The sequence below is a fragment of the Culex quinquefasciatus genome, chromosome 1 (assembly GCF_015732765.1).
Source record: "Culex quinquefasciatus strain JHB chromosome 1, VPISU_Cqui_1.0_pri_paternal, whole genome shotgun sequence".
Taxonomy (NCBI): Eukaryota; Metazoa; Arthropoda; class Insecta; order Diptera; family Culicidae; genus Culex; species Culex quinquefasciatus.
Genome location: NC_051861.1, coordinates 5,135,726 through 5,359,380, shown reverse-complemented (window position 1 = coordinate 5,359,380; position 223,655 = coordinate 5,135,726). Strand labels below are relative to the sequence as shown.

The following is a 223,655-nucleotide window of genomic DNA, read 5'->3' as shown; positions in this document are numbered from 1 at the left end:
GTGATATGTGAGCCGGTTTAATGGAATGAAACAATTGCAGCTGTCAGGTAGTTTTATTATTTTCAGATATGTTGTAATTTGTCACCTCTTAGAACTCAAAATTGTTTTTAAAAATTGGCTCGACTACTAAATATTTCGAAAAAACTATCTTATCTTCAACCTGGTCTATGAACAACCTGTAGACCCGTAAAACTTTCGAGTCACCAACTTGGTAGGGCGGGCAAACCGGGATCGACGTAGACCTGACTTCTTGGTCAGAAGTGGAGAACTTCCGGGCTCTAAATACGCTGCGTACAAACGACAGCCAGAGCCAGAAAATCGTATTATGATTTACAGGGTTTTAATTTTTATAGCCCATTACAGAGTGCGCTCGCGCGAGCTCAATGCAGATCCGCCCGACGACCCCTCGGTAAAATTGTGCGAAACATAACCTCCAATTTTTATGGCGCGCACGCAGCTTCCTCCCCGCGACGACTTAAAGTGGGAAAAATGGTCCATGAAATTCGATATTGTGGAGCGCGCGCGCGCCAACGCCTCCCGAACTAATTCCTAACTCTGCGTAGAGTCAGGGGGGGAGGCCGTTAAAAAGTGGCCGTAGCGCCCACCTTCTTCAAACGATCGTGTAAATGATTCATAAAGTGGCGGTTTTTTTTAATTTGATGTTTTTTTTTTTTTTCAGATGTACCGACACAGATGCCACCGCTGACGCCCGGCACCAACAAGAAGCTCACCGAGGTCCTGTACGCGTCCTTTGCCTCCTGGGAGAAGGTCGTGCAGTCGTGCAAAATCACCAAAGGTTAGTATGAGTCGCTACTTGAATCTTTAAAATATGGTATAATTTGTTAGTTATTTTCACAATTTTAGAAAAAAAAAAAACAAAAACAAAATATTACGAAGCCAAATATGTTTAGATCAATCAGCCCGATATTTTTCTATGCGGGAAGAAAATGCTGTCAGTTACTAATTTCACAATTTGGAGTTATTGTTCATTGTTTATAAATAAATGGAACGAGTTAAATTGATATTTGGTGTCAACCCGATATTGTTGTATCCGATATTGACAGCATTTTCTACAAATCGTTTAAAATTAGTTAAATTTGATATATTAATTGTGTAATGATGCGTTACATAGAGAATGCTGTCAATTCCTCATTTAGTTTTAAATTACCTTTGTGGAACTGACAGCCCTGTCAACAAATCAGCTGATAATTAATCAAGTTAGCGTTGTTTGCATAATTGTGTAACCAAGATCAATCTAGAGGACATTTATCGATGCGTAGACTATGCTGTCAGTTCCGCCACGAACTGACCCTTGCTTTAAATCTACCGTCTATCAACAAATCTTGCAACCTTGCTAAAATTCATAATTTCCTCAGCCGGATATGCAAAGTTGCAGCGCGTGGAAAATATTCGTACCGAATTAAACCCTGATGTAATGTATTTTTTGTCCGGGAAACGCATCTACCTGCGAGACCCTGCCCTTAAAACAATAAAAAAAAGGCAGCGACACACATCGCCAGCCTTTGCGCCAAAAGGTCGACCCGATTCCTGATAGGGCGGGCGCGTTCTCTCGGCGACTTGAGTCTCGCTTTTTATCACCGGGTTGCGATCAATTCCGGCTATGCAAAGTGAGCAGTAATGTTAATTATTTTGCGTTTTATTTCAACTTGGCAAGTTGCCTCCTCCTCCTCCGAGTGGCAGAGTTTTGCTAAATGCTACCTGTTACCAGTGACCCTCGCTTGCGAACAAGGTAGCTTTTGGGCGGTAAGAATTTAAGCATCTTACCCCTGAATAAAGAAATAAAAAGACGAATCACACGATTTCGAACCGAGGAGGGTTTGCGCCTTGCATTTGGTCTGCAGACAGTGGCCAAAAGTCAGCGATGCACGGCGAGAAAAAAACAACTCACAACAGTGCCATCCAGAAAGGCAGTCAGTGTTTTCAATGTCAAGATAATTGATTTCTATTGTTCTCCGCGACGCGGCGCTGCACTCACCGACTGGAGCCCGACACTGTGCGGGTGGGTGCGCAGATGAGGGGATGTCACTTTGTAATTATTAACTTTTACGAGCCTTTGTCGAAATCGTGCGAATTCGTTGCTTGGGATTTGACGAGCTACTTGAACTTGACAATCTGTTTTCTTACCTCTACTCTTTTCTTTATTTTGTCAAACAGATCCCCGACAATGGACCGCCGAGCATGTGATCATCTGGCTGAACTGGTCGATCAAGGAGTTCTCGCTGGAAAGTGTCAACAAAGAGCCGTTTCTGAAGATGAGCGGCCGCGATATTGTCGGGCTCGGCCGGGAGGGTTTCCTGGCGATTGCGCCACCCTTCACCGGAGACATCCTGTGGGAGCATCTGGAGCAGCTGCAAAAAGGTAAGAGAGTTTTGAAAATTAAAAAAAAAATGAGATTGAAGGTGGTATTACTCTGCGGTAATCTTTGTTTACAAACTAGACAAGACACAACTTAGATTCCTGTTGTGAAATAACACTTTAAGAACTACATTTAAGCACATTTAAAACCATAAAGAAATTCTTGAAAAACATTGATTAGCATTAAGAAACATTCTTTGAAAAAATGATAATCATTTAAATGTCAAACACATAAAGCTGGCATTCTACTGCTGCAAAGCTTTTAAAGCGACTCCGATTCTAGTTTTTAAAAGACTCGAACACAAGCTTCCATACAAAACTTTTTAAAATTTATAGAAACAGAAACTGTCAAAACTACACATTAAATTTTTTCACCGATTTTTGTGATTTTTTACCAAAAATTGCTTAACTTTTGTTCGTTTCACAACCTTTTTTTAACATATGGTTTTTTGATTTAAATTTCTCGATTTTTCAACTAAGAAAATCAATAATGGACAGAATTACAGAACTACAAAAATTCGGCATACAATATTTGTGTTTTTAAAATGTTTGAAAAAATAAATGTTCCGCTTCAGATTTATAAAAAAAATATAACAAGCACTAATGCTTAGCAGTAATGGACATCAATTGATACAATTTCCCTAAATAAAGAGAACCGAACGACACGAATCAAATTTCTCTTGTGTTTCTTTTTTGGGAACAAATTGAATTTTCGCAGTGACGAACCCGGTGATTGAATTCATAACTGGGCCGTAGGTCCAACAAGTGCAAGTGGTTTTTGAAGAGATGGTGGCGCAAACCTCGTTGACCTCGTTTGGCCTCTTATTGGTTCCGTGCTGCGCCCGAAAAAAGGGGGAAATTGAGCCGAACGAGGGAGTTACGATTCAATTTGGTGGAACAGATTGAAGGGATAAAAGTTTGTTTTTGTAGGGAGTTTTGGGAAAATACATTTCTTTCATATGTTTATTGGTTTTTTTTAAAGAAAAAAAAAACTCAAGATTTGAATCGTTAGAATGTTAATATTCTTCTTTTTTGCACATTTCAAATTCGTCAGTTTTCGTCAAAACCAAACTTACTCAAAAATGAGTAAGCTGGGTGAAAATCAGAATTGAGTGAAATTGACTCAACATTTGTCACTGATATTTGACTTGTTTTCACGTTCTTGAGTATATTCATATTTTTACGAAAACTGAGTGATTTAGAATGAAAGTGTTGCTCAATATGCGTGTAGCTCACAGCTGTCAAGATACACGGTTCAAATGCTTTACGCAAAAATAGATATTTCCGTTGGATGTTTCAAAACAAAAACATCTTTTTTAAAAAGTTGACAGCGTTTCAAAATTGTCAAATTGACAGCTCCCACACCACGGTTCCCGCTCCCTGAGCTCAATGACCCTCAGATTCCATCAATTGACAGCGTTCGCCGCGCGCGTTTGACAATTGCCGAAAAAATGCGGGTCCGCAAAAGCCACAAATCCAGCGGTGATTTCTTCTCCTTTTGTCAACGAGGCGCAGCCCGTAATTGAGTGGACACTTGAACGACTCCCTAAATTGACGACGACGATTTCGAGCTCTGGTCAGAACACGATGCGGGGTCATTCGACTGGATGCCGGGCCACGATTTCTCCCTAATACTCGACGACGACCACGTTTGTTGCCTACCACTAGTTTGTGTTTGCCTTTTGAAATGCTAATTTTGCCAAGTAATTAAGAATCATTTTCAATTGTTAGAACGCCGTCGTTGTGCGTGTGTGTGTTTCTATATTTTCATCCGAGTTGTACACATGTACTGGTTTCGGGGCGCGCAACTCGTTGTCGTTTGTTCTGTTATTGCCGTTTTTATGGCGTAATACAACTGGTGTAATTACTGGTTTTGCCCCGCTGCCCACAATCGGATCCAACCCGGGCGGCGAACAACGCAGATGGCAGGCTTCGATCAATCACGGTAGGCTTTGCGTTCGCGAACTGTCAGTGAGCCCATGCAGCCAAAAGCTGCCCAAACTCGTAACTTTCGCAAAACATTCGTCAGCGTGTAACGCTTGAAGATTCACGAAAACAAACAAATTGCAAACGTCAAATCGCGTTGTTTTGATGATGATGGTTACTGGGTGATAACAGCCCGTTCGTTTCTAATTTATACATCACGCAAGCTAAACGATACCGGGGAGAACTATGAAGGGGGAAAATTCCCAACTTTTATTGCTGCCGTTTAGAAGAGTTGCCAGATGTCACCCCCTCTCTCCTTGGTCTAATAAAAATGCCTTTATTATTCAATTACATGAAATAAAGATCAAAACCCGCCCTTTGAGTCTATTAAAAGCATCGCGGCAACCCATGAGGTTGTCGTTGTTGTTGTTGTTGTTTTCCTCACAAGACCAGTCCACTAAGATGAGTTCGCGCGGGAACAATGAAAATAAATAATCAAATCAGTGAAGGGTCATGTCACCCTATTTACAGTTTGCTTGGGGACGTACGAGCAACGGTCAATTGAGTTTGTGTGACATTTCGAGAAGAGGTTAGGTTCGATCGCGCACAACAACAACAATGACAACAGATTGAAATTGGATAATTGGTCGGTGTGGGAGACAACTGATTGAATTAACTGGGTACAATTGGGGTCAGATTGACGGATACATTGTATGAGTAACTTTGAATCAGTCATCTGACCGGACTTTGATTCAATCAGCAGGACAAATCACTCGTATTTCATGAAACCAAATTTTACTTAAAAAATTAGCATTGGAGACGAATGTCAAATTTGGGTAAATTTTAATCAAAATTCAGTGGAACCCCAAATTTGTCATTTGTCGAAATCTAAGATTTTTAAGTAGGTTAGGGACGATAGGAGTTTAATTTTCTCTAAGAATTTAATGCAAATTCGGTAAAATTCACCGTTATTTGGCATGTCTCAAAATTTTAAATTACCAGATTCCTGATTAGGTTTGGCTTTGCGAAAGCTTAGTGATATTGAATTCTTGAATTTAACAAATCTTACTCAAAAAATAGTGAGGGGATCATGGATGATTTTCACACAGAATTCAATGAAAATTTAGTAAATTTCACCCCAATTCGACATGTAACGAAATAAACAGTAAATTTGATTTGCTCAGTCCTGAGTAGAAAATTGGAGTGATATTGACGTGTAAATTCTTCCGAACTTACCCAGAAATGAGTCAAATATAAAATTTGGGTTATTTTTCAACTCAGAAAGTATCGCAGGTTCGATGAAATTCACCCAAATCCGACATTGGATGAAACTTAACATTGCTTTATATATTCATAACAATGTTATGTGGGGTGAATCGGGACAGCTGTTTTAGTCATCATTTTGCACCTTATTTCGATATTTTGATGGGTTTCTCTTTTTTGCGTTACGTAATCATAGAACGCTCTCTTATGTCTGGGTAATTTTGGCTAAGACTAAATCTGACGTTTTACTCGCTTACTTATTTTTGAGTAGGTTTGATGTGGACGGAATTTGATTGATATTAATGTTTTGACTTAATCAGACTTACTCATAATTGAGAACGGGAAAGAAATGTCAAAATTCTGTTTTTTTTTTTAAACTCAGAATGAATAAAAGTAGAGAAATTTGAATGAATTAGACATTGAACTCGTACACTAATTTTTGAGAAGGTTTCAAATTGACGGAATTCGATTGATGGTTTTGGAACCAAATGTCAAATTTGAGTGATTTTAACTTTAAATGAAATGAAACTAGTGAAATTCACCCAAACTTGAAAATTGGACAAAGTTTGACATTTCACTCGCCTACTCATTTTTGAGTAGGATTGATTTTGACTCAATTTGAGCAATATTGATGTTTAAATTCTCTTCCCGTCCAGATTGCGAGAAAGCCCTGCAGGACAACAACAGCAGTTCCTCGGCGGCCAGCGCCCTGTACGACTGCGGCTCGACGGGGGCGGCCAGCAGCGGCGTCAGCGAGCTCAGCGAGTACAACAGCGCCCTGCAGCGGCTAAGCAGCCAACAGCAGCAGCAGGATCAGCACTTTAACGGCAATAACAGCGGCACGTCGTCCACGTCAACGACGACTAGTAGCGGCAGCGGCAGTGCTGCCAGCAATTCCAACAACAGCAGCGGTAAGTGTTGGCAAAGAAATTGTTTTTTTTTGTTTGTTTTGTTTTGTGGCGGCGAGCTTACAAAATCACAAAACTATCGGCTAAAAGCCACCCAAAGAACTCGCTGGAGAAGGGCTGAAATCACGGGCGCGGAAGGGAAGAGTGGGGAGATGAAAAGTAGAAAAAAATCACCATATAATTAGTTACATAAAGTGTGTGTACACACACAGATCGGAATGGGTGTGCGCTCCAAGAGAGGGAAGTTAGAGCAGGACAGAAGGCATATAATTTCGATATATATTAACTAAAACAAAATACGAGAAAATGGGCAGGGAAAGAGAGAAATGTTTCGTAACATGGTTCCACCGAAAGGTTATGGGACTGTAACGTGGGATTGACTGAATTCGGTTGAATATAGCACGTTTGAATCGTCCAAAACATGACCGTTTACCCTTTTTAGGAGGTGCCATTTCCCCGGTCAGAGTGGCGTATATCACTGCTTTGTGCGCGTACACTTTGATCGAGCGCCCTCTAATAAAGGACCACGTGCGGTCTTACTAAAAGTTAGACCGACCGTATTGGCCACCGCACGATCCCCGGTTGAGCTTTTGACTTTAAGTGGTAACAAATACTCTTTAAAAGTCTGTTTTGAGCAAAATCTTGTGCCTGATTAAAACATTTTTTGAGTGTAGATCGCCACTGTCGAAAAAGGAGTAAAGTTTGACTTTGTTGACAAACATTGATGTTGGGGCAGAAGCTGTCAAAATATACACTTTTAACCAGAAGAAATATTTTTTCCAAAAGTTTGAAAATTCAGTTAGTAAAATGTTATAACTTGCCTAAAATTATTTGTACTTGCAGATATACACTGTTAAAATATGACGTTTGACTCCTTATTTTTGTATATGTAGTTCATGAACTTCTTTATTTTTGTTGACAGCCATATGCATATTTCCGTAAGGTCGAATTCAGAGTGCAGAAGCTGTCAAAATTTACACTCTCCATCGAAAGCACCCATTTTTTTGTTCAACAAAAGCGAAAAATTTAAGATCGTTGTATTTCCTCTTGTGAAATGTGTTGAGACGATTTCTCCAAGAGTTTTGTTTTTGTCAATTTTACGAACTCATTGCAAAACTCGCATGGAAGTGCCCCCGTTATCATTGAGAACTTTTTAACGATGACGACGCCATAAACTCTCCATTCATGCAATTCTTCTCGCGAAAAAGCATGCAGGGGAAATACACAGACACACACACACACTTGTTCAGCTCGTTTCATTCATAGAGTTATACCCGACTCATTCATTTAAAAACAGCTCGCGCGCTGTTATCATCGCTGGAAATCGCCACCATCATCCATCCCGAGTAGGCCGCGCCGCGTCGTTGTGTGTGAATACACAAACGCATACACGCTCATCGGAACTTCACTATCGGAGTCATCGAGCGCGCGGCAGGGCTGCCAGCTTTGGTGGTCGCCATGGACACTTAAATATTAGAACGTCGGCTTGACCACAACACATCAAAGTAGCCACAGATATTGCTGAAATTTAAAGATGGCCGCCCACTTCCACCTTCAACTGACGTTTGCCGCAAATGCCTGCTGCGATGTGAATGTGTGGTTCAGTCACCTGAGTTGCGCGTTTTTTTCGTTTTCGAAGCTTCTATCGTCCAATAAAGTAGTATTTTACGAAAGAATCTGCTGGCTCATCGCGCGTTCGCTCGCTCGAAGTTGCCAACGCTTATTTTTTAATGATAATACTCTGTGGCGAGCGCTCAATACCGAACTCGAAAATTGATTTCCACTCTCGACCGATGGGCGGGGTGGGAGGGTGGAAAAGGGAGGCAGGGCACGTCCATAAAACGGGGCGGGGGGAGCCCGAAAGCCAACAATCAAGTGATTTTCATTCAATACTTTGTGCTCCCTCTTCTTTATGAATGAATACACGCTCAAACAACAGGGGGAGGCACAACACGGCACAGAAAGTTATAGGCTATGTTTCTGTAGTTGTTGATTTGTTTGTCGAAATATGGTTTTAATCTATTTTAAAAGAAGAACTCAGAATAAAAGAAAATTTGGCACCACTGTTTTCAAATTGACATCCGTCAAAATGTTGACCAAAAATGTCTTTAAAATTAGTCTATGTCTTAAAGTGCTGTTTGCAACTCTTGCAGTTACAGTGAAAAAAAAAACACGTGGCTGGACACTGGACCGGTGACCGGTGCAGGTTGGGAGAACCTTTGTTTTGGCTCAACTCGACCGTGACTTCCAGCTCTCCCCCTCTACGTTTGCAATTGTGCTCCTTTACCGTTTCAAATTTGAAGTTTACTGTGTTTTTTTTTTCGAGAAGTTTGAGTTGTGGTTTCGATTTGAATTTACACATTTAAAATTTGATTTAGTTCAAAATAACTCAGTTTTCTTAAAACCGAGCTTTCTCGGAATCGAGTTATTCATTTATGAGTAGGTTTGATTTTAACGAATATTGAGTAAGTCATGATAAGGGTGTAGGATTACCCAAAATTGGGAAAGATTGACTACTTGACAGATTAACAGTTCGATAGTTCGGCTGTTTGATAAATTGACAGATTTACATTTGACAGATTAACAGTTTGACAGTTCTCTTTTTTTTAAGGCAAAAATGTACCTGAAAAGCAAACAAAGATCTAATTAGCAACAGTATTTTTAATTACACCCCTCGCAACAAAACTCTCAATGCCAACAAATTCACAAAACGGAAAATCTTCACCGGAATAATGCACTCCTAAAACCAAAACAACAATAACCTTATGACGCTGCTCCGCACCAACTTTGTGTCAAACCAGCCAGGTGAATCGCGCACGTTTATTGCACTTTTCAATGTCTTGAGCAAAATACCTTCCTCGCACCTTGCAACAAACGAGTCCAGCTACGCGCGCGGTCAATATTTGTTTTAATTTTCGTGGCCTGCTATTACAATTTTAAATCAGCCTCTCTAGCCTACTGCGAAAACGGACGGAGTAGAAAAAGAAGAAGTCCAAGGTGTTGCCAAATTTTGACGGCGGCGGTAGCCGCGCGTGTACTGATCTGTCATAATTTATGATAATTAATTTTGTAGGTTATGATTGTTGCGGCTAGGGTGTACCGAGTGCTTTTATAGTTCAATGTTACACTTTTGAAGACGCAGCGGCGAAAGATTTCGTTTTCGGGCGCCATCTAGCGTGACCAATAGCAAACGTCTTGGCGGGGCTTTTTGTTTTTGTTTTCGTACTAGTCATGTATTTGTTATTGTTGCAGGGGTGCGCGGTGATTCTTTTTTCCAACTTTAAAGGTCAACCGTTTGGTTATTTTTTCGGACTTTCTGCTCGGTGCACACATCATTAAAAAAAATATCTGTGCACTCTGATGGACACATGTCGCGTTTCGGTCAGTTTGTCGGGTGGGTGATGCAATATCATAGTTGATCCATCCACTTTGAGCGTGTACGCGAAAGAAAGAAAAACGAGGTTAAGGTTAGTCGTAAATTTTACGCTCGTCGACCTGTCATCGAAAAATGAAAATGATTTTAAAATGTATCGCAAGGTGTGCAAAAGTTTGAAGGTCACCGTGCGGCCATTTTGATTGGGTTGAGCGCGATTTCTTGAAGATCTAGTCGGCACTGCGATTGGTTGGCACGGCATGCAAATGTTGTCACGCGGCCATCTTGTTTTTTTTCTTCTGGCAAGCCAGGCCTGCTTCGGTTGTTTGTTTGCTTTTAGTTTTTTTTTTTCAATAGCAAGTCGCGCTTCGGGACGGGCCGCGAGTGAAACCTCGCATGTGAACGTAAATTAATGTTTATTTTTGCCATCATTAGGTCACGCCTTTGGCAAATATTGTGAGAGCGGGCCGTGGCCAGAATCGACAACTTTGTAGTGCTGTCACACTTGGTTACACGTGGAGAACGGCTTTCGATGTACACGCAAAAATCAGCGTTAAATTTAAGCGTGTACCTTGACATTCCGCAACTGTCATGCGCTGCCCTTCGTGACAAGAATCAGTTTTTTCTCTCTAAAACTCGAAAACCTTCCATTAGCGTGTCTCTTCAAAGCCTCGATCGCGGTACCATTCATAAACCCGGAGGGTCACCTCGGCCGTCCAACGGGTAGAGAATTTACACACGAAAGCACCTCAACCGAAACGACATCAACTTCTACGGAGAACAATAGGGACCCTGAACAGACCGCGTCGTCAGACGTAAATCAGACAGTGTGAGTCATCCAAGATGGCGCGACGCGCAAACTGACAGCTAACGGCCATCTTTTTTTTCGAAGTTGCCACGCAGCCAACCTAGCTCAAGGACGACATTCCTTCACTCCTCTGGCGTAACCCTAATTTGCAAGATAATAAAAACACGTGCGACCGGTTTTCTTCCCCTTCCTTGAGGAGATCCTTAAGGACCCTCCGACAATAGAGAAAACATCAAAGGCGCACAGGGGTAACGCAATTATCCCTCTGATTTTATCCAAACATTTTCGCTGTCATCGGATCGTTTGATTTGATTTGCCCGGGTTCACCCCTCTTGAAGGATTCGAACAAAAAAAACTCAGCTAACCCTATTAGATACTTGTTGAGTCGCGTAGTCTTCGGTCTTCTCCGCCCCCTGAGTTCGTGTCTCGACAGTAGTAGTAGGCCTTGGCGTCGGACAACAAAACGAAAGGGAAAATTCCATTAGCGCGAAAAAAAAATAACCGTTTGAGAGACCCGGCGAGGACAACAATCGGTCCCAATCAAAGTACGCTGCGCCACGACACCCAACGACAACGCTCGCCGTATTGTCCGAACGCTACGAACGGTGACGCATTCTTCGCCAAAGTTTGGGCTGTATTGGTGAGGGGGCCCTCTTCGGGCACGGTTCGCCGGGCAAGTAGGTCTATTGCTGCGCCGTGTTATTGTGCAGTAGCCGAAGGAGTTGGCGGGTGCTGGGTGCAGAGACGAGACCAAAACAAAAACAAAGCGGTTCAAACAACGGACCAACACTGGACGGTACTCACACACCGAAGCACCTAGCAAGTGTGAGTGTTTTGAAATTTTGTTGGAAGAAAGAAGTCATGCAATGTTTGCTTGCGACGGCCGCTGCAACACAACATAGTAGGCGTTGGTCAACGAAACGTTTGCGAGCCGCTGGTGGAAACCCATGTACGACGGTGTATCGCTGGCGCAATCGCGACTTCTTCCACAACATAGCAAGCGCGGGAATTTTGCTGCCCAGTGCGGCGTGAAAAGCGTACTTTCCGTTTTCACTTTGGTTCCTGCGCGTGGGTGGTGGTTAGCGGGCTGTCAAACCTGACAATCTGTCACACTGTCAATTAGAATAAGTCAAATTCAGTTTCAGAATTCGTTGGGTAAGCGAGTTCCGTTGCTATCTCGACTTCCGAGAATCTTCGAGAAAGGTCATAAATTTGTTCCTGTCGCTACCTAACCTCCCAACAGGATGACAAATGTCGCTCCTGCTGCGCTTTGTTTACATTTCCCACAGATTAAGATATGTCGATCCTCGGTTTCTTTCGCCCTCTTCCCATGAAGAACACGAAAAACAAAACCCAAAATTGATCGGTTTCTCAAGTGCGTGGTGGTCGTGGGAGGGAGAGCGGGACAGTTTTTATCGCAACACACGCTGAAGAGGAAAGGGTGTGAAAGTTTGTTTACGACCACCACCGGGAGTGATACAAACCGCTGATTTGTTTTGTTTTATGACCTCCCAGGGCGCGCGCACCCAGATAATCGCGTATCAAATTTGATTACCTCCCTGTTTGAAAAATGTCGCACGTCGTACGAGTTGTCGCACGGTTTTGATTTTACCGTTTCGATATCGATTGGTCGAAAGGACGACAAACGGACGACAAACACTTGACATGCTCGACATGGTTTTTTCGATCGATTTTCCTTCAATTCGACGTCGATTATCGTCGACGCAAACAGTTTGACAGTTCTCTTCAGTTGATCTTGTTCGGACTTGATTGCAACCGAATCTAACCAGCTGTCGTTACTTTTGGTATTTGGTTTAGGAGCTGAGAAGATTTTGGACGATTTTCGACGGATAATAGGTAAGTTTAGTTCTAGATTGTGATATTTTGCTGCCGAAATGATTCGGCCAGGGTGCGCAGTGACCGAATCAAAGTGTCTTCCTTGGTGTCTTCTATTCCAGATTTCGGTCTTCGAGGCGGTGAAGGAGGACGGGAAATTTGGCGGGTCATTCCGGAAGACGGGACGGGAAGGAATCGGTTTGCGATCGAGGTAGCGGTTGGTGTTTGGTGTTTTACTTTCCGCGGAGGTTGCGGCACATACCTGATGAAACTGGTGAGTCATGTTTTAGAAACGAAGTGTGTGTTTGTATTGTATTAAATTCAAAACCTCAAAACATAAAAATTGTTATCTAATCCACGTTTTTACCCAACAATTCTAAACTAAAGAAAAATCTAAATTACCAGAATTTAAACAATCTTAAACACTAAAACTGTAAAATTCTAAAGTTTTTCATTCTTAATTTTCAAACTCTAGTATTTCAAATTATAGAATGCAAGCATTTGAATACTAAAAATTTCTTTAAATTCATAGAATATTGTAAATTGTTAATATTCTTAAATTATAGAATTTAATAAATCATAAAATTTTCAAGGTCTTAAAGTTCTCAAAACATTTCACTAAAAAATCTGAAATTCTAAAATATTTAAATTTGGAAATTAAAAAAACCTCAAATACTGAAATTCTTTAATTCAAAAATACTAAAATTGTTAAATTCTAACATTATTAAAATTCTTATAATCCCAAAATTCATGAAATAAAAAAAATCTAAATGTCGTTCGTCATATTTGAAATTAGAGTTTAGAATTCAAAACTTCTAAAAGTTATGAGTTTAAAATTCTAAAAATTCTAACATAAAATTACAATCAAATTATTTTTATAGTTATATATTTTGAAAATTCGAAAAATTCTATTAATTATAAAATTAGAAATTTTCAAAAGTCTAAAAATTATAGAATTCTAAAATATAAAAATAAGAATTTTAGAATTTTAGAATTTTAGAATTTTAGAATTTTAAATTTTAGAATTTTAGAATTTTAAATTTTAAATTTTAGAATTTTAAATTTTAGAATTTTAAATTTTAGAATTTTAAATTTTAGAATTTTAGATTTTTTTAGAATGATATTTTTAAAATCCTAATATTTAAAAGCCCAAATTCCTTAAACTTAATTGTATAATCCTTAAAATCTTCTAAGTTCTAGAGTTCTTAAATAATTTTAAAGAATTTTGAAATTCATAAATTTTAAAATCCTAAATTTCAAACATTTAAAAATTTCAAAAAATCAGCAAACATACATGCTTAATTTAAAAAAAAATTCTTGTAATTTCGATTTTCAAATTAGTTGCAAAAAATGAGTTTTATAAGTATTTTTTTTTAAATGTCTTAATTTTTAATTGATTTTAATGCTTAAAATACCTTTTTTGAAATTTTTATATTATTAATATTTAAGTATGAATTTAATTTATAAATTGATGCCAATTAAAGTAATTTGGCAAATGTCGCAGTGTATATTAAGAAGTTATCCTGCTCATTCCTAATGTAAACGTCAACGTTATCTTTTTTCAGGCAACTAAAATATTCCAATCCGATCATGCCGGAAACCATGAGTTCGCCTCCGTAGAACCCACGGAAGTATTCACGTTATCTCGTACCCCGGTGGCCATCAATCCGCCTGAGATCCAAGATTGGCGGGTTAAACCTTGATCAGCTCGTCGAGAAGCAAAAGTCCAACACCAACATCCAAGCCGGAAGCTGCGGTCAATGCAAATCCGAGAGCATCCGAAGAATGCCAAGTTGGAGAAGAATCGGCGATCCGGAAGTTAAATTTCGTGAAAAAGTTAATATTATTGTGAAATTAGATGTGTTTGAATAAAAAATAAAATAAAAAACAACACAACAGTTTTTTTCAACAGCAACATAACCTAAAAATCCGAAATGACAGCACACGACAATAGCACGACATTCTAAATAACAAAACCGTGCGACGTCGGTCGAATGTCGTACGACAATGTCGTACAATTTCGATTATCGATCGCACGACAAATACGACATTTTGGTGCAAAAACGTCTGACATTCGTGCGATAGTCGCGCGACATTGTCGTGCGACGTCGTACGATTGCACGGACGACAAACGACGGACGTCCGACGGACTTTTCAGTCAGGGCTCTTCCACCGAAATTCGCTTGACACTTGTACGCGTAGTTCTACGCATCGTCGGTGCGCGGCGCTAGCGTCACCTCACCTCACTACTTCCGCCCGCGATTACTCGTCGCGGGATCGATTAAACTGTCAAAACCGGCCCGTTCCGGGCTCGACTCGAGCGAGCACGCTCGGAACTGGGCCAGGAAGTGAAGATTAAGTGCGGGCCTAATGCTTCTGATAATTTTTATTCCTCCGGCCCGCGGTCGGGCCCTTCTCCGCACACGGTAAAATAGTACTGGACGCTTTTTTACTCTTTCTTTCTGTTGTCGTTTTGTCGGAGGCTGCGCGAAGACATTAGCATAATTGCAGGTGACTCCGCAGCTTAATGGCTTCAATTAGTTTCATGAGGTCTCCAGCATATGTCTTTTTCGGGCCCGTCCGCTGCTAAATGACAGAGGAAACGCGGCGATGCACTTTTTTGCACCTCTCGGATCCGTCGACTACGTCGACGTAAACAAATCCGAGCAGGCCGACTTCCAAAGGATATTGATTCTTTCCTTTCCCTTTCTCCGGCATCGGCGCAGCGCTTGCTGTGACCGCCGTTGATTGTTCTAAAACTGGACGTCCCGTCCGTTCAGCCTCCTTTGATGACTTGATCTCGCGGAGGCCTGAGAATCTCCCGGGAAAAGAGAGGAAGCACATATTAAAATTAATGAACGACCACACTCTTAAACGAGATTATGTTCCGTATTTAATGTCATTTTCAAGCGCGCTCCGCACGCAGCATAAGCCGGACCGGAAATAAGCGAAAACAAGTTTTCGATACGAGACTAGAGAGGGAGAGAGGGAAGTTGGGCCACATCCGAGTAACTGGACCGGACTGATTTGTAACATTTTTATGTACGCAAATCGGAAACTGCGAACGTTGGAGAGTCGTCGATTAAGCGACAAAAGGTGATTTGCATGGAAAGTTAGCGTTGAACGGTAGATGGCGCGCCGATGGGACCGTGGGAAATGTCGGATAGGCGACGTCCGTTGTTGTGGGGAAACGAGTTCACAAACACCTTTTACAAATTTTAAACAAGATGTTTATCTTAATTTGAATTTTATTTTTGAAAGTCGACATAGCTTTCGATTATGTCGACTATTTCTGCATTCTGAGCTTCAGGCATGTTTGCACTGGGTTCAACTCTGTTTACAGTGTACGCAAATGTCATTCTACACACAAACATTAAAACGGTCATAATCAATTAAATGTTGATCTTTGTCTCAGCAAATTTAAATGTTAATAACATAAATCGGAAACAATTCAAGGCGTCCACTCACTCCGAATCCGGCACTGAGTTCTGACAGGAACCTTTCACCTGGTTTTTTTTGCACCGTATCGATTCCGAACCAGTTTCGAGAGGGATTTGATTGCAATTTGCCTCCGGTGCAGCAGCAACACCAACAAACTAGTTCGCACTGGCGCAATGATTCATGCTTCCTCGAGCTTATCGCGTTGAAGAAAAAAATGCATATAAAGTTGGATAAATTAACCGACAAACTGTGAGGTTATGGGAAAACGCCTCCGGGGGCTGGCGCGGATGGAATTTTGACACGAGGGGTTGGACACTTGAAAAACAGCTCAACGAACTGTCATTTTGCTATCCTCAAAAATGATTGTCGATTTTTTCCCCAAACTTGGTTGAACGACAAAAGCCTTTCTAAAATTATTCAGTTTCATTGAGTAGGCACTATTTGGACCTTCTTAAAAATTAGTTTTGAGGCTAAACGTCAAATTTTGGGTGAAATGTGACTTGACCAAGCTGGGAGCGCAAGGGGCGGGCCACTCCGTCGGAATTATGATTACCAAACAATCTGAAAAACAATTTGGGAAAATTGCTCTCCAAAATTCTTAAACGCCAGTAGCGCAGCAAAATATGAAGAAAGTTTGCAGTGTTTCACTTAAAAGAGCTGGCCGAGGAAGAAGCGGAGAAGGTGGGGGAGTCAGAACCCGACCGGATGTTGTCATTATTAACGATTTAATTCATTTGAATAAGAGAATAGAGAGGCGAGAAGGCAAAAAAAAAAACAAGCGAGAGAAAGAAGGAAAAAGTACCTATATTTTGTACACAACACATACAAAGTGAGTGTGTGTGTGTGTGTGTGCGGGTAGCTTCTGCGTACACGCTGCGCGAAGAAGAGTTGAACGAGCCCGGCTAAATTGACGTTTGTGTCTGTTTCTCTCCCTCACTTGATCATCCGAACCGCGGTTAGATCCGATGTGTGTGGTTCCGAACGATCGCAAAGAGGTGGAAGAAGAAAAAGCGCCCGTGCGCACGCTTCAATTGAGCGCGCTTTGCTGAAAATTGTTCAATTTTTTCATCAATTTTGAAGAAGCAGCTAGTTTTGGTAGGAGCGACTAGTGTGCGAGCTAAACAGAACTGGGTCGTTGAGCAAAAAACCATGATTGCTCTATAAATGTTGAAAACAATTGATTTGGAGGCGAACACGTGCGCGTTTGAGCAAACAATTGTTGATGAACGCTTGGCAAGCATTATCCTGGGCCGCCATCTTGGCGAGAGCACAAAAGAGCATCGCCTTTTGACAGTTGATCAGGCGGATCGCGTGCACTTCCGGTGCGGGCAGAATTATCCACGTGCGCGCGCTCTAGGCTTGCTGCGATCCCTAGCCTTAAATCGCAATTTAGGATCGCTGTAATCTCGTTAAAAACTTACGCAAAAGACCAACTTTCAGGTCGTTAAGTATCTTTCCATGCTCGATCTCTTTCATCAATATTCCTTTTACAACTCCTGAGTGAGTTCTCGAAAAAGAAAAAATGTGTGTAAAATACACACAAGTATCTGGTTTCATTTCCGTTCTAACCTCAAAAAAAAAAACGACCAAGAGGTAAGTGCTCTTCCCCTCCGGTTTGGTCGCGCAAGTGTCTTTTCTGTTTGGTCCCTCTTCCATTCCATCCTTCATCCTCTGTGTGTCATAGTGATCCCGAAATCCATGAGCCGTATTATTATTATTTTCATGTATAATTACACACACGGCTGCGTGGCGGTCTAGAGGGATCACTCCTTCGTTCGGATCTTCCCGTCACCGTTTCTTGTGGTGGTTGTGGAAAAAAGGATCGAGTAACGCGATTCGTTGTCATCATCATCATCATTATTAATTCTGTACGAGCCCTCCTAGTCGTCGTCGTCGTCGTCGTTTCCGATCCTTACTCCTTCACAGCCCATACAAATGGGCACTCGAATATCCGAGACTACGTTTTTATTGGGAGTCCAGATTTGCTTGAAATTTGCTCCGGAAGTGACGCACCCTAATTGGGTCCGGCGAAATGTGATCCGAATCGGATTCAGCTGGGTGACAGTTTCGGAATTCTGCGAAATCAATTTAAGATCAAATTAAGTTTTGGGATGAAACCTAAAAAGCTAATTCTACGAAATTTAATTGATCCCAGTTAATCGTGTATCGTTTGACAGCTCAGCAAAAAATTGTTTTTGTGAGGAGTTTTCAAATCTAAATGTTTTTAATTACACGTGTAGATTTGACAGATTTTCCTAAATGTATACGCTTATCGATGTTTTTTTTCGGATTCGGAAATTCACTCATTTTGAGATTTTTATTGAATTCTACCAAAAATTAGTTAAAAATAAACATTTTAAATAATGAATGGAAAATAATCAAGCAAAACTTACTTAAATTCAGATTTGTGTGCACTCCATTTGACAACTGCCACGCGGCTTAAGAATCGGCAAGGTGTGCATAAATTTTGCCAAATTCGCATTATAATTTCAACTTTACTAAAATTTATGGCCGAAACAACATGTGTGACAACTTTATTCCTTATGCAAATTCGACTGGTGTTCAGTTTATAAATTAGAATTTAGACGAAAGCTGTTTGTTATCTTTAAATTAGCTGTTTTAAAAATGTTTTTGAGAAACGTTAAGTCAGACATCATTTTAAGTTTTGAAATCTAGAAAATTAAAAGTCATTTGTAAACGTTCTGGGTATCCTGCTCACAACGACCATCATATAACGTCATGATTCGAAATCCGGACACTTAGCAGCATAACATTTTTGTTATAGCTGGCAAAACATCATGTTATAAGTTGGAAATGTAGAAATATCATCAGGATGTAGTATGAACAGTCAGTTTCAAGAAAATGCATGCAAAATATGTCTTTTCTAACAATTTTTCATCAGAATTTTAAAATAAAATGACTTGTTGTGCTTCGAATCCCGGACACTGATAAAAGCTGATTCGAAATCCGGACACTTTTGCTTCGAATTCCGGACACTCGATTTTACTTATGAATCGCACAAATTTGGACTGAAATGTTAGTGAATAGCTTTCTTTAGGTCTCAAATAAGCTGTTAGCATCAAAACAATCGATAGTTTATATAAAAATTTGCTAGAATTTAAAAATCGAAACCATAAATTTCTGCTTTGCCTTCCCGGTGCTTCGAACGCCTGTGAAATATTTCAAGTGAAATGTTTCGCATTTTTGTAAACTTATAATTTTATTGTATTTAATTGTTTTGGCATTAACTACAGCGTTCAAACAAATTTGAAATGATAGTTGATGTTGGAATTCATCAAATAACACAGTTTTGACATTCATAATGCGAACTTATATCCAAATAATTGATAAAACAAGATGAAGTGTCCGGGTTTCGAAGCGTCCGGGAATTCGAATCATGACGTTAGTCGACGAGATACACTGAAATTATTTGTTGGTTCTTTGGTAATAACCAATAAAGAAGTCGACAAATGAGTCAAATCGTGCCACTTTTCGGGTCTGCATTGTACCGTTTGACAGTTCGTGCCTCGCGACGCCTGCTGCAATGTAAACATGGCATATTTTCTTCCTTTCAAACATTTGACTTGCAAATTTGGTCTAACATTGCCGCCGCGGCTGCCTCCTTTGATTAGAAACCGACTCCAAACACGCCGCACGCTGGTCAAATGTCGAATTTTACACCACCGACCGCTTCGCCGGTAGCTGTCAAACTCGGTGACGTTGCGTTGCAAACATTATGAAATTATGGCAGCGTAGCGCACTCTTTTGTCTCAATTTCTTGGATTGGGTTGAACTTCCAGCGCGCGTTCATGGTCACGTCGCGAAAAGCTCCTAGTCTGACTGCACGCGACGCGGACTATTTTGAATATAAATTGCGTCTGCCGCTGCATTTTTAAGTAGCTGGGGTGATCCTTTGTATCGCCGGAACAGGAGGCTCTTGCTCGGCGATGAGTTATTGACAGTTGGAATTGTCATTGGCGAACCTCGTTCAAAATTGCTTGGTTTTAGTAAAGGCTGAACCTACTCACAAAAGAGTTCTGAAGCTTTATGTTAAATTTAGGTTAGTTTCACTGAATCTGAAAAATGCATATTTTTTGAGTTAAAGGTCAGATTTTGAGTTCCATTTTGACGAAATCTGAGTAACTTTGCATGACGTTACAAGTGACAGTTCAGAGCCCATGAGGCACCCCTGTCGGAAGAAGTGGTTTAACGTTACCCCGATTAAAGGGCCGGATGTTGGTTGAGTGCCGAAAAATGTCTGGAGCCCGGTCATATGTTGCGGTTTTCTCACCTGACGGCTTCTGTTTTGTGTGCCGTTCTCTGTCAACTCTCGGCCCGTACGAACAACCCACAAACGAAGCCACCGAGCGATTACCGAGAACGACGCGCCCGACTCGGACTCGAAGATCTTAATTTAAGCTGGCGCGTGTGTGTACGAGCCTCTCTGGATAGCGTACGGCGCGAGTAACGGTCCCCACTTCCGGACGGACGTCGACAGGGCCTCAACCACGGTCTTGCTCGCGTGCCCTTCTCCTCCGATGATGATGGGGTGATCCAGTTTGGATGAAATTATGCAAATCTGATCGGATCGGCACGCCGTTGGTGGCGCCTCTCCGCTAATGTGGCCCATTCCATGGCCCGAAATCCAGCCCAAAATTGATACCTTCGCGGGGCAAATTGTCGAAGCTGATGCTTCCGGGCGGGTCGAACCAGTGATCGGGCCCGAGAGCAAACTTCCGATGCGATTGGTCAGGGAGGGGAAAAGGTTTAAAGTTTTTAAGTTGGTTAAAGTTTCGTGAGCGCGTAATGCGATTGTGGTGTTTCCGATTCAGCGTGTTCTAGTTTGACAGCTGATCAAGGTGGTGCAACGCACAGAGGTGTGTTGCTAGATCAAAACACTATTGACTCTTCTGCAGTACAATTCAGCGTGTACTTTGACAGCTTGGTAGCAAGGTGGTGTCACACAGTAAGGTGAGCAAGATGATCAGAATTTCACATCACTGAGTCGCTTCTTCGAAGCGTGCGCGCCAGCCTTTATCAACATAATGAATATTCAATTAAATTGTTTACTCTTTTTCCAACCATCATCGGCTTGTTGTTTGTTTCAATTGCCGTGCGTTTCTTTCTCCTTCAGCCCGTTCTTTCCAGCAGTCTTTGCATTCTCCAGCACGTCCGGACTCCGAACGGATGTTGGAAATTAAACGCCGCTAGCGTTTTCGCTACGTGCGTAGACAACGTTGTCCACCAGACTCGGATAGTCGTCGACTGAACGACTCGGTTCTGATCGGTTCGCGATTGACAATTTCATTTTCTCACGCGCTCGCGCTCTACGATCACTGGATGCTGCAAGATGCGAATCAACCGACTTTACTTCCTCCGCGCGGGAATCGACGGTGAAGGGGACTTTCGTTTCCGGTTTGGGACCCCGGGAGCCGAGCCCGGGCGCGCGCGATGGTTCAATTAATTAGCTAGCAATTTAATTATTTTTGATCGCCGACGACGACGCAGTCGATGGGCCGGGGTTCCGATCTGGTTCGTTACGGCGATATCGGGAGGGGAACTGCTGCTCAATGATCTCGTCAATGAGGCGAGAAATTGTGATTTTATGGTCGTTTCATAGACCGAAGTACCGCCGATGCCGTTGGGCAGCGCAGCGGTCTCAAAGATGGTTGACGAATCTGATGATTTTCCACCTTGCTCGTTGTACCACCTTGCGCCGCCGCTGTCAGTTGTGCACGCTGAAGTGGAATTGGGCCACCATAGTTTGAGTCCAACAAAGAGAATCATCTTCCAGAGCAATCAAAAGCTAGAACAGCACCTCGGCGGTGACCCTCACCTTCACGTCGTCGCTTTTATTAGCATAAAATAAATTATCAAAAAACAATAAAAGCAATCGTGAGAAAATCTCGAAAAAAAAGAAACGATAAAAACCCGCATCGACGCACTCTTTCCCACTTTATACACACAAACATCCAAATGTTGTTGTTTTTTGTTGTGTATGTTGATGTTGATCGCGATCGAAACGTTGTGTTTATGCTGCCGCTGCCTTTGTTGCGCGCACACACCTTGATTGTTGTAACGCCTTGCGCCAATCCAAGATGGCGTCGCTTGCTGCGATTGCTGTCATCTCCCTTTTAATTAATGACATGCAAATGTATGCTCAATTTAATTAATCGCTGGAAATTTACCAAACACACGCTGATGAGGTTTTAAACTGTGTGTGTGCGCGTCTTTTTTTAAAGGGAACAAAACATCGAAATTTCATTTCTCGAAATTGCGTCGCGATATGTTTTCAAATTCAAATTAGTAGCGTGGGAACTTTGGTGACTTCTGCGTTTTTTAAAACAAAAAAAAAAATGATGTTATTACGCCAGGGGTGCATTTTTTCACCTTGACTGCACATTTCCCACACTCTCCGCAGTGTCTCCACGTCACGAGGGGGCGCTGTTTTTTTAATGACTTTTGGCTCTCGTAATTTACAGAAAAGGACTCGCGAGCAATTCATTTTGGGGTTGTTTGTTCATTTAACGGTTCGGCGAGCGCGCCGATCTCCCCCTTCTTTGAGTCGTACTTTTTTAAGGACTTTAGGACTGCGCTCTTATGAGGGTAGTAGTAGGCCTGGAGTGCATCGCGGTACGAACAGACACAGGTGCCTACTGCGACTAAGTGGTGGTGGTGGTGGTGGTGGTAGCAGTTGGCGGGTCATAAATTATACTTTTCCATTATAATTTTTACTTTGTTTTGAACGTAACATTTTCTGCGTACAAGCCCGACTGTCAAAGGCGAGCACGCATGGTGGTAATAAGTTAGATTGGAGGGTGTCAGTTTGTGACTGGCGATGACCTCGAGAGATTGCCGACCGTGGGAGAATAGCTGGGGACAGCTGGGTGACATTTGCGCACATGCATTTTACCTCAACTCTATCAAAAATCGCTAATTTCGGTTATGCGTGCACAAATCTGACAGTTGACTCTGATCTAAAATCACTCAGATCTCGGCAAAACCAAACATACTCAGAAATAAGTAAATGGATAAGTGTCAAAATGTACATTGTCACTCAATATTACCAATTTTTGGGTTGAACATCTCCCAAAACGCAAATCCTGCTCACATCTAAGCAGTTAATTGAAGGGAGTTGGGATCCCGGGAACACGTGCGCCACTTCAATCTCGAATCAACCGTTGCGGGCCCATCGTCGAAACGATGATTGTTGTTTTTCTCTTTGACAACGCAACGCATAATAAAAATCCATTTGTGTAATGTTGTTGTTTTGAAAAAAAGGCTTTCTCCTGAACAAGGGTACACGATCTCTTCAACCTCCTGTTTTCTTCTTCTGAGTTTGTGTGGTACGTGACAGGAAGCGAGGGCGGTTAACTACCCCAAACAGCACAAGCCTAACCCCTGAGAAGTGGTGGCATCACATTAGAAAATTATTCAAAACCGATCCTCAAGGATTTATGTTTCCCTTTTTTTAACCCAAAGAAAAACAAGACAAAGCCAGATTAGCCTTTTTCAACCCTGTCAGATTTCGAGTCGTTACGACGATCGAGGCAGCCATTGATGAGTATGCACGCTAAAGTGCATTATTGATACGCCTGCTTGGATTGAATTACTCACGGGCGAAGAATTCCGGGTGTTTCTTTTTTTGGGTTGTGGAATAGTTTCCGGAATTCCTTATCGTCACGTGTGTACCTTTTTTCGTTTCGAGCAAAAAGTGGCCCCTTTTCTGTCACTTTTTTCTTCACTCCACACACACACACACACTCGATGCCGGGAGGAAATGCACGGTAAAGACTAATAACAAGGTTGTGCAGTGAGAAAGAAGATGGCACATTAGACCTTTACATGAGGGAGATATTATTGAGGAAGGGCATCAGGTTTTATTGATCATCGACTAGGAGGAGGTGGTTCTCCAGCTTTATTGTGTCTGATTTCCGGTGCCACCAGCGCGCGCTCTATCTCTCTCTCTGTGCGGAGCTTGAAAGTTCAGCTGGGTTACTTTCCTTCGTCGTCGTCGTCTTCGTTTTGCTTTCCGATATTGTCGAAGAAAAAAAAAAAAAGAACGGCAAAAGAGCAAAGTAGGCGACGACGACGACGACGGCTACCAGTTGAATAGCCAGCAGTTAGTTCAGGGGTGGGGAACAACCCTGGTGATCGAATATCGACGATATGGGCTGATTGGGATCTCCTCTACGGGGAGGGGTTCCTCGTTTCTTGGTTGAAAGCTTTATGAATGGAAATGTTGACGAGACGTTTACGATGTTAAAGTTGCGTTTTATTTTGGATTTGTACAAATCAAGCCCACTGAAAAAATATGGTGGAGATAGATTAAACCTTGAAATCACTCTCCACTCGTCAGAGTGTAGCTATGTAAACAAAGAACTGTCATGTTTGGAAACTTTCTCTAGCTTTCGAAAGAACATTAATATTTGTGAGTTTGATTTGACAGAAGTTGAAAAAAGTGTCTGAAAAGACAACGGAGTGAGTTATGAATGTTTTCATTTTTATTCAGTTTTATTAAAAATTGAGTTTTAAAACAACACATTTACCCATTCAGCACAAGAAATATTAACAGAATCTGATTGAAAAATTCTTCGAAATGTGTTATTTCGGTTAAGCGTGTAGTTTGTCAAAAAGAATTCATAAGGCTTTCTAGGCCCAGTGAAAAAAAAATGTAATTTAACTCAAAAATGACGAACTCCTCGTCACAGTGTCCTGATGCAAACAACACGCAAAATCCAGATAACACAGATCTGTGTAAAATTTGACACAGATCGCCTAAAACCTGGAATACACAGAATCTGTGTACAAGCCTTGTACACAGATCTGTGTTCAGCCGTTGTCTGTCAAATCTGTGTAATTTTTCAACCATCAATCTGTGTAAAATTTTACACAGATCTGGGTAATTTTTACCGCACCTGGGTTTTTGCCGTTTTTATAATTAAAACACGATTTTCGATTGATTTTAAAAATAAAACATCATTTATTCTCGTTTATTGACCTAATAAATATACTAACAATATATTTTTGGTCACATTTGATGCACTTTTGCCCGTTTTGTGACTGTCGATTATCGTTATTTTTGGGTTAGAGTTGGCTTCTCCCGATAGCGACGAAAACAACATAACAATGACGACGAGGATGGCGTCGTAAAGTGCCACCCAAGCTGGCTTCCGGAACCTGTGGCCACTTTTACTTTTACCAACAAGAATATTCCGGAAACTAAAAAAGGAAAATCAAGGTAAGGTTAGGTATTCAAAGTTTCAAGAAACATTCTTACCAGGTTCCACAAACAATCATTTCATTGGGTACTGGTTAAAGTTTGGAAGATGGCCAAAGTCTGAAATAGTAAACTAATTTTAAATAACGAAATAACTCAATTAGATAAATAAAACTTACCAACTTCACGAATAACTTTAATGGTGCCTGTTAAAAAATGACAACTGTTTTTTACACAGATTTGAAAGAACGGCTTTTCAAAAATCTGTGTATTTTTTACACAGATCTGTGTAAAAAAATTACTCAGATTATGAAAGCTAGAACTGAACAACAATCTGTGTAATTTTTTTACACAGATCTGTGTTATCTGGATTTTGCGTGAATGATCGAGCTGTAGCTGTCACAGCCCTGCGAAGTATGTTGGCTGACATATCGGGCAGTCAGTCAAAAAAAACCAGCTAGAAGTCGCCTGACAAAAAAAAATTTTGCTAGAAAGAGATAGGAAACCTGATGCAAACAAACGTCCAGCTGTCATGTAAACATACTTTGAATGTGTTGGTAAATTTCTGACTAGAAAGCCTTATTGTTCTGTTGTTTGCAAAGGTTACGCTTAGTTTTGTGCGAATTGCGCAAATTTAAGTCATCGTGTCACAGTAATCTAGAAGTTTAGTCCACAATAATCGTGCACTAGTGACAGGAATTGAAGGAGTGTTTGGTTCGTAGTGGGACAAGCAGTTGGAATTTGTTTTTCACACAAAATTCGTTGATATTTTTGAGTTGTAGAGATATTATTTTCTGAAAGGGGAGGGTGCGGTATCCTAGATTAAGCGTGTAATGCGAAAGTTTAAGGTAAAGTGCTGACGGATCAAAGATCGCTGAAGTCCAGATCAGTATTCTTCAATACGGAATCGGGCATGAGGTCAACAGTCTACTAAAGATTCTTCGTTTGACAGATACCTAGTAGGTCCTGTTTGGATCTATTTCCGTAGCAACACCACCCAAACAACGCTGGGAATCGTAAATAAAACCAATAAATCTCCAGCAAAAAACCAATCAAGGCACTAAAAATGCACCTAAAAACTGCACCCTCGGGTCTCAAATATCACAAAATGCACACTTCCCATGGGACCCCTCCGAAGGAGAGGAACCAACACCGGCAGCAGCAGCAGCTCACCGGTGCGCTGTGTAACCTAATCAAATAAAGACATCGAATTTCATTCAACATTTTTTTTTGAAATTAAATATGTCTTTATTGAACTTTCTTATAATAATAACATTTCATTTACATGCTAAGTGGTATGGCCTAATGCTCTTCATCTTTGTTATATTTTTCGTTTTCTTATTAACTGTTCACATTCATTTATTTATTTCAAATTGTTTTACATTTTTGCATTAAATCGAATACATTTGGGTAAAAAAGAAAAAAAAATCACTTTAACAACTAATCCTAACTTAAAACTAAAAAAGTAAATTCATTGAAATATTCAAAATTATTAGAACGAGTAAACTACGAACTGTATTTTAAGATAAATCCTCCAAGCGTTCTTACTTGTTCCGCACGAGTTTTGCAACCACGCAGTGTTGTTGTCATCTCGATGAAAATGTTGAGAAGTTCTTGTGGTGAAAACAGGTCACTGCTGCCTTCATCCGTTGATGCTGGTTGGTTTTCCCTCGGTTGCTGACTGAAGCCAGGAGGTGTTGTATTCTCTGCAACTTTTTGCCGCTGATTCAACGGCAATGGCTGCAGATTTGGAACCACTCGAACAGATCCCGCTCCAGGTGACGCCAAAGCAGGAAAATCCACGTCCGTGAAAGTTGGTGGTGTTTTGCGACGATTTGGTTGGTGCCTCGTCGTCGCTTGCTGCCGAATTTTCACAAACTCAGCACGTTTTGGGCAGCTTCGATTCTTGGTCGAATGATCGCCACCGCAATTGAAGCATTTGGCTTCAATGTTCTCGTTGATTGTTTCGCAAGCTTGAGTTTTGTGCTCACCTCCGCAGGTTGCACAACGACTCTTGATGAAACAGTTCCTTCCACCATGCCCAAACTGCAAACAGTTCGAACACTGTGTCACGTCACGGTGCACTGGACGATAACGTTCCCAAGTCACGATGATGTTGAAAATTGCCCGAACTGCTTTCAGCTCAGACGGCGTTGTCGATCCTTTCTCGAGATGAACCAGGTACAGTTGATCACGATACTTGATGTCCTTGTTGTGTCTCGTCATCTTGAAGACTTCGATCACGTCCAATTTCAGAGTTTTGAGCTCTTCTTTCAGCACACTCACATCCATGTCGTACAGGCCTCGGAGGACCTGTTTCATGGGGCGTTTACCTGGATCGTCATGGCTGTAGTATTCAATCTTGGTGTTGTTCAGGAAATCCCGAACGTAGTTGTAATCCTTTCTGGTAGGTAGCAGAATTTTGAGTCCATCAGCACACAAGCGAATGGAAGCTCGTAAAGCACCAGATTTGATAAATCCGGTCAGCCACTTTCGCACCGAGTCCGATGACGATGTTTTCACAAAAATGGGTGGCAACTTTTCCCGTCGTTCAAATTCTTCCTTCTCGCTCACGTCCACAGGGAGGGTAGCGAACTGGTTTCCAGACGAATATTGAGCGTCCTTGCTCAAACTGCCTGGCTTTGCAGGTAGCGCTTCGGCATTCTTTAGCTTCTTCAAATCTGCCGATCCTGCTGGTGAGGACCGCCTCTTTTTCTTGCCGTGAGGCATTTTTTGCACTTTTTAGCACTTTTTGGTTTGTGAGGGACGCACGTCTGACTCGCTTCTCTGCTGATCGCAGACTCTTTCATTCAACAAAAATTCTCCCACACATGGAAATTCCCTCACTTGCGCTAAAATGCGTCATGTTCGTGCAACATAAGGATCCTAGCAAGCGGCCCAAGAAGCGGCCGCATGTGTGCAACTCAAAAACATAACACAAAAAAAACTCGAGGGTTGCTTGGTTCACATGAGAACAGTGCGAGGTCCTGAGCGAACGAACCGAAAGAACAGAGAAGGATCGACGAAACGGAACAAGACAGGTGGCTGCCGCCGCCGCAGCCCGGATTGCAATACTTTTCGGCAAGGGAACAGCACCAGTTCGTAACATCCTGTCTGTGAGCATAGAAGAGACGAAGAAACGCGAGAGAAACATCGCATCGAGAGAGACAACAACCCGAAGTTGTGTTCGGCTTTGCCGAACGAGACGGCACGATTGCTGTCGGAGCTCTCGCTCCCACGGCGATGTTATTCCGGAGCGACGACGAAGACGCATACGCACCCGGTGTCTCGCGGGATCGTAGTAGTCTCTAAACGACGTCGTCGTTGTCAAGTTGGTTCGCGTGTGTCTGTCGCGCTCAAGATTAGATCGCGCGCGCTCGTTCGTTCGTCCACCGGAAGTGGTTGCGTACTTGGAGTGAAGAATTGTGCAAGAAAAAAGGGAGTCCCGCGTCCAGATGATCGGTGAAGAGGTGACGGGAAGTGACCGGAAGCGGTTTTTGGATTAAGCGAGGAAATTCTGAGAGGATCGAAATGTACAACTCTTGGCGACTTGCAAGTGCCAGCTTGTGAACCTGTGAAGTTGAGACGTCTGGAAGAGAAGCAAAGAGTCAGTGGGAATTCGGGAAGTGACTGTGAAGTGAAATCCGGCAAAGTGTGCAGTTTAGTGACGCCGCAGCTCGCGGGCCCTCCTGGCTGCAGCAGCACCCTGGAACCGGATCACGTCAAGATCCTGTCCTCGGTGTCGTCTTCGTCGGCCACCGGAAGTTACCAGCACCAGTACCTCCAGCCGCCACCGTCCAGTATTAGCAGCAACAACAATTACCTGAACATCAACCATAACCACCAGCAGTCAGCATCCGCGGCCATGGTCCTGCAAAGCTACGACGTGTCCCTCCAGGACGGGGCCAACGTGTCCCCGTACGCCGGCGACTACGCTCCGTCCTCCCTGCTGGCTTCGGCCAACTACTACCCCGACCTGGACAGCAGCAACCTGTACCACTACCACAGCCATCACCAGCAACTGCACAGCCATCACCAAGGTTAGAACGCGCGACGTCCAAAACCACCCAAAACTATTACGCAAACGTCAAGTTCAGACGGCACCGCCAACTACGATGACGGTGACGACTCCTTTCAACGTTCAATGTCAGCGGATGTTTTTGTGCAATCAAACAATAGCTCGCGAGCGAGCGAGCCCGCGCTCGCTTCACGCGCCACCAAACTCACAGCCTGCTGCTGTCAGTTCGCGTCGACTGGGTGTGCATCGCACCGCGAAAATCTCAGCTGTTGCTTGTCGTGGTCTCGTCTTCTGCCGCAATCAAAAGAGCCCACCGCCAAATGTTTTCAAGGCTTGCTGCGTTGCTTTTTTCGAAATTCTCACGACCCACGGACGCCCCCATATCAGCACAGTTTAAGTGAATTAATTTTCCAGTTGTCTAATTTCGCGCAGCGAGCGTTTTTTTCTTTCTTTGGTTTCGGGTGCAATTTTTCAATATCCAAAAACAATTACCCCACACTCTCAATTTTCCACTTTTCCACCTCGAACAAGAAAAAAAATGCATCTCCCCGCGCGCCTAACCTCACACTCCAAAGCCCGGAGAGATGGAGAGCATCGGGGAGGAAAAGATGGTTAGGCGCGTAAGTGAGTAATTGGAATTTCCTACGTTTTTCTTCTAATGTGATAATTGTTCTGGCCAGGGCGCGCTCGCGCAAAACGCGTGTGGTCCCCCCCCCCCCCTCCACCCACTCTTTTGCATGGAAAATTATTGGTGGCAATTGGGGATTTAAGTGTTTAAAAATTCAATTTTCAAACTGTGGTAATGATTGGAATTGGCTTTTGGCGTGGGGAAATTTAAGGGCGATCGGAAATGTGATTTTCGCGGTGGGAAGGTCGCGATTGGCGACGATGGGTAATTTTGAGGTGATTTTAAAATTTGAATCGAATTAGAAAATTTAAAGCGAATGTTTAGAAAAGACTAAATTGTTAACTTTCCTTACAAAATCCATTTTTTCTGTATCTTGCTTTATATTAAAAAAAAATAAAAAATAAAAAAAATAATTTCATTAATTTTTACTGACAGTGTAAAGAAAAAACACCTACACGCTCAACACAAATAACCCAGTTCGAAGAAATGGTAAATTCACACAAAAATCTTAGTTTGTTTTCGTTTAAGATTAACTGCAAATGATTCTTATGAAATTTAATGACGATTTTCTCACTGAACTTTCGTTCAAATTTATATGGAGCTGTCAAACTTAGCTGAAATTTCATCATGATTGAATTTATCGAAAAATTATGTTGGTCAGATTTGAATTCAGTAGTAAAAGTGTGTAAAATTATCCAAATCAAACCACCCAGAAATACGTCCGAAAAAATCGCTGTTTTTGGGTCGAACGTTCAATATTGTTTTATTTTGTGCTGGTCTTATTTTTCGAAATATGAAAACCATATTTTGGAACGGCTTTATTTTAATATCTTTAAAAAAGTGTTTGCTAGTAAAATTAGTACACGGAGATAAAATGCATGGTGGAACGAGAGGAATCTGAAATCCTCATAACTAATTTCAAGATTTTTTAGGTGAACACCAAAAACGCGACCAAAAATTAAAGTGCGCGAATAAGGCTCTTACCTGTTTAAAAAAAAAACAAATAATTTCAGCCTAAAACAAGTTATTGAAATGAAATAAAATAGTTTTGTTTCAAATTTTCTTTACCTGGTTTGTGACCACCTATGCCCAGAACCAAGATTGTTTATTTTTTCCTATTTGGTCTGACAGCTTTGTCATGGATTTTGGTCTGGACAAGACGAGGGATAGGACACAGCAACCTCTTGTTTGAAACACATCTTGACCAAATTTATAACATTTTTAAAATGTTGTGTTTTGACAGCACAAAAAACATAAATATTGATGCCAATGCCGTTCTACGCAATGTTACGTTTCAAAAATCTAAAATCTTCAAAACAAAAACTAAGCAAAATCACCCTTGAAAATTCCCTCCAAAATTCTTCAAGACTTTAACAAGTTCATCACCTCTCACCGTTTTATCGATTGACAAACGACGCAATAGTCAATTTAAAGATACAAATATCTCCTCTCAATCAAACAGCAAAAAAAAATCCAACCCTCTTCGCACTTCGCAAAAACCGATTTCCTCCTCCGGAGGCAAATTTTACTAAATTTCCTTAACCTCAACACCACCTTGACACGGCCACCCCCTTTGAGAACGGAAATGAACCCGTCTTCTTCATCGAGGGAGGTTCACCCGCGCGACCGGAAATGGAAAACACCTCTCGCCTTTTGCTTTCTTTCTCGCAAATCGCGACGCAGTGATTTCGTGGCCACCTTTTTTTATCTGTTTATCGTCTTGTTCGGCGATGATAACTTGATTATGAGTTGTTCCTTTTTTTCGCGCCCGCGATTCATCTGTCAAGATTCGAAACTGTAAATAAATTGTTTTCCGTACGGCAAGACCAAGAGAGTGGCGATAAACCGCTGGAACGGAAATAGGTATTTGTCCCCCGCAGGCCGGAGGGGGGTGTCATCCCGGGGGTCTAGATTCCGGTAGAACTGGTTCCGCGAGCAAGTGGATCGTGAGACCGGACATTTCTCGCGCGCGCAAAACTATCGGATATTGGCGATATGTTTTAGTAACGCGAGAGGATGTCGTCGTCACCTCTTCTGCACTATCTTCTTGGGAATCGGAAGAACGAGCGCGCGCCACCGTTCGTCTTGGGAAGTTCATTGAGCCTTTTGGCGACCTGAGGACGCTTCTTCTCGCTGTTGTCTTGTCCCCTTTTTCAACCGTTCCTGCTGTGAACTGGTCGATCGACACCTGTTGCAGGCTTTTTTCGGAATGCATTATGTTTTTGCTCCTCTCGTGGAAACATGGTGTCTGCACAACTGGAATCTAACATTTAAGCACTTCGACGTTTGTTTGTAATAGAAAAAAAACAGCATAACAATGAAAATTACAGAAAGTTTTTTAAAATTTATGACGATTTCCGTTAATGTACAAGACGATTCATGCAGCGAAAAAATAAAATCATCTTTGTTAACTTTGTTTAAACGTGTAGCTGTCAAACCAGAAATAATACACTGTTGAATAAAACTAGGCAAAAGATAAATGAACAAATAGAGAACAAATAATTAATAAGTTAAATTTGTTGTACAAAACTAATTGGACCGAATTTAAACTAACACTGAACCTGAACTAGTTGAGGGTTTACCAAAAGAAAATAAAAATAATCAATACACGATTTTTAGATTTTTTTCAGAATTGTAATTTTAAGTTTAAAAATATTGTTAATTTTCACAAAATTGCTTTTTTAAGTAATTCAACTTTTTTCTCAATATTATTGATATTTTATCATGTTGAATTTATTGAAACGCAATCATGTTAAATAACAATGTAGAAGTGTACACCTTAATTTCAAATAACTGTTTTTTTGTCAAAAGCGAACCTACTTAGAAATGAGTAAAATAGGGTAAATGTAGGATTTGGATAAACTTCTATAAACTTTTGTTGAATTCTGAGTGAAATTCTCTCAAATATTTCATTTTCTCCATCCCAGAAATCCAGAGTAAGTTAAGTTTCGATGAAAACTGAGTGATTTTGATGTGGTGTGTATATTATGGCAAGGAAAGCATTACAGTACTTGTTCGGTAACTGGGCTGAGAACGTAGCCCAGTCACCGAATGCTGCTCGCTAACTGGACTGAACGAATAATTACGAGGGGACCACCGATGCATAATATTTTCCAGATGAAATATAAAAATAAAAGTTACTCAAATTTATTTACAATGGATTCTTTTCATATTTCTTCAATTGTGACTTGAAATTAAATAAACGATTGAAAAAAAGTTTTTCAACATGATTTTTCCACTAACCCCTCGGTCATTTCGGTTTGTTTTGGTTTTTTTGACGTTTGTCTGCTTTTTAACTAGGCTACGGCCCAGTTATCGAGCGCCCAGTTATGGTTGAATATTACCTCTTTTTAAAGTATTATTACCTAAAATATGTTCAAAAGGTAAACCTGTAAATATTCACCAGAAAGTGATGAAAATTTATCATTTTCTGATGTAAGATTACACTTTTTTTTTTTTGACACAAAACCTGTCACCATTTTCTGATGACCCTGGGCTTTGTCATAATGAGTGTCATAGGTTTGATGCTTGTTTGGCAAAGAGTATGATTTGATTCGATGTGAAATTAAAATCTAAGTGTTCAGTATATTGCTGAAGCTTCCATTTTTACACATGGACACCACTTCATGCTGCGAGAACCCACTTTGGCGTAGTCTCAGGGCTTAATCGATGGCCGGTAAGCTGTCATCGAGACAAGGAGGTTCTCTGATAGTGGAAATATCACATTTGTACATTGAACCGCTACATATGTGATTTTTCCCTATCTTAATGTGGGTTTCAGGTTAGGATGCGGGTTTAAAAAAATAGTGTTTGTAGAATTTAGGATTTTAACTATAAATATCAACTTTTTATACTTTGCCTTTAGTTATTTAGGGACAAAATTAGTAACAGTGAATTTAGTAATTCTATCAGAATCGGTGATGTTCATTCAAGTAGCATAAAAACCATTCTGATTTGTCAAAATTTCCATAGAGTCTCGATCAATCAATAGTGAAATGATATCGGACTAAATTCGTTGATCTGTTGAACTAACGGTTGTCGGATTATGATTGTATCGACCATTGTTGCGAATCGAGGATCTACTGGAATTCTGACGAACAAATGGTCGTCTCTTTTTCAATTCACGACTTGTAAAATATCAACTGTTATTTTTTTTTTAAAAAAGAAGCCAGACAAGTTTTAAAAGAAACGTTTTTGGTTAATAATTAAAATGTCGGGGATTTGAGATAAGAGTAGCTTTCGGATAGGTTGCTTTAAATCTTGTATTCAATTCAAGTTAGGTAGTTATCCGCAAATGAATATTTGGACTTATATGAATAATTGAACATTTTGGACTTATGAATAACACCCGACTGTGCATTTATTCTAGAGTCAGATCCATACAGCGTCAGTGTTTATTTGGTCGAAGTGTACTAATTCATTGGCAGATCTGGTTCTAGTTGTAATGTACGACAAGACTACTGACGGACGTGACAGGACGAGGGCCCAGTTTAGAGGTTTCGACATCAACGATGTGCGGCTGGATCACCCTCCCAAAAAAAAAAAAAAAAAAACCTGTCACCATTTTCTGATGAATTTTACAATATTTTTTTTGTGTGGGACATTATGAAATTTAATCTAGATTTATAGGAAAACCTGTTCTAAATTTTTGAAAAGTACGCTGTATAAACTTAGGTGAAAATATTGTAATTTTGCTAGATAACATAAAGAATCCGACAAAGATCAGTGTATCTTTTTTTACTAGAAAAATGAAGTTTACAAAATCGTTGGTTTATGTATTCTTTTAAACTAAATTTAAAAGAACTGACTCAGAACTCATGCCTGAGTCAAGGAGTATAGAATAACTAAGGTAAGACTAAGATTTTGGGGAAGGTGAAGTTTCATTTCTCAGGTTGGAAAGTTGTTGTTTATTTTATTAACGTGACTTTAACCTAGAGAGGTCATTCGTCACTTCAGGTTGGAAGAGAATGAAGAAATTTTTAATAGATTTTTCGCCCCTTGCTAATTCCGAGTCTGAAATTTAGTTGCTGGATATTTTTTTGATATTTGACGTGCGTGTGAATACAAAACAATACACTGTTAGAGAAACTTATCGCAAATTTGTTAAGATTTAAGCTCTTCTCAAATTTTCCTTTTATCCGTCGAAACCTAAGTTTGAGCAGTCACCCTGCTGCTCCTTTCGGAAGCAAGAATTCCATTCACTCCAGTTATGCTGGCACAGTGGCACACACAATTTCCTATACTTTTTCTTCCTTCTGTCTCTTCTCCTTTTCATTTCTAAGTTGAAGCACCGGGGAAGTTTTCCGAAAAAACCGGACGAATCGTTAATCATCCTGAACGGCGGCGGTGGCCACTTCTAGGCCCGCTCACCCCACTCCCATAGGGCCGTTAAAATGTCACTTTAAAGCTAGCTATAAATAAAAGAGTGCCTCATTTAATTACTGCTCGCACACTAGTGCGACTTCAAACTGCCAGTGCAAAAAGACGATAAAATCGATAATTACAGATTACTCAACCCTTCTTGCGCTGGTCATCTCTCGGCGCGGTCCACTGGACAGTGCGCTCGGGTGCATAAACAGTTATTATTATATTAAAATTAAAATTAATACGAAATTGGTTGCGAGCAGAGCCCCATACGAGGGATTCAACGCGCTCAGTCGCTCGGCTCAACTCCGCGTTGTCACCACCAGAAGGAGAAGATAAGAGATCGGGTCGAGCCCAAGTGATGATAGACGTCTGACGGAGAGTGGCCGGCGGCCACCTGGGGCCGCGCTCAACTCTACCTCGGAGTGAATTACGTGTAATTATGTGTTTAGTTCAGTAGAGCGGTTCGAGTTCCTGATTTGCGTCGATTAATCACACACGGCACACTCTTATCGGAATTGGCTCAGTGGTGTCGCCTAGTCGAGTTAGGGGTAAGGATTCCAGCTGAGGATGGTGGGATGGTAATCGATTCGCGAAGACCGGGCTGGGAAAGTAGTTGACAATTTAAGTGGCGTCTTGTATGCTGATTATGAGGTATGATGATCGAACGAACGTGTCGCGCGAAGATTGGATCCGAATTAATCGAGTTGAGTTGGAGCGAGATTAGGGCAAGTTGACTTTTATGGAAAGTTTTCCTGGTTGGAAATTATAGACCTGATAAGAGTTATCTAATTGAATGACAGAATTGAGACGTTCAGAGAGATCTGTATTCAAATCACAACACGATCCAACTTGAAACCCACTTAAAAGAATTGAGAAGACTAAACTCTGCATACAATTTGAGTAATCTCAAATCACAGTGTATTGTTTTGGTTCCTTTAGCGGGCGTTTGTTTATTTTACCCCCTCCCCTCGTAACAAAATTTCCATACAAATTAAAAAAAAATTGTATGGAGCGTAACAAAGTCTTCGACCCCGTTCCCCAATTGCGTTACGTAATAAAAGAACGCTCCCTTATAAACAGTTATTTTAGACAAACAATGACATCTCTGTTTGTTGCAAAATCGTTCAAAATTATTATATACGGAATAAACTCAAAATAGGGTGCTTTCTACTTAAATATCACTACTTAAAAAGCTCAGTTAAAAAATAAGTAAAAATCCATTTGGAATAAACAATGTAATAAAAAAGTTAATTTTGGCTAACCTTCCTGAAACGTGTAGTTGTCAAATCGAATTAAATCGAGCAAACAAAACAAAATATCTCAAATTTGAGGTTCAAAATTGATTTTGGATTATCTCAAAATCAACCAGCTTTATCAAATTTAATGTAATTCTAAATCAGCTGGTTTTTAAATTTGGGTTAATTTCACTCAACAGACATTCAAAATTGGGAGAAAATCACCGGAACCTGACATTTTCTATAAGCTTCACATCTGAGTTATTTCTTATCTGAAGAAATTAGAGTCGTTTTAGATAAAAATGCAAGGTTATCGTCTGATGCTGATTATAATTTCAGAATTACTTTTATCTAAAAAATGATTTTAAAAACAACTAAGTTTTGTCTATTAAAATTTTAGCCATTTTTAAAATCCAATCATTTTTCTAATAAAACATTATTAAAACATAAGAAGGGGTTCAATTTTTGATCTTTTTTGGATTAATTTTGAGTTAATTTCATCCAAATTAGAATTTTTTAACAAACTTAAGTTTGAGAAACTGTAGCTTCAATGTATTCTGATTCATTTTAAAGTAAAAGTGTAGTATGCATTTGTTTCAACGAAATTTTAGTGAATTTGGATGAGATTGCGATGGAAACGAATTTTAATATTTAATCAAAACTTAAGCAATCTTTTTTTAATAGTACTAGTATATTTTTAGTTTTTTTTGGTTAGTTTTATTAAACAGCATGACAACCGTGTCAGGCATTTAAAGAAGTTAACATTATTCTATGAAAATCAGAAAATTCTGAATTTGAAATCAATGTTTATTTTAATTTTATTCATCAATAAATTTTAAATAATATTCCAGAAAAATTAAATTTTAAATAATATATCCAGACTTTAAATCGAGTAGTTTGAAGTAATGATTAAACTTCTATCAATTTTTAGTAATCCTTCATCAACGTGTCAAAAATTAACTGTCAAATCGCCACACACACTGATTTCAAATAACCCATTTTAAAGTAATTAAAAACTCAAATTTGAACTACAGCAAACATACCTTCGAATGAGTTTTGGTGACCTTTGTGAATGAATTATACGCGAGTGAATTTCACCCAGAAATTCTTGATAAGAAAACTTGCAAAACTAATTTCTGCGTAGGTTCGATTTTGACAAAGTGAGTTACTTGAATTGAGTGTGCAGTGACAATCCATAATTCTGTCAACCAGTGGTACACGGCTAGAAAAAGTCACGCAATTTCGCTCATAATAATTCAACAATTAAAACTAATGTAAACAGGGTATTGAAAAAAACTCGCTCCGCTCGACCGCGGACGAAGGGGAAAATGCTTCCCATTTAGCATAAATATGTTGCTTCAAGAAGTGCGTGTGAGTTTACACTTTCCAGCTCGCTGACTCTCTTCTTTTGCGCGCAATTCTCGTTTTGAGAAACGCAATACTGAAGGAGGAAAAGGAGAGCAGCAAAAACGTGTGTAATTTAAACGTGCACGCTCGCGACGGCTACTAGACGAGTTCTGATTGCTGTCAAAGCGCGTAGATTAACGCGATAATTGACGGATGGGTGAGCTTTTGTTGCACACTCAGGTTGGCAACAATGTTGCGCTCAGCTACCTGCTGAATCTTTTTTTTTTACTTCTCATAATTTTGAAAAGAATCAACCTTAAAAAAAGGTTCTTGCGATCTTCGATCGCTATCTGTGACTTTTTTCTCAGGCGCCGAGATCGAAGCAGGCTCCGCCGAACTCGCGCCGAAATCTAGTATGGGCCGAACGCGAAAACATCGAATCTCCGCGATGCTCAATCAAGCCGATCTTGATTTCGTGAACGTGAGAGAGAGAGAGAGTGGGACAGCCTACGAGATCGTGCGCATGCCCGAAACTTAATAATCTCTCGCGCGCCCGGTTGGTCGGAAATCTAAAATCGAATCAATCGCGCCTTGAATGGAATGCATCAATGAGAGCTAGAGTGAGAGGAAGAAAGCAGATTCGCGCCGCGTCACACATGGTCGTCCCTTTTATTTCGGAGCGCGAGATGGTCTCGCTCTCGCGCGCGTGGTTGTGGGTAAATCGAGGTTCCTGTGATCTTCGATCGATAGTGGCAAGATAAAATTTTACAGATTTTACATAAAATTTTACCTTTACAAGATAAAATTTTACATATTTTACATAAAATTTTACCTAATCGGGATAAAATTTTACAAAAGTACATGGAATTTTACCGAAACGAAGTAAACATTATAACACATGGCCGTCCCTTTTACTTCGGAGCGCGAGATGTTCTCGCTCTCGCACGCGTAGTTGTGGGAAACTCGAGAGATTAGAAGCAACTGGCAACACGCCCCTTGCTTTGTGGGAAGATTTGGAGAGGTTAGGCTCCCTCTCCACCAGCAGCAGCATCCAAGTGAGCGTCGTGGTGGGGTTAGGTCTCCTCCCGAAGAGTTTGACAGATGCGGCCTGCTTTGATCCTCCGTGTGCCATAATGGCGACGCCATAAAAGTCGAAGGCTTTGTTCTTGGAGTTTCCAGGAACGTGGGAAGATTATGTGAAGAAATTCAGTTCTCTAGAGAAAGTAAATGTTTAACAATATTTCCAATTGAGCCTCAACAATTTTTTTTGCTTCTAGAAATAACGAATATGCTACATTATTATTTAACCAATTTTAAAATTGCTAGTTTGGACACATTTACGAGCTTGTATCCGATTGTTTACAAAAGTCAAACTGACTTTTCGAGAGCAACGTCGCCGCCGCCGACGCGTTATTTGTGGGGCGCAAACAAAACCGCTTAAGAAAATGTCAAATTCATCTTTTGACTGGCCGGCCGGAAGGGGCTGGGTTGGACGAAAGGTAAACAAACGATTTTATGAATGAATGAAAGTCGCCGAGCCGCGTCCACTTGGGCAGGTTGTTCTGAATTTGTTGACAATGGGACAAAGCAAGGAGAAAAGGTGGACAAACAACTCAAGATTTGTTTGGTTGACAGCAGCTGTGGACAGTTGATCAAATTCTTTGACAGATGACAAAGTTGCAATTTTGAACTTTGAATCAAAGTACTCTTATTTTGACAGCCATTGGTTCGCACACAATAAACGTGCACTCTGAAGCCAAATAACTCATTTTTGAGCAGAAGATATATTTAAAAATATTCTTTCAATAAAACAAAAAAAGGAAACATGTACATATCAAAATGAGCTAGACAAATCTATGAAAAACACAAACAAAATTCTTTTCTTAACAAGCCTTGGAAAAATAAACAAACTTTGACAGCTGCTCGTCTGCTTGAATCACTCACCCATAAAACACTTGTCACGCGTTGCAACATTTAGTCATTAGCGACGATCGCCGCTACGCCCAGAACGGAAGACCTGACGTCATTCAAAATATGATAATCCAACATGTTATTGTTCTTCATCGACTGACTCTTCTAGCTTTTTCCCGTGTGGTTCCCCCACCTCCCCTCGACATAAACATAAACACCCCAATCATCATCGCCTGCTCGGAGCGCACGCGTTGCACACGCGACTTGACTGGTTGTAAACAATCTCGAAAGACAAAACACGTACACGCGCTCGCGCCTACTTGGATACGCGTGACGCCTAGAAGAACAGTGTCGATCGGAAACGGAAGCAGAATGCATTCCGTCTGCACGCTTTATTCTAATGGTTTTAATTGTAATCATAATAATTTTCGTTGCGTGGTCATAATTTTCACGCAACTTCCTTCGCAGCGCCGAAATAAACATTGTCGTTGAAGAGATCATAACCTCAAAGAGCGCGCGCGTGTTGTTTACAACCGGAAGTGCAGTACTGATCGATCGTCTCTTTTCTTTCCTCTCCTCAGGTTACACGTCCCTCCACGATCGCAGCAATAGCTCTCCCCCGCCACTGGGCCAGCAACCGTCCAGCAACCAGCAGCAACAGCACTCCGGAAGTTCCGGTGGTGGAGGTGGGGGAGGAGGCGGCGGCGGCGGTGGCAATAGTAATAACATCAGTACCAGCACAAACAACTCATCATCCTCCGCAAACAACAGCAGCAGCACCACCACCAGCAACAGCATGTCCTCGTATCTGAGCTCGATGGCGGCGGCGGCGGCCCGGAGTGCGGCCAACAATAGCAGCAGCAGCAGTAGCGGCAACTACTCGAGCAGCAACAGTGCAAACACCCCGTCGACGACCTCCTCCAGCGGCGGCAACCACCCGCAGATGAAGGAAGAGCACGAGCCGAACAGCTTCATCAACATCGATGATCTTCCGGTGAGTTGGTTGGGACGTTTTAGGCGGTAAGTTGTCGGGTTCTAACCTAAGGTTTTTTCTCTCTCTCTCTCTTTTGCAGAACTTTGGCGTCGTGCCAGGTCACTACGAGGACCAGGACCAGTACCACTCGCTGCCCCAGCCGGAGACGCAAACGCCCAGCCACGGCTACCTGGAGAACAGTCCGGAGTTTTACTCGGCGATCCAGATGGAGCAGAAGTACATGGCGCCGCACTACAAGAGCGGTCCGTACACGAGCCGGGGCGGCCGGTACCACCAGCCGCATCATCACAGTGGGGGATCGACGGCGACGGCCGGTGCGGGCACCGGTTCGCAAAACAGTCACAGCCACCACGGTGGACACGGGGGTCACGCCAGCAGTCAGCACCATCACCATCCGCACCACGACGGGTACCACGAGTACAGCTCGCCGTACGACACGCCGCCGTTCCAGACCGTGCCGAGTAATACGACGTCACCGCAGGGCAGCACGGGGAACAACAACAATGACAGTACGGGCCTGGGGGGACACTTGGATCCGTGGAGCCAGTTGCACGGCCATCCGGGTCAACATCCGGGCCATCCGGGTGCGCATCCGTCCCTGCTGGACTTCCAGCATCCGGCGTACATGGGCACTACGATGGGCTTCGACAAGACCATGCTCGGAACGTACGGTGCGCAGGGTGGAGCGCCCTGCTTCACCGGTTCCGGCCCCATCCAGCTGTGGCAGTTTCTGCTGGAGCTGCTCACCGACAAGACCTGCCAGAACTTTATCTCCTGGACCGGCGACGAGTGGGAGTTTAAGCTGACCGATCCGGATGAGGTAGGTTGATCGATTAGTTCACAGATTACAATTTACTTACAACTTCGGTGTTTTTTCACACACAAAAAAAGTTTGTTTCGCACAGTTTTCAATTTACTTACAACTTCGGTGTCTTTCCACGGAAAAATGGCTTTGTTTTGTACAGCTAGCTTTGATTGATTTCAAGCTGTCACAATACACGATTACGCGACGTTACTTAAATTTGATAGAGTTTAAACTACTCAAAATTGAATGTCCTACATTGAACTCAACTTTGAGTAACAAATGTTTATTTTGTTTACGTTCGCAAATTAAACAAATTATTTTTTTTCCCTCTCTTTTCCAGGTTGCTCGCCGATGGGGCGTCAGGAAAAACAAGCCAAAAATGAACTACGAGAAGCTGAGCCGAGGCCTGCGGTACTACTACGATAAAAACATTATCCACAAGACCGCCGGCAAGCGCTACGTGTACCGCTTCGTATGTGATCTACAGACTCTGCTAGGGTAAGTTTGACATTTTTTCTGTTCTAAATGTTTAGTACAAATATACTAAAATCGAAAATTACTTTGAAAAAAGCCGTTTACACACGATTAGAACAATATTGTTCTAAAACCATTGAAAATTCCGTTCAATGCTAATAATCACTTCTGTTTCTCCACAATCAATCAACAGATACTCAGCCAAACAAGTGCATGAAATGGTGGACCTTAAACCTGACAAAAAGGACGACGAGTAGAGGGTTAAAACAAGGCAAAGTTAAAATGCATTGTGTAACCACCTCCCACTTCCTGTCCTAGAAGGGATAGTGTGCCGCTCAAGGACCGATTTTCGCTCGGAGAAACGTCAAGTATTCGCTGGCAACACTGCAGGCTGGACCGTCACACACCAACTCAGACTAAAAAACACACACATTAATCGTGCTTCCATTTGTGAGAAAGAAAAAAAAAACACACTTTAAGATCGTTACCCCCCTTCCCCCTCTACTGTTTCTATTGATTTTATCTCGGAAACTCTTCCAAAACAAACGTACTTCAATCGCCGAGGGAAAACAACTAACGAAAAGAAAAAAAAACCAAAACAAAATCGAGAAGGAAAAGATTTCCCTACTTTTTAGTACACCTTGTTCTAAAATAAATGAAGCGTACTCCCTCTTTCAGTGTACAGTGTGAGAAATGGTAGGAAACAAGCGTAACTTAATTTTACTTAAAACTGCATGCAAAGAAGAGTCAATACTGCTGCGCAGCGAAAAACATTACGTTGCACGACAAAGTTAGAATCGAAGGATGTGAGAGCTAAAAGGGGGAAAGAAACAAATTTTATTTTTATTATTTTTTAGTTAAAACAATTATTTGTGAAGCTTTGTGATAAGTTTTTTTTCTATTTTAGATATACTTTCAACATATATATAAATGTATGATTATTATTAATTATTAAAAGAAAAGCAAATGAGATAGTTTAAACAATCAAGCAGATTTAGAGAAATCTGAAAAAGCAGTATAAAATAAAGCATGTGAATGTTATTTGTAATAAAAAAAAACTATTTAGTAGAAAGAGACAAAAAGTGCGCAAATGTGAGCGAATGAGAATTTATGAAAAAACAACAACAAACAGTTAGTGTAGCTCCCTCTTCTCGTTTTTTTTCACCAAATCATCGTTCGAAATTTTGAAAGTTAAGAAGAAGAGTGGAAGCAGCTGATCTCCCCGCAAGAAAAAAAATCAAGAAACAATGCCTCCCCCTTTTATCCCACAACCTGTCCCTTTCCCGGGAGCAGAGGAAAGAAAAATCATAGTACTATCTAGAGCTTAAATCGTGCTGTTCGTGTTTATATAAAATATTATTTTTAAAACAAAAAGTAAAACCCTAAAAAAATAAAAACCAATCGCTGTGTCCGCGAGAGAGAGAGAGAGAGCGAAAGAGCACGAGAGCTTTGTGAGTGGGTGAGCGAGCGAGCGAGAGTATTAGCGAAGCTGTGTAGTAAAATGTAAGTGATTTAAGTAAAGTAAAATATCATTGTAAACCAAGCAAACAAACAGGCAAACAAAAAAAACAGGTCAACAATAAAGTGCGTTGTAACGCGAGGGTGGTCCTGGCGCTTCTCTCCGGGTGAGTCCTTTGGGCCAAGCGACAAAGCGTTTCTAAAGGTTCCAAAAGAAAAAGGATGGCAAGCAACGTTTTTTTTTCAAATTGGTGCGATATTAGAAGCGAGTAAAACGACGGATTTCAACAAAGTATTTATAAAACGGTGTAATATACGTGTTTGCCAATTTTGTAGAAAACTATTTTTTAGTTTGTTGTGTGAGCCTCACATAAACTTTTTCTTTTGGAATTTTTAAACATGTGTCGTCTTGAAAAAGGGCTCATAAAATACAGAAGAGCAGGGAGTCATCTTGTATTACGATGTTAGAAAAAAAAAATTACAAATCAGCCTTTTTTTCATTATTCGAAAAAGATCCTTATCATTTTTTTTTTATGAAACTGCCCTCTAATTAAAAATTACTCAGTTTTTGTCAAAACGAACCTACGGAAAAATGAGTAAATGGGAAACTGTCAAATATGGGTTAATGTCACTCAGATCTGGGAAAATTTTCCAATTATTTGGTTTAATCCCGAAGGGAAATTCACTCATATCTGACAATTGCTCTATGAACTTAAGGAGGTTCTCTTTTGACAAAATCTGATTTAATTTCAAGTCACAATCAAATCAAGATGAACAAAAGCTTTATAAATAAATTGGAGTAACTTTTATTTTTATTTATCAACAGGAAAATATTATGCATCGGTGGTCTCCTCGTAATTTTTCGTTCAACCCAGTTATCGAGCAGCATTCGGTGACTGGGCTACGTTTTCAGCCCAGTTACCGAACAAGTACTGTATATGAACATTTTTGCAGGATTACTGCCAGTTCCAAACGGGAAATCACAGCAACCTATGCAGCTTATTGTTGATATTGCGCATATTACCCTAAAAGACACGCGGCATACCAGCATCGAAACGACGCGCCGCACTTTCGGGAAAAGCGCGCTGTCAAATCCCATACTGTGCGTTTTGTTTTTGTTGATATTCTTCTTAGAATCGCTTGCCATTGTTGCCAGGAATGATTTTTATTGCACTAGAAGTGCAGAGAATCGCTGGCAACAATGTCTACGGCACATTCTGAAATGCCGCTCGGCGTGTACCTTTGAAAGAAACGGATAATATTCACAGAAAATCTGCGAAAGTTTTCCATTTCTGTGATCGCGGCGCAGCGCATTTTCCCGTTGTAGATCAGAGTGGCACTGCTATTTTGATTTTTGTTAGCCGCGGTAAATTTTCTTGAAATATTTTGAACTGTCAAAAATTCAACAAAAATCCACCATAGCATTTACCACATAGATCACACAAAAAACTGTGTTAGAAAAGTATCCACCGCGATTTACCGCAGTCAATTTTTGACAGTTCGACGAGAACGAATTATTTCAAGAAAATTTATCGAGGTTAACCAACATCAAATTAACAATGCAACTTCATGCTGTGTCCTGCGCTGGGCTTTCAGGCCCAGTGCAAACACTTTGATTTAACTGAAAAATAAATAAATCCCCGTCACAGTGTACTGGTCCAAACAAAAATCGGCCTCGAGCTGTCACAGTTCCTGCGAAGTATGTTGGCAATACATGTTTCACATTGTCTAAGTTTGATTTTACCCAAAATTTCTCAAATATGGCAGTCTGTAATCAATCACTTATTTTGGGCAAAAACAAATTAGGAGAATGAGGAAGAAGCTTTCAGTCAGTTTTCGATTATCTTTTTCACAGATGTTTTAAAATTTTCGTATAATTTTGAAAGAAATGAAATAAAGATTGTAACAAACTTAAGATCTACAATAGAATAAGAGTTTGCACACTTTAGTTCGAATTAACTAATGACTGTTGGATGCAAAGCCTCCTTAACAAACAATAAGTGAGTAATTGCTCCGGCAATTAGTCACGCTTACACGTAAGATTGAAGGAAACTAGTTTTTTCCTGCGTTTTGCCTTCCTCACGTTACTGAGGAAAGGCTATAAAATCACTCGAAAAATGAACTTCTCAATTAGACCTCCTAGACCCACCTTCATGTATACCTATCGACTCAGAATCAAATTCTGAGCAAATGTCTGTGTGTGTGGTGGGATGTTGATCAAAAAATTGTCACTCGATTATCTCGACATTGGCTGAACCGATTCGATCCGTCTTGAGGTCCCATAAGTCGCTATTAAAAATTATGCAGTTTAGTTAAGTACTTCAAAAGTTATGCTAAAAAAACGATTTTAGCAAAAGTCCGGAAGATTGTAAAAAGGGTGGTTTTTGTGAGAAAACCCGTCATGCTACACTTTTTCAGAAAGGTATTCAAAAGACCTTTCCAACGCGTCCAAGACATTGAAGATCTGACAAATCTATCAAAAGTTATAAGCACTTAAGTGTTATTTATACGCTTTTTGGAGGCCGGATCTCAGATATGTTGATGAAAACGTTGTCCGGATCTCTCATGCGACCTATCGTTGGATAGGTATTCAAAAGAGCTTTCCAATGCGCCCAAAACATTGAAGATCGGACAACCCTATCAAAAGTTATAAGCACCTAAGTGTTATTTACGCACTTGTTGCATTTTGGATAGCACTCTTTAAATGTGAGGAAGGCGCTAACCACCTAAAGGTGGATTAAGTAACGTTTTTTTATAAACATAACCCTACGGTGTAAAAGGGCGCCGAAAAATCAACCACCTAATAATCGCCACCCCCGCGCGCTAATTAATTAAATTACTCATGTCAGCGCGTTGTCAGTCGAGAGCCCACTTAAGCCACAGCCAATTTGTTACACTATTATATCGTTTACTTACCTACCGGTGTAACAGCCGGTAGCACAACCCGTAAACTGTGCATTGGCAGTTTTGGGCCGGGTGTCTTGGGGAAAAACTGGTTCGGTTCTAGTCGTGTGCACAAACGACAGTACCGTTGTTTTTCGTTTAATTTTTGGGGCTTGTTGTTTTTTTGGTGAAAAGTTGTTTTAACAACCGGAAAAAGTTAATTAAAAAAAGTCAAAAGTATTACTTGAATCCTAATAGGTTGGTGGTGCAACAGTCTTCAAGATGAGCTGGGTTTAGTTTATCTATTTCTATATTACCTGAAGTTAAAACTACACATTGTTTAAAAATGACTGGCCAACTTCCCATGCAAATGTTAGATTTGTTTTAATTATTAATAGTTTTTGATTAATTTGGATGTTTTATTGTTCTCTGCCATATTAGTCCATGACACTTTCAAACATTTAGTAATATCGAAAATATTTTTTTAGTAAAGTGCACCAATTGCAAGTTATAGGTGTACAGCAATTCCCCACGAAAACAGTATGATTCAAAAAAAGAGGTTATCCGATCGTGCTCAATATTGGACAGGGGGTTCCTTGGCCGAAACAATTAGACCCGTACTTTTTTGTTTGGCCATTAGGGTGATCTACGGTTTTCGCAAAAACCACCTTTTTCAAAAAGTCATAACTTTGCGCTATTTCAACCGATTTTAGCTCTCTTCGACGCAAATGAAAGGGAAAGAAAAATATAGTCTGGAGTTTCAAAAATTTAGCCTAATTTTTAAAAAGGTCAAATAAAAAAAGATGCCGATTTGGAGGTCTCGGGACCAAAGAGCTTAGGTCTGAAAATATGTTTATCGAAATCGGACAATTTTACATAACATTTCAAAAAAAGATAATTAAAGTTTTCCGAGATAAGAATGTTTTTGAAAATATAAGCTGAGTTTTTTGACGCGCCACGCGCTAGAACAGGAAAAGATTGTAAAAACTAGGGCGTCCAAATTTCGCGAGTTTTGAATTTCCTGGGAAACGGGAAAAATATTTTATAAATCCCGGAAATTCCCGGAATTTTTTGAAATAATCATAAAAAATACGTTTTCATAATATAAGTTGTGTTTTTAAGCTCAAAATCATAGAATTAGCTCGATCCTATGAATTGGTTGGTTTAAAAAATTGGTTTTAAAAAATTAAAAATATTTTTTCGAAAAGATCGAAAAATTTCACGAATGTTTCATAGTTTAACATTAATAACTTCATCATCCCGGTACGAGAATCGAATTCACGACCTCTGGATTGGAAACCCAGCACGCCGCTAGTCGAAACCCATCCCCTACCGGTCAGTATTCCCAGTGAGTAGAATTACTCTTTGAAGGGATCTGACTTTGCCGAGCCAGACAGGAATCGAACCCATCACCTTCCGCTTACAAGGCGAAACCCGTAACCTCACGGCCACGGAAGCACATTGAAAATCGGACCATTAGTTGCTGAGATATCGACATTAGTAAATGGTGTGTTGTTGGGGTGGGACTTAGAAAACATCAATTTCCCTGTTTTAAACCTTTGCATGGCAATATCTCAGAAACTAAGGGTTGTATCAACAAAGTTCAAAAGTGCAAAATATAGAGAATTTTCTCAGCTTCTCAAAAATATTTTTTTCAAAGGTGGGCAAACAAGTGCACAAATTTAAAAAATTAAAAACTTCGGCTATTTTCAAAAAAGTTACCTAAAAATGGATTTAACTTGAAAACGGTGCACTTTATCAAAATTTCAATATAGTAGTTTTTGATTGCAAATTTGATTTTACATCGAAAAATGAAGTTGAAATATTTTTGCGACCAGTTTTTCGATGTTTTGAAAAAATCAGTATTGATTCAAAAATTTATAACTCGCTCAAAGACTTTTTGCACAATCTGGAAATTTTTGAAATGTTGGCATTTGATGTCCTCTAAAAGCATAAGCATAAGCATAAGCATAAGCATAGGTGCCCACCCGCAGTTGCTACTCCGTTATTGACCAGGACCTCCAGAAGTTACATCCACGAGCCGTGGAAGATAAGTGGGTGCTATCTTTCCTCGCTTCGCAACTTCTCAAAGGCCCCTATCATGCTGATCAATACCGGCGCCGGCCACGACCAGTGGTAGGGTCACGGGGAAGTGGATGGGAATGTTAGTCCGATACTTGAGTGATAGAGACCGCCCAATCGACTGCTTCTCCGACAAAGTATCACATGAGTTTTGAGGGGGTTAGTAGATGGGTATGAGGTCAGGATTCACGAGTGGCAGTGATGTGACCATGAGCATTTTGTTTATCGGTTGAAATTTTAAATCAGCCGGCTGCGGAAAGATAAATAATTGATTATTTAAAAAGTTTGTTTTAATCGAACGCGTGCCAACCGAGCGGTAGTGCTATGGGCTGGACTTATCAGTATATTTTTACTGTTGGTACAATTAAGATAACGCGAGCAGATGTCAAAAATAGTAGATGAGTTAATACTAAAGCTGCCAGTTGGAATAAATTATTACGATCAACGAATATAAACGAAAAGAAAACAGGACACCACGTAACCGATTGTAATGAAATTAAAACAATAACTTAAACGAACTTAACCGGCGGCGTGCCTTCCTATCAACGATGATAAAAGAAGGACTTATAAATTTAAAATATAAAAAGACTCCAAAAATACGTTGCATAGTAACCGCGAAGTCCCGCTACTCACAATCGAATCCGAAAGATAGCTATCTAGAATTTTAAATATAGTATTAATTCGACCGCGATCCTCCAGAAATTCTTCGTCGGCGTGCCTTCCGATCAACGGTGATGTAAGAAGGGCTTTATTCATTTAAATGATTTTATATCATAAGCCTTAAAACATATTCGTCGGCGTGCCTTCCGATCATCGATGATATAGAAAGGACTTAATCCAGCAATACGACTTGCTTGTCTCGAAAAAAAAGAATTCGGATCGTTTCTATCGAAAACTATGTAAAGAGGACAAAAATAAACTCATTGGCCAACGAACGCGCGAACTAAAAATAAAGAAAAAAGAAGAAGAAGAAGACCAATCACCCCAAGCACACAAACAACGACACAAAAGAGATGAAAACAACACGAATCAGAAGAAATCCAATCACCCCATGTACACAAATAGCGACACAAAAGAGATGGAAAATAACACGAAAAAACAGGACTGCGCGTCCAAACAGGCACCGCACTACTGATGCCATTATTTAATTATAATGACCAATCACCCCATGCACTCGAACAGCGACACAAAAGAGACGGAAAATAGCACGAAAAAACAGGACTGAGCGTCCACACAGGCACCGCACTACTGATGCCATTATTTAATTATAATGACCAATCACCCCATGCACTCGAACAGCGACACAAAAGAGACGGAAAATAACACGAAAAAACAGGACTGAGCGTCCACACAGGCACCGCACTACTGATGCCATTATTTAATTATAATGACCAATCACCCCATGCACTCGAACAGCGACATAAAAGAGACGGAAAATAACACGAAAAAACAGGATTGAGCGTCCACACAGGCACCGCACTACTGATGCCATTATTTAATTATAATGACCAATCACCCCATGCACTCGAACAGCGACATAAAAGAGACGGAAAATAACACGAAAAAACAGGACTGAGCGTCCACACAGGCACCGCACTACTCTTGGCATTTGATGTCCTCTAAAACATGACAAAAAGTTGAATAAAAAATCACCAAAATGTTTTTTAACTTGTATCTTTTTTTTCAGTGTAGTCCATATCCACATCAAATGCCAACTTTTCAGAAATTTCCAGGTTGTGCAAAAAATCTTTGAGCGAGTTATGAATTTTTCAATCAATACTGATTTTTTTCAAAAAATCGAAATATTGGTCGCAAAACAATTTCAACTTCATTTTTCGTTGTAAAATCCAATTTGCAATCAAAAAGTACTATATAGCGGAATTAAAAGGAACAACTCGTCTCTTTGTATTCACAGTATTGCATTCTGCTAAAACGCTCAACCAAACCACAATCAAAAAGTACTTTAGTGAAATTTTGATAGAGGATTTGCAGCAAAGCTAAAAGACACATGTCGCCACCTATAAACAAAGAGTGAACTATGATTTTTTGAAAAAATCGATGCCAACATTTCAAAAAGCATCATGTACAAACCATGCGTTTTGAGGAAAACGCATTTGAATGTTGAGCATTCATTTTCAATTACCATTTTTATATAAAAGCAAAATAAGATGTTCTAATGATAACAAACGATGAAAAACGTTGCTTTTGTTGATACTTGATCATCCATATTCAATAAAACATTATTTCCGTAATTTTGTTTGAGAAAAACAAACATAACTTCTTTTGAAATCACTAGGCTTAGTGATTTTTCACGCTCGAAAATTGCAAATTTCACGGGGACCTCAACTTCAAAACATCAAATTTCACGCAAATTTCGCGGAACGTGAAACATTTGAAAATAACTCTGAAAATCTTATGTTTAAATCACAGAAACTACTTTTTATGCTTCATTATATAGTATTCTTCAATAAACTAAAAAAATCTTTAATAAATTTGAACGTGACACAAAAACAATTCCTGCTATTTTTTACAAGAGATTTCACCTAGTTTATGGATGGGCTCTATATTTATTTTGAAATAAAATGTAGGGCATTTTATTTAATTTCAAATCAGAGCAAGATTTAATAATCTTGTCCAGCAACAATGAGTGAAAAATTTGAATTTTTTGCCTCATTTAGCAAATTAACATTTTTTTAAGGTTTTCATCTCCCTTTTCAAAATTTACATTGAATTTACTTTGATTTTAAATTAAAGCAAAAATAATTTTATTAGCAACGAAATCGAAATTTTCATTAAAAATGAAAACAAAAACAAAAAAAGGAGTATTTTCTAACTTTCACAGGAATTGTCCACCCAAATAATCAAATATCGTTAAAATTAAACTGGACTCAGATAAAATCTGTAATGTTTTTAAAAGATGATTTCATAGCTTCCATTTTATTTTGAATAAAACAAAGCTTGATTCTTTTAATTTCTTTTGAAACTATATCTTCCAAATAAAAAAGCAGTATAATTTATATAACTAAAATTAGTTAGTTTCTAAAAAACTGAAAAATCTGAAAAATCTTCAAATGAGCCATCAAGCTTTTCAAATGAAAACTAATCATTTTTACTTAAATAATCTGCATGGATGAAATATTTATTATAATGTTATTTTGAAAAATATGATTTGAAATCGGCTAAAATCACGAATCCTATTAGGTATAGGAGTTAAACAACCCGAGCAGATTTTTTTGTTATTGGATTGTTATTGTAATAACAGACTAATAACATTTTGAGTTATTTTTCGAACAAATCTTTGTTATTATTTTTTGTTATTTTATCAACTAATCCGGTCACCCCATTAACAGTTGGAGGTATTCTTCCATAACAAAAAATGTTATTCCCAAGTTGTTTTGGCTCTCCACCAATATCAGACCAATAACAAATTTTGTTATGATAACATAAACTTTTATTAAACTCTTATGCAAAAATGGATTTTGCGAGAAGATTCCATAACACTTTTTGTTATTTTAACAGTATTTGTTATTGAAATGGCATGAATTTTGTTATTATCGTCTGCCCGGGAAGGGTATTCACTCGCTTAATTCTACAGTAGTTCATAAGATTATGTTTAGTCCTATTTGAGTTTGATAAATCATTTTGAGAAAAATCGTTACAGTTTCACCCAAACATTTAATTTCACGGGATTTCGTGGAAAAATCCAAATTTCACGGATTTCACGCTGTCCGCGAAATCGTGAAATTTCACTAACCCTAGAAATCACCAACGTCGATATCACCCTGCTGTCACTGAGGGGGGCGCTTTGTTATAATTCGTTTTTCTTCGCCGAATGTACATGGCGCTTTTTTCATGTTGCTTTTTTTTTCGTCACGAGATTTATGTAGCCTTTTGTTTGACAGGTTGACAGGGCTATATAAACAGGGACTGCTGATGGCAGAGATTTTGTTTATGTTACTTTATTTAAAATCATGATTAAACAGACTTTACTGAAGTAACTTTTGCTCATTTTTGGTGAAGAGGTAGCTTTTTAGAGGTACTTTCAGAATATACAATAACCCAGAAAGTGTCAAAATGTACATGATGCCTTTTGAAATGTTACCGTCGAAATATGTTTTTTCCTTCATAATCAACATTTTTATAAAATTTATGCTGGATTCGGATGAGAAAAATTATTTCCAACAATTTGGTGTACAACTTTCTAATATTTGTTTGATATTTCTATGAGAAAACTGTAGATTTAGAAAAAGATAGTAATTTGGACTATTTGGCAACAAAGTCTGTCAAAAATCAATAAAAATTGTTGAATAAACGTTAACACATCTGTTATCAACTATATAAATGTTTATTTCATTGAAATATACAAGAAATCTCATTTTTTCGTGTTTCAAAACATGTTTTTTGACGAAAAAGTTCACAAATTTTTGCGCGCCCAAAAATTGATGTTCATTATTTTAAAGCAAAAAAAAATTCTCGTCTTTTGCAACCAGTTTCATTAAAATTGATGCAGGGAATCATTAGAAATAAGCGATTTTGTTCTTCAATTCAGCAGAAAGGAATACGATTTTTGGCAAGTAACCTCATTTTGGCGCCACCTACATTTGAAACACAGTCGCACTGCAAAACCTCAATAAAGTGCACCGTTTTGAAGTTATCGAAAAATTAAAAGTGAGAGATTGTGCAACATGGAGTTAAACTTTCTGTGAAGATTACCATGGCACTTTGAAAAGTTTAACTCCATGTTGCACGCACACACTCTCACTTTTAATTTCTCGATAGCCATTTTTAGGTAACTTTTTTGAAAATAGTCGCACTTTTTCATTTCTTTAAATTATTGCACATGTTTGCCAACCTTTGATAAAAATATTTTTGAAAAGCTGAGAAAATTCTCTATATTTTGCTTTTTTGAACTTCAGTATTGATTAAAAAATCATAACTCGTTCAAAGATTTTTAGCACAACCTGGAAATTTCTGAAAAGTTAGCATTTGATGTCCTCTAAAACATATCAAAAAATGAAAAAAAAAAAAACAAAAATAGTGTTTTTTTGCAAATCAAGTTTTAGTGACAAAAAGTTAAATAAAAAATCACAAAAAAAAATTTTACCGTGTATTATTTTTTTTCAGTGTAGTACATTTCCATACCTACAACTTTGCCCAAGACACCAAATCGATCAAAAAATTCCTTCAAAAGATACAGATTTTTAAATTTTCACGCATCGTTTTTGTATGAAAAAAAAAACGAAACTATTGGCACTACGCCCCCCGGGGCATGGCCTTCCTCTAACGTGGGATTTCTGCTCCAGCGCCTCTGACGAGACAGGAGAAACCGGGACCGACGTTTTACTTCACCATCCGATAGAAGCTCAGTGGATAAGGCGGGAATCGAACCCGCGTCTCATAGCATCATCGGGATCGGCAGCCGAAGCCGCTACCCCTGCGCCACGAGACCCATTGTATGGACAGCTGCCAAATTTGTATGGCAAATTATATGGACAAACTAATGGGCATACCAAAGGCACCAAAAAAGTTTCAGTCGGAATAAAAAACACAAAAAATGATCGAAATCTGAGAGAACTGCTCAAAGGTTCTATCTGCATAGGAAATCCATGACTCATAGATTGTTTTGAAAATTTACTCTAGAATTCACGATTTAGAAAAATGCCAGGAATTCCCGGGATCGCCACACCTTTTGAAATGCATTTTCCTACATTTAAAAGCATATTTAGCATGTCTGAGCGATCAATAATATCAATAGTACATACCCGTTGCAAAAAAAAGAAAAATCGGCGAAAAAAATCTCAATTTTAAAATAGCAAACATGTTGTAAAACTATTTCATTAAATTTGGATATTTTAAGTTCTTGACCCGGAAAATAGCAAACATGTTGCAAAACTATTTCATTAAATTTGGATATTTTAAGTTCTTGACCCGGAAACCCCATGAAAAAAAAACGAGGCGCTTTCAGTTGCCAGTCATAAAACCATTTCCCCAGAACCAATTCACTTAAAATTTCTTTCCCATCAAGAACCAGTTGCGTTTCGCAGCAAAAAAAAAAGTAGATTGATAACTTCACTCCGATATGTCACGGTGTCAAGTTTAAGCAAATTTAGGCAACCTGGCTTGTGATTTCGCAAAGCCATAAATTTTATTGCTATTAAATACGACCCGTTTTACAACCCACCCCCAAACTGTTGAAGTTCTTATCGGTCAAAGTGCGACACTTCTAGAACGAGAATCCTTCCGAAAAATCGTCGTCGTCGTCGCCATGTGCGTGCGTGCGTGCGTGTTCTTGAGCGTCGCGACGCCGCCGCCAACTTGAAGAAATTGGCGCGCTGCTCTTGCTCCAGTTGTATAAATAGGTAGTCGGGTTCTTGGACAGGTTATCAGTTCCCTGCTGGGTGGCAAACCGAGAACCAGCCTTGCCTTAGAAAATTACTCGTCAGTCAGTCGGTGTGGAGTTGGTCGTCGCGTCGTGCAAAAGTGAGCAAGCGAAAAAAAAAGAAAATGAATCGATTTGTGCAACTCGTGGTCGTGGCCACGTGGCTCGTTACGATTGTCCACTCCGGGTTGATCCTGCGGGACGTGAACGATCTGGAGGAGGAGGAGGCGGAGTTGGGCGAGGACGAGATCGACCTGTCCTCGGTGGGAACGGCCATCTACGGCAATCCGGACGAGGCCGTGGGGGCCCGGGTGGCCACCTACGATCCGGAGACGGCCCTGGTGAACGTGGAGGAGCTGGGGTCGTACGCCGAGGGCGACATGCTGATTACGCGCCCCGCCGGACGGAACGGAATGGCTGATGTGAGCACGCGCTGGCCCGGCGGCCAGGTGCCGTTCGTGATCAACGGGAACTTTCGTGAGTGATTTTTGTTTGATGATGGTAGTGAATATTCGTTGAAATGTCAGTGTTAAATGCCCGTGTGAGAAACAGTAAAAAAATCATGTTACATCTGGTAATGTAAACAGATTTTTTGTTAGAAAATGATGTTTTATATTAAGTACCTGGAAAATTTGTGATTTCAAATTTTTTTATGGTAGAATTACATCAAATCAATAATCTTGTACTTGAAGATTTCTTAAATATTTTTGAAAAACTTAACTTATGATTATTTTAAGCCCAAGTTTCAATGTTTTAACATAAAAAAGACCTGAACTGTGTAAATTCGAAAAATGTAATATTTTAAGGTAATATAACACCTTTAATAATGCAATATTACTTCAATTTAGACACAAAAAGTGGATAAAAACACTGGAATAATTTTTAATCTAAAGGAGTAAGGGTGTTGGAGGCTGTTGCAAAAAGATATTGAGGTTTTAAACATATGATTAGAGAATATGAGAAAAAGTCAAACTAATACGGTATCTTTATGCTAATTTTAAAGTGCTTCAAAAGACCTTCCAAATGCAGCCAACAGAATTGGATTTCATTAAGTTGTACGAAGATTTTGACAATTTTAATATTACAGTTCTGACTCGATTATCCGAAGTTCGATTTTCCGAAGGTTTGTATGGTACTTTGGACAAACATTTTTTTCGATTTTTTTATTTTCTTACTTTTAACATAGTTTGGAGTTCTGCGACTTCATTTTAGTCAAATTTGAATGGTTGATTGCCTGTGACACACAGTAGAAAAACTCGCACTTAAAAATATAATTTAAAATATTGTTTTTTTTTTACAATTTTCCAATTTACAAATTGGTAAGCTCAAAAATTCTTAAATTTTAAAATTCAAGCACCTAAAACTCTAAAAATAAAAAATGATTTGAAATTCTAAAAAACAATCCGTTTTTAAATTTTATTATACAGCAATTCCCCACGAACAGCATGGAGAAAACAAAAGTCGGATCGGGCTCAAAATATGTCTAGGGGTTCCCTGGCCGAAATAGCTGGACTAGTATTTTTCGTTTGAAACACAAACGAAAAACATTTTTCGAACCACCCTAACACAGCATAGGTCACCCTAATGCAGGGTGACCACTCAAATTCCATTTTCAAATTTCCGACTTTTTCCCGACTTTTTTCCAGACTTTTCCAGAATGCTCAAATAATAGGCATTTCTTATCTAAAGAATGATTTCAAACAAAAAACTTTCTATAAGAACAGTCAATATTAACCACCGATCAAACCGATCACCGAAAATCAAAAATGGAATTTCATTATTATGATTCATAGTAGAGACACAAACAATTAGTCTTTGAAAAGTAATCGAAAGTTCAACTATACTTATGACTTCCATGTTATTTTTTAAATTGGCAAACGTATAGTTTTTGTTACTTCGTTTCAACTGGAAATGACAAAAAGTTAAAGATAACTGAACTTAAAATAGTGTTCCTATTTTTTCAAAACTTCATCATCATTTTAAATCAAAGAATTATTGAAACATAATTGCTGTTATTATTAATTCAAAGGATTTAGAAAAATGTCAAGGAATTCATTAAAAAAACTGTTTTTGCCAGGTTGGATTATTTTTTTTTGCAATTTGAAGATTTTCTTTAAGTTTACAAAACGTAAAAAAGTTTTTAATTTTGGATTTTATTCGATATTTAAGTTTTCCGAAAACTGAAAATCAAGCTTTATTTATGGTAGGTAATTTACCTATACTCACAAAAAAAAGTTCAAGGGCAACATTTGAAAAAAAAACATATTTTAAATTACTAAACCAATTTAGGGGAACAGCATCTAATTCCAGCGTGCCTCTAATGTTGGCAGGTAAGAACTTTGACATTCAATTAAAGCTAATTAAAAGCGTTTTCAACTGAAATCGAGTGATAAATAGCTCAATAAGAAGTGAGTAAGCAAGTTTATATCAAAAGTTTTGCAAATTTAGTTGTTTAAATAGTGAAAATCAGCAAATTGGATGGAATTAGGCGCGAGTGATTAACCTGCCAAAGATACGAGAATTTCCCCTAGTTAAACAATTAAAAATATTCGCCAAAAAAAAAACCGTTGCCAAACTCAAGTTGGAATCTGTTTTCAAATATCCAATGATGTGACAAAATGAATTAGAATCATAATTCTAAGCTGGTCATTAGCCTCTATTTTTATATTAGTTTTTCATTAATTTTACCTCTTGTTTGATGAACAAAAATTAATAGCGATCATTTGATTCATAAAAAATATTATGAAAATCTGTGTCAAAGACTCTAATAATCATTAAGATTTTGAATGCCTTTTACTGTTTTTCTATACTCAAATATACTCAAATATACTGAAATAGTGAATGGAACCTTAAATTTAAAGCATGTTACTAAAGCAGAAATTAGTGAATTCAATTTGAAATTGGTGCAAAATATTACAAAATTATTCAAGAGCTAAAAAAAAAATTTTCAAACAAGTATGCTCAGAATTCCAGACTTTCTGACAAAAAATCATAAATTCCCGACTTTTTTTCTCGATTTTTGGCGGATTTCCCGATTTCCCGACTTGAGTGGCAATATTGTGAGCCCGATCCGAGCCCCTTTGTTTTTTTCCATGCTGTTTTCGAGGGTAATTGCTGTATAGAGATTTACAATTTCGTGCATTTGTCTCTACAAGGTGGATAGTAGAAGAGGAAAGTTTTAAAAGTTTTGAATCTTTTTGATAACTGGTAATATTTTTTTTTATTTTTTTATATTTCAACAATTTGGCATCGAGTTTATCTTTTGTTTTGTAGAGTTCGTCAAGCTTGTCTACATCTTTTTCTTCCCGGATTTCATACATTATCTTGATAAGTTTATCAACATAATAATCTTTTTTTTCGATTATCCAATTTCTCCCAAATTCATATAAAAAGAGTTTCGAGAGTTTAAATCTGGAGTTTTTTTAAAAAAGGTCCAATAAATTTTTTTTTTAGTTTTTGCATTGGGGCATTAAAAAACATCCAAAAAGCAAAAACTGAAAATTTGGTTTATTGGGCCCTTTAAAATAGAAAAAAAAACTCAGGAAATTTACCATTCAACTTTTAGCGCTAAATCTTCAATTTTGCCGACAGTACCAAATCGATCAGAAAAATTGTAAGAACAGCCTGCAATATTGTATGGTATTTGTATTAAATAGAATAATGATGCAAAATGACTCCTTTTGTCATAGTAAAAGCATGGACAAAGTGTCATCCAAACAACGAAGTAGGGTATTGTCCCTATTTTTGGCCTATACCTATTTTAGGTTTACCAAACTTAATTCAACGAAATGGTGCCTTTCACCAAATCTGGCAGGAATCTGCCACTTGAGAATGATTCGTGCTGTCATTATCTTCATTTTGGTAAGCAAGAATTATTCACGTTTTCCTCGTAAATTAGAAAAATGCAATAAATATATCACTCTTGAGCATGAGCATGAGCATGAGCATGAGAGACCACCCATGGTTGTCCTTCTCCGTTGCTGAACAGGACCATAATATCCCATCAGCACAACCGGTTACACGCTTCAACGATCAAATGATGTTTCCCTTATCAACAGCATGCAGGAATGCGCTGAAAAGATAAAACATCACGATTATCAAAACTAGAGCCGGTGCGAATAGGAAATAGTCGTTGGCCACCAACGGCGCCCGCCATGTCAGTTTGTAGATCTCGAGGGAATGGGACGGGAATGTTAGTTAGCACAGGCTGCTACCAAGGGTGGGTTCTATCGATATCCACACCCCCGCGTGTGCCGGAAAACTACTTCTACTTGGGATTTTGTTAGTGGGTAAGGGTAATGGTCAGGATTCAACATAGAGGATGATGATGCGACCCAATAATCAATAAATTTTGTTTAATGGTGTGATGTATTATGCATTCTCAAGGCAATCAGTCGGAGTATGCGGATGAGACAATTCCCGGTTATTTGGTGTTGAGTTTAGCATAAATGATTTAATCTTAGACAGCCGGCTGTGGAAAGATAAAACGAAATAAAATGCGAAAACGCGAAACCGCCCGGATTGAAATACACGCACAATCGGGGGGACAACAGAGACGGAAACGGCAACGAAAATCCTGCGTGAGGACCGCGACGCACACCGTTCAAATTCTCCAACGCAACTCTGCAATAAATATATCACTCTTCACTTTTTTCTTGGCAAATTGCTACTTGCCTATTAGGTCCAAAATTTTCACCACTTTTGCTTACCGCTTCAACAAGTCAACACGCTCAGCACATGGATGAGGGCCGTCCCCCGAATCTCAAACCACCGGCAATGTATTTTATCACTAAACTGCCACCAAATCAATAAAATAACTGATTAAAGTTGCTTCGTCCATATCGGAGAGAAATGGACATATTTTCGGTACCTTTGGCAATTCTACAAACTGTACCAGTGTGTGTGCGCTTCAGGAATGTTACAGTCTTTATTGCATATTACACAGCGAGAAATGATATTTTTATCAAATATATGATTAAGTACGAGCATTAGCATTAACAAACCAACTTATTCATATAGAATATGCTAGGTTGCCTATAGCAGCCTTTGAGCATACAACAAATTAAAAGTACGCTCTGCTTTGTAGGCCCAAAATAGGGACAAATACCCTAATAACAACAAAATTCAAAATTTCAATTCTACATCAAACGTGAAAGCGGCCTAGCCTACTGCATAAAGTTTACCGCAGAGATGATTCGTTGAAGTGGGTTGAGTTTGAGTACGGAGTGTTCAAACAGTAACACAATTCTGAATCTACAAGAGAGGATTTCGGTTTTAGTGAGCAAGTGAATGTAGCAATGTATTACATTTTAAGTTAATATTTCTATACATACCTTTAACAGAGGCCAAAGACATGCAGCTGATCGAGGACGCGTTCAACGAGTACCACAGCAAGACGTGCGTCCGATTCAAGCCGCGAATGGGCGAAAAGGACTACATCTCGATCGAGAGCTCCCAGAGCGGCTGCTGGTCCAGCGTGGGCCGCATCGGTGGCAAACAGGAAGTGAACCTGCAGATGCCGGGCTGCACCACCAAGGTCGGCACGATCGTGCACGAGTTGATGCATGCGCTTGGATTCCTGCACGAGCAGAACCGATCCGAACGGGACAACTGGGTGACGATCATGACGCAGAACATCCAGCGGGGCACGGAGAACAACTTTGCCAAGGCGTCGGCCACAACGACGACGGCGTTCGGCGTGCAGTACGATTACGGCAGCGTGATGCACTACTCGACCAATGCCTTCTCGGCGAACGGAAAGCCCACGATCGTGGCCAAGGTGAGTTGGATCCCCCTCCTCTTCTTTTTTATGCGGTTCTGGTTTGTGATTTTGTGTGTTTTTGGTTTGTTTTTTTTTTTTTTTTTTTTTTTTTTATTGTGACACTCACAGAACTCCTTCTCCGGAACCATCGGTCAAAGGGACGGGTTCAGTTCGCTTGATATCCGGAAGATCAACCTCATGTACAACTGCAAATAGGACACCACACAGTCTGATACAAACACATCAAAACGGAACAATGCGGAACAACATCATACACATGTGCACACAAACATACTGGAACTAACTACCTCAACGTGTTTTTAACAATTATTTTATTTAGTATTATGTTTGTTTAAGGAATAAAAAATATTATTAGTCGGTGTGAAGGATTAGCAATTTGGTTTGTCGTTTTCGGTTTCTTTGTTTAACTATTTCACCACCAGGTGTCGGTAGGTCGCCACAGGGATCTTGCATGCAAGATTCACTTCAAAACTTTATATTGCACACAACTATTTCAAACTCTCACCAAATTTTCACGTGATTTGTGTACATAACCTCACCTCCCCCCTACCTAGAAATCCGGCGGCAATAAAATGGGCCAACGGAACGGTTTCTCCAGCCTGGACGTGGCCAAGCTCAACGCCATGTACGGGTGCAACAGTGCCAACATTGGAACCGCTCCGGTTGCTTCCGCCGGAAAGCCTCAACGTCCTGCGCGACCCTCGCGCCCCTTCAAGAAACCCAACGGAGGTGGTCCCACCGGGGCCCAGGTCGTCGGCTTCATCGGCAATCTGATCGGGGCCGCCTTCGGGGACAACGAAACAACGACGGAGGAGTAGCCAGTTTTTGCTTCGAATTTACACGATTCTCTCTACCTCATTTTTTTTGGAAAGTTGTAAAGTGACGAACAAATTTTCTACAAATAAAATAAGCCTAAACCTAACCTGAACAAAACCCTCGTTTACTTCAACCCACTTTGCTGATCCGTCTGTCTGTCTCCTTCCGCAGCGTTCCACCAACGGGGCCAAGATGGGCCAGCGGGAAGGGTTCAGCGCGAGTGACGTCGAAAAGATCAACCGGATGTACCAGTGCTCGGGCGATTCCATCGGAACGGGGCCGCCCATCAGTTTGCCCTTCCCGGTGCCGCCACCGTTCAACGGAATCGGTTCCGGCGGTGGTGGTGGTGCATTCCCCACCGGACCCTACCCAAACGGTGGACCGTTTTATCCCGGCTATGGATACTATCCGAGTGGACCGGGGGGACCACAGCCGTACTATCCGGGTGGTTATTATCCGCAGGGACCGGGACCGTATCCGGCGGTTGGACCTTATGGATACGGACCGTACTACCCGTACGACGAAAAGGACTCCGAGATGTACGATTTGGTGCAGGAAAATCAAGTTGAATAAAGAATTTTGATTATATTTCAAAGTTAAAAAATTTAGAAAAAATTAAAAATCAAATTAAAAAAAAGATCTACAAAACTCTTCATGATAGCTTTTGATTAAATGATTAAATTTTTAAATGATCACAGCAACCTACGATTTTCCCCAACTGTCACTAAACCCTGAGAAATCTTCACCCGCAAAAGCATGTGGTCCCTCGGCAAATTCCGCTTCGGCGCGGCCGCCCTGCTCCGCCCGGCCTTGTCGGTCCCACCAACCTGCCGCCTCCAGCACACCATCCCCCCGGAGCTGGAGAAGGTCGCCCAGGAGAAGGACCCCAAGTTCTCGGAGATGGTGCAGTACTTTTTCCACAAGGCGTGCGTCAAGCTGGAACCGAGGCTGGTCGAGTACCTGAAGAAGAACCCCCGCTGGACGGAAGAGGACCGCAAGAAGCGCGTCCAAGCGATCATCGACATTGTGGCGAGCGTGGCCAGCACGGTGGAGATTCGGTTTCCGGTGATGCGCGAGAGTGGCCACTACGAGGTGCTGACCGGGTACCGGTCGCACCACTGCGTGCACCGACTTCCGGTGAAGGGCGGGATACGGTTCTCGATGGACGTTTCGCGGGACGAGGTGATGGCGCTGGGTGCGTTGATGACGTACAAGTGTGCGTGCGTGCACGTGCCGTTTGGAGGGGCGAAGGGCGGGATTAAGCTGGATCCGGGCGCGTACACCACGAAGGAGCTGCAAGCGATTACGAGGCGGTACACGATCGAGCTGGCCAAGAAGAACTTTATCGGGCCGGGGATTGACGTTCCGGCGCCGGACATGGGAACGAGCGATCGGGAGATGTCGTGGATTGCGGACCAGTACGGGAAGACGATTGGACATAGAGATATCAACGCGTTGGCCACGGTTACCGGGAAGCCGCTGCATCAGGGAGGAATTCGTGGCAGGACGGAGGCCACCGGAAGGGGCGTGTTTATTGCGACGAATGTGTTTGTTCGGGATCCGGAGTGGATGAAGGTGATTGGGTTGGAACCGGGGATGGAGGGGAAGACGGTGATCGTGCAGGGCTTTGGGAACGTGGGAATGCACGCGGCGCACTTCTTCAACAAGGCCGGCTGTAAGGTGATTGGCGTTCAGGAAGTGGACGTTTCGTTGATGAACGAGGAGGGAATCGACGTTGACGAGTTGGCGCAGTACAAGTTCGAGCACAAGTCAATCAAGGGATTCCCGAAGGCGAGCGAAGCGACGACAAATCTGATGGAACATCCGTGCGACATCCTGATTCCAGCGGCAACCGAGAAATCAATTACTTCAGATAACGCCGCTAACATCAAGGCCAAGATCATCGCGGAAGGCGCCAACGGACCAACGACTCCCGCAGCCGACAAGATCCTGCAGGGCAACAAAGTCCTCGTTATCCCTGACCTGTACTGCAACGCCGGAGGCGTAACCGCGTCCTACTTTGAATACCTCAAGAACCTGAACCACATCTCGTTCGGCAAGCTTTCGTTCCGTCAAGAAGCGGAAAATCTACGTCAAATTCTCAAATCTGTCCAGGACTCGCTGCGGGATGCCGGCGTTTGCGTCGAGGTCAAGCCAACGGAGGAGTTGCGTCACTATCTGGACAATGCGAGCGAAGCGGATGTGGTAGCCTCGGGACTCAAGTACGTGCTGGAGACGGCCGGTTTGGGAATTATGACGATTGCGAACCAGCATCAACTCTGTCTGGACCTGCGAACCGCCGCGTACATTTGGTCTGTGGAGAAGATCTTCAAGACGTACGAAGGAGCTGGATTGTCCATGTAATCGCTGTCCGTATATAATAAATTGTTGGAATTTCTTTCCGGAGTTGAACACCCTACAAAATTACCAATTAAACAGTGTATTTTTTCAAACTTCAATGAAACATATTTTGCAATTAATAGAGAAAAAAAAAGTCGCCTAAACTAGCAATCTCACAGATCCATACTCATGTCGTCCGCGCTGGTGTCACTTACCGGCGAAGCGTTCGAGTCGTACTCGTCAAACTTGAGCTTTAACCGTGGCGGCGCCCCATCCGGGCCAGTTCCCGGCGTTCCCGCCACTCCCGAATCTCCTACGCCAGCTGCCTTTCCGCCCATCTCATCATCCCGGGTTTCCTCACTGTCGTCCTCTTTCCCACCAAGCTCGATGTCATCCTCACCGTCAGCGTAAAACGGCAGCGGAGCCTCCTCGGCCAAGTCTTCAATGACGTACTTCAAGATCGTGGTCGTAAACACGTCGTCCCGCTTCAGCGAAAGCGACTTGTGGAACGACTCCACCGCATCGTCCAACCGTCCCATCAACGCCTGCACAAACCCGATCGCCGTGTACGTGGCCCCACTCAGCGGCTTCAAGAACAACGCCCTCCGGTGAAACTCCAGCGCTTCCTCGAACTTTTTGTTCTTCCGACAGCAATGTCCCAAATTGTTCAGCAACGGTTCCCACCGCGCCGAAATGGGCTCCCCGTTCGCCTTGGCCATACTCTGCACCATGTCCAGCGTCGTCCGGAACACCTCCTCCGCACTCTCGTACAGCTCGTACTCAAACTTGATCACCCCCAACTCGTGCAGCACGTAAACGTCCAACGGCGCAATCGACATCGCCTGGTAGAAGAACTTCTCCGCCATCTCCAGGTTCTTCGTCAGTCCGCACTCCACCCCAATGTACAGCAGGGGCAAATGACACCCACGCATCAGCTGCGTTGCTTTAAAGTACGCCGCCATGGCCTGGTCGTGTTCGTTCTCCTTGGCAAAGGAATGCCCGTACGCGAGCCATGCCGGCCCGTACAACCGGTCCAGCGTGGTCGCCTTCGACAGGTACCGCCGGGCGGGGTCACTTTTGCCGATCAGGTCGTAGTAGCAACCCACGGCGTACCACGAGATGGCGTCGTCCGGGTAAAAGTCCACCAGCTTGTGGGCCACGTAAAACAGCTTGTTAAAGTCCTTCATCTCCATCAGGCAGCCGATCTGGACCGTCAGGCTGCGCTTGTGGTACGGGTCGCGCTTCAGGATTCTGCGGGTCATGAGAAAGAATAAATTGTGTGGAGTTAGTTTTGAACTCATGGAATTTATTATTAAACATATGCTGTAAATGAACTTCCCAGCTTTGAAAATAACAAATAAGGTTGTGAAGTGTACAGGATAGCTGACGATTTCTTTTATATACATATTATAAACTTTGATGAAACCCCCTACAGATGCCACGTAGTTTATAGTTGGTCGGAATTCTCATAAAAAAAATCTCGAATTTTAACATTTCATTGAAATGTTCAAAAAAAAAATCAGGTTCTAACAGAAAAAAATACATTGAAATAATGTTTCTAAATAAAAAAACCAGAAAATTCAACAATTTTAAAATTTTACACTATTTTTTTATATTCCGATATTTCCGTAGTAACAGTTCAATTGGGCGAATCTGAGTTGGTAAACAAGCAGTCTATCCCTTTTGCTCAAGTGGCAGTTCGCGTCAAGTAAGAGGTGGATAGACTGCATGTTTACAAATGCAGATTCGCCTTATTGAATTTATAAACTCTCAAACACTCAACCCACTTTTTCGCGGTCTTAGCCTGTCAGCCCAAAGGAAAAAAAACACTTTTTTGTTTGACACTTTTTACACAAAGGACACAAAGTCAAACTAAAAAGTGGTGCACTTGTCTGTACACGGGACTCACACTTACTATTAAAGGCTGGTATGCCGATCGGAAGGAAGGCAAAACTCCATATAAAAAAACGTCCAAGAAACGGTCAAGGAAAAGGTCACGAAAAGATTTTTCTTAAGCGGTACGCAGCTGAAAAGTAACAGAAACGGAACGATTGCGTTTGACGTTTCTTCGCGCGGTGCTTGTTTGTAATAGGTTTTGATGAAAAAATCAAAGAATTGTAATTTTCCATTTTGCATGCAACTGATAATTACAAACGTTTTAATAATTTTGTATTGGGTATAAAAATATTCAAAATTCCCGCCGAATCTTAAAAAGCAGAATATTAAAATTAAAAGGGAAGATTTAGTTTTTTTGGTCGAAATGGAGTAAAAAAAAAGAAGTTGTCTTTATAGATGTCGGCCATCGTGCCACCAACTATTAATTGCTAGTACCAAACAGCTACCTCTGGATTATGAGTCCCCTGCGCTGTCCGATTGATCCACACTCGCGGGTCCAAAATGAAGTAAATCGGAGTGAAATTAAACTTGACAATAATCATACAAATATCTATGTTTTTACTAAAAATACAATAATAATCTGAAATTTTGAAATCAAACCAAGAATTTAAGCATTTAAGAATTTAAGAACTTAAGAATTTAAGAATTTAGGAATTTAAAAATTCAAGAAAAAAACATTTGTACCAGCCTTGTTTTATAGTTTCCAAATTTACTTATTTCCTGATTTCCTAGTTTCCGAATATCCTAATTTCCTAATTTCCTAATTTACATATTTCCAAATTTCTTAACTTCCTAACTTCCTAAACTCCTAATTTCGTAATTTCTTAATTTCCTAACTTCCTAATTTCCTGATTTCCTAATTTCCTAACTTCTTCATTTCCAAATTTCCTAGTTTCCTGATATCCTAATTTCCCAATTTCCTAACTTCCACACTTCCTAATATCCTAATTTCCTAATTTAATTTCCTAACTTCCTAATTTCCTAGTTTCCTAATTTAAAAATTTCCTGATTTCCAAATTTCCTAACTTCCTAACTTCCTAATTTCCTCATTTCCAAATTTCTCAACTTCCTAACATCCTAATTTCCTTTCATATTAATTTCCTAATTTCCTAATTTCTTAATTTCCTAATTTCTTAATTTCCTTGTTACCTTATATCATAATTTCCTAATTTTCTTATTTTCTATATTTTACTAATTTGCTAATATCATAATTTCCAAATTTCCTAATTCCCTGGTTTCCTAATTTCCTGATTTTTTGATTTCCTTATTTCATAATTAATTTTTTTTTAATTTAATTTTTTTTCTAGTTTCAGAATTTAAGAATTTTTTTTTTTGTTTTTTTAATAAGAAATTTTCAATTATTGATTTCTTAATTTTGTTCATAATTGTTGTTAAAAGTTTTTAAATGAACATTTTGAATCTATTTAATTCCGATTTAATTTTAACTTTTGAATATTTTTAATCTTTTTATTTTTTCCTCGAAAGAACCTCAAGCACGCACACCGTCAATCGCGCTCATACTGAACTGTCAACTTTTTTGGGGGGGGGGGGTCACGAAAAGAATACGCAACATTTCTTGACCGCGTTCCTTCCGATCAGCATACCGTACTTAAACAAAAAGGTTTGGTAAAATGCTTTCTAGTCAGAAATTTTAATGTGTTTCAAAGTATAATGATTTCCTATTTCTTTCTAGCAAAAGTTTTTTGTCAGGCGACTTCTAGCTGGTTTTTTTGACTGACCGCCCGATATGTCAGCCAACATATTTCACAGGGCTGTAAAAGCTCGACATTCTACGCGCGTATGTATTGCTAGGGTGTAATATCAAAATCGATTTTCCAGCACAGCACTTTTCAGTTCCTTTTGGGGTCCTAAAAAACTCCTCAAAGTTTGGGACCGATTCCATATAAATTTGTATGGGGAAAACCATTTTTTAGGATTTTTATATTTAACAATTCGACGTTTCATGCCATATCAAAACCGGACTCATATTCGGATGCTCTGGAAGGTGCTCTTCAACTTTGCCGAAGAAAGTATGGTGCTAACTTGCTCCTGAAAGAAGATACAGCGTGTTCAAAACTCGTCTAAAACGTGTTTTTTGCTCGAAAATCACGTTTTATACGAGTTTTGGGGGCTCTATATCTTCTTTCAGGAGCAAGTTAGCACCATACTTTCTTCGGCAAAGTTGTAGAGCACCTTCCAGAGCATCCGAATATGAGTCCGGTTTTGATATAGCATGAAACGTGGATTTAATAAATATCAAAATCCAAAAAAATGGTTTTCCCCATACAAATTTATATGGAAAATTGAATCGCTTTGCGCAAAGTGAGGACTAAACCAATTGGTCCCAAACTTTGGGGAGTTGTTGAGGACCCCAATAGGAACTGAAAAAGTGCTGTGCTCACTAAATTTGGACAACTTTAATTTTTTCCATACAACCATATTACACCCTAATGTATTGCGTGTACGTACACGAAAATAAAGTGAGGTTGAATTTTGTCAGCCAGCAAAACCAAATGGTGCGCTAGTGCGCGAAACGTCATAAAGCTCTATCCCAGTCAAATCAATCCGAATTCTGAAACGGAATCTAATTAGAATCGCAACAACCGCTTCCGTGTTCGAACCGGTTGTTGCGTTTGAAACGGAATTTGTATACGATTCTAATTAGATTCCGTTTCAGAATTCGGATTGATTTGACTGGGATTGTTTGCATCAGGACACTGTGACGAGAAGTTCGTAATTATTGGGTTAAATTATTATTTTTTCACTGGGCCTGGAAAGCCTTAGTAAGAGGTAGTAAGTAGTATGTGTGAGCTCTGTGTAAAGAGGGTGTCAAACAATCACGGTTTCAGTAAATTCCAAAATTCAGAAAAAAAAATCAAAAAATAAAATAGAATTAAAATTTTGAAAATTCCAAATTTTAGAATTTAAAAATACAAAAATATAAAAATTTCAAAATTCAAAAATGGCAAAATTTTAAAATTTAGAAATTTATAAATCCAAAATACTAGAATAAGAAACGCCTCCTTTCATCTAACTATCCCTACCTGTAAGCTATTTCGAAGGTTATTTTGTAGCTTTTTTCCTTCAGTAGATTTACTCGATTGATTAAGCACCCGCAAGCTCTGTTCCCAACTTTGAATTAATCAGCTGTTGAAAGGTAGTCCACATCTCAGCTTAGGATAGTAACAACGAAATAAATGAAATGAAATGAAATAAATCCAAAATTTTAAAAAATTCAAACATTTTGAACAGTCAAATGAAATAATCAATAAATCTAAAATCCAAGAATTTTAAAATTGGTTCGCAGCTATTGAAGTTTAGGGACCATCCATAAACCACGTGAACACTTTTTTCGGAATCTGTTAACCCCCTAAAGTGTCCACGTGGTTTATAGATGGTCCCTGAACTCTCAAAAACTCACCTCACTTTTTCGTGGTCTTATCCTGAAAAAAAAAACCACTTTTTCGTTTGACACTTTTTACGCAAAGTCAAACTGGAAAGTGGTGCACTTTGTACACGGGACTCACACCTATTAAACCAAAAGGATTGGTGAAAGGCTTTCTAGTCAGAAATTTACTAACACATTCAAAGTATGTTTACACGGCAGCTGGACGTTTGTTTGCATCAGATTTCCTATCTCTTTCTAGCAGCGTACTGCAGAATTCTGCAATTCTGCACGAAATCGGCAGCCGAGCGTTACCGTACTTTTCTGCAACAAAAGTAACTTTTCTCTCAGGCAGAACTTCTGTGGTTTTTGCAAGAAAACCTATCATGTTATACATTTTCAGAAAGGTATTAAAAAGACCTTTCCAATGAGCCCAAAACATTGATGATCTGACAACCCTACCAAAAGTCATTAGCACTTAAGTGTTATTTATACACTTTTTGAAGGCTGGATATCAGATATTGTAATAGAAATATTGTCTGGATCTTCCATGCGAACTATCGTAGAATAGGTTTTTTATCAGACCTTGCCGATGAGCCAGAAATATTGAAGGTCTGCGAACCCTATCAAAAGAAATGATAAATAAAGTTGATTTGTTAAACATGTTAAGGAGGAATGTTGCTGTTTTTACTGAATGTATTGACTTTATGAATGTGAGGAAGGCACCAACCACCTTAAGGTGGATTAAGTAACGTTTTATGTTGATGAGTTCAGGCTTAGTGCTTTAATGAAATATATGTAATATAACGAATTCATTATTTTTAAGTGTTAAAATTTTAACCTGATAAAAAGTTGGTAACTAAAGCCAGTATTACAGCACCGCTTATACCCCAATAAACAAAATGTATCATAAAAACAAATTGGTTTTGAAAACTTTTAAAAGACACATTTCTTTTGAGTTGAATAAATTTAAAATAGATATTTGTTTAAGGATAAATTTTTAAACTTAAATTATTTTTGAACAGACTTAATATGTATGTTAACATAATAGGTAAATTTAATTGACAAATAATAAATTTTCCCTGCAAATGAGCTACCAATGTTTATTTTTATAAGAACCAAAATATTTGATGTATTTTTGTCGAACTTCCAATGAAGGAATCATAAAGGAGGCATTAGACTATACCAAACAAATAATAAATATATTTTTTGCTGAAACAAAACTTACGTTGTTTACATATCATATTTTATATTCTTTAAAATTAAAATACATTGTATTAAAAATCCAGACTTTCGGTATACTCTTCACCACATTTCTCTGTTAAGAAAATGTTCTTTCTTGAATCTTGAATCATTGAAAAAATACCCGTTGGAGTCATATTTTAGGTTGGAAACTCAAATTAAGAATTTCGAAATTTTGACGTCTTCGGATAATAGAGTACGAACCGTTAGATTTTTTTACATTTGAGTTTAAAAATTTATGATTTACAAAATTTTACTTTTTATGTTGAGTTGAATAGGACAATAAGTTCTAGAGGTAAACTTCTTTCAATTACTTTCTTTATCATCCTTTTTTTAAATATTTTGAAATAATTTTAAAACTTTAATACCATATTTGAGTAAATCCACTCAACTGTGTACAATATTGCAGAAAAAGTAAATACTGGAACGCACTACCCAGGCAAAAGTTTTGCCGCTTCTCTCCTTGCAGAACTTCTGCAAAAGAGAGAGATGAAGAGAGCGAGCTGAAAAGTACGGGAACGTGCTGCAAAAAAAGTGACTTATGCTGGCTGCAGAATTCTGCAATTCTGCAAGTACGGGAATAGACTTATTGTTTGCATCAGGACACTGTGACGAGAAGTTCGTAATTTTTGGGTTAAATTATTTTTTTTTTTTCACTGGGTTTAGAAAGCCTTAGTATGAGGCAGTAAGTAGTAAGTGTGAGCTCTGTGTAAAGAGGGTGTCAAACAATCAAGGTTTCAGTAAATTCCAAAATTCAATAAAAAATATTTTAAAATTTTAAAATTAAAATAAAATTTAATTTTAAAAATGAAAAACTACAAACTTTAAAAAAATGTGTATCGGCTTAAAATGACTAAAATTTCATAATTTTTATTTTTTTAAATTTCTGAAGATTTTAATTCAGATAAAAAAAAGTTTAGATTTCCAATTTAAATTTAAAATTTTCAATAAATAAAAAACAATTAAATTCATGAATTTTTTATGCTTTATAATTTCATTTAAGTTTTTGAATCTCAAGTTTTGTAGGTCATTGCGAATAATTAAAAATTAGTGGGCAAAAAATATTGTCTCAAAAGCATAAAAATTGTAATGTAAATAGTTGTCTTATTAACTAAAAACCATTTTAAATGCATTGTTCTGCGGTTATTTTTTTTACTTTTGAAATATTTATAATTTTTCGAAATTTCAAAAATAAAGACTTGGATTTCTTTTAATTTTTTTTTTGTATTTTTTGATTTTTCAATATTTATGAATTGGGTCCTAAAATGAAGCTTGGATTGCTGATATTATTGTTTACAGCGATAAAGCTTGTTTTTCTGAGTACATTGACCCTTTGTACGACCACAAAGAGTTTAAAATGGATTTTTAAATCAATTTTGAAAAATTAACTTCGCGGTCCTTCTTGACAGAAAAGCTCCTACTTGACAGCTCGTTCCAAGGGGACCATAGTTGATCCATCGAAAAAATGTTGTCTTGTAAAAAAATAATTTTGCATTAAAATGAAAAAAAGTGATCAGAAATGGTTTTTAATCGTGTTTTTTACCGTTGTACATAAAAATTTACATAGGGCTTCAGTACCCAATTAAATGCGTACTGAAAAGTTGAACTTATCAGAACTTTTGTTGTTGGCTAGTTCGTTACTTCAGAAGTACATCAATTGCATGGTTTTGATTGAGCCAGTCTCGTCTTATAATTACAGTCTGATTACAAATCTCCAGAAGATTCGACTCCAAACCGTCTGGACGAAATTTCTGGGAGGGGAGGAATGAATGACTTTGCATGAATCGCACATACGGCGCTCACGAGTGAAATCGAAAGTTTTAATGATGGGTCACGTGAATGCACAAATCTACGCGTGGAAGAAAGTGTTGGCACAGATTTAGCTGTCTTTTGAGATTTTTTTAAGAGTAGACAACTGCATTTGAAAAGTTTTTTTTCAATAAATTAAAGTAGTAATTTAAACCAAGAGCTAAAAACTCCAAATCGGTGCCAACAATCAGCATATTTTTGACAATTTGTTGACCTGTGACCTCTTCGTGGCCACCCTTTGGGGAGCATATATTACGACCGTCGGCGAAACCTTGAACTTCAGTTCCGTTCCAGACCTTGGCCAATCGACACGATGTTGGGGCGCGCCACTTCAACCGTTAGTGCGTTTGTTGTGCTTCTGGTGTTATGTATGGTAAGGCGGTCCGGTTAAAGTTTTAAATGTTTTTTAATAACCTTTGATCTTTCTCTTTGAGACGCTGAAAGAATCGAATGGAATCAAGCATTTGAACGATTTGATTGCGAATCTGAACAGAACGTGCGCTTCGCTGGAAAAATGGTGAGTTTGAGGGAAGCGTGTACGCACAACTGACAGTTCCAAACGTCACTTTACACTCAAAGTCGAAAGTAATCGAATCCCAATAAACCCTCACCCACAGGCAAAACTTCATGTCCACCGCGAAGATGTCGATGCCGACGATGGTGACCTCGAGCCAGACCGCTCCGATCGGGTCCTGCAAGCGCATTCCGATGGACGCCAGCGGGTTGTACCTGCTGCAGCCGGCCGAGTCCGTGTACCCCTTTCCGGTGTTTTGTGACCAGGAAACCTTCATCGGAAGCCACGGATGGACCGTGATCCAGAGCCGTCAGGTGGATGGCCAGCTGAGCTTCAACCGCACCTGGACCGAGTACCGGGACGGGTTCGGAACGCCGCGGGGCGAGTTCTGGCTCGGGTTGGAGCGCATTCACCAGATGATGCGTTACGCCCGGTACGAACTGTTGATCGTGTCGAAAACGCGGGACGGCCGGATGGAGGCGGCGCGATACACGTCGGTGACGGTGGCCGGAGAGGACCAGGGCTACCAGCTGATGGTGGGAAGCTTCGTGTACGGAAGCGCGGGCCGGACCATGGAGTTTAGCCACGGGGCACGGTTCAGTACGCCGGATCGGCCGGACGGGGACTTTGATGGGCACCGGTGTGCCCAGCAGATGGCCAGCGGATGGTGGTTCCGAGAGTGCGAGCCGTTGCCGTGAGTTGAGGGTTGGGAGTTTGATAGCAGATTCATTTTACATTTTTGTTGCTTTTAGGGAAAATGCAACGGAAGGGGAGGAACCTAAACCGACGAAACCGGCCATCAAGTGCGACAAGGAAACCCATCCGTACGGTGGACATTTCTACATGGCAGATCCCTGTCTGGCGGAGACGCGAATCATGATACGAGAGTTGTAATGATAGGATATTAAATAAGTCCGGTGAAAAAAATATGGCAGAGGTGGTTTTAACCTCAAAATGAGTATTTTTTCGTCGGAGTGTTTTAACGAAAACAAAGAGCTGTCAATTTGGAATGAAGTAGAAAAAAATCTTATTTGTTTACTTTTTTTCAAGTGACATCTTATCACTTGTCATACTGATATAAAACTTCTTATTATTTATTAAATAAATTAAATTAAAAAAAAATATGTTTGAGTTTTATAACATTTCGCTTAAGATTTAATTGATCTTTTTATTGATATAAATTTGATTTTTTTTTTCATTCAAGGCAATTCGAAATGATACAAAATAGGAAAATTGTGTTAGGTTTTTTGCTATTCTAAAAAAAAACTAAAATTTAAAATTCTACTCACTCGTCGATGACCTTCATGCACTTTTTGTAGTCGCAGTTGTAGAAGAACTTTTCCGCCTTGGACACCACCAGATCCACGCAACCGTCCAGCCGGTCGAAACAGTTCCCGATCGCAATCGCCGACGGACTCTGCACGCTGACCGGGGGCCGACTGATCCGGTAGGGCGTTTCCTGCTTGGACGCGGTTCCGCCACCGGATCCCAGCACGGAAACGCGCGACAGGGACGACTGAATCAGGTAGGACGGCGTGTTCCGGATTTCGTCGAGGATTTTGTTCGCCGGAGACATGATCTTGTTCGGGACCGGGGTGGTAAAGCATTTCGGCAGGGACGATGCCGCAGCGGCAGCCTTGTTGCTTTCGATGTTTTTGCTGTTTTTCATCTTTTCCGTGAGCTCGTGGAGCAGATTTGTGCTCATCGATCCGACCGGGGTCTGCTCGATGTTGGTTTGGGGGGCGATCGATTCGTAATACTTTTTCAGCTTGCTCTCGTAGAGAACTTTTAAAATTTTCCGCTCCGGTTCCGTGCACTGCTGGTCCATTGGAATGTGCTGCATCAGTTCCTTTTCCTCCCAGGCCATCAACATTTCGTGCTGGACCAGGGCGTCCAACGCTTCGGAACAATACACGGATTTGTGCAGGGCCTGCACGTAACAGTCCATCGCCAGGATGCGATTGTCCATGGCCTCGAGAATCTTTCCCTTAAGAAAGTAAATCGACGCCAGCACGTCACACTTGTTGGGCTCATCGAAAACGGCCACGCCCTCAACGGATTCGTTCCGCCCCAAGCCCGGACCAGCCATATTATTCGCCAACGTTTCACAGCTGACCCCGTTCAGCACGTCCAACGCTTCCTGGTACTCTTTCGCCTCGGCCAGGCACTCCGCGGCCAAGTAGTGACACAGCAGATTCCGCTTGTCCAGACCCCGACTCCGGATAACGTACGCCGCCCGGTGGTACTCCCGCAGCAGGAACATACACTGGGCCTGCCAGTACACGTCCCGCGGGTCATTGTTACTCATCACGGTCACCTTTTCCGCCCAAAACAGGGCCGTCTGGTAGCGACGCATATCCATGAAGCTCTTCATAATCCGCCGATACGTGTCCACGTCCACCAGGGAGCTCGAATCCGCCGATTGACCGGCGCCGGCCGCCGCCGTACTGCTGTTGGCTGTATCGGTCCGCATGACTTTTTCAACTCTGGGCATTGACGAACCGCACCAACCAACCGGCCGAAATAACCGCTAGTCACAAAAAGAACACACGAAAACACTTGTACCGGACCAAATCCGGGTTTAAAATTCGCGAGCGCAGAACCAACTTTGGCCGCAGAAAGAGCGTTTTGTTTTGGTTTTTCCGTTGCGCGCCGGTTTGACAGCTGCTGCATGCGGGTTGTTTTTAGATCGCATTCGGGGTGGGCTGAAATTAGATCGCATTGGCGATGGTTTGAACGTGAAACGTAAAGGGATTATTTATTTAACGTAATAAAATCAAAAATATTTTATTTAAATATATTTATCAATTTTTTTTAATCGATCCCGATCCGAGTCCAGATCCGATTATCCGAAGTTTTTTTTTAATAGTGTGGATTATTTCCTAATTGGGTTATGCTCAAATTGCTGATATTATTGTTCACAACAATAAAGCTTATTTTTTAGAGCACGTATCTGGTGTTTTTTTTTTTAAAAAAGGTCCAAATTTAAACCAAATTTCCAGTTTTTTGAATCGAGGATCGCTTGCACTGCAAATCCGGTGGGGGAAACTGACGCACCGGGGAGAACATTCGAGATTTAGGCCTTTGATATGGCGACGAGGGTTCGCCGGAAGTGGCGGCACTTAAGGTGGGGTGGGTTTCGAGGGCGTTGAAAAGGTTGATGTCTTGTAGCATAAAAACATAATCTTTAGCTATTTACATTTTTTTCGAAAATTTTAAATAATATATTTTTTAAATATTTCTGGGTGATGCATTTTCAAACACACCTTCTCAGAACCATCATGGCTGCTTTAGAGAGTGGCAATAGGCTAACAGATGGCGCTAATAGATTAGCAGGATGCGGCAGCCATGTTTTTACACACGATTTTAAAATTATTTTGTTCTAGCCGCTACGTCTGTAGTCTGTGGTTATATGACCGGTCCCTTTGTACTACCTCAGAGGATTCAAAATTGATTTTTAATTCATTTTTTCTTTAAATTAACTTCGCGGCCCTTCTTGACTATTGTCCCAGCAGGGTAATATACTTCATCAAAGAAGTCGACCCTAACTGGGGCAAAATGCAGTGAACAGGAGCGGCCTCTCACCGTTCCATGGTGATGCGTAAACCTGATTAGCTATAAAAAAAAAGTCATACCACAATATTCATTTTTAAATTTCATTTTTAAACCATTCAAGGCGAAATTCTTGTTTTTTGGCATCTTAAATTTTTTTCATAAAGAAAAAAACCCTGAAAAATAATGTATGCCAATCCGTGCAAATCCGTCGTGAAACTACTTACTTTTCATGTCATTCTTGAACGACGCCTACTTTTCTGTACCAAAATAACAGAATCGAATAGCAACACTTTTGAGCATTGCTTCGGAAAGTAACACATTTCAACATTTTTTTGATCCAAAAGATTTATTGACAAAATACATGAAAATTTTACTTAAAATTCTGGAGTTTTTTTGAAAAGGTCCAATAAACCAAATTTTCAATTTTTGCTTTTTGGGTGTTTTTAGAACCGCATTGAGTCAGGGGTATTCAAAAACACCCAAAAAGCAAAAATTGAAAATTTGGTTTATTGGACCTTTTCAAAAAAAACTCCAGAATTTCACTCAATGGGTGTTTTTCGGAATTGCAAAAAAAATTGTATGGAACTCGTTGCAAAGCTTGATTTTTCAGCACTCGTCGTATTTATCCAACTCGGTGAACCTCGTTGGATAAATGTACGACTCGTGCTGAAAAAAATCTCTTTTTGCAACTTGTTACATAAACTACTATTTTGAAATCCCGCTGTAAAACAACTCTTAACTTTTCCTGTCCTTCTGGGGAAACGAAACGGCTTACTTTTAACTACCAAAAATAACAGATTTGAAAATCAATACCACTGCTAAAAAGAACTTTTCAACACTTGTATCGAAAAGTAACAATTTTCAGTATTGTTTTGTTTTGAACGGTGAATTTACTTTAACGTGAAGACTTCGATCATTGTCATGATTTTTTGTTCAAAGATATAAATTTTGCGTCGCTTTCAATATTTTGACAAAATTCCTTCAACAAGTGGTTTAGAATAATGCCCTACACATGCTGATTCCTTTTGGTAACGATTATCCCATTCCTTGTAAAGTTATGGGAATCGTCATTAATCAATGATTGCCAACTAGGACGTCAATGACTGTGCCACAAAATTATATAAATTTTGAAGCACATTTGATTTAGATCAAAAATTCTTTCATTGGCTTCAAAAAGGCAACAACCGGCACATGCTGATTCCTTTTGGTGCTGAAATTCGTTAAATTGAATTTTGTACAGAATATTTTAGAGTGATGATCAATTTTCTCCCAAAATGATCAACGGTTTCGCCTTAAGGGCTGGTATGCTCTTCAAAAGAAAGGGGTCAAGAAACAGCTTTACGAACGACAGAACAAAAGAGAGGGAATGTTTTCTAGGGCTTTTCTTCACCCTCTCTGACTTGCTTTCGCTACCGCTGCTGCCCATTTAAAATTTTTCTTGACCGATTACTTCCGAAGTGCGTACCTTACATAAGGCTGGTATGCAGATCGGAAGGAAAGGGGTCAAGAAACAGCTTTACGAATAGCAGAACAAAGGAGTGGGAACGATTTCTTGGGGCTTTTCTTTACCCCCTCTGGCTTGCTTTCGCTGCCACTGCTGCCCATTTGAATTTTTTCTTGACCGGTTCCTTCCGAAGGTGACATACAATTCCGTTCAAAAAGCGTTTTTCGGAATTGCAAAAAAGTTGTAAGCAACTCGTTGCAAAACTTGATTTTTTGATTCACCAACTGTTGTCAAACGATCGGGGTCACTTTTTAGTTCACACTCACTACCAAAGGTTTGTTTTGATAGTGTTCGTGAGCGCCGTGTAAAAAGTGACAGTTCGCCACTTTTTAGCTTGACTTTGACCAACCACCCCGTTGGTCAAACTAAAAAAGTGTCAAACGAAAAAGTGACCAACCACCGGGGGTTGAGTGTAGTCGTAGTTATCCAACGAGGTTGAAAACTCGTGCTGGAAAAATCATCTTTTGCAACTTGTTGCATAAACTAACTACTATTATTTTTTTTATTAACTTCGCGGCTCTCCTTGACAGAAAGTATCCTACTTGACAGCTAGCATATGTTAAATCAAGATTTTCATATTAGAGTCAATAACAAAAAAACAAATATCGACGCCAACATTTCAAAAAGCATTATGTACAAACCATGCGTTTTGAGAAAAACGCATTTGATTGTTGAGCATCCATTTTCAATTCCCATTTTAATATAAAAGCAAAATAAGATGTTCTAATGATAACAAACGATGAAAAACGTTGCTTTTATTCATACTTGATCATCCAAATTCAATAAAACATTATTTTCGTTATTTTATTTGAGAAAAACAAACATAACTTCTTTTGAAATCACCAACGTTTTTATTACCCTGCTGGCATTGAGGGGAACACTTTGTTATGATCCGGGTTTCTTCGCCGAATGTACATGGCGCTTTGTTCATGTTGCTTTTTTCCGTCACGAGGTTTATGTAGTCTTTTATTTGACAGGTTGACAGGGCTATATAAACAGAGACTGCTGATGGCAGAGATTTTATTTATGTTACTTTATTTAAAATCATGATTAAACAGACTTTACTGAAGTAACTTTTGCTCATTTTTGGTGGAGAGGTAGCTTATTAGGAGTACTTTCAGAATATGCAATAACCCAGAAAGTGTCAAAATGTACATGATGTCTTTTGAAATGTTACCGTCGAATTAAGAGAATACACAGCTAAAAAAGTAGTAATCCAGCTGCGTGTAAAAGGCCTGGGTGTAAAATAAATATTGTATTATTTTCTGCAATTTTATGTAATTTTACACCCTAAAATATGTAGCCCATCAGTATGGGAAACCTACTTGACCGAAATGTCAAGCTCATATATGCGTTTATCCTTACAACGTTTCATCGGTCTGATGGCCGAGTGGGCTAAGGCGCCAGTCTTTACTGTTGGTGCTGGGTTTGAATCCCGTCGGTTGCAACTTTTTTTTAGTTTTTGCAAAAAATGTACATGCAGTGTGTAATATTAAGAGTTTATTTTGACGAAGGTGATGTGCATGCTTTTGCATGCGATTTTACCATCGGATTTTTTGCTGTGTAGCTAAAAACTATAATACATATATTATTCAGTCTTGTTGGGATATTTATTGAATGAACCCCAGAAAAAAATATTTTCGGGCACAAGCACAGTGAAAACATATTTTCCCAATTTCGCTTATCGAGTGTGTGCAACATGGAGTTAAACTTTCTGTGCAGTTGCTGTGAAGGTTCCCATGGCACTTTGAAAAGTTTAACTCCATGTTGCACGCACACATTCTCACTTTTAATTTCTCGATTCAGTCTTCATTTTTCGTCAACTACCTTATATTTAAAAAGGTCGAAAAATCCATATTGTATGTTTCTTTTTAAACACTGAAAAGCCGACGAAAGGTTGCGCACTATCTTCTTACGATAAATAAAAATCTAATTAAAAACTGAAAAACCTGATTTTTTCAATATTTATTCTTTGCAAGGCTGTATTTCAGCAACTAGTTGTCTGATTTCGAAACGAAACGAACATTTATAGAGAATTTTCTCAGCAATTCGAAGAACATATTTTCAGAAATTAATTTAAAATGATGCATTTTATTCGATGCGCACCACTTAAACGAAAGCACACTTGTTGCGTCGAACAAAATGGAATGGGTAGGTAATCAAGTGAAAATCAAGTAAAATCCATATCATACTTCCCTTACATGGAACAGTCAAATCAAAGGGTCGTGTAAATCCAATACAAGTTTTATTTTATGTTTTTGATACATAAATTTCACCAAAAAAAACACCAATTTCTAATTAAAAATAGAATCTTTATGAAGACTCAATAACCCACATAAAAAACGGCATGCAAAACTCACGTTTCACGTCAAATAAAAAGCAAAACCAAAAATTAGTCCATTAAGTGTGTCATGTGCCATCCCTAGAGCAAGGTCGTCAAAACAAACAATTAAATAACGATTAGTCTATAGAACATGCAACGATATATGTATAGTGTCATTTGCATATAGACAGAAAAGAACTATATCGCATGATACTGCACTTTTGGCCTTTATGTCTACCGTGGGTGCAATAAAAAATACAGCTCGTGTCATCATGAGTCGTACTTAATGATTTGAATTTTCGCTTATCACGGTTACAATCAGATTTAGAGCATGGAAAGTTTCATTTCAAAACATAACCGTTCGGTGCCAATGAACTGCAACATCTTTAGGGTCTTCCAAATCAAGACCCCTTCCTTTTTTTTCGCGCAGGTAATTCAACTTTGGCAAACGAACTTTTTCTTTGTTCTTCTCTCGCCCTGTTAGAATCTGATGCGCAGTTTTGAACACAAACGCAGTTTGATTAAAACGAAAAAAAAAAACGACGACGACCCCAACCGAAACCCCTGGACGACCAACGTTTAAACATATGATTATGCGTTCAAGAATTGAGGAAGAAAATGAAGAAGTTTCCCTCAGATCGTGTTGTAGGTGCTCACTTCTGCTTTCTTCCAACATGAGCAGCGTTCTTTCATGGAGAAGAAGGATTGATTTCTTGTTTTTATCTTTTGTGACAAGAGAAAAATTAAGTTGCAATAATTTATAAAAAAATATATATGATTTAGACAAAAACTTTGGTAATCGAAAAAAAAGGAATAAAAAAATACATGTAAACAAATAGAACAAGAAAAAAAAAATAACAGAATAATGAACGGTGGATTAATCACAACCGAGCTGATTCTTCGTTTTTCGCCAAGTCCGGTTATTGGAACGACCAGGTGTGTCCATAGCGTTTTCCAGCCAAGGCTTGAAGAGCTGAATCGCCCAGACTAGCAAAACAAAGCTTATGGTTGAGATCGAAACATATGTTTTCCCGCACCGATGGTGCACAATGTTCAATGGGATCGTGTTTTGCCAATAAACTGTTATAAACAATGAGTGGGTTGACCTGTTTAAAGACAATTTTTTTGTTGATGTCTGTAAATTATTTTTTTAGCATTCAAATGAAAAAAAGTTTTCAGAAATGTGTTTTTGGCTAGGTTTTAGACGTGTTTTTTACCGTTGTGCACAAAAATTCACAAAGGGCTTTAGGACCCTATTAATAGATTTTCTCAAACAGAATTCAATTACTTTTTAAACCGATTTTGAAATAATTCACGGTGTGTTTCGTAGAACAAACTTTAGATAAATAATTACGGTTCAAAACTAATTTGAAATCAAAATTAAATTTGGTGCCAACTGGCTTAACTTTCCCAACCCGACACGAATCACGCAAAACAGGTTTGCTACGTACTTTTCCCCATCTCCTCGGCGCAGATCGCATCAGTTTCGCTCGGAACTTGCACCGGACAGGTTGAGTCAGTCTGGAGAACCTTACTCAGCGCCATGAAGAAACTGGTGCTTTTGTTTCAAGCGGTTTTCGTGGTTGGCATCGGTGCCGTGGCCAAATGTGGCGTCCCGGAAGCTTTCATGGGCCAGGAACTGGTGCCGGACATCATTCCGGAAGCCCCCGCCATGCTGGCCAAGGTCACCTACCCGTCGGGTGCCGAAGCGTCCCTCGGTAACGAACTGACCCCGACCCAGGTCAAAGATCAACCGACCGTCAGCTGGGAGGCGGACTCCAACTCGCTGTACACGCTGATTTTGACTGACCCGGATGCGCCCAGTCGGGCTAACCCGAAAATGCGCGAGTGGCGCCACTGGATCGTGATCAACATTCCCGGCGAGGACGTGGCCTCGGGTGAGCCGGTGGCGGAGTACATCAGCTCGGCACCGCCTCAGGGGTCCGGACTGCACCGGTATGCGTTCCTGGTGTACAAACAGCCGTCCGGCAAGATCGACTTTGACGAGCCCAGGTTGAACAATCGGTGAGTGGTTTAAGTTTTGTTTGAATCTATGTGATTAGTTCAGGTTCCGGAAATTATGATTAATTATTCGTATAATTGAAAGACGCAACTTTTGTTGCCCAAAAAAGTATAGATAATCGCCTAAACTTTTAAGTTATTGCAGTTTTAGTAAAACAAGTAGTGACGCGTCGAAAACCCCAACTTTATAAAAACTCAAATCTTGGAAACCTGTAAATTAACTCCTTCTATTTGTGAGTATGTTACGTAAAATTTCCTTAGAAATCAGATAAACATATTTTCAGATAAGCTCTTTGGTCCAGACACCGTCAAAAAAGGTACTTTAAAGTTTCACACTACTTTTTGCAACCTTTTTGCTACCTACTTAAAAACTTCACTTCTTGAAATTTAAGAATTTGTACTTGCTTTTTCTTAACTGTTTTTTTTCTGTTTTTTTTACCTATTCTTAAACCACCATCCAATATTGTTTGCATTTGTTATGTATTTCATATTTTCTAGCAGAGTTCCCAAATGAACCGGTTAGGCTAGGTTCACCTATAAACTTGGTTCGGCTTAAACCTCTCTTTGTGGTTCAATCCTGGTTCAGTGAACCATGAACCATGGCTTAAGCCAGACCAACCAGGCTAACCAGGCTAATGAAAACCATAGCAATAATGCTACTGTGTAACAAATATTATTGTGTAACAATGTTACAATGTAACATTCATTACACCGTAACATTGTTACATCGCAACATTCGTTACACCGTAACATTGTTACACCACAACATTCGTTACACCGCAACATTCATTACACCGTAACATTGTTACACCGCAACATTCGTTACAACGTAGCATTCGTTACACCGTAGTATGATTACACCGTAACATTCATTACACCGTAACATTGTTACACCGCAACATTCGTGACACCGTAGTGTGATTACACCGTAACATTGTTACACCACAACATTCGTGACACCGTAGTTTGGTTACACCGTTACATTGTTGCACCGCAACATTCGTTGCATCGTAGCATTCATTACACCGTGACATGCGTTACACCGTAATACTGTTACGGTGTAAGACTATTACGGTGTAACAATGTTATGGTGTAACACTGTTGAGGTGTAACACTATTACGGTGTAACACTGTTACGGTGTAATGAATGTTGTGGTGTAACACTGTTACGGTGTAATGAATGTTGTGGTGTAACAATGTTACGTTGTAATCATACTACGATGTAACGAATGTTACGGTGTAACAATGTTACGGTGTAACAATGTTACGGTGTAACAATGTTACGGTGTAACAATGTTAAGGTGTATATTTAGTGTTAAACAGTGTCACGGTGTAACAAAGCTTGCCGTTTAGCCTAACATTCTTTGATCAGGTTCAAGCCAGGTTCAAGTCTGGTTCAAGCCAAAGGTTCATTTTGGCTACCCTCGCCTGGTTTGAACCAAAGAACCATGGCTCACGGCACTCGGTGAGCCTGAGCCGACGATGCTTGCCGAGGTGTGGTGTGAACCTGAACCAGAAAAATGAACCTAGCCTAGCCGACGGCTTTGGCTCGTGGGAACACTGTTTTCTAGTCACTTTTTAATTTTTTCGTGTTTTTTTGTTGTGATAGAATTTGTTTAAATTTTAGTCTCAATAAAGTATAAAGAAATAAATAATATTCTAATCGTTCATCATTGTTAGGACTAGTGATTTTTCGCGATTTCGCGGAAGCCACGTAATGCGTGAAATTTGGCCCTAGCCGTAAAATTTTGTAAGCACCGTGAAATGCCGCGAAATTTTAAATATTTCATTGATAAATCGCTTCTCGGTACATTTATGCATTATTTATTTTATTTCAAATACTTTACAAGATTTTTAACAAGCATTTAGGATGTAGTTTCCAAACTAAACAAATATTGCTTGTCAGATTTAGAACTATTTTTTTAAAGATATTGTTCGTTAAAATATTGTATGAAACGCAGAAATTAATTCTACATTTCCAGCAAAATTTATTTATTCCTTAAAATTCCAAAAAGATTGTAAAAGAACATTATAAAACACTACAATGAAAGAAAAACCCAAAAAAAGTTATTTGTTGTAATGTATTAGAGCAATTCCAGCCCAAAACAGTAAATTTTTAGGTACTTTTTTCTCGACCCTCTCCGATTGCAATGAAACTTTGTAGACATGTTATCCTAGGCATATATAAGCCAATTTTGTGTATATGGAGCCAGTTACACTCGATAATGACATTTGAGAAGGGCATAAGTGTTTTCAATATTTTTGTATTTCGTAATTTAAATATTGCTATATCTCGAAGCCGTTGCATCGTATCAAAAAGTGGTCAAAGACAAACTTGTAGGAAATTTGACGGGCTTTCCGAAAAAAATACACTGAAAGAACCATTGTCCTAAGTCCAATCCTTGTGAAGTTACCGCGGTTTTAAAAATAAAATTTTTGAAAAAATAGGTTTTTTGATGGTTTTTCGCAATTTCTATATGACAGACTTGATTTTTCAGTCTCGAAAATATTTTTACCGGAAAGCTCGTCCAATTTCCTATAAGTTTTTCTTTAACCACATTTCAATTGGATGTACGGGCTTACAGATATAAGCTAATTAACTATCCAGGTTACTATACTACACTGAAAAAATATTATGTTTTCAGTTATGAGCAATGTAATTAGCTTATATCTGTAAGCTCGTACATCCAATTGAAATGTGATCAAAGACAAACTTATGGGAAATTGGACGAGCTGTCCGGTAAAAATATTCACGAGACTGAAAAATCAAGTCTGTCATATAAAAATTGCGAAAAACCATCAAAAAACCTATTTTTTCAATATTTTTATTTTTAAAACCGCGGTAACTTCACAAGGATTGGACTTAGGACAATGGTCAATATGGAAACTTTTATGTAAAATTGTCTGGAAAATCGATTCCCGCACTCGGATTTTGAAAATTTTGACGTTTAGAGCACTTTTCAAAAAAACAGTGTCAGTAAATGATTTTTGTCTTTTTTTAGGTGAGTTGCTCCATCCTGCATTTTTCGTGAGTGTTTTTGTAACATTTTAGGCTATTTTCTCAAAAATTTTGAACGAAAAAAAAATCGTGGGCTCCCCCTCAAATTTGACTTTTAAACTTTAAAATTAAAAAATCTCATAACAGTTGAGTGTTTTTTTTCTTTCAGTGTATTTTTATCGAAAAGCCCGTCAAATTTCCTACAAGTTTGTCTTTGACCACTTTTTGATACGATGCAACGTCTTCGAAATACAGAAGTATTTAAATTCCGAATTACAAAAATATTTTAAACACTTACGCCCTTCCCAAATGTCATTATCGAGTGTAACTGGCTCCATATACACAAAAATGGCTTATATAAGCGTAGGATAACATGTCTACAAAGTTTCATTGAAATCGGAGAGGGTCGAGGAAAAAGTACCTGAAAAATTCCTGTTTTGGACTGGAATTGCTCACATATGAATTTTAGGTAAAATTGTTAAAAGTCTGAATTTTTGCCTGAAATTTGTTAATTTGTTAGTTTTGTTTGTTAAATTATCGATTCATATTGTATTTTAAACTGAATTCGAAGCACGAATCAAAAGTTTTCACATTTTGAATGAAATTTGTTCTACTGAAAATGCCTCAAATTTGGAAATTTTATTAAAATTATGTTGCAAAAACACACGATTGTTATTATTTACTAGCTTTGTTTACTTCCTCTTAGTGGAAAATTGTCCGAAGAATCCGAAAAAGCATTCCGTTTTCTGATTTGAAATCATTTGCATTTAGAAAATCATGACAATTTGAGATTATGAAATTAATGCTATTCCTCAACGTTTTCTTAATTATAGTTAGGCAAAATTTCAATGAAAATTCATGTGCAACCAGCTGAAATCAAATTAAAATACATTCTTCTGCGTTTAAAATAATTTTTAGCATGTTTGGGTTTATTAAAAAATCTTAAGATTTTTTTCGAAACAACTGAACTAGTATAAAATGCATTTTAAAACACTTTTTTCATTTATATGTGAACACTATGGCTTGTTATTTGAATTTTTATATTTTTTTTATTTTTTTGCCCCCCCCCCCCCCTTGACCTCGGTCAGGGACAAAAACTTTTTTAAATATTTGCATCGGCCTTAACTAACTTTTCAAACTTTTCAAAATTTAATTAAAACTTCTTCTAGAAGTACCTAGAACCTTTCTCTACTCCGGTCAGTATGATTCCATACAATTCCGTACGTATTTTATTTGTACTCTTCATTTTGCGAAAAAATCTCAAGCCTTTCAAAGTCTCGGGTCGAAATTAATAAATTAAAAAAAGCGAATAGAATATTAAAAATCCGAAAAATCAAAATTTGTTTTTCTCTATGAAATTTTATATGGCACAGAAATTGTCTGGTGGAAATGGGTTTGCATACCCGTCGCAAGGTGAATCCTTTTGCAAATTTATAAACATTTAGAGCAATCATTAGAGCGATTATAGACAGTTGCTCTCATTTAAAAAAAATCCAATGAGAAAAGCAAAGACGAGCTGCTCAACCTAATGCACTCTGAGCATCCCCAACATCTCTCTGATTAAAATTCATAAATCAAAACACCCCACTGACCTAGCAAATCGGGGAAAGTAGAAAACTGGAGTGTGACAAGCAAAATTGCAAAGTGCATAGAATTGAAATTGAAATTCCGCTAACATTCACCCACTTTGTATTAGCACGTGGTGCATCATGTACTTAAGGGCAACACACAAACAAAACAAAACCAATTCCAATACAGCCACAAATCGCGATACAAAATCGACATATACTACATTGAGTGTCCTTTTTCTCTCTCTTTTCCCCTCACCACCAACAGCAACCCGAACCGTGGCATGTTCCGCGTGGCCGAATTCGCCGCCAAGTACGCGCTCGGAACGCCGATTGCCGGCAACTTTTACCAGGCCCAGTACGACGACTACGTTCCGCAGGTGTACGCGAGCCTGGATTCGTCCCGGAAGTGAGCGAAAAACTCCGAACCAACATCAACACACTCAAGCACATACACACAAAACAATAGCAGCACAGAAGCACACTCACACTCTGTTTCCGGTAGTAGCGATGAAGCGGAGGGAGGAAACAGAAGTAGCAAATGGTTCTACAACTCACTTGTTTTGGCACCACTTGGCAATAAAATCACCGCGCGAGTACCACCGTACCACAGACAGGCAGACGTGAAACTTTTTTTTTAATTGCATGATCAACGGTTTATTCAAATTTTCTGAAGTCAACGATCTGCAATCGAAACTGGTGACGCCACCATGATTTGGTTCTATTTTGATTTTTTACACATTATTTTTTTGCTAAACACTTTAGGACTACGATGACGAAGAATTGTTTTGATAACTTCTACAAAGATTCATGTCTGTTTGTCTGTGGTTTCACCATCGGGAGGGTACTTTCAACCTACAAAGAAAATACAATAACATGAATCCATAAGACTCAATTTCGGCTTTCGATGTTTTATTTGCTAGAGCCTTCCGAAAATCTCGTGACAGGGGAAGGGCGAAACTCTATTGCAGTTAGTAGAAATAATGTCCAGTGACGTAGATTTTTTTTAATTTGTTTTTTTTTTAAGATTTCTAAATACATAGTTGTTTAACAGGTTGTACAGGTTTAATTTTTTTTAATATTTTCTATTTTTTGCATGTTTCTATGTAGAAACATTTACATAATGTTTGCAACTTTTATAAAGTTTTTGAACTATGATACCAAATCTTTTCTAACTTAAGGGTTAATACCTGGGAGGGAGAAGCGAAGAGGTCTTCTTATTCATATTAATTCTCTTGTTGCTGTTTTTGTTTTTTGTGCAAGATAATTTCTCTTCCCATTAAAATTTCCAGTCAGTCGTCATCTGTCCTTCTTGACAATACAAATTTTCTTGCAGCACATTTCAAAATAGTGCTCAAGATCGTGCATGACTCTTATGATGCAACTTTCTCCGCCATTTTTTTTAATTCATAACTTATTTTTATTAGGTCCTCTTCGGTGCCGAGACGAGATAGGTTAATACGCACCTCCCAAGAAAAAGGGTAAAGAAATGGCTTTACGAACATTGGAACAAAGGAGAGGAGCGATTTCTTGGGGATTTTCGTCACCCTCTCTGGCTTGCTGCTGCTGCTGCTGCTGCCCATTTGATTTTTATTGCCTAACTTGTTTGACAAATCTTCACCCAAATCAGCAAAATCAAAATTTTGGCAAATTATATTTTTTGTATATAGATACTTGATAGATTAACCTTTATCAAACATAAATAGTTCTATCTTTGTTTGCGTTTTCAGAAAAAAAACTTGTTTTATTCTTGATATCCAGCACGAGTCGTACATTTATCGAAGTTGAAATATCCAAATTGAATAAATATTGTTATTGGCTGTCAGTATCACTTTTCGATACAAGTGCTGAAAGGTAGGCCGTTTCGTCGTTCTAGAATGACAGGAAAAGTGAATACTTTTACAACGGAATGGCAAAAATATAGTCCTCTATAACAATTTGCAAACTAATAAAAAAAAACTAACTTAATCCACCTATGTGGTTGGTGCCTTCCTCACTCTTTTCCAACAATGGGTGATATGTAATATGATGGGTTTGGACACAAAATTGATCCAAAAAAACACACATATCACTCAAGGGCTCATAAGTGGCATTATAAGTGGTCAGAACTCGAGACAGGGATGATACGGCTACACAAAAAGTACATAAATATCACTTAAGTGGTTATAACTCGAGACAGGGTTGCCAGATCTTCAATGTTGTAGATTCGTCGGAAAGGTCTTTCAATTACCTAACCAACGATGTGTCGGATGATGGATCCAGACATTGTTTACATACATTTAAATGAGATCCGGCAACAAAAAAAGTACATAAATATCACATAAGTGGTTATAACTCGAGACAGGGTTGCCAGATTTTCAATGTTGTAAATTCGTTGGAAAGGTCTTTCAATTACCTAATCAACGATGGGTCGGATGATGGATCCGGACATCGTTTACATACATTTAAGTGAGATCCGGCTTCAAAAAAGTATACATAAATATCACTTAAGTGGTTATAACTCGAGACAGGGTTGCCAGATCTTCAATGTTGTAGATTCGTTGGAAAGGTCTTTCAATTACCTAACCAACGATGGGTCGGATGATGGATCCGGACATTGTTTACATACATTTAAATGAGATCCGGCTACAAAAAAAGTTCATAAATATCACTTAAGTGGTTATAACTCGAGACAGGGTTGCAAGATCTTCAATGTTGTAGATTCGTTGGAAAGGTCTTTCAATTACCTAATCAACGATGGGTCGGATGATGGATCCGGACATCGGCACATACATTTAAGTGAGATCCGGCTTCAAAAAAGTACATAAATATCACTTAAGTGGTTATAACTCGAGACAGGGTTGCCAGATCTTCAATGTTGTAGATTCGTTGGAAAGGTCTTTCAATTACCTAAATAACGATGTATAACGTGATGATGTTTGGTTCAGTTTACTGTCATTTATTCATCTTCCGAAAATATGCGAAAACACATTTTTATACATAACATTTGAACTACTTATCGAAACTTCAAACAATTCAATAGCACCGTATGGGACCCTAAACCAAGTCGAATGCGACTGGTTTGGTCAAAATCGGTTCAGCCAGTGCTGAGAAAACTGCGTGACATTATTGGTCACATACACACACACATACACACACACATACCCACACACATACACACACACATACACACACACATACACACACACATACACACACACATACACACAGACATTTGTTCAGTTTTCGATTCTGAGTCGATATGTATACATCAAGGTGGGTTTTCGAGCTTTTAATAAAAAGTTTAATTTTAGAGCAGGATTATAGCCTTACCTCAGTGAGGAAGGCAAAACGCCGAACATGAACTGCATTCGACGCTACTGCTCCACTTGATTTTTCGGGAACGTTGCATGGAAACCCGGCGGCACTTCGCGATGACCCAAAAACTCGCTGGCGATGCAAGCACCTCTCGCTTCGACTCGCCGACCAAATTCCACCACGGCACAGTCACTGTCGGCAAGTCGGCGGCGGCAGCACCCACGTGTCGGTCACGATGGCCGGTCTCGAGTTTGTGCGTGACTTCAAGAACCACAAAATCGTGCCGGACGTAATTCCCGTCCCGCCGGAATCGCTCCTCCAGGTGACGTACCCGGGTGACCACCGCGTCAACCTGGGCAACATTCTGATGCCGAAACAGGTCAAGGATATCCCGGTGGTGCGGTGGATGCCACCGGCGGAACCTGCTTCGTACTACACGCTGTGCATGACCGATCCGGACGCGCCCTGCCGGACGACGCCAAAGTTCCGCGAGTGGCACCACTGGCTGGTGGTGAACATCCCCGGAAACGGGGACATTGACCGCGGCGACGTTCTGTCCGAGTACATTGGAGCTGCACCGGCCAAAAAGACCGGCCTGCACCGGTACGTGTTCCTGCTGTACCAACAGCCCAACGGCCTGCTCGACTGCGACGAGGCGCGACTGTCCAACAGGTGAGTGGGAGGAGGTCAGTGAACTTGACCGGATTTGACCCGTTTCCTGTGTATTGTTTTTTTGTTTCTGCAGGAGTTCCCAGGGACGAGGGAAATTTTCGATTCAAAAGTTCTCCGAAAAGTATCAGTTGTCTCCAGTTCCGGTGGCCGGCAACTTCTTCCAGGCTCAGTGGAGCGAGTACGTGCCCAAGTTGTACCGTCAGTTGGGGCAGTTCCAGAATGCGTTCTAGCCGATTTTGGTGCAGGCAGCGGTGAAGGAAGAAGAATGTAACATATGTAGTCCGCCGCCACGTGGAGTACGTTGCATGACAACATGCAATTTCGTAAAGCATTTAAAGTTAGGAAGCATGTCGGACATACAAAAAAGGATGGGACAAATTGTTTAGTTATGTTTAGTGCCATGTATTACTCATATGTGAAGTAGTAATGAAGCATAGAAAGAGAAAAATAAATTAAAAAAAAAGAAATAAGGTTAGTTTTGAAGGGCAACTCAATTTAACATATCATAAAGCCATTTTTGCCTTCCTCACTAAATACACCTCTTAGATATACTTTTACGTATACATATCGACTCAGAATCATTATCTGAGCAAATGTCTGTGGGGATGTGTGTAGACATGATTTTCTTTCCACACGCATATCTCAAAACTGGCTGAATCGTTTTTTGCCGGGTTTGCCTTTTTATGACCGCTTTGGGGTCAAATAAGATCCTATTAAAAAATATTAAGTAAGTGAAGTATTTTAAACATTATGTTATACATAACCTCAAAAGGCCGGATCCAGAGCCGTACCTTGGGTCCACGGCGCCCTTGGCGAAGTATCAATTTGGCGCCCCTCTCAAATTTACGAGCATTTTAATAAATTGATGATATTTTTCCATGATTGCTTCAAAGAGTTTTGATTTTATAATTGCAATTGGAGTCCTTGATATGTTTAAATTCAGAAACTCAGTTATTTTATGTTCAATTATTTGATTATTTCAAATAATTAGAGATAGGTTAAATTGAAAATTTATTGTAGGAATTAGGTTGGCTGAATATTTTCTCAGATTTCATTAAATCGATAATGATATCAGGGCTTGTTTTTTTTTTGAAGTGCAGAGCTTCTGGGAACGCGCAGTCCTGTTTTTTCGCTATAATTTTCGTCGTAAATGATCGTAAAAGTTTATTCCAACTGGCAGTTTTAGTATTAATTCATCAAACTATCGATTTTATGAAGAGTAAATCGTCATTTATTTACTATTTTTGAAATTTGCTCGCGTTATCTAAATTGTAAAACAGTAAAAATATACTGATAAGTCCAGCCCATAGCACTACTGCTCGGCTGGCACGCGTTCGATAAAAGTTTTTTTTAAATAATCAATTATCTATCTTTCCGCAGCCGGCTGCCTAAGATTTTAAATTTTCAACCGATAAACAAAATGCTCATGGTCACATCACTGCCACTCGTGAATCCTGACCTCATACCCATCTACTAACCCCCTCAAAACTCATGTGATACTTTGTCGGAGAAGCAGTCGATTGGGCGGTCTCTATCACTCAAGTATCGGACTAACATTCCCATCCACTTCCCCGTGACTCTACCACTGGTCGTGGCCGGCGCCGGTATTGATCAGCATGATAGGGGCCTTTGAGAAGTTGCGAAGCGAGGAAAGATAGCTCCCACTTATCTTCCACGGCTCGTGGATGTAACTTCTGGAGGTCCTGGTCAATAACGGAGTAGCAACTGCGGGTGGGCACCTATGCTTATGCTTATGCTTATGCTTAATGATATCAGGGCTTGTTTTTTTTAATGTTTTTTTTTCAGATAATTTCACATAATTTAATCAATCATGATTCTTTTTGCTTTAACTTGTTAGCAAATTTGATATTTAATAAGCCTAAATAGTTTGATCTGAACTAGTATTAATTCTATTGTATAATTTCCCGGATTCGTAAAATAATCAGATGATTTGGCTTTGGATTTCATTACGGTGTAATTCAAAACAGAAAAATCCCTCTTCAAAATTAAAAAAACGATGCCCGTGTGCCCTTTTGTTTTATCTAGATAAGAATCCTAGCAAGCTTAGTAAAAAAGAACACACCGGCACCGAAGTATAGTTTTTAAACATGCAGCCGTAGAATCAAATTTAGTCAAAATCGAATAAAGATCATTAAAATCCTGCGATCATGATGAAACTTATTTTAATGATAATAATAGGTAAAAGCATTATATTTGGTAAAAAATATTAAGATAAGAAATTTTATTTCGTTTTTGTGATTCGTCCAAACGATGCTTGAGAATATTTTTAATATTTTTTTTAGTTATGTTTTGCGTTGATTTTTTTCATAGGTATTTTCTTTGTTTATTTTTAATTTGTAAAATTAAATTTTATATTCTAGTAAATTATTTTTTGCACAAAGCTATTTGAATGTTCTCAGACCATGATGATTTTTTTGCTTTTAACTGATTTTTTTTAATAGTTTCTCATTACCAAAGCTTTTTAGACGATTTAAAAAGTAAACAACATTTGTTAAAGAACGGTATGCTGATCGGAAGGAACGCGGTCAAGAAATGTTGCGTGTTCTTTTCGTGACTCCCCCAAGAAAAGTTGATAGTTCGGTTTGAGCGCGATTGACGGTGTGCGCGCTTGAGGTTCTTTCGAGGAAAAAATAAAAAGATTCAAAATATTCAAAAGTTAAAATTAAAGATTAAACATTTTTATTCAAAAAACTTTTAACAACAATTATAAACAAAATTATGATTTCTATCAATAATTGAAAATTCCCGTTAAAAAAACTGAAAATTATAAATTCTTAAAATCTAAAACTAGAAAAACTAAAATAAAAAATTATGTAACTATGAAATAAGGAAATAAAAAATAAGGAAATAAGAAATAAGGAAATTAAAAAATTAGGAAATTAGGAAATCAGGGAATTAGGAAATTTGGAAATTATGATATAAGCAAATTAGTAAAATTAAGAAAATAAGAAAATTATGTAATAAGGAAACAAGGAAATTACCAAATTATAAAATTAAGAAATTAGTAAATTAGGATGTTAGGAAATTAGGAAATTAGGAATTAGGAAAATAGGAAATTAAATTTAAAAAATATGATATTCGGAAGTTAAGAAGTTAGGAAGTTAGGAAAACAGGAAATATGGAAATCAGGAAATTAGGAAGTTAGGAAATTAGGAAACTAGGAAATAAGAAGTTAAGGAAGTTATGAAGTTAAGAAATTAGGAAATTTGGAAATATGGAAATCAGGAAATTAGGAAATAAGGAAATTAGGATAATCGGAAACTAGGAAATCAGGAAATTAGGAAGTTTGGAAATTTGGAAATTATGAAATAAGGCTGGTACAAATGTTTAATTTTTTTTCTTGAATTTTTAAATTCTTAAATTCTTAATTTTTCATTCCAGATTTTTTTAATTTTGGAGGAAATAGAGTTTTTGATTGTTATAAATTCGAGGTTTTCGTAAATTTGTAATTAAGAATTTCTATATTTCCGATTTTTAAATTTTTTGAAATTTCGACTTGTAGATTCGCTTAGAATTTTAAAATGTTTGAGCAATTGAATTTATAAAAACTTTAATATTAAAATTATTATTCAATTCTGTTTATTTTTAATTTTTACTTTCCAAATTTCAGATTTTTGTTGAAATTTTCCTTATTATTTAAAAAAAATATTTGAAATTTCTGAAATGTTTGTTATTTTTTTAAATATTTTTGAATTTGTTGTTTCGTTGGACTTCAAAATTTCAGATTATTATTGTATTTTCAGTAAGAACATTTGTATGATTATTGTCAAGTTTAATTTCATTCTGATTTACTTCATTTTGGTCCCGCAATGTGTGGATCAATCGGACAGCGCAGGGGACTCGTAATCCAGTGGTAGCTGGTTGGTACTAGCAATAAATAGTTGGAGACACGATGGCCGACATCTACAAAGACAACTTCTTTTTTTACTCCATTTCGACCACAAAATTTAAAATAATCTGTCCTTTTAATTGCATTATTCTGCATTTTGAGATTCAGCGGGAATTTTAAATATAATTATATCCAATACAAAGTTATTAAAACATTTGTAATTATCAGTCGCATTCAAAAAGGAAAATTACAATTCTTTGATTTTAACATCAAAACATGTTACAAACAAGCACCGCGCGAAGAAACGTCAAACGCAGCTGCGTACCGCTTAAGAAAAATCTTTTCGTGACCCTTTTTTGTTTCTTGGGCGTTTTTTTATGAAGTTTTGCGTTCCTTCCGATCTACATACCATCCTTAAGGCTAGTATGAAGATCGGAAGGAAAGGGCTCAAGAAACAGCTTTACGAACAGCAGAACAAAGGAGAGGGAGCGATTTCTTGGGTCTTTTCTTCACCCTCTCTGACTTGCTTGCGCTGCCGCTGCTGCCCATTTGATTTTTTTCTTGACCGGTTCCTTCCGAAGTGCGTACACCGCTTAAAGTTAAAACTGAAAAAGTGATGTTCAGAACAGCTTATGCGCTCTGAAAAAAAAAATTTCTTGAAAATGGTGATTGGTGAGAATTTACAACCGTTTTCCTATTTCAAAACTCTAGTATTTTGAAATAGCGTAGGGAAATTTCAATGCACGAAGTTGCTTATGAAAGGGGAAATCGATGGCCATTTTTTAAACTCGAAAATGTCAAAATTTCAAAAGATTTGTATATATTTTAATGTTAAAATAATTCCATTTTTTCACAATTTAGCTGATTGTAATTCACAGCCAAATTAACATGAAAATAACATATAGTTAGATTTTTTTAGTCTGGATGGTATAACATTAACTTTATTATACAACAGTCTAAATTTTGATGCTGTATTTATTTTGAGAAGCTCTTCTTGAACTCCCTGAATTTTCTGTCACTTGAGCGCCCCTTCTTTGATGAAAAAAATAAATTTAGCATTAAGTATGAATTTAAATAAACACTTCGGTAGAAATATTCAAACAATTGATTTTGGCGCCCCTAAACATTTTTTTTTTTTTAATATTGTAAACTAAATTATCTAGATATTTGTAGTTCTACTTTATAATTTGGCAACCTTTATGTTTCAAATATCTAATGAGGATGTTATAACTGACATGAAAATTTTGTACAATCATCGATTTCGGCGCCCCCCAAGGGCTGGCGCCCTTGGCGGTCTCCAACTGCGCCAACCCCTAGGTACGGCGCTGGCCGGATCTTTTTGTTTACGTGCGAGAGTGGCGCCTGATAGAGATGGGGAGATAGATATACTATTGCCTCTCGCTGTTTTTTTTTACGTTTATCGCAGGGGTGGACAGAAACAGTCGAGGCCAGCACTAAACCGGCCGAGTAAAGCCCAAAAGCGGCCACTATTCAGCACTATAGTAGCTGTTAGTGCTGAAGTAAAAACTGTTTAGCTTTTACTCGCAGCTGTGAAAGCGCATTAAGGGCCGGACAGTGACCGGTTTTAAGTGCTGGATGGTTACTTGGGTATCTATCTCCCTTCCCATCTCTATCTCACGGCTATATGAAGAGTAATTCTTAGCGGTGATTTTAAGGATTTATATACATCATACATATCATACATATATCATACATATCAAATGGATGTACTCAAAGTGAAATTTCTGGAAAACAAATAATTGCTTAAAAAAGTGTTATGTTTAAGCACATCGCAAGAAAACTAATTTCTTTCCCTCAACTCAAGAAAACTAATTTCTGTCCCATGTTCTCGGTGCCACTTCGTCCTTGCAAATTCCGGACTTCTTGTGGGCTTTCAACTGCTGAAGCAACATACAAATTTAAGAAAAAAAATCTTGCTTGAAAGGGCAAGGAGTGAGCGTGTCTGCCTGTGTGGATCAATCGGACCGCGCACTGGACTCACAATCCAGAGGTAGCCGGTTCGAATCCCGGGGCGGACGCAAAAAATTCTAAGTGTAAATATAGGTAATCGGTGCCCTCTCCCCGTGCCCATACCTTCACACTTAGGAGACCCGGGAGGCGGAGTCTTGTCGCAAAAAGAACGATACACGCCTGTGGATCCGTTGACGAAACCGCAAGGTTTAAGAGGGCCACATTATAAGGTGTTACGTCGATTCCGTTTTCCGTTTCCGTGAGCGAGAAGTTTGTTTTCTTTGGTTCTCTCTCTTTCACACTTCACTCAAAGTCAGAATCGTGTTGCCAGTCTGGTGGAAATTTTAAAAAGTGTTGCTAGTAGTGGCACTAAATCCGCATTATCTTAGCTTTTGACAGTGCTAATCATTTAGTGCCGATCAGCATTAACAAATGCTGTTGGAAGGCTAATCAGCAATGGAATGCCGATTTATTGCTATTTTGTGACTTTTTTAAATGCTGGATGGTTACTTGGGTAGATTAGTACAGTGACTCTTTGTACGACCGCAAAGGATTTAAAATGTATATTTAAATCATTTTTTTAAAAAATAACTTCACGGCCCTTCTTGACCAGGTCCCTGCAATGGCGGCCATCTTTTTGTAACCAAAGCTTCTGACGAGTACGAGAAGATAAAGAAGACAACAACAAAAAACAGGTTGTCAAATTGTATCAACAAACCTAACCGCGTGCATTGATCCACTTGGAAAAATTACAATTTTGATTGAAATGAGGAGAATTTCGAAGAACGGGGTCTCCTCGGAGAAAATCCGTCACCGAATCTGGGTCACCGCAAAAAAAACGGCTTATCAACACCTCACCGAGGAATTCGTTTCAGCAAGCTTACTGCAGCGGATAGCGGAACCGTACTGCTCCGAACAGCTCCACTGAATGCAACGTTGATTAGCTTAAACCCGGCCATTCAATTTTCAACAGATCCACCGATATTTTTCGGCCAGTGATTTAGACCACGACGGATATTCGATGGTAACCGCGACACTTCATTACGAAAGTTACTGTCTTTTTACGCAAACATCAAAATAACATATTTTTAAAGCCACTCTACCGCAAAGAACTCCACATTTTCGCGAAAAAAAATTGTGGGGTTCGATCGGTTCGATCGCTTTGACGTTTCTAATGCAAACAGTAGGCCGCCATCTACCACTACATAAGCAGCCGATTTCAGATAGGGGCTACTCACAAACACTTATGCGTGGGCTAGTTTTCAGACAGGGGCTACTCACTAATACTAATGCAAGATTATGGTGATGGACGAGTAGAGTATCCCTTTACTCTGACACCACCCCCTCGTTCTTGACAGAAAAGGTCCTTATTGACAGCTCGTTCCAAGGGACCATAGTTGATCCATCGAAATAATGTTGTCTTGTCAATTTATTTTTCTGCATTAAAATGAAAAAAAAAAATGATCAGAAATGGTTTTTAAGCGTGTTTTTTACCGTTGTGTATAAAAATTGACATAGGGCTTTAGGAACCTATTACATTGTAAATGTGAGGAAGGCACCAACCACCTAATGGTGGATTAAGAATCGTTTTGAAGTAGAGATTGCAGTTTGGGCAGGAAAAACATCACTTGACATTAAAATTAGCGAATTCAAATTTGGCGATTCGCACGACAGGTAACAACATTTTTAAACTCAAAAGAGGCAGATTCCTTGAAACCCATGAACAATTGCATTATAACCGGTGACAAACACGTGACAAAATTAAAATCGCATTATGATAGCACTGATAACGTTTCGCACCACCTGCAGGCCCTTGCCTTGATTAATCAGTCACGATTTGGAGCCACTCCCACTGTTGTTGGGGGGGGTGGTCACAGAGATCCCGCGATAACGGATGTTTTTGGTGGTGGTTTATTACATTTAAAAATCAAAACAGGATTCGCCTCATTACGGGGGGGAACTGGGGAAAGCGTGCACAAAATATCGAATGATTGATTGCTGGATTAGGGGAGGATTAAAATGTTAATGGGAAAGACACAATCGCTTGGAAAATTTCCGATACCCAAAGACGATCAAGATATGGATGGTGACACGCGCCGCGATGACCCTTTTATCGGAAGGAAATGAGGAATCCAATGTTGAGTGATGAGTGACGAAAAGGTGAGGGGCTTTAAAGTCACTCGGTTACCGTTCCCTTCCCAAAACATGATATGGTTCCCATTGTTTCCCGCCCATATAAAAAAAAAAGCGAATCCCATTTGTCACACCGCGAGGAGATAACGTCAGCACGCGGGCAGCTCCCGGTATCTGTGATGTGGTGGTCCCTTAATCTTGGGTGGAATCAACTGCGATTAACGCCAATCGAAGATTCCGAGCCCCGGGGAACACACAAAAATCACCGCGGTGACGAACCAAAATCAGAACACCTTGCGCCACCGGATAAGTAACACCGCGACTTTGAAGGTTCGATTCCGTTCCTCCGTTTCGAGTTTTGTCCCACTTAATGTGTTTGGCGAAAAAACTGGCGAAAAGTTTGGTGAGATTTAGGAAAAAAGTGTCGGAATGGCGTTGAACGAAATCGCCGACGGAGTTCCGCAGTTTAGTCCTGGACACATTTCGGTCCAGCGATGGCTGGAACAAATCGAGCAACACCGGACTATTCACAACTGGGACAGTGCCCAAGTGCTTCAATATGCCGTGAATCGACTGGGAGATGTTGCCAGACTATGGTACGAGTCATACGAAGAAACCGTTAAAGATCGTGATTGGGACACGTTCCGACTTGACATCGCTGAAGCCTTCACAGTTCGGATGGACACTTTGGACCTGCATGCCGCACTCGTGAACCGGACCAAGCGTCCAGAAGAGAGCTACGACAGCTTCGTCGAAGACATGGTTGAACTGTCCAAGCTGGGAAGCTTATCCGAAGAAACAGTCGTTCGTTACATCGTCGCAGGTTTAACGGATCCTCATGATATCGAAATCGTAACGGCGGTAGATCCACAAACCGTTACACATCTGCTGGCCACGCTGCGGACCTTCGACCAAACTCCTGATGACAGTGATCTGTTGTCCCAAGTGGTGGTCGTTCCGATGGTCGCGCCCATGCAAAAGTGGAGCAAGTGTTTTGGGGAATGTGAGCCCACAAGTGACCCCGGCGCTATTCCGCACGAGAAATGGTGGGTCACAACGCTGCAGATTTCGATTCCGTTCTTCATCGCGGGCATTGGGACGATCGCCGCCGGCATTATCCTGGGTCGAGTGGAGGTAGGTTTTGTAGGAGTCAGAATAGATTTAGTGCTATTGAAAAGTGTACCGTCAACTGGGGCGAATCGGGGCTACCATCTGAATAGGGACAGTTATCCGTATGGTTTACCGAGTTGGGAGGAAGAATTCTTTGTGTGTGTACAGTCATCCCACATATTCGGAACACCCACAAATTCGGAACACTTTTGTGGTAATTTGTCAATAGGATGCAAAATGTAACTTTTCTGTCGTCCCTGCTATTTTTAGAACCTTTATTTGAACATTCTCTTCCTATTTCACTAGTAAAAATAGTACTTTTTGAACAAAAAAACTCATTTCAAGACTATTTTATCCAGAGCAGCAAAACACTGCCTCCAAATTGCCTGTTTCATAATTCGATGCCAACATTTCAAAAAGCATCATGTACAAACCATGCGTTTTGAGAAAAACGCATTTCAAGCAAAACAATGTAAAGGGGCCAATGTGAGTTTGTAAACAATGAGTCTATCCTGCTCACTTCTAATGTAAACATCCACTGACGTGAGCAGGATAGACTCTTTGTTTACAAACTCGCATTGGCCCCTTTACATTGTTTTGCTTGATTTGAATGTTGAGCATCCATTTTCAATTACCATTTTTATATAAAAGCAAAATAAGATGTTCTAATGATAACAAACGATGAAAAACGTTGCTTTTGTTGATACTTGATCATCCATATTCAATAAAATATTATTTACGTAATTTTATTTGAGAAAAACAAACATAACTTCTTTTGAAATCACCAACGTCGATATCACCCTGCTGTCACTGAGGGGGGCGCTTTTTTATGATTCGTTTTTCTTCGCCGAATGTACATGGCGCTTTGTTCATGTTGCTTTTTTTCGTCACGAGGTTTATGTAGCCTTTTGTTTGACAGGTTGACAGGGCTATATTAACAGGGACTGCTGATGGCAGAGATTTTGTTTATGTCACTTTATTTAAAATCATGATTAAACAGACTTTACTGAAGTAACTTTTGCTCATTTTTGGTGGAGAGGTAGCTTATTAGAAGTACTTTAAGAATATACAATAACCCAGAAAGTGTCAAAATGTACATGATGCCTTTTGAAATGTTACCGTCGAATTGTTGGATGTTATTGTGCCTCCCACAATTGTGGAACACCTGAATTTAATTGATATTTTCACAAATAAAGTTATCAGACCATGTTTAAAACATCACTTAGCTAGAGTTTTGTTGGTTTCAGAGTGTGAAATATTTTTTTTTGTAAAAAATGTGTACTCCTGGAGAGAAAAAAAAGTTTGTTTACATCGTAAGAAAAAAGTGTTCCGAATTTGTGGATTTCAAGAGTCAATGTTTTTCTTAAAAAAAACTTGATATAAAACGTAAAAATGTACAGCAAGTCTATACTTTAATCGAAAGATCGCAAGAAAAGCTTTCTTATGAAGGAAAAAGCAAATCATTATGTTCAATTATCGATTTTCTATGATTTGTTGAACATTGGCAGATCTGTAAACTGTTCCGAATATGAGGGATGACTGTACTGGGGTTTAGTTGACGGTACCGAATTCGGTAAAATGAATATCGGTAAAACAACCGTTAATATAAACAAAATGGAAACAAAAGCTAGATGATCGAGAAGGAAACATTACAACCAATTTTTGGTACAACTTATTCCTAAGTCGGTAAAATTCTGTTTGCTAATCTTTAGTAATGTTTTAATTTGACATGCTCAAATGGGTTTTCATAAAAGTTTGTAAGGAGAATCAGTGCGGTTCGCTCCTTGTACATATTGCATGCGTGTAATTTGTGGATTGTATGCAAGTGCGACGAACCGCTCTAGTTCTCCATACAAACTTTATGGAATTCAGCCCTGTCTTAATATTTTGAAAAAAAAAATTAAGACAAATCGCCCGTTTTTTGGGGACCCCAAAGTGCATTTGTTCCACCAAGTTAGTCGCTGTTGTGGGTAAAATTTTGTTAGTTTTGATTTGTGCAACATTCAAAATTGAAAAATGCAAAAATATGTATAAAAATTGGCCATGGTAAATACAAACATTTGAATGAAAAAAGTATTTCAAAATACATTTGACACCTGCCCGAATGCTTTGAAATCATTAGTTTTCAAAATATCCAAGTATTCACGATTTTTTTTTTTCGCCGAAAAAAAACAAACTTGCAGCGCTGTGCAACGGAATTTTACGAACATTGAAAATATTTTTAAACAAACATGAACATGTTTGAAATGTTAAACACAGGGGAATGCATTTTAAAATGTTAAAAGCTGATTACTCTCACAATTCCGTTAAAATTTTGAAGTTTTTTGAAAAAAAAATGTTTGCCCCCTGATTTTTCGGACCAATTTTGAATTGTTAATTTGTTAATATTTTTTTTTTGTTTGCATGTTTTTCATGTAAATTTTAAGCAAAATAGTCTAAGTTAAGTATTTTTTGAGAGTTCATTACCTGCATATAAATTTCAAAATATTGAGTAAATTACCTAATTACAAATGTTTCACAGCCAAAGTTTTGAAACCTTCACTAGACCACATAATATTATTAACAAAACAAAACTGTGTTTTCATTGCTATTTTGTGAATTTCGAGAGATTCTTGTAAATCATTCACCATGCACGAGTCTATCATTACGCTGCATTTGCGTCATTGGAATGATCTATTTTGCCACTTTTGGACAGTGTTGCCAAAATTTATCTCCACCTATTTGATAACCTGATGGGTTGTATTCATTGTCCATCGTCTCAATGGAAATCACAATTGATTTTGCAAGCTAATAGAATAATCGCACTTGATTTTTTTTTATTGTTTTCAAATTTTGCGATAACTCTTATCGTTTAACTAAGCTGCTGGTGGGAACAGGCCTGCAAAATGTTTCCAACCCACCGTACACATGAAGCAAACCAAAATGTCAGTTCACTGCTAGCATGTGACTGTAAGCCTACTGTGTCCGTTCAACCACTGCCGCCTGACTCGTGCCGGTCGGCTGCTGGAGAATGAGAGACGTGAAAAATGAGCTACACTCACTCAATTCGTGTCGTATGACTGACTCGTAAAATCCTCTCTGAACACTATTTTGACTATTTTTGAACAATTGAATGGTTCTAGACTGTGCAAAACACTTAAAACAACCATAACTTTTATTCAAAATTACATTTCCACGCATAAATACCAACTTTTGTGTAAAAACTTGTTTCTTTATGTGTGTGCGTGCAACGTCGAATGAGCGTTGGTCGACTACTGCCTCGCATTGCAGCTGCTCAGTGAGCTAGGGCACTCACGACTGAGTCGGGTTTGTTTATGTCACGGTTTTGCGATTCAGTGAATGGATCTGAAAAAATCGTGTTTGCGTCGCCGATTTTCGCGTCAGGACCCCTGACATTTTCAGCTCTGGGTGGGAAAATGAGAACCGGATGCAACCGATTATTTTTTCGGTAACACCGGCCCACACCCGTGCAACAACATCTGAATGTTGACCTACAGGTTAGGGTATGGAAAAAACACTTTTCTAATCACCTAGATAGCGAAAAAGTTTGACACGTTTTAAGTCCCGATCATAAATCACGCGCGTGGCTCTGCGTGCCTAATCTACTTTCGGTGAACCTTTGGGAGGTTATTTTAAGGCCCCAAATGGACACCTTCGATAACCGAAAATAAATCTGTTTCAAATCAACCCTTATCACTAATGACTCATCGTTCGACTCTTTCAGCAATGGAAAGTGTTCGAACACGTGACCGAGCTGTTCATACTGGTTCCGGCGCTGCTCGGACTCAAGGGAAATCTGGACATGTGTTTGGCGTCCCGGCTGTCCACGCAGGCCAATTTGGGCAACATGGTCGGCGTTGGTGAGATTACGCACATGGTTCTGGGGAACATCGCGCTGGTGCAGGTGCAGGCCACGGTTGCGGCCTTTCTGGTGTCGCTGTTTGCCATCGGCGTCGGAGCGGCCATCAACGGGCTCTTCCTGATTGATCACGCGTTGCTGCTAACGGCATCCGCCATGTTTACCGCCAATTTGTCCTGTTTTGTTTTGGGTAAGAGTTTGGTTTTGTTGGTTGAAGGATGACGTTGTGAACTCTGTTTGTTCTTATTTTCAGATTTTGTGATAGTCGCTGTGATTCTGTTATCCAACAGGTTGAAGCTGAATCCGGACAATCTGGCCACTCCAATGGCGGCATCGATCGGAGACATGGTTGCCATCAGTTTACTTTCCTTCATTGCGTCAACCCTGTTCAAGCATCTTTGTGAGTTGGCATAAAATCTACATTTTAGCTGATTTCTAGAATGATATTTCTCCTTGTAGACACTCATCTCTGGGTCACGTACATCATAATCGGTTGCTTCGTGCTTCTGTTGCCATTTTGGATTTTCATTGTCCTTAAGAATCGGTACACTCGACCCGTACTGAAGTCCGGCTGGATTCCCGTCCTTTCGGCACTCTTCATCAGCAGGTATGTCACGGCTTGCGATCATCGATAGTCTCGAATAATAATGTTTTTCTCAAACCCTTTTAGTCTGGGCGGTCTGGTACTGAACGCGGCAGTTGGGATGTTCAGCGGGTTCGTCGTGTTCCAGCCGATCATCAACGGAATCGGCGGCAATCTCGTGTCGGTACAAGCGAGCAAACTCTCCACCATGCTGCATCAGAGCACGACCTTCGGAACGGTTCCCTCCTTCACCAAGATCTTCGAGAAGCCCTGGAAGGCGCTGTTCAAGGGAGCTCCCTCGGCCAAGACGTCCCGCATCCTGATTCTGATGTCCATTCCCGGCCAGGTACTGTTCATCTTCCTGGCAGATCTCATCCACATGTCAGAGTCGACGATCGGAGCTCCGTTTGTGTTCAGCTATCTGCTCGCGAGTTTGATTCAGGTAATGCTACTGCTGTACATTGCTCACGTGATCATCCACGCCATGTGGAAGTGGAAGATTGATCCGGACAGTGCGGCCATTCCGTACTTGACGGCGCTTGGGGATCTGTTTGGGACCAGCTTACTTCTGGTGGCGTTTATATTCATCGAAGCCGTTGGACATCCGTACGACTATCCGATCGCGAATTATGTTCATAATTTTTTCTAAACAAATTTAAATTTAAGTTGTAGAGCATTTTACCTTAAGCTTTTCCAAATGTTTTTAAAGGTAGACAAATTATGTGAATACTCGTAAATTTAGGCTCTCTCTACTGTAAGTATCAACGAAAGAATATTTTTGCATGAATTCAAAATACTCATTACTTTTGATGACCATCCCATTTTGATTGATAAATAAACTAGAGACCCTAAATAGGGAGACTGGTCTAAGCTGGCTAAATCGATCTGGCAACGTATGTTTTGAGCTTGGCAACACTGATAAGTTTTGCTGGGCGTAAAGGCAAATGCTCGTTTGGATACGTCAAACTCGTGTCTGTTTGGGTACGTCAAATTCACTTCGACCAGTCTCCCTATTAAGGATCTCTAAAATAAACCGCAAACAGAAACAATTACTTCAGGGACCATCCATTGATTTATAGCCGTTCGGTCATCACTCGACTAGCGATTTCACCCAAGTTTGCGCAAACGACGTTCAGTGTGCAGTCGACGAAACGCTGCCAACCTGACGGCGAGATAAAGTGCGTGACTCCGCGCTGTCACCAGGGTTGCCACAAATACAGATTTATCTGTATTTTAAAGATTTTTGAGGTGATGAGGTCATACAGAATCTGTATATAAAGAAATACAGATTTTAAGAAAAACATACAGATATACAGATTTTCAGGATTTTTTATTAAAATTAAATAATTTTAATTCTTTAAATATTTTTTTTTAATTGCTGGATGAGCCCACACATTAAATTTCAGATTGTATAGCATTTTATGCATTAAAAAGCAATTAAGAATATTTTGCATTTTTGAAAAATTGTTTAAAAATATCAATACAGATTCCAAATACAGATTTTCGTCCCCCTGATACAGATATACAGATTTTTGACCCTCAAAAATACAGAATCAAATGTGGCAACCCTGGCTGTCACTGTCAGATTTTTTCAGTCGCCTCGTGGACCGCTTACAGTATGGACGTCTTTTTCCACTGGTTTCAGTGAAAGTTACTGTGTTTTTCTTCTATGAAATCGTTCCCTACAAAAGTGTTTACAGTCCACTAATTCTTCGCGTGACAATTTCACCACCGACCAAGTTGTGACGCAACAATATAAAGCTTTTCCTCAGCGAGGAAGGCAAAGAAAAACGCGAACTTTGGGTAAACTTTGTTTTTATTCGACATCAGTTGAAATTGTTTCCACTCAACCTCCGAACGCGGTTCCATTCCTCGGACCAGTCAGTTCTGTTTGCGTACCTGGGGACAAAATTAAAGATAGTTATTACTTTAACTACTCACACTTCTAGTTCATTAACGGGTATACTCAGTACATTCGGAAAGCTGTCCTTGCAGTATGGGGACATAGTCGTCGTACAACGCCTGGAAGTAATTTCCGGCCCACAGATTCGTCAATCCGTATTTCCTAGCGAAATTCTTTGTGGAAAAGTATCTCCTCGGGTTGCGGCAATTTCTCGACAGCCGCGGCTCGTTGGCAAAGTCCAACCGTTCCGAATGCTCGTACAGCAGGAACACGAACCGGTGAAGCCCGTTCCTTGGGCGGAGCCGCGCCAAAGTATTCAACGATGGTATCCGCTCGCTCCAGGTCATTGCCTTGGATGTTCCCGACGATCCAGTGTACAAACTCCCGGTGCTTGGGATCGTCCCGACTGGGCGCATCCGGATCGGTCATAATTAGCGAGTAAAACGACCGATCGTTGGCGTTGAACGTCACCGACGGAATGCTCCGGGTCTGGGTCGGGGTCAACCGGTTGCCGCCTTCCGCCTCGCGGCCACTTTTGTACGACACCCGCAGCCAACAGTCCGGGGCTTCGTCGACCACTTCCGGCACGATTTCGTCGGACGCAAACGAACGGTAGATGTGGGCATCGTTCAAGATCTCCGAGCCACGCGTCTCCAATAGAACCACCAACAACGCAACCGACACTGCACGTAACATTCTTAACTTGATCTGGCTGAGTCGACTTTGAAGAACCTACTAGGCCAGACCGTGGCCGTGTGGCTTTCTTTTAAAGGCTTTTTGCTTGCCAGACGGCTTCGGTGAGGTGGCGCGAAGAATTGCGCAAAGCTGGCTCAAACCAAAAAGGAGCACGTTTTTCTTCTCGAATTGGTCTCGGCTGCTGGACGTGAAAAGTTGGGTGAATGTCTTCTGGTATGGCACCTCCATTCTAACGATAGTCGCTCACTGAGCGGAGTTGAATTGAATCTTGGCAGTTGAATGAAAAACTGGTTAGTGGATGCTTCCAATGCTTCTACCAGCAACTTTGGTTTACCTGCACTAAGCAAGTTTATATTTTTACGCAAGTTATATCTGCCCACCATTGAAAAAACGGCTAATATCCACTTTTGGCAAAAACGAGATATTAGCACCAGGTGGTAGAGGATGTTCCAACGCATCTCCTGGTACTTGAATTTCACTGAAATAGTGTTTAGACTTGGCTGCCGATGCGAAAAACCAAACGGCTAATATGCCACTCTTATGGGAAATTGCATTGACGGAGATTTTGTGACAAACACTAAAACGCTTTTTTCTCGGAATACTTGATTTGGCATAATAGCCGAATTTTCAATTATGGGCAGATATAATGTCGATGGACTTGGTTAAGTTTATTAAGAATGTGAACCTTCAGGGCTAATCAAGGGCAATTTGTATCGTTTTAGTTAAGGTCGAAGAACTTTTACTTGATACTCATCACAAGAAAATAATTGCTGATAATATAAATTAATTAAACAATTAATTGTATTTTTGTGATTCAATTTAAACATAAATCTAAACTTTAACTAGCAGTAGAAGGTTCTACAGCGTAACGTCACGAGCGCACACGCACACACATTTTTACTGACCCACGTGCAAAAATGTAAACAGTGCAGCCAAGCTGTCAAATTTCTAACCTAAAAATTGAGTCGGCGTAATACCTAAGAGATAGGACACTTCGTAGAACCAATGTAAACAGTGCACACGAACTGTCAACATTCTAACCTCAAAGTCTAGTAGGCGCAAAACCTAACAGGAGAACAGCATGTAATTCGATCGGGCACCATAGAAACACTTTGTCATTCAATTACTGAATAGCGTTTTCAACGAGGTATTCAACTGTAATCGAAGAAGCAAGTTTCAATTGTTTGAAAAGATTTTGTAAATGTTTTAAAAATAACATAGATCTTTAAGCCAACATTGGTCGACATACATACAGAAAGTAGTCTGAGCGTCTACTAATCGGCTTCTAGAATAATTTCTAAAAGTTAGTAAAAGCCGAAAACTTAGTAATTTCACTGCGGCGAATCATTCTACTTCAGCTATCGGTCAATTGTAGCCGCGTGCAGTGTGGGAAGCAAATAAAAAACCGGTCCGACTACATTTCGAGAGTCACTCATCAAACTTGTTCAGTTTTCCTCAAGTCAGCTGTTCACGAATGCTTAATTCACCTTTCTCTGTATACGGCAATACTCGAGCCCCACCACAGCTAGCCAGTTTTAGCTTGGCTGATCTTGGAATCGGTCAACTATTCTCGTACAGCTCATCCGTCCGAAATTCAACTGATAACCGCGGTAGCTCATTTGCTAAAGATTGTCGTCATTTTTTGGCCAACAATCCGACTGTCCTCATCTTGTCACGAACGCGCCCCGTTCTGTTCGGCGATAACAACGATGTCGATGCGCACTTGTAAGATGTCTCAAGTGGTGGTGATCGCTCTAGCTGTACTGTTGCAGCAGTTTACCGCTGGCTTGTGTAGTGAAGAGACGCGCTCCGAAATGGCCGACGTACAGAAAGCGTTCACCGACCACGAAGTCGTTCCGGATGTGGTGGATGCCGCCCCGACGGAGTTGGCGAAGGTAAGGGCGGTAAAATACTTACAGAGATGACCCTGAATAACCCCCAATCAAAACGGTATGTAGGTGAGCTACCCCAGCGGAGTATCGGCCAACGGAGGCAACGAGCTGACGCCAACTCAGGTAAAAGAGCAGCCCCAGATCGAGTGGACCGTTGACGATCCCAGCTCGTACTACACGCTATTCATGGTTGATCCGGACGCACCGAACCGAGCCGAGCCCAAGTTCCGCTCGGTTTGCCACTGGTTCGTGGGAAACATTCCCGGAACGCGCATCGCCGAAGGTGACCACCGGATTGCGTTCGTGGGATCGGGTCCTCCGCAGGGATCGGGACTTCATCGGTACATCTTTCTGGTGTACAAGCAGCCCACGGGGAAGCTGGACCTCTCGGACGCACCGCAGACTTCGAACCGCAGCCGAAACAACCGGCTGAACTTCCAGCACAAGTCCTTTGTCGAGCGTTACGGGCTGGGACCGCTGGTGGCCGGCAACTTTTACCGGGCCCAGTTTGACGATTACGTTCCGACGCTGCACGCACAGCTATCGTCGGGGACGGAGTGAAGACCTTTTTTTTTTTGTTTGATGTATTTGGATTGGGTGATAAGAGATTCGAATAAAGTATGTTGGAGAGATGGACGTGAGGTGATTGTTTTTGGACGCGGAGTACTTATCACCTCAACTTGTCTGTTTTAATAGCGTTTGGTTTGTGCTGACACTGCATTCAGACAGAAGAAGATTAAAACAAGGTTCACTCATGAATTATTCAGTTTTGCACGATAGTTGCACGTATTTACAGTATTTCCACGGATATCTAGATTTTTAAGCATGGAGGGTGTTACGGATAGTAACGGCATTACGCACGTCAGAAATATTAATACAGAGAAACCTCTTTTTACGTGGTGCGTAACGTTCTTCTAATTTGTCGGTTGCTCTGGATCGACGCAATATTTTTGCAATTTTGCAGCGCGTTTGTTTTTTTTTATGGTGCTTGCTAATTATTTACATTTTTCGGGATTATTTTTCAAGTGAGTGACTAAGTAATGGTCAAAAGAACATGTTGCCGGTAGTTGGAAGCAATTTTATATCTCAAGCGCTTTGAAATCGTTAGCGCAAGTGAAAAGATATTGATGGCGACTTTCGTTAAGCAGTTAACCTCTGATTTTGCGTGTGGATGTGTGTGCCACCAAAATGATGAGAATTGGGCTCGCAAAATAGAAATTATGATCAAAAGTGCATTTAATTTGATCTTTTTGGCCAGTAAATGGCATTAATTTGCGTGCTTACTTGAGGCGTTGCTATTGCTGATAAGTTTATAGCCTAAATAGTATTTTTGGAGCTTAAATCGAGCATCAAACTCTCCATATGACGAAGATAGGTGTTTGATTAGAAAGGGTATATTTCCCCTACCTGTCAGACAAAAAAAAATGCAAGGAACTTACATGTCTTGCGATGTCTCGGTCCTTGATGTCCTTTTGACAGCAATTTGTAGATCTGCACATCACGTATAGATTGCTTAAAAAAGATTGCAAAAATGTTGAGTCGTCTCAGAGAAATCGACGAAATGCAAAGCATAACGCCTGAGCATAATTGGGTACTAAAGCCCTATGTCAATTTTTATGTACAACGATAAAAAACACGATTAAAAACAATTTCTGATCACTTTTTTTTCATTTTAATGCAAATTTTTTTTTTTGACAAGACAACATTTTTTCGATGGATCAACTATGGTCCCCTTGGAACGAGCTGTCAAGTAGGAACTTTTCTATCAAGAAGGACCGCGAGGTTAATTTTTCAAAATTGATTTAAAAATCCATTTTAAACTCTTTGTGGTCGTACAAAGGGTCATTGTACTGAGAAAAATAAGCTTTATCGCTGTAAACAATAATATCAGCAATCTAAGCTTCATTTTAGGACCCAATTGGGGGTTTTTAGTGTACACCGATTTATTTTTGTCAAGCACGTTGAAACTTCAATAAGCTAGTACATACACTCAACCCCCGGTTTTTCGTTTGACACTTTTTTAGTTTGTACCCCGTTGGTTGGTCAAAGTCAAACTAAAAAGTGACGAAGTGTCACTTTTTACACGGCGCTCACGCACACTATCAAAACAAACGTTTGGTAGTGTGTGTGAACTCCGTGTAAAAGGGGTGTCAAACTAAAACGTGACCCCGTTCGTTTGACAACAGTTGGTGTCAAACCATCGGGGTTTGAGTGTATTGTATTGTCGCCGCGGCACAAAACCGAATTGAGCGAGTTCAACTCTTGCGATTATTTTCTGTCGCGAAATATCTGTCAAACATGTTTAGGCGTTTTTGAATCAGTGTGTGAGCTTGTTTTGTTTTGATTGCTTCGCATTGTTTGGGTTGTTTGAATATAAATTTTGTTACTCTACAAAAAAATTAAAATTATTGGTTAGAATCTCAAGTTACGATAAACTAGGAGCTCAAACTACCACACGAGCCGTTTAGAAGGGTTATGTAATGATTTTCAGTTGATTCCCAGATTCGAAAAGAGACGCAGAATATCAAGAATCCTGGTTTGGATCTTGGAACTGGTTGTTACCCGGCATCAAAATTCACCCACTGACGAACTGACGTGCCACCCCATACATATTTTTGAGAAAATTCTGACCGCAAATTCTCCAGCGAACACCAACTCCATCAACCTTCAGGTTCGCTGAACTAATTCTCTCTTCCACACGTGTTTTTGAAATTGCGACCATGCTTCAAAAGTGGTTTGCTCGTGGCACGTCAGTTCGTCAGTGACCTTTTTTTTTTTTTTTTGATTGATTGTTTATTCGATAGGAAAACCCACCAAAGCAGTAGCGCCAAAACCTACATCATTTAAATACAATATACAATAAATTTTAGTGTTTACAATTTTTTTTTATATCCGGTAAAACTCCATTGGTTTCCACCTGTGAAGGAGTTTGGTTGATCCTGAGTTTTAGAACATGCAGAAAAATGAGGCATATTTGAATCAACAAAACGTTTTGTTGATTTGAAAATCAAGATTTTTATTGAATCAACCTCGGAATCAACGCTAAACATCAAAGCAACTTTTTCAAAACAACAAAAGATTTTTGTGGAATTGAGTAAACCAAGGTTTGTTTCAACGCAAAATCGGCGTTGATTATATTCAACAAAAAATTTGTTGAATCAAACCCCGTACAGGCTGATTTTACAAAATATTTTTCTGCGTGAAGAAAGCAAAAGTGAAAAAAATGAGAAGATTGGAAATCAAAATAGTCTACTATGTAACAAGAAAATCGAAGGATTTAAAGACAGTGGGTTCATTCAAAAAAGAGAGCAATTTTGTTTTTAAATATTGATACGCTTTGACAATCACCAAATCTATTCCAAAAATAATTATAAAATTGTGCACCTTTGAAAGATATGCATCTTTCGCTGGCTAATGTTGAAATATTAGGTCGGTCTAATAAATTATGGCTTCTGATAAAGAGTTGATGGTTATATAATTTGAATTTTGTGTTACTGTGAGTTTGTTCATGTAAACATAAAAAAATTAAGCAACATGTTTGAATTACATAAATAGCTCTGACAGGGATGATGTTTTTGATAATATTGTACAAATCGGCAGAGTGACTTCGCAATGTTTTTTTTTTAAATAAATTATCCTTAAGATTTTATTTTGGGCTATTTGAAGTTTGTTAATCAAAATATTACAGGAGTTTCCCCAAACTGAAGCTATGTAAGATAAATGAGAACTAAATAAAGAATGATAAATTATCAAAAGGACATTACCAGTTAATTTGGTTTTGATTTTATTGATAATTCCAATAATCTTGTTGAGTTTTTTTTTTTTTTTTTTCAATAAACTACTAATATGTGGCGACCAATTCAATCTATTGTCTTAAATGACACCAAGATATTTACATTCGTCTACTATTTTGATATCGGCAAAATTAGTTCTAGTTAAAGTTACTGGATTTAGTGTCGAGCGATTCGAATTTTTAATATTGATTATGTTGGATTTATTTATGTTTAGTGTGAGCTTGTTTAGTCTAAAATAGTCAATTTGGTCCGTTTCGTCCCGTAAGAAGTGCAGAGTCTTGTTGATCCGTGTGCCGATCTAATAGGATTGGCCAAGTCACCCTTGTGAATCCCGAAAGCCGCGGCGACAATATTTCCAACACCAGAATATGTAGGGGAACCTCGAGGGGAACCCTTACCCTTTCTCTGCCTATTTCTATTATCGGCCTATCAGCACTTTGATCATGAATTACAGCTTAAATAAAGTGTTTTTGATTGCTCCGATGTAATAAATAGCTCAAATAAAAGTGAGCAAGCAACTAATCATTGTTGATACATCTTGAAATGTTGATTTAATAGCGGAAAACGGCAAAAGTGATGAGAATTGGTCGAACGGATTAGTGTGATTAAAATGGGTATATTTCCCCTAAATACAACAGATCTGTGCTGCTCTTGCACTGAAAAAACGTAATTTCTGCGAATTAGACCCTTTAAGAAAATTAACCAAGCTTCACGCAAACTGTCATGCTCGGTCTGATTGAGAGCTGTCATCTGTCATGTTGCGCGCTGATCGATCAAAGGAGGAAGGCGAAGCAAAGAGCGGTCAAAAATGTTATGCTGAGTTGCCACCACAGCCACAGCTAACGAAGGAAGGAATCGCAGAATCTGCCTCTTGGCCAAATAAACCGCGCGTCTCGTAAGAACCGCATAATCCGCCCAAACCGTGTTGTGTCCGCCGTGTTCCGGGGGTGGTTCGTGTGTGCGTGTTGTTGACCGTGTCAACGGGGGCTTCGAAATTGGCGAAAATCGCGCTCCGAACCGGATTTTGCGAGTGTTTTTCCAGCAGCAGAAGAAAATCTCAATTTTGTACAGTTCCGCGGCGGAACTTCCCTTCCCATTTTGGGTTTTTGCAAAAGTGCACCTAGCAAAAAAAAAAAAAAGGAAAAAAGTGAGAGTGAAATTATTTTGCGAATGGTGCCGCTGTCAAGGTTGCTGCCCTCGTAAAAACATTGGCGGTCCGACGGATGACCGCAGCTGGCCACCATGTCGGACGCACCCGTCAAGAAACGTGTGGCCCTGACGACGATTGGTGATGTGGTCCGCAAGAGTCCCTTCGGAGGTGCTGGTGGTGGCTCGGCCGACGAAGGATTCTTCCCGAAGGGGTTCGCCTCGCAAGCGGGTTCGTCCGGGGCCGGGAGCGGTGGATCGGGTTCCGGCAAGCCGGCCAAGTCGGCGAACCGCCAGACGATCCGGCTGGAGCTGGAACTGTTCGAGCCCAACGCCAAGAGCTTCCCCGAGTTTAACTACTCCAAGCTTGTGCACGAGGCGCAGGTGAGTGGAAATCGGTGGGGTGGATTGAAGGGAGGGGACGTGAAGGCGCGCGGGAACAGCCGAGGGGTGCGTCGATGGTAATTCGTAAAAAAATAGTTGAAAAAAAATCTCTTATATTAAGTTTTAAGTTCGAATGAAACATAAAAAACAACCTAAATAATGTTAAAAAGATTTGTAGACTTTTATAATCTAAAATCTGCGTGAAAAGGGGGTTTTTTTGGAGGTGGATTTTAGCGGATAGCAGATTGGACTTTGTCCTATTTTTGTAAAAATTGTCTAAGCACAAATAATTGAACCAGATTCGCAACACACCATGACAGCCATCAATTATCTCCACCGGACACCAGGGAACATTGATTAGAAAGATGGAATGTTCAGAAAATCCACTATATTCAAGGGGAAAGGGGAAATTCTCCACGGTATTTGTAAGAAAGTTTCGCTTGTAGTTGGACGTTTTTTTTTTTTGCGGTTTTGTTTTGTTCAGATGATAAATACTTAATAACGGATATTGTTTTCCCAATGTCTAACAAAATATTTTCAATAGGCCAAGCACGAAAAAACAAATATGTAGTTTCAAATGTATCATCAACTGACATGAGCAGGATGAACTCTTTAGTTACACTTTGTCTTTTGTCCATTTCAAATGTTTTGCTTGGAATCATGTTAAATTTATCACTCAAATGGTGGTTAAAAGCGTTAAATCGGCTGTATTATTTATTTTGGTACTTGGTACCTTCCAATGAAAATAATAGTTTAAAAAAGTTAGCCAAATACTGAAAGTGCCTTGAAAACTGCTGATAAAAAGCAAACAACGTTCCAATAGTCACAGACTAATAGGTCGAAAAAGCTGGTGATTTGACGTTGCTCATGGACGCCAGCATGGAAAGACTTTTATATAATTTAAAAAAAAATCACTCAAGGGTGTTTTTTTTAATTCAGAATTGCAATTGCACTCTTTTCAAGCGATTTCTCAGTGCGAAAAAAAAATCCACGCCTTGTTGAACGATGCTGACTTGTCACAAGTTTTCAAGACGCCGTCCAGATGAGTGTTAAAAAAATAAACCTTTCGATCATGTTATAAAAAATGCTGAAAAATCTATCTTTATTAATTTATATTTGCTGTTGTGACTTTTACCCAAGATTTTTACCTTTTTTTAGTGTGATTTTCCAAGCAAAAAAAAAAATTTGTGTGTAGTTTCAATAATCGCATTTTGATTAAAAGGTGTTTTAAACTCTTTCGACAAAAATACTGACCACTGATACTACCTACAATACATTAAACATAAGGGCAGGTTTGTCAAGAATTTAAATTTCAACCAATTTATTCACTTCAAGAAGCATGATATTTGTTCTTTTTATTATTAATCTGAGACAATGAGAAACGCAATACTGGGGAATACATCAACCCGTCTAAAGCGGTAAACGCACTTCGGAAGAAACCGGTCAAGAAAAAATTCAAATTGGCAACAGCGGCAGCGAAAGCAAGCCAGAGGAGGTTAAGAAAAGCCCCAAGAAATCGTTCCCTCTCCTTTGTCCTGCTGTTCGCAAAGCCATTTCTTGACCCCTTTTCTTCGGAGGTGCGTATTGGCCCTAAACTGTTTCTTTCATTTCTCCTTCTAATCTAATCTAATCTAATCTAACCCTAGCGCAGCCAGTCTTTCGAGGGCATCCTAGAAAATGCCTTAGGTTGATTAACGCCTAGCATCCTCTTGTCACTCTTGTGGGTCTCGTGGCGCAGGGGTAGCGGCTTCGGCTGCCGATCCCGATGATGCTATGAGACGCGGGTTCGATTCCCGCCTTATCCACTGAGCTTCTATCGGATGGTGAAGTAAAACGTCGGTCCCGTTTTCTCCTGTCTCGTCAGAGGCGCTGGAGCAGAAATCCCACGTTAGAGGAAGGCCATGCCCCGGGGGGCGTAGTGCCAATAGTTTCGTTTTTTATCCTCTTGTCACTATTAACAATTGCAGTGCCCCAATGCAATAAATTGCTTTGAAACATCACAAACGTTAAAACGGCCAGGCCTACTGCGTAAAGTTAACCGCAAAGATGATTCGTTGAATTGGATTGAGTTTGAGCACGAATGTTCAAACAACAACACATTTCTGAATCTGCAGGGGAGGAAGAAACGTGGGGATCCCCCGCTCACGTTCCTGTTTGTTAGAGCAATTAATCGTTGGGAGCACCATGCTAAGAAGTTTTGGTGCTCCGGGACCCTCAGGGATGAGACATCGTATTTCCACAAATGCCCAGGACACTATTTGCCGTGGTAAACTGTTTCTTTCATTTCTCCTTCAAAATAAAAGTGAAATGTTAACAATTGAAGCAGGTATTAGATTTTGACAAACATACAAACAAACTCGCACTTTTTCGTGTTAGACAGCTTGCCAAAATCGCAAACTTGTTTGCGGCAAACTCACAAACAACTCAAAATGTATTCAGGGTTACGTTTCTGCAAAACAAATGCAGGCGAACTGCCAAACTGTCAAAAAGTGAGAGTTTTTTTTTGTTTGTTTGTCATAGTCTAATACTTGCTTGAGTTGAGAATTAAATTGAGTTTTTTTTATAACTGCAAAACATAAAAATACTTGGTTTTTTCACCAACTCCATCTAATCCAGGGGTGACCAAAGTATGGCCCGCGGGCCAAACGTGGCCCGCGATGTGATATTTTGTGACCCGCGGACCCTTTTTGAATGATCATGTAAAATGGCCCGTAATGGGATTTTATGGATTTTATACTTTTTTTTTCAAAATAGATTTTAAACTTTTTTATTCGAATCTTTTTAATTTTTTTTGCAGCCGTTGTAATGAACTTAAATTTGGATGTTATGTTTTAAATAAGGATGCGCGACTTAGGGTCGCTACAATAAAAACTTATGATTTATCAATATTTTGATCCCCATTTTAGTACACAAATATTTTGTTCAAAAATCACACAATTTCACACGTTTCAACTGCCCATGTTCGCATAAATGTTCCATATGCAAAAACAGCAAGCTGAGAAAAACGCATTTGGAGTTTGTCCCACACATAAGGCATCGTGTTAAGTTTTCACGAAAAAACTGAATTTCCTCCTGATTTCTAGAAAAATGTACTGAATGTTGTAGGCTTTTCTGAAAGAGATTTTGAATCAAACTGCATCATTAACTCAAAAGTGATGAAAATGCATATGGGACATTTATGCAATCAGGGGCAGTCAATGTGATGTGAGTGAAACTAGTAGATATCGTTAAAAATTTCATCAAACATTTTTGGAAATATTCATAAAATGTTAAAATTTGACTTTAGTTGAAATCTGTAATAACTGCAAAAATAGAAGTATTCTATATTCATTTCAAAGTCATAAAGCCCTTTAATGAACTGACCCTCAAACTTAATTTGCACTTAGAACCTTCCTTCGGGATTCGAACTCATGACAGTTAGATATCGAATCTGATTGACTACCATCTGATTCAAGCAGACAAAATGTTGAAATCAGTTGATCAGGGCAAATATTTTACAAAGCTTTTGACGACCAACCCTCCCCTCCCCCATTTTTTAAAAAAGAGTCGAAAAACCAGGAGCAAAAATATTAACTTAAAAAAATCAATGTAATTTTATGTGCAATCGGCTAATATCAAATCATTATGCATTCCTCTGCATTGAGAAACATTTGTCATGTTCCGGTTTATTAACATTGATATGAATTTCAGTGAATTTTTGATAAAAAAATGTTGTTCAAAATTTGTTATTGTTCACGCTTAATTTAACCCTTTCGAGCCTGATGGGTCATATATGACCCAAAAATCATTTTTTTCTAAAACTAGCCTATAATTTTCGTATGGTCCTCAAAATCATTTTCTCATCATTAGTTAAAAAAATATTTTTTTGATAATTCTGGCCTGAAAGGGTTAAGATAAAATTACGCCACTACATAAATTTTTCAGTTCCGAAATATCCCCAAATCAGTAAATTAATATTTTGTAAACACGAAACAATTCCACCATCGTGCAACCCCTCGGCGCTGATTTCTGTTTTCATCCTTCATTTGAAAACTGCGATCCCCGAGAGTCGCGCAAACCAGCCAGCCCAAACCCAATAACCAACCATGTGAGGATGAAGCTTCTAGGGAGGGGCAGAACGCTAGTGTTATGCCACCATCAACCGGAGACCGTTTGAGTCTTCCGGAGGAGACTCTCGGAGTCATTTTGAACGAAATCGACATGTTGGTTTTCTGTGGCTGAGCGAATTTTATTTTAATTTTTTTGATTTTTTTTTTTTTTGACATCTAGTTTTCTGAAAATTTGTAACGATTGCTTTGATTTTATTGATATTTTTTTCGATTTGAGATAATTTGACTCAAAACGTAGTATTTTTTTGTTTTTTTAATAAATTTTATATTTCGATCAGTTTGATTCGTGCTCAACTTTTCATGAGTAGCCATTTTATTTTCTTTGAATATTTGAAGAACCGTGCTTACGTTGCTCAATTTTACGAGTTTCTTCTTATCGGAAAAAGTGTACTTTTGTTCTTTTTATTTTGTTTCAGACAAGCTTATATCACACGTCGCTTGCTGCGATAAAGAAGCCCCTGATCGAAAGGTGTAATTAATATTTGAATTTACCCTAAAAAATAGGTATCGTTAAATTACATTGTATTTTTTTGTGAAATCTTGGAAAATTCGATTTCTCTCTCCCACTCTCTTCCTCTCTCCTTTCTCTCCACCGTTCCTTTCGTTGTTGTTGTTGTTATCAGTGTAAAAACGTGCTGCATTACATTGCGTGCGTGCGTGCGTCGGGGGTCGTCGGTACGTTGTTTTCTTTTAGGCTTTCCCTTCGTTTCGTTTTGTGTCGTCGTTCGTGGATGGGCAGCAGGGCGCGAGGAGGATGCATGTCCGTACCTTAATTTATTTACTGTCTGCGAAGGTTCGTTCGTTTTTCCTTTTTTTGTTTTGCTTGGTGGTTGAGAAGGGGGAATGGGTTTCACCTTAATCGCGCGCGGTCGAGTTCTTTTTGATGAATCAAAGGGTGGTGGCGTTTGATGCGTTATTTTGTTTTGAGAATTGATGAGTGCGTTTGATGCTTTTATTTGTTGTTGATTTTTTTGTTTTTGGGGATATGGTTTAGTCATTTAATTCGAAGATTCTTCAAAATACTTCAAAGATTGGCAAAGCACCTATTAACCTATTTCAGCCTACTGCGAATTTGTTGCTCAATTAAAGCTTAAAAATAATTCCAGAGTTTTTTTTTTTTTTTTTTGAAAAGGACCAATAAACTATTGTCTTTCATATGTTTATAGGAACTAATAAAAAAAAAAACTCTAGAATTGTGTATGAGCAGTAGCCTGTCCCATTTTGCGGTAATGTCGAAGAATTTTAAGTGCTCACTACTTAAATGACAGATTATGATGGAACAATGTTTTCTTAGAAAAGAAAAAAAATATTAAATACTTTTTTACACCCCCTCTATAGCTATAAATTAATTTAATCCAGATTTTTAGGCAAAGATGGCGTTACGAATGGTGCACGCTCGAAATGTCAAAATCGCGCAGTGGTACCAACATTAGAAAAATCTTACAAAACATATTTGCTGCGGCCTTACCAGATTTCAATGTTTGTTATGACCAATACAATAATATTGTTGTTTACAGCAATAAAGCTTATTTTTCTGAGTACAAGGACCCTTTGTGCGACCACGAAAGATTTAAAATCGACTTTTAAGTCAATTTTGAAAAATTGGAGCCTAACATTTCAAAAGGGCACATAACTTTTGTAAACAATAGTGTATCCCTTTCACTCAAATGACAGTTTACATAAGGTGTGAAAGGGACACACTCTTGTCTACAAAAGTTATGTGCCCTAATGAAATGGCAAGCACGAATTAACTTCGCGGCCCTTCTTGACAGAAAAGGTCCTACTTGACAGCTCGTTCCAAGGGGACCATAGTTGATCCATCGAAAAAATGTTGTCTTCTCAATTTACTTTTTTACATTAAAATGAAATAAAAAAGGGTCAGAAATGGTTTTGAATCGTGTTTTTACCGTTGTACATAAAAATTTAAATAGGGCTTTACTCCCGCTCTAATTGAGTCCGTCCCATGCAGGGTTGTTACGGGAAAGTCGTTAAAAAAAATCCGCGCCGACCGAAACCTCAATCCGCCGCGAAATCCACGCCATATAAAAAAAATCGCGACCAACATTCAAGAAATGTTATTTCCAAAGCAAAAAACTAATAAAGAATGTATTTGATAAAAAATGAAATTCGTTTTATGTTTGAAGGAATAAAAGCCAAAAATCCTTTAAAAAAATACCACAAGAGACGTCAAGAAAAGTGTCACAAAAAAAAATCTTTTTGCAAATCATAGGGACACTTTAATAATTTTGACCAATATATACAAAATAGAAAATTATAAACCAACATAAACAAAATTTAAAAATCTAATAAATGGAATTAAACTTCAAAAATATAAGCTAAAAAAACAAAATCTAAAATTTTAATATGATTACATTTTCTAAAAGTTCAAAAACTATGAATTTTAATACAGATTGTATTCCAAATTTCTCACTAAAATTTCATTCCGAATAAATTGCATTTCCAATATTTAAAATATTTTCTTCTAAAAATTTAAGAATTTAAGGATTTAAGAATTTAAGAATTTAAGAATTTAAGAATTTAAGAATTTAAGAATTTAAGAATTTAAGAATTTAAGAATTTAAGAATTTAAGAATTTAAGAATTTAAGAATTTAAGAATTTAAGAATTTAAGAATTTAAGAATTTAAGAATTTAAGAATTTAAGAATTTAAGAATTTAAGAATTTAAGAATTTAAGAATTTAAGAATTTAAGAATTTAAGAATTTAAGAATTTAAGAATTTAAGAAAATAAAGAATTTAAGAATTTAGGAAATTAAGAATTTAAGAATTTAAGAATTTAAGAATTTAAGAATTTAAGAATTTAAGAATTTAAGAATTTAAGAATTTAAGAATTTAAGAATATAAGAATTTAAGAATTTAAGAATTTAGGAAATTAAGAATTTAAGAATTTAAGAATTTAAGAATTTAAGAATTTAAGAATTTAAGAATTTAAGAATTTAAGAATTTAAGAATTTAAGAATTTAAGAATTTAAGAATTTAAGAATTTAAGAATTTAAGAATTTAAGAATTTAAGAATTTAAGAATTTAAGAATTTAAGAATTTAAGAATTTAAGAATTTAAGAATTTAAGAATTTAAGAATTTAAGAATTTAAGAATTTAATAATTTAAGAATTTAAGAATTTAAAATTAAAATTTAAGAATTTAAGAATTTAAGAATTTAAGAATTTAAGAATTTAAGAATTTAAGAATTTAAGAATTTAAGAATTTAAGAATTTAAGAATTTAAGAATTAAGAATTTAAGAATTTAAGAATTTAAGAATTAAGAATTTAAGAATTTAAGAATTTAGAATTTAAGAATTTAAGAATTAAGAATTTAAGAATTAAGAATTTAAGAATTTAAGAATTTGAATTTAAGAATTAAGAATTAAAATTTAATAATTTAAGAATTTAAGAATTAAGAATTAAGAATTTAAGAATTTAAGAATTAAGAATTTAAGAATTTAAGAATTTAAGAATTTAAGAATTTAAGAATTTAAGAATTTAAGAATTTAAGAATTTAAGAATTTAAGAATTTAAGAATTTAAGAATTTAAGAATTTAAGAATTTAAGAATTTAAGAATTTAAGATATTAAGAATTTAAGAATTTAAGAATTTAAGAATTTAAGAATTTAAGAATTTAAGAATTTAAGAATTTAAGAATTTTAGAATTTAAGAATTTAAGAATTTAAGAATTTAAGAATTTAAGAATTTAAGAATGTAAGAATTTTAGAATTTTAGAATTTAAGAATTAAGAATTTAAGAATTTAAGAATTTAAGAATTTAGGAAATTAAGAATTTAAGAATTTAAGAATTTAAGAATTTAAGAATTTAAGAATTTAAGAATTTTTGATTTTATGAATTTAAAAACTTAAGAATTCTAAAGATATTTGATATTTGATAAATATTTTTTTGTTTTCTAAATTGCTTTGAATTTAATACTTTTTTGTTTTTAAATTTTGACTTTTTAAATTTTGATTATGTTTTAAAATTTCAGATTTTTTAAATTAAAATTTGAGAAATGTCGAAAAATTTTGAATATGAATTTTGATTTTTTTTTTTGATAAAAAAAAGTATAAAAGCAAAAAAAATGAATTTTTGGATTTCTGAAGCTTTGAATTTTGAATTTGCTGATCTTTTAATTTTCGCCAAGAAAAAAATATTTCTACGGATTAAAATTCGAAAATGGAGGCCAGCTTCTGCTACGTCCAATCATGCTCATATTTGGCGCCCACCAGAACAAGGCCCAATAATCGTTTTTGTTACACATTCTAATGTCTATATCTTCGGGAAAAGTGTGTAATATTTGATGTACAACATTAAAAATTGAATAAATCCAGTATAAAAAAATAAGGTTTAAAATCATCACTCAAATCAAAAGAAATTAAATATTCAGAGCCGGAGATGTGAAGAAATGACAAGAAACATATAAAAAATAATTTCTACATAATCTTCATCTTCATTTTTCGACGGTTCGTACTAAGAAAATACAAACAAACATTTTCAGAGGAAAATTCTTGCACTCAAAGGAAAAAAAACAAATTCTCGTAATTCCTGATAATATTTTTCATAATAACTTGAAAGTAATTCTATCTCTCTCAATTACAGGGTGGCCACTCAAGTCGGGAAATCGGGAAAGTCGGGAAAAAGTCTGAAATTCGTCAAAATCCGCCAAAAATCGGGAAAAAGTCGGGAATTTATGATTTTATGTCAAAAAGTCGGGAAAAGTCGGGAATTCTGAGCTTTTTAAACTCTTGTATAAATTTTGTAATATTTTGTACAGTTTTCAAATTGAATTCACTCATTTCTGCTTTAGTTACTTACTTAAAATTTAAGGTTATTTTCACTATTTCAATATATTTGAGTATGGAAAAGCTGTCTTAACCTTTGAAATCTTTATGAATATTGGAGTCTTTGACACAGATTTTCATAATATTTTTTTATGAATCAAATGATCGCTTTTAATTTTTGTTCACAAAACAAGAGGTAAATTTGATGAAAAACTAATATAAAAATAGAGCGTAATTGCCAGCTTAGAATTATGATTCTATTCCATTTTGTCACATAATTGAATATTTGAAACAGGATTCGAATTTGAGTTTGGCAATAGTTTTTTTGGGTAAATATTTGTAATAGTTTAACTAAATTCATTAGGTAATTTAAAATGTGTTTTTTTCCCAAATATTGCCCTTGAACTTTTTTTTGTGAGTATGGGTAAAATACCTACCATCGATAATGCTTGATTTTCAGTTTGCGGAAAACTTAAATATCGAATAAAATCCAAAATTGAAAAAGATTTTTACGTTTTGAAAACATAAAGAAAATATAGAAATTGCAAAAAAATAATCCAAGAAATACCTTCAAACAGTCACTTAAAATAAGTGGAAATACATAAAATCATATCAAACTGAATTTTCATTAAAAAAACAGTTAAATACTGACCACTAGAAAAATTAACATTGATTAAAAAATTCAATATAAAAAATTACATAATTAAAAAGGGAACTTGGCAAAAACATTTTCTTTTATGAATTCCTTGACATTTTTCTAAATAAATGAAAAATAATAGCAGTTACGTTTTAATCATTCTTTGATTTAAAATGATGATGAAGTTAAAAAAAATATCAAAAACTATACGTTTGCCAGTTTAAAAAATACCATGGAAGTTATAAGTATTGTTGAACTTTCGGTTATTTTTTCAAAGACTAATTGTTTGTGTTTCTACTCTGAATCATAATAATGAAATTACATTTTTGAAGGTATCTTTATTTTTATTTTTTTTATTTTGTTTTGTTTCTTTTTTTTTTAAATGCCTATATTTGGATTTTTTTTTAATTCATTGAGATTTTTTTTCGGTGGTTAATATTGACTTTTCTTATAGAAAGTTTTTTGTTTGAAATCATTCTTTAGATAAGAAATGCCTATTATTTGAGCATTCTGGAAAAGTCTGGAAAAAAGTCGGGAAAAAGTCGGGAATTTGAAAATGGAATTTGAGTGGTCACCCTGCAATTATCAAAATTGCCATGATTATCAAAATTGCCATCCGCGCGAAATCCGCGCATGAGCAAAATTAGCCAGCAAATCCGCGCCAGATCCGCGCCGTCCGTAACAACCCTGAAAATATGTAAAATCGATTGTAAACTATTTAGAATAAAATTTCGGACCACAGATCAGAAAAAGACAGCTCGATAAGGCTGGTACAAATTTTATTGAATGTTTTTGTCCCCCCCCCCCCCCCCTCTTCCCCCCTCCTTCTTCAAAGTGGGGCCCAAAAATCAGGGGGCAAAAAAAAGCTTCAAAATTTTAATGGAAATTTAAGTGCAATCACCTGAAATCAATCTGAAATGCATTCCCCTGCATTTAGAATCATTTTTAGAATGTTTAGGTGAATTAAAAAAATCTTTTGAATTTTTGAAAGTTTTCGATGTTTTGCACCGCAAAAAGTTTTTTTTTTTTTTTTTGCTAAAATTTTTGTTTTCGCCGAATTTTTCATTTTTTGAAAACTAATGATTGCAAACTAACTGAACTAGTGTAAAATTTATTTTGAAACACTTTTTGCCTTCATATGTTGAAACTATGGCTTGCTAGTTCAATTTTGATTTTTTTTTATTTTTGGCGTAAGAACCTTCCTTGGACTTATACGAACCCAACGCAACAAAGAGCACCTCTATCCGACGCTCCGTATTGAACTGATTCGCGTTCGAACAAAACCATCGAATTTTTGTATATATATATAGAAGAAGATGAAGTGGCCAGACATACTGCGCAAAAGTTTACCGAAAGGACGGTTCGTTGAAATTTTTGTTTAATACTGTTTTCCATCCCATTCCAGAAACGCAAACGCAAAAAGGAGAAAAAGGCCGCCGCCGGTTCCGCCCCCGGCACCAACGGCTTCCTGTCCGACCCGGACGCCGTCGACCACGACGACGTGGCGCGGCTCGCCAAGGAGCTGGAGAAGAAGTACGGCGCCGGGACGGCCTACTCGAGCGGTCCGTCCCGGCTGGACTACTGCGACCGGGGGGCCGGCTACGACGAGGAGGACTCGTTCATCGACAACACCGAGGCATACGACGAGCTGATCCCGCAGGAGGTCGAAACGGTGGGCGGCGGGTTCTACATCAACTCGGGCGCGCTCGAGTTTAAGACGTTGTCGAATTTTGAGCGGCCGGATGACCATTTGCGGATGCCGAAGCCCAAGAAGCGCCAGCTGTCGACGACGAGTGAGGAGAGTAGCGAGGAGGAGGAGGAAGAGGAAGAGGAGGAAGTTGTGGGGAAGAAGAAGCAGAAGAAGGTGGTGGTTCCGGCGGTGAAGGCTGCGAAGAAGAAGGAAGCGGGTGGGACAAGTGGGACAAGCGGGACGGAGAGTGCTGCTGGGAGGGGGAGGAAGCGGATTAATGGGCACGTGGGGAAGAAGCAAAAGGTTGGTGGTGAGGAGAAGAAGAGTGGGAAGGTGGTGGCGATGACGGTGCAGAAGGAGGAAAAGAAGAAGAAGAAGGTAGAGAAGGTTAGCGGTGCGATTGCTGGTGGGGGGAAGGAGGTTAAGGTGATGAAGACTACGACGGTTAAGGATATGCTGAGGGCGAAGCGGGACAGTTTGCTGAAGATGGAGCAGCAGAAGAAGGGAGGGAGGAGTAGTGGAACGGTTTCAAGTTCGGAAGCGGAAGAGGAAGGTGGGGATGGGGACGAGGAGGATGAGGACGGAAGTAGCGAGGCCAGTGATAGCGATTCCAGTGATAGTGGTAGCGGGTCGGACTCGGATTCGGACAGTGGGAGTGGTGAGGGTGAGGGTGGAGCTGGGGGAAGTGAGAAGGAAGGTGCGGTGGCCAAGGTCAATGATGAGGGAGAGGGAGCGAAGAAGAAGAGCGTGGTTAAGCTTCCGGACAATCTGCCGGATCATTTGGTGCAGGATTTGAACAGCTTGAAGGAGATTGCGAAGGCCACGAGCGGCAAGGTCAACTTCCTGGACGGAAAGGTGGCAGATTTGCTGCTGCAGATTGACGTGACTTCGCGGATGTGTGGTGGAAGTGCACGGAATTCGGTGTACAAACACCTGGAGAGTCACCTGCAGGTCAGTCGGCAAACGTTGATGATCAAGATCAAGAAGATTCGCATCCGGAAGGAGGACAACAAGGTGAAGAAGGCCCTCGACAAGCTGGAGACGGTTGTCAAGGAGATGATGCCTAAGCTGGTGGCCAGCTTTGAGGCGGAAAAGAAAAAGGCTGCGGATTTGAGAACCGCGCAGGCCGCGGCCGCCGCTTCCGCTGGAACGGACGGCACCAGCGCCGAGAAGCAGCCGGACGTGAAAAGCCCAAAGAGAAAGTTCCCGTGGAACGATACGTTGCGTGGCCTGCTGGCTGATATTGCCCAAATCCGGAAGCAGTCGTTTCACATCCTGCGGCCCCGGAAGGAAACCGAAGAGGAGTACGTGCAGAGCTATCTGAAGAAGAGCGTGGTTCCGCTGTGGCCAAGCGGTTGGATGCGATTCGAGGACCTCCAGAAGGAACTGGACCGACGGAAAAAGGCAGCTCAAAAGGCCAAGGAACCGAAAAAGACTGCCGTCCAGCTGAACAATTCCTCGTCCAACGGGCCTGCCAAGCATTCGCAGCAGCAGGATTCAGTATTATCGCCAGCTCCGCCCAAGCAACCGAAGTTGGTTCGAACTCCGCAGGCATCGCCGGTTCCGCCCCCGCCAAGTACTTCCCCCGCGTCGAAGAAAACCTCCGACCACAGCATCATCAACATCATCAGCTCACCGCCCAGCCAGAAAGATGGCGCCGGTTCTTCCTCGTCACATTCCAGTCCGTATCCGGCGGCGCAACAACAACAACCGCCACGACCTCAGTCCCAACCGCCGCGCACCTCGCCCAACTTTGACGAGGACCTCATCAAGGCCCACGTCATCAACCTGGAGACGGCGCACAGCGCAACCAAGACTTCAACGGCACCCGTTCCGGACTACCTCCGCATCCAATCACCCGCCCTCTCCTCGGCAGCTTCGTCCGCGTCGTCCTCGCGGCGTCAATCCGTCTACCAGGACCAACCACCTCCGATGGCCCACGCATCTACCTCGACTCCGCCGAATGCCAACGCCCGGAAGGGAGCGCGCAAAAGCCGCGACGAAGACTCGGACAGCAGCATCGAAATCGTCGGCGAGTACAGCATGGCGGACAACGGAACGACCAACACCGCCGTCAAAAAGTCCGACCCGCTGAACCTGGCCATGCCCACGCTCAACAAGGACAAGTACAAAAAGCTCGGCGCCGGCACCGGTTCCAGCGCGTCTTCCGCCAAGAGCAACAGTAGCAGCAGCACCAAAACCACCATCAACAACAACCTGGACAAACACGCCGGCAAGTACGGCGGGTTCGCACTTCCGATGACCGGACTCCACCACCAACCGCAGGACCTCAAACCGACCACGTCGGTACCGACGCCACCACCGCCGCCGCGCTCCTCTTCCACCGGTCCCAACGACCTGGACGTCATCCGGATCATGAGAGAGCTGCAAGAGTTGCAGGTACGCTTCACACTTCTCAACTCACCTCCCAGAACAACCCCATCTTCTAACGCACTTCCCTTTTTCAGGCCATCCAAATGGCGAAGCAGCCCTCCCCGAAGCCGGCCCACAGCGATTCGCGCAAGTCGACCGTCAGCAGCAGCGCCTCGATGGTGGGAAGCACGTCGTCCTCGTCCTCGACGCCGCCACCTCCGCGCAAGTCGGACGCGGCTCAATCGCCGGCCCAGCAGCAGCAACAGCAACAATCTCATCACAGTGAGTATCGTTGATGGATGGCGAAAGAGACTGTGTTTTGTCCTGTGTTGTTGGTACCTTTTTGTCCTAAAATTGTCCCTCCGTCGTCGTTTAGTGCAAATTCCGCAGCTGGCCCAGTTTCTGCCGCGATCCTAATGGGACATGGGAAAGTGCAACACGACCACTGCCACCACCGAACAATGTTTCGAATAGTTTAAATCGAGCGAGGATGACGGGGTCCAATTGGTTCTGGAGAAGGGCGTGAAGCGCCGCTGACCAAAATCGGTACAAAAGAGGGATTCTCCGCTTTATTCCTTCTGAGTGTTGTTTGAATTTGGTTTTTTGTTTTAATTTATTTGTCTTTGCCTTTTTTTAATTTATGTTTTGCGTTGCATGCTATTTTGTTTAGCAAAATAGAAGTTAGTTACAAAAATTATTTGTACCATTTTTTAATTACTTAAACTATAACAAAGTAAACCCATTCGAAATATGAAAATGTCTCTTTTAACATGTCAGCTCAATTTTTAAAATGTTCGCAACATTGAATCAATAGTTGCCGATATTCAAAAGATAATACCATAATTGTCCATAGCAAAACCCACCTTCACAGGGGAAGAGAATCTCCATCCGATAGTAAACTCCAATAACTCCGCAAAATGTCTGACAACTGACAGAAGACAATAAGATGTAGTAATTGAACAACCCTTAGGAATTGAACAATTAATCGACTGTGATATAGTTCTGGTCTTCCATTATCGATATCCAGGCTTCGCCATTACAACATATTGTCTACTGCCCTTATGCTCTGTCCCCAATACTCGGCATTGCTTCCAACTACTAATAAAAATAAAAAGCATAGATGAAAACTCGGATTAGTTTTCAAAAAGCCGTAAGAGCCATTGGTAAAAAGAGTCCTTTTTGCATCGGTTTTCGACCTACTTACGGAAAACCAATATCTTGAGATTGTTCATCTACACGTCCTTCAAGTGCCCCTAACTAAAAATACTAAAAACTAAACTAAAAAATACATGAAATTTAGTTTAATTTTGGAGAAAAACGAAAATTAGTGTTAGAGGTCACGGTGGCTCTTACGGCTTTTTGAAAACTCACCCGAGAAAAAAGGTCAATGCGGATGGAGAGCAAATCGAGCTCAGTATCAGTAAAAATCAATGAAAAATATGAAGGAAAACAAAAATAAAAATGCTGAAATAATATGTCAATACGGATGGATCGATGACCCCCTCACAAGGACTTAAAATAGATAGATGGTAGACAGAGCAGAACAAAAAATCAGGAATAAAAAAGTCAATGCGGATGGAGAGCAAATCGAGCTCAGTAACCATGTTAAGTTTAACGCTGACTCAAATTTTTAGGTTAGAAATTTGACAGCTTGGCTGCACTGTTTACATTTTTTCACGTGTGTCTCATTGAAAATGTGTGTGCGCTCTCGTGACGTCACGCTGTAAAACCTAATAGGGGAGAAAAATATATAGCAAATAATTGTGGAAACCTCTCACCAAAAACAGTACATCATCAACAAACAGCTCTAAATTTCAATAAATTTTCGTGTTTCAATTCCCTGCAACCAGCTAAACTTTAAATCGCATGCCCGAGATACAACTCATATCGAAATAGCCGGTTTCCGCTTGGGCTGGTTCTGCTTGCCACCGTTACACTCGTAATCCGCTCCATCATCCTCCATTTCCTCTAGAGGTGGGCAAAAAAAGAGCGAGCCGCTCAAAGAGCCGGTTCACTAAAAAGAGCAAATGAAACATGGTTCACAAAAAAAGAACCGCGGTTCTATTGCAACTTTCTCATCAATATACAATGCAAGACACTAAATAGGGTTTATGCCAATAATTGAACAACCCCCGTTCCCTCCCTCAAGTCGGGTCGAAGGGAATCTATGACATTTCCCCGAAACCCATATTACCGAAGGGACATTTCCCCGAATGCCACTTCCCCGAAAAGACACTTCCCGTAATAGTCATTTCCCCGAATTCCATTTACCCGAATTTCCCATTTCCCCTAATCGTCCACATTCCCGAATTCCATTTTCCCGAATGGGCCACAATCCCGAATGCCACTTACCCGATTAGTCATATCCCTGAATAGTCATTTCCCTGAACGCCATTTCCGAACGCGGTCAAGCCGAAATGCCCGGTGCCCCGGAGCGCGCGCTCCTGGGCACCGGGCATTTCGGCTTGACCGCGTTCGGGAAATCGCATTTACAGTCGACTCTCTGCTTGTCAATATCCAAGGGACCGTCGAGGAAGAGAATCATCAGATTACAGAACGATGCAAAATGAAGACTCGATTGAAAATATTTTTTTCTTGATACCCAGCTATGGGAGAGAATCATGGCAACGTCCATCAAACAAAAACACACAAATTTCAAACACCCTTTAAAGCTTCGTTTCGCCGAGCAAAATGTCTGTGCAAGCCATGAAAACTGAAATTATTGACAACCGGAAGAGATTTTTAAAGCAAACAGGGACTGAAGAATTCATCGATAGATGGAGAATTATTGATATCTAGAAGATCGACAGCTCTATAAGAAAAAAAAAATGATGGCACTTTTTATCACATCAAACTACATATAATATTTCTTGAAAGGTTCGTATTGGCCTTGAATGATCAACTTTCTTTTTGGCTTCACTCAGAATAGACGTAGCATTTTAGGGGGGAAGTGGTGTTAGAAGGTTTGGTACTATTCATTCAAATACAATGAATATTGTTACAGTTTTTTTATATATTCTCAAAACAAATACCTTTTCTTATAGACATGATAATAATAATGCAATAGAAGTTTTGTTATTTTTATGATTCAAAACATACCGTGCGATTTTCGTAGTACCCCGTATCAGTAGAACCCAGTTCACACTGATCATTTTATTCACATTGCTGGTTTGGGATTTGGCGAAAAGTATAATCAACAAAAATTTGTACCAGCCTTATGTAACTATTTGTTCGATTTTTGCATTTTGAACAAAATTCGAAAAAATCCTTGCAAATTTCTCAAAAACAACATCTAATCATGCAGTTGAACACAAATGTTAATTGAACAACAAAAAATTTAGTAATTGGGTCCTAAAATTAAGCTTAAATTTGTGATATTATTGTTCACAAGAAAAATAAGCTTTACTAAGTACAATGACCCTTTGAACGATCGCAAAGGATTTAAAATGGATTTTTAATTCAATTTCTAAAAATTCACTTCACGGCCCTTCTTGGCAGAAAAGCTCCTACTTGACAGCTCGATCCAGGGGGGCCATAGTTGATCCATCGAAAAAATGTTGTCTTGTCAATAACTTTTTTTGCATAAAAATGAAGAAAAAAGTTATCAGAAATTGTTTTTAATCGTGTTTTTACCGTTGTTCATAAAAATTGACAAAGGGCTTTACTACCCAATTTACAACATTTAATCAACAGCATACCCGAAAAAGCTGTTTGTTCGGAAAATTGAGAAAGAAAATAACTGTTAGTCATGGAAAAGGCTTTAGCGAAAATGATGATTAGGGGATATGCAAATTCGGGTAATTTTAAATTTAAATTAACGGCAATTGGCGTAAGTGTCACTTGGGGAAATGGCATTCGGGGAAATGGCCGATTAGGGAAATGGCATTCGGGGATATAGCCGATTAGGGGAAATGATATTCGGGGAAATGGCATTCGGGGATGTGGATGATTAGGGGAAGTGGTATTCGGGGATGTGACCAATTAGGGGAAATGATTTTCGGGGAAATGGCATTCGGGGAAATGTCATTCGGGGAAATGTCATTCGGGGAAATGTCATTCGGGGAAATGAGCTAGACCCGTCGAAGGGGGGCAAAAATTGTTTTCAAAAAAGTTTAAATTTCAATAGAAATTTAAGTGCTGAAATCATTCTAAAATGCATTTCCCTGCGTTTAGAATCATGTTTTGATCTATTCAAAAATCTTTTGAATTAAAAAATTATTTGCGTCAAATTGATATGTTGAAGTTATAGTTTACAATTACAATGTAATTACAATTTAGAAAAATATTTGCCTCGGCCTTATAAAAATATGAAAAAAAAACATTGCTTCAAATTTAAAAAAGGCATTAAAATTTGGAAAAATAGACAGATCCGTTCAAAAGAGCCGCTCATTTTATTGAGCGAGCTGAAATAAACGGCTCCTAAAAAAAGCGGTTTTGCCCACCTCTAATTTCCTCCTTTCGTAGGAACTTGCCACTCAGCTGACGCAGCGGCAACGTAACTTCCCCGCTAATATATCTGTAAAAACGATTTTCTATGTCTAAATTTTAAATTCTAAATTTTATGAAAATCTTAAAATCATGAAATCTTTAATACACATTTTTCAAAAATTCTTAAATACCAAAATCTTAAAAAAAATACAAAGAAACAGGTTTTGATTACCATTTTGCGAAAATTTGGTTGAAGAAAGATGCCGAATTCCCGAGATACAATCACAAGTGAATTCACATGTGACAAAACGTTCCCTGAATTCATTCCCGTTGGTCAGTTGTCACACTTGCAGGGTGCATCTACAAATTTCACATTTTACTAACTACTAACTAATTCTTAAATTCCAAAATTCTACATTTTTCTGACTCCTTAATTTTAAATTTTACAAATTCAAAAATGATTAAATTCAATATCGTGTTTGTAGGAAGTTCTTATGTATTTTTTCAGTTTTTTTTAAGTCCGTTAAATATTGAATTTTAAATTTGATGTTTCATAGATCTACGGTTTTTTTCTTAGAATTTATTTTCCCTAAGAGAACACTCATCTAGCGAATTCTAAACTTAGAAATATGTACCTAGATATATTTATTTTAATATTTGAATGGATAAAAATCGGATTACTGCAGATTTGGCGTTCAGCTAGACTCTAATGTTGATTGTTTTTAATCAATTTCTTTGACATTTCTAATTTCTATGCTGGTTTACAATAATATTTAAATTTGAAGGACTACGGAATGTAAAATCAAAAAATGAATGGTTTCAGGTTAATTAGTATTAGTATTAGTAATAAAGATTGATTTAGGTATATCTAAACGATACCTTAATCACTAATAACTATATATGTGCCTAATCCAGAATCAATGTCAAATGTCAATCAATGTCAATGATTTAAAATCATTTCAGAATGAATGATAAAATTATGTATACTACACTGAACTATTTGTTATCTTCCTATTGAATTATAGTTCTTTCACAAAATCATTATTTAAACCTTTGATGAAACATTGTGAGCAAAAAAACGCTTAAAAATATAAAGCAATTACAAAACCAGGTTGAAGGTTAAAACACATGCTCAAAAAATCAAATGTTAAACTTATTCTTCAACATGTGTCCAAATTACCCCAAAAAAGGTGTCCATATTACCCCACAAGGTATGTCCAAATTATCCCATAGGGGTGTTCATGTTACCCCACACAAAAATGTGGGGGTAATTTGGACACCTTTTAATTATTGCGATAAAAATGGTTTTTTTTTTTCAAAATTTATCGAAATGAATGAAATTTTTCCATTAAATATGGTATCTATTATCCTTTGGTGTCATCCACATTCCTTTAAAATATCCATACAGCCCGTGAAAGAGCTATTTCCTTAGGGTGTCCAAATTACCCCACACTCCCCTACCCTCCCTGTAAAGACATATGAATTGATCTAGGTTGAAAGGTTCCCCAAATCTCTGAATTGCAATTGTAACATACCGGGGCAGAACTCTAGAGTTCTATTGTCAAACGAACGGGACACTCTCTTTACACAGAGCTTACACTTACTATTAAACTATTTGGTTTGATAGTATGTGTGAGTCCCGTGTAAAAAGTGACAGTTCGTCACTAAAGGGGCTATTACACTACCGCAAACAAACAAAGAAACTCGCACTTTTTCGTGTTTGACAGTTTGCCAAACTCACAAACAAGTCAAGATGTATGCAGGCTGACTTTGTACAAACAAATCCAGGCAAACTGTCAAAAAGTGCGAGTTTGTTTGCCGTAGTGTAATAGCTCCTTAACCAACAACAAATGAAAATGAAAAATTGAAAATTAAATTTGATTGTTTCGCGATAACCTAGAAGTAAAAAATAAAAATTTCAGTGCTAGATTTTTCAAAGTCTCTAACACTTTTGTAAGTTTGATCAAGTTATTTCATGACTTGAAACAAATTCTTTGTGCAGAACAAAACCTGTTTTTTATACAAAAAACTAAATTAACACAAAATTTTTGTAAACCAGCCTTCGTATTAACACGAGACTTAGGGAGCGTTCTTTTATCACGTAACTCACAGTTTGTGGAGAGGTTCACGGACAATCGATAGAAGCAAAAATTAATTAAAAAAAAAAAACAAAACAAATGAATTAACTTAAATAACTAAATTCGATCCTTACATAAAGTACATTCCTCGCATTGCCGTAAACAAAAATGACGTTCCTCTTTCTCGCACAGGTTCCTCATCCGCCGCCAGCGCGGTCACGATCGACTGTGATAACTTTGAGGAAGATTTCCTGTTTGCAAACTACTCGTACGATAGTGCCAAGAAACGAACTGCCTACAAATGAATAGAACTGAAATGAAGAGACTACCGTCACAGATCTTGCAGCAGTGTTTGCATGTTATTGTTATTCGCTTATTGTTTTTTTTTTTACCTGTTTGAAATTGAGGTAAATTTTATGTTTTCTCCTATTGTTCTACTGGTTTGGCACCTTAGTTAACTCTTTTCTGTTTCTGGTTGCACAACTAACAATCTTAATTTTGTTTGTTTCACTCTGCTTGTTATGAATATATTCCAATTTTAACTGCAATCTAACTAACACCTTCGAAATCTCATTCCAGACACTCCACCCGTCGTCAAGAACGGCAGTTCCGGCCCCGGAAGTAAAACCAAACCGAAGCCAAAAGTACTGAACCCTGTGGCAGCAGCAGCAGCGGCGGCAGCGGCCGCAGTCGTCGCCGTGCCGCCTCCGCCGTCTGAAAAGGTGGACCTAACTTAACAACTCAAAATCACACAATTGTTGTTTGAGGGCAGACGCAAGAAAGGAGAGAAAATATTGTTGTTTGTGTAAAAAAAGTATATTAAAAAAAGAAAATACAATCGAAGTAGTGCAGGAGGGAGAAGATTCCAAATGGAGGATAAAATTTGTAAAATATAAAATCGTAAATTACACGAAAATAAGTTGTCGAAGAAGCCGAGCGTCTTTTGTTTAAACTATGTTAATTTGCGGCGTTTTGTTTAGGTGTTTCACTTTATTTTTCTTTCAGTCGTTTTAATTTCAAATATTATAAATTGTATTTAATAAAGAACAAAACGTAGCACTCACTCGCAAGGAGTAAAGAAAGCGAACATTTAATAAAGTTATAGCAGTAGTTACATCAATGGTCGGTAAAATAAAAAGTCAAGTCATTTGTATAGAAATTAAATAAATCCGTGTTTACTCAATCCCAATGAAAGAAATTCCACTGCGGGAAGCTTTGCTTGACAACTTGTCAATACACAGTACATTTTATACAAATCATTCAGCTTTTGACTCTCCCCCTGAAACAAAACGCTTGCTTTCGAAGAAACAAGAGCAAAACACATTTAATTTTTTGTAACTTTAATATAAAAAATAATTCATATAATAACTCTCGCTTTCCAAAACGTGGTGGGGTGGGGGACGCTCGACGTGTGTCATCGTCTTGTCTTCTTCGCTCAACATCCATTTCTCGCCCCATCCGTGTTTGTCATCGTTCCGTCTCCGTTTTTTTTTATACCCATCCACCGGATTTTTCACGGTGTTCACGGTGAACTGTGCCACTTGCTGAAGCGCACACAAAAAGGGCTTCACTCTTCTTTTTTTTTGTTTTGTTGTTGTTCAAGCAGTGTGGCGCCTAATTTACAAAAGCCATTTTCTTGATGCTTGTGCAAAGGCGGACAACACGAAAAAACAATGCTTATTGTTTTTTTTTATGGTTCTGTAATGTACCTTTTTTTTCTTCTCTTAAATCGATGAGAGGTTGAGCAAAAAATGCACACACACCAAAAATGTACTTTGTTTGTGTCTTTATAAAAAAGAAGTTTCGAATAACAGTTGTAAAACTAAACAGGTGAAAAAAAAAACATTCATTTTAGTACGGTCCCAATGCTGCAAAAGGTGACACGGATGCGCCAGGTTAGTTTCTTACGTTTTAAACACTATGAAAAATCTGCTACACCTATCTAACAATGTTGTTGTTCATCCACTTATCACGCTAAAAGGTCAATGTTACGAACTAGGGCGTTTTTAGATGATTTCATGTACTATAAATATCAAATAAAATATATTGCAATTTCATTACCGCGTGTGGTTCTTCCATTTCTTTACTTTACACAATATTAACTCGTCCGTATTCTGTGTTTCTTCCGCTAACCTTTATATTACATTTAGAACTAACGTGAAGACACTTAAAAAAGTAACAAAAATCGTAAAAACCCGACCCTCACGAGATGGGGAAAAAGGGGGACATTGTTTTACGTTCATACGTTTTGCGTTCAAGTTTTTTCTTACGTTAAAGAGATGACGAAAAAAAATTTAGCAATCAAGCAATTTCACTAAAACCAATCGTGGATTATTCATTCTACTGCTCCGCTTTTCGAGACGATGCCATTGTCAAACTTGCACAATCCAGCTAGCATTCGGCATGAACTGTTCGCGTGCAATGCGCGCCAAACTCTAGTATGCAATGTCCCACTTCACCATGAACTGCAGTCTAAATTTGTTTGAAAGCAGCTCTTTTAAAAACATACAGTGTTTTAGGGCAAAAGTGGAATTTTTGCAATCGATCGAATTTTTTTGATCGTAATTTCACAAAAAAAAAATAACGTCGTCGAAAAATTACGACCGGCGATTGAAAAAAAAATACTTTTTCAAAAAATGTTGATGGTTTTTGAAAAAATATTTTTAAAATGATTTTAGGCTGGTACAAATATTTTTAAAAGTTTTTGTCCCCCCCCCCCCCCCCCCTCCCCTTTCAAAATTGGCCCGAAAATCAGGGGCAAAAAAATATTTTACAATAAACTTCAAAATTTCAATGAAAATTCAAGTGCAACCAACTGAAATCAAATTAAAATACATTCTCCTGCGTTTAAAATCATTTTTAGCATGTTTGGGTTTATTAAAAATCTTAAGATTTTTGAAAATTTTCGATGCAAAATCTTTTTTCGATACAATTTTTGTTTTTGTCAGATCTTAGATTTTGAAAACTAATGATTGCAAAACAACTGAACTAGTGTAAAATGCATTTTAAATTTTTTTATATTTTTTTATTTTTTTGCACCCCCCCACCCCTTGATTCTCGGCCAGGGCCGAGGGACAAAAACTTTTTTAAATATTTGCATCGGCCTTAAATAATAATGTAAAGAATATTGAAATTCCTGCAATTCCAAATTTTAAAAAGAATAGAAGACTTCGATTTTTTCATATTTCCAAATGCAGAAACAAAAATTTAAAAAAGAAAAAAATAAAAAATAATATCTTTTAGATATGTTAAAATTTTACAATTTTAAAAAATTCAAGAAATAATTAACAGAAATTGAGAATCTCTACTTTCTCAAACATAAGATATACATTTCCAAATTTAGGAACACATTTTTTTTTTAAATTTTTAAATAATTTTGCTCTTGAATTCAAACTTTCCAAATTAAAAAAGGAAACAAATTAAAAAAACTATTAATTTTGTTTGAATTTAAAAATTGTAGAATTGAAAGGATTTTAACATTTTAGAAAATAAAACTTTAGAAATAATAAAAGAAATTGAGAATATCAGAACAAATTAAAAAATTTAAAAAAGCATTGAAGATTTTTATATTTTTTATTTATTTTTTTCAAATTTAGGAACACATTTTTTTAGATTTTTAAATATTTTTACTCTTGAATTCGAACTTTTCAAATTTAAAAGGAAACAAATTTTAAAAAATATTCTTTCAAATTTATTTAAATTTAAAAATTATAGAAGTGAAAGGATTTTAAAATTTTAGAAAATAAAAATTTAGAAATAATAAAAGAAACTGAGAATATCAGAACCATTTACAAATTTTAAAAAGCATTGAAGATTTTTATATTTATTTATTTTTTCAAATTTAGGAACACCATTTTTTTTTGATTTTTAAATATTTTTGCTCTTGAATTCAAACTTTTCAAATTAAAAAAGGATCCACATTTTAAAAAAATATTCTTTTAAATTTGTTTAAATTTTACAATTTTAAAATTATAGAATTGAAAGAATTTTAAAATTTTAGAAAATAAAAATTTAAGAAATAATAAAAGAAACTGAGAATCACAACTTTTTCAAACAAAAGAATATTAGAACAAATTACAAATTTTAAGAAGCATTGAAGATTTTTAAGATTTTTTATGTTGCCAAATTTAGGAACACAATTTTTTTAGATATTTAAATATTTTTGCTCTTGAATTCGAACTTTTCAAAATTAAAAAAAAGTACAAATTAAAAAAAAAATCTTTTAAATTTGTTCAAATTTTACAATTTTAAAATTAAAGAATTGAAAGAATTTTAAAATTTTAGAAAATAAAAATTTAAGAAATGATAAAAAAAAACGGAGAATCACAACCTTTTCAAACAAAAGAATATTAGAACAAATTACAAATTTTAAGAAGCATTGAAGAATTTTATATATTTTTCTATTTCCAAATGCAGGAACACAAATTTATTTTAGATTTTTAAATATTTTTGATCTTGAATTTGAACATTTAAAATTAAAAAAAAAAACAAATTAAAAAAATCTTTTAAATTTGTTTGAATTTTATTTTTAAGATTATATAATTGAAAAGATTTTCAAATTTAAGAAATAATAAAAGCATTTGAGAATCTCTACTTTTTCAAACATAAGAATATCAGAACAAATAACAAATTTTAAAAAGGATTGAAGATTTTTAGATGTTATATGTGTATTTCCAAATTTAGGAACACATTTTTTTAGATTTTTAAATATTTTTGCTCTCGAATTCGAACATTTGAAATTTTAAAAGGAAACAAATTTAAAATTTTAAGTTCTTTTAAATTTGTTTGAATGTTACAAATTTAAAATTATAGAAGTGAAAGGATTGCAAGGTTTTATAAAATGAAAAATAAAGAAATAATTAAAGCAATTGAGAATCTCTACTTTTTCAAACTTAAGAATATTAGAATTTTGAAATAAAAGAATTTAGGAAAGGATTAAATAAATTGATAATCTCTTTTATGAGATTTATGATTTCAGGATTTTGGAATTTTACAATTTAAAAGGATAAAAATGTTTGAATGTGAGAACTTAAGAATTTAAAAATTATAGAATTTAAGAAATCTAAAAATCTTGATTTTTTTTCTTATCGCAGAGTGTTTTCAAAATTGCAATAGTCCTTTTGAACCTCAAAATTATGTTGAAACAGCGGGTTTTTTGAACATCTTAATCTTTTAAAGTTATGAATCTGACATAAATCTCTGAATTTTTGCAACGTTTTACCTTAGAAATTATAAAACAGTAAACATTCTGAAATTTCACATTTTTGAAACAATTAAAACAAAAACGGAAACGCCATTACAAATTTCAATCGTAACTTCATGACCCTTGCAAAATAAGAATCAATTTTTGAGCGAAAACAAGATTTTGAGACTAAACATTTTGGTTTATGCTCAGAAAAAAAGTACACGAAAGCACACGAGGCGATACCACTGCCAACATGCTAGCATTCAGCATGCATTGACTGCTCGCCGAACTGTGGTTCGCAACGTTCACTCCACCGCGAACTGCAGTATGAATGTGCTTAAAATCGCGCTTTTTCCGCCAATTTTTCGTCATCTCTTCAAGCCGGTAGAATGAAATCTCTTCACTTTAATTTTGCCACAAAGTGCAGCAAAAATCTGAATATATTATATGTGTGTGTGTGAGTGTGTGTGCTTTGTGTGTGTGTTTTCTGGCAAGAAAAAGCTTCTTTCAATAAACAACTGCCTTTTTCTGTGGGTGTGTTTGCTGCGAACGCGCGCGCACGCGTTTGCTAGAAAACAATTTTGGCACATTTTGTTTTTAATTCATGTTGTTTTTTTTTATATCGCGCACACACATTTTCGTTTTGAAATTCAACCTTTTACTGTATTTTGGGTTTCGAACCGCCTTGCTTGCGTTTTTTTTTTATTTCGTTTCAGCTCTGCTTTTCCGGTTCAGATTTGCGGCAAAATCGGGTACATGTTTAAAAATTTTGACTAAGCTTCTCAATGGTTGTATAAATTTTGGGATCTCTGGGAACAAGACTCACAACAGATACAAACAAAAAAATAATAATATCTTAACAAGGTGAAAAGAAAGAAGAGAGGGAAAAATGCAACATAAATGATTTATGGTTTTGTGTGTGAGTGCATGTGTTTGTTTTTTTTCTTGCTTGGGGGATTGAACCGTTCTACTTCTTCGCTCGTCTCACACGACTTGTCGTCCTGCTGCTGCTGTTATTGTTCTCGGTGTCGATAGTTCGTTTAACGGTTCTGCTGCTGCTGTTGCTATTTTTACCTCTAAGGCTATCGAAAACATCACTTAACCTACTGTTGTTGTTGTTGTTGGAGCTGCTGCCGCCACTTCCGGATGGCCACCAGGCCATTCGTCCTCCTCCTCCTGCTCCTCCTCCTCCGGATCTACCGGCGGTTGTTGGTCCAAGCCACCGTTGCCACCACCAGCCGTCGTCAACGCCGTCACGAGCGTACTCTCAAGAGTGCTTAACCTTGCCGTTGAGCTGGCGGCCGCGCGGACTTCCGGCCCCGGAACCCGTCGGTGAGGCTGCTCCTGCTCCGCCGATTGCGTACTCGGTCGCGTGGTTCGCCACGTGCTGGATGCCCTTCTCCATGCAGGACTGGTAGATGGGCTTCATGATCTGTTTTCCCAGGTCGTCGATGTGTGTGGAGGGGCGGGGCATGTGAAGAAAACGGAAACGAAACAAAAAAAAGAGAAGAAGAGAAAGAAAACGGTGAGAACTGAATGTAGGCCAAAATGACTAGCTAGCGAACAGGGAGTGAGGCTAATTTTGAGTTTGTTTGCAAATGTTTAAATGCGAAAGAATGCAACGGAAATTGTGAAGTCTTGCAGAGTTAAAAGCACAAAATTGATTTCAGAAGATCTCAAATTTATAAAAACATAATTAGATGACACTCAATAAGTAAATGAATAGTTTACTGAAAAGCAGACTTTTCTTAAAATCGTATCGTACTCAAATACGAATTCCTCCAAAAACAAAAGAAGAGAGCGAGAGATAAAGTGCTCACACCTGCAACTCTCCGCTCACATGTTTTGCCATTTTTCTTATTAAGGAGGTATTAGACTATGTCAAACAATCAAACTCGCATTTTTTACGGTTGTATGATCCTTGCACTGTAATGGCCTATCTACAATCACTTAGCTTAGAAAATTTCACTTAGCTTAGGAATTTGAATCAATGGAAATGAAGCCGAGCTTCTACAATGGAAAAGTAATCAAATTAGAAACTGACGTATGGTTTGAAAAATTTCAAAATCTACGGTAAGTTGACGTTTCAATATCAAAGGTAAACAAACAACTGCATAGCAACGTATATCAGTCCAGCAAAATTTCTAAGTTGATTGTGGATGACGGCCGTAAGTTGCGTACTTTCCTAAGTAACTACTTTACTTAGATGTTCTAAGCTAAGTGATTGTAGATAGCCCATAACTTGGATTTGGCCCGCACTTTTCTCTCAGCAGTTGTTTATTTACATTTCCAGTCGCAGTTTCCACCAAACTGGACATTCGCACTTTAAAATTGCGATTGACAGGAGAGCAACATCGGGTCGCTTTGATCATTTTTTGAGAAAATTAAAATTTCCCAAGCCAGTTTGACAAGTCGCAATAGTGCGATCGATAGCAATAATTTAGTGCGAAGTCCAAGTTAGTGAGAATTGCGCAATAAATTTGATTTTAAATTTAAAAAAATGTAAAAGAATGTGCCTAGAGCGTCCAATTTCCCGGGGTTATAAATTTCCCGGGAAACGGGAAATTTCCAACTAATTTCCCGGAAAATCCCGGGAATTCCCTAGAAATTTTAAATTCATTGAAAATTGTTATGATTCTAGCTTTGATTAATATATTGCATCAAAATTGTATATAAAAGCGACGCTATTTTTTTTTAAATAAGTCTGAAGATCAATTAATAGCTTAAATACATGTAAAAAATCATACCGAAAAACGAAACTATTGGCACTACGCCCCCCGGGGCATGGCCTTCCTCTAACGTGGGATTTCTGCTCCAGCGCCTCTGACGAGACAGGAGAAACCGGGACCGACGTTTTACTTCACCATCCGATAGAAGCTCAGTGGATTTTTTTTTATTTTTTTTTTATTTTTTTTTTTTATTTTTTTTTTTTAATTTATATTTATTCAAATTTCTTTTCCATGTACATTCATTCAGTTAAAATATTATTGAGTGTCCAATCACAAACGATGACTTTTCACCTCAATTTTAAATACTAGCAACTTTCATTTATTCATGAAATATTGTAGCTTTCGCTATTCAGTGATTTCAAATGTAGGAGGTCCTACATGTACAAAAGGGAAAAGGAGCTCAGTGGATAAGGCGGGAATCGAACCCGCGTCTCATAGCATCATCGGGATCGGCAGCCGAAGCCGCTACCCCTGCGCCACGAGACCCACCATACCACTACAAGTAAATGTATATTTTGTCTAATTTTATAATATCAAATCGTATAATAAATCAAAACAAATCTATTTTTTTTAAACAAATCATACTGGTTTCAGCTTTTAAACAAAATCATAAAGCTTTTTAGATTTTCCTGAAAAATCTAACTTCTCGTTGCACTTCAAACAACTCAATATTTCTTAAATATTTGGAGCAAGTTTTTAAAATATTTTTTTGCACCTCTCAAACAACACAATGTAGTTTTTTAATTGATTTTTCATGGTTTTATTATTCCACATGAACCAACTTTTTACGTTCATTATTGACTTCGGCTGAAATATGTTTCACAGGGCAAACACTTAAAGTATATGTACGATAAATTAACAGAACTTCAGAAGGATCTTTTTTTTTAATTTAGCCCTAAAAACTCAACCCTATTGTTGCACCAGTGCTCTTTAATTATTTTACTTCAAAATGTGGTTTCTTGAATAGCAGGTATTACACGAATTGATATAACTGTTTAAAAATCTCAATTTTGTTAAAAAAAATATTTTCATTAAGCTTGATCTGATTCCAGATGCTTCTAAAATTATATAAAATGAAAAAAAAAAATAATGAAAAATTAATTCTATTTTATGAGAAATGAACAATAAATGGAGTTAAACAAAATTTTGTTGAGATTCTTATTTTTTTAGAGCAATTTCACAAAATCGATTCCTAAAAGTTAAAAGAATATGTATACAGTAGTTGTTCGGTAACTGGGCGTTGTTTAACTGAGCTGCTTTTTAACTGGGCGCTCGATAACTGGGCCGTAGCCCAGTTAAAAAGCAGACAAACGTCAAAAAACCAAAACAAACCAAAATGACTGAGGGGTTAATGGATGCAAAAATCATATTAAATAAATAAAAAAAACTTTTTTCAAACATTTGTTTAATTTCAAGTTATAATTAAAGAAATATGAAAAGTAAGCTTTGTAAATAAATTTGAATAACTTTTATTTTTAAATTTCATCAGGAAAATATTATGTATCGTTGGTCCCCTCGTTATTTTTTCAGCCCAGTTAACGAGCAACATTCGGTGACTGGGCTACGTTCTCAGCCCAGGTACCGAACAACTACTGTACCTTCGTTTGAATTTCGGGAATTCCCGGGAAATTTCAAAATTTCCCGGGAAACGGGAAATATTTTTTTACGGGAAATCCCGGGAATTCCCGGGATTTTTTTCCCGGGACGGGAAATTGGACGCTCTAAATCTGCCTATTCATATTTTTTTTTAAATTAAAAAAGTGAGGTGTTTTCTGGAAATTAATTTTTATGTGACAAAAAGTGATTTAAAAATCTGCATTTTTTTTCGTGTATCAATTTTCTTTATTGATACTTACAACTTTTCCGAAAACACAAAATCGATCCATTTTGTGGTTATTTTGGCATACGGAAGGCACTCAAAAATTTAAATTTGGAAGGAAAAGGCTAATTTTGTAGAGAATTGCTCAATGGTTTATTTTTTTAACATTGATAATAGAACAAAAAGTTTCCAAGATATTTTCACATGAAAAAAGTGGGAAAATTAGATAACATCGAGATAAAAAATAATTTCTCTCAAAATTATTTTTTTAAGGGAGGCTGTATCTCAGCCACAAACAAAAGTTCCTCAAATTGACTAAAATTTGAAATATGTGAAGCTAATTGGAGCCAATCTAAATGTGACCTTTCAATTAAAATTGCTTCTTAAATCTTGTTTTAATTTTGTAAAAGAATATCACCATCATAAACATTGAATTTTTGGCATCCCTGTCATAAAATATCTCTATTTTTAAACTATCTGGCAACGCTCCCATATTTTTGGAAATAGAAAGTTGGAAATTGTAAGCTAGATGACGAATATTGGAAAGATTTTTTTCAGGAATCTGGGAACACTGCCGAGGGATATCGGTATTTTTTCGAACAGAGGTTCCAGAGATGCCAAATGCACAAAATTTTCTAGGCTTGCACCAAACAGTTTTTCATTATTTTTTCATGTTTGCTGTACTGCCGTTCTACGCATAATTGTCCCATGTTCAAAAAAGTGCAACTGAGAAAAACGAGATTGAAATTTCTCGAACGATTTCTGTGTTTCTACGCATAATTGTCCCTTGGGTTCCTATTCGCCCGATATGTCCCTTACCACCCCAGTTAGCAGTTTATTACTCTAACTTGTGATCTTCTTGCTATACAATAGGTAAACACAACATAATGCTTTGTAAAACTAATGACTTCGTGAAAGAAAATACTCGGTGGGACAATTATGCGTAGAAGTGTGACGGTGGGACAAACAGACTTGGTGTTGTTTTTCATGATTTTCTGAACAAAGTACTAGATTTTATGTGTTTTTCGAAAAGTATACAACAAACTAAACTTAAAAATGTTGAAAAGTCAAAATCGTCAAAAAAAAATGACATGGGACAATTATGCGTAGAACGGCAGTGTAGTAGAATAAAAACGTTAATAGGTTTTATTATTTTATTTGAAATTTCGTAAACACTTTAAATTTCTTGAAAAGACAAGAGTTTCAAAAGTGTCATCTCATCATCTAGCTACAAATGATAACATGGCCAGGCAGACTGCGTAAAATTTGCCGCTAATCGGATTACTTGACATAAAATCAGTATTAGCCCAAAGGTTAGGTTACATTACAGAAAAAAACAACATTAAAGCCACCTTCGTTGCGATACCTCTCACAAAACCAATACTTACCTTTCCCGCGCAAAAACCTCCCCCAACAAGAAAAACAAACAACAACCAACTTCACAGAAAAAAAATCTTCATTCTTGATGCGTTCTTCGTCTTCTTCTCAGACGCCGGAACGGCTGTAAACACCAACGAAAAAAAAAAACGAGGGGTCAACAACAGAGATGCGCTTGTCTTGTCGGCAAAGGTTTCGCAGTTAGTAGACTATCCTCCAAACTAAAGAAGATTAAACTGAACTTAAAGGCAAATCACAAAACACACACGGCGTTCAGATTTAGACTTTTTCGCTTATTTAATTTAATTAGAACTAGATCTAAGAGGGATGAAGGGGGTTGCTCGGGGGAAATTCTCTCTAAACAGATTTTACACCAGTTTAAGCAACTTGAGCGCGTACACCAGCTCGTCCTGGTGCACGTACAGCACGATGCCGAGGCCGGTGAGGCAAAAGCAGGACGCAAACCAACTTACGTTTTCCCAGAGGAGGTTCGCGATCTCGTCTAACCGCACGCCAAAGTCGCTCAGCTCGCCGCTGTACCTGTAGATTCAGAGAAAGTGGAGTTCAGTGAAGGTTGGCGAACATTTTGCTTTGGAAGCTCCTACCGGATGTAGGCCCACGTGGCCAGCGTGAGCAGCGCGACGCCCATGATGAGGTTGGCAAAGTTGGCGAACGTGTACAGGCCGACCAGGCCGAAGATTCCGCTGAAGATGTACATGACGACGGCGATCGCAAAGTAGACGGCCGGCGTCCGCGCCGCCTTGAAGATGTTCTTGCTTTCGTTGTGCGCCCGGAACGTGCCGAACTGTTCGTCCAGGTCCTGTTCGAGCTTTTCGCGGTACTTTTCCGAGAACTCTTCACCGCCCATCTTGCGCTTGGAGGAAAACTGAAAAAATGGAAACATCAACGGGGGTCTTGAAGGAGCTATGTCTACAACCCGCAGGAGATGAACCCACCTGATGCAGTGCTTTCTCCTTGATCCGTCCGTGCTCCGAGTCGAGATGGGCCGAGCTGAGGTACGGCTTGTTGCCACCGCAAACGTCCTCCATCAGCTGGGCGTAAATGTCCTTGGCCGCGGCCACCGCCGTCAGGTTGTTTGCCTCCGCCGTCGCCACCAGCATGCTCTTCGGTTCCGGCAGCTCGTTGCCCTTGTAGATCGCCATGTACGACTTGAAGTACTGAACCAAATCCCGTGCCTTCACCCGTTGCCCATTAATCTCCTTCGGGATCAAATTCTCCGGCCCCAGCAGCATCGGCACCAGCTCCTTCAAGCTGTTCTTAAACTCGGGCGTAATGTCCGCGAGCCGCCCGTCAAACGTCTGGTTCGTGGCCACCGTCAAGCCCGGATGCGGCATCAGAAAGCAAGCAATCTCCGTGAAACAGCTCGCGATGTGACGCCGCAGCGACTGCAGCTCCGAGTGCTGCTTCTCCTGCACTTCCATGCGTCGCTTCAGCAACACCTCTCCGCCCAACGCACCGTACTCGGCCTCGTACGGAAAGCTCCAGTCGCGCACCAGAAACTGCAACCGCTGGAACGGCTTCTTGCCGCTGTCGGCCAGCGCCAGCCGCCCGTACTCGGTGAAGAGCTGCAACGAAAATACAATTAAAAAAAAAATCCCGCAAAATTTCAAGGGAAGATCAAGTACCTGAAGATGCTGCAGGTCGTCCTCCTGGATGTTCTGGGACAGGTTGTAGATCTGCACGGACGAGAGCATCGTGCTGAGCGCGAACACGGTCGCGCAGTCCCGCACCGTGCTCTGGCTGTCGAAGGTGCCCTGCGTGTCCAGCAGGATGATGGCGAGCTAGCGGGGAGGCAATGAGCAAAATTAGTATAATAAAACATGGTTTATTTAAAGCACAATTTTATTCGAACTGTGTAAACCTGACAAGACCAACTATATTTTTGGTTTGAATGTATGACAAAAGGTCGAACGGGCAGAAAGTCGAATATAGAATGTACAAAACCAACATTCAAACTTTCATCCATTCGATTTACTCTTTTACTCAACATATGCCAATTTGGAAAAGACGTTAAACAATGATTTTTCGCCGGTACAGACAATAAGTCTTCCTGGTGAAGCACCACTCAAAGTTTTAATTTTAATTTTTGCATGGATTCGATATTTGTGGGACAAAGTAGAGCCATTCTGAGAGGTGGCTCTGGACGTTAGAGGGTTAAAAAGCAGTCGATGTAAATACCACGTTCAATAAATTTTGAAGCCATCTTAAAAGCTTTCATGAAATTTCAACACATGTTTATTTTTTTTTAAAAAAAAAAAAGCTCTTAAGAGAGAGATTCCTCATATGGCCGAATCTTAATAAAGACACAGAATCTTAAAAGGTCAATAATAAAAAGGCCGTATTCTAATTTTCACTTAGATGAAATAAACAAAAGTGAAAAGTCATAAGAAAAATCATTTTATAATTAGCAGGAACATTCTAATCTAAAATTCTAAAATTCCAAAATTCTAAAATTCTAAAATTCTAAAATTCTAAAATTCTAAAATTCTAAAATTCTAAAATTCTAAAATTCTAAAATTCTAAAATTCTAAAATTCTAAAATTCCAAGATTCTAAAATTCTAAAATTCTAAAAGTCTAAAATTTAAAATTTAAAATTTAAAATTTAAAATTTAAAATTTAAAATTTAAAATTCTAAAATTCTAAAATTTAAAATTTAAAATTTAAAATTTAAAATTTAAAATTTAAAATTTAAAATTTAAAATTCTAAAATTCTAAAATTTAAAAGTCTAAAATTTAAAAGACTAAAATTCTAAAATTTAAAATTTAAAATTCTAAAATTTAAAATTTAAAATTCTAAAATTTAAAATTTAAAATTCTAAAATTTAAAATTTAAAATTTAAAATTTAAAATTCTAAAATTTAAAATTTAAAATTTAAAATTTAAAATTTAAAATTTAAAATTCTAAAATTTAAAATTCTAAAATTCTAAAATTTAAAATTTAAAATTCTAAAATTCTAAAATTCTAAAATTCTAAAATTTAAAAGTCTAAAATTTAAAATTTAAAATTTAAATTTCTAAAATTCTAAAATTCTAAAATTCTAAAATTTAAAATTTGAAATTTAAAATTCTAAAATTTAAAATTTAAAATTCTAAAATTCTAAAATTTAAAATTCTAAAATTTAAAATTTAAAATTCTAAAATTTAAAATTTAAAATTTAAAATTTAAAATTTAAAATTCTAAAATCTAAAATTTAAAATTTAAAATTCTAAAATTTAAAATTTAAAATTTAAAATTTAAAATTCTAAAATTCTAAAATTTAAAAGTCTAAAATTCTAAAATTCTAAAATTCTAAAATTCTAAAATTCTAAAATTCTAAAATTCTAAAATTCTAAAATTCTAAAATTCTAAAATTCTAAAATTCTAAAATTCTAAAATTCTAAATATTTAAAATTCTAAAAATCAAAATATTTAAAATTCTAAAATTCTACAATTCTAGAAATCTTGAAAAAATGATAAATTGTAGAATTTCAAATTCAAATACACTAAAATTCAGAACAATGATAAATCTATGATTTAAAATTTAGAAATCCCTTAATTATAAAATACTGCTGTAAATTCAGAAATATTTTAATTGCAATCCCTAAAATTAAAAAAAAAAGTAGCGGAAAATTCGATCGTTTAACATGCTTAAGTTTTTTAAACCAAGAGCGTAAACAAATATAAACAAGTAAATTCTAAAACAAACAAAACTGAAGTATGTGAAAATCCGAAATCTTAAAATTCTTATATTCTTAATTTCTTAAATTCCAAAAATTAAAAGTGTTCAAAATTTTATATTTATAAAAAAAACAAAAATTATAAAGATTAAAAATTCTTTAAATTAAAAATGCCAATATTTTAATAAACTAATATTCAAAAAAAAATCCTGAATAAAAAATACTGAAATTCAAATATTTTGCAATAATCCTGATTTTTTATTGCATAATATAAAAATTAAAAATCAAATGTAAAATTTAAAAAATATTCAATTTTGAAATTTTAAATTTAATTTTTATATATCAGAATTTTCAAAACCCGAAAATCCTAAAAAAATGTGATTAAATTAAGTTAAATTAAATGTCTAAAACTATTTATGTTTAATTGTTTTAACAAGGATTTTAAAATTAAATTCAGTCCGTACTCGATTATCTGAAGGTTTCGTCTGAATTCACTCCAAATAAAAGAATTAAAATTATTCAAAATTATCAAAACATTCTAAATCCAAAAAATAAAAACCCACTTGTCCTTTCCTCTAACTATCCCCTATCTATTAGCAATTTCGAAGGTTATTTTGTAATTTTTTTCCTTCCCCTGCTCAATTTTTCTCCCGTGTACCAGTAAACTCTAAACACTGTTTGAATTAGTCAGCTGTTGAAAGGTACCCCATATCTCAGCTTAGGATAATTACAGCACTGATGTTTTTGCCAAAACAATCCAATAAATGAAATGAAATGAAATGAAAAAACCCACTTGGAAACTAAAAATACAAAATTAAAAATTCAATACAGCCCGTTCTCGATTATCCGAAGTCCTCGAAATACTGTAGAATTTTTTTTGTTATAATAACCGCTATTTTCTACCTCCAACTTTGGCAACATTTTCTACCCGATTTTGGCAACACCAAATATTTTTAAACTTTTAGTTTCCTGAAGCTTTCGGGGACTAATTTATTAATTCTTTATTAAATTCTTAAGTACTCAAGCGAAAAAACGACTGAGGGACATGTCAATGATAACTTAACGTCAAGAAAAAAATATTTTTGGTGAAAATAAATTCGATGTGGAAAAAAACTAATTTAGCAAATCAATTTTTTAATCATGTCCATATTCCTCCAAGTGAATTGTCAAGTTTGATTTTTTGAGCAAAAAAATATATGCTTTAAATTTATTTTTGCCTGTGAAGAAATACATCGGTTTTGATGATAACGTAATTTCTTCATGGTTCATAGTGCCGATTTGATGGGTTTCATACAAATATAAAATAATTGTTGAGCAGCCTATTTTTTTATTTCCAGATTTTTGCAACATACACATCTTGAGTGTTTTTTTTTTTAGAAGAACATGAACCTTATAAAAAAACCCCTCTAGAAATCATCTAATGTTGAGAAAATCGGAATCGCACTGTAATAGCAACAAACTTGATCAATTATATCAGTAATAGAAACCTGATTAGAGCAATTCTCTACCAAAACCGGAAATGGATTTTATTTGTATTTTTTGATTTGGCTCAAACTTTGTGGGGGCCTTCCCTGTGACCATATAAGCTATTTTGCATCATTGGTTCACCCATACAAGTCTCCATACAATTTTGGCTGCTGTCCATACAAAAATGGTATGTAAATATTCAAACAGCTGTAACTTTTGAGTGAATTTTCTGATCAATTTGGTGTCTTCGGTAAAGTTGTAGGTATTGTTGAGGACTATTGAGAAAAAATAGGTACACGAAAAAAAATGCAGATTTTTTAATCAACTTTTTTTTTCACAAAAACTTAATTTCTCAAAATACGAGGGAGAGAGTGGTGCTCTTGTGCGGTACAGTCACGTTCGTCCGGGGCTAGTATTCGAAGTTGGTTTTTAGCCGTGTAAAAAGTGACGCGTCTGGTTGAAATTAGTGCTACGTGTTGTGCAGTGAGAGCGTGCATGCAGCCGTGAAGAAATTTTCGCGAAATTCCTGGAATTAAACCAGAATTCAGTGTTTGAATTGGTCGAAGATTTAATATTTTGAAGGCGGCCATGATTTTTTCACTTTTGCCAAGCCGAGGCATTTCGCGATAGTTCTATTTTCGTGAGAGGAGAAGAGGTGCTGAGTATCGTTGGTGTTGGTGTTGGCAGTGCCAACTTGGCACGTTATTTCTCTCAAAGAGCGTCGGCGAGAGAGGGGCCGATTCAAAGTGTGTGTGTGTTTTTTGGTTTGGCGATGACGATGTGGCTCGGCGGCGCGCGCCTTCGTGTGTGTAAATGTGAAGCATAGAGCTATCTACGTGCGCATGTATTGCGTGTACGTACACGATGGATTTTTAGGTTAAAATTTGTGGTCGCCAGCAAATACAAATGGTAAGCTAGTGTGCGTGAGATCGGGCTTAGATAACTCTATAGCAACCCAGCGTGCGGGTGAGCTTTCGGTGTGTTTGCATGTTTTCTGCTGGTAGCGATGGCAGTACTTACACACACTAACTAACGCTCTGGTGTGCGCAAACGAAAATTCTTCAAAAGAACTGGGTGAGCGAATTCCAATTGGATTTTTTTTATATATGTGTGTAAAGTGTGTTTGATTTTGAGTAGGGTTGTTCTTGAATGAAATGTTTTTATTTATTTAAGAAGATTTGAATCGGCAGTAGTTTAATCGCGTGTGTATAATTTTGTGTTTAGCTCTTGTGAAAATTCATATTTAACTACATAACGCGTTCGGAATTAATACTTAAAATCCAGCAGTATTATAATTCATCATAACTCGACATTTTTTTGATTAGGTCCTATAAACATATGAAAGACAATAGTTTATAGGACTTTTTCAAAAAAAAAAACTCTGGATAAGACAATTTTGTTTCGGTTTTTCGTGTTCGTGACTTCTTCGTCGGTCTTTTGTTCGAAATACAATGAATCTCGTTTTAAATATATCAAAACAATAACTATTTCAACTTAGTATCAAAACTAAATTTAAATACATTAAACTAAAATAAAACAATTCAACATCTAAAAAACATGCCTTAACTAAATTTACCATCAGTACACTATCAGTTAAAAATCATTTTCTACGTATTAAATAAAATTAAATTAAAATTTACATTATAAATAGTTAATTTCACTCTACAGCCGGCTGTTTGAGTTTAACTTTTAAATTTTAATGCAGGTACTGCTCAATACACTATCAGTTAAAAACTTTTTGACACACCTGCAATACCTGTCAAGGTATATCCTAGGTCTTACCTTTCTACTAACATTGAGTCCAAAACCTCCCTACAAACATCTATACCACTAAGGTGACGTAGGGTCCCTGCGCACTTTAGATAGGTGTTTACTAACATTCCTTCATTTCCCGAGGATAGCTTGACCCGGCGTGGACCCCCTTATGCCCTGGGCTGTATTACACACTCATCAAAAGATGAAGACATGGTATCTCCCGTGTTGGATTATTATTCCGGATGAGGGTCTAACACAACCACACCAAACAGTGGGATAAGCGTTGTGGAGCCTTCCGGTGGTGGGGCGTCCTTCAAATGCTAATGCTAATGCTAAAACTTAATTTCTCAAAATACGTATTTTTTGATTTTCGAGATTTTTTGATATGTGCCCAAACATTGAATATTACGCCCATTTAAAATGTTAGTCTTGATTTAAAAAATTTCATTTTTTTAAGAGATCGGAAAATTTCACAAATGTTTCATATTTTAACATTGAAAATCGGACCATTGGTTGCTGAGATATCGACATTAGAAAATGGTGGGTTGTTTTGGTGAGACTTAGAAAACTTCAATTTTCGTGTTTCTTTTTCTTAAAGCGGCTGTATCTCAGCAACCAGAGGTCCAATCTTCAATGTCTCTTAGACAATTTTATAGAAAATTTTATGAACTTTAAAAAAAATATTTCTAGAAATGGTCACTCATGGTCACTATTTTTAAAAATCGAACAACTGGAAATATTTCGCTAAAATCAAACTTTCGGTGGCTTTATCTTGAAAACGGAGCTCTTTATCAAAAAATCTGTAAAGTAGTTTTCGATTGCAAATTCAATTTTGCATTAAAAAATAACGTCAATAATTTATTTTAGCAAGAAATTTAAATTTTTTCCAAAAATCAATATTTTTTCAAAAATTCATTACTCGGCGGCAGATTTTTTGACCATGTTTCTCTATGACTCAAAAGTTGCGGTTTTTTGTCTCCTAAAACATATAAAAAAATCTCGAAAATCAAAAAAATACGTATTTATATTATACGTAACTTGGTCATAGGGAAGGCCCCCACAAAGTTTGAGCCAAATCAAAAAATACAAAAAATAAAAATAGTCGAAATCGGCCGATTTCGTAGAGAGTTGCTCATTAACGAATCTACGGATAATCGGAGTTTCAGATAATCAATACGAACTGTATTTTCAAAACATAAAGCAGACCTGCCCAACGTCCGGCCCGCGGGCCGCATCCGGCCCATGAGGCCATTTCATCCGGCCCGCGATGGCATTTTGAAAATAGTTCTATGACTGGCCCTAAAGGCTGTTTATGAAATACTCAATAAATAAATTGAGTGTCAAAATTAGAAAAATAATCTTGAGAATAAATTTTCAGATATAACAAAACATTTATTTGATCGATTTTTGCTTTTTACATAAAATTTGGCTTATTCATCGTTTTGTTTGGATTTTGCCTTTATATTTTTTAATTATTTTATTTCACATTTAAAAATTCATTATGTTTGAATTTAATTCTTATCATTTATATATTCATATTTTCAGAATCAATGATTTATGTAGAAAAATGTGCAAAAAGACTATCAAATCAAATTATTCGCTCTACAGAATTGCCTTGGCGTTCTCGATTGCAAGATTCCTACTCGAAACTAGGTGTTTGAAGGCTTGATTGTTGAGGCAATTGCAAACCTCTTTTTACACCTAGCAAGTAGACTCAAAGACACTAAATTTAAACTTCTTAAAGCTTTGGCTGTTTTTACTTCTAATTCATTTTTCTTATTAGCAAAAATAATGTTTTTTTTTAAGAACAACTTTTCAATTATAAAGTTTTGCTGGAAAAAAAGCTTTAAAAAAAATCAAATTATTCATGTCGAAAATAAAAATTATTGCTATTTTTTTTTAATACTAAAAATAATCATAATACCTCAAGAAATCCGATCGATAGATTTTTTTCATAAATTTCAATAATAAATAATAAGAAATTTTAAGAAAGACGAATAAAAAGCTTCCAGAAATATACACTGCACTGTTTAAAAATTCGTGTCATAAAAACCATTTTAAAATGTGTGTGTGTGTTTTTTTTTAATATTTGAATAAAGATGCACAACAACGCAACAATTGTTTTTTCGTAAAGAAGATTTGAATCCAAATTTCGAATCAATAAATTTTATCATTTTTTTTTTATTTTTCAAACTTAAAAAAAACTTGCAACGATGAAATTAGATTTGTTTAGTCAATAATATCAGCATATTTAATTCCAATCGACAAAACAATGACAATACGATTTCAACCAAAATAAATAAAAATAAAATAAATAAACACATAATTGAAAATTATCTTTTCTTTTCTTAAAATCAGGATATTTGAATTTTATTTGCAACACTTCTTTATTTATTTATTTACTTGAATCAACCTTACAAAATAAACTTTATAAAAAAAAACGTTTCTTAATCCACCATTAGGTGGTTGGTGCCTTCCTCACAGTTACAATTTAATTTAACTCCGAAGTTGTCCTTATTTAGATTTGCATTATTTCCAAATCAAGTTCCAGCACCGAAAAGGACTTGATGAAAATAAGTTTATGAGTAAAAAAATATCTGATACAGACTTTTTCAGAAAAACTGCAGACTATCATTTGAAGCAATGTGGCAACCGGGCGTTTCATATCTGACGCAACTCTCGCACGTAAACAAAAAGACCCGGCCTTTTGAGGTTATGCAAAAATCACCCTTTTTTCTATCTACAAAAGAACGTTTTCATGGCATAACTTTAAAAGTACTTCACTAAACAGAATAAAATTTAATAGGGTCTTAGGGGAGTTCCAAAAAGAACAGAATAAGGCGGATCCGGCCAAAATCGGTTCAGCCAGTTCTGAGATAATCGTGTGGAAAAAAATCATATCTACACACATCCCCACAGACATTTGTTCAGAATTTGATTCTGAGTCGACAGGTGGTATATCTAGGAGTCGTATTTAAGAAGTTCATTTTTCGAGTGATTTTATAGCCTTTCCTCAGTGAGGAAGGCAAACAGTTTACTTTTAACGACATTAGTTACGGCCCACCACTGCATCAGAAAAATCAGATCTGGCCCACAGGGTCAAAAGGTTGGGCACCCCTGACATAAAGCTTCTGGCTTTACAAGAAATTATTATTATTATTATCTATTTCTTTTTTTTGTAATTTTTTTTTTTAGTACTTGTTTCGTTTTATAAAGCAAATACTGAAGAATGTTATTGAGTGACAATATTGACAGCCAATTATTCAATTGACCTAGAAACCTACCTTTTCGCCGTTGGGTTTGTCATGCAGAAAGATATCGGACCACATCAGGATGCCGGTCGTGTCCCGTTCGCTGCCACCACGCCACGAAAATCCCGTCAACGGTTCATTTTCATCCCCCAGCCACTCTGACGCACTCTGGTGGTGAACGTACTAAAAAAAAAAACAATTTAAAATCGTCTCATTAGTTCAAATTTCAGGGAAGAGCCTCGAGGACAAGTTACCTTTGAGTACATGAATCGCAGGAAAAAGTCCAGCAGAAAGCTTTTGCCCTTCCGGAAGGCACCGGCCACCGAAATGACCACCACCGACCGGTCCTTGATGCTGTCCTGGAGCAGAATCTCCGTCAGGGCATCCTCGTTCAGGATGAACGTGTGGTCCTCGCCCGCCTCGACCACCTGCAGCGGTTTCGCGTCCATGCTGCTTCCCTTTAATTTTGGACCACCCTAGTCTTCGTCTTCGTCGTCGTCGTCTCGCTTCCCTAAATCGGTAATTGCTTCAATTTGCAGTAGTTTGCAATCTGGAACGAAGAAAAAAACATTACGTTACAATTTCAAACGAAAACGAAAGAAAAAAAACGCTCATTTATTATTTCGATAAAATTGCCGATCGAATGGAGAGCAACACCCAGAAACAAAATTATGACATCGCCCGCGAAACGAAACGAAGAGATCTTTGCCGTGATCGCGAATGGTTTTGGACACGATTGCAGCGGTACCTTCTCGTGGAAAATTGCGTTCCAAGGTCGTCGTCGCTCGTGTTTCGTCTGTTAATTATTTAATTTAATACGCGTGAGGGTGCGTTAAGTTCGCTGATGACTGAAATTTCCACCGTTTAGGAGCGCTGTGATTGAGGTGTTACGAAGCATGTGATGAGGAATGAACATTTTTATTTGGGGTATGTTTGATAAAATCATCATTTGATTAGTACGTTTTTTGCTTTGTAAATTTACTTTTTTTTCTTCTGCTTCTGACAAGGTGCAAACCAAGATTTGCGATTTTCAGTGTAAATCGGAAGCAACGTTTGCGATTCCGCAAACCGGATTTTGTTCCGTGCAGAACGCGTTTGACACACGTATATGCCCGACTACTGTTCACATTTTTAATAATAACTCGGGACTCTGGCAACCAAATTCAACCAAACAAAACATGTTTGTTATTGTTTACATTGCGTGCGCTAAGGTTTGTTTATTCAAGGTCAAACATTAAAACTCGTTTTTGCCGGAATGTAAAATCACGTAACGTTGTTCTGGATTTGGCGGGGGGTCATTCAAAAATACCGTCCAGTAAAATTTTCCCTTCCGAGTGTGCCTGATCGCAAAATTAAGTGGAAAAAAAATATTTGGCAAAAATAGTGCTTTAATGTCTTCAAAAGAATTTTTGGCTTGGTTGAAAATAATGGTGGGTTACGATTAGGGTGTTTTTACAAATTTTTGGGATATTTTTCCCTTTCTAGAAAGTTTTTTGACATGCTAATTCAAGTAACTTTGTCGAAGACATCAACATTTTATTTTACGCTTTGTACGACAAATTTTGTAAATAGCCCTAGGGCAAACCCTCAAAAATTCGTTTTGTTGAACGTAACAATTTAGTTAAGTTTTAGAGAAAAATAATATTCTGATCACTTTTAGAGCTCAAAAAACAAACATTTTCAAGAGAACAAGATGCCATTTTAAAACTCATATATCTCAAAAACACTATTAAATTAAAATAATCCAGTTTCAAACAAAAAGCCATTCAAAAACATGCGCCATAAACTGCTTGGGTCTGAAATTTGAAGCTTTTCCAAAATGTATTTCCAGAGATATAGCCATATTAGTGTTTTACGTCATATTTTTACCCTATTTTTTCTTATTAAATTTCTGGTTTTATCACAATCATATACTGAAAATCAAATTCGAAGTTCCGAAAGATCGACAAGTCGTCAAGTCGAAGCATAAACGCCAGCACATTTACGCTTGCGCGTTTTACGCTGCGCGTGAAAGTGTGCTTTCTGGATTCTCATAAAAGATAGACAAAGTGAAATATCGATACACATTTTTTCAAGTAAATCATAGACTTAAATTAAAGACTGAATACCCTTTATTTTTTATAATAATGTCAATCTAATAAGTTTATCTTAATTAAATATAATTATCTTGCGACCCATAATGTACCTCCGAAATTTAAAAAAAAAATGTCATTCGAGGTTTGGTCTAAAAAGATTCGAAGTTTTAGGTCAAATTCTCACTGGGTGGTATCATTATATTTCTGAAAAATTAATTGCACCAATATATTTTTCGGAGTTTCATCATTTTGTAAGAAAGGCTCTATTTCACCTCTGGTGATATTGAATCGGTTTTTTTTTAAATTCCTTTTTCACTTATTTTTTCGATGTGGCACTCGGAAGGAGAAATTTTACTTCACGATATCTGTGAATGAACCCCTCCAAACCAAGAACAATGTAACGCTTTTTTTGAAAATCAATTTTGCACTTAATTTTGCGATCTGTGCCATTTTAATACAAAATTGTCCCATATCAGTTTCTCTGCCATTCTACGCACAGTTGTCCTACACAGCAAAAAATCCGATGGTAAAATCGCATGCAAAAGCATGCACATCACCTTCGTCAAAATCAACACTTCATATTACACACTGGATGTACAATTTTTGCAAACACAAAAAAAGTGGCAACCGACGGGATTCAAAACCATCAGTAAGGACTGGCGCCTTAACCCACTCGGTCATCAGACCAGGATAAACGCATATATGGGCTTGACATTTCGGTCAAGTAGGTTTCCCATAATGATGGGCTACATATTTCAGGGTGTAAAATTACATGAAATTTCTTCAAATAATGCAATATTTATTTTACACCCAGGCCTTTTACACGCAGCTGGATTACTACTTTTTTAGCTGTGTATATCAGTTTTTGGCGTTATTAACAAATTAAAAAAAAACAACACAATGTTAGTCTAACATTGTTAGATTTGTACGTATTATTTTCCCATCAAGGTTTTTTTTTTTTTTCGAGGAATAAATATTTTCTCTAATAACTTTATTTGGTTTCAACAGCTGAAAACCAAGATAAAAATTTAAAATGATTAAAAAAATTGAACATAATAACAGCTCATAATAGCATTAATGTCTTACCCGGGTCTTGGTGGTTTTTGTTATAACCTAGTTTAATTATTTGATCCGATAATGCTGAAAATTATGGCGAGACAGACAGTTTTCTGAGCTGTAAAGAGCAGATAAAGCTAGTTGGGACAATTAAGTCATTCTGCATTCTGCATCAAATTCTACACAACAGTTGAATTCCAAAACAGTTGTAGTTATTTCATTAGGGGAAATAAACCCATTTTAAGCCTAATAAGCGGTCGTGTTTGATTGATGCTGGATAATCTGGAGTGTTCCTTGAAATTTACTAAAACCAAGTACACCAACGAGTAGAGCAACTTTTTGTGAACATTTCTGTTTATTTTCACTTTTACTAAAAGTTATGCTATTCCTTTTACAAGCATTTGAAAAAAAAATTTCCAAAATGTATTCTTATCAGTCGAGTGCATTGGGCCACGCCCATTTTTCTATTTTCAGCTTAGTTCTTTTTTCTTCCAGAGCTCTTTTGGGTCTGCTTAGTGCTGCCAAAATTGATGAAATTTTAAGGGAACACTCACGAACAGTAGCATTTATGGTAGCCACCTTTTGTTCTTTTTTTTTGCCTTCACTTCTCGCTCGGTTTTCTTCAGCCTTCGATTAGAATGGGTAGTCAAAAGTCAAACGTCAAACGACTTTGCGCGTTTGTTTTTTTATGGCGCTTGCTAATTATTTACATGTTTCGCGATTATTTTTCAAGTGAGTGACTAACCAATGTGCAAAAGAACATGTTGCCGAAAGTTGGGGGCAGTTTTGCATCGAAATCGCCGTGAAAAAGTAAGCGAAAGTGAAAAATTGATTTCGGCGATATTTTGTTTAAGCGTTTGAGGGTTTCTCGCGTGTGTCACTGTGTGTGCCAACAAAATGATGAGAAATGGTCTCGCAAAATAGAAATTATGATCAAAAGTGCATTAAATTTGATCTTTTTGGCCAGTAAATGGCATAAACTTGCGTGCTTACTCGAGGCGGTGCTGTTGCTGGTAAGTTTATAGCCTAAATAGTATTTTTGGAGATGGAATCGAGCATCAAACTCTTCATATGACCATTAGGATGGTGCAATATTTTGTTGTATAAAGTAATGGTTTTTCCTATTAATTTCTTGTAATAGAAAAAAAATCTTTTTTTTTCACGGAATTAATCGAAAAATATAAAGTGTTTGAAACAAAGAAAAATATCAACCAAACAAGATTTTTGTATGGAACGTGGACATTATCCGTCCCCCTAAAAATTACCCTAAAAGCTATAAATCATGTCCAAAGGTATCCAAAATTTTATTCCACTGATAAATTTTATTTTGCTGTTTTAATGTCTCCAAAAGCATAAACAAATAACACAACTACAAAATTACAACAAGGTCAAATAGCAAAATGGCCTCGATTTTGTTTGAGACATTTATGATAACAACTGAGAGTAAAATGCTCTCGGCCGTTTTGTGCTTAATTTTCACCCTTTTCTCTAAGAAGGAAACGTGAAAGGTAGTCTCACAACAAGATGAAAAAATTTAATTGCAATAAACAACAACAACAACATCAACAAACAAGACTTAATCATGATGCTTCGAGTGATGCTCGAATCAAACAAAAACGAATCGTCGGTGAGTGATCTGTCCCAGAGCTGGGACAGCAGCCGTTGTCGTTGCCGGTCCTGTCGGCATGCAACAGTTGTGCCCACTTTTTTTTTTGTTTCTCTCGCTGCGTGTCGTCGTGGTCGTCGTGAGTGATGTCCCGTGAGAACGAACGGAAATTTTTGCACTGCTTCTCAAGTTCAGTCACTTGTCGTGACCAAAAATAGAAACCCCTGTGCCAAGTTTAAACTGGTGGATTTTTTTGACGTGATTTATTTTCTGTCTTTTTTTTCGTTCCTTGTCACAGGATTTGTACTGAGTGGGATTGAATTAGATTTGGCAGGCCCTACCTGTTGCATTGCATGTAATAATGGAACATGTTTGGGAAGGGGACAAATGCGCTAATTGAGCGTGAAATTATTTTTTGTTTGTCTGAGGAGTAAAAAGTTAGCTTTAACTAAATTTACGGAATTGTGAAACCAGGTCAAGGTTTAAAAGCCTTTCATATTTGTTGTTCAGCCACCCACACATGAGTGGCCTGACCTTGACTTTTCAAAGATCTCTGCAACCGCCAGCTGAGAAAACAGCGGAAACCACAAATCTTGCCACTGGTGGTGCGTTTGTTGTAATATCTTCACAAACCACAACCAGCAGCCCGCCATCAGACTTGTCTAGATGCTGCTGCTCGGTTTGTTGGTGCACTTTATGTAGTTCGTCCATCCGGGGAATTCCCGAGACAAAAATCCCGAGATTTTCCCTAAACCGAATTCCCGAATACCGGGATTTTTGATATTTTGTCCCGGGAATTCCCGAAATTGAAAAAAAAAACATTTTTTTGGTCAGGAAACTCAGATTTGGTTGTGAAAATAGATGAGCAGTTGACTACTTAGTAATCGATAACATTTTTAAAGCATCAGCAAATTTGTATTCGGCATATATCAACATTTATTTGGCTTATAAGGGAACATTATTAAAGTTTTAGTTTACGGATCCACAAAATGCCTAGCGCTTTAAATATTTTTCATTAAATTTTATTTATTTTTTAAATATTTACGTTTAATGATGATTTTAAACTTGAAAAAAAAAACATAATTTATTATTTTTCATCAAACATCTGCATCTGGAGCAATTTAGGACAATAGTAACAAATTAAGACAGCATAATGTTCTGATATTTTTTTTTATTAAACATAACAATCACAAATTTTCAAATTTATTGCTCTAAAAAATCCTGTACCTATTCAGACTGCAGTCCCGTTTTCCCCCAGTTGGCGGTAGTGACTTAAAGATAGTTTGTAAAATATGTTTTATATAATACATGAAATTCTAAACTTTTCTAAAGTTTTAAATTGGATGGATTCATTTTATTTGTTTTCGTTTCTTGTTTTTTTACAGTTTCAATGAAATTTGTTTAGCTTTTGTAGTCATTTCATATAAAAAATTAAAGAAATGTATTAATAAGAATTTTGTGATTATTAATATGAAATAATTTGAATCACATTGGATTAAAAATTATGATTCATTAAAAATCCAAAACATAACAAAGAACAATAAACAAACATTTTTAATATTTTTTTAAACTACACCCAAAGTTAAAGAACGAGGGGATTTTGCGAGAGTATAGTCCTCTCGCGTGTTCATTCGTTCATTGGAACAGTTCATCCTATTCAGTGGCTTATATGGACAAATGACCGCAACTTAGTCACCGAACCATGGTGGCCCATACTGCAAAGGCACGGTTCAATATGCCGAAGGTCTTGGGTTCGAGTCTCGGTACCGGTACTTTTTTTTTGATAGATGAACTTTTTTTGAAGATGAACCCATAAGTAAAGTACTCTCGGTAATTTCGGGATTTATCCTCTCTGTCCGCACACAGTACCATTCTACTACCGAATCGTGTTCTTTATCCTCTTGTATGCCGATGTCCAGTTCTGGGTGTACCTAAAAACTGCTGTTCTTGTTCAGATTGAAGTAAAGATTATCACCAATTAACAGTATTGAGCTAATTCTATGATTGTAAGCTTTAAAAACATAACAAATTTAATGAAAACATAAATTTTATGACTGTTCAAAAAATTTCCCGGGATCATGGGAATTCCCGGAATTTGAAAAATATTTTTCCCGTTTCCCGGGAAATTCAAAACCTGGGAAAATTGGACGCCCTAACTTTATGACCTGCACTCTGTGTGAAACAAATCGCTGGGGTCAAAAGTCAATCGATTTAATTACTTTTTGTGAAACATTTCCTTTTCAAGCTTCATATTGAATTTAGGAATAAAGAAATTTAAGAATTTAAGAATTAACCAACTGGGATTGCTGTAAATGATATTTTTCTAAGTATCCATTTGTTACGATGATGAGAGCAAAATACACTCACTTTTGTCTTTAAGAATCTCGTCCCTGCACGCTCTGATTAATTTACAGAGGCTTTCAAAGTGTTTACTGTTGCCGCTTTGTATCTTTTAATACAACAGAACATTCATAGCTAGAGAGAACGCCAATTTGACGTCATTTGAACTTTGATTTCAACGACTAAGTTACATCTTCTTTTCCTCATCCTCTTTGTACACGGCTCGCACTGCAGCTTCGTACAAATGTCTAACGAGCCTGTCCCTCTCTTTGTGATGCAGTTTATTTTAATTTTGTACGGATTTCACGGTTTTTCCGCCTGCCGAGAAAAATAGTTTGCGCTACTTTGCTCAAACAAGTCACGCATATTAGGTGCCAGAAAACTGGTGTGCAAATTAAGACAATAAAGAGAATTAATTGGTAAAAATCAAGTGACGATATAAATTAAATCCAAAACCATTGAATTCCAACCTGCAGTTGATGTCATAGAGCCCACCTAAAGTGAATATTTTTCCATCCCATTTAGAAATAATAGCAGCGATTGAGCGGAGCTCGTGAGTGAGGGAACTGATCATTTTAGTGTGCTTCACACACACACCTTCGGGAAGAAGCAATATAGATACATCTACAAAATAGTGTACGCCAAGATGTGTTTGAGTAGGTGGAAAGAAAAACAAATTGAAATTTGAAGATGTTGTTATTGAGCTTTCATAAAGTGTTTTTTTGACTATTTCAAAGTAATTTTAAAGAGCTCAAATAAAATTGAGCAAACAATCTTCCAAAAGTGACGAAAAAGCTTAGTTTGACGAAAATTAGTAAGAATCGGTTCACCTTTGGCTCCACCATCTTGATCTTTGCGTTCAGGCGCACTCAAGGAAGCCATCGCTCGGCTGGGAACAGTTATTTAATTTTTATTTTTAGCCATAAAATCTCGTCTGTCTGCTTGGGATGAGTCGTTCCTCTCCGTCACTCTCTCGGCGTTCCTTTTTTTCCCCTGCGGTGGACCAATGAACCAAAACAGTATCTACTTGCAGGGTATTGGGTACGTTTGATGAATTTGAAGTTTGCATTTTTGATTTATAACCCCTAACGATAAGGGAGCGTTCTTTTATTACGTAACGCAAAAAATCAGATTTTTAAGACCGTCTCCCCCCCTCGTAAAAAATTTCCCTACAAATTTTAAAAATTTTGTATGGAGCGTAACACGGCCTCCAACCACCCTTCCCACCAACTGCGTTAAGTTATAAAAGAAAGCTCCCTAACTATAAACTGAAAGAATTTGTAACGACTTAGTTTCCATAGTTCAAGTGGTCCAAGTGGTTTGTTGAAACCAACAGCTGTCTGTAAATCTACTTATTCTTTTTGGGTCTTTATTTCTGTAAATCGAGCCAAACATTTCATTAGGGCACAAAACCAAAACGTAAACATTTGGGATTATTCCACTATTCCATTCATTAGTACACTCCCTACATGTCCTCCAAGAATCAGATTAATAGCTAACAATTTCCTATGGAAAAAATCAAAAAACGCAAAAAGGGCACATAACAATGTTCAATCCAAACCAGAAAAAAAGTTCAATTGTGCCCTTTTCGTTTTCGTTAGTATTTCATGGTTATGGAACTTTCTATGTTATAAAGTGAACTTTGCATACATTTTTAACAATAATTTACTTCAAAACAAAGTTTGGTTTACGTTTCATCAAGGATTTCTGCAGAAAAATACTTCGTTGAAATACAATACTTAAAACGGTCCCGCGGCTGCTGTTCAGTACACTTTTGAAGAATTTTTATGTTCATCTGAAAAAATATGCGAAAAAACCACTTTTGACTTCATTTTTAACGTTTTCGAAAAATTACGATTTGTTCAAAAAATCACAGCAATGCCATCTCGTCTCGTGACCACATTTCAATTGGATGTATGGGCTTACAGATATAAGCTAATTACATTGCTCATAACTGAAAACATTATATTTTTTTTCAGTGTAGTATAGTAACCAATTAGCTTAAGAGCGAGTCCACGAACAGGGCATACCCCTTTGTATGGGACGTCGTTTGGACCTCACCAATCTGCCTGAAATTTTCAGGGGTTGTTTGTACATATAAAACTAGCATCTGGCCAAAATATGAGCACTCTAGGTCAAAGGGGAGTGGGGCAAATCGGGACACAAAGTTTGAAGGTTCAAAAACGTCAAAAATCGTAAAAAGGCTGTAATTTAGGCGAAATTCTATTTAATTTCAAAATTCAAAATGCATCTGAAAGAGCTTATAAAATGCAACAAAATCCAGGATAGAGCATCCCAATCGGTTGAATCTAAAGGGAGTTATTGGCATTTTAGTGAAAAAATAGCATAATTTTCAAACTCAAATAAAAAAGTGTTCCATCCAGATATCAACTCGGTTCAACCTGCAGCTTGTAGGGGACATCTGGGACTACCATCTGAGACTAAGAACGCTTTGGGTAAGGCAGTTTAACATATTAAATAGACACTTTTACTTTTAGTAAATTTTTTGGTTGTAAATTTTTACTCCGGGGACCCCTTAGATCCCATTTTTTGATGATAATTTTATCATATTCGTGTTCCTGAGACAATTTCACAATAGAAACATGCATAAAAATGTTTATTTTCATCCATTTTAACCCTTTAAAAAATGAATGTTAAAAAAATTGAGATGCTGCTTTTTTTCTGCTGTCATCTAGTATCCTTGGAAACGAACTTGAATTTCAATAAATGGGAATCGAAGTTTTTTTTATTTTTCATTTTTTAAAGGATTAAAATGGATGAAAATAAACATTTTTATGCATGTTTCTATTGTGAAATTGTCTCAGGAACACGAATATGATAAAATTATCATCAGAAAATGGGATCTAAGGGGTCCCCGGAGTAAAAATTTACAACCAAAAAATTCACTAAAAGTAAAAGTGTCTATTTAATATGTTAAACTGCCTTACCCAAAGCGTTCTTAGTCTCAGATGGTAGTCCCAGATGTCCCCTACAAGCTGCAGGTTGAACCGAGTTGATATCTGGATGGAACACTTTTTTATTTGAGTTTGAAAATTGTGCTATTTTTTCACTAAAATGCCAATAACTCCCTTCAGATTCAACCAATTGGGATGTTCTACCCTGCATTTTGTTGCATTTTATAAGCCCTTCCAGATGCATTTTGAATTTCGATATTAAATTGAATTTTGCCCAAGTTACAGCCTTTTTACGATTTTTGACGTTTTTGAACCTTCAAACTTTGTGTCCCGATTTGCCCCACTTTCCGTTGACCTAGAGTGCTCATATTTTGACCAAATGCTAGTTTTATATGTACAAACAACCCCTGAAAATTTCAGGCAGATTGGTGAGGTCGATGCGAGATGGGTATGCTTTGCTCGTGGACTCGCTCTTAAATAGCATAGCATAGCATAGCATTGGTGTCTACTCGTAGCTGCTACTTCGTTATTGAACAGGACCCCCAAACATTGGACCACAGATGAAAAGTAGGAACCAATCATCACCCCTTCGCAATTTTCAAAGGTCCCTATCGTGCTGATCAATACCGACGCCGGCCACGACCAGAGGTAAGACACGGGGAAGTGGATGGGAATGTTAGCCGATACTTGAGTGATGGGACCGCTAAATCGGCTGCGTCTCCGACAAAGTATCACATGAGTTTTGAGGGGTTAGTAAGATGGGTATGAGGTCAGGATTCACTGTGGTAGGTGATGCGACCATAAGCAATTTGTTTATCGGTTGAAATTTTTAAAAATCTGGAAAGGACTTAATCCAGCAATACGACTTGCTTGTCTCAAAAAAACAAAAATCGGATCGTTTCTATCGAAAACTATATAAAGAGAACAAAAATAAAATTCATCGGCCAACGAACGCGAGAACTAAAAAAATTAAAAAAGAAGAAGAAGAAATCCAATCACCCCTACACTCGAACAGCGACACAAAAGAGACGGATAATAACACGAAAAAACAGGACTGCGCGTCCCCACAAGCTTCGCACTACTCTATAGTAACCAATTAGCTTAAATCATCAAAAAGACGAGTTATTTTGAAAAGTGGTCAAAGACAATCTTGTGGGAAATTGGTCGAGCTTTCCGGTAAAAATATTTTCGAGACTGAAAAATCAAGTCTGTCATATAGAAATTGCCAAAAACAGTTTAGAACAATTTTGAAAAAAAAAACACTTTCAGTAAATGATTTTTGCATTTTTTTTGTGAGTTGCTCCATCCTGCATTTTTGAGTCTTTTTGTAACGTCTTGGGCTATTTTCACAAAAAATTGAACGAAAAAAAATCGTACGCTCACCTTCAAATTTGACTTTTAAACCTAAAAATTAAAAAATCTCATAAAAGTGGAGTGTTTTTTTCTTTCAGTGTATTTTTTTCGGAAATCCCGTCAAATTTCCTACATGTTCGTCTGACCACTTTTTGATACGATGCAACGGCTTCGAGATACAGCAATATTTAAATTACGAAAAACAAAAATATTTAGAACACTTACGCCCTTCTCAAATGTCATTATCGAGTGAAACTGGCTCCATATACACAAAAATGGCTTATATAAGCGTAGGATAACATGACTACAAAGTTTCATTGAAATCGGAGAGGGTTACTGTTTTGAGCTGGAATTGCTCTATGAAAACGCCAACCCGTCGTTCCTGTTTCTCAGTAATAATGTAAATTATTCTTTAAAACAAAACGAAGTTTTATTGATCTTACATTTGAAAAAATGAAGGGGACCAGATGAGCAATTCTCTAGGAAATCGGTCTTTTTTCCTAAATTTTAATTTTTGTATTTTTTAATCAGACTGTAACTTTTTAAGCGCCTCCGGTATGCCCAAAGAAGCCATTTTGCATCATTAGTTTGTCCATATAATTTTCCATACAAATATGGCAGCTGGCCATACAAAAATGATGTATGAAAATTCAAAAATCTGTATCTTTTGAAGGAATTTTTTGATCGATTTGGTGTCTTCGGCAAAGTTGTAGGTATGGATACGGACTACACTGGAAAAAAATGATACACGGTAAACAAAAATTTGGTGATTTTTTATTTAACTTTTTGTCACTGAAACTTGATTTGCAAAAAACACTATTTTTATTACTTTTTTTTAAATATATTTTAGAGGACATCAAATGCCAACTTTTCAAAAATTTCCAAGTTGTGCAAAAAATCTTTGACCGAGTTATGATTTTTTGAATCAATACTGATTTTTTTCAAAAAATCGAAAAATTGGTCGCAAAAATTTTTCAACTTAATTTTTTGATGTAAAATCAAATTTGGCATCAAAAAGTACTTTAGTGAAATTTTGATAAAGTGCACCGTTTCGAAGTTAAATCCATTTTTAGGTGACTTTTTAGAAAATAGTCGAAGTTTTTCATTTTTTTTTTAAATAAGTGCACATGTTTGCAAACTTTTGAAATTTTTTTTTTTGAAATGCTGAGAAAATTCTCTATATTTTTTTTTCTTGAACTTTGTTGATACGACCCTTAGTTAATGAGATATTGCCATGCAAAGGTTTAAAAACAGGAAAATTGATGTTTTCTAAGTCTCACCCAAACAACCCACCATTGTCTAATGTCGATATCTCAGCAACTAATGGTCCGATTTTCAATGTTAAAATATGAAACATTCGTGAAATTTTCGGATCTTTTCGACAAAAATATTTTCAAAAGGCCCAAACATTCAATATTACGCTTTTTTAAAATTGTTAGTCCTGGTTTATAAATTTTGGAAATATTTTTTTCGAAAAGATCCGAAAATTTTACGAATGTTTCATATTTTAATATTGAAAATCGGACCATTAGTTGCTGAGATATCGACATTAGAAAACGGTGTGTTTCTATTTTTCGATTTTTTGAAAAAAATCAGTATTGATTCAAAAATTCATAACTCGCTCAAAGATTTTTTGCACAACCTGGAAATTTTTGAAAAGTTGGCATTTGATGTCCTCTAAAATATATTTAAAAAAAAGTAATAAAAATAGTGTTTTTTGCAAATCAAGTTTCAGTGACAAAAAGTTAAATAAAAAATCACCAAATTTTTGTTTACCGTGTATCATTTTTTTCCAGTGTAGTCCGTATCCATACCTACAACTTTGCCGAAGACACCAAATCGATCAAAAAATTCCTTCAAAAGATGCAGATTTTTGAATTTTCATGCATCGTTTTTGTATGGCCAGCTGCCAAATTTGTATGGAAAATTATATGGACAAACTAATGATGCAAAATGGCTTCTTTGGGCATACCGAAGGCACCAAAAAAGTTTCAGTCGGATTAAAAAATACAAATAAAATCGAATGACCGAAATCTGATTTTGGATAGAAAACCGACCAATAACGACATCGTTTAATTAGTGCTAGCGATTTTGAAATATAATTGGAAATATAAAAAAATACCTGTAATAAATGTATTCAATTTAAAAGTATTGTAAGTAGTGAGAAAGGAAAAACCTGTAAAAAACTTATCGGTAAATACAGGAGATAAATAAATTGCATTTCCTAATAAGGCAGAGAGCTTTGAACAGAGTCGTGGTGGCTTCCGAATTTCACACCAAATGTTAGCCTTTGATCAGCAGCCACGTTATCGAACGCGTAGCAGCAAAAAAAAAATGTTATCGGAGAGCCTCTTCCAGTTTCGGTTGGAGCGCCACTGGCTGGCTGAGCTGGGCGCGTTTTGGGGCAGGATTAGTGTGGCGTGATTGAGTGGTAATTTTCGGACTCGAACTCTCGACGCTGGCAATCAGCATTGTTTTGCTGGAGGTGAGCTGAATGGGCAAAACTGCTAAGTGAGTAAGAAGCCGAAGAAGTTGTGGAGAGAAAGAGAAACAGGTGAATGAAGTTGGTCGAATCAGTCGTTTTGTGTCATTAGTGCGCAATACCGGCAAATTGCAAAGAAGAAAAAAACAGGATGAGAGATGTGTTCACTGTGAAACATTCATATTAAAAGAAGTTTAAAAATAAAAATCAGAAATAAATAAATAAGTAAAAGGATCAACAGTTTTAAAAGAAACCCAATCCAAATTCAGACGACCACGTTGGAAGTTAAAACGTGCGAGCAAGCACCAACCCACCACAAGCTGACACACTAAACACAGTGACTAAGTACATCAGGTAGGTACAAACAGAGTGAGAGAGAGCGTCATCAATGCGTGTGTGGTGGAAGAGCGTGAGTTGGCGCAAATAAAAACGTTCTGCCTGTCGAATGACGCGGAAGTCATTGGGTGAACAGTTTTGTGTTGAGTTGGCTGTTGGCTTGTCTGATGGTGGGTGATTGAAGGGGGGGAGGTGGACGATTCCAAGTCAATTCAGCTGGATCCAGGATCAAGGGTTCTCCGATATGGAATTTTTCATGGGAGTTCCTTGGCCTAAATAAAAGGGTCCTGATGCCCTACGCAATTTTTTATGTACAACAACGGTAAAAACCATTTCTTATTATTTATTTTTGTTTTAAATGCAAACAAATAAATCGACAAGACTATATTTTCTTTAAATTGATTTCAAAATGTTTTGTTTTTTCTTCAAAAGTTTGATAAACTTTTATTGATATTGTACTAACTTTAGTAAAACAGTAGAAACATTTTTTTGTTGAGAAATACATTCATCCGACTTATCAAACTTCATCAAATTGCATGAAAAGTCATTTTGTATGAAAATCAAACCGATTCAGCAAAACCGGTTCACCCAACCGGTACAAAAGTTGTACCGGTTTAACATTACTATCACAAAATCTATCATCCAACATATCAAACTTCATCAAATTGCATGAAAAGTCATTTTTTTATAAAAATCAAACCGATTCAGCAAAACCGGTTCACCCAACCGGTACAAAAGTTGTACCGGTTTAACATTACTATCACAAAATCTATCATCCAACATATCAAACTTCATCAAATTGCATGAAAAGTCATTTTTTTATAAAAATCAAACCGATTCAGCAAAACCGGTTCACCCAACCGGTACAAAAGTTGTACCGGTTTAACATTACTATCACAAAATCTATCATCCAACATATCAAACTTCATCAAATTGCATGAAAAGTCATTTTTTTATAAAAATCAAACCGATTCAGCAAAACCGGTTCACCCAACCGGTACAAAAGTTGTACCGGTTTAACATTACTATCACAAAATCTATCATCCAACATATCAAACTTCATCAAATTGCATGAAAAGTCATTTTTTTATAAAAATCAAACCGATTCAGCAAAACCGGTTCACCCAACCGGTACAAAAGTTGTACCGGTTTAACATTACTATCACAAAATCTATCATCCAACATATCAAACTTCATCAAATTGCATGAAAAGTCATTTTTTTATAAAAATCAAACCGATTCAGCAAAACCGGTTCACCCAACCGGTACAAAAGTTGTACCGGTTCAACATTACTATCACAAAATCTATCATCCGACATATCAAACTTCATCAAATTGCATGAAAAGTCATTTTGTATGAAAATCAAACCGATTCAGCAAAACCGGTTCACCCAACCGGTACAAAAGTTGTACCGGTTTAACATTACTATCACAAAATCTATCATCCGACATATCAAACTTCATCAAATTGCATGAAGTCATTTTGTATGAAAATCAAAACGATTCAGCCAAACCGGTACAATAGTTGTACCGGTTCAATATAAAAAAAATCTAAAACATTGTCAAACTAAATTTCAAGGCATAAAATTTCTCTAAACAAATTTACAATTTAAAATAACTTTAAACTTGTTTTGATAATTTGCACCATTTTTTGTAATTTTAAAATACTTCACGAAGGAAACGCATTCCGAGGCATTTTCTGCAAAATTTAGAAATGTAATGCAAATTATGTTTGACGATTTCATATGCTGAGCTTGATTTTCAAAATAAGAAAAAAAGAAAAGAGCAGAAATTAAAAAAAAACACATTTAACATTGAAAATCGAACTAATAGTTTTCGAGGCATTATCGCGAATTGAAAAAAAGAGGTCTAATTAGATAACACTGAGAAAACCCAATTTTTCACGAAATTTCAACTTCACGCGGCTGTATCACAAAGGTAGCTCGATCAACAAAGTAAACAAAAAAATGGAAATTGAAGGAAATTTGCTTAGCTCTTCGAAAATATTTTTCGCATCTGGTGTTTTTCCTTCGTAAATACTTACATAAATTACGAAAGACTAAAAAGAAATCTAAAAATTTCATCTTACAATGCCTATAACTTGAAAACGATGCGTTAAAAAAGGGAGTCGTTTTAGATTGCAAATTTAATTTTGCACATACCTACGAATTATAAATTATTTGAGTAAGACAAATATTCATAAATATTTTTTTTCTTTATTTATATCTTCAGCAACAGCTTTTGCATCACCCTGAGTTCTAGCGCACAAAATGCCTTCGGACGAGCTTTTCGGTAGAAATGTTTTCAAGACTGAAAAATCAAGTCTCACTTATAGCCATTAACCACACAAAATTGCCAAAATCATAGTTTTTTTACTTTCAATATATTTAAAAATAAACCTAAACCTATCTTAACAAGGATTGGAATTAGGACAATGTTCAATATGGAGACTTTTATGTAAAATTGTTTGGAGACACATAAAAAACAGATTTAGTAAATAAACTTTGTTTTTTTAGAGTTGCACTATTTGTGAGGCTTTTAGCCAAAAATTTTGAAAGAAAAAAAAATCATGGGTAAGGTGTTTCCACGATTATTTTTCGTTTAATTTTTTGCTCAAAAATCAAACAATCTCATTGAAGCGGCGCGTATTTTTTTTTTCAAAAGCCCGTAAAATCCTACTAGCTTGTCTTTGATTACTGTTTGGTACGGTGGAACGTTTTTGAGGTACAGGAATATTCAATTTACTAAATACATTTTTTTAATAACTTAGGCCCTTCTCAAATGCCATTCTCGTGTGCAGCTGGTTTCATATCCTCAAAAATGGCGTTGATACCGGAGAGGGTCGAGTAAAAAAGTACCTTAAAATGCCTGTTTTGGACTGGAATTGCTCATAATCTAAACATAATTGTCTTAGCTATTAATATTATACCGAAGTTCCGCTCCAAAGTCTTAATTTATGCTTCTTCATTTCATAACAAGTCACAAATGAAAGGAAAACAAGCCAGTCTACGTAAAAGGAGTCATCGCGCCAGAAACAAAACACATAACAGAAACTTTGAACAGACTAAAGGGGCTACAGCCTAGAAACAACACTAACGTTTACCGACCTAGAACCCGGTTTACAAGCAGCCAAGTTCCAAGTGTGTAATAATACTATTACGTTCTCTACTCATACATACACACACACACATACTCAAATCGTGCAACAAATCGTCACCGTTTGGCGAAATAACTGACTTGGAAAAGGTCAAACATACTCTGTAGGCGTTGAATGAGAAGGTGTCGTCGTAGGATACTTTCTTGCCAAAAAATTGCGTCAAAACTAAAAGGAAATCTTTTCGCGCAAATGTGCTGATGAGCTAAACGTTCAAAAATCACGACCTAGGTACGTTTGGATCCAAATGATCGTAAACTAAATGTCAGTAACTACAAAGTCTATAAGGGCAAGAAAGTCTTGGATAAAAGGATAAAGGTGAAAGATTGTTTTTTTTTTTTTGCATTTCAGGGATAAAATTCCCACAAAATCATCAAAATTTTAACACTGCGTTCTATCCTGCCGGTGACGCTAACTGCCAGGGTACGAAAATAGTCACAATTCGAACAGCCCGGGGCGGTTCCACGACAACGGCAACGACGCCGCCGAGTCCGTGGTGTTGGTACACACCGGTTCTATTCTGGGCCTTCTTACTTGGGGGCGGCGTTCGTGCGAGTGAAAGCGATTTTCGAGCGCGGTAATTATTAACAATATCTCAGATTCCTGAACGTTTGTGCATTTTCGAAGGTCGCCACGGGTAGTTCCATTTTTGGAAAGTATAGTTTCGATCATCGACAAGTGTTTGCCTTCATTTGCATATGAAATGCAATGTGGAACGTGTGTTGAATGATAATCGTAGAGGTTGTCACTTGATCGAGCTCTTTTGTTGGTAGTTTTACTGGCCATAGACGCATAGTCGGCCTACCGGGTGTTCAACCAGTTTTGTGTCAAATTGAAATTGCAATATCCTTATCAATCTTTCTAAGAATGGTAACTGTTTTATTCAGCGAAATGAAAAGGCTTCCAAGAAAAGATTGCCACGTTTTACGTAGTATCTTCAGCATGTTATGTAGGATCTATAATCAAGTGCTGTTACCTGTAGCAAATCGTGTGCTCTGATTTCGATCAAAGTCAAGAACATTTCCGCTTAATCAGCTCGTTTCACCGATTATTCTTACATTGAATTGTGCGTGCAGCCAAACGCATCGACCTCAACGCAGGCCAGCAGCAAAAACAAACAATAACAAGGCGCAACATACCCTCTTCACTTCGCTTGCTTCCACCCCTCCCAGCAACCAACCGCCCCACAAACCTGACTCCAGGCCACCTCGCCGAGTTTGCGCACCGCGACCACAACAAATCTCCGGTTTTGCCAACACGTAGCGCAGATTAATCGCCGAAGAGGAGGTTGCGAAACGCTGCGCTCTGCAGCGAACCAACACAACACACCTTGATTTGGCTCAGTTTCAAGTCGGAGTAGCTGTGGCCAGCCAACAAGCCAACGTCGACGTGTCAGCCGCCAAGACTCTTCGAGTGTGGTGTGGCGGGCGGGGAATCCTGTTCTTCGCTGTCTTGCCGTGTGTCTGTTTTGGATCTGGTTCCTTGCTCTTTCTCTCGCTCTTGCTTGCTCTCACTCAAAAACTCACACCACCTTGAGGGGGGCCGCCTTCCTCGACAGACACGGACACACGGAATCGGGAACAGGCGGCAGGGTGATGGAATCTTGATAAAACTCTCTCGCGGGGGGAAGATTGTTATCAGTGCTTCGACCTTTGGAACTTCCCATAGGCAGGGCAGATTCGATTCTTCAACTCCGCAGGCAGCACACTTCGACACTTTAATGAGGTGCACCTCGAAGGTGCCATAAAGTGACCCCGATTCCACCACACTAACCCCCCCTGTCCGCCTCTTTCCCTCGCGCCCACCTCCGGAATCGACCTCTCACTTGCTTTGTTTCTTTTTCTTGCCAAATCTGGCCTTCACTTGCGTTTTTTTTTTTTCGATTGGGTGTTGCAATTTCCCGATTCCCCTTTCGACGACGGCCAAAGGATTTCTCAGCGCAATTAGCTCACCACTTGAACTCGATTCTTTTTCCCAGTGCTCCTCCGTCCAATGTGGCCTTCTCCACGCAGCCAAAAATCACCACCCAGAAAAGAACCGAAAAAAAAACCTTCCAACTCGTCGTCGACGGAACACGAAAAACAAAATAAAAAAAATTGTTGGAAAAATTCAAAACTATTCGCGTTACATATTCAGCGCAACAGCACACGCGAAACGATCGGAATATTCGTCTTTTTGCGGTCACGGCGCACCTGGGACACACTGCCGATGGCCACTTTTTTTTTCTCGTCGTTCTCGGACCGAATTTCGATGTGCGGACCTCCGCGGAACTCGCAATTTGGAATCGAACTGCCAGGCCTCTGCTGCTGACTGATTTGCTTTGTCTGTCAAACTCCGACGACGACGACGCAAAAACTGTCAGTTGGAGGAAAATTTGGGGGGAGGTTTTTGAAAGGGGCGTAGCAGGCTGGGAGCAAAAATTTAAGACCAGACTACTCGTTTACAAAAATCCACATTTCTGGAGTTTTTTTTTTTTTTTGAAAAGGTCCAATAAACCAAATTTCCAGTTTTTGCTTTTTGGGTGTTTTAAGAACCGCCTTGAGTCAGGGGTATTGAAAAACACCCAAAAAGCAAAAACTGAAAATTTGGTTTATTGGTCCTTTAAAAAAACTCCAGATGTTTGGCTCATTTTTGGATCATTTACATTGTTAAGTTTGAAAATATTTTTAGAGTAATTTCAACTGGAATTTTATTGTTCTTAAGAAAACGATATTATTTACCTACAATAAGCTTTAAATCTGTAAATTAAAAAAAATTGTTCATTGGAAATTTTTAACAATAAATAAATCCCACATATAAATAAGCCCCGAAATGGGCCTTTTTGGATTCAATTGAGTTACATTGGAGTTACAACTTCAAAAGTTTAAAAGTACACCCTTACCAAAAATCATGATTTTTTGAGTTCCAAATCCCACTTTTCATACGATTTTTTGAGTTCAGGTACTACAACCATAAAAATGGTTATATGGGTTGAACTCAAAAAATCGTATGAAAAGTGGGATTTGGAACTCAAAAAATCATGATTTTTGGTAAGGGTGTAACAGAAATTACGCGATGCGGTGCGATTACGTCCTTTCCAAATGTGAACACTAGGAATTACTTCTGACAGCTGTGACGATTGAGTGACGGCTGTTACGATTTCGATTGTGCACACGCTGAACGAATCTTGCATACAAGTAAAATAGTTAGTTTGATTATTTAATAAAATTATTATTTCAATTTCAATTTGTTGTTTATTTTGTACTTATCATCTACAGATTTTGTGTCTTAGTTACAGATTATAGAGTTATGGATGTCCTTACAACTATAAATTAACACATGAACATCAATTGATAATTTTAAGTTTGGAAGAAGCGTTATCGGGAGCAGGAAAAAGCTAACAAAAAAACCTACTAATATTGCTTTAGAAAGGGGATAGGAAAAGGAAATACTTATATCTAGAGTGCAATTTTTAACCAGGTCGCCCTGGTGTCGTGGGTCTTATAAACGTCGAAGTAATTTACTTAGCTCCAACGTACTTTATCATCAGTTCCCCAAGGGCCATGAATTGTTGTTCCTTATTCTGGCAAGCTCGGAAACGGGAGAACATTTCCTTGCCAACGAAAGGAACTCCGTAAGGGTGAAAAGATCAGCACCATCGGGAGCAGTGTCGGGACTCGTGGTAGGTCCGCCTGCGGAAGCGGTCACACTAGCGTAGGAACGCCCCACCCAGGTGGGTGCGTCGTACCTTGAGCCGTCGAAGCACTTGGTTTTGGGAGTTGACGGTTGGCTGGTTTCTTCCGCTGCTTCTCCAGCACGTCCAAGTAGGTCTTTCGCACCGTGCATCCACGGAAATTTGCTGTGTGGTTCTGTCCGCAGTTTGCACACTTGATTTGAGCCTTGGTGCTCTCGGCGTTGTTACTTCCCCAGGCTCGATTTCCGGGGCAACGAACACTGGTCCGTGAGGTGAGCCTCCCCGCATTTGACACACTTGGGGGCCAGTGTGCAGTTGCGAGAACCGTGACCGAAGCGTTGGCATCGGTGGCATTGGGCTGCGTCGGACGACCGCTTGGTGAAGTACCTCCAGCTTACCACGAATCCGTCCAACGTTTTAATCCGGCGAAGGTCTTGAAGTTTTACCGACCCCGGTCGAACACTAACAGGTAAAGCACGTGTTCGCCTGTAACCGTCTCGGTTCTCGACAGAACACGAATCTCCTGGGGTTGAACGTCATAATCCGCTAACACTTCTGCTAGCTCTGCCGGGTTCACTGGGATGAATCCCGTTAGTACTATTTTCACCGGGACTTCGTCACGCGGCTGGTACGAATAGTACAGAACTTTATCATCTTTTAGCACGGTCAACACTTTTTCGTACATTGGACGGTTAAGTGTGACAACACGAACGCTGTTCTTCAAGATGAGCAACTCAAACTCACAGCCAGCCCGAGACAATAAATTGTGCACCGCTGCGCCGGGATAATCGGGAATAACAATAGGCACTTGTTTTTTATTTTTCGCGTTCGCATGGTCCTCTGTGGCCATCGCGTTGTCTTCATCGTTCTGCTGCTTTTTGTCGTCGTCGTCGTTGCCTTCATCACCACTCTCGTCACTCAAAACACCGTACGTGTTTGAGGTTAGGAGCGTAGATTTCGATGAAGCTGGATTACCACCGGAGGATTCCCCGGACGAACCTGCTTTCTGCTGGGCACCTTGGGACGTCTTTGCACGTGTTTGGACTGGGCTTCGAGGTACGTAGGATGCGTGTAGCTTCGTCGGATCCGGGATATTCACCTTGCTGTTAATGAAAACAGATGGTGACCAGGTCCGCCTTGAAGTATCCGTGGTTTTCGTGATTCGGCCCGGGGAAGCACTTCGCGATTGACCCGGCTGGATGAACGGATTACGCGTACGCGGAACGGATTTTTTCCCCGCGGGGGGACCCATTCGCGAGAAGTTAATTAGCTCACGTCGAGGAGAAATAAAATATTTTGAAGAGCGTGAATGCAAGTGAACTAGCTGGCTCAAGACTTGCCAGTGCAATGAATAAAATTATTAAAATACTTTAAATCCTATCTTAAATAACTTTATACATCTAATTCTTCATATTGTAATGAACTTCAAAAATAATATAAAATCTTAGTTCTCAGAAAAAAAAAACAAGTTCTGGAGATTTTTTTTAAACGTCCAATCATGGGTTCAACAAGCTTTTTTTTGCTTTTTAGATGTTTTTTTTTTTAATATTCCTGACTCAAGGCCGTTGTTGGACCTTTTAAAAATTCTAGTTTAAATTAAATTTAATTAGTTTTGTAAACGTTTGGTTTTAATTTGTCACTGTTGTGTTTATTTTCAACGTGTTTTAGTATTGCTTACAAGTTTAAAATCTCCTATCCGTTTTTTTTTTTTCATATTTCCACGAAAGATCTAAGAACCTTGGTAAATTTAATGGTGTGTCAAACATAATACAGTAAAACCCCGAATATTTGATTGATTTGACTAAAGACTAATTGAAGAATTCGACGACGTTTTTTCCGCTAGGTTCGCTGTTGTTTCAGCGGTGTTCGGAATGACAGCCCCCATACAGTTTGAGCAGTTTTTAGGGAAAAATCGCGTTTATGATGAAAAATCAAGCATTTTCAGAAAAGTGGGGTATTGCAAAGTGTGACTGGTATTTTATTTAAACGATTTTTCTAAAAAGATGATCGATATTTTTGATAACTAGAGTTAAATGTTGCAAAAGTTAAAAGTAATGATGAAATGTTATGTAAAAGTGTTTAAACTTTACTTTTCTTCCCCTTTGACCAAAATATTGACCTTAAAAATGCATTTTGGTGATTTTTTTGATTTTTTTGGAAAAATTCGGATAACTGGCAATTTTTTGAGAAAATTATTGTAATTATGCTATAATATGACTCTAATAGTTTGTTCTATCAATAATACACACATAAGGAGCATTATCAATCAAATAAATCATATTTAAATCAGTTTTTCAAAAGATCTTTTTGATAAATTTGAGGAAAAACATGAAAAATTAACTCAGCCGTTATGATTTATACATCATTCGATTCGTTTATGCGATTGCCACACTTTGTTTATTTTCATCGACGTTAAAAAATATTTGAAGGAAATAAAATCAAAAACTGCAAAAAAATAATATTTTCAAGCACGCTGTCATTCCGAACATCGTTGCGTAGTGCTTCTACGCCACCAGAATATTTGATTGTTTTGACTAAAGACTAATAGGATGTAATTTCTTGAAAAAGGTACTCGTGGTTTACGAATGGCGCCGTTTTTGGAGATCTCTTTTTTGGCCGTTGAAACGGATTTTTCCGGAAGGTATTTCGGTTAAAAAATTAATACACGCAAAATGATTTTGGAATAATTTTATTTGCTGAACATGTATCCAAGGTAAAATTTAAGATCTTTCTTTATGTACAAGGTCCATATGATCGATAAAGTCACAACCTACTCGACCCCCGTCCAATCAGAGCGTCTGCCGCTTCCGTTTCTTCCGGCTGGCCTCTCCATCCTCCTCACCGACACTTTCGCGCTTTCCCTTCGAACCCGTCTCCTCTTCGGTCATTCCCTCTCCCGCTTCAGCGCCCCTGACGTCTTCCTCTTCATCTGCCGCACCAGGAACCCCGTGAGAGTGCGCGAACCGATTCCGCGTCATCGACTCGAAATCGCCCTGCATTGTGACCATCGCTTTGCAGTTGTGCTCCTGTCGCGATGCGCACCTCCAGCAGCTGACGCCGGTCTTGGAGATGGTCAAGCAGTTGTACAGATAGTCGTCGTCCAGTTTTAGTTGGTAGACAAAGTCCGGCTGCTTGGTGAAGGTGTACTTGCGAGGCTCTTCCTGGTCAGTGTCGCGTATTTCACCCTCCTCCTCGGGCTTATGAGCGTCGAACATATCTTGAGGTTGGCCGCGTGGCAGTGCGAAGCGTAGCTCGTCGTTACCGTTTTACGGGAATCGTCCAGGACCAGCTTGCTACGGCATGCGTACTGCGGCGGAAGCGCACAACACCAGAGCGATGTGTTGGTTTGTAGCTTCTCCAGCATGTAAGGAAACTCGTTGAATTTGATCCAGCAGGTATTTTCCGGTCTGGGAATCACCTCAAAGTTCCGTTCCGAATCTGCCTTCAGCAAGCTTTGATGCAGCTCGGCAATCAGCTTGAGCATGGCCGCAGAGCCCTTCTTCATCCGCTTTGGTGGACTCTTCTGCGGTTCCACGACCTCAGCTGGTTCTACTGTCTTGTTCGCCGAAAGAAGCTCTTCAAAGTCCTCTTTGGGAGGCTCTTCTTGAGGTTTGGTTGGGTTGAGCTCTTTGATTTCTTCGGTCTCCATTGGTTCCGCCGCTATTGTCGTTATTGTCGAGCTCAGATCACCTTGTCTCTTGAATTCGCCTGTCAACGGATCCAACACCGTAGCGTCATCGTCCTGATCTTCCAAATCACCCAACAAAGCTGCTCGGTTTGCTTGTCGTTTCATGTCCAGCCTTGTGATAAGTTGACCACTCGATGGATCCAACACCAACTCTTCGTCGTCGGATTTCTCCTCCGGAGCAGGTTTCTTTAGTTCCAAGCGCTTCATCTTTTCAGTCATCTTTCTTTGCTTTACTGTTTCCTCCTTAGCAATAATTTCCTTACGTCTCAGTTCTTTGAGTGAAATTAATTGACCACTAAACGAATCCAGTACCATCTCTTCATCATCGGAACCGTCTTCCCGTTCTGATACATGCACGACTTCTGTCGCAACAACGTCCTCGGTCGAAACTCGTTTTACCTTCTTCGGAATGTCCTGCGTTTTTTTCGAGTCGGATTTCTCACTCTGCCTCGAACTGTCATCATCAGCCGATTCATTCCTCTGTTCCAAGTAGTCTGCAACGCGTTTAATCTTCTTCAGAACTTTTTTCCTTTTCTCGCTCGTCTTACCTGAAGCATCCGACGCGCGCTCACTCAGCGGATCTTGGTCATTTGATTTGTCTTCCCGTTCAGATTCAGCCATTTGCTCGTCCTCTTTCTCGCTTGTCCCCTCCTGACTACTGATCACCACCGGTGTCGTCGAATCCAACGAGGGAACAGGTTCCGTACCGGCAGCAACAGTCGTCTCGTCGACGGCCAAATCAATGACCGGCACCTTCGGCCCGTGGTTGTGCATCTCGCCCACCGTTTTGGCGATGCTGAACTTCTCGTCCGTATCCAGCATGCTCGGGCACGTGGTGCACTTCCATCTGGAAGAAGGTACGGGAACTTGAGTAAAGCAAAAGCATTTGCCACGGATGGTTTCATTAATCAAGAACAAAAGTTAGCGCGCTCTGCCACCTTTGTTTAAAAAGCATGCACCATTTTGACGTTTGACAAGATCATTGAATAAAAGATGGGAACTCACCTGAAACCTGTTTCCTGTTCCAGCTGCAAGTCGTAGATAAAATTGGCGTAATTCAGTACCAACTTGGCATCGGTCTTCGTGACCGAGTACGAAAGCAGCTTATTCTTCTTGAGATACATCATTCGGCCCTTCTGTTCCTCAATTTCAACCGCCGACAGCGTCCGCAACGGAGACGCTTCATCTTGGTGATGCCCGTGTTTGCGTTGAACATCTGGTACCGTCCGCTCGAGTCCTCGTTGGCAATCGGCTTCGGGATCTTGTGGTTGTGCGTGCCGTGCCGCACCCATTGGCCGGAGGCTGCCGCCTCGCTTGGAGTCTCGAGAATCGCCATACAGCTAACCTGCTCCCGCAGCATACAGTCCCAGTAGAAGCAGTTGTCGTTGCTCCACTTGATCTTGTACAGGTGACCCTCGTAATTGAGCATCTGTTCGGACTTTTGTAGCTTAACTAGCTGGACGGTTTTGGCGTTTGGTTCGTTCGGCTTTGTTGGGGTCGGTTTGGCCGCCACCGCCTTTAGCTGGCGCTGCATCGGCTTTACGAGCGTAACCGTTTGCTTTTTCGGAGCAGCCTCGCTGTTCTGGTTGGCGTCGATCAGCTCGTGAGGTTCGGTTGCAACGGCTATCGGATCCACTGGAGGTTCCTTATTTGCCGAAGCGTTAGCTTGCGACACCGATACGACAGGGCGTTTCTGCGGAGTTGTCGTACTATCGGCCTTGAACTTCTTGATGGTTGTGTTGTGTATCTATAAAACAAAAAAATAAAACACATATTCTCGAAATTCTGAAAGGATTGTGTACCTGGAACACCTTCGAGCCGATCCTTTTGACGGGCTCTTTATCGTTCAACTTGGCGACCTTGGCTATCGGATGCAGAGGTCGCTTCAGTGCAATGACACTCTTCTGGGGTGCAGTCTTGTGCTGTACCGGGGCTGGTAGCGAGTGTCTGGCAGCGATCTTCGTCGATGCCGGAACAGCGCTGCTGACAGATGGTTTCCCGGACAGCGCACTGTTGGACAGTCGCTTTGGCTGTTCAGACGCTGCGGGCTTGTTATAGGTCGGTTGAGGAGGGGACGTGTATGTGGCCTGGTACAGCTGAATGTCAACCGGGATGATGGCCGGAATTTCCTCGTCGTCCATCAGGTCGCACAGGTCGTCCTGGGAAACGGTTGGTGATTATGGTTTAAAAATAACTCAAATTTTGTTCCACATTTCCTGAATTAATTTAAAATTATTCGTGTAAGCGTAACGAAATTGTAGCATGACATAATGAGCATAAATCAAAAATGCATAAATGCAAACTCATTTAAAATTATTTAAGAAAGATAGTAAACAATGTTTAGCGTGTAACGTCAAAACAGCAAATGTCATTTGACACGAACAAAAATCATCGTTAGAAAGCGTGAGAGCCGTAGGAGCGTTTTAACCTCATTTTTTATGTACTCTCAACAAACGCCAAAACAACACAAACTTGCCAAAATTATGGCCTTGGTGTCACATTACTGAACAAATTATTATGAGCGTGTGTCAACACAGCACGAAGACGACAAAATATTTAATTTTTGACGAAAAACTTCGTCTTAAGGGCTCTTACGGGACGTGCTATTCAAGTTCTAAAGTTCTTCGTCATAATGGTTATCCTTGTAGCATTCACACCGCACTTGAGAAAAAGAAACTCACCTCATCCACTTGGGCACTCGCTGTTTCGCCCTCTTGCTGCACATCCTCCTGCTCCTCCGCGGCCAACTCCTCCATTGAGAACTGGTCCAGCGCGGTTACCTTGAGCGTGTTGTCGCTCGTTACCGACCCGGACGAGACCAGCATCATCGGACGCAACTCACCGCCGGATGGTTCCGCCTCCGGCGAAGGTTGCTGCGAGCGGTGAACGGTTCCGGAGTCCGGCATCACTTCGTCTGTGATGGTCTCGGCTTCGTCTTCCTCCTCGCCGCCGGGCTCGTCTTCGTTCTTGGTGAGCACCAGCGGTTCCGGCACGGGAACGGCTCTGGGCTGGTCGGACAGGGACATGACGTTGAGGATTTTGGGCATCGGGGGCGCCGGGTTGGCAGCTGGCTGGACGGGTACAACTCGCTTGAAGACGGGTTCGGGGGGAGGAGCTGGTCGGACAATTTTGATTGGGTGGTTCTGACGAATCATTATGGTGCCGCCGACAGCCTGCGGTTTGGGTTGGTGATTGGCGATGTTGGCCGTTGTTACGATTAGCGGAACGTTGGGATTTTCCAGGACGAATTCGACGGCTTCCTGTTCGGATGTTTCCAACTCCGTGTAATCTGGATCGATGATTTCTCCCTTGATTGTGATCTCGCGGTTTTGCGGCTCCGGTTGCTCGAGCTTAACGTTCACCGGGCTTGGCACCTGGGACAAAGAAACGACGCTTCGAACGGAAATCTGTCCTGTCGGCTGACTGGCGTTCGGTTTGACCACATGCACCGGCGGTGATTGTTTCTTGGCCTGTGGTGGCTGCTGTTTTGGGGCTGAAGAGTTTACGATCTTCATGACCATCGGTACCTTATTTTCGACTGCTTTGGTGGCCGCAGCGCCCCACTTGAGCCAAACAGGCGTGTGGTTGTGTCCGCCATGAAGCTGCATAACGCCATCGGTCATGGTGATCGATCCGGTACAGTTTGGCCGAATGCAATCCCAATTGGAGATTCGGCTATGATCGGCCATGGTGCCGTACCAAAACCCAAGACAAACAACCAGTTCAAGATGTTGCCCTCGGATCATGGTCACCGAGCGCTTCTCATGCGTTCCCGATTCTCGTAGCGCAGACTCCAAAATCGTTTCCATCGGATGGTTATGCTCAGTGTAACTCAATACTTCGCTCTTATCGTTCGATGTCAGCGTCGCGCCACACTTCTTGTACGGGTCGTTCAAGCTGCGACAGCTGAACTGCAACGTCCGGTTGGTGTTGATCATGTCAAAGCTGTACCGGAATCCGTCGTAGATAAACTCCCCGCTCCGTAAACCACCCGGACCTCGTCCAGCTTCTGTTTGTGCTGATGTCGGGCAAAGTTTTCAAACACCTTTCCACTCGGATAGGTAATGATGTACGCCGGACAGCAGACCACGCTGCAACCCCAGTACACGGACCTGAGGTTGTTTCCTAGGCACGAGTACCAATACCAGTTTTCCTTGTAACGCAGCGGTTGACTTCTGTCCGGATCCAGCGATTTGCGCATCTTCAGGTAAACGTTGTACCGAGAGCAACGCAACCGGAACTGGTACGATTGTTCCAGCATTTCGTAGCACTTTTTGCATATCAGCGAGTTGCGCAGCTCGTCGATAGAGACCTGCGAAAAAATGAGCAAATAATTTAAAACTCTTCAACTGTCAAGTTCAAAAGGAGTTTACAATTCATTTCTCCATTCAGATTGGGGAAAGACAGTGATAATATTCAAAAATATGTTTCTTGAGAAAAGATTTTTTAATCGCATTGTTGTCTACGGCAAAATTGCAAATAAGGATTTTTAAAAGTATAAATGCTTATTGTTGACTTTTTATTTATGACGGACAATTAGTTTATGTACATGATCTTTTTATGTTCAGTAAATAAAAAAAAATAAAGTTAATTCTATTTCTTATTCAATTTTTTTATTTAAAGTAGCTGGGATTTTTTTAAACGCAAATATAAATCAATCACAAATTTCTACGAAAAAAGAAATCAATAAAAACTTACATAGAAAACTTGAAAAAACTCTACCCTCAAACATCCAAACTTTAAACAAAATAAAAATACAAACAAAACATACCGTAATCTGCAGACAAGCAGTGATCTTCATGGCCAACTGTTGGAAAACTTTAGCCTCCTTCGGTACCACCATCGGACCATCCTCCGTCAAGCAGAGCCGACAGTACCCCCTAGATAAAAAAAACACAAGGTCCTTATTAATCACCCACCCATGTTTTCTCTCAAGCCATCGGTGACTTACGGTAACGCAGCACTCGCATCACTCGACGACGGCCCTATCCTGTACTCGGGTCGTGCCATCGTTGCCATCGTCTTGGTCGGCGGTTGCACCTTGCGTTTAGCTAGTTCAAGATGCGAAAATTGTTTAATTACATCGATTGATTAATAAAAAATATATCACAAAACACACTTGAGACGCTTGCTAGAGTTTAAGCCGCTTGCGGAATGCATTGCCAGTTTGACAGCTTCGGCGCTGTCACTTGACCGCCAAGGTCACGCTCGAAAAGATGGGAACGGCAATGCGCGCATCCTGTGCGGCTGTCATTTGACAAAGCTGGTAGGACTTTTTCGGCCCCGACTTTGCCATAATCGATTGTAAACAAAACTCTCGCTTACCCGTTTCGATGTGTCGTTTGCAGATGAAGATCTCCTTGGAGCTCGACGGGGTGACGTTGATGCCCGAAACCGACCACGGGCCGGACGGTCCCACGGCGTCGAGATAGCTGTGCGATTCGGCGTTGGTCGGGTCCTGGTCGTACAGGGTGTCACAGCCTTGGACGGCACATTTGCGCGACATGACGTCACTTTTCAGTTGTCGGGTTGGGAAAATGCTCAACGAGTGATTCTTTTGATTCAAACTAGCGTTATCTCACGGTAGCCGCGGACTTTTCACTTGAGATAATCGATTGAACGCGTAATTTTCACAACCCTTGTTTGCACACATAACATCGGCACGATGACGATGCTATAAAACGAGTGACAGCTCGGCGCGGTTTGACCTGTCATGAGTGGCCCAAGATTGTTAGTTGTGGCGCTCCAAATAGGTGGGAATTTATGGGGAATGCAATTTTTGGTGTTTTTTTAGGTACGTGATTGTTGCAGGAAGATAGGTAATGAATTTGGTTTCGGTTATTGTTTATGTATGTGTCTTTTGAAACAATATTTTTTTCTCCCGTGATTATCGGAATAATGGGGACGCAAAATTTGACATTTGGATTTTGATTTTCAATGGGATTTGCTGAGCTCAGGGTCATTCTATAATGGTGGGAAATTTTTAAAAAGGGATTATTTTGGTTTTTTTGTTTTAGTGGAAGTTTTAAAAGGCGTGTGATAAAATGCACTAGAAAATGACGTTAAATGACGTTGGAGGTTACAAGCTATTAATCCAACACTAAAGAGGAATATAACACAATTAGTAATTCAGCTATTTTCATAGAGATTGCACGCCACCTACTGCAGCACCTTCGGATTGGCCACCCGGAAAACGTGTGGCACCATGTCCGCCAGCGTCCGGAACAGTTCCTCGGATATGTCGTGCGGCAGCAGCAGCTGCAGCGTGTTCAGTTCCGCCCCACCCCAGCTCGATGATTCGATCATGAAGCCCTTGGCGCACTTGAACACCAGCTCGGCACGCCGCACGCACCACGAAACGGTCATGTCCTCGGACATTTTGTGCCGCAGCAGGGCCGGAATTGTCAGCGTGGTGATGTCGTGGCGGCTTGAAATTTTCAGAATGTTACGCAGCCCCAGAATGACCGGGTGGCGCGAGTTGATCTCGCTCGGACTTTGGAATGTTTCGTCGGAAATGAGGTGGAAAATTACGTGCGAATGGGACAGATTGGAGTGGCGCGTGATGAACACGTCGCCGGGCTTCAAGCGGGTGCTGTTTTTGTCCACTCTGGCCGCGGCGGCGCCCTGCTCATCGTCCGGACATTCGCGCAACTTACGCAAATCGTTCTGGATCTTTTCGATCTGCACGTCAATCTGGTCAAAGTGAAACTCCGTTGACATGTTGGCGTTTCGGCGAATCTCCGTGTCCGGTTGGACGTTACCGGACGGGGTCAGCACGACAATTCCGCACAAAGAACTCGAGTACAGTCCGAGGGCCACGTTCGGGCCTCCAAAGCTGTTTTCACTGTACAGAGGACTGCACAGGTCACCGATCTTGGTGCTAAGAATTCGGATGTTGTGCATGTGCTTCAACTGCGAGCCCAGATGAATGGTGAAACTTTCCTCCATAGACGGACCTTGCGTGCTGATCATTGACCAGCGATTTCCGATCTGGGTGGGAGATTCAGTCGATTCAGCCAAAAAGTTCTCGTCAATGTGGGTCGTTATCCAGTCACGGTACTCGTACTTTTGATGGCCCTTTGTAGATTCTAGCTCAGATTCACACTGTTTCCGAATCATGTTTTGCATACCGTATTGTTTAGCCAAAATATGGTTTATATTTTCCGACGTAACAGAAATATCCAGTAGTTTCATCTGAAATAAACCAATCATCTTTAACAGAAACCAACAAACAACAACTCAAAGCCAAACCTTCGACTCAATCTCCTCCTGGTGCAGCGTGTGCATCGTCTGCATCTGCTGGGCCATGGAACCGGTCAGATTGGCAATAGTTGTGGCGTATTCCCGCTCCTTGGCCAAGATTTCCGACAGCACGGTCGAGTGCACCAGTTGGTGGTAGCTCTGCGCAAAGATCTCCTCGTCCGACGGACCAACCCGGTCAGCGTACTCCAGTATCTCGTCCTTGTACAGCCGCTCCAGATCCAGCGCCACCGAATCCACATCAACCTGCCCGGTTCGGAGTTTTTCCAGCAAGCCCTCGTCCCGTTCGTCGTAGAACGTCTCATTTTCCTGCTGAACGAACCGCTCCAGTGCCCCCAGCAGCTCCTGGTCCGCACACAGAAACTTCATTATCGGGTCCATTCGCTCCGCTACGATCCGGTGCGCCAATTCCGGAACCAGACCGCGGAACGGAATCTCCACCGGATATACCAGCTTGGCCATGGTGTCGTCGCAGTTTTGGTACTCGTACCGGAAGTCCACCACTTTGGACGGTTCGAGCGACATCGGGTCCAGGAAAATCGTACCCAATGAAGCAACAAATTACAAGTTTTCAGGAGAAAATTTGCCACCCACAAAAAAGAAAGTGCAAGATTTTAATTTGTTTTGTTTGCGAACGAAATTTGCTGATAAGCTTTTTGCGTTACGGAATGTGAGCTTTGCCCCAGTTTTGACATTTCATGATTTGGCTGCGTGCTGCGGAGAGTTTGACGTTTCTTCGCGCGGTGTTTGTTTGCAAAATATTTTGAAGAAAAAAACAGACTATTTCGATTTGATAATTTAAATGCGATTGAAAATGTTTCTGGAGTTTTTTTAATGGGTCCAATAAACCAAATTTTTAGTTTTTTATTTTTTGGGTGTTTTTAAATATCCCTGACTCAAGGCGGTTTCAAAAACACCCAAAAAGCAAAAACTGGAAATTTGGTTTATTCACACAAAGAAAAATTACCCTAAATTTAAAAAGATCGTTCGTTGGATTAAAAGTTCGCGTTGGTGAATATTCGTAGAAAATTCAAACTTTTCAATTTAAAAGTTGGAAAGTTTTTTATACTACCATGCATTTATGGAACAAAATCGTTGTATTGGTAAAAGTATTTTACTTTTAATTGGAAAAGAAACCTTTTATGGAAAGAATACACGTCATTTAGCACGCTTCTCCAATAGCTTCCGGGTGGAGGCTTCGACGCGCGACAGCAGTGTAACACGATGGTCACGTTTCCGGCCTCAATCAGGACAGTCTTGGAGGAGTTGGCCATTGATTCGGGAAGGATGGTCGACGTTTCCCGGCTGGAAAGTAAAGTGCCTGAACGGGGAGTTCCCGATGCTGGAAGCGCATCCGGAACATGGAGTTGATGAGGCCCTCGGAACGGAGTTCGATTTTGAGCACGTAATTCTACTTCGCCGGCACCGAGTGAACATCTGCGCTGACCACCTCCGATTATGTAGCTTTTCGTCGTCCGCCTCTTCGTCGGAGGCCCATCGTGAAAATAAACTTTCGCGAACTTGTCCAAAAACTGGAAGTTAATCTTCTTCAACGCAACGCTTCGGCAGCGCCATCTCCTCGATGATCTCGCCCCAGTCCTCACGCGAATTGACCTTCCATCCCGGGCCACCACCACCCAATAAAACCGGTGCGAATCCACATTCTTACCCTCTTACCTCTCATCCTACAAAAACAAACAAAATCAATCACAAACCCCACAAAACACCCAAGCTCCTTCTTACGCATTCCGGCCGTGGAACAGCTGCAGTTCCTGCAGGAAGCTGGCCTTATCCTTTTCTAGTACTCGACCTCGTCCCGCTCCTGCACCACCCTCCTTCGAAGGCGTTCCGCTGCTGCTGTTTGACTCACGAAGGTTTCCGCGTCCGAGTTCTGGCTGCTGTCGCGGTCAGCTTTGCTTTGCGTCCTAGACTCACCAGCACCACCGGACCCACCAAAGTGTATGTTTACATTTGCGACTTAGGCGTACACCGCGGTTACACGAGAACGTCAAAATGAAAGAAATTTTACAGTCGAATTAAAAGTAAAAACTTTTAAATCAGTGAGCAATGAGATTTTCAAAAACTGTAGCAGCAAAAGTTTTCAATTTCAAAACAAGAAAAAAAACTTTTAATGTAGCAAATTTTATCAACTTTTTAATTCAAAAGTAAGTTACTTTTGTCATTACCGTAATATTTTTTTGTGTGTATGACCTCAAATACGACGAATATGGGATCTATATCGTCAATACGGTATGCAGACAATGAGAATATTATGTGCGTATGATACGCGTATGCAGTATAATCGAAGTGATTAACCCCTAGGTTCATCTACACGTCTTTCAAATGGCCCCAAACTAAAAATAAATCATATTTTACAATTAAATTATTAAGGCTAGTATGCAGATCGGAAGGAAAAGGGTCAAGAAACAGCTTTACGAACAGCAGAACAAAGGAGAGGGAGCGATTTCTTGGGGCTTTTCTTCACCCTCTCTGACTTGCTTGCGCTGTCGCTGCTGCCCATTTGATTTTTTCCTTGACCGGTTCCTTCCGAAGTGCGTATACCGCTTTAGGAAAAAACGATGGCTCTTACGGCTTTTTGAAAACTCACCTTTGAATAGAGGTTTCTACGTGCGTATGTATTGCGGGTACGTACACGAAAAAGATTGAGGTTAAATTTTGTCCGGCCAGCAAAATCAGATGGTGGGCTAGTGTGCGTATGCGAAACGTCATAAAGCTCTATTGGAAATTTTGTTTATTGGACTTAAAAAAGAAAAATTCAGAAAAGGTTAAAAAGCTCTCTTTCGGCAGCCCTTCCCTGCTGGCTGCGTACGTTCCAGGGTTAAATTTGTTTACAAAATTGGCGCGCTTCCCTCCACCAAACCAAGCGCTTGTGTTGCTTGCTGTGCCGAGAGAGTCGATCGCGTTTCGTTTGTTTGCCGAGTTCCGTCCTCGATATCCAGAGCATCGGGATTATTCCGGGTTCGCAGTGCAAGTTAGCTGACCAACAGGACACACAGTCCTGTGGAATCGTTTTAGTGATCTTGATTTACGTAGAGAAAGTGAAATATTTTGAATTTTATAAGACAAAATTGGAAAATTTATTTCGAGCTTCCGGATTATTATTTTTTGAATACTTTGACTGTGGTTTACCTACCTGGACGGGAGAGAACGCATTTTATCAGCCACCATGTCGGTGAGTAACCATATCCGGAGATGTTCAGAGAAAAAATTGCACTTCGTTTACCGAAACTGTTCCGGATTTTATCCCCCCTTAGTTTTGCAATCTCGTTGTTGGTGCGCATCGCCTTGACAAGACGGCCTTGACGGATCTGTCAACGCAGCAGACAACAATAAAGAAGGAAACAATAGACCCGACAGAAGAAGATCAAACCAAGCCAGCAGCGTCGTCGTCGTCGTCGTCCGGAGGAACTTTGGGAACCGGTGGCGAACGTCAATCCCTCAACTGGGCCGACCAGGTCATCAAGGAGGAACAGGAAGAGCAAGAAAATCGCTAGCGGTACGTGGTAGAGGAGTTGAGTTGGGTGGAGACTTTGAAATAAACAAAACTTTTGCCTTCTATTGTTTCAGAAGTCGTCGAGCAGCACCGTAATGCAAACCAACTCCGACAGCCAAATGTCCTTGGACGACAGCAACAACACCAGCGGCAACCGGCAGATCGAGATCGACATTCTTGGTGAGTGTCCAAGTGTCCGGCGGAACTTGTAGGTTATAAAAAACAACACCTTCTCTTCACTTCTCTTTCCGAGCAGATTCCGCCAACGTGCAAAAGTACGAAAAGTTGATCCGCTGCGACATGATCAAGTCCCCGTTCAAGCGGCGGCTGTCCGGCGGTGGCGACGAAGGGGACGAAGACGACGGTGACAGCAAAGACCGCGACCTGGCACAGCACAAAAAGACCAAAACGCACGAGGATGACCACGGGCGGGAACGGTTCCGGCGGGAGAGTACCGACTCGGGCGATGGCAGCAGCCAGAGCAGCCGGCGCCCGGTCGAGTACGAGAAGGACATTGAGGTGCTGGTGCGTCGCCAGAAGCAGATCGATTACGGGAAGAACACGCTCGGCTACGAAAACTACCAGCGGCAGGTTCCGAGGGAGCAGCGCACCAAGGAGCATCCGAAGACGCCCCCGAAGCACATCAAGTACAGCCGCCGGGCCTGGGACGGGCTGGTGCGGGTGTGGCGCAAGAAGCTGCACTGCTTCGATCCGGATGCGCGGTGAGTTTTGGGAAATGTGTTTGCTTTTTTGTAAACCCTTTACTGCCCGTATCCAGCGACATTTTGTACACATCAGACTAAACTTAAAAATGGCATAAAGTCAAAATCGTCAAAAACTGACATGGGACAATTATGCGTAGAACGGCAGCATATTGCAAATAATGAAAGTTATTTCGTAAAAATACGTTATTTTTGGTATTTTGGAATTTTCAAAAAAAAAAAACTCTAATAAAGTGAAAAAGCATAAAAAAATTCGCTTCGTTTGATAAGCATGTTCCGAAAATTTGAGTATTTTTGAAGAATACGGTAATTTGTGAAAATTTAAGTATTTAAAAAAAACTTATAAATTGAAAAATCATACGAAAACCATATTGCAATTTTTTAAAATTTGTATTTTCGAAAAAATACGGTATTTTGTGAACATTTTGAAAAAAAAAAACTATAATAAAGTGGAAGAGCATACCAAATTTCGCTTCGTTTAGTACCCATATTGCATATTTTGAACATTTTTGTGTATTTTCGTAGAAATACGTTATTTTGTGAAAAATTTTAATATTAAAAAATTAATACAGTGAAAACGCATACAAACTTTTGCTTCGTTTGATATCCATTTTGTATATTTTAAAAATTTTAGTATTTTCGAACATTTTTGTGAAAATTTTAGTATTTTCATAAAAAAAATCTAATAAGTTGAAAAGCATAAAAATTTTCGCTTCGTTTGATACCCATATTGCAAATTCTGAATATTTGAGTACTTTCGAAAAAATACTTTCGAAAAAATTTCAAACACATATTTTTACTTTGAAATTTATAGCATTTATCAGGGTTGTTACGGACGGTGCGGATCACGCGGATGGCGCGTTTCGTGCGGATCACCGGCTTTGAATATTTAATTTCTTTTGAGTTTTGAGTAATGATTTTTAACCTTATTTATTTTTAATTTTATACTGGATTTATTCAATTTTTAATTTTGCAAATCAAATATTACAAACTTTTCCCGAAGATACAGACGTTAGAATGTGTAACAAAAACTATTATTAGGGCTTGTTCTGGTGGGTGCCAAATATGAGCTTGATTGGACGTACCAGAAGCTGGCCTCCACTTTCGAATTTTGGAATGGAATTGAATCGGTAGAAATATTATTTTTTCTAAATTTAAACATTCTTGACGAAAAAAAAAAGATTATTCAAAATTCAAAGCTTCAGAAATTCAAAAATTTTCCCTAAAAGAACACCCAGTTAGCAAAATCTAAACGTAGAAATATGTATCCTCCCTGCAAAGGCTTATGAATTGATCTCAGTTGAAAGGTTCTCCAAAACTCTGAATTGCAAAATTCTTAAATTCTTAAATTCTTAAATTCTTAAATTCTTAAATTCTTAAATTCTTAAATTCTTAAATTCTTAAATTCTTAAATTCTTAAATTCTTAAATTCTTAAATTCTTAAATTCTTAAATTCTTAAATTCTTAAATTCTTAAATTCTTAAATTCTCAAATTCTTAAATTCTTAAATTCTTAAATTCTTAAATTCTTAAATGCTTAAATTCTTAAATTCTTAAATTCTTTAATTCTTTAATTCTTTAATTTTTAATTTAAATTCTTAAATTCTTAAATTCTTAAATTCTTAAATTCTCAACTTCTAAATTCTTAAATTCTTAAATTCTTAAATTTTAAATTCTTAAATTCTTAAATTCTTAAATTCTTAAATTCTTAAATTCTTAAATTCTTAAATTCTTAAATTCTTAAATTCTTAAATTCTTAAATTCTTAAATGCTTAAATTCTTAAATTCTTAAATTCTTAAATTCTTAAATTCTTAAATTCTTAAATACTTAAATTCTTCAATTCTTAAATTCTTAAATTCTTAAATTCTTAAATTCTTAGATGCTTAAATTCTTGAATTTCACAATTTTTGAAGTCCTTTTTTATGTAAGAGATTTTGAAATTATGAGAAAACATTATTTTAAATATCGGAAATTAAATTTCCTTCGGAGTGAAATTTTAGCGAGGATTTTGGATTATAAACTGTTTAAAAATTCATAGATTTTGAATATTTAGACTTTCGAAATTTAAAATTTTATCATATTATAATTTTAGATTTTGATTTAATTTTGAGGTTATATTTTTGAAGTTTGCCTGGCACGAACACTCAAAGCGTGTTCTAGCGTGCTGCTCGTGCTGACTCAGAGCAAGGGTGAGATGTAGGTGTAAGGGCAGTGCGTGTTCATCGGGAACCTAGTGCATAAGATCGGTCAAGGCCCGTTCTTACACTGAAAATTGCGAATTGCGAATTTTGAGGTTATATTTTTGAAGTTCAATTTTTAGGTATTTAAATATTGTATTTTCTATTTTGAAAATTTTTTCTCATGACCCTTGCCTTGACCGTCTCTTGAGGATTTTTTTTTAAATGGATTAATTGCTTTCATTCTTTTGGAGCCTTTAAACATAAAACGAGTTTTTTTAATCAAATACTTTCTGAATTAGTTTTTCTTCATTAAAAAATAAAATTTCTTAAAGGTTGGTCGCGATAAAAAAAAAGAAAAAAAAAATAGATATTTCCACTAGCTAAGAACGAAAAAATCTTAAATTCAAAACTTTTAAAATGGTTTTTAACCGAGGTTTTGGCCGTTTACCCAATTGAGTTAAAACTGTATCAACATTTTAAAATTTTATTTATGGGTCATTCCATCTCAACTGTGCACGAAAAAGTCCAAATTTGAAAATTACCCTCTCCGATCCTGCTCAAATTTGGCAAGGCTGTTGATACTATCAAAACATACAAGAATCCCGAATTTCATACAAATCGGACCACCCCCTCAAATTTTGTACCTCCCCAAAAATTCGAATTTTTGGCGATTTTTGACCAAACCTCCTAGTTTCAAACGGCGATAGCTCAGGAACCACAAATCTTAGAAGGTCGGTCTTAGACTCAATTTTGAAGAAAATTGGACGTAGAATCCATTTCCGTGATCAAAATTTTGAATAATTTATTTTTTCTACCTGTATTGCGCAATTGAAAACTTTAAACGGCCGTATCTCAAAACACCCCAACTTATTTTTTTTATTTGACCTCACCATTGTGTTCCCCGACCAATTTTACATAAGAATCACCTATCGACAAAAATGAATATGTTTCGTTCCAGAGATATCGAATTTTAAAGTTTTGTGTTTTCGAGATTACCTACATCAGCTTCATTCGCCGCATCTGCTAGAAGCACACAGGCGGGCTTATCAATAACTGCTACCTGCTGTTCTGGGAGATGATTAATTTAATTTATATTTTTACTTTTTTTTGCAAATTTTTATTCAAGTGGCTTTTTTATAATTTTTATTTTTATATTTTACGCAAATATTTGTGCAAATGGCTAATAGGAAAAATTCTCGTATGTTTGACAGGTTAAGTCCTCGCTCCTAGCTCTGATATGGCAACATTAGAGGAACGCTGGAATTAGGTGCTGTTCCCCTACCTAGATCAATCTATTTTTGTGAAAGAAATATTTATTGGGATATTTTTTATGCACCGTTTTTTACGTGTTGCTAACCGTTTTAGAGTACCTGCGAGGCCATGACTAGGGCCTTTATCATGGGCAGTAGCAAAATAGTGCCATTCAGCAAAAACCCCCAAAACCTGCTTTATTTTTATTTTAAGTTTTAGTTTTTTTAGTTTATTATTGACACTTTGATTTGGCAAATCTGATTCATGGTTTAAAAGATTGATCATATTAAGTCAATTTTTATATTGTGAACCAGCTTCATTTGATTAAAAGATGATTTTGGTCAAGGTACATTTAATTAAAAAAAAATCCTTATACGTGAGGCCAGCAGCCGTATTGTGTTCCAAGAATCCAAGAATGATAGAAGAAAAAAAACACTGTTGTTCGGACGGTGTCAAAATCATCGCAACTAAATTCGCAGATCAAACTTTGTGATTTTCTTACATTTTAAAGTTTTATACTTTCCAGAAATCCTTTTCCTACTCCTTGTGATCGTCCTTCACAAGAGTACAACGTATCAACAAATTTTATTTATTTTGATTCATATTTTACTCAATAATGTATCGTGCACTTATTGTTCAGTGTTACTAACAAGATTAATTGCATTTTCCTGCTCGCTCCGTCGGAATCCAATTCTGCCCTTTACTGTGTGTCGTAATTGCTCTGTCCTGTGGGTTAACACAGAAATTCACTTCGTTCATTTTTTAAGCAGATACATTTTCTCGGTTAAACTCCAGTTTCCTACAGTGTTATACAGTTAATTTTTGCCCAATTTGATAAAGATTATTTATGATGAAATATTATTTCAATAAAATAACAGGTAGCAATTATTGATAAGCCCGCCTGTGTGCTTCTAGCAGATGCGGCGAATGAAGCTGATGTAGGTAATCTCGAAAACACAAAACTTTAAAATTCGATATCTCTGGAACGAAACATATTCATTTTTGTCGATAGGTGATTCTTATGTAAAATTGGGCAAGGAACACAATGGTGAGGTCAAATAAAAAAAATAAGTTGGGGTGTTTTGAGATACGACCGTTTAAAGTTTTCAATTGTGCAATACAGGTAGAAAACATAAATTAAACAAAATTTTGATCACGGATATGGATTCTACGTCCAATTTTCTTCAAAATTGAGTCTAAGACCGACCCTCTAAGATTTGTGGTTCCTGAGTTATCGTCGTTTGAAACTAGGAGGTTTGGTCAAAAATCGCCAAAAATTCGATTTTTTGGGGAGGTACAAAATTTGAGGGGGTGGTCCGATTTGGATGAAATTCGGGATTCTTGTATGTTTTGATATTATCAACAGCCCTGCCAAATTTGAGCAGGATCGGAGAGGGTAATTTTCAAATGCTGTTCCGCTTCAGATGGAATGACCCTTATTTGAAATTTTTAATTGTAGGTTTTATGTGTTTTTTTATTTGATTTTTTTTTAATTTTAGAATTTTTAAAACCTTGGATTTAGTTTTTTTAAATTATTTTTTTTATTTCTATGCTAAATTTTGTAACGTTTTTTTTAATCAAAAAAATTCACAGTTTTATCACATTGTCTGGTTTTAGTGTACACCTCTTTATGATTATTTGAAAAATATGTCCAATCTAGTGTTAATCTGTGGCAGTTCCCGTTGCTGTTGTTGAACAAATTAGTCTTATGTTAATAAAAATTTATTAGCGCAAAAATGTAAAAAAAAGAAAAGGTAAAACTTTTAAGTGTTGTTCTAAATCAATGTTTCTCCTTTTTCAGACCCGACAACGATGGCCCCGCTGAAGACAACTAATCGGATTGCGGAACCCGTTTTTTGCGCGCTTTTCTATTCTCGCATTTGATCGCGTCGTTGCCACTGTTTTGTTTTTTTTTCATCCTCCCTCTCCCCTATGGTTGTTGGAAGCAACCACATGCCTGCTGATAAATATACATTATTAATCGTAATATTTAGATAAAATACCTTTATTTATATGTAACCCGTTAAAGTAATCCACATGTGCTAAACACAATAAGTGTGTGAAGTGAATCAAAGAACGTAATAAAACAAAACTATGTTAACTGAACTATGATGAGACAGGAAGGAACATTTATTTACTTATTTAGTTTTACAATCTAAAAAATTAATTATCACAATTACTCTTGCCACCCTGCAGCAACGCCAGGATGCGATCCAGCTTTTCGCTCTGTCGCGTTTCGATCGCTTGCAGCTTCGCCTCGAGACTCGCCTCCAACTGTCGGAACTTCTCGTCGATGTACCGACCAATGGCCATCGTTTCGGAACCACCTCCCGTCGCTCTAATGCTGCTGCTGGTGGTGTCACTCGCCGTGCCGGTGGACGCACCGCTCTCCGCGTCCGGATTGTTGTTGACCACGTTCTGGCTGCCAAACATCCGATTGCGCATCGAGGCCACGATGAAGGCCTTGCAGCGGGCCGCCGTTTCGGACAACTTCCGGTCGTCGAGCTGGCAGTCGAGCATGGCCCGGTTCAGGGTGCTGTCGCTGGCCAGCAGTCCCAGCGGGTTCGTGTTGCGTTCGATGAGCAGGTGCATTCCGTACAGGCAGAGCGGTTCCCCGGGGGGTGTTATGAACCGGAGCATGAATTCGGCGATTCCGGCGTTTTCAAACTCGACATCGAATCGGTACAGCTGCGAGTCGTCGGCCTGGAAGATGAGCTCGCCCTGGTAGGTTTGGTAGTACTCTTGGGTGCGTCCCACGTGCAACTCCAGCTTGGCACATTCGGCAATGAGCGCGAGTCGCGTCACTTGGTAAACCGGACTTACGGAAACGGTTTGCTCGCAGAACACGGGCTTGACGGAATCGTCCGGAGTGGCCAGGACTACGCAGCCATCTGGATTGAGTAGACGATCCTGAGAGACGCTGGAAGAGAGGGATATTATACAACTGGGATCGAAGGTGGCCACCTTGGTACTTACGGTTCGGAGGGCTCATTCGAAAGGATGTTGTGCGTTATTTGGCGGGAAGGATCTCCGTCGACGACGGTCCAATTGAAGCGGGATTTAAACGGTAACGTACTCATGGCAGTGATTTCAATGTCTTTATTTTCAAGAACCGATTAGTAACTTACTATTTTTATGCGATTTGCTTAAATTTATTGAACGAATCGACCCTGAAATTAGCACTTTTCTTTTTAATGGTTATTTTTGTAAACAAATTGTCACCGAGGGACAACCCACTCATCATTTGATAACATGCACAGAACGCAACCAAATTTTGACGTTTCTTCGCGCACCTTGAAGAAATCTGCACTCGCGTCGGAAAAAAAATCTGTACATTAGGGTGGTCAAATATGACTTTTCGCCAACCCTACCTCAAGATGATAGAACTACGGAATTGGAGTTTTTTTTAAAAGGACCAAGGACCAAGAAAAGGAGTTTTTTGAAAAGGACCAATAAACCAAATTTCCAGTGTTTGCTTTTTGGGTGTTTTTGAAACCGCCTTGAGTCCAGGGGTATTAAAAAACACCCAAAAAGCAAAAACTGGAAATTTGATTTATTGGTCTTTTTTAAAAAAAACTCCAGAATTGCATTCAGTTAACTGAAACTAAATCAGTTGCATTTTTCCAAATATTTTGACGATTTTTCTCCTCGTCAAAAATCTTAAAAGAAAGCGTTACGTAATGAAAAACGCCCCCTGATCTTGTTTAGAATAAAATTTTAATCATGTTCATGTTCCGCAGATGTCTGCAATCAATGCGCTCTTCAAAACTCAAAAACCTCCACAGACAAGCCATGGCCTCCCCTCCCCCGCTCTGGCAACCCTGGCCCGCTGTCAAACTTTCATTTTCCATCGCGCACAGGCAAAAATTTTCACTCCGCGGAAAAAGTGCTCCGTTTTAGCGCCACTTCCGGCCCGATTCCAGGCCGCGTGTGTCGCACCGTGTGCGGGGCCGTTCCGGGCATCCGGCCCACCTGCGGGTTCCGGGGGTAATCCGGCGCGTGTGGCGAAAAACATGCACTGAAAAAGTCGTCCTGCGGGGCCAGCCTCTGCCACCGGAGGAATTTTGTGCGGGTGTGTGTGTGTGAGTGAAAACTTGTGGGTGGTGAAGAGGTGTCAGGTGCGGCGGCCAGTGGGAGAAAGAGCGAGAGCGCGGGAGAGAGAGAGCAGCAGTTTGTTTTTGTTTATCCTTCTGGGAGGTAATTTGAGGGTTTCGATAGTGGGAAGTTTTAAATTGAAGACATTTTGGCCGGAATCGATCGTAACGAAAGGTTACCAGGTGGAAGAACGTTTCCTGGTAGGGGTTTCCCTTGGCGATGAAGAGGCTAAACAACGCGGAGAAAAATGTAAACAAAAGCAGCGACTTGCGTGAATCTAGCTCCATTTTTCGCCAGCTCCATTTTTCACCCCAGCGCCCTCTAGCGGCCAATGAGAGAACTAATGGCGAAATATTTCATCTTGTTTTCCCAAGACACAAACCATGATCAGCGCCATCTGTGAGAACATTTGGAACTAAAAATGTGAATTTAGCTCCATTTTTCCCAGCCCAGCTCAGCCAGAAAAGTCCACAACTCTCACCCACATTAGCACAGTATTTAATTTGCTAATCGGTACAAAATTTAACCTCAATCTTTTTCGTGTACATGCGCACGTAGTTTCCTCTACGTGAGCTACAGAAAGAATAATTTTAATAGGTTTTAATGCAATTAGATTCAATGCGAAGTTTTGTTCTAAGCGACCTGTAATGAATAATATTGGAACATCGTAGTTGTATCGTTAATTTGATTGTGGTTAACCGCGATGGATTCTTTTCTATACCACAGTTTTTTGTGTAATCAATGTTGTAGATGCTTTGGTGGATTTTTAACAGTTCGGATTATTTCAGGATTGTCAACCCGGTTAACAAAAATCAAATATTAACGAAACAACATGAAATCGTGAAACCCTGAGCAAGGCAATTTTATCCACATCCATAAACCACATGGACATACTGGGCTTCTGTCATCAGGGGTAACATTGAAACCCAGACCAAATGTCACCCCTGATAACGGTACATTGTTTTAAAAGGACAGAAGTCTACAGAGTGAGGACTCTAGCTATCAGAAAAAGCGATCGAATTGAGGGAAGGTATCTTGAAATGGGCCCTATAGACCCAATTCCCCTAAAATATGATTTTTCATATAATTCACCTTCATGCTCCGATCTTGCTATGTTGGCTCATGAAACTCAACATTTCAATGAATAGGAAGTGTAGTTCAGGTCTCTAGCTATCAGAAAAACCGATCACATTGAGGGAAGGTATCTTGAAATGGGCCCTATAGACCCAATTCCCCTAAAATATGATTTTTCATATAATTCACCTTCATGCTCCAATCTAGCTATGTTGGCTCATGAAACTCAACATTTCAATGAATAGGAAGTGTAGTTCAGGTCTCTAGCTTTCAGAAAACCCGATCACATTTAGGAAGGTATCTTGAAATGGGCCCTATAGACCCAATTCCCCTAAAATATGATTTTTCATATAATTCACCTTCATGCTCCAATCTTGCTATGTTGGCTCATGAAACTCAACATTTCAATGAATAGGAAGTGTAGTTCAGGTCTCTAGCTTTCAGAAAACCCGATCACATTGAGGGAAGGTATCTTGAAATGGGCCCTATAGACCCAATTCCCCTAAAATATGATTTTTCATATAATTCACCTTCATGCTCCAATCTTGCTATGTTGGCTCATGAAACTCAACATTCCAATGAATAGGAAGTGTAGTTCAGGTCTCTAGCTATCAGAAAAACCGATCGAATTGAGGGAAGGTATCTTGAAATGGGCCCTATATACCCAATTCCCCTAAAATATGATTTTTCATATAATTCACCTTCATGCTCCAATCTTGCTATGTTGGCTCATGAAACTCAACATTCCAATGAATAGGAAGTGTAGTTCAGGTCTCTAGCTTTCAGAAAAACCGATCACATTTAGGGAAGGTATCTTGAAATGGGCCCTATAGACCCAATTCCCCTAAAATATGATTTTTCATATAATTCACCTTCATGCTCCAATCTTGCTATGTTGGCTCATGAAACTCAACATTCCAATGAATAGGAAGTGTAGTTCAGGTCTCTAGCTATCAGAAAAACCGATCGAATTGAGGGAAGGTATCTTGAAATGGGCCCTAGAGACCCAATTCCCCTAAAATATGATTTTTCATATAATTCACCTTCATGCTCCAATCTTGCTATGTTGGCTCATGAAACTCAACATTCCAATGAATAGGAAGTGTAGTTCAGGTCTCTAGCTTTCAGAAAAACCGATCACATTTAGGGAAGGTATCTTGAAATGGGCCCTATAGACCCAATTCCCCTAAAATATGATTTTTCATATAATTCACCTTCATGCTCCAATCTAGCTATGTTGGCTCATGAAACTCAACATTCCAATGAATAGGAAGTGTAGTTCAGGTCTCTAGCTTTCAGAAAAACCGATCACATTTAGGGAAGGTATCTTGAAATGGGCCCTATAGACCCAATTCCCCTAAAATATGATTTTTCATATAATTCACCTTCATGCTCCAATCTAGCTATGTTGGCTCATGAAACTCAACATTCCAATGAATAGGAAGTGTAGTTCAGGTCTCTAGCTTTCAGAAAACCCGATCACATTTAGGAAGGTATCTTGAAATGGGCCCTATAGACCCAATTCCCTAAAATATGATTTTTCATATAATTCACCTTCATGCTCCAATCTTGCTATGTTGGCTCATGAAACTCAACATTCCAATGAATAGGAAGTGTAGTTCAGGTCTCTAGCTATCAGAAAAACCGATCAATTGAGGGAAGGTATCTTGAAATGGGCCCTATAGACCCAATTCCCCTAAAATATGATTTTTCATATAATTCACCTTCATGCTCCAATCTTGCTATGTTGGCTCATGAAACTCAACATTCCAATGAATAGGAAGTGTAGTTCAGGTCTCTAGCTTTCAGAAAAACCGATCACATTTAGGGAAGGTATCTTGAAATGGGCCCTATAGACCCAATTCCCCTAAAATATGATTTTTCATATAATTCACCTTCATGCTCCAATCTTGCTATGTTGGCTCATGAAACTCAACATTCCAATGAATAGGAAGTGTAGTTCAGGTCTCTAGCTTTCAGAAAACCCGATCACATTGAGGGAAGGTATCTTGAAATGGGCCCTATAGACCCAATTCCCCTAAAATATGATTTTTCATATAATTCACCTTCATGCTCCAATCTTGCTATGTTGGCTCATGAAACTCAACATTTCAATGAATAGGAAGTGTAGTTCAGGTCTTTAGCTATCAGAAAAACCGATCACATTGAGGGAAGGTATCTTGAAATGGGCCCTATAGACCCAATTCCCCTAAAATATGATTTTTCATATAATTCACCTTCATGCTCCGATCTTGCTATGTTGGCTCATGAAACTCAACATTTCAATGAATAGGAAGTGTAGTTCAGGTCTCTAGCTATCAGAAAAACCGATCACATTGAGGGAAGGTATCTTGAAATGGGCCCTATAGACCCAATTCCCCTAAAATATGATTTTTCATATAATTCACCTTCATGCTCCAATCTTGCTATGTTGGCTCATGAAACTCAACATTCCAATGAATAGGAAGTGTAGTTCAGGTCTCTAGCTATCAGAAAAACCGATCGAATTGAGGGAAGGTATCTTGAAATGGGCCCTATAGACCCAATTCCCCTAAAATATGATTTTTCATATAATTCACCTTCATGCTCCAATCTAGCTATGTTGGCTCATGAAACTCAACATTCCAATGAATAGGAAGTGTAGTTCAGGTCTCTAGCTTTCAGAAAAACCGATCACATTGAGGGAAGGTATCTTGAAATGGGCCCTATAGACCCAATTCCCCTAAAATATGATTTTTCATATAATTCACCTTCATGCTCCGATCTTGCTATGTTGGCTCATGAAACTCAACATTTCAATGAATAGGAAGTGTAGTTCAGGTCTCTAGCTATCAGAAAAACCGATCACATTGAGGGAAGGTATCTTGAAATGGGCCCTATAGACCCAATTCCCCTAAAATATGATTTTTCATATAATTCACCTTCATGCTCCAATCTTGCTATGTTGGCTCATGAAACTCAACATTTCAATGAATAGGAAGTGTAGTTCAGGTCTCTAGCTTTCAGAAAACCCGATCACATTGAGGGAAGGTATCTTGAAATGGGCCCTATAGACCCAATTCCCCTAAAATATGATTTTTCATATAATTCACCTTCATGCTCCAATCTTGCTATGTTGGCTCATGAAACTCAACATTTCAATGAATAGGAAGTGTAGTTCAGGTCTCTAGCTTTCAGAAAACCCGATCACATTGAGGGAAGGTATCTTGAAATGGGCCCTATAGACCCAATTCCCCTAAAATATGATTTTTCATATAATTCACCTTCATGCTCCAATCTTGCTATGTTGGCTCATGAAACTCAACATTCCAATGAATAGGAAGTGTAGTTCAGGTCTCTAGCTATCAGAAAACCGATCGAATTGAGGGAAGGTATCTTGAAATGGGCCCTAGAGACCCAATTCCCCTAAAATATGATTTTTCATATAATTCACCTTCATGCTCCAATCTTGCTATGTTGGCTCATGAAACTCAACATTCCAATGAATAGGAAGTGTAGTTCAGGTCTCTAGCTTTCAGAAAACCCGATCACATTGAGGGAAGGTATCTTGAAATGGGCCCTATAGACCCAATTCCCCTAAAATATGATTTTTCATATAATTCACCTTCATGCTCCAATCTTGCTATGTTGGCTCATGAAACTCAACATTCCAATGAATAGGAAGTGTAGTTCAGGTCTCTAGCTATCAGAAAAACCGATCGAATTGAGGGAAGGTATCTTGAAATGGGCCCTATAGACCCAATTCCCCTAAAATATGATTTTTCATATAATTCACCTTCATGCTCCAATCTAGCTATGTTGGCTCATGAAACTCAACATTTCAATGAATAGGAAGTGTAGTTCAGGTCTCTAGCTTTCAGAAAACCCGATCACATTTAGGGAAGGTATCTTGAAATGGGCCCTATAGACCCAATTCCCCTAAAATATGATTTTTCATATAATTCACCTTCATGCTCCAATCTTGCTATGTTGGCTCATGAAACTCAACATTCCAATGAATAGGAAGTGTAGTTCAGGTCTCTAGCTATCAGAAAAACCGATCGAATTGAGGGAAGGTATCTTGAAATGGGCCCTATAGACCCAATTCCCCTAAAATATGATTTTTCATATAATTCACCTTCATGCTCCGATCTTGCTATGTTGGCTCATGAAACTCAACATTCCAATGAATAGGAAGTGTAGTTCAGGTCTCTAGCTATCAGAAAAACCGATCGAATTGAGGGAAGGTATCTTGAAATGGGCCCTATAGACCCAATTCCCCTAAAATATGATTTTTCATATAATTCACCTTCATGCTCCAATCTAGCTATGTTGGCTCATGAAACTCAACATTTCAATGAATAGGAAGTGTAGTTCAGGTCTCTAGCTTTCAGAAAACCCGATCACATTTAGGGAAGGTATCTTGAAATGGGCCCTATAGACCCAATTCCCCTAAAATATGATTTTTCATATAATTCACCTTCATGCTCCAATCTTGCTATGTTGGCTCATGAAACTCAACATTTCAATGAATAGGAAGTGTAGTTCAGGTCTCTAGCTTTCAGAAAACCCGATCACATTTAGGGAAGGTATCTTGAAATGGGCCCTATAGACCCAATTCCCCTAAAATATGATTTTTCATATAATTCACCTTCATGCTCCAATCTTGCTATGTTGGCTCATGAAACTCAACATTCCAATGAATAGGAAGTGTAGTTCAGGTCTCTAGCTATCAGAAAACCGATCGAATTGAGGGAAGGTATCTTGAAATGGGCCCTATAGACCCAATTCCCTAAAATATGATTTTTCATATAATTCACCTTCATGCTCCAATCTTGCTATGTTGGCTCATGAAACTCAACATTCCAATGAATAGGAAGTGTAGTTCAGGTCTCTAGCTATCAGAAAACCGATCGAATTGAGGGAAGGTATCTTGAAATGGGCCCTATAGACCCAATTCCCCTAAAATATGATTTTTCATATAATTCACCTTCATGCTCCAATCTTGCTATGTTGGCTCATGAAACTCAACATTTCAATGAATAGGAAGTGTAGTTCAGGTCTCTAGCTATCAGAAAACCGATCGAATTGAGGGAAGGTATCTTGAAATGGGCCCTATAGACCCAATTCCCCTAAAATATGATTTTTCATATAATTCACCTTCATGCTCCGATCTTGCTATGTTGGCTCATGAAACTCAACATTCCAATGAATAGGAAGTGTAGTTCAGGTCTCTAGCTATCAGAAAAACCGATCGAATTGAGGGAAGGTATCTTGAAATGGGCCCTATAGACCCAATTCCCCTAAAATATGATTTTTCATATAATTCACCTTCATGCTCCGATCTTGCTATGTTGGCTCATGAAACTCAACATTCCAATGAATAGGAAGTGTAGTTCAGGTCTCTAGCTATCAGAAAACCGATCGAATTGAGGGAAGGTATCTTGAAATGGGCCCTATAGACCCAATTCCCCTAAAATATGATTTTTCATATAATTCACCTTCATGCTCCGATCTTGCTATGTTGGCTCATGAAACTCAACATTCCAATGAATAGGAAGTGTAGTTCAGGTCTCTAGCTATCAGAAAAACCGATCGAATTGAGGGAAGGTATCTTGAAATGGGCCCTATAGACCCAATTCCCCTAAAATATGATTTTTCATATAATTCACCTTCATGCTCCGATCTTGCTATGTTGGCTCATGAAACTCAACATTCCAATGAATAGGAAGTGTAGTTCAGGTCTCTAGCTATCAGAAAAACCGATCGAATTGAGGGAAGGTATCTTGAAATGGGCCCTATAGACCCAATTCCCCTAAAATATGATTTTTCATATAATTCACCTTCATGCTCCGATCTTGCTATGTTGGCTCATGAAACTCAACATTTCAATGAATAGGAAGTGTAGTTCAGGTCTCTAGCTATCAGAAAAACCGATCGAATTGAGGGAAGGTATCTTGAAATGGGCCCTATAGACCCAATTCCCCTAAAATATGATTTTTCATATAATTCACCTTCATGCTCCAATCTTGCTATGTTGGCTCATGAAACTCAACATTCCAATGAATAGGAAGTGTAGTTCAGGTCTCTAGCTATCAGAAAAACCGATCGAATTGAGGGAAGGTATCTTGAAATGGGCCCTATAGACCCAATTCCCCTAAAATATGATTTTTCATATAATTCACCTTCATGCTCCAATCTTGCTATGTTGGCTCATGAAACTCAACATTCCAATGAATAGGAAGTGTAGTTCAGGTCTCTAGCTATCAGAAAACCGATCGAATTGAGGGAAGGTATCTTGAAATGGGCCCTATAGACCCAATTCCCCTAAAATATGATTTTTCATATAATTCACCTTCATGCTCCAATCTTGCTATGTTGGCTCATGAAACTCAACATTTCAATGAATAGGAAGTGTAGTTCAGGTCTCTAGCTTTCAGAAAACCCGATCACATTTAGGGAAGGTATCTTGAAATGGGCCCTATAGACCCAATTCCCCTAAAATATGATTTTTCATATAATTCACCTTCATGCTCCAATCTTGCTATGTTGGCTCATGAAACTCAACATTCCAATGAATAGGAAGTGTAGTTCAGGTCTCTAGCTTTCAGAAAACCGATCACATTTAGGGAAGGTATCTTGAAATGGGCCCTATAGACCCAATTCCCCTAAAATATGATTTTTCATATAATTCACCTTCATGCTCCAATCTAGCTATGTTGGCTCATGAAACTCAACATTCCAATGAATAGGAAGTGTAGTTCAGGTCTCTAGCTTTCAGAAAAACCGATCACATTTAGGGAAGGTATCTTGAAATGGGCCCTATAGACCCAATTCCCCTAAAATATGATTTTTCATATAATTCACCTTCATGCTCCAATCTTGCTATGTTGGCTCATGAAACTCAACATTCCAATGAATAGGAAGTGTAGTTCAGGTCTCTAGCTTTCAGAAAACCCGATCACATTTAGGGAAGGTATCTTGAAATGGGCCCTATAGACCCAATTCCCCTAAAATATGATTTTTCATATAATTCACCTTCATGCTCCAATCTTGCTATGTTGGCTCATGAAACTCAACATTTCAATGAATAGGAAGTGTAGTTCAGGTCTCTAGCTTTCAGAAAACCCGATCACATTTAGGGAAGGTATCTTGAAATGGGCCCTATAGACCCAATTCCCCTAAAATATGATTTTTCATATAATTCACCTTCATGCTCCAATCTTGCTATGTTGGCTCATGAAACTCAACATTCCAATGAATAGGAAGTGTAGTTCAGGTCTCTAGCTATCAGAAAAACCGATCGAATTGAGGGAAGGTATCTTGAAATGGGCATGGAGCATGAAGCGCGGTTTAGTTACCCTCCAACTTCCCACCCTCCAAATATTTTAAATGGATTTTTACCCTCCACCCTCCAAGTTCCCAAGCAACTTTTACAAAGCGGCGTATATTTTATTCGATTTAATACATACAACTTCTTGAGAAGATACTCTCAGCCAAAAGGTATTTTAGGCCAACCTCCTGTGGCCGAATGGTTACGGGTTTCGCTTCATAAGCGGAAAGTCATGGGTTCTTCTCAGGGTGGCAGCCTTAGGTTTAAGTTCAGAGGTAGCAGCAACCGCATGAGTATAAAACGGTTGCTTCACGTGCTCTTCAAGCATGTGATCGATCTTGGGATATTCCTTTGCGCCTCTTCCCAAAATACTTTCCTCGTGTCTTCGCATGTAAATAATGCCCAGCCGATCGGTATTGCACTACAGTCCAGTCGAATTGTCCAGATCAGAGCAAAGGGAACACCGCAAGAGAAGCACCGCAAAAAGACAATTGTCTTTACAAGACCCCGCGCGGCAAATAATAGCTGCTGGGAAGAGCTTGAAAAATGACACGAAAAAATTGTCACCGCGGTTCTAGCGATACATAGCGCACAAGGCACAAGGAATGGAGTTTACAGCATCTGGATGGAACAGCACTTTTCCTCTCAATAGGAACTGTGTTAAAGATCTGGAAATGCTTAATATCAGTAAAAATGGGTAACACGATACAATAGTCCTCGTAATCAGGATTCCGTGTCTTAATACTGAAACAGAAAAAAAAGGTATTTTAGAGAGCTCTCCATAGTAATCACTCAATCAATTCTAGAGAAATCTCTTGCAACAACACCACCACCAACCGCCCTGTTCCGCTATCGATGACTAAGTTATGTTTCAAGCAGCACCACTACCCACACTAGGAATGTTACATCAGCGATGGCTAAATTAAAGTTTTTAATCCATGGGCTTTTGGGAGCGATTTAGATTAATAATTTGCATAATTTACCGTTTTTACTTTCAAACCAACAATTAATGAACAGATTAATCACATTTCGCTTTTCAACTAATGAATCATTCCTTTCTAAGATTTTTATTCATTTCAATCATTTTAAGCATTTCAATAATTTGAAGTATGTTGAGTTGAATTTAAATATTACGAGTAATTTTTATATTTAAGGTATTTCAGGCATATCAGGTATCAAGTTTTTGAAGGTTTTTAAAGATTTCACGTAATTCAAGTTTTTTGCAATTTTCATGGATTTTAAGTATAATAAGTATTTCCAGCATTTCAAGTATTATAAGTACCGCAATCAGGGGTGAGATTGGTTCATACAAAAATGCAGAAATTTGTATGACCCAATCTCACCCCCTCACGGTGCATCAAGTATTGCAAGGGTTTAAAGAATTTCAAGTATTCATTTTTTTCTAAGCATTTCAAGTAAATCAAATTTTCAAGTATTTCTTGAACCCAAGCATTTCAACATTTGTAACTATTTCAAGGATTTCAAGTATTTCAAATTGATTTTTAATATTTGTAGTATTTCAAGTGTTTCAAGTAGTTTAAGAAAATATTTCAAGTATCTTTTTCATTTATTTTAATTTCATAAAGAATTTAAAATATTTCCTGTACTTCAAGTATTTTGTGTTTTTCAAGCACTTCTAGTAATACAAATAAGTCATGTTTTTCAAGTAATTCAGTTAACGTTAATATTTTAATTTTTCTATAATTTCAATTTATGTTTTTTAGATTTAATCGTCTCTTACTAAGTTTAATCATGAAATATCTTTATAAACGTTTCAGGAGTGATTGAAAATCATGTTTTTAGAGGATTTAATAAATTTTCAGTAATATGATTTTTTTTTAAACATGTATGTAACCCTCGATGTACACATCCAAATTTAAAATATTTCTAGTATTTCAAGTATTTCACGTAATTCTATTATATTAAGTTTTTAAAGTTATTCATTTTCAAGTGATTCCAGTTTTAAAAATATTTGGAGTGTATCAAATATTTTAATCATCTTAACACTTTTTATATTTTCAAGCACTTCAATCATGTTCATTCATATCATGTTTTTTTATTTAATTTTTTTTAAGAATTTCAATTATTTAAGATTTTTAAGGTATTCCAAGTACCAAGTACATGAAATACTTAAATTATTTGACCAAAAATTTGACAAAAATACCAGTTTTTAAGTGTTTCTAAATAAATAAAATAACTGATTTAAATTAATTTCCTTTTTTGAATAAAATTTTAAAAACCGTATGTTATTATTATAATAGCATCATATTTTAAGGAGTTTATGTAAACCAAAAAGTAATAATAATGATTGAAATTCATCTGAATATACAAAAGAAATCTTGAAACAATAGAAATTTGTCGATGTTTTCAAATATATGAAATTCTTCAAACACTTTAATAACATAAAACAGTTAACAGTTTAAAATTTAAAAAATGTTCTTATGAAGTGAAAATCATTCTAAAACCCGAATAAAATGGTACTTGAAATACATAAACTATTTATTGTACTTTCAATATTTACAATATTTTCAAAGATTACTTGAACAGTTGGAATATTTTTGTAGCTTGGAATACATGATAAAATATTTAAACAGGAAGTATTTGACGTGTCAACAATTCTTAAAATACTTCAACAACATTTAAAACATTCGAAATCACTAACATATTTTTAAAACACTGAAACACGTAAAAAATTAAAGCTTCATATGATCAAAATACTCGCCAAACCTAAAATGCTCAATATCATAACAAAAAAAAAACAAAGCAGAAAGACTAGAAACTTAAAAATTTAATATACTTGTAATCTTTGAAATAATTGAAATACATGAAAAATAAAAGTAATCGAAAAATGTTAAATCATTTCAAAATACTTAAAGTCCTTGCAAATGATAAAATACTTGAATGACTTAAACAACTTGAATTAATTACATGAATCACATGAATTACTTAAAGTAATAGAAATACTTCAAGGTCTTGAAAAAACAAAATACTCGAATTAATTCAAAAAACAAAATACTAGAATTAATTGAATAACTTGAAATACATTTAATATTGGAAAAACTTGAAATTCCTGAAATACACGAAAACAAGAAATTCTTCAATTACAAGAAATTTGAAGTATTTGAATTACTAGAAATGTTTGATACTTGTTTTACTTCTATAGTTTTTAAAGGTCCAATTACCAAAATTTTGCTGTGTTTTTGAATACTACTAACTAAATGCGGTTTCAGAAACACCAAAAAACAAAAAAAAAACAAACATGTGTTTACTGGACTTGAAAAAACCCCAGACTTGAAGTACTTGAAATTCTTCATATACTTGAAACACTCGAAATACTTAAAATACTACAAGTTTTTGAAATATCTAAGATCAATCTGAAATACTATTGATTCTTGAAACACTTTCGGTTCTCGCCAAGGGGTTGGAAACTCTTAGGGCTATAATTATTATGTTAACCAGTATATCAAAATATATGTTAGTATACTTATTATTTCCTTTACATATCGCCAGTATACTTACCAATATACTGAGAGTATCATAATATACTAACAGCTTATTGCTTTTCGGTTAGTATACTAACAAGTATACTGGAATATCGTTAGTATACTAAGTATTCCTAAGTAATATTAGAGTTTCTAGCCCCTTGGTTCTCGCAATACTTTAAATCCTTGAAATCCTACTTCGAAAACTTGGAAAAATTTAAATACTTAAAGTACTTATGAGACTTAAAACCCAATACTCCAAAATTTGAAATGTTTGATGTACCGTCATCAGGGGTGACATTGGGTCATACAAAAATTTCGAAATTTGTATGATGCAATCTCACCCCCAGACCCAATGTCACCCCTGATGACGGTACTTATAACACTCTTGAAATATTTAAAATCGATTTGAAATGTTTGAAGAATTTGAAAACATGAAGTATTTGAAATACTTAAAACATATTTATTTACTTCTATTGTTTCTTTAAAGGTCTAATTTTGCTCTGACTCTGACTCTCTGACTCTGACTCAATGCGGTTTCAGATACACCAAAAAGACAAAATTTTGTTCATTTGACTGTAAAAAACTCCAAACATGAAGTACTTGAAATCCTTCAAGTTCATGAAATCCTTGAAATTCTTCAAATACATGAAAATTGCTTGAAACACTCAAAATACATAAAAGACCGAATTCTTGAAATATTTAAGATCAATTTAGAATACTTTAAATCATAGAAATTGAAATACATGAAATACTTGAAATACTTTAAAACTCGAAATTTATGAAATACATGAAATCCTTGAAATATCTGAAAACATGAAGTATATACAAGTATATACAAGAAGTATTTAGTTTTTTTGAAGGTCCATACCAATATTTTGCCTGTGTTTTTGAATACCGCTAACTCATTGCGGTTTCAGAAACACAAAAAACAACAACAACAAAAAACTAAATTTTGCTTACTGGACTTGAAAAAAACCCCAGACCCCTTCAAGTACTTAAAACCCTTCAGATAATTGAAACTTGCTTAAACACTCGAAATACTACGAAATACTAAATTACTACAAATTCTTGAAATATCTAAGATCTATCTAAAACACTATACATTCTTGAAATACATTCAGTTCTCTCAATACTTTAAATCCTTAAAATTATACAAACACTTGATATACTTGAATACCTACTTCGAAAACTTGGAAAAAATGAAATAATTCAATTACTTATAATCAAAACTTGAAATACTTGAAATTCTTGAAATGTTTGATGTACTTATAAAAATCGAAATTCTTAAAATATTTAAAATCAATTTGAAATATTTAAAGGAATTTAAAATAATTGAAAAAATATATTATAAGTAATTAAATAACTTGAATTGCATGAAAAACTAAGATACTAGTATACGAAGTATTTAATAAACATGAATTAATAGAAACATTTGATATTTTTATTTACTTCTATTGTTTTTATAAAGGTCCAATTTTGATTTTTTGGCTTTAGAGTGTTTTTGACGCAATGTGGTTTCAGAAACACAAAAAAAATAAATTTTGTTCATTGGACTTAAAAAAACTCCAAACATGAATCTTGTTTGAAACACTCAAAATACATTAAAAAAACTACAAATTCTTGAAATATTTAAGATCAATCTGAAATACTTTAAATCCTAGAAAATCTTGAAATACTTGAAATAGGTACTTAAATACATGAAATACTTTGAAAACTTGAAATACTTGCAATGCTTAAAATCCACAAAATACTTTACATACTTGAAGCTCTTGAAACACATAATGTTCTTATTACACTTTAAATCCTTGAAAAAATTAAAATCAATTTGAAATAATTGAAACAATTTAAAAAATAGAGTATTTAAATTATTTGAAAAACTAAAACTAGTTGGATAAACAATATTTGAATAACTTGGAATACATGATATACATACAATATTTGAAATACTTGAAGCACTTTAAATCCTTGAAAACTTTAAAAACTTGATACACTCGTATACCTGAAATAACTTAAATGTAAAAATTACTCGTAATATTTAAAACCAACTTAACATACTTCAAACTATTGAAATGCATAAAATGATTGAAATGAATAAACATCTTAGAAAGGAATGATTCATTAGTTGAAAAGCGAAATGTTATTAATCTGTTAATTAATTGTTGGTTTGAAAGTAAAAACGGTAAATTATGCAAATTATTAATCTAAATCGCTCCCAAAAGCCCATTGATAAAAACTTTAATTTAGCCATCGCTGATGTAACATTCCTAGTGTGGGTAGTGGTGCTGCTTGAAACATAACTTAGCCATCGATAGCGGAACAGGGCGGTTGGTGGTGGTGTTGTTGCAAGAGATTTCTCTAGAATTGATTGAGAGATTACTACGGAGAGCTCTCTAGAATATCTTTTGGCTGAGAGTATCTTCTCAAGAAATTGTATGCATTAAACCGAATAAAATATACGCCGTTTTGAAAAAGTTGCTTGGAAACTTGGAGGGTGGAGGGTAAAGATCCGTTTAAAATATCTGGAGGATGGGATGTTGGAGGGTAACTAAACCGCGCTGGAGCATGAAGGTGAATTATATGAAAAATCATATTTTAGGGGAATTGGGTCTATAGGGCCCATTTCAAGATACCTTCCCTCAATGTGATCGGTTTTTCTGATAGCTAGAGACCTGAACTACACTTCCTATTCATTGGAATGTTGAGTTTCATGAGCCAACATAGCTAGATTGGAGCATGAAGGTGAATTATATGAAAAATCATATTTTAGGGGAATTGGGTCTATAGGGCCCATTTCAAGATACCTTCCCTCAATTCGATCGGTTTTTCTGATAGCTAGAGACCTGAACTACACTTCCTATTCATTGAAATGTTGAGTTTCATGAGCCAACATAGCTAGATTGGAGCATGAAGGTGAATTATATGAAAAATCATATTTTAGGGGAATTGGGTCTATAGGGCCCATTTCAAGATACCTTCCCTAAATGTGATCGGGTTGTCTGAAAGCTAGAGACCTGAACTACACTTTCTATTCATTGGAATGTTGAGTTTCATGAGCCAACATAGCTAGATTGGAGCATGAAGGTGAATTATATGAAAAATCATATTTTAGGGGAATTGGGTCTATAGGGCCCATTTCAAGATACCTTCCCTCAATGTGATCGGTTTTTCTGAAAGCTAGAGACCTGAACTACACTTTCTATTCATTGGAATGTTGAGTTTCATGAGCCAACATAGCTAGATTGGAGCATGAAGGTGAATTATATGAAAAATCATATTTTAGGGGAATTGGGTCTATAGGGCCCATTTCAAGATACCTTCCCTCAATGTGATCGGTTTTCTGAAAGCTAGAGACCTGAACAACACTTCCTATTCATTGGAATGTTGAGTTTCATGAGCCAACATAGCTAGATTTGAGCATGAAGGTGAATTATATGAAAAATCATATTTTAGGGGAATTGGGTCTATAGGGCCCATTTCAAGATACCTTCCCTCAATGTGATCGGTTTTCTGAAAGCTAGAGACCTGAACTACACTTCCTATTCATTGGAATGTTGAGTTTCATGAGCCAACATAGCTAGATTGGAGCATGAAGGTGAATTATATGAAAAATCATATTTTAGGGGAATTGGGTCTATAGGGCCCATTTCAAGATACCTTCCCTAAATGTGATCGGTTTTTCTGAAAGCTAGAGACCTGAACTACACTTCCTATTCATTGGAATGTTGAGTTTCATGAGCCAACATAGCTAGATTGGAGCATGAAGGTGAATTATATGAAAAATCATATTTTAGGGGAATTGGGTCTATAGGGCCCATTTCAAGATACCTTCCCTCAATGTGATCGGTTTTCTGAAAGCTAGAGACCTGAACTACACTTCCTATTCATTGGAATGTTGAGTTTCATGAGCCAACATAGCTAGATTGGAGCATGAAGGTGAATTATATGAAAAATCATATTTTAGGGGAATTGGGTCTATAGGGCCCATTTCAAGATACCTTCCCTAAATGTGATCGGGTTTTCTGAAAGCTAGAGACCTGAACTACACTTCCTATTCATTGGAATGTTGAGTTTCATGAGCCAACATAGCTAGATTGGAGCATGAAGGTGAATTATATGAAAAATCATATTTTAGGGAATTGGGTCTATAGGGCCCATTTCAAGATACCTTCCCTCAATGTGATCGGTTTTCTGAAAGCTAGAGACCTGAACTACACTTCCTATTCATTGGAATGTTGAGTTTCATGAGCCAACATAGCTAGATTGGAGCATGAAGGTGAATTATATGAAAAATCATATTTTAGGGGAATTGGGTCTATAGGGCCCATTTCAAGATACCTTCCCTCAATGTGATCGGTTTTTCTGAAAGCTAGAGACCTGAACTACACTTCCTATTCATTGGAATGTTGAGTTTCATGAGCCAACATAGCTAGATTGGAGCATGAAGGTGAATTATATGAAAAATCATATTTTAGAGATCGGAATTGGGTCTATAGGGCCCATTTCAAGATACCTTCCCTCAATGTGATCGGTTTTTCTGAAAGCTAGAGACCTGAACTACACTTCCTATTCATTGGAATGTTGAGTTTCATGAGCCAACATAGCTAGATTGGAGCATGAAGGTGAATTATATGAAAAATCATATTTTAGGGGAATTGGGTCTATAGGGCCCATTTCAAGATACCTTCCCTCAATTCGATCGGTTTTTCTGAAAGCTAGAGACCTGAACTACACTTCCTATTCATTGGAATGTTGAGTTTCATGAGCCAACATAGCTAGATTGGAGCATGAAGGTGAATTATATGAAAAATCATATTTTAGGGGAATTGGGTCTATAGGGCCCATTTCAAGATACCTTCCCTAAATGTGATCGGGTTTTCTGAAAGCTAGAGACCTGAACTACACTTCCTATTCATTGGAATGTTGAGTTTCATGAGCCAACATAGCTAGATTGGAGCATGAAGGTGAATTATATGAAAAATCATATTTTAGGGGAATTGGGTCTATAGGGCCCATTTCAAGATACCTTCCCTCAATGTGATCGGTTTTTCTGAAAGCTAGAGACCTGAACTACACTTCCTATTCATTGGAATGTTGAGTTTCATGAGCCAACATAGCTAGATTGGAGCATGAAGGTGAATTATATGAAAAATCATATTTTAGGGGAATTGGGTCTATAGGGCCCATTTCAAGATACCTTCCCTCAATGTGATCGGTTTTCTGAAAGCTAGAGACCTGAACTACACTTCCTATTCATTGGAATGTTGAGTTTCATGAGCCAACATAGCTAGATTGGAGCATGAAGGTGAATTATATGAAAAATCATATTTTAGGGGAATTGGGTCTATAGGGCCCATTTCAAGATACCTTCCCTCAATGTGATCGGTTTTCTGAAAGCTAGAGACCTGAACTACACTTCCTATTCATTGGAATGTTGAGTTTCATGAGCCAACATAGCTAGATTGGAGCATGAAGGTGAATTATATGAAAAATCATATTTTAGGGGAATTGGGTCTATAGGGCCCATTTCAAGATACCTTCCCTCAATGTGATCGGTTTTTCTGAAAGCTAGAGACCTGAACTACACTTCCTATTCATTGGAATGTTGAGTTTCATGAGCCAACATAGCTAGATTGGAGCATGAAGGTGAATTATATGAAAAATCATATTTTAGGGGAATTGGGTCTATAGGGCCCATTTCAAGATACCTTCCCTCAATGTGATCGGTTTTCTGAAAGCTAGAGACCTGAACTACACTTCCTATTCATTGGAATGTTGAGTTTCATGAGCCAACATAGCTAGATTGGAGCATGAAGGTGAATTATATGAAAAATCATATTTTAGGGGAATTGGGTCTATAGGGCCCATTTCAAGATACCTTCCCTCAATGTGATCGGTTTTTCTGAAAGCTAGAGACCTGAACTACACTTCCTATTCATTGGAATGTTGAGTTTCATGAGCCAACATAGCTAGATTGGAGCATGAAGGTGAATTATATCGGAAGAGCATATTTTAGGGAATTGGGTCTATAGGGCCCATTTCAAGATACCTTCCCTCAATGTGATCGGGTTTTCTGATAGCTAGAGACCTGAACTACACTTCCTATTCATTGGAATGTTGAGTTTCATGAGCCAACATAGCTAGATTGGAGCATGAAGGTGAATTATATGAAAAATCATATTTTAGGGGAATTGGGTCTATAGGGCCCATTTCAAGATACCTTCCCTCAATGTGATCGGTTTTTCTGAAAGCTAGAGACCTGAACTACACTTCCTATTCATTGGAATGTTGAGTTTCATGAGCCAACATAGCTAGATTGGAGCATGAAGGTGAATTATATGAAAAATCATATTTTAGGGGAATTGGGTCTATAGGGCCCATTTCAAGATACCTTCCCTCAATGTGATCGGGTTTTCTGAAAGCTAGAGACCTGAACTACACTTCCTATTCATTGGAATGTTGAGTTTCATGAGCCAACATAGCTAGATTGGAGCATGAAGGTGAATTATATGAAAAATCATATTTTAGGGGAATTGGGTCTATAGGGCCCATTTCAAGATACCTTCCCTCAATGTGATCGGGTTTTCTGAAAGCTAGAGACCTGAACTACACTTCCTATTCATTGGAATGTTGAGTTTCATGAGCCAACATAGCTAGATTGGAGCATGAAGGTGAATTATATGAAAAATCATATTTTAGGGGAATTGGGTCTATAGGGCCCATTTCAAGATACCTTCCCTCAATGTGATCGGTTTTTCTGAAAGCTAGAGACCTGAACTACACTTCCTATTCATTGGAATGTTGAGTTTCATGAGCCAACATAGCTAGATTGGAGCATGAAGGTGAATTATATGAAAAATCATATTTTAGGGAATTGGGTCTATAGGGCCCATTTCAAGATACCTTCCTCAATGTGATCGGTTTTCTGAAAGCTAGAGACCTGAACTACACTTCCTATTCATTGGAATGTTGAGTTTCATGAGCCAACATAGCTAGATTGGAGCATGAAGGTGAATTATATGAAAAATCATATTTTAGGGGAATTGGGTCTATAGGGCCCATTTCAAGATACCTTCCCTCAATGTGATCGGTTTTTCTGAAAGCTAGAGACCTGAACTACACTTCCTATTCATTGAAATGTTGAGTTTCATGAGCCAACATAGCTAGATTGGAGCATGAAGGTGAATTATATGAAAAATCATATTTTAGGGGAATTGGGTCTATAGGGCCCATTTCAAGATACCTTCCCTCAATGTGATCGGTTTTTCTGAAAGCTAGAGACCTGAACTACACTTCCTATTCATTGGAATGTTGAGTTTCATGAGCCAACATAGCTAGATTGGAGCATGAAGGTGAATTATATGAAAAATCATATTTTAGGGGAATTGGGTCTATAGGGCCCATTTCAAGATACCTTCCCTCAATGTGATCGGTTTTTCTGAAAGCTAGAGACCTGAACTACACTTCCTATTCATTGGAATGTTGAGTTTCATGAGCCAACATAGCTAGATTGGAGCATGAAGGTGAATTATATGAAAAATCATATTTTAGGGGAATTGGGTCTATAGGGCCCATTTCAAGATACCTTCCCTCAATGTGATCGGTTTTTCTGAAAGCTAGAGACCTGAACTACACTTCCTATTCATTGGAATGTTGAGTTTCATGAGCCAACATAGCTAGATTGGAGCATGAAGGTGAATTATATGAAAAATCATATTTTAGGGGAATTGGGTCTATAGGGCCCATTTCAAGATACCTTCCCTCAATGTGATCGGTTTTTCTGAAAGCTAGAGACCTGAACTACACTTCCTATTCATTGGAATGTTGAGTTTCATGAGCCAACATAGCTAGATTGGAGCATGAAGGTGAATTATATGAAAAATCATATTTTAGGGGAATTGGGTCTATAGGGCCCATTTCAAGATACCTTCCCTCAATGTGATCGGTTTTTCTGAAAGCTAGAGACCTGAACTACACTTCCTATTCATTGAATGTTGAGTTTCATGAGCCAACATAGCTAGATTGGAGCATGAAGGTGAATTATATGAAAATCATATTTTAGGGAATTGGGTCTATAGGGCCCATTTCAAGATACCTTCCTCAATGTGATCGGTTTTTCTGAAAGCTAGAGACCTGAACTACACTTCCTATTCATTGAATGTTGAGTTTCATGAGCCAACATAGCTAGATTGGAGCATGAAGGTGAATTATATGAAAAATCATATTTTAGGGAATTGGGTCTATAGGGCCCATTTCAAGATACCTTCCTCAATGTGATCGGTTTTTCTGAAAGCTAGAGACCTGAACTACACTTCCTATTCATTGAATGTTGAGTTTCATGAGCCAACATAGCTAGATTGGAGCATGAAGGTGAATTATATGAAAAATCATATTTTAGGGAATTGGGTCTATAGGGCCCATTTCAAGATACCTTCCCTCAATGTGATCGGTTTTTCTGAAAGCTAGAGACCTGAACTACACTTCCTATTCATTGGAATGTTGAGTTTCATGAGCCAACATAGCTAGATTGGAGCATGAAGGTGAATTATATGAAAAATCATATTTTAGGGGAATTGGGTCTATAGGGCCCATTTCAAGATACCTTCCCTCAATGTGATCGGTTTTTCTGAAAGCTAGAGACCTGAACTACACTTCCTATTCATTGGAATGTTGAGTTTCATGAGCCAACATAGCTAGATTGGAGCATGAAGGTGAATTATATGAAAAATCATATTTTAGGGAATTGGGTCTATAGGGCCCATTTCAAGATACCTTCCTAAATGTGATCGGTTTTCTGAAAGCTAGAGACCTGAACTACACTTCCTATTCATTGGAATGTTGAGTTTCATGAGCCAACATAGCTAGATTGGAGCATGAAGGTGAATTATATGAAAAATCATATTTTAGGGGAATTGGGTCTATAGGGCCCATTTCAAGATACCTTCCCTCAATGTGATCGGTTTTTCTGAAAGCTAGAGACCTGAACTACACTTCCTATTCATTGAATGTTGAGTTTCATGAGCCAACATAGCTAGATTGGAGCATGAAGGTGAATTATATGAAAAATCATATTTTAGGGGAATTGGGTCTATAGGGCCCATTTCAAGATACCTTCCCTCAATGTGATCGGTTTTTCTGAAAGCTAGAGACCTGAACTACACTTCCTATTCATTGAATCTTGAGTTTCATGAGCCAACATAGCTAGATTGGAGCATGAAGGTGAATTATATGAAAAATCATATTTTAGGGGAATTGGGTCTATAGGGCCCATTTCAAGATACCTTCCCTCAATGTGATCGGTTTTTCTGAAAGCTAGAGACCTGAACAGATACACTTCCTATTCATTGACTCTTCCGATCTGTTTCATGAGCCAACATAGCTAGATTGGAGCATGAAGGTGAATTATATGAAAAATCATATTTTAGGGGAATTGGGTCTATAGGGCCCATTTCAAGATACCTTCCCTCAATGTGATCGGTTTTTCTGAAAGCTAGAGACCTGAACTACACTTCCTATTCATTGGAATGTTGAGTTTCATGAGCCAACATAGCTAGATTGGAGCATGAAGGTGAATTATATGAAAAATCATATTTTAGGGAATTGGGTCTATAGGGCCCATTTCAAGATACCTTCCTCAATGTGATCGGTTTTCTGAAAGCTAGAGACCTGAACTACACTTCCTATTCATTGGAATGTTGAGTTTCATGAGCCAACATAGCTAGATTGGAGCATGAAGGTGAATTATATGAAAATCATATTTTAGGGAATTGGGTCTATAGGGCCCATTTCAAGATACCTTCCTCAATGTGATCGGTTTTTCTGAAAGCTAGAGACCTGAACTACACTTCCTATTCATTGAATGTTGAGTTTCATGAGCCAACATAGCTAGATTGGAGCATGAAGGTGAATTATATGAAAAATCATATTTTAGGGAATTGGGTCTATAGGGCCCATTTCAAGATACCTTCCCTCAATGTGATCGGTTTTTCTGAAAGCTAGAGACCTGAACTACACTTCCTATTCATTGGAATGTTGAGTTTCATGAGCCAACATAGCTAGATTGGAGCATGAAGGTGAATTATATGAAAAATCATATTTTAGGGAATTGGGTCTATAGGGCCCATTTCAAGATACCTTCCTCAATGTGATCGGTTTTCTGAAAGCTAGAGACCTGAACTACACTTCCTATTCATTGGAATGTTGAGTTTCATGAGCCAACATAGCTAGATTGGAGCATGAAGGTGAATTATATGAAAAATCATATTTTAGGGGAATTGGGTCTATAGGGCCCATTTCAAGATACCTTCCCTCAATGTGATCGGTTTTTCTGAAAGCTAGAGACCTGAACTACACTTCCTATTCATTGAATGTTGAGTTTCATGAGCCAACATAGCTAGATTGGAGCATGAAGGTGAATTATATGAAAAATCATATTTTAGGGGAATTGGGTCTATAGGGCCCATTTCAAGATACCTTCCCTAAATGTGATCGGTTTTTCTGAAAGCTAGAGACCTGAACTACACTTCCTATTCATTGGAATGTTGAGTTTCATGAGCCAACATAGCTAGATTGGAGCATGAAGGTGAATTATATGAAAAATCATATTTTAGGGGAATTGGGTCTATAGGGCCCATTTCAAGATACCTTCCCTAAATGTGATCGGGTTGTCTGAAAGCTAGAGACCTGAACTACACTTTCTATTCATTGGAATGTTGAGTTTCATGAGCCAACATAGCTAGATTGGAGCATGAAGGTGAATTATATGAAAAATCATATTTTAGGGGAATTGGGTCTATAGGGCCCATTTCAAGATACCTTCCCTCAATTCGATCGGTTTTTCTGAAAGCTAGAGACCTGAACTACACTTCCTATTCATTGAATGTTGAGTTTCATGAGCCAACATAGATTGGAGCATGAAGGTGAATTATATGAAAAATCATATTTTAGGGAATTGGGTCTATAGGGCCCATTTCAAGATACCTTCCCTCAATGTGATCGGTTTTTCTGAAAGCTAGAGACCTGAACTACACCTCCTATTCATTGAATGTTGAGTTTCATGAGCCAACATAGCTAGATTGGAGCATGAAGGTGAATTATATGAAAAATCATATTTTAGGGAATTGGGTCTATAGGGCCCATTTCAAGATACCTTCCTCAATGTGATCGGTTTTTCTGAAAGCTAGAGACCTGAACTACACTTTCTATTCATTGGAATGTTGAGTTTCATGAGCCAACATAGCTAGATTGGAGCATGAAGGTGAATTATATGAAAAATCATATTTTAGGGGAATTGGGTCTATAGGGCCCATTTCAAGATACCTTCCTCAATGTGATCGGTTTTTCTGAAAGCTAGAGACCTGAACTACACTTCCTATTCATTGAATGTTGAGTTTCATGAGCCAACATAGATTGGAGCATGAAGGTGAATTATATGAAAAATCATATTTTAGGGGAATTGGGTCTATAGGGCCCATTTCAAGATACCTTCCCTCAATGTGATCGGTTTTTCTGAAAGCTAGAGACCTGAACTACACCTCCTATTCATTGGAATGTTGAGTTTCATGAGCCAACATAGCTAGATTGGAGCATGAAGGTGAATTATATGAAAAATCATATTTTAGGGGAATTGGGTCTATAGGGCCCATTTCAAGATACCTTCCCTCAATGTGATCGGTTTTTCTGAAAGCTAGAGACCTGAACTACACTTCCTACTCATTGGAATGTTGAGTTTCATGAGCCAACATAGATTGGAGCATGAAGGTGAATTATATGAAAAATCATATTTTAGGGGAATTGGGTCTATAGGGCCCATTTCAAGATACCTTCCCTCAATGTGATCGGTTTTTCTGAAAGCTAGAGACCTGAACTACACTTCCTACTCATTGGAATGTTGAGTTTCATGAGCCAACATAGCTAGATTGGAGCATGAAGGTGAATTATATGAAAAATCATATTTTAGGGGAATTGGGTCTATAGGGCCCATTTCAAGATACCTTCCCTCAATGTGATCGGTTTTTCTGAAAGCTAGAGACCTGAACTACACTTCCTACTCATTGGAATGTTGAGTTTCATGAGCCAACATAGATTGGAGCATGAAGGTGAATTATATGAAAAATCATATTTTAGGGGAATTGGGTCTATAGGGCCCATTTCAAGATACCTTCCCTCAATGTGATCGGTTTTTCTGAAAGCTAGAGACCTGAACTACACCTCCTATTCATTGGAATGTTGAGTTTCATGAGCCAACATAGCTAGATTGGAGCATGAAGGTGAATTATATGAAAAATCATATTTTAGGGAATTGGGTCTATAGGGCCCATTTCAAGATACCTTCCTCAATGTGATCGGTTTTCTGAAAGCTAGAGACCTGAACTACACTTCCTACTCATTGGAATGTTGAGTTTCATGAGCCAACATAGATTGGAGCATGAAGGTGAATTATATGAAAAATCATATTTTAGGGGAATTGGGTCTATAGGGCCCATTTCAAGATACCTTCCCTCAATGTGATCGGTTTTTCTGAAAGCTAGAGACCTGAACTACACTTCCTACTCATTGGAATGTTGAGTTTCATGAGCCAACATAGCTAGATTGGAGCATGAAGGTGAATTATATGAAAAATCATATTTTAGGGGAATTGGGTCTATAGGGCCCATTTCAAGATACCTTCCCTCAATGTGATCGGTTTTTCTGAAAGCTAGAGACCTGAACTACACTTCCTACTCATTGGAATGTTGAGTTTCATGAGCCAACATAGATTGGAGCATGAAGGTGAATTATATGAAAAATCATATTTTAGGGGAATTGGGTCTATAGGGCCCATTTCAAGATACCTTCCCTCAATGTGATCGGTTTTTCTGAAAGCTAGAGACCTGAACTACACTTCCTACTCATTGGAATGTTGAGTTTCATGAGCCAACATAGCTAGATTGGAGCATGAAGGTGAATT

The 223,655-nt window shown here is 38.4% G+C and overlaps 15 protein-coding genes, 1 long non-coding RNA gene and 1 pseudogene across 25 annotated transcripts in view; 11 read left to right on the top strand and 6 right to left on the bottom strand.

Annotated features, from left to right (window-relative positions):
• LOC6040900 (ETS-like protein pointed) overlaps window positions 1-43,866 on the top strand; it is a 114,011-nt gene extending 70,145 nt beyond the window's left edge. For all 6 annotated transcript variants that reach the window (XM_038248658.1, XM_038248663.1, XM_038248691.1 and 3 more), the window contains 7 exons: window positions 680-796; window positions 2,176-2,379; window positions 6,222-6,476; window positions 40,239-40,651; window positions 40,731-41,471; window positions 41,797-41,954; window positions 42,124-43,866. In XM_038248658.1, coding sequence (XP_038104586.1) covers window positions 680-796; window positions 2,176-2,379; window positions 6,222-6,476; window positions 40,239-40,651; window positions 40,731-41,471; window positions 41,797-41,954; window positions 42,124-42,187 — 1,952 coding nt within the window. In that variant the 3' untranslated portion in view covers window positions 42,188-43,866. The remainder of the gene's footprint in view (window positions 1-679; window positions 797-2,175; window positions 2,380-6,221; window positions 6,477-40,238; window positions 40,652-40,730; window positions 41,472-41,796; window positions 41,955-42,123) is intronic.
• LOC119765231 lies at window positions 12,431-14,381 on the top strand. The gene is made up of 3 exons (XR_005276585.1): window positions 12,431-12,511; window positions 12,586-12,764; window positions 14,056-14,381. It is a non-coding gene; the product is annotated as an uncharacterized LOC119765231 (long non-coding RNA).
• A 10,885-nt stretch (window positions 43,867-54,751) lies between the features above and the next one.
• On the top strand, window positions 54,752-61,369 carry LOC6040899 (zinc metalloproteinase nas-4). 2 transcript variants are annotated; one of them, XM_038249795.1, is made up of 3 exons: window positions 54,752-55,209; window positions 60,075-60,511; window positions 61,069-61,369. In XM_038249795.1, exons 1-3 carry the CDS (start codon window positions 54,858-54,860, stop codon window positions 61,330-61,332), a joined length of 1,053 nt encoding a protein of 350 aa, XP_038105723.1. In that variant the 5' UTR covers window positions 54,752-54,857; the 3' UTR covers window positions 61,333-61,369. The 2 variants fall into 2 exon arrangements, with proteins under 2 accessions (XP_038105723.1, XP_001850227.2); XM_001850175.2 differs by lacking the exon at window positions 61,069-61,369 and adding an exon at window positions 60,623-60,828.
• Window positions 61,370-61,522: 153 nt separating this feature from the next.
• LOC119765148 (proline-rich protein 2-like) lies at window positions 61,523-61,903 on the top strand. The gene has a single exon (XM_038248398.1). It carries the CDS (start codon window positions 61,523-61,525, stop codon window positions 61,901-61,903), a length of 381 nt encoding a protein of 126 aa, XP_038104326.1.
• Window positions 61,904-62,044: 141 nt separating this feature from the next.
• Window positions 62,045-63,702, top strand: LOC6040898 (glutamate dehydrogenase, mitochondrial). Its single transcript, XM_001850174.2, has one exon. The coding sequence runs from the start codon at window positions 62,087-62,089 to the stop codon at window positions 63,692-63,694; it is 1,608 nt and encodes a 535-aa protein (XP_001850226.1). The 5' UTR covers window positions 62,045-62,086; the 3' UTR covers window positions 63,695-63,702.
• Window positions 63,703-63,757: 55 nt separating this feature from the next.
• LOC6040895 (cell division cycle protein 16 homolog) lies at window positions 63,758-75,183 on the bottom strand. The gene is made up of 2 exons (XM_038267026.1): window positions 73,806-75,183; window positions 63,758-64,921 (listed from the first exon to the last, which is right to left on the bottom strand). The coding sequence occupies exons 1-2, from the start codon at window positions 75,008-75,010 to the stop codon at window positions 63,844-63,846; spliced, it is 2,283 nt and encodes a 760-aa protein (XP_038122954.1). The 5' UTR covers window positions 75,011-75,183; the 3' UTR covers window positions 63,758-63,843.
• Window positions 75,184-81,368: 6,185 nt separating this feature from the next.
• On the top strand, window positions 81,369-87,381 carry LOC6040894 (protein D3). Its single transcript, XM_001850170.2, has 2 exons — window positions 81,369-81,923; window positions 86,755-87,381. Exons 1-2 carry the CDS (start codon window positions 81,442-81,444, stop codon window positions 86,897-86,899), a joined length of 627 nt encoding a protein of 208 aa, XP_001850222.1. The 5' UTR covers window positions 81,369-81,441; the 3' UTR covers window positions 86,900-87,381.
• A 2,394-nt stretch (window positions 87,382-89,775) lies between these two features.
• On the top strand, window positions 89,776-90,930 carry LOC6040893 (protein D2). Its single transcript, XM_001850169.2, has 2 exons — window positions 89,776-90,455; window positions 90,529-90,930. The coding sequence occupies exons 1-2, from the start codon at window positions 90,019-90,021 to the stop codon at window positions 90,683-90,685; spliced, it is 594 nt and encodes a 197-aa protein (XP_001850221.2). The 5' UTR covers window positions 89,776-90,018; the 3' UTR covers window positions 90,686-90,930.
• A 7,658-nt stretch (window positions 90,931-98,588) lies between these two features.
• LOC6040891 (solute carrier family 41 member 1) lies at window positions 98,589-104,738 on the top strand. Its single transcript, XM_038249440.1, has 5 exons — window positions 98,589-99,543; window positions 103,244-103,568; window positions 103,632-103,778; window positions 103,838-103,985; window positions 104,049-104,738. Exons 1-5 carry the CDS (start codon window positions 98,839-98,841, stop codon window positions 104,608-104,610), a joined length of 1,887 nt encoding a protein of 628 aa, XP_038105368.1. The 5' UTR covers window positions 98,589-98,838; the 3' UTR covers window positions 104,611-104,738.
• Window positions 104,739-105,759: 1,021 nt separating this feature from the next.
• On the bottom strand, window positions 105,760-106,924 carry LOC6040890 (annotated as a pseudogene).
• A 1,097-nt stretch (window positions 106,925-108,021) lies between these two features.
• LOC6040889 (protein D1) lies at window positions 108,022-109,091 on the top strand. The gene is made up of 2 exons (XM_001850165.2): window positions 108,022-108,455; window positions 108,519-109,091. Exons 1-2 carry the CDS (start codon window positions 108,270-108,272, stop codon window positions 109,011-109,013), a joined length of 681 nt encoding a protein of 226 aa, XP_001850217.2. The 5' UTR covers window positions 108,022-108,269; the 3' UTR covers window positions 109,014-109,091.
• A 3,907-nt stretch (window positions 109,092-112,998) lies between these two features.
• Window positions 112,999-135,040, top strand: LOC6040888 (yemanuclein). 3 transcript variants are annotated; one of them, XR_005276556.1, is made up of 5 exons: window positions 112,999-113,776; window positions 124,713-127,397; window positions 127,466-127,652; window positions 134,069-134,283; window positions 134,456-134,594. XR_005276556.1 is itself a non-coding variant. In XM_038248564.1 (4 exons), exons 1-4 carry the CDS (start codon window positions 113,489-113,491, stop codon window positions 134,611-134,613), a joined length of 3,318 nt encoding a protein of 1,105 aa, XP_038104492.1. In that variant the 5' UTR covers window positions 112,999-113,488; the 3' UTR covers window positions 134,614-135,040. The 3 variants fall into 3 exon arrangements, 1 of the variants encoding a protein (XP_038104492.1); XR_005276557.1 differs by lacking the exon at window positions 134,069-134,283 and adding an exon at window positions 127,747-127,916 and having other exon boundaries at window positions 134,456-134,593; XM_038248564.1 differs by lacking the exon at window positions 134,069-134,283 and having other exon boundaries at window positions 134,456-135,040.
• A 4,731-nt stretch (window positions 135,041-139,771) lies between these two features.
• On the bottom strand, window positions 139,772-174,793 carry LOC6040887 (atlastin). Of its 2 annotated transcripts, none has more exons than XM_038260929.1 (8): window positions 174,408-174,793; window positions 155,393-155,688; window positions 155,172-155,321; window positions 146,633-146,788; window positions 145,943-146,572; window positions 145,592-145,872; window positions 145,460-145,526; window positions 139,772-140,493 (listed from the first exon to the last, which is right to left on the bottom strand). In XM_038260929.1, exons 2-8 carry the CDS (start codon window positions 155,585-155,587, stop codon window positions 140,329-140,331), a joined length of 1,644 nt encoding a protein of 547 aa, XP_038116857.1. In that variant the 5' UTR covers window positions 155,588-155,688; window positions 174,408-174,793; the 3' UTR covers window positions 139,772-140,328. The 2 variants fall into 2 exon arrangements, with proteins under 2 accessions (XP_038116857.1, XP_038116863.1); XM_038260935.1 differs by lacking the exon at window positions 174,408-174,793 and adding an exon at window positions 173,648-173,752.
• A 4,008-nt stretch (window positions 174,794-178,801) lies between these two features.
• Window positions 178,802-185,507, bottom strand: LOC6040885. The gene is given in 11 exon segments (XM_038260531.1): window positions 178,802-179,348; window positions 179,351-180,310; window positions 180,365-180,663; window positions 180,822-180,993; window positions 180,996-181,563; window positions 181,619-181,975; window positions 182,498-183,798; window positions 183,801-184,128; window positions 184,588-184,696; window positions 184,768-184,867; window positions 185,142-185,507. Coding segments are annotated over 11 exon segments (4,806 nt in total). The 5' UTR covers window positions 185,323-185,507; the 3' UTR covers window positions 178,802-178,917.
• Window positions 185,508-185,883: 376 nt separating this feature from the next.
• On the bottom strand, window positions 185,884-187,746 carry LOC6040884 (protein C12orf4 homolog). Its single transcript, XM_001850161.2, has 2 exons — window positions 187,068-187,746; window positions 185,884-187,010 (listed from the first exon to the last, which is right to left on the bottom strand). The coding sequence occupies exons 1-2, from the start codon at window positions 187,599-187,601 to the stop codon at window positions 185,976-185,978; spliced, it is 1,569 nt and encodes a 522-aa protein (XP_001850213.1). The 5' UTR covers window positions 187,602-187,746; the 3' UTR covers window positions 185,884-185,975.
• A 2,237-nt stretch (window positions 187,747-189,983) lies between these two features.
• Window positions 189,984-196,849, top strand: LOC6040883 (histone RNA hairpin-binding protein). The gene is made up of 5 exons (XM_001850160.2): window positions 189,984-190,269; window positions 190,352-190,593; window positions 190,665-190,770; window positions 190,847-191,312; window positions 196,545-196,849. Exons 3-5 carry the CDS (start codon window positions 190,686-190,688, stop codon window positions 196,576-196,578), a joined length of 585 nt encoding a protein of 194 aa, XP_001850212.2. The 5' UTR covers window positions 189,984-190,269; window positions 190,352-190,593; window positions 190,665-190,685; the 3' UTR covers window positions 196,579-196,849.
• Window position 196,850: 1 nt separating this feature from the next.
• LOC6040882 lies at window positions 196,851-197,963 on the bottom strand. The gene is made up of 2 exons (XM_001850159.2): window positions 197,720-197,963; window positions 196,851-197,663 (listed from the first exon to the last, which is right to left on the bottom strand). The coding sequence occupies exons 1-2, from the start codon at window positions 197,821-197,823 to the stop codon at window positions 196,907-196,909; spliced, it is 861 nt and encodes a 286-aa protein (XP_001850211.2). The 5' UTR covers window positions 197,824-197,963; the 3' UTR covers window positions 196,851-196,906.
• Window positions 197,964-223,655: the final 25,692 nt, after the last annotated feature.

Excerpts from the sequence above, each read along its gene's own strand:
- LOC6040884 (XM_001850161.2), bottom strand. The coding sequence starts at position 187,601 with ATGTCGCTCGAACCGTCCAAAGTGGTGGACTTCCGGTACGAGTACCAA. Across the intron at positions 187,011-187,067 it reads AGGAGGAGATTGAGTCGAAG|ATGAAACTACTGGATATTTC; the intron begins GTTTGGCTTTGA and ends GGTTTATTTCAG.
- LOC6040899 (XM_038249795.1), top strand. The coding sequence starts at position 54,858 with ATGAATCGATTTGTGCAACTCGTGGTCGTGGCCACGTGGCTCGTTACG. Across the intron at positions 55,210-60,074 it reads CGTGATCAACGGGAACTTTC|AGGCCAAAGACATGCAGCTG; the intron begins GTGAGTGATTTT and ends TACCTTTAACAG. Across the intron at positions 60,512-61,068 it reads AGCCCACGATCGTGGCCAAG|AAATCCGGCGGCAATAAAAT; the intron begins GTGAGTTGGATC and ends CCCCCTACCTAG.
- LOC6040883 (XM_001850160.2), top strand. The coding sequence starts at position 190,686 with ATGCAAACCAACTCCGACAGCCAAATGTCCTTGGACGACAGCAACAAC. Across the intron at positions 190,771-190,846 it reads GATCGAGATCGACATTCTTG|ATTCCGCCAACGTGCAAAAG; the intron begins GTGAGTGTCCAA and ends CTTTCCGAGCAG. Across the intron at positions 191,313-196,544 it reads TGCTTCGATCCGGATGCGCG|ACCCGACAACGATGGCCCCG; the intron begins GTGAGTTTTGGG and ends CTCCTTTTTCAG.
- LOC6040891 (XM_038249440.1), top strand. The coding sequence starts at position 98,839 with ATGGCGTTGAACGAAATCGCCGACGGAGTTCCGCAGTTTAGTCCTGGA. Across the intron at positions 99,544-103,243 it reads TTATCCTGGGTCGAGTGGAG|CAATGGAAAGTGTTCGAACA; the intron begins GTAGGTTTTGTA and ends CGACTCTTTCAG. Across the intron at positions 103,986-104,048 it reads TCGGCACTCTTCATCAGCAG|TCTGGGCGGTCTGGTACTGA; the intron begins GTATGTCACGGC and ends AAACCCTTTTAG.
- LOC119765148 (XM_038248398.1), top strand. The coding sequence starts at position 61,523 with ATGGGCCAGCGGGAAGGGTTCAGCGCGAGTGACGTCGAAAAGATCAAC.
- LOC6040895 (XM_038267026.1), bottom strand. The coding sequence starts at position 75,010 with ATGCCCAGAGTTGAAAAAGTCATGCGGACCGATACAGCCAACAGCAGT. Across the intron at positions 64,922-73,805 it reads TGCATGAAGGTCATCGACGA|AATCCTGAAGCGCGACCCGT; the intron begins GTGAGTAGAATT and ends CATGACCCGCAG.
- LOC6040898 (XM_001850174.2), top strand. The coding sequence starts at position 62,087 with ATGTGGTCCCTCGGCAAATTCCGCTTCGGCGCGGCCGCCCTGCTCCGC.
- LOC6040888 (XM_038248564.1), top strand. The coding sequence starts at position 113,489 with ATGTCGGACGCACCCGTCAAGAAACGTGTGGCCCTGACGACGATTGGT. Across the intron at positions 127,398-127,465 it reads GAGAGCTGCAAGAGTTGCAG|GCCATCCAAATGGCGAAGCA; the intron begins GTACGCTTCACA and ends TCCCTTTTTCAG. Across the intron at positions 127,653-134,455 it reads ACAGCAACAATCTCATCACA|ACACTCCACCCGTCGTCAAG; the intron begins GTGAGTATCGTT and ends ATCTCATTCCAG.
- LOC6040882 (XM_001850159.2), bottom strand. The coding sequence starts at position 197,823 with ATGAGTACGTTACCGTTTAAATCCCGCTTCAATTGGACCGTCGTCGAC. Across the intron at positions 197,664-197,719 it reads TCGAATGAGCCCTCCGAACC|CGTCTCTCAGGATCGTCTAC; the intron begins GTAAGTACCAAG and ends CCTCTCTTCCAG.
- LOC6040889 (XM_001850165.2), top strand. The coding sequence starts at position 108,270 with ATGTCGATGCGCACTTGTAAGATGTCTCAAGTGGTGGTGATCGCTCTA. Across the intron at positions 108,456-108,518 it reads CCCCGACGGAGTTGGCGAAG|GTGAGCTACCCCAGCGGAGT; the intron begins GTAAGGGCGGTA and ends AACGGTATGTAG.
- LOC6040893 (XM_001850169.2), top strand. The coding sequence starts at position 90,019 with ATGGCCGGTCTCGAGTTTGTGCGTGACTTCAAGAACCACAAAATCGTG. Across the intron at positions 90,456-90,528 it reads GAGGCGCGACTGTCCAACAG|GAGTTCCCAGGGACGAGGGA; the intron begins GTGAGTGGGAGG and ends TTGTTTCTGCAG.
- LOC6040887 (XM_038260929.1), bottom strand. The coding sequence starts at position 155,587 with ATGGACGCGAAACCGCTGCAGGTGGTCGAGGCGGGCGAGGACCACACG. Across the intron at positions 146,573-146,632 it reads ACGACCTGCAGCATCTTCAG|CTCTTCACCGAGTACGGGCG; the intron begins GTACTTGATCTT and ends TTTTCGTTGCAG. Across the intron at positions 145,527-145,591 it reads GCCACGTGGGCCTACATCCG|GTACAGCGGCGAGCTGAGCG; the intron begins GTAGGAGCTTCC and ends CTGAATCTACAG.
- LOC6040894 (XM_001850170.2), top strand. The coding sequence starts at position 81,442 with ATGAAGAAACTGGTGCTTTTGTTTCAAGCGGTTTTCGTGGTTGGCATC. Across the intron at positions 81,924-86,754 it reads GAGCCCAGGTTGAACAATCG|CAACCCGAACCGTGGCATGT; the intron begins GTGAGTGGTTTA and ends CACCACCAACAG.